Source organism: Ranitomeya variabilis, chromosome 7, assembly GCF_051348905.1.
Source record: "Ranitomeya variabilis isolate aRanVar5 chromosome 7, aRanVar5.hap1, whole genome shotgun sequence".
Classification (NCBI taxonomy): domain Eukaryota; kingdom Metazoa; phylum Chordata; class Amphibia; order Anura; family Dendrobatidae; genus Ranitomeya; species Ranitomeya variabilis.
In genome coordinates, this window is record NC_135238.1 from 46,138,668 (window position 1) to 46,427,025 (window position 288,358).

Below are 288,358 nucleotides of genomic sequence, written 5' to 3' on the forward strand. Positions count from 1 at the left end.
CAGAAGCGCCTGACCTGGGCTACAGAGAAGCAGCACTGGACTGTTGCTAAGTGGTCCCAAGTACTTTTTTCTGATGAAAGCAAATTTTGCATGTCATTCGGAAATCAAGGTGCCAGAGTCTGGAGGAAGACTGGGGAGAAGGAAATGCCAAAATGCCTGAAGTCCAGTGTCAAGTACCCACAGTCAGTGATGGTGTGGGGTGCCATGTCAGCTGCTGGTGTTGGTCCACTGTGTTTCATCAAGGGCAGGGTCAATGCAGCTAGCTATCAGGAGATTTTGGAGCACTTCATGCTTCCATCGGCTGAAATGCTTTATGGAGATGAAGATTTCATTTTTCAGCACGACCTGGCACCTGCTCACAGTGCCAAAACCACTGGTAAATGGTTTACTGACCATGGTATTACTGTGCTCAATTGGCCTGCCAACTCTCCTGACCTGAACCCCATAGAGAATCTGTGGGATATTGTGAAGAGAAAGTTGAGAGACGCAAGACCCAACACTCTGGATGAGCTTAAGGCCGCTATTGAAGCATCCTGGGCCTCCATAACATCTCAGCAGTGTCACAGGCTGATTGCCTCCATGCCACGCCGCATTGAAGCAGTCATTTCTGCCAAAGGATTCCCGACCAAGTATTGAGTGCATAACTGAACATTATTATTTGATGGTTTTTTTGTTTGTTATTAAAAAACACTTTTATTTGATTGGACGGGTGAAATATGCTAATTTATTGAGACAGGTTTTTTGAGTTATCAGGAGTTGTAGGCCAAAATCATCAGTATTAAAACAATAAAAGACCTGACAAATTTCAGTTGGTGGATAATGAATCTATAATATATGAAAGTTTAATTGTAATCATTACATTATGGTAAATAATGAAATTTTACACTATATGCTAATTTTTTGAGAAGGACCTGTAGCTGTGCCATATAGAATGCTCTGCACTGTTCATTATGGCCCCATAGATGCTCCATATAAAGCTGTGCCATATGCAATGCTCTGCACTGTTCATTATGGCCCCATAGATGCTCCTTATAAAGCTGTGCCTTATATGCTCTGCACTGTTCATTATTGCCCCATAGATGCTCCTTATTAGGCTGTGCCTTATATGCTCTGCACTGTTCATTATTGCCCCATAGATGCTCCATATAAAGCTGTGCCATATATAATGCTCTGCACTGTTCATTATTGCCCCATAGATGCTCCTTATTGGGCTGTGCCTTATATGCTCTGCACTGTTCATTATTGCCCCATAGATGCTCCTTATAAAGCTGTGCCATATATGCTCTGCACTGTTCATTATTGCCCCATAGATGCTCCTTATTAGGCTGTGCCTTATATGCTCTGCACTGTTCATTATTGCCCCATAGATGCTCCATATAAAGCTGTGCCATATATAATGCTCTGCACTGTTCATTATTGCCCCATAGATGCTCCTTATTAGGCTGTGCCTTATATGCTCTGCACTGTTCATTATTGCCCCATAGATGCTCCATATAAAGCTGTGCCATATATAATGCTCTGCACTGTTCATTATTGCCCCATAGATGCTCCTTATTAGGCTGTGCCTTATATGCTCTGCACTGTTCATTATTGCCCCATAGATGCTCCATATAAAGCTGTGCCATATATAATGCTCTGCACTGTTCATTATTGCCCCATAGATGCTCCTTATTAGGCTGTGCCTTATATGCTCTGCACTGTTCATTATTGCCCCATAGATGCTCCTTATAAAGCTGTGCCTTATATGCTCTGCACTGTTCATTGTTGCCCCATAGATGCTCCTTATAAAGCTGTGCCTTATATGCTCTGCACCGTTCATTATTGCCCCATAGATGCTCCATATAAAGCTGTGCCATATATAATGCTCTGCACTGTTCATTATTGCCCCATAGATGCTCCTTATTAGGCTGTGCCTTATATGCTCTGCACTGTTCATTATTGCCCCATAGATGCTCCTTATAAAGCTGTGCCTTATATGCTCTGCACTGTTCATTGTTGCCCCATAGATGCTCCTTATAAAGCTGTGCCTTATATGCTCTGCACTGTTCATTATGGCCCCACAGATGCACCTTATAAAGCTGTGCCTTATATGCTCTGCACTGTTCATTATTGCCCCATAGATGCTCCTTATAAAGCAGTGCCATATATGCTCTGCACTGTTCATTGTTGCCCCATAGATGTGCCATATAAATCTGTACCATATATAACGCTGCTGCAATAAAAAAAAAAAAAACACATACTCACCTCTCTTGCTTGCAGCTCCTCAGCGTCCCGTCCCGGCGTCTCTCTGCACTGACTGTTCAGGCAGAGGGCGGCGCGCACACTATATGCGTCATCGCGCCCTCTGACCTGAACAGTCAGAGCCAGAGGACGGGAAGACAGAGCGGCGCCCGGCGGTTGGAACGTGGACAGGTGAATATAAAATACTCACCTAGTCCCGGCGCTCCTGACGCTGTCCCTGCCTGTCACACTGTCTTCGGGTGCCGCAGCCTCTTCCTCTGTCAGCGGTCACTGGCACCGCTGATTAGAGAAATGAATATGCGGCTCCAACCCTATGGGAGTGGAGTCCATATTCATAACTTTAATGAGCGGTCCCACGTGACTGCTGAACAGGGGAAGAGCTGCGGCACCCGACGACAGTGTGACAGGCAGGGACAGCGTCAGGAGCGCCGGGACTAGGTGAGTATGCGACAATCCTCTCTCCCCCTCACCCGCTGACCGTGACTCGAGTATAAGCCGAGAGGGGCACTTTCAGCCCAAAAATTTGGGCTGAAAATCTTGGCTTATACTCGAGTATATACGGTAGTTGTCCCAAGAAAGGACGGAAAAGTGAGACCCATACTAGACCTCAAACTTCTAAACAAGTTTGTCAAGGTCCATCATTTCCACATGGAGTCTCTTCGTTCGGTCATAACCTCAAGTGAAAAAGGGGAGTTTCTAGCATCCATCAATTATTCGATATGCTTACCTGTGTCAAGGTGAAAATATATTTTCTTATACACTTTTGTACTTTTATATATCTTATACTGTGAAACAATAAGTTTTCCCTTGCTAATGCAAATGTAACTGTATTAAAGATGGCTGCCAGTGTTCATTCTTCACTTTAGTTTAGAGTCTGAAAGGTTAAGTTTCATTTCTTCTGAAATCGAAACTTGGAAATGTAAAGAAGAGGAGGAATCCACCAGAAGACGTCCGACGAATCAGAAAGAGATTGAACACTAGACGTATACTGTTTAAACCCCGCCTATTGCATTCCTTTTTAGTGTTGTGTATTCTGTTGTGGCCTATTTAAAAATAGAAAAAAAACAAAACACATAATCAGGTTCCTTGCATCGTGTTCTCATACACTTTATGCAGTTAATAGCACTCTGTGTCTGTACTGCTACATACTTAGGCAGTTAACTGATTCATGCAGCTTTACATGAACACCCGAGCCTTACACTATGGCTGGTCCAAATAACTAAAGCAATTGTTACCATCCACCTCTCGTGTCTCCCCTTTTCCTCATAGTTTGTAAGCTTGCGAGCAGGGCCCTCATTCCTCCTGGTATCTATTTTGAACTGTGATTTCTGTTATGCTGTAATGTCTATTGTCTGTACAAGTCCCCTCTATAAGTTGTAAAGCGCTGCGGAATATGCTGGCGCTATATAAATAAAAATAATTATTATTATTATTATTCTAGAATAAAGTTAGTTGCTGTACTGCTTCTGACAGATGTGGATGCGGGACATCAGCTAAAATTGAATCAGCTGCGTGTTTGAGTCATTTTAATTGGTACCAGATGTTCTGCGCTCACACTATAATTTGGAATGACTGGTGAATGAGGATTTATTTTCGTTACGACCCCGACACCTGGACATCCCGATTCCCCCACCCCCAAAAGTTCCTGCGTTTCACCATTCCCGAACTGCATTTTCAATTCACAGCCTTGCCCTTCGGCCTCGCTACTACTCCCAGGGTTTTCACAGGGCGGCTGTCATGTCCATTCTGCACTCTCGGGGCCTGGTCGTCCTGCCCTGTCTGGACGAACTCTTGGTCAAGGGTCCGTCTTTCCACAACTGCACGGAGTCCGTCCGTATCACTTGAGATACTCTTTCTCGTCTAGGTTGGCTGATAAACTTAGCCAAGTCTTCCCCCGTTCCAGCTCAGCAGATATCCCCTTTTTAGGCATGATCCTGGACACCTCGCGAGGGTTGGTGATTCTCCCTCAAGACAAGGTCCTAGCCCTTCAGCAAGGAGTCCCCACACTTTTTCAGTTATCCCCTCATTCCATCCCCTTTGCGATGAGGGTACTCTAGAAAATGGTGGCAGCATTGGAAGCGGTTCCTTTCGCACAGATGCACCTCCGGCCCCTACAGCATGCTCTTCTAGCCGCTTGGGACAGGAACCCTTTCTTCCTCGACTTCCGGTGCCGCCTATCCCCGCGGGTCAGGCAAACTCTCAGATGGTGGACATTGAGTTCTTCCCTCAACCAGGGAAAGTCCTTTTTGCCGGTCCAATGGCTAGTGGTGACTACTGATGCCAGTCTTCTGGGCTGGGGAGCAGTTTTTTTGTCACCACACCGCTAAGGGCCGCTGGTCATCTCAGTAATCGAAACTGCCAATCAATGTCTTGGAAATCCGAGCGATATGGCTAGCGCTACTGCAGTTTCATTATCTCCTAGCTGGTCACCCAATCCGAATTCGATCGGACAACACCACGGCTGTGGCATACATCAAGCATCAAGGGGATACCCGCAGCAGGGAGGCCATGTGCGTAGTAACTCGCATTCTCAGCAGTGCACATACCAGGCTTGGAAAACTGGGCGGCAGACTTCCTCAGCCGCCAGGGTCTCGCCTCGGGGGAGTGGGAACTTCCAACATATCTGTCTTTTTTGGGGGACCCCGGATGTGGATCTGATGGCGTCCAGACTGAACGTCAAAGTCTCCAGGTTTTTAGCTCTGTCTTGAGTTCCAAGAGCCATAGGAGCGGGTGCTCTGGTTCTTTTGTGGTGCCAGTTCCGTTTTCTGTACGTTTTTCCCCCGCTGCCGCTTCTTCCGAGAGTCATCTGGAAGTTCAAGGCGGAAGGGGTTCCAGTGATCCTGGTCGCTTCGGATTGGCCATGCCGGTTGTGTTTCGCAGATTTTTTTGTGCCTCGTCACCGATGTACCTTGGCAACTGCTGGTTCGTTCAGATCTGCTCTCCCAGGGACTGATTTACCACCAGAACACGGCGGCCCTGTGTTTAACGACTTGGCCGATGAATCCTGGATTCTAGCCCAGGCTGGTTTTTCACAACGGGTCACGTCCACAATGATCAGTGCTTGTAAGCCTGCGTCGGTACACATTTATCACCGTACCTGGAAGACATGTTTTGCTTGGTTCAAGGCTCGTGGAAGTCTTCCCCCTCCTCTTCTCTAATCCCACCATTTTGGAGCTCCTACAGAACGGCCTGGTCTCAGGCCTGGCGCTCGGCTCGCTCAAGGGCCAGATATCCGCCTTATCGGTCTTATTCCAACGAAGGATTGCAACAATACCTCAGGTGAAGACGTTCATTTAGGGGGTTACACATGTGCTTCCCCCCCCTATCGCATGCCTTTAGACCTTTGGGACCTTAACTTTGTCCTTTTAGTCTTACAGGGAGCTCCTTTTGAACCGCTTCAGGACATTTTGCTCACCTTGCTATCCTGGAAGTTGTTTTTCTTGTTTCAATCACATCAGTAAGGCGGGTTTCGGAGCTAGCTGCTCTGTCCTGTCGGGTGCCTTTCCTTATTTTTTATCTGGACAAGGTTGTCCTCAGGCCGTCCCCATCCTTTTTGCCCAAGGTTGTCTCATCCTTTCAACTTAATGAGGACGCTGTTCTTCTTTCATTTTGTCCGACTCCAGTCCACATGGTGGAAAAGGCTTTCCATACTCTGGATGTAGTCAGAGCTCTGAGAAGGTATATCTCGAGGATGGTGTCCTTCCAAAGGTCGGATTTCTTGTTCGTGTTCCTGAGGGTCACAGGAAGGGTCTAGCCGTTTCGAAGGCCATGATGGCTACATGGATTCGTTCCACCATTCAGGAGTCCTACAGCATCAGAGGTAAGCCTATTTCAACGGGCATCAGAGCACACTCCACTCGGTCAGTGGGTGCTTCTTGGGCCATTCGGCATTGGTGGAGCAGGTCTGTAAAGCCGCAACTTGATCCAGCTTACATACTTTCTCGAAGCACTATAATGGTCATACTCAAACTTTGGCTGATTTGCTTTAATTATTGTATTGTTAATGTTGTTACTTATGACTGTTGTGTTTGAAACTGTTAAGCTGTAAAGCGCTGCAGAATATGTTGGCGCTATATAAAGATTATTACTAGTATGCGGGGAAAAATTCTGCAGGCTGTGGTGGCACACATCTAGACAGTTGTTACGTGAAGCCTGATGTTTTCGGTTGTTGTTTCCCACCCAGTGACTGCTTTGGGACGTTCCATGGTCCTGTATCCCCCAACTAGGCTAAGGAGAAAGAGATTTTTGTGTACTCACCATAAAATCCTTTTCCCCGAGCCACTCATTGGGGGACACAGCACCCAACCTGTTAGCCTAATGGCTTGTGCTTGTTCCTTTTTTTGACATGTTGTTGTACTCTTATGTATTATTAATGTTCTCCTACTGCTTTTGCACTGAACTGGTTCTCTGGGAGCCAGCACGAGGGTGTATACTGCAGGGGAGAAGCTAACTTTCTTTGTATTAACTTGGTGTCAGCCTCCTAGTGGCAGAAGCATACACCCATGGTCTGTGTCCCCCAATGATTGGCTCGGAGAAAAGGATTTTACAGTGAGTACACAAAAATACCCAGTTTTTAACCACTAAAGTATACATAAAAAAACTTACAAGTTTGCTATCACCATAATTATACTGACCTGAAGAATCATGTTGAACAGCAACAAAACAAAATCCAATGATGGAATTCCTCTTTAAGAAGCCGGTTTGTAGTTGCCATCGTTCCCATTAGATCAGTTTTAGGAGGACGTCCATTATCACATTGGCAAGTTAATGGGAGCCGCTCTGCTCACTTCTGCTGTGTTTTTGGTTTTTGTAGATGCTTCTCATCAATCAAAGAAATTTTTTTTTGTTTTGTTTTTTTGTTTTGTTTTTTTAGCCCAAGACTAACCGTGGTGGTGGTGAAGAAAAGAATAAATGCCAGATTCTTTGCCAATATGGGCGGCCGGCTCCAGAATCCACCACCGGGAACAATCGTTGATAGTGAAGTCACCAGACCTGAATGGTTAGTACATATGTGCCCAGAATAAGTATGGAGGGAGGACTAGTAATGTCTGAAGTGTGACTCCTGGGAGACCCCCACCTTACTTCAGACCCCACACTGGGAGATGTCTGGCAGTCAAGTAAATGAGGATGAGCTGCAATACCAGACACTGCCACATAAAGAGTAGTGCTGGTTAGGGTTGAGCGAAACGGGTCGATCATTTTCAAAAGTCGCCGACTTTTGGCTAAGTCGGCGTCTCATGAAACCCGATCCGACCCCTGTGCTTGTCGGCCATGCGGTACGCGACTTTCGCGCCAAAGTCGCGTTTCAATGACGCGAAAAGCGCCATTTCTCAGCCAATGAAGGTGAACGCAGAGTGTGGGCAGCGTGATGACATAGATCCTGGTCCCCACCATCTTAGAGAAGGGCATTGCAGTGATTGGCTTGCTGTCTGCGGCGTCACAGGGGCTATAAAGGGGCGTTCCCGCCGACCGCCATCTTACTGCTGCTGATCTGAGCTTAGGGACAGGTTGCTGCCGCTTCATCAGAAGCAGGGAGAGCGTTAGGCAGGGTCCACTAACCACCAAACCGCTTGTGCTGCAGCGATTTCCACTGTCCAACACCACCTTCGGTGTGCAGGAACAGTGGAAGCTATTTTTTTTTTTTTTTCCCCTCAGCGCTGTAGCTCATTGGGCTGCCCTAGAAGGCTCCGTGATAGCTGTATTGCTGTGTGTACGCCACTGTGGAAACCAACTGCTTTTTTCAAAGCACATATCCTCTTGTTCCTTCCTTTCTGCACAGCTATCTTTTTTGTTTGTCCACACTTTTTATTTAATTTGTGCATCAGTCCACTCCTATTGCTGCCTGCCATACCTGGCTTACATTACTGCAGGGAGATAGTAATTGTAGGACAGTTTTTTTTTTTTTTTTGTTTTTTTTTTGTGGGAGATTAAGATTGGCATTTCTGCTACAGTGCCATCCCTGTGTGTGCCATCTCTCACTGAGTGGGCCATAGAAAGCCTATTTATTTTTTCCGTGATTTGTGTTCTAAAATCTACCTCAACACAGAAACACTACATCAATCAGTGGGAGAAAAATATTGGCCTCAGTCAGGGCTTGTGTGCCACTGCTGTGTGTGCGCTATCTCTCATTCAGTGGGCTATAGCAAGCCTATATTTTTTTTTTTTTTTTTTTTTTAATATTATTTGGTTTCAAAAGTCTCCCTGAAAAAAAAAAAAAACCTAAAAAAACAGTGGGAGAGTAATATTGCCCTTTCAGCTTGTGTGCCAGTCTTGACTCCTGGGTGTGCCACCTCTCTCCCTCTCATTCAGTGGGCCATAGAAAGCCTATTTATTTTTTTTTTTAAATATTATTGGGTTTCTAAAGTCTCCCTGAAAAAAACAAAAAATACATAAAAAAACAGTGGGAGAGTAATATTGCCCTTTCAGCTTGTGTGCCAGTCTTGACTCCTGGGTGTGCCACCTCTCTCCCTTTCATTCAGTGGGCCATAGAAAGCCTATTTTTTTTTTTTTAATATTATTTGGTTTCTAATTCTCCCTGAAAAAAAAAAAAAAACCTAAAAAAACAGTGGGAGAGTAATATTGCCCTTTCAGCTTGTGTGCCAGTCTTGACTCCTGGGTGTGCCACCTCTCTCCCTCTCATTCAGTGGGCCATAGAAAGCCTATTTATTTTTTTTTTTAAATATTATTGGGTTTCTAAAGTCTCCCTGAAAAAACAAAAAATACATAAAAAAACAGTGGGAGAGTAATATTGCCCTTTCAGCTTGTGTGCCAGTCTTGACTCCTGGGTGTGCCACCTCTCTCCCTTTCATTCAGTGGGCCATAGAAAGCCTATTTATTTTTTCCGTGATTTGTGTTCTAAATTCTACCTCAACACAAAAACACTACATCAATCAGTGGGAGAAAAATATTGGCCTCAGTAAGGGCTTGTGTGCCACTGCTGTGTGTGCTATCTCTCATTCAGTGGGCTATAGCAAGCCTATTTTTTTTTTTTTTTTTTTTTTTTTAATATTATTTGGTTTCTAAAGTCTCCCTGAAAAAAAAAAAAAACCTAAAAAAACAGTGGGAGAGTAATATTGCCCTTTCAGCTTGTGTGCCAGTCTTGACTCCTGGGTGTGCCACCTCTCTCCCTCTCATTCAGTGGGCCATAGAAAGCCTATTTATTTTTTTTTTTAAATATTATTGGGTTTCTAAAGTCTCCCTGAAAAAACAAAAAATACATAAAAAAACAGTGGGAGAGTAATATTGCCCTTTCAGCTTGTGTGCCAGTCTTGACTCCTGGGTGTGCCACCTCTCTCCCTTTCATTCAGTGGGCCATAGAAAGCCTATTTTTTTTTTTTTTAATATTATTTGGTTTCTAATTCTCCCTGAAAAAAAAAAAAAAACCTAAAAAAACAGTGGGAGAGTAATATTGCCCTTTCAGCTTGTGTGCCAGTCTTGACTCCTGGGTGTGCCACCTCTCTCCCTCTCATTCAGTGGGCCATAGAAAGCCTATTTATTTTTTTTTTTAAATATTATTGGGTTTCTAAAGTCTCCCTGAAAAAACAAAAAATACATAAAAAAACAGTGGGAGAGTAATATTGCCCTTTCAGCTTGTGTGCCAGTCTTGACTCCTGGGTGTGCCACCTCTCTCCCTTTCATTCAGTGGGCCATAGAAAGCCTATTTTTTTTTTTTTTAATATTATTTGGTTTCTAATTCTCCCTGAAAAAAAAAAAAAAACCTAAAAAAACAGTGGGAGAGTAATATTGCCCTTTCAGCTTGTGTGCCAGTCTTGACTCCTGGGTGTGCCACCTCTCTCCCTCTCATTCAGTGGGCCATAGAAAGCCTTTTTTTTTTTTGGTTTTTTTAATATTATTTGGTTTCTAAAGTCTCCCTGAAAAAAACAAAAAAAACATAAAAAACAGTGGGAGAGTAATATTGCCCTTTCAGCTTGTGCGCCAGTCTTGACTCCTGGTTGTGCCACCTCTCTCTCTCTAATTGTGGGCCATAGAAAGCCTTTTTTTTTTTTTTTTTTAATATTATTTGGTTTCTAAAGTCTCCCTGAGAAAAAAAAATAAATAAATTAGGTGGGAGATTAATATTGACATTAGTGCTTGAGTGACAGTCCTGCGTGTGTGTCATCTCTGTGATTTTGTGCCACAGAAAACAGAGTGTGTAACATTGTGCCTGATTTTCCTTGTGGTCTCACCAACCTGTTAAGGGATATTGAAATCATACTGAAGTTATAGCTCACCGTGTAAGTTGTTTGATAGCAACAAATAAAGTTACTTTGGTTAAGATTTTAAAACAATGAGGAAGTCTGGTGCAAGAGGTCGTCGTGGGCGTTCATTGTCAGCTGGTAATGATGGTAGTGGTAGTGGAGCATCAGGTGGTCGTGGGGATAAAAATATTCCACCTAAGTCTGGAGCTGTGGAGCCAGTTTCGTCGTCAGGCTACACAAGGCCTCGAACGCTCTCTTTTCTGGGAGTAGGAAAACCGCTTTTAAAGGCGGAGCAGCAACAGCAAGTTTTGGCTTACATTGCAGACTCAGCCTCTAGCTCTTTTGCCTCCTCTTCCGAAACTGGTAAATGTAAAAGCAGCGCGTCGCTTGTGGATGTTCACGGTCAGGGACAAGTCGCTTCCTTGTCCTCCTCAGCAAAAACTACAACAAGAGAGAAGGATGCAGCAGGCGACACAACGGGTCACTCCATGGAGCTCTTTACACATACCGTCCCTGGCTTAGAAAGTGAAACATTTAACAGGCCATGCCCATTACAAGTATATTCTGACATGGAGTGCACTGATGCACAGCCACAGCCAGAGTACTATGCTGCTCCTTTGACTCAGACCACCACATTGCCCTCTCAGGGTACAGATCCACAATCAGACCCTGATGAGACTATGTTGCCCCGCCACGAACGCTATACCACCGACCGACACAGTGACACAGACGAAGTTGCACACGAGCTCGAAGAGGAGGTAATAGATGACCCAGTTATTGACCCCGATTGGCAGCCATTGGGGGAACAGGGTGCAGGCGGCAGTAGTTCAGAAGCGGAGGTGGAGGAGGGGCCGCAGCAGGCATCAACATCGCAACAGGTTCCATCTGCCGGGCCCGTATCTGGACCAAAACGCGTGTCAAAGCCAAAACCTGTTGGAGCACAGCGTTGCCATCCGGTTAAAGCTCAGTCTGCAATCCCTGAAAAGGGATCAGAGTCTAGGAAGAGTGCAGTCTGGCATTTTTTTAAACAACATCCAACTGATCAGCGCAAAGTCATCTGTCAAAAATGTTCAACTAGCTTAAGCAGAGGTCAGAATCTGAAAAGTCTAAATACTAGTTGCATGCATAGACACTTAACCACCATGCATTCTCAAGCCTGGACTAACTACCAAACGTCCCTCAAGGTTGTAGCACCCTCGGCCAATGAAGCTAGTCAGCAACGCAACATCCCTTCCGTCACTGTAAGGCCACCATTTTCCGCACCACCGGCAGTATCTGTGCAGGTTTCTTTGCCAGCCAAAAGCAGTCAGGGTCAGGGAATCACCAGTTTTGTAGGAGGAAATATTGCATGTAGGGCACCGGCGGAAACAATACCGTCTCCAACCGTCTCTCAGTCTGCCATGTCCACCGGCACACCCGAAAGTTCCACGATCTACAGCTCTCCAGTCCAGCTCACCCTACATGAGACTCTGGTTAGAAAAAGGAAGTACTTATCCTCGCATCCGCGTACACAGGGTTTTAACGCCCACATAGCTAGACTAATCTCGTTAGAGATGATGCCCTACCGGTTAGTTGAAAGCGAAGCTTTCAAAGCCCTGATGGAGTACGCTGAACCACGATACGAGCTACCCAGTCGACACTTTTTTTCCAGAAAAGCCATCCCAGCCCTGCACCAGCATGTTAAACAGCGCATCGTCCATGCACTCAGGCAATCTGTGAGTACAAAGGTGCACCTGACTACAGATGCATGGACCAGTAGGCATGGCCAGGGACGTTATGTGTCCATCACGGCACACTGGGTGAATGTGGTGGATGCAGGGTCCACAGGCGACATCAATTTAGGGACAGTTGTGCCTAGCCCACGGTCTAGGAAACAGTTGGCTGTAGGCGTTCGCACCCCCTCCTCCTCCTCCTCGTCCTCCTGCAGAAGCTACAGCTCTTCCACAGAACGCAGTCGGCCAACCACTCCATCGGCAGATGACACTGTTGCACACCAGTTGTCCCATTATGGGCCAGCTACTGCCAAGCGTCAGCAGGCTGTATTGGCTATGAAGTGTTTGGGCGACAACAGACACACCGCGGAAGTTCTGTCCGAGTTCTTGCAACAAGAAACGCAGTCGTGGCTGGGCACAGTAGATCTTGAGGCAGGCAAGGTAGTGAGTGATAACGGAAGGAATTTCATGGCTGCCATCTCCCTTTCCCAACTGAAACACATTCCTTGCCTGGCTCACACCTTAAACCTGGTGGTGCAGTGCTTATTGAAAACTTATCCTGGGTTCTCCGACCTGCTCCTCAAAGTGCGTGCACTTTGCTCACATATCCGACGTTCGCCTGTACACGCCAGCCGTATGCAGACCTATCAGCGGTCTTTGAACCTTCCCCAGCATCGCCTAATCATAGACGTTGCAACAAGGTGGAACTCAACACTGCACATGCTTCAGAGACTGTGCGAACAGAGGCGTGCTGTTATTTATTTGTGGGAGGATACACGGGCAGGCAGTAGGATGGCAGACATGGAGTTGTCAGGTGTGCAGTGGTCGAAGATACAAGACATGTGTCAAGTCCTTCAGTGTTTTGAGGAATGCACACGGCTGGTTAGTGCAGACAACGCCGTAATAAGCATGAGCATCCCCCTAATGCGTCTGCTGATGCAAAGTTTGACGCACATAAAGGAGCAGGCGTCTGCACCAGAGGAAGAGGGAAGCCTTGATGACAGTCAGCCATTGTCTGGTCAGGGCAGTGTACAGGACGAGGTAGCGGGCGAAGAGGAGGTGGAGGACGAGGAGGATGATGGGGATGAGTATATTTTTAATGCGGAAACTTTCACGGGGGCACAGGAAATTGGTTGCGTGTCACGGCCGGGTTCTGGTTTTTTGAGGGACACAAGTGACGTAGATTTGCCTGCAACTGCCCCTCAACCAATCACAACCGGAGATTTGACAAGTGGAACTTTGGCCCACATGGCGGATTATGCCTTACGTATCCTACAAAGGGACACACGCATTACGAAAATGATGAACGATGACGATTACTGGTTGGCCTGCCTCCTTGATCCACGCTATAAAGGCAAATTGCAAAATATTATGCCACATGAGAACTTGGAACTAATATTAGCAACCAAACAATCAACTCTTGTTGACCGTTTGCTTCAGGCATTCCCAGCACACAGCGCACGTGATCGTTCTCACACGAGCTCCAGGGGGCAGCAGACTAGGAGTGTTAGGGGTGCACACATCAGAAGTGGCGTTGGACAGAGGGGTTTTCTGACCAGGTTGTGGAGTGATTTTGCTATGACCGCAGACAGGACAGGTACTGCTGCATCAATTGAAAGTGACAGGAGACAACATTTGTCCAGTATGGTTACTAACTATTTTTCATCCCTTATCGATGTTCTCCCTCAACCGTCATTCCCATTTGATTACTGGGCCTCCAAATTAGACACCTGGCCAGAATTGGCAGAATATGCATTGCAGGAGCTTGCTTGCCCGGCAGCAAGTGTCCTATCAGAAAGAGTATTCAGTGCTGCAGGGTCAATATTAACCGAAAAAAGGACTCGTCTGGCTACCCAAAATGTTGACGATCTAACATTCATTAAAATGAACCACAACTGGATTTCAAAATCTTTTGCCCCACCTTGCCCGGCCGACACCTAGCTTTCCTATGAAAAGCTCTTGCCTGTGAATTACTTTTCTAATGTCTAATTTGCTGCTGCAGATTGTACAGCATACGACATGTTTACACCTCCCTAAATGGCCAAACTCCCCACACGGGGCCGTGGTATCGCGACTTGGCGCAAGCACCCGTGAGACTGCTGTTTGTCTGAAGAGGTGGGTGTGCTCGCTTTTGGTTGACGGCATTGCTACTGGGTCCCTCATAGTACAATGTAGTGTCTCTGGCGGTGGTGGTGCGCACCCAACGTCAGACACACCGTTGTAACATGAGTGGCCCTGGGGCGGTCCCGCCGGCCTCAAGAGAGTTCCCCCCTACCCCAGCTCAAACTGGGCTCTACTACGTGCAAAATTATGTCGCACAGCTCCACCAATCTTTAGTCTATTCGCTGACATCATTCAATGTCTGGCACTGACAATACAAATTTGTAGACATCTATGATGCAACTTAAAGTAGTCTGTGTCTGTGTCCTATATTGGCACCATTAAATAGTTACTGCCAAATTACTATGTCAGAAACACAGCAGATGAGCCCACCCCTGTACCTAAGTATGCCATCTTTTTTTTTGTTTTGGTTGTTTTGCGAGACATTAACATCTATTTATATTTTGGGAGTACTGGGACAGACACTCCTTGCACTACTCCTCCACTCAGCACCAAGCTGCCTGCCCGTGTATCCATGTAACCGCTGTAAAACTGCCATGAGCCTATTGTTTGTTATTTTAGGCCTTTGATAGCCTGTCTGCGGTCCCTACTCCTCCACTGACCACCAAGCTGCCTGCCCGTGTATCCATGTAACCGCTGTAAAACTGCCATGAGCCTATTGTTTGTTATTTTAGGCCTTTGAAGCCTTTCTGCGCTCCCTCCTTCCACTAGTCCTCCACTGACCAGACCACTGCTGCCCGTGTACCCCTGGAACCAATTTTAAAGTGCCTACAGCCAGCCCATTTTATTGTGTTAGGCCTTCGAAGCCTGTCTGCGGTCCCTCCTTCCACTAGGCCTCCACTGACCAGACCACTGCTGCCCGTGTACCCCTGGAACCAATTTTAAAGTGCCTACAGCCAGCCCATTTTATTGTGTTAGGCCTTCGAAGCCTGTCTGCGGTCCATACTTCCACTAGGCCTCCACTGACCAGACCACTGCTGCCCGTGTACCCCTGGAACCAATTTTAAAGTGCCTACAGCCAGCCCATTTTATTGTGTTAGGCCTTCGAAGCCTGTCTGCGGTCCCTCCTTCCACTAGGCCTCCACTGACCAGACCACTGCTGCCCGTGTACCCCTGGAACCAATTTTAAAGTGCCTACAGCCAGCCCATTTTATTGTGTTAGGCCTTCGAAGCCTGTCTGCGGTCCATACTTCCACTAGGCCTCCACTGACCAGACCACTGCTGCCCGTGTACCCCTGGAACCAATTTTAAAGTGCCTACAGCCAGCCCATTTTATTGTGTTAGGCCTTCGAAGCCTGTCTGCGGTCCATACTTCCACTAGTCCTCCACTGACCAGACCACTGCTGCCCGTGTACCCCTGGAACCAATTTTAAAGTGCCTACAGCCAGCCCATTTTATTGTGTTAGGCCTTCGAAGCCTGTCTGCGGTCCATACTTCCACTAGTCCTCCACTGACCAGACCACTGCTGCCCGTGTACCCCTGGAACCAATTTTAAAGTGCCTACAGCCAGCCCATTTTATTGTGTTAGGCCTTCGAAGCCTGTCTGCGGTCCCTCCTTCCACTAGGCCTCCACTGACCAGACCACTGCTGCCCGTGTACCCCTGGAACCAATTTTAAAGTGCCTACAGCCAGCCCATTTTATTGTGTTAGGCCTTCGAAGCCTGTCTGCGGTCCATACTTCCACTAGGCCTCCACTGACCAGACCACTGCTGCCCGTGTACCCCTGGAACCAATTTTAAAGTGCCTACAGCCAGCCCATTTTATTGTGTTAGGCCTTCGAAGCCTGTCTGCGGTCCATACTTTAAATACTCCTCCACTCACCACCAAGCTGCCTGCCCGTGTATCCATGTAACCGCTGTAAAACTGCCATGAGCCTATTGTTTGTTATTTTAGGCCTTTGATAGCCTGTCTGCGGTCCCTACTCCTCCACTGACCACCAAGCTGCCTGCCCGTGTATCCATGTAACCGCTGTAAAACTGCCATGAGCCTATTGTTTGTTATTTTAGGCCTTTGAAGCCTTTCTGCGCTCCCTCCTTCCACTAGGCCTCCACTGACCAGACCACTGCTGCCCGTGTACCCCTGGAACCAATTTTAAAGTGCCTACAGCCAGCCCATTTTATTGTGTTAGGCCTTCGAAGCCTGTCTGCGGTCCATACTTCCACTAGGCCTCCACTGACCAGACCACTGCTGCCCGTGTACCCCTGGAACCAATTTTAAAGTGCCTACAGCCAGCCCATTTTATTGTGTTAGGCCTTCGAAGCCTGTCTGCGGTCCATACTTCCACTAGTCCTCCACTGACCAGACCACTGCTGCCCGTGTACCCCTGGAACCAATTTTAAAGTGCCTACAGCCAGCCCATTTTATTGTGTTAGGCCTTCGAAGCCTGTCTGCGGTCCATACTTCCACTAGTCCTCCACTGACCAGACCACTGCTGCCCGTGTACCCCTGGAACCAATTTTAAAGTGCCTACAGCCAGCCCATTTTATTGTGTTAGGCCTTCGAAGCCTGTCTGCGGTCCCTCCTTCCACTAGGCCTCCACTGACCAGACCACTGCTGCCCGTGTACCCCTGGAACCAATTTTAAAGTGCCTACAGCCAGCCCATTTTATTGTGTTAGGCCTTCGAAGCCTGTCTGCGGTCCCTCCTTCCACTAGGCCTCCACTGACCAGACCACTGCTGCCCGTGTACCCCTGGAACCAATTTTAAAGTGCCTACAGCCAGCCCATTTTATTGTGTTAGGCCTTCGAAGCCTGTCTGCGGTCCATACTTTAAATACTCCTCCACTCACCACCAAGCTGCCTGCCCGTGTATCCATGTAACCGCTGTAAAACTGCCATGAGCCTATTGTTTGTTATGTTAGGCCTTTGATAGCCTGTCTGCGGTCCTTACTTTAAATACTCCTCCACTCACCACCTAGCTGCCTGTGTATCCATGTAACCGATGTAAAACTGCCATGACTGCCTACTGTTTGTTATTTTAGGCCTTTGATAGCCTGTCTGCGGCCCCTACTTGCAATACTCCTCCACTGACCACAATGCTGCCTGGAGTGCCTGCCTGTGTATCCATGTAACCGATGTAAAACTGCCATGACTGCCTACTGTTTGTTATTTTAGGCCTTTGATAGCCTGTCTGCGGCCCCTACTTGCAATACTCCTCCACTGAGCACAATGCTGCCTGGAGTGCCTGCCTGTGTATCCATGTAACCGATGTAAAACTGCCATGACTGCCTACTGTTTGTTATTTTAGGCCTTTGATAGCCTGTCTGCAGCCCCTACTTGCAATACTCCTCCACTGACCACACCAATGCTGCCCGTGTACCCCTGGAACCTATTTAAAAGTTCATAGAGCCTAGTTATATATTTTATTTACTATTAATAAGGCCATGATGGACTACGCTGTACCACGCTACAAGCTAACCAGTCGACACTTCTTTTGCGAGAAAAGCCATCCCAACCCTCCACCAGCATGTAGAAGACCGCATTGTCCATGCACTCTGGCAATCTGTGAGTACAAAGGTGCACCTGACAACAGACGCATGGACCTGTAGGCATGGCCACGGAAGATTACGTGTCCATTACGGCGCAATGGGTTAATGTGGTGGATGCATGGTCCACAGGGGACAGCCTACTAAGTCTGTCTGCAGTCCCTAATTCAAATTGTCCTCCACTGTCTAAATCGGAACTTCCACCTTCTGGCTTTCGGCCTATAGTATCAGAAATTAAACTGCATTTGGCCTTCAACTTTGGTTAGGGCCTACTAACGGCTTCTGCCCCTCCCTGGTGTTGCCCTCAACTAAATAAAGCTGAGCTTCAACCTTCCGGCTCTCATTATGTGGTTTTAAAAAAAAAAATGGTGGTTAGGGCCTACTAACGGCTTCTGCCCCTCCCTGGTGTTGTCCTCAACTAAATAAAGCTGAGCTTCAACCTTCCGGCTCTCATTATGTGGTTTAAAAAAAAAAAATGGTGGTTAGGGCCTACTAACGGCTTCTGCCCCTCCCTGGTGTTGTCCTCAACTAAATAAAGCTGAGCTTCAACCTTCCGGCTCTCATTAAGTGGTTTTTAAAAAAAAATGGTGGTTAGGGCCTACTAACGGCTTCTGCCCCTCCCTGGTGTTGTCCTCAACTAAATAAAGCTGAGCTTCAACCTTCCGGCTCTCATTAAGTGGTTTTAAAAAAAAAAAAATTGGTGGTTAGGGCCTACTAACGGCTTCTGCCCCTCCCTGGTGTTGTCCTCAACTAAATAAAGCTGAGCTTCAACCTTCCGGCTCTCATTATGTGGTTTAAAAAAAAAAAATGGTGGTTAGGGCCTACTAACGGCTTCTGCCCCTCCCTGGTGTTGTCCTCAACTAAATAAAGCTGAGCTTCAACCTTCCGGCTCTCATTAAGTGGTTTTAAAAAAAAAATGGTGGTTAGGGCCTACTAACGGCTTCTGCCCCTCCCTGGTGTTGTCCTCAACTAAATAAAGCTGAGCTTCAACCTTCCGGCTCTCATTAAGTGGTTTTAAAAAAAAAATGGTGGTTAGGGCCTACTAACGGCTTCTGCCCCTCCCTGGTGTTGTCCTCAACTAAATAAAGCTGAGCTTCAACCTTCCGGCTCTCATTATGTGGTTTTAAAAAAAAAAAAAATGGTGGTTAGGGCCTACTAACGGCTTCTGCCCCTCCCTGGTGTTGTCCTCAACTAAATAAAGCTGAGCTTCAACCTTCCGGCTCTCATTAAGTGGTTTTAAAAAAAAAATGGTGGTTAGGGCCTACTAACGGCTTCTGCCCCTCCCTGGTGTTGTCCTCAACTAAATAAAGCTGAGCTTCAACCTTCCGGCTCTCATTATGTGGTTTAAAAAAAAAAAATGGTGGTTAGGGCCTACTAACGGCTTCTGCCCCTCCCTGGTGTTGTCCTCAACTAAATAAAGCTGAGCTTCAACCTTCCGGCTCTCATTAAGTGGTTTTAAAAAAAAAATGGTGGTTAGGGCCTACTAACGGCTTCTGCCCCTCCCTGGTGTTGTCCTCAACTAAATAAAGCTGAGCTTCAACCTTCCGGCTCTCATTAAGTGGTTTTAAAAAAAAAATGGTGGTTAGGGCCTACTAACGGCTTCTGCCCCTCCCTGGTGTTGTCCTCAACTAAATAAAGCTGAGCTTCAACCTTCCGGCTCTCATTATGTGGTTTTAAAAAAAAAAAAAATGGTGGTTAGGGCCTACTAACGGCTTCTGCCCCTCCCTGGTGTTGTCCTCAACTAAATAAAGCTGAGCTTCAACCTTCCGGCTCTCATTAAGTGGTTTTAAAAAAAAAATGGTGGTTAGGGCCTACTAACGGCTTCTGCCCCTCCCTGGTGTTGTCCTCAACTAAATAAAGCTGAGCTTCAACCTTCCGGCTCTCATTATGTGGTTTTAAAAAAAAAATGGTGGTTAGGGCCTACTAACGGCTTCTGCCCCTCCCTGGTGTTGTCCTCAACTAAATAAAGCTGAGCTTCAACCTTCCGGCTCTCATTAAGTGGTTTTAAAAAAAAAAAAAATGGTGGTTAGGGCCTACTAACGGCTTCTGCCCCTCCCTGGTGTTGCCCTCAACTAAATAAAGCTGAGCTTCAACCTTCTGCTCCAAATTACCATTTTAAAAAATGCAATAGGCTTTTCCGGCCTACTAAAGGTGTCTGCCCCTCCCTGGTGTTGTCCTCAACTGAACAAAGCTGAGCTTCCACATTCTGGCTTTCGCCCTATACTATCAGATATTAAACTGCATTTGGCCTACTAGTGTGGTTAGGCCCTTGAAACAGTGTCTGCTGCTCTTGGGTTTGCTACTCCACTGAACAAAGCAATGCCGCCTGTTTAGTCCTGTTACCAATTTTGAACTGCATGTAGCCTACTTTATTCTTTGGCCCTATATCTGTTTCCTCCTCATCCTGCCCATTGCCCAGCCACTGCTAAATGAGTCTGCTGGTACATTGACCTAGACCACTACATTCCCCTTGTACTCTACACAGCCAGAATCTGTCCCTGCTGAAAGTAAGGTTCCCCTTCCCGCATGTTATACCACCTTACACAGGGACAAAGAGGAAGGTGCAGATGAAAGTGCAGGTTCCTTCATCAGGTGGGGGGGCATACTCGTTGGCGACGTCACTGGCACAGGGCCCCTCAGAGTACGCAAAAGTGTCGCTGCTGGTGGGAGGCGCCCCCGCCATGCAAACACACCGCCGTACTTTGAGGGGCCCTGTGCCAGTGGCAATGCGAACGAGTGGGCCCCCCCTGCTTGCTCAGGATCACAGCACTTGCAACTTTTAAATACTTACCTTTCCCTGCAACACCGCCGTGACGTAGTCCGCATTTCCTGGGCCCACGAAAAACTTGAGCCAGCCCTACTCCCCCCACAACTTTCCCCCAATTCCCTATGCCCAACTATTATTATACAGTTAATTAAGATTGGCAAGCTTCAGAAACAAGAATGGATGTTTTTGGCATTAAAATGGGCACTGTAGGTGTTTTCCTGGCCTCCACTCACTGCCGACTATGCTTCCCCATTGACTTGCATTGGGTTTCGTGTTTCGGTCGATCCCCGACTTTTAGCGATAATCGGCCGACTGCACTCGACTCGACTCTGGACAAAATCGGGTTTCCCAAAACCCTACTCGATCTTAAAAAAATGAAAGTCGCTCAACCCTAGTGCTGGTTTCTGATTTCAGACACCCCCTTTAATCCAGATCAAGGGAAAGTGGACACTAGGAGGTATTTTACTGTAAACCCCCCGACGTTTTAAATATTTCCATAGATCTCTGTTCCTATGGACTCCTTGGTCGGGAGGCTCAAACATAGTGTGCTCAGTATCTTAAAGGGGTTGTCTATTACATGTAAAAAACAAAAAATTAGCCAATGGGGGGGTCTTAAATGAAAAAAAGCCCCCTACCGGACCCCTGACATTCCTCTGTGATACAGATCAATTCTCTTCCTGCTGAGACAGAATGTGATCGCTGAAGGTCATCAGTCATCACTAACTGGCTGCAGCGGTCACTTTGTGTTCCCTGCTGGAAGAAGTGTGGAGACTCTCAGGGATGGGAGGACACAGGCAGCGTTACAAAGAAGTGGTGAGGCTCTTGTATCTTTTTGACCTTTAAGACACCTTTGGGCCCAATCTTAATATAACATGTACTGAACATCCCCTTTAATAAAGTGGCCAGCAGCGATCTGACCGATGCTCTCAGCAATTAATCCATACTTCTTCTGTAAAGTCTCCGGAACAGAACTTGCTCAGAGGAGGCATGGACTTTAGGGCAACCACAAAAAGCTTAGCCAAATCCATTGTTCACGGACTTTCCTGAGTTTCCATAGTTGTCAGGTTAAACTGAAAGAAATGGAGTACAAGTCAGTATGTATGGAAACTAGGAGCATGTTCACACGGGCCATCAATACAGAACAAAGACAATATGGGGGAAAAAATAATAAATTACTGATAGGGATTTGTTATAAATCTCCAAAAATAATGGAAGCAATGGAGAATATCCTCGTAAAGCAAATAGATGAAGCTGTGACTCAAGGAGAAGTCATTATTATGGGGGGACTTCAACTACCCTGAAATAGATTGGGGAACAGAAACCTGCAGCTCCAGTAAAGGTAATCGGTTTTTGACAACTATGAGAGACAATTACCTTTCACAACTGGTTCAGGACCCAACAAGGAGGGGGGCACTGCTAGACCTAATATTAACCAACAGGCCAGACCGCATATCAAATATAAGGGTTGGGGGTCACTTGGGGAATAGTGATCACAAAATAATAAGTTTTCATGTAACCTTTAATAAGATGGGTAGTAGGGGGGTGACAAGGACACTAAACTTCAGGAGGGCAAATTTCCAACGGATGAGAGAGGATCTTGGTGCAATTAACTGGGACGATATCCTGAGACACAAAAATACACAAAGAAAATGGTTTAGCATCCTGGATAGGACCTGTGCACAGTATATACCGTATGGGAATAAACATACTAGAAATAGGAGGAAACCAATATGGCTAAATAGAGCTGTAAGGGGCGCAATAAGGGACAAAAAGAAAGCATTTAGAGAATTAAAGGAAGTAGGTAGTGAGGAGGCATTAAATAAATACAGAAAATTAAATAAATTCTGTAAAAAGCAAATCAAGGCAGCAAAGATTGAGACAGAGAGACTCATTGCCAGAGAGAGTAAAAATAATCCCAAAATATTCTTTAACTATATAAATAGTAAGAAACTAAAAAATGACAGTGTTGGCCCCCTGTCATGATTCTCAATGGCGAGAGAACATAGCCCAGCATATATAAGAACTAGCTCTTGGAAGATGGAAACTGAACTGACCATGAACTAAACCTGCCGCACAACTAAAAGTGGCCGGGTAGCATGCCTACGTTTTTTATCCCTAGATGCCCAGCGCCAGCCGGAGGACTAACTAATCCTAGCAGAGGAAAATACAGTCCTGGCTCACCTCTAGAGAAATTTTCCCCAAAGGCAGACAGAGGCCCCCACATATATTGGCGGTGATTTTAGATGAAATGACAAACGTAGTATGAAAATAGGTTTAGCAAAATCGAGGTCCGCTTACTAGATAGCAGGAAGACAGAAAGGGCACTTTCATGGTCAGCTGAAAACCCTATCAAAACACCATCCAGAAATTACTTTAAGACTCTAGCATTAACTCATAACACCAGAGTGGCAATTTCCGATCACAAGAGCTTTCCAGACACAGTAACGAAACAGCAGCTGTGAACTGGAACAAAAATGCAAAAACAAACAAGGACGAAAGTCCAACTTAGCTGGGAGTTGTCTAGTAGCAGGAACATGCACAGAAAGGCTTCTGATAACATTGTTGACCGGCATGAAACTAACAGAGGAGCAAGGTTATATAGCGACTCCCACATCCTGATGAGAACAGGTGCACAGAGGGGAAGATGACACAAGTTGAATTCCACCAGTGGCCACCGGGGGAGCCCAGAATCCAACTTCACAACAGTACCCCCCCCTCAAGGAGGGGGCACCGAACCCTCAACAGAACCACCAGGGCGATCAGGATGAGCCCTATGAAAGGCACGGACAAGATCAGAGGCATGAACATCAGAGGCAGTCACCCAAGAATTATCCTCCTGACCGTATCCCTTCCATTTGACCAGATACTGGAGTTTCCGTCTGGAAACACGAGAGTCTAAGATCTTTTCCACAACGTACTCCAACTCGCCCTCAACCAACACCGGAGCAGGAGGCTCAACGGAAGGCACAACCGGTACCTCATGCCTGCGCAATAATGACCGATGAAAAACATTATGAATAGAAAAGGATGCAGGGAGGTCCAAACGGAAGGACACAGGGTTAAGAATCTCCAATATCTTGTACGGGCCGATGAACCGAGGCTTAAACTTAGGAGAAGAAACCCTCATAGGGACAAAACGAGAAGACAACCACACCAAGTCCCCAACACAAAGCCGAGGACCAACACGACGACGGCGGTTGGCAAAAAGCTGAGTCTTCTCCTGGGACAACTTCAAATTGTCCACCACCTGCCCCCAAATCTGATGCAACCTCTCCACCACAGCATCCACTCCAGGACAATCCGAAGATTCCACTTGACCGGAGGAAAATCGAGGATGAAACCCCGAATTACAGAAAAACGGGGACACCAAGGTGGCAGAGCTGGCCCGATTATTGAGGGCGAACTCCGCCAAAGGCAAAAAAGCAACCCAATCATCCTGATCCGCAGACACAAAACACCTCAAATATGTCTCCAAGGTCTGATTAGTCCGCTCGGTCTGGCCATTAGTCTGAGGATGGAAAGCAGACGAAAAAGACAAATCTATGCCCATCCTAGCACAGAATGCCCGCCAAAATCTAGACACGAATTGGGTCCCTCTGTCAGAAACGATATTCTCCGGAATACCATGCAAACGAACAACATTTTGAAAAAACAGAGGAACCAACTCGGAAGAAGAAGGCAACTTAGGCAAGGGAACCAGATGGACCATCTTAGAGAAACGGTCACACACCACCCAGATGACAGACATCTTCTGAGAAACAGGCAGATCCGAAATAAAATCCATCGAGATGTGCGTCCAAGGCCTCTTCGGGATAGGCAAGGGTAACAACAATCCACTAGCCTGAGAACAACAAGGCTTGGCCCGAGCACAAACGTCACAAGACTGCACAAAGCCTCGCACATCTCGTGACAGGGAAGGCCACCAGAAGGACCTTGCCACCAAATCCCTGGTACCAAAGATTCCAGGATGACCTGCCAACGCAGAAGAATGAACCTCAGAGATGACTCTACTGGTCCAATCATCCGGAACAAACAGTCTACCAGGTGGGCAACGATCAGGTCTATCCGCCTGAAACTCCTGCAAGGCCCGCCGCAGGTCTGGAGAAACGGCAGACAATATCACTCCATCCTTAAGGATACCTGTGGGCTCAGAATTACCAGGGGAGTCAGACTCAAAACTTCTAGAAAGGGCATCCGCCTTAACATTCTTAGAACCCGGTAGGTACGACACCACAAAATTAAACCGAGAGAAAAACAACGACCAGCGCGCCTGTCTAGGATTCAGGCGCCTGGCAGACTCAAGGTAAATTAAATTTTTGTGGTCAGTCAATACCACCACCTGATGTCTGGCCCCCTCAAGCCAGTGACGCCACTCCTCAAAAGCCCACTTCATGGCCAAAAGCTCCCGATTCCCAATATCATAATTCCGCTCGGCGGGCGAAAATTTACGGGAAAAAAAAGCACAAGGTCTCATCACGGAGCAGTCGGAACTTCTCTGCGACAACACCGCCCCAGCTCCGATTTCAGAAGCGTCAACCTCAACCTGAAAAGGAAGAGCAACATCAGGCTGACGCAACACTGGGGCGGAAGAAAAGCGGCGCTTAAGCTCCCGAAAGGCCTCCACAGCATCAGGGGACCAATCAGCAACATCAGCACCCTTCTTAGTCAAATCAGTCAATGGTTTAACAACATCAGAAAAACCAGCAATAAATCGACGATAAAAGTTAGCAAAGCCCAAAAATTTCTGAAGACTCTTAAGAGAAGAGGGTTGCGTCCAATCACAAATAGCCTGAACCTTGACAGGATCCATCTCGATGGAAGAGGGGGAAAAAATGTATCCCAAGAAGGAAATCTTTTGAACCCCAAAAACGCACTTAGAACCCTTCACACACAAGGAATTAGACCGCAAAACCTGAAAAACCCTCCTGACCTGCTGGACATGAGAGTCCCAGTCATCCGAAAAAATCAGAATATCATCTAGATACACAATCATAAATTTATCCAAATAATCGCGGAAAATGTCATGCATAAAGGACTGGAAGACTGAAGGGGCATTTGAAAGACCAAAAGGCATCACCAAATACTCAAAATGGCCCTCGGGCGTATTAAATGCGGTTTTCCACTCATCCCCCTGCTTGATTCGCACCAAATTATACGCCCCACGGAGATCAATCTTAGAGAACCACTTGGCCCCCTTTATACGAGCAAACAAATCAGTAAGCAGTGGTAACGGATATTGATATTTAACCATGATTTTATTCAAAAGTCGATAATCAATACACGGCCTCAAAGAGCCATCTTTCTTAGACACAAAGAAAAAACCGGCTCCTAAGGGAGATGACGAAGGACGAATATGTCCCTTTTCCAAGGACTCCTTTATATATTCTCGCATAGCAGCGTGTTCAGGCACAGACAGATTAAATAAACGACCCTTAGGGTATTTACTACCCGGGATCAAGTCTATGGCACAATCGCACTCCCGGTGCGGAGGTAGTGAACCAAGCTTGGGTTCTTCAAAAACGTCACGAAAGTCAGACAAGAATTCAGGAATCTCAGAGGGAATAGATGATGAAATGGAAACCAAAGGTACGTCCCCATGAGACCCTTTACACCCCCAGCTTAACACAGACATAGCTTTCCAGTCGAGGACTGGGTTATGAGATTGCAGCCATGGCAATCCTAGCACCAAAACATCATGTAGATTATACAGCACCAGAAAGCGAATAATCTCCTGGTGATCCGGATTAACACGCATAGTCACTTGTGTCCAGTATTGTGGTTTATTACTAGCCAATGGGGTGGAGTCAATCCCTTTCAGAGGTATCGGAGCCTCCAATGGCTCCAAATCATACCCACAGCGTTTGGCAAAGGACCAATCCATAAGACTCAAAGCGGCGCCAGAGTCGACATAGGCGTCCGCGGTAATAGATGACAAAGAACAAATCAGGGTCACAGATAGAATAAACTTAGACTGTAAAGTGCTAATTGAAACAGACTTGTCAGGCTTCTTAGTACGCTTAGAGCATGCTGATATAACATGAGTTGAATCACCACAATAGAAGCACAACCCATTTTTTCGTCTAAAATTCTGCCGCTCGCTTCTGGACAGAATTCTATCACATTGCATATTTTCTGGCGTTTTCTCAGTAGACACCGCCAAATGGTGCACAGGTTTGCACTCCCGCAGACGCCTATCGATCTGAATAGCCATCGTCATGGACTCATTCAGACCCGCAGGCACAGGGAACCCCACCATAACATCCTTAATGGCATCAGAGAGACCTTCTCTGAAAATCGCCGCCAGGGCGCACTCATTCCACTGAGTAAGCACAGACCATTTGCGGAATTTTTGGCAGTATATTTCAGCTTCATCTTGCCCCTGAGATAGGGACATCAAGGCCTTTTCCGCCTGAAGCTCTAAATGAGGTTCCTCATAAAGCAACCCCAAGGCCAGAAAAAACGCATCCACATTGAGCAACGCAGGATCCCCTGGTGCCAATGCAAAAGCCCAGTCTTGAGGGTCGCCCCGGAGCAAGGAAATTACAATCCTGACCTGCTGTGCAGGGTCTCCGGCAGAGCGAGACTTCAGGGACAAAAACAATTTGCAATTATTTTTAAAATTTTGAAAGTGAGATCTATTCCCCGAGAAGAATTCAGGCAAAGGAATTCTAGGCTCAGACATAGGTGCATGAACAACAAAATCTTGCAAATTTTGTACCTTTGTGGCGAGATTATTCAAACCTGCAGCCACACTCTGAAGATCCATTTCAAACAGGTGAACACAGAGCCATTCAAGGATTAGAAGGAGAGAAAGAGAGGAAGGCTGCAGTATAGGCAGACTAGCAAGTGATTCAATTATGAGCACACTCAGAACTAGAGGAAAAAAAAAAAAATTGTAGCAGACTTCTTTTTTCTCTCCTTTCTCAGCCAGTAATTTAACCCTTTTTTGGCCGGTCAAACTGTTATGGTTCTCAATGGCAAGAGAACATAGCCCAGCAAACATAAGAACTAGCTCTTGGAATGATGGAAACTAAACTGACCATGAACTAAACCTGCCGCACAACTAACAGTGGCCGGGTAGCGTTGCCTACGTTTTATCCCTAGACGCCCAGCGCCAGCCGGAGGACTAACTAATCCTGGCAGAGGAAAATATAGTCCTGGCTCACCTCTAGAGAAATTTCCCCGAAAGGCAGACAGAGGCCCCCCACATATATTGGCGGTGATTTAAGATGAAAATGACAAACGTAGTATGAAAATAGGTTTTAGCAAAATTGAGGTCCGCTTACTAGATAGCAGGAAGACAGAAAGGACACTTTCATGGTCAGCTGAAAACCCTATCAAAACACCATCCTGAAATTACTTTAAGACTCTAATATTAACTCATAACATCAGAGTGGCAATTTCAGATCACAAGAGCTTTCCAGACACAGAAACGAAGCTACAGCTGTGAACTGGAACAAAATACAAAAACAAACAAGGACTAAAGTCCAACTTAGCTGGAAGTTGTCTGGTAGCAGGAACATGCACAGAAAGGCTTCTGATTACAATGTTGACCGGCATGAAACTGACAGAGGAGCAAGGTTATATAGCGACTCCCACATCCTGATGGGAGCAGGTGAACAGAGGGGATGATGCACACAAGTTCAATTCCACCAGTAGCCACCGGGGGAGCCCAGAATCCAATTTCACAACACTGACCCTTGTGGTACCCCACTACTAACCGTGACCCAGTCGGAGTGTGCTCCATTAATAACCACCCTTTGTTTCCTATCCCTGAGCCAGCTCTCAATCCACTTACACATATTTTCCCCTATCCCCATTATTCTCATTTTATGCATCAACCTTTTGTGTGGCACCGTATCAAAAGCTTTGGAAAAGTCCATATACACTACATCCACTGGGTTCCCTTGGTCCAGACCGGAACTTACCTCTTCATAGAAGCTGATCAGATTAGTCTGACATGAACGGTCCCTAGTAAACCCGTGCTGATACTGGGTCATGAGGTTATTCCTCCTCAGATACTCCAGTATAGTATCCCTTAGAATGCCCTCCAGGATTTTACCCACAGTAGAAGTTAAGCTTACTGGCCTCTAATTTCCGAGTTCAGTTTTTGTCCCCTTTTTGAATATTGGCACCACATTTGCTATACGCCAGTCCTGTGGTACAGACCCTGTTATTATGGAGTCTTTAAAGATTAATAATAATGGTCTATCAATGACTGTTGTTGTGAATTTGGATTCTGGGCTCCCCCGGTGGCTACTGGTGGAATTGAACTTGTGTCATCATCTTCCCTGTTCACCTGTTCTCATCAGATCTGGGTGTCGCTATATAACCTGGCTTCTCTGTTAGTTGCTTGCCGGTCAACAATGTTATCAGAAGCCTCTCTGTGCTTGTTCCTGCTCCCAGACATCTACTAGATAAGTTGGACTTTCGTCCATGTTTGTTTTTGTTTTTTGGTTCCAGTTCACAGCTGCAGTTTCGTTACTGTGTCTGGAAAGCTCTTGTTGATCAGGAATTGCCACTCTGGTATTATGAGTTAATGCCAGAGTCCTAAAGTAATTTCTGGATGGTGTTTTGTTAGGGTTTTCTACTGACCATGAAAGTGTGCTTTCTGTCTTCTGCTATCTAGAAAGCGGACCTCAAATTTGCTAAAACTATTTTCCTGCTGCGTTTGTTATTTCATCTAAAATCACCGCCAATATATGTGGGGGGCCTCTGTCTCCTTTTTGGGCATTTCTCTAGAGGTGAGTCAGGTCTTATATTTCCCTCTGCTAGCATTATTTAGTTCTCCGGCCGGCGCTGGGCATATAGGGATAAAAAGTAGGACATGCTACCTGGCTACTTCTAGTTGTGCGGTAGGTTTAGTTCATGGTCAGTACAGTTCCCATCTTCCAAGAGCTTGTTCCTATATAGGCTTATGCTATGTTCTCTGGCCATGGAGATCATGACAGTTTGACCGGCCCACTAAAGGGTTAAAATCCTTGGCTGAGAAAGGAGAGAAATAAGAAGTCTGCTGAGAGTTTTTTTTTTTTTTTTGTGCTCTTAATTGGATCACTTGCCAGTCTGTCTATGCTGCAGTCTTTCTTTTTTTTTCTCTCTCCTTCTAATCTTTGAATGGCTCTGTGTTCACCTGTTTATAATGGATCTTCAGAGGGTAACTGCAGGTTTGAATAATCTCGCCACGAAAGTACAAAGTTTGCAAGATTTTGTTGTTCATGCTCCGGTATCTGAGCCGAGAATTCCTTTGCCGGAATTTTTCTCGGGAAATAGATCTGGCTTTCAGAATTTTAGAAATAATTGCAAGTTATTTTTGTCCCTGAAATCTCGTTCTGCCGGAGACCCTGCACAGCAGGTTGGGATTGTGATTTCCTTGCTCCGTGGCGACCCTCAAGACTGGGCTTTTTCATTGGCACCAGGGGATCCTGCGTTGCGCAATGTGGATGCGTTTTTTCTGGCCTTGGGGTTGCTTTATGAGGAACCTCATTTGGAACTTCAGGCAGAAAAAACTTTGATGTCCCTATCGCAGGGGCAAGATGAAGCTGAAATTTACTGCCAAAGATTCCGTAAATGGTCTGTGCTTACTCAGTGGAATGAGTGTGTCTTGGCGGCTACTTTCAGAGAGGGTCTCTCTGATGCCATTAAGGATGTTATGGTGGGGTTCCCTGTGCCTGCGGGTCTGAATGAGTCCATGACAATGGCCATTCAGATCGATAGGCGTCTGCGGGAGCGCAAACCAGTGCACCATCTGGCGGTGTCCACTGAGAAGACGCCAGAAAGCATGCAGTGTGATAGAATTCTGTCCAGAAGCGAGCGGCAGAATTTTAGACGGAAAAATGGGTTGTGTTTCTATTGTGGGGATTCTACTCATGTTATATCAGCATGCTCTAAGCGTACTAAAAAGCTTGATAAATCTGTTTCCATTGGCACTTTACAGTCTAAATTTATTTTGTCTGTGACCCTGATTTGCTCTTTGTCATCTATTACCACGGACGCCTATATCGACTCTGGCGCCGCTTTGAGTCTTATGGATTGGTCCTTTGCCAATCGTTGTGGGTATGATTTAGAGCCTTTGGAGACTCTTATTCCTCTGAAGGGGATTGACTCCACCCCATTGGCTAATAATAAACCACAATACTGGACACAAGTAACTATGCGTATTAATCCGGATCACCAGGAGATTATTCGTTTTCTGGTGCTGTATAATCTACATGATGATTTGGTGCTAGGATTGCCATGGCTGCAGTCTCACAACCCAGTCCTTGACTGGAGAGCTATGTCTGTGTTGAGCTGGGGATGTAGGGGGACTCATGGGGACGTACCTTTGGTTTCCATTTCATCATCTATTCCCTCTGAAATCCCTGAGTTCCTGTCTGATTATCGTGACGTCTTTGAAGAACCCAAGCTGGGTTCACTACCTCCGCACCGTGAGTGCGATTGTGCTATAGATTTAATTCCGGGTAGTAAATACCCAAAGGGTCGTTTATTTAATCTGTCTGTGCCTGAACATGCTGCTATGCGAGAATATATAAAGGAGTCCTTGGAAAAGGGACATATTCGTCCATCGTCATCTCCCTTAGGAGCCGGTTTTTTCTTTGTGTCAAAAAAAGACGGCTCTTTGAGACCATGTGTTGATTGTCGGCTTTTGAATGGAATCACGGTTAAATGTCAATACCCATTGCCGTTGCTGACTGATTTGTTTGCTCGCATAAAGGGGGCCAAGTGGTTCTCTAAGATTGATCTCCGTGGGGCGTATAATTTGGTGCGGATCAGGCAGGGGGATGAGTGGAAAACCGCATTTAATACGCCCGAGGGCCACTTTGAGTATTTGGTGATGCCTTTTGGTCTTTCTAATGCCCCTTCAGTCTTCCAGTCCTTTATGCATGATATTTTCCGCGAGTTTTTGGATAAATTTATGATAGTGTATCTGGATGATATTCTGATTTTTTCGGATGACTGGGACTCTCATGTCCAGCAAGTCAAGAGGGTTTTTCAGGTTTTGCGGTCTAATTCTCTGTGTGTCAAGGGTTCTAAGTGCGTTTTTGGGGTTCAGAGAATTTCCTTTTTGGGATATATTTTTTCTCCCTCTTCCATTGAGATGGATCCTGTCAAGGTTCAAGCTATTTGTGATTGGACGCAGCCCTCTTCTCTTAAAAGTCTTCAGAAATTTTTGGGCTTTGCCAACTTTTATCGTCGATTTATTTCTGGTTTTTCGGATGTCGTTAAGCCATTGACCGATTTGACTAGACAGGGTGCTGATGTTGCTAATTGGTCCCCTGATGCTGTGGAGGCCTTTCAGGAGCTTAAGCGCCGTTTTTCTTCTGCCCCTGTGTTGCGTCAGCCTGATGTGGCTCTTCCTTTTCAGGTTGAGGTCGACGCTTCTGAGATCGGAGCTGGGGCAGTGTTGTCGCAGAAAAGTTCTGACTGCTCCGTGATGAGGCCTTGTGCCTTCTTTTCCCGTAAATTTTCGCCCGCTGAGCGGAATTATGATGTTGGGAATCGGGAGCTTTTGGCCATGAAGTGGGCGTTTGAGGAGTGGCGCCATTGGCTTGAGGGGGCCAGACATCAGGTGGTGGTATTGACTGACCACAAAAATTTGATTTATCTTGAGACCGCCAGGCGCCTGAATCCTAGACAGGCGCGCTGGTCATTATTTTTTTCTCGGTTTAATTTTGTGGTGTCATACCTACCGGGTTCTAAGAATGTTAAGGCGGATGCCCTTTCTAGGAGTTTTGAGCCTGATTCACCCGGCAACTCTGAGCCCACAGGTATCCTTAAGGATGGAGTTATTTTGTCAGCCGTTTCTCCAGACCTGCGGCGGGCCTTGCAGGAGTTTCAGGCGGATAGACCGGATCGTTGTCCGCCTGATAGGCTGTTTGTTCCTGATGATTGGACCAGTAGAGTCATCTCTGAGGTGCATTCTTCTGCATTGGCAGGTCATCCTGGAATTTTTGGTACCAGGGATTTGGTGGCAAGATCCTTCTGGTGGCCTTCCCTGTCACGAGATGTGCGAGGCTTTGTGCAGTCTTGTGATGTTTGTGCTCGGGCCAAGCCTTGTTGTTCTCGGGCTAGTGGATTATTGTTGCCCTTGCCTATTCCTAAGAGGCCTTGGACGCACATCTCGATGGATTTTATTTCAGATCTGCCTGTTTCCCAGAAGATGTCTGTCATCTGGGTGGTGTGTGACCGTTTTTCTAAGATGGTCCATTTGGTTCCCCTACCCAAATTGCCTTCTTCTTCCGAGTTGGTTCCCCTGTTTTTTCAAAATGTTGTTCGTTTGCATGGTATTCCTGAGAGTATCGTTTCTGACAGAGGAACCCAGTTTGTGTCTAGATTTTGGCGGGCATTCTGTGCTAGGATGGGCATAGATTTGTCTTTTTCGTCTGCTTTTCACCCTCAGACTAATGGCCAGACCGAGCGGACTAATCAGACCCTGGAGACATATCTGAGGTGTTTTGTGTCTGCTGACCAGGATGATTGGGTTGCTTTTTTGCCATTGGCGGAGTTCGCCCTCAATAATCGGGCCAGCTCTGCCACCTTGGTGTCCCCGTTTTTCTGTAATTCGGGGTTCCATCCTCGATTTTCCTCCGGTCAGGTGGAATCCTCGGATTGTCCTGGAGTGGATGCGGTGGTGGAGAGATTGCATCATATCTGGGGGCAGGTGATGGACAATTTGAAGTTGTCCCAGGAGAAGACTCAGCTTTTTGCCAACCGTCACCGTCGTGTTGGTCCTCGGCTTTGTGTTGGAGATTTGGTGTGGTTGTCTTCTCGTTTTGTCCCTATGAGGGTCTCTTCTCCTAAGTTTAAGCCTCGGTTCATCGGTCCGTATAAAATATTGGAGATTCTTAACCCTGTTTCCTTCCGTTTAGACCTCCCTGCATCCTTTTCTATTCATAACGTTTTTCATCGGTCGTTATTGCGCAGGTATGAGGCACCGGTTGTGCCTTCCGTTGAGCCTCCTGCTCCGGTGTTGGTTGATGGTGAGTTGGAGTACGTTGTGGAGAAAATCCTGGACTCCCGTGTTTCCAGACGGAGACTCCAGTATCTGGTCAAGTGGAAGGGATACGGCCAGGAGGATAATTCTTGGGTCACTGCATCTGATGTTCATGCCTCCGATCTGGTTCGTGCCTTTCATAGGGCCCATCCTGATCGCCCTGGTGGTTCTGGTGAGGGTTCAGTGCCCCCTCCTTGAGGGGGGGGTACTGTTGTGAATTTGGATTCTGGGCTCCCCCGGTGGCTACTGGTGGAATTGAACTTGTGTCATCATCTTCCCTGTTCACCTGTTCTCATCAGATCTGGGTGTCGCTATATAACCTGGCTTCTCTGTTAGTTGCTTGCCGGTCAACAATGTTATCAGAAGCCTCTCTGTGCTTGTTCCTGCTCCCAGACATCTACTAGATAAGTTGGACTTTCGTCCATGTTTGTTTTTGTTTTTTGGTTCCAGTTCACAGCTGCAGTTTCGTTACTGTGTCTGGAAAGCTCTTGTTGATCAGGAATTGCCACTCTGGTATTATGAGTTAATGCCAGAGTCCTAAAGTAATTTCTGGATGGTGTTTTGTTAGGGTTTTCTACTGACCATGAAAGTGTGCTTTCTGTCTTCTGCTATCTAGAAAGCGGACCTCAAATTTGCTAAAACTATTTTCCTGCTGCGTTTGTTATTTCATCTAAAATCACCGCCAATATATGTGGGGGGCCTCTGTCTCCTTTTTGGGCATTTCTCTAGAGGTGAGTCAGGTCTTATATTTCCCTCTGCTAGCATTATTTAGTTCTCCGGCCGGCGCTGGGCATATAGGGATAAAAAGTAGGACATGCTACCTGGCTACTTCTAGTTGTGCGGTAGGTTTAGTTCATGGTCAGTACAGTTCCCATCTTCCAAGAGCTTGTTCCTATATAGGCTTATGCTATGTTCTCTGGCCATGGAGATCATGACAGACTGTACTTAGTTCCTGCAGTACTCGGGGGTGGATCCCATCCGGGCCCGGAGATTTGTCAATTTTTGTGATTTTTAGACGCCGCTGTACTTCCTGCTGGGTTAAGCAGGTAACATTAAATTGGGAATTATTATCACTAGTCATATTGGCTGCCATGGGATTTTCTTTTGTAAATACTGATGAAAAAAAGTCATTTAGCATATTGGCTTTTTCCTCATCCTCATCCACCATTTCACCCAGACTATTTTTAAGGGGGCCAACACTGTCATTTTTTAGTTTCTTACTATTTATGTAGTTATAGAATATTTTGGGATTATTTTTACTCTCTCTGGCAATGAGTCTCTCTGTCTCAATCTTTGCTGCCTTGATTTGCTTTTTACAGAATTTATTTAATTTTCTGTATTTATTTAATGCCTCCTCACTACCTACTTCCTTTAATTCTCTAAATGCTTTCTTTTTGTCACTTATTGCGCCCCTTACAGCTCTATTTAGCCATATTGGTTTCCTCCTATTTCTAGTATGTTTATTCCCATACGGTATATACTGTGCACAGGTCCTATCCAGGATGCTAATAAACGTCTCCCATTTTCTTTGTGTATTTTTATGTCTCAGGATATCGTCCCAGTTAATTGCACCAAGATCCTCTCTCATCCGTTGGAAATGTGCCCTCCTGAAGTTTAGTGTCCTTGTCACCCCCCTACTACCCATCTTATTAAAGGTTACATGAAAACTTATTATTTTGTGATAATTATTCCCCAAGTGACCCCCAACCCTTATATTTGATATGCGGTCTGGCCTGTTGGTTAATATTAGGTCTAGCAGTGCCCCCCTCCTTGTTGGGTCCTGAACCAGTTGTGAAAGGTAATTGTCTCTCATAGTTGTCAGACACCGATTACCTTTGCTGGAACTGCAGGTTTCTGTTCCCCAATCTATTTCAGGGTAGTTGAAGTCCCCCATAATAATGACTTCTCCTTGAGTCGCAGCTTCATCTATTTGCTTTACGAGGATATTCTCCATTGCTTCCATTATTTTTGGAGATTTATAACAAACCCCTATCAGTAATTTATTATTTTTTCCCCCTCCCCTTATCTCTACCCACAGGGACTCTACATTTTCATTAGATTCACCTATATTATCACGCAGGATGGGTTTTAAGGTCGATTTTACATACAGACACACCCCACCCCCTCGCTTATCTGTACGGTCATTTCTGAACAGGCTATAGCCCTGCAAGTTAACAGCCCAGTCATGGCTCTCATCCAGCCACGTCTCAGATATCCCCACCATGTCATAATTATGCTCCAACAACATTAGTTCTAATTCGTCCATTTTGTTGGCGAGGCTTCTGGCATTAGTATACATGCACTTGATGTTCCTCTCTGTACCTCTATTCTTTCTTAAATTATTAACTGTTCTAACCCCACCCCCCATGCCACCGCCACCCCCAACTTCCTTATTTGTGCCCAGGTCTCTATCTGCACTATCTTCCCCTCCTATAAAATGAATACCCTCCCCCCCATTCCCTAGTTTAAACACTCCTCCAACCTTCTAGCCATTTTCTCCCCCAGCACAGCTGCACCTTCCCCAGTGAGGTGCAGCCCGTCCCTAGCGTAGAGCCTGTAGCCCACTGAGAAGTTGGCCCAGTTCTGCAGGAACCCAATCCCCTCCTTCCTACACCAATTCTTGAGCCACTTATTAACCTCCCTAATCTCCCGTTGCCTCTCTGGCGTGGCATGTGGTACAGGCAGTATTTCGGAAAATACCACGTTGGAGGTCCTTGCTTTCAGCTTGCAGCCTAATTCCCTGAAATCATCTTTAAGGACCTTCCACCTACCTCTAACTTTGTCATTTGTGCCAATGTGCACCATGACCGCTGGGTCCTCACCAGCCCCTCCCAGTAATCTGTCCACCCGATCAGCGATGTGTCGGACTCGAGCGCCAGGTAGGCAGCACACCGTTCGACGATCCCTGTCTTTGTGACAGATTGCCCTATCTGTCCCCCTAATAATTGAGTCCCCCACTACCAGCACCTGTCTGGCCTGCCCTGCTCTCCTATTTCCCTCCTTACTGGAGCAGTCACTCCTCCGGCTTTCAGATGACATGCCTGGCTGCAGCAGTGCTACCCCTGTACTGGCACCCCCCTCATCTGCCAACTTAGCAAACTTATTGGGGTGTGAAAGATCAGGACTAGCCTCCCTGGCACTCTTCCCTCTACCCCGCTTCCTAACCAGTGTTAGTCCTGGACCAGTGTTCATTATACTGATTATTTTCTAGCTGAAATTTATGTTATGTTTCTGTTATTATTATTGTTATGTTTTTCATTTTTATAATAAAAGATCTACAGGATGTAACTCAGGATCAGTAATGTAATGTATGTACACAGTGACTGCACCAGCAGAATAGTGAGTGCAGCTCTGGGACATAATACAGGATGTAAATAACGCGGCTTCTTCTCGCTGACAGGAAGTAGAGATCCTATATGTGGTGATAGAAAGGTTGGAACGTTTCCTGATACAGTGATCACTGCCATTGCCTCCATCACAGCGCTGTCCCTTTACTGTGGGTGGCGGCTGCACTCGGCGGTTCCGTTATTAGGGCTGGGCGTCTCGTACCTTCTTCGTAGGACATGTCTCAGGCTGTAGACGGGATGTTGGGAGAATCCTCCATATTGCACCTTCAGATCCCTCTCTGGACAGAGGCCCTGGCGGGAGGGAGACGAAAGTGCAGGTGAATTCCCAAGGTGGAAGACAGCAGAGAACAATAGTGGAGGGGACGGTCAGAGTCATGAGCTCTGTGTGTGACTCAAAATGGCATCATTTATTTTGAAAATCAGATGTGGCAGAGATGGATTACAGCATTGGACAGTATGGATTATCTTCACGTCGGCCAAATGAGGGATATGGTTGTTTATTATTTAATTTTTTTACAGGGGACAAGGGCTTCACTGGATTAGGTGTAAAGGAGAGTATAACTTTTTATTTTTAGATAAACGTGTAATATATTTATGTTTTGTTTTATTTCAAGTAAAGGATGTTCTTGCTGTGTTTGTTTCAATACTTACTATGGGGATAGTAATGGGGGAGTATAATCGAGCTGATATCAACCCCACAAATATTACCTCACTTGCCACCGCCACAGGGCAAGTGGGAAGTGCTCGGCTATGTGCCAGTTTATGGATGCGCCATTTCAAGGGTGGCTGAGTGCTGATGTTGGTAGCCTGGGAGGGGGCCAATATTCATAGCCCCTTCCCAGGCTATTAACCCCTTCCCGACCTGTGACACAGCGTATGCGTCATGAAAGTCGGTGCCAATCCGACCTGTGACGCATATGCTGTGTCACAGAATGATCGCGTCCCTGCAGGCCGGGTGAAAGGGTTAACTCCAGTTTCACCTGACCTACAGGGACAGGGGGAGTGGTACTTCAGCCCAGGGGGGGGAGGCTTCGCCCCCCCCCCCATGGCTACGATCGCTCTGATTGGCTGTTTCACTTTCAACAGCCAATCAGAGCAATCTGTAATATTTCACCTATGAAAATTGGTGAAATATTACAATCCAGCCATGGCTGATGCTGCAATAGCATCTGCCATGGCTGGAGACCCCGATCTGCCCCCCCACACCGCCACCGATCTCCTGATGCAATCCTGAACGTGGACACATACCCTAAGGGGTGTAGTTTTTAGAATGGTGTCACTTTTGGGTATTTTCAGCCATATAGAACCCTCAAACTGACTTCAAATGTGAGGTGGTCCCTAAAAAAATGGTTTTGTAAATTTTGTTGTAAAAATGAGAAATCACTGGTCAAATTTTAACCCTTATAACCACCTAGCAAAAAAAAATGTTGTTTCCAAAATTGTGCTGATGTAAAGTAGACATGTGGGTAATGTTATTTATTAACTATTTGGTGTCACATAACTCTCTGATTTAACAGAATAAAAATTCAAAATGTGAAAATTGCGAAATTTTCTAAATTTTCACCAAATTTCTGTTTTTTTCACAAATAAACGCAGGAATTATCGACCTAAATTTACCACTATCATGAAGCCCAATATGTCACGAAAAAACAATCTCAGAATCGCTAGGATCCGTTGAAGCGTTCCTGAGTTATTACCTCATAAAGGGACAGTGGTCAGAATTGCAAAAAACGGCAAGGTCATTAAGGTCAAAATAGGCTGGGTCATGAAGGGGTTAATTTCAGCCCACAGCTGTCTGTTTAGCCTTTGCTGGTTTGAATTTATAGGGGGATCCTACATCTTTTTTTTCTGGGTTCCCTGTAAATTCACCAGTAAAGGCTAAGCAGTCAGCTGTGAGTTGTTATTAATAGTCTGGGAACCTTTTGGGATATTGTCCCTTTTCCCACATTAGTAACATCAGCCCCGAGCTGTGGGCTTTCCCTCTGCTGGTTATGAAAATTACACGGGACCCCACGCCATTTTTGTATTTAATTCTTAATTTTACGCAAGATGTACACAGCAGGTCTCCTGGTTGCGCTGATCTCAGAGAGACCAGGCAACAATGATGAGAGCTGCCGTCAGCAGCCGGCGCCTGGGATAAGCAAGAACTGTACTGCATTTCCCATGTGACGACACACGGATGTGAAACACGGACAAACGGATGATCCACGTACATGGACCACAGATCTCACAGTACTGGTTTTTCCTATACAGTAATCACCAGGATGTGAGGAGCCCATGCAGGATACTGGGAGAGCTGGGTACGACACTATCTACTGCTGTAACTTGGGCTGGTCAGTGCTAGTAGTATTAAAATGAATGAAAACACGTAAGAGAGTAACACCGCCACCTGGTGGTGATAATTGAGAATGCAGACTCAGTCTTAGGAACAGATGGAACCCATTTTCTGTCACAGCCAATTTTTAGTTTTTCTTCACCTTTTTTCCCACGAGCCCTGACACTTCTATTGTTCTGTCCCCATCGCTGTATAGCAGTTTATTTTTGGGGAGGAGCGGTACTTTTGTGACTGCTCCCATTCACGTTACAGTAGAATATCCTGAAAAACGAAAAAAAAAAATGTCACGTTTGGGCAAATAACAATGTGATTCCGCCATTGACGTTTGCGTTCTGTTTTTACAGCCATCAATGTGCGGAGAAATGACCGGATTGTCCAGCTCAGTGCAGATACCATCATCTACAGTCAGGAAAAAGAAACGATTTTTAGTTATTTATTTATTTTTTCACTTTTTCTTTTCCGGGACCGAAAAACGACAATTTTTATGACGGTCACCTCGAGATTAGATCATTACACACGGATGGATCCAGATTTTGATACCGTTTTTTTATTTCTTTATTTTTGCTTTAGGATCTTCGGTTTTGTTTTTTGGTTAATATTTTTCCAATCTTTTTCTCTATAACTTTTTCCTGTGTTTTCGTCCCCTCTGATCACTTCTATAGGGGGGATCACTAGTATGGCGGCATTTATTCGGCTCCGTCCATGATGGCAAACCATCGGACCCCGCGATCACGTGGTGGGTGGGCAGGTGGTGTCCTAACAGGCGCCGCTCCAGGGTCCTGCTAGTAACACAGCGCAGGCGTCACTGATCGGACCCCCACCTATTGTTCCCTGGCCCAAAATCGGGGTCCGGAGGAGCAGCTGAAGTCAAAGTCTACTGCGCTCACTTGTGGTCTCAGCTGCGTCCTTGGCGCCAAAATAAAAAACTGGGGTCACCGATTCCGGCATGGACCAACCAGTGATCGGGGGTCCGGAAGACCCCAGTAAGTTTCCTTTTATAAAGAGTAGAAAGATAAAAAAGAAGGAGCCAAGACCGAAACCCCTGAAGCCCCCGGAGCCGCTGCAGCCGCCGCCCGTTACCTGGTTCTGCTGCTCCAGGAGCTTCTGCGGGAAGAGCAGCTGCAGGATCTCGTGTCTCCGGCCCCCCGAGGACCCCGCGATACAGAGACCTGCAGGACAGAGCATCAGTAAGGCAGAGACCGACGGACCCCCGCACTGTGCGGCATAAAGGGGGCTCTGAACTGCAACCAAGCCGGCCGGAAATCTACAGAACAGGACGGTGCTACTGACTGCGGCAGACAAGACACTACAAGTCTCAGCAGGCCCAGGGGCAGTGTTGTGCTAGCAGGATGGGAGTTGTGGTTTACCAGTCATGTATACACAGCTCTGGAAAAATTAAGAGACCACTGCAAAATGTTCAGTTTGTCTGATTGTTCTCTTTATATTTTTCAGTAAAATGTAAATTGTTCTTTTATTCTATAAACTTCTGACAACATGTCCCCGAAATTCCCAGCAATAAATTTTGTATTTTCTTCCTGAAAAGGAGAAATGGTCAAAATGTAAAACCCCAGTGATTTCAGACCTCAAATAATGCAAAGAAAACAAGTTCCTAATCATTTAGAAACAACAATACTAATGTTTTACCTCCGGAAGAGATCAGAAATCAATATTTGGTGGAATAACCATGATTGTTAATCCCAGCTTTCCTGCGTCTCGGCAGCTTTCCTCCAGTCTATCACTCTGCTCCTGGTAGAGTAATGTCAGCCGTTCTTCTGTGTTTGATGGCTGTGACGATCCGTCATCCTCCTGATTACATTCCAGAGGTTTTCAGTGGGGTTCAGGTCTGGAGATTGGGCGGCCATGACAGGGATGTGATGTGGTGGTCTCTTAATTTTTTCCAGAGCTGTACACAGCCCACCGGTAACAGGCGAGACCCCCGGTACAGGAGGTGACAGGATGTACCCACCGGTGTCACCCGACCAATCCACGACTCTCGTCACCTCCTACAGCTCAAAGGCGTGAAGATCCCGATATCTGAGGACAACAGAGAACGATCACTGCGGCCTGATAATGTACGGACCCCCATAATAGCTTCACCCACAAACCCCCCCATAACAGTGCGTCCTCCGCAGACCCTCATAACAGTGCATCACCCACAGACCCCCCATAACAGTGCATCCTCCACAGATCCCCGTAACAGTGCATCCTCCACAGACCCCCATAACAGTGTCCTCCGCAGACCCCCCATAACAGTGTCCTCCACAGACCCCCCATAACAGTGTCCTCCACAGATCCCCCATAACAGTGCGTCCTCCGCAGACCCCCATAACAGTGTCCTCCACAGACCCCCCATAAGTGTCCTCCGCAGACCCCCATAACAGTGTCCTCCAGTGACCCCCCATGACAGTGTGTCCTCCACAGACCCCCATAACAGTGTCCTCCGCAGACCCCCATAACAGTGTCCTCCACAGACCCCCATAACAGTGTCCTCTGCAGACCCCCATAACAGTGTCCTCCACAGACCCCCCATAACAGTGCGTCCTCCACAGACCCCCATAACAGTGTCCTCCACAAATCCCCCATAACAGTGCGTCCTCCGCAGACCCCCCATAACAGTGTCCTCCACAGACCCCCATAAGTGTCCTCCGCAGACCCCCATAACAGTGTCCTTTACAGACCCCCCATGCAAGTGCGTCCTCCACAGACCCCATAACAGTGTCCTCCGCAGACCCCCATAACAGTGCGTCCTCTGCAGACCCCCATAACAGTGCGTCATCCACAGACCCGCATAACAGTGTCGTCCGCAGACCCCCATAACAGTGCGTCCTCCGCAGACCCCCATAACAGTGTCCTCCGCAGACCCCCATAACAGTGAGTCCTCTGCAGACCCCCATAACAGTGCGTCCTCCACAGACCCCCATAACAGCGTCCTCCACAGACCCCCATAACAGTGTCCTCCACAGACCCCTCATAACAGTGCGTCCTCCGCAGACCCCCATAACAGTGTCCTCCACAGACCCCCCATAAGTGTCCTCCGCAGACCCCCATAACAGTGTCCTCCAGTGACCCCCCATGACAGTGTGTCCTCCACAGACCCCCATAACAGTGTCCTCCGCAGACCCCCATAACAGTGTCCTCCACAGACCCCCATAACAGTGTCCTCCGCAGACCCCCATAACAGTGTCCTCCACAGACCCCCCATAACAGTGCGTCCTCCACAGACCCCCATAACAGTGTCCTCCACAAATCCCCCATAACAGTGCGTCCTCCGCAGACCCCCCATAACAGTGTCCTCCACAGACCCCCATAAGTGTCCTCCGCAGACCCCCATAACAGTGTCCTTTACAGACCCCCCATGCAAGTGCGTCCTCCACAGACCCCATAACAGTGTCCTCCGCAGACCCCCATAACAGTGCATCCTCTGCAGACCCCCATAACAGTGCGTCATCCACAGACCCGCATAACAGTGTCGTCCGCAGACCCCCATAACAGTGCGTCCTCCGCAGACCCCCATAACAGTGTCCTCCGCAGACCCCCATAACAGTGAGTCCTCTGCAGACCCCCATAACAGTGCGTCCTCCACAGACCCCCATAACAGCGTCCTCCACAGACCCCCATAACAGTGTCCTCCACAGACCCCTCATAACAGTGCGTCCTCCGCAGACCCCCCATAACAGTGTCCTCCACAGACCCCCCATAAGTGTCCTCCGCAGACCCCCATAACAGTGTCCTCCAGTGACCCCCCATGACAGTGTGTCCTCCACAGACCCCCATAACAGTGTCCTCCGCAGACCCCCATAACAGTGTCCTCCACAGACCCCCATAACAGTGTCCTCTGCAGACCCCCATAACAGTGTCCTCCACAGACCCCCCATAACAGTGCGTCCTCCACAGACCCCCATAACAGTGTCCTCCACAAATCCCCCATAACAGTGCGTCCTCCGCAGACCCCCCATAACAGTGTCCTCCACAGACCCCCATAAGTGTCCTCCGCAGACCCCCATAACAGTGTCCTTTACAGACCCCCCATGCAAGTGCGTCCTCCACAGACCCCATAACAGTGTCCTCCGCAGACCCCCATAACAGTGCGTCCTCTGCAGACCCCCATAACAGTGCGTCATCCACAGACCCGCATAACAGTGTCGTCCGCAGACCCCCATAACAGTGCGTCCTCCGCAGACCCCCATAACAGTGTCCTCCGCAGACCCCCATAACAGTGAGTCCTCTGCAGACCCCCATAACAGTGCGTCCTCCACAGACCCCCATAACAGCGTCCTCCACAGACCCCCATAACAGTGTCCTCCACAGATCCCCCCATAACAATGTGTCCTCTGCAGACCCCATAACAGTGCATACTCCGCAGACCCCCATAACACTGTCCTCCATAGATCCCCATACCAGTGCGTCCTCCGCAGACCCCCCATAACAGCGTCCTCCGCAGATCCCCCATAACAGTGCGTCCTCCGCAGACCCCCATAACACTGTCCTCCATAGATCCCCATAACAGTGCGTCCTCCGCAGATCCCCCATAACAGTGCATACTCCGCAGACCCCATAAGTGTCCTCCACAGATCCCCCATAACAGTGTCCTCCGCAGACCCCCATAACAGTGTCCTCCGCAGACCCCATAACAGTGTCCTCCGCAGACTAGAATCTGCCAGCGCCTCACTGCTCACTGTCCATGTTGTTTATGGGCAGATAACCTGTAAAAGTAACAAATGAACGTTCTTTCCCTTCTGTGAATCGGTGCCATGATTAGATATTTGGAGAGAAGATCGATATATTTTATTGCGATGACATTTTCAGTCCCAACTCAAACATGGCCGCTCTGCAGCCTCCGTCACGTTCAGCGCATGTGCGTTAAGCGAAAAGCCAATTTAGTGTTGTGTCACGGCGGTTCGGTGCGGACTCTGCGGAGCGGTTGGCGCATGCGCACACAGTAGTTTGTGCGGTTTGTGGACGCTGAGGAGCTCATGGTGGCGCCTGTGGTTATCCCTCGTGGTCTATGTCAGCAGCGCTGTAGAACTACAAGTCTCAGGATCTCATAGTACTACTGTTTAGTATTTACAGTCATGGCCAAAAGTATTCACACCCCTGCAATTCTGTCAGATAATACTCAGTTTCTTCCTGAAAATGATTGCAAACACAAATTCTTTGGTATTATCTTCATTTAATTTGTCTTAAATTAAACAACAAAAAAGAGAATGAAGCAAAAAGCAAAACATTGATCATTTCACACAAAACTCCACAAATGGGCCGGACAAAAGTATTGGCACCCTCAGCCTAAGGGCTCATTTCCACTGGCGAGAGACAAATCGGTCCGTAATCTGGACCGAAAAAACGGATGTAACGTATGCGATTGTCATGCGAGTGCAATGAGATTTTTAATCGCACCATCCGTTTTACATCCGTATTACTGTCCGATTTGTACGCACCGGTGTCCTTTGAAAAGCCGGCAAATCAGTGCTGTGTACAGTAAAATCACACTGACAGGTTAGAATAGAGTAGATATATACACATAGTATAGGTATATATACATATATATATGTCAGTGAGACACCTATATATGTATATTTATATTTAATTCAGCGCTAGATAGCATTAAAGCCGCTAATTCAATTGCCGGCTTTTCATTTCTCCTTCCCAAACCCGACAGGATATGAGACATGATTACATACAGTAAACCATCTCATATCCCCTTTTTTTGCATATTCCTCACTACTAATGTTAGTAGTGTGTATGTGCAAAATTTCGGCGCTGTAGCTATTAAATTTAAGGGTTAAATCGCGGAAAAAATTGGCGTGGGCTCCCGCGCAATTTTCTCCGCCAGAGTAGTAAAGCCAGTGACTGAGACACTTGGCACGTGGCAGATATTAATAGCCAGGAGAGGGTCCATGGTTATTGGCCCCCCCCCCCGGCTAAAAACATGTGCCCCCAGCCACCCCAGAAAAGGCACATCTGGAAGATGCGCCTATTCTGGCACTTGGCCACTCTCTTCCCACTCCCGTGTAGCTGTGGGATATGGGGTAATGAAGGGTTAATGCCACCTTGCTATTGGAAGGTGACATTAAGCCAAATTAATAATGGAGAGGCGTCAATTATGTCACCTATCCATTATTAATCCAATTGTTTGAAAGGGTTAAAAAACACACACACATGATTAAAAAGTATTTTAATGAAAGAAACACACAGGTTGTTTTAATATTTTATTGCTCTCTCAATCCATGTGATGACCCTCGCTTGGAAAAATAATAAACCAACAATATACATACCCTCTCTGATGAACTGTCACACGTCCCACGAGGTAATCCATCTGAAGGGGTTAAAATATTTTACAAGCAGGAGCCCTGCTATAATGCAGCTGTGCTCGTGCCTGTAAGCCCCGGCGAATGAAGGAAATGTGGGTCAATGACCTATAGTTACCTTCAGTCGCGGTGATGCGCCCCCTGCTGGATGTCCTCATGAACTGCAGCCTGGGAACTTTTTCCCACGCTCGAGGTCATATGAGCACATCCACCAGGGGGTGCATCACCGCGACTGAAGGTAACTATAGGTCATTGACCCACATTTCCTTCATTCGCCGGGGCTTACAGGCACGAGCACAGCTGCATTATAGCAGGGCTCCTGCTTGTAAAATATTTTAACCCCTTCAGATGGATTACCTCGTGGGACGTGTGACAGTTCATCAGAGAGGGTATGTATATTGTTGGTTTATTATTTTTCCAAGCGAGGGTCATCACATGGATTGAGAGAGCAATAAAATATTAAAACAACCTGTGTGTTTCTTTCATTAAAATACTTTTTAATCATGTGTGTGTGTTTTTTAACCCTTTCAAACAATTGGATTAATAATGGATAGGTGACATAATTGACGCCTCTCCATTATTAATTTGGCTTAATGTCACCTTCCAATAGCAAGGTGGCATTAACCCTTCATTACCCCATATCCCACAGCTACACGGGAGTGGGAAGAGAGTGGCCAAGTGCCAGAATAGGCGCATCTTCCAGATGTGCCTTTTCTGGGGTGGCTGGGGGCACATGTTTTTAGCCGGGGGGGGGGGCCAATAACCATGGACCCTCTCCTGGCTATTAATATCTGCCCTCAGTCACTGGCTTTACTACTCTGGCGGAGAAAATTGCGCGGGAGCCCACTCCAATTTTTTCCGCGATTTAACCCTTAAATTTAATAGCTACAGCGCCGAAATTTTGCACATACACACTACTAACATTAGTAGTGAGGAATATGCAAAAAAAAGGGGGATATGAGATGGTTTACTGTATGTAATCATGTCTCATATCCTGTCGGGTTTGGGAAGGAGAAATGAAAAGCCGGCAATTGAATTAGCGGCTTTAATGCTATCTAGCGCTGCATTAAATATAAATATACATATATAGGTGTCTCACTGACATATATATATGTATATATACCTATTCTATGTGTATATATCTACTCTATTCTAACCTGTCAGTGTGATTTTACTGTACACAGCACTGATTTGCCGGCTTTTCAAAGGACACCGGTGCGTACAAATCGGACAGTAATACGGATGTCATACGGATGATGCGATTAAAAATCACATTGCACTCGCATGACAATCGCATACGTTACATCCGTTTTTTCGGTCCAGATTACGGACCGATTTGTCTCTCGCCAGTGGAAATGAGCCCTAATACTTGGTTGCACAACCTTTAGCCAAAATAACTGCGACCAACCGCTTCCGGTAACCATCAATGAGTTTCTCACAATGCTCTGCTGGAATTTTAGACCATTCTTCTTTGGCAAACTGCTCCAGGTCCCTGATATTTGAAGGGTGCCTTCTCCAAACTGCCATTTTTAGATCTCTCCACAGGTGTTCTATGGGATTCAGGTCTGTATTCATTGCTGGCCACCTTAGAAGTCTCCAGTGCTTTCTCTCAAACCATTTTCTAGTGCTTTTTGAAGTGTGTTTTGGGTCATTGTCCTGCTGGAAGACCCATGACCTCTGAGGGAGACCCAGCTTTCTCACACTGGGCCCTACATTATGCTGCAAAATTTGTTGGTAGTCTTCAGACTTCATAATGCCATGCACACGGTCAAGCAGTCCAGTGCCAGAGGCAGCAAAGCAACCCCAAAACATCAGGGAACCTCCGCCATGTTTGACTGTAGGGACCATGTTCTTTTCTTTGAATGCCTCTTTTTTTCTCCTGTAAACTCTATGTTGATGCCTTTGCCCAAAAAGCTCTACTTTTGTCTCATCTGACCAGAGAACATTCTTCCAAAACGTTTTAGGCTTTTTCAGGTAAGTTTTGGCAAACTCCAGCCTGGCTTTTTTATGTCTCGGGGTAAGAAGTGGGGTCTTTCTGGGTCTCCTACCATACAGTCCCTTTTCACTCAGACGCCGACGGATAGTACGGGTTGACACTGTTGTACCCTCGGACTGCAGGGAAGCTTGAACTTGTTTGGATGTTAGTCGAGGTTCTTTATCCAACATCCGCACAATCTTGCGTTGAAATCTCTTGTCAATTTTTCTTTTCCGTCCACATCTAGGGAGGTTAGCCACAGTGCCATGGGCTTTAAACTTCTTGATGACACTGCGCACGGTAGACACAGGAACATTCAGGTCTTTGGAGATGGACTTGTAGCCTTGAGATTGCTCATGCTTCCTCACAATTTGGTTTCTCAAGTCCTCAGACAGCTCTTTGGTCTTCTTTCTTTTCTCCATGCTCAATGTGGTGCACACAAGGACACGGGACAGAGGTTGAGACAACTTTAATCCATGTCAACTGGCTGCAAGTGTGATGTAGTTATTGCCAACACCTGTTAGGTGCCACAGGTAAGTTACAGGTGCTGTTAATTACACTAATTACAGAAGCATCACATGATTGTTCTAACAGTGCCAATACTTTTGTCCACCCCCTTTTTTATGTTTGGTGTTGAATTATATCCAATTTGGCTTTAGGACAATTCTTTTTGTGTTTTTTCATTTAAGACAAATTAAATGAAGATAATAATACCAAAGAATTTGTGTTTGCAATCATTTTCAGGAAGAAACTGAGCATTATCGGACAGAATTGCAGGGGTGTGAATACTTTTGGCCATGACTGTAGTGCCTGTAAAGTGTTTATGTCAGGCTGAGCTCCGTTTTGTGTCACGTGGTGCTGGCGGCTGCCTGTGCTTGGTAACCGTCTAGACCGGACTCTTCCTCCGCACTGTTAACCGTTTAGTGACCCAGGCGTTGTTGTTTCATCTGTTTTTTCCTGTGTTTCTTCTTTGCGCCGTGTTTCGTCTCTGTGGCGCCGTGTTTCGTCTCTGTGGCGCCGTGTTTCGTCTCTGTGGCGCCGTGTTTCGTCTCTGTGGCGCCGTGTTTCGTCTCTGTGGCGCCGTGTTTCGTCCCTGTAATAATGTAAAGAGATAAAAGGTAGGCCTCATAACCGGGAGTCACCACATAAATAAGAATAGCATGATAGAACACAGCTTTATTTCACAAAAAATACACAGAAGGCAAAGCACACACATTAAAACCATTTAAAAAAAGGGGAGATAGAAAGAAACCCCGTATACACAACGGCCCCTAATAAGGCAGAAAAGCCCGCACATAACTGAGGGGTACAAAGTGAACATGCCCACCGATGACAATAGCCTATATAGACAGCATGACCATCAAGTCTGTAACATGAGTGCGGCTCGCCCGAGTGCCTGCGCAAATGACAAACCAATAAGCAGATGCCAAGTGACATAATAGCACACGTCAGCTAAGACGAAGCCAGGAGGAAATAACGGAGGGTTAAATGACGAAAAATACACTATAAAAGGAACATCCAGATGTAACTCCTAAGCAGACAGGGCCAGTACTGCCACCAATAAGGACATGTAATACTGTCCACTACACACCCAACAGTGAACCTGGCGACTGGAGAGAATAAGGGCAAACCTGCCTTAAATAATAACCCTCCCATGGCCAGCCATGGGCAGAATCATGTGAGCATGAGGACCCTAATAAGTTAAAGTGCCGGCTGCGGAGACGCAACGCGTGTCGCCACAGACTTGTGGCTTCGTCAGGGGTAGTAACCGCATTGCCAGCCTAATGTTTAAATAGGAAATAATCAGTTTACATTACCATGAACAGCTGTGCCTGAGCCAGATTCGCCACATGGAGTATGTGCAATTCTCATTGTACACGCCGAGCCCGGCGTGTGTCCTACTGCGCATGCGCCGGCGTCCCAGAGCGGACATACGTCATCCGCTCAGGGCTGCCTTGACAGCGTGCACGCTGTGCATAGTGCGCACGCGCTGGAGTACAATGAAATGGTCACAGGAGTAAGTAAATAAGTGCCGGCTTATACCGCTCTGTGCTACTGACTATGGCCGGCGTCACACTAGCGAGTTTTATGGACGTATGAGCATAAACTACGTCCGTAAAATACGCATTGCACACGGCCCAATGAATCTCTATGGCCCAGCTCCTATCTGCCGTATATTACGCATCCGTAATATACGGTATGTTACGGGCGTAGAAAATCACAGCATGCTGCGTTTGTCACCGTACTGCGCAAAAAAAATCGCCAATGAAAGTCTATGGGGGGTGGAGCCGCATATTCATGACTGTAATCGGCGGCCCCACGTGACCGCATACAGTAGAAGGTGCGGCCAGGACAGGAAGCAACGACAGCCAACGAGGGAAGCGGGTGAGTATTTTCAGAACAGCGGTGGGAGGGCGGCGGACAGATAGATCTTTCTTTTAAACACTATTATTCATATCTTCTATGTAGCAAACGCTGCTGCACAGAAGATATGAATCGCGGCTTCAGCACCATGTGGGGGGGACAGCGCTTACTGTAGCGCTGTCTCCTGCACGCCACACGGAGAACGTCCGTGTGAGGTACGTGTTTTACACGGACCCATTGACTTTAATGGGTCCGTGTAATACGTGCACTCCCACGAACACTGACATGTCTCCGTGTTTGGCACACGGAGACACGGTCCGCAAAAAATCAATGACATCTGCACAGATGCATTGATTTTAATGTGTCTACGTGTGTCAGTGGCTCCGGTACGTGAGGAAACTGTCACCTCACGTACCGGAGCCACTAACGTGTGAAACCGGCCTTTGGGCGCACGGCAGGGCTCGGAAGGGAAGGAGCACCATTTGACTTTTTGAATGGAAAATTAGCTCCAATCGTTAGCGGATGCATAGTGAGCACTTAAACCCCCAGGTGCTTCACAAATTGATCTGTAAAAATGAAAAAGTACTTTTTTTTAACAAAACATTTCTTTTAGCCTCAATTTTTTTCATTTTCACATGGGCAACAGGATAAAATGGATCCTAAAATTTGTTGAGCAATTTCTCCTGAGTACGCCGATACCTCACATGTGGGGGTAAACCACTGTTTGGGCGCACGGCAAGGCTCGGAAGGGAAGGCGCGCCATTTGACTTTTTGAATGGAAAATTAGCTCCAATCATTAGCGGACACCATGTCACGTTTGGAGAGCCCCTGTGTGCCTAAACATTGGAGCTCCCCCACAACTGACCCCATTTTGGAAACTAGACCCCCCAAGGAACTTATCTAGATGCATAGTGAGCACTTTAAACCCCCAGGTGCTTCACAGAAGTTTATAACGCAGAGCCGTGAAAATAAAAAAATATTTTTCTTTCCTCAAAAATACTTTTTTAGCCCGGAATTTTTTATTTTCCCAAGGGTAACAGGAGAAATTGGACCCCAAATGTTGTTGTCCAGTTTGTACTGAGTACGCTGATACCCCATATGTGGGGGGTAAACCACTGTTTGGGTGCACGGCAGGGCTCGGAAGGGAAGGCACGCCATTTGGGTTTTTGAATGGAAAATTAGCTTCAATCATTAGCGGACACCATGTAGCATTTGGAGAGCCCCTGTGTGCCTAAACATTGCAGCTCCCCCACAAGTGACCCCATTTTGGAAACTAGACCTCCCAAGGAACTAATCTAGATGTGTGGTGAGCACTTTGAACCCCCAAGTGCTTCAGAGAAGTTTATAACGCAGAGCCATGAAAATAAAAAATAATTTTTATTTTCTCAAAAATGATTATTTAGCCAGCATTTTTTTTATTTTCCCAAGGGTAACAGGAGAAATTTGACCCCAAGAGTTGTTGTCCAGTTTCTCCTGAGTACGCAGATACCCCATATGTGGGGGGTGAACCACTGTTTGGGCACATGCCGGGTGTTATGATTCTCAATGGCGAGAGAACATAGCCCAGCAAACATAAGAACTAGCTCTTGGAATGATGGAAACTAAACTGACCATGAACTAAACCTGCCGCACAACTAACAGTGGCCGGGTAGCGTTGCCTACGTTTTATCCCTAGACGCCCAGCGCCAGCCGGAGGACTAACTAATCCTGGCAGAGGAAAATATAGTCCTGGCTCACCTCTAGAGAAATTTCCCCGAAAGGCAGACAGAGGCCCCCCACATATATTGGCGGTGATTAAAGATGAAAATGACAAACGTAGTATGAAAATAGGTTTAGCAAAATTGAGGTCCGCTTACTAGATAGCAGGAAGACAGAAAGGACACTTTCATGGTCAGCTGAAAACCCTATCAAAACACCATCCTGAAATTACTTTAAGACTCTAATATTAACTCATAACATCAGAGTGGCAATTTCAGATCACAAGAGCTTTCCAGACACAGAAACGAAGCTACAGCTGTGAACTGGAACAAAATACAAAAACACACAAGGACAAAAGTCCAACTTAGCTGGGAGTTGTCTGGTAGCAGGAACATGCACAGAAAGGCTTCTGATTACATTGTTGACCAGCATGAAACTGACAGAGGAGCAAGGTTATATAGCGACTCCCACATCCTGATGGGAGCAGGTGAACAGAGGGGATGATGCACACAAGTTCAATTCCACCAGTGGCCACCGGGGGAGTCCAGAATCCAATTTCACAACAGCCGGGGCTCGGAAGGGAAGTAGTGACGTTTTGAAATGCAGACTTTGATGGAATGCTCTGCAGGTGTCATGTTACGTTTGCAGAGCCCCTGATGTACCTAAACAGTAGAAACCCCCCACAAGTGACACCATTTTGGAAACTAGACCCCCAAGGAACTAATCTAGATGTGTGGTGAGAACTTTGAACCCCCAAGTGCTTCACAGAAGTTTATAACGCAGAGCCGTGAAAATAATAAATAAGTTTTCTTTCCTCAAGAATAATTTTTTAGCCCGCACTTTTTTATTTTCTCAAGGGTAACAGGAGAAATTGGACGCCAAAAGTTGTTGTCCAGTTTCCCCTGAGTACGCTGGTACCCCATATGTGGGGGTAAACCACTGTTTGGGCACACGTCGGGGCTTGGAAGGGAGAGAGCGCCATTTGACTTTTTCAACGCAAGATTGGCTGGAATTAATGGTGGCGCCATGTCGCATTTGGAGACCCCCTGATGTGCCTAAACAGTGGAAACCCCTCAATTCTAACTTCAACACTAACCCGAACACACCCCTAACCCTAATTCCAACCCTAACCACAACCCTAACCCCAACACACCCCTAACCCTAGTCTTTACCCTAATTCCAACCCTAAGGCTATGTGCCCACGATGCGGATTTGTGTGCGGATTTTTCGCACCGTTTTTGAAAAATCTGCAGGTAAAACGCACTGCGCTTTACCCGCAGATTTACCGCAGATTTCCAGTGTTTTTTGTGCGGATTTCACCTGCGGATTCCTATTATGGAGCAGGTGTAAAACGCTGCGGAATCCGAACAAAGAATTGACATGCTGCGGAAAATACAACGCAGCGTTTCCGCGCTGTATTTTCCGCACCATGGGCACAGCGGATTTGGTTTTCCATAGGTTTACGTGGTACTGTAAACGTGATGGAAAACTGATACGAATCCGCAGCGACCAATCCGCTGCGGATCCGCAGCCAAATCTGCACCGTGTGCACATAGCCTAATTCTAACCCTAGCCCTAATTCTAACCCTAACTGTAACCCTAGCCCTAATTCTAACCCTAACCCTAAGTGCAACCCTAACCCTAAGTGCAACCCTAAGTGCTTAGGACAGGACGGAGGGGTAGGGAACACTGACGGCGGCTGCAGATCGCCGCCGTCAGTCGGTGGGGGTGCAGATCGGGGTCTCCAGCTATTGCAGTATCGGCCATGGCTGGATTGTAATATTTCACCAATTTTCATGGGTGAAATATTACAGATTGCTCTGATTGGCTATTTCACTTTCAACAGCCAATCAGAGCTATCGTAGCCACGGGGGGGGGGGGGGGGGGGGGGGCGAAGCACCCCTCCCCCTCCAGTTAACCCTTTCCCCCGGCCTGCAGGGACGCGATCATTCTGTGACACAGCACAGGCGTCACAGGGCGGATTGACTTTCATGACGCCTACGCTGTGTCACAGGTCGGGAAGGGGTTAAAGGGGTGGTGGACCGAGGCTGATCCCTTTATCCCTGCACGTCCAAGAGCAGCAGCGGCAGCAGGAGGACACGTCCCCGCCGCATATCGCTGGCTTACCTGCCCCCCGGCAGCTTCTCCGGGTAAGTGCGGGGGCAGGCGGTCTGGGGCGGCGCTGGATAGAGGGGGCTTTTCCTGATGGTGGTGGCGCTGCCTGGCCCTTCTGGTACCGGCGCCGATAAATTTAGTCCCCAGCTTCGGTTCTCTGCTAGGCCGCATTCTGTAACTCCGCCCCCGCTGTGACGTGTCCCAGCGGCTCCGCCCACCGAAGCGCCTCTTGTAATCTCGGCGGCCATCTTCCCTTCTCCCGCGGCCCCTCTGGGCACACACTGGCATTTGGTCTCTGAGGTAATTTGTCGGGAGCAGCTCCCCGCAGGCGTCGGCACTCTCTGGGGAGACTCTACACAGCTACAGTGGGGACACAGGGTCTGGGTGAGGGGGCTTCTCTGGACCACCCTCCTCCTCCTGCTGTAACCCTCTCACTGCAGAAGTGTCCTACAGGGGACATATAGAAGGGTACAATGTCCCGACCTAAAACATCTATACAGGCTCACTAGGTCACCTCATGTACCTCCTGCCAGTCTGTTTCCTTAGGCTCAGACTTCTGCAAGGCCTGTGACCCCCAAATGCCCTCAGGAGCCTCCGCCACCACCGAGCCCAGTGTACCGGGCCCCCCTGAGTGGGCTACGACACTGTCACAATCCATGGCTTCTCTGGCCACAGTGATTGAGTCCCTCCACGATCCCTCCAGGGGTCGGAGTATGCGCAGGTCTGACATAAATGGATCCTCTCCCTATGGGAGCCGTCGATCAGTAGGTGTCAGCCCTCTAGAAACCTACCGGCGTCTAGGAAAAGGATCAGCAGCACGTCCCCAGAGCGTTCACGTGCATTCTTGTTGGCGAGTTACGCTTCTCGCTCCCCAGGGGTCAGTAACTACCGCGATTCTGAGTACGAATCGGGCGGCCCCTTGGACTTGGATTCACAAGACTTCCAGGTGCTCGCATAGGCAGCACACATACTAAAATTGGAACGATACAGAGAAGATTATCATGGCCCCTGCGCAAGGTTGACGCGCAAATTCGTGAAGCGTTCCATAAAAATGGTGGATTCGCTGATGGAGGAGGTCAATCTGACACATTGAAGAGAAAATCTGATTCCGTTCCGGGTCAAGCTGCATCCTTTAAGAGGACTAAACACCCCCATAAGACTTTTGCAGTCCACCCTGAGTTTACGGCCATACGCAATCGTTACAGGGAGCGACCGGACAAACGCTTCACAGGACAAAAGTCTCTCGAAGCGAAATATCCTTTTTCGGCTGTGCCGGGGAAGGATTGAGCTGAATCCCCTGTTGTAGACCCTCCAGTTTCTCGCCTGGCATCCAAGACCCTTTTATCCGTAACGGATGGGTCATCCTTTAAAAATCCCACAGACCATCAGATGGAACACCAGGCTCGCTCTGTTTTTTGAGGCCTCAGGCTCGGCCCTCTGCCCTTCAGTCGCTGCAGAATGGGTTTCTAAGGCGATAGTCTTCTGGGCAGATACCCTGGCCAAATCCATTCAGAGCGGTAATTATCTCCTCTGAAGCAGTCAAATTTTGTGGCCTGGACATTACCTGGTACACGCATTTTGGTTGCAGCTGGCTGTTCTGCTCTATTGGCAGCGAACGCAGTCACGATCAGCAGAGCATTATGCTCAGAGAGTGGAAAGTGGACTCTGCGTAAAAAAAAAAAGTCCTTGATATCTCTGCCTTTCCAGAGTGGTCGCCTATTTGGTAAGAACATGGATCAGCTTATTTCTGATGCCACGGGAGGAAAGAGTAAATTTCTTCCCCAGCAGAGGCTTAGGTGTCTTTTTCGGAGACATCAACAATTTCGTTTCCGATCCCTTTGCTCCAACCCGGGCTGGTCCACCGTCGCTACCTTCCCCGGGTCAGGGCACTCCCCCACACAGGGACATAGGTTCTCAAGTCTCCTACAGACCTAGTCGACACTGGTAATCTTGCCCTAAACAGTTGAGATCTAAGGGATCTAGGTCTCAGAGATTTTCCGCCGCTGACTCCTGGCATCGTCTGGTCGACACCGGCAGGGTGGGCGGCCGCCTACTTCTATTCAGTCAGGCCTGGCTGTCCGTATTTTACAAGACCTCAAACTTCTAAACAAGTTTGTCAAGGTTTGTCATTTTCGCATGGAATCTCTGCATTCAGTCTTCGCTTCTATGGAAGAGGGAATGTTTTTTTGGCATCCATCGACATCCAAGATGCTTACCTACATATCCCGATCTTTCATCCGCCACTAGAGATTCCTGCGCTTCGCCATTCACGACCAGCATTTCCCATTTTGAGTCACTCCGCAAGACTGGGTCATTACCCCGGTTCCGGGAAATGAGAAGTTCAAGGGTTTCTAGTCGAATCTATTTGTGGTCCCAAAAGAGGATGGTACAGCCAGGGCCATCCTGGACCTAAAGCTTCTGAACAATTCTGTCAGAGTACGGCATTTGAGGATGGAGTCTCCCCCTCTCCAAGGGTTCCTGCACTTCGCCATCCGCGAAGAACATTTTCAGTTTAGCCTTGCCCTTCGGCCTTGCTACCGCCCCCAGGGTATGCTCAAAGGTCATGGCGGCAGTCATGTCCAGTCTACATTCTCAGGGCCTGGTCGTCTTGCTAGCCCTTCAGCAAGTGGCCTGAGCACTTTGTCAACCATCTGTTCGTTCCATCCGCCTTGGCATGAGGGACAACATGCGCTTTGGACGCATGTGACAGGAGCCTCTTCTCCCTCGTCAACATACTGCCCAGGGTAAATGGTCTCCTCAGAGGAGTGTTCTCTTCCCATCTACTGTATGTGCTGGAGATCTGAGCGATCTGGCTGTTCCTGCGGCGGTTCCATCGTCTCCTGACAGGCTGTCCCATCCGAATTCAATCAGACAATGCCATGGCCATGGCTTACAGAGGGGTCATCTGCAGCAAAGCGCGAGGTGGAACACATCCTTCACTAGGCCAATAGAAACCACTCCGTTATCTCGGCTGTTAACTCCCGAGCATGGAAAACTGGGCTGCGGACTTCCTCAGCTGTCAAGGCCTGCCCTCGGGAGAGTGGTCTCTTAATCCGGAAATTTTCCAGCGGACCTATCTTCACTAGAGGACACCAGACGTGGATCTGAATGCCAAGATGCTTGAGTTTGTAGCTCGATTACGGGACCTGAGAGCCATCGGGTGGACGCGCTCGTCCTTCCGTGGAGTCAGTTTAGTCTTCCCTACATGTTTTCCCCCATTGCTTTTGATTCCGAAGGCCTTCAGGAAGATCAAAGCAGAGGGAGTACCGGTGATCCCAGTTGCTCCTGACTGGCCACGCCGAGCGTGGTACGCAGAATTAGTGCAGCTTGTCAGACATCCCTTTGCAATCACCAGATCGACCAGACCTGCCTTTCCAGGGCCCGTTTGACACCAGAACTCAGGGCCCTGAGTTTGAGGGCTTGGCCGTTGACTCCTGGGTCCTAACCGTAGCTGGTTTCTCCCATGAGGTAGTTTCCACCATGATTAATGCTCTGAAGCCGGTGTCAGTACGCATCAGAAGCTGGTGTTAGTACGCATCTATCATCGGACCTGGGAAGCCTTTTTTGAATTCCTTCAGTCCGGTCTGTACTCGGGCCTAGCGCCGAGCTCCCTCAAAGGGTGGGTCTGCCTTGTCCTTATTGTTTCAGAATAAAGTCTCTTCCAAACCGCAGGTGAGAACTTTCTTTCTGGGAGTCTCTTGTGTGGTACCTCTACATAGCGCCCTTAGACGCCTGGGACCTTAACTTGGTCCTAGGTGTCCTATAGGAATCTCCCTTCGAACCGTTACAGGTTGTCTCTCCTACCTCTCATGGAAGGTCGCCTTCCTAGTCACGGTAACATCAATCAGAAGGATCTCGGAGCTAGTTGCTCTCTCCTGCCAAGCGCCTTTTCTGACTTCAGACACAAGGTAGTCCTCAGGTTGTCCCTGCCCTTCCTTCCAAAAGTGGTGTAGCTGTTTCACCTTATCAAGGATATTGTCCTACCCTCGTTTTGCCCAGCACCGGTGCATCGTGTGGAGAAAGCTTTCCACTCTTCGGATCTTGTGAGGGCTCTCAGAAGGTACGTGTCTAAGACGGTGCCTTTTTGCCAGACGGACGCCCTGTTCGTGCTCCCGAAGGGGCACCGGAAGGGATCGACCGCTTCTAAGTCAGGAATAGCCACATGGATTCGGTCGGCTATTCGAGAAGCTTAATGCGGGGATCAAGGCACACTCCACTCGGTCGGTAGGTGCTTCATGGGCCATTCGGCATCAAGAGTCTGCGGAGCAGGTTTGTAAAGTGGCGAGCTGGTCTAGCCTGCACACTTTCTCAAAGCATTATGATGTCCATAGATGCTGGGAGTTTACTCTGTTATTTCCCACCCAGGGACTGCTTTGGAACTTCCGACGGCCCTGTGTCCTCCAATGTGGCGAAGGAGAAACGGGGATTTTTATGTACTCCTCGTAAAAAACCTTTTCTCCGAGCCACTCATTGGGGGACACAGCACCCACGGTGTTGGACTGAAGGCTGCTATTGTTTTTCTGATTTACCATGATGTACCTATTCTTGATGATAATAATCCTACTGCTTGGTCACTAAACTGGTTTGGGCTGGAGCCAGTGGGTGGTGTATACTGTAGAGGAGGAGCTAGCTTTTTTTGTATTCACTTAGTGTCAGCCTCCTAGTGGTAGCAGCATAACACCCACGGTCCTGTGTCGCCCAATGAGTGGCTCGGAAAAAAGGATTTTACGGTGAGTACACAAAAATCCCTGTTTTGATCATGTGATGGGGTCTATCACAGTGATCAAAATGAAACAATAGGAGAAATCTTTTTTCCTGGAAGAAGATGATGAGGGGCGGGTGCCGGAGCCCGAGGTACCAGGGGCGGATCCCATTTCTCTCTCCTCTGATGTGTTAGATCATAGAGGAGAGAGAAATAAATGGAAAATCTGCCTTTTTTTTTTTGCCATTAATCGGAGAATAAACCGACCCTAATCATGTTCTCCGGAGTATCAGCTACCCCCGGTAGCAGAGACCCTAGAGATTTTCCAAAACTGGGAAGCGCTATAACCTTATTTCTCAGCGCTGTTCAAAAGGCGTATAGACGGTCGTTAAGGGGTTAAGCAACTGTGCACACCTCGCTTGTAAAAGTCAACAGGTTGCTCCAAAAGACACGTTGTGACTTCGGAAATCAGAGTCTCATTATCTGGATAACTTAATTGTTGGAAAGAGGTGGAAGTCTGGTGAATAAAGGGATGTCGTAGAATTTTAGGCCACAGGATCGCGTGTTGTGAACTGGTGCATTGTCTTGCAAAAAGCTGACATCTTCGGTGAGCATGCCACGGCTCTTGGTTTTGATGGCCTCCTGCAATTTCCGCAGCAGTGAAGCACAGTATTCCCCAGTGATCATGGTACCCTTTGCTAGAGAATCCATCAATACTACTCTGTGCTGGTCCCAAATACTGTGAGCATGACCTTGCCTGCCAAGGGTTGGGCACGTGCCTTCTTTGGAGGTGAGTCATGATGCTTCCATTACATCTACTGGACTTTAGTCTCAGGATCCTAGTGATGGATCCAGCTTTCATCCTGTGTAATCAATCTGTTGATAAAATCCTCCTGGCCTCCACGGCACATTGTCAATAAAGCCTGAGAGCGTTAGACTCGTTCCTGCTTCTGGAAAGGTGTGAACAGCCGGGGAACCCAGCGAGCAGATACCTTATGTATGTGAAGATGGTCTTGGATGATTTTTTCCATGGACACCACACTAATCTTGACATTTTGGGCTAGGTGGCGAATGGTTATGCGGCGATTTTCCAAAAGGGCGCCCTCCACTTGCTGGATGATGTGTTCATCAATAGCAAAGTGGGGTCGCCCTGGAATTGGAGCTGTTTGCACCGAAGCCCGACCACATCTGAATTGACGATGCCAGTTCTTGACTACATAATATGATGGGAATCATCACCTTTCATCTCATCGAACGTCTCTTTGGTGTGCGGCCTTTCAATAAAGGAACTTGATGACGGCTCGGAATCCACTGGGTCCATTATCAAACTTCACACCACTCCAGCACCTGTAACATCAACACCGTTATCAGGTCTGAGTGGCAAATTGGCACAAAATCTACAGAGACTTGTATCATTACACATGTGCAGTGTCATCGTCCTGTGATAAATAGAAGTGGGTCAGGGAAAATCTTTAATGAACGCCCCTCGTATCTGTGAATCCAGATTTGGGGTAAGATTAAACAATTACAAGACAGGATCTTCAGCCTAAAAGATGTAATAGAGCTGTGTAGCTGGAAATCCAGCTCTGTGGTGAGTTGAAGCAGTTACTAGACAGCAAGATGGAGGTCATTGTACAGAGCCATATACCTGGAAATCCAGCTATTAGGTGAGATTAAACACTAGAAAGCAGCAGCATGGAGTAAATTATAGAGCAATACTGAGCAATATAGCTGTGAGTCCAACTAGGGTGAGACTAAACACTTACTAGAAGACGGGCCTCTCGCTGATCTCCGCATAGCCTTCAATAGGCAGCTATCCTGTAATCCCTCAGTGAGCCGGCACTCAGTCTTGTAATGAGTAGGATGATGCACCTTTTTTTCACAGTCACAGATGCACAGTTTTTCAGGGTGAAAAATATGTGTGTGTGTGTATGTATATGTGTATGTATATATAGATATATAGATAGATAGATTTTTTTTTTTTTTTCCATTTATATATTGAAATCTGTTTCCTTTGCAGAAGTAAAAGATGAGCGGACGAGCCAGATCCCGGGCCCGCGGCCGAGCTCGTGGGCAGGAGCAGGCCCCACAAAGACCACCTGGACAGGTTTTGTACCCCACTCATTAACCCTTTTAGTAATTCCTGCTGCTTTTTCATAATGGAGGCGCTTCAAGCGGTTTCTTTTTTTCCCACAATGCATTGCATTGTTCTCTAATCCTGCAGAGGCAGCAGAATTATGGCAATCTGGGTCCAATTTTTTTTTTCCTTACTATATTATTGAATAACTCTCGAATTTACAGGTACAGCAGACCCAAGGACCCCAGCCAACAGTCAGACCACCGCAGCCCCAAGGACCCCAGCCAGCAGTCAGACCACCGCAGCCCCAAGGACCCCAGCCAGCAGTCAGACCACCGCAGCCCCAAGGCGCCTGGGCAGCAGTCAGACCACCGCAGCCCCAAGGCGCCTGGGCAGCAGTCAGACCACCGCAGCCCCAAGGCCCCCGGCCAGCAGTGAGAGCACAGCAGCCTCAATCCTGGCCGGCACTCGGACCACAGCAGCCCCAAGACCCCCGGCCAGCAGCAGTCAGACCTCAGCAGCCAGCACCTGAGCCTTTGCTGGTCGGAAGAGGGCGCCAGAGAGGCCCGCCGGCAGCGGCAGCAGAGAGACCAGCGCCTGAGGGTAAGTGTCCTTAATGTTCCAGGGTTAAGTGCGAAATCTGACTGAGAGGCTTGTCCGTGTGTCATGAATCGGAGGTGTTTGGTTGCCCCCAGTTCTTCATCAGGGATTTATTTATATCCCAGTTCCGGTTTGGAACTTGCAGCTCTTTGCCCCCCCCTTACCCTCAGGTTAGTCAGGGAACTACACCTAGGATAATTAGTCACCAGAAAGGCTGCCTGCTCGTGTACTGACTATCGGGCACGCTGCAGTGAGGGCGTTATACCTATTCCCAGTCACAGGCAGGAAATCAACTTATAAGACCCTTTCCGTCACTGCCCGCTTTGCTCAACAAGCCCAAAACGCTTCGCTGCCACCAGCTCCTATTACTATGATTAATAGTGGGTTGGCTCCTGACCTGATCAGTAGCAATGGCTTAGGTTGGAGGACTAGGGGTACGTTTAGAGCAAGGAGAACAACACAAGTAAATATTATATCTTTTACTCCAAGAAAGATTAGGCAGTGTTTACAAAGAGTATAAAAACGATATTACAAGATGAGGCAATTATAGTATGTACAGAACGATTACAAAATAAAAAGGATTAAGGATGAAAAGCACTTACAGTTCACGCATATCATGGCTGCCATGGGGCGAAGGAAGTGACATCCCAATGCATCAGGCTGGTTGCTGAGCCTCCTGTAGCAGGCTTCCTAGGCAAAAGACCACCTCTCAACTCAGCTGGTCAATGTTATGCCCTGTGCTTCATGACCACACTGATTGGGCGAAGCTATGACATGCACTCCCTTCTGGAAGTTATGAAAAACGTTACATCGGCCATAACTCAGGGTGGGAACCTCGTAGAAGGGCGCCAAAACAGTCATTCTCCCAAGCATGAGATTGCCGTTCATTTAAGTCCAAACATGACTTGGCTATGTGACTTGAGTAAGCAGTAATGCATTTCTCAGGTTCTGCTAGGCACTGAGCTTTGAAAACTCATGGGAGGGTAGCTCTACTGATGCACATTCCAAAAATGTAAGATTCCCCCTACCCCACTTAATCGATGCCATTATATTTGGTCTTAAAATGAACACTGTACTAGATAAAGAGATGGCCATGAGGCTGTAGGCTGCTTTCAACCAGTTCAGCGCCATAAAAGTAACCAGCGAGACTGCTAGCACACTGGTTTCACACATTACAGCTGAACAGCAGGGGAGAGGGAGAAGTGGACTTACATACGCAGCTGTGAAGGGGGGATCAGGGCTGGAGCCTGCTAGTACAAAGCCAAAGAGATGTAGCAGAGCTGTGTAGGCGTGCATATTCATGACACCGTGATTTTAGGAATGTGCAAGGGCAAAATATTACAAAACCTCAAAATCCCGCAAAACATAAGTGGAATAGATGATGTGCATCATTTACGGGACCGATGCAGCCAATCACTGGCCACAGCAGTTACGTGGTGTACATGTAAGCTTCACTACTGAGGCCAGTGATTGTCTGCAGTCATCACATGGATGGTGGCTGAGATTTAGCTGCAGGATGACGGGGAATATCACCACTGAGTTGTGCGGGCTTTTCTTTGTTTATTTTTATATCTTTTTTTTTTTCCTGTCACGATTCACACCGTGACTGTCAAGATCCCTTAGCCGCTGCCTACAATATGTCACGGATTGGGGTGACTTTAGACCAGCAGACGGCTATCACATGTGCAGGGGGGCTTATCCTAGTTATCCCTCCACTGCCACAATGTGATGAAAAAAAAACACACACGAGGCTATTGACCTCTTGTTTACAGCAGGGGCTTATTTTAGGTATCCCACTGCTCTTCAATATACCATGAACTGCAGGGATTTGTGTATCCCGCTTACAGTTCCACTTAAACCTTGCAGCTCTCTGGCGCCCCCCTTTTGTCAGGTCAGATTAGGTACTGCACCTAGGGTGATTATTCGCCAGAAAGGCTGCCTGCTATGTACTGGCTATTGGGCGCACTGCAGCAACGCGATAACTACTCCCACTCAGGCAGGAACAATAATTATCAAGCCGCAGTCGCTACAGTGACCCCCAAAAGCCTGCACACGGTCGCTGCCACCAGCTCCAATTGAACGGGTCTGGAGCTAACCCAAACAGTAGCGTAATTCCCTTCAGAGACAGGGTACGGTTTAGAGCATGGAGAAATAACTGGCATGAAATAATATACCCATAAAGTTTATGCAGTGTTTATCAAAATATTTTACAAAGATGTTACAAATGAGACAATTGCAAATATGTACAAGGTAATTATAAAAATAAAAGGATTAAATGAAGAAAAGGTAACACTCACATATTCTCAGATCATTGCATTTGCAGGCAACAGGCTAGGAGAGCTTTCCATCTATCCCAGTGCATTGGCACTCGCAGTCTGGTCGCTTCAGGTAAAAACTCACAACTCCCCCCCTGGAAGCCTGCCATCAACTTTATAACCTACAGCCTGTGACCTCACAGAAAGGGCTGTGTTGAGATCGCCCGCCTCTTTCTTCAGTGTAACTAAATGTCCCCTAAAGATATCTAATGCTGGTATCTTCGCTACAGGACATGTCAGAATCATATCATACCCAGCATTCATCTCAGATTACCGTGGGCTTTCTAATGAGATCAAATATGTCCTGTTATGTACAGAGCAATCACTACTTCTTCCCCCGATGGAGTTAGACGACTGTGTTTAGAGTGATGGGTAGATGCTTCGATGGAGATCAAGAATATGTATTTATCATTCTACTATCCCAAATAGTTTGTCTAATATCTCACAATAACAGAACAAAGGACCGCATGGTTCTAGAAGTTTCTCTAACAGTTCCTGCTAGTACCAATTTCCCTTGCAGCTATGCCAGTCGTAAATACCTTTCTTCAATAAAACTCCCCTCTCACATACATTGGCAAGGCAGCTCTTGGCTGAATGAAAGGGAAGGGGGTTTTTTAACCCACAGCATGCTAGCAACAGAACTAAACTTATATGATATTTCATACCATATCGTGACACCTCCCCCTTTTTGCGTGCGCTACGGCGGCAGAACCTCTCGGTATACCTCCATGCGCACCTCCGTGGGTTCACCCTGGCGGGACAGTCCATCTGCATTCCCATGCTCCCTGCCCGCTTTGTGTTCAATGGTGAAGTCAAATTGCTGAAGGGCAAGGCTCCAGCGTAGCAACCTGCCGTTGGTTCCACACATGGTGCTTAGCCAGCGCAGAGGGTTGTGGTCGGTCACCACCGTGAAGGTGCGACCGTACAAGTAGGGCTGCAAGCGCTGCAGGGCCCAGACTATGGCCAGGCACTCCTTCTCGATGGTGGAGTAGGCCACTTCCCTCGGCAAAAGTTTCCGGCTCAGGTACAACACGGGGTGCTCTTGGTCCTCCGAGTCAACCTGGCTGAGCACAGCACCAAGGCCAAACTCGCTGGCGTCGGTCTGTACCAAGAACGGTCGACTGCTGTCGACTGCTTTCAACACAGGGGCGTTGCACAGTGCTGTTTTCAACGCCTGGAAGGCCCCCTCACAGCCATCTGTCCAGTTGACGATGTGGGGTAGCTTCTTCCTGGTGAGGTCCGTCAAAGGTTTTGCCAGGCTACTATAGTGCTGCACGAAGCGCCTATAGTACCCTGCAGTGCCCAGGAAGGACATCACATGTTTCTTGGTCCTGGGAGTGGGCCAGTTCACGATCACGCCCACTTTGTCAGGCTCTGGTTTTAGGGTGTTTCCGCCTACCCGGTGCCCCAGGTAGTAAACCTCCCTCATGCCCATCTGGCACTTTCCCGGCTTGATAGTCAGTCCTGCTCGGTGAATTCGCCCGAGCACCTCCTCGAGATGCTGCAGGTGTTCATCCCAGGAGGGACTGAAGATGGCAATGTCATCTAAGTACGCCACAGCATACTTCTCCAGTCCCTGAAGCAGGAGATTGACCATCCGCTGGAAAGTGGCAGGGGCATTCTTCATGCCGAAGGGCATGACCGTGGACTCGTACAGTCCAAAGGGTGTGATAAAGGCGGACTTCTCCTGCGCCTCGGGGCTCAGGGGAATCTGCCAGTATCCGCGACTCAGATCCATTATTGTCAGGTATTTTGCGCCAGCTAACTTCTCAAGCAGCTCCTCGATGCGCGGCATTGGGTGCGCGTCAGAGGCTGTAATGGCGTTGAGCCCCCTGTAGTCCACGCAGAACCGGGTGGTCCGGTCCTTCTTTGGCACGAGAACTACCGGTGAGGCCCACGCGCTCTTTGACCGTCGAATCACCCCCAGCTGTAACATCTCATCGATCTCCTGGCGCATAATCTGCTGCACCTGGTCAGAGATTCGATAGGGTGTTCGCCGTAGTGGGGCGTGATTCCCGGTGTCCACCTCGTGGACCGCTAACTCAGTCCTTCCAGGCCGGTTGGAGAACACGACCCGGAAGGGTTCCAGTGTGGTTTGCAACTGCAACCGCTGTGGTTCATCTAGCGAGGCGCTTACCTCCACGTCCTCAATGGACCCACGGGCCTTGGCTTGGGCCAGCATGTCCAGGAGGGTGTCTTCCTCCCCGTCTTCGGGTGCGCTGCAGACCGGTAGGACGAAAGGTTCACGTTCGTGATGAGCCTTCATCATGTTGACGTGAAAGGCCTTTCGCCTACCCCGAGTGTGGTCAAGCGTGACCACGTAGGTGACCGGGTTGAGCTGTTGGTGGACGACGTACGGGCCCTCCCAGGCTGCCTGAAGCTTATCCGTTGGTACAGGAACCAGCACCCACACCTTTTGACCCACGTGGTAGGTCCGCTCCCGGGCGTTCTAGTCGTACCAGTGCTTCTGATCAGCCTGAGCCTGCGTCATGTTGTCATGCACCAACTGCGTCAAGGTCTGCATCTTGTCACGGAAGCGCATGACATACTCCACTATGGACACTTCAGAAGGGTTCGGCTCCTCTTCCCAGGATTCTCTTACCAACCCAAGGGGTCCCCGGACTCGCCTGCCGTACAGGAGCTCGAAGGGGGAGAACCCCGTCGAGGCCTGCGGAACCTCTCGGTAAGCGAATAGCAGGTGTGGGAGGTACCGCTCCAGGCGCGCCCTTGTGTCTCAACCAGCATGCGTAGCATCTATTTGAGGGTACTATTGAAGCGTTCACACAAGCCATTGGTCTGTGGGTGATACGCACTCGATACCAGGTGCTTCACCTGCATTTTCTTACAGAGAGCCTCCATTAGGTGAGACATAAATTGGGTCCCTCGATCAGTAAGCATTTCCCTGGGAAATCCTACACGTGAAAAGATGGCCAACAGGGCATCCGCCACCTTATCTGCCCTAGTTGACGACAGAGCTACTGCCTCTGGGTACCGGGTAGCGTAGTCTACCACAGTAAGAATAAATCGCTTTCCAGAGCTGCTGGAGACGGCCAGCGGGCCCACAATGTCCACCGCAATCCTCTGGAAAGGCTCCTCTATCACTGGCAAAGGGATCAGGGGAGCCTTAAGAGCAGGCCCCGCCTTCCCCACTCTTTGACAGGTGACACAGGAGCGGCAGTAGTTTGACACATCTGTCCCCATCTTAGGCCAATAGAAGTGTTGAGACAGCCGGGCCTTAGTTTTGCTGATCCCCAAGTGTCCAGCTAGCGGGATCTCATGGGCAATCCGCAACAACTCACCCCGGAATTGCTGTGGGACGACCAGCTGTCTTTCCCTCAACCACTCCTTTTGTGATTCTCCGGGTACTGTCTCCCGGTACAACCTTCCTCCTTCCCAGAACACCTTCTCCTTATCAGTTTCGGAGAATGACGTCCCGGCGAGTTGTCTCAAACTCTCTAGGCTCGCATCTGCGTGCAGAGCGGCCTGAAACTCCTGGCTAGGGGAAGCCAGAAGTGACGTCAGGGTCCTGTCATGATTACAATGGCCAGAGAACATAGCAAGCCTATATAGGAACAAGCTCTTGGAAGATGGGAACTGAGCTGACCATGAACTAAACCTACCGCACAACTAGAAGTAGCCAGGTAGCATGTCCTACTTTTTATCCCTAGATGCCCAGCGCCAGCCGGAGAACTAAATAATGCTAGCAGAGGGAAATATTAGACCTAGCTCACCTCTAGAGAAATACCCCGAAAGGAGACAGAGGCCCCCCACATATATTGGCGGTGATTTAAGATGAAATAACAAACGCAGCAGGAAAATAGGTTTAGCAAATTTGAGGTCCACTTACTAGATAGCAGAAGACAGAAAGAACACTTTCATGGTCAGCTGAAAACCCTAACAAAACACCATCCAGAAATTACTTTAAGACTCTGGCATTAACTCATAATACCAGAGTGGCAATTCCTGATCACAAGAGCTTTCCAGACACAGTAACGAAACAGCAGCTGTGAACTGGAACCAAAATGCAAAAAACAAACATGGACAAAAGTCCAACTTATCTAGTTGTTGTCTAGGAGCAGGAACAAGCACAGAGAGGCTTCTGATAACATTGTTGACCGGCAAGCAACTAACAGAGAAGCCAGGTTATATAGCGACTCCCACATCTTGATGGAAACAGGTGAACAGGGAAGATGATGACACAAGTTCAATTCCACCAGTAGCCACCGGGGGAGCCCAGAATCCAAATTCACAACAGTACCCCCCCCTCAAGGAGGGGGCACCGAACCCTCACCAGAACCACCAGGGCGATCAGGATGGGCCCTATGAAAGGCACGAACCAGATCGGAGGCATGAACATCAGATGCAGTCACCCAAGAATTATCCTCCTGGCCGTATCCCTTCCACTTGACCAGATACTGGAGTCTCCGTCTGGAAACACGGGAGTCTAGGATTTTCTCCACAACGTACTCCAACTCACCCTCAACCAACACCGGAGCAGGAGGCTCAACGGAGGGCACAACTGGTACCTCATACCTGCGCAATAACGACCGATGAAAAACGTTATGAATAGAAAAGGATGCAGGGAGGTCCAAACGGAAGGAAACAGGGTTAAGAATCTCCAATATCTTATACGGGCCGATGAACCGAGGCTTAAACTTAGGAGAAGAGACCCTCATAGGGACAAAACGAGAAGACAACCACACCAAATCCCCAACACAAAGCCGAGGACCAACACGACGGTGACGGTTGGCAAAAAGCTGAGTCTTCTCCTGGGACAACTTCAAATTGTCCACCACCTGCCCCCAGATCTGATGCAATCTCTCCACCACCGCATCCACTCCAGGACAATCCGAAGATTCCACCTGACCGGAGGAAAATCGAGGATGGAACCCCGAATTACAGAAAAACGGGGACACCAAGGTGGCAGAGCTGGCCCGATTATTGAGGGCGAACTCCGCCAATGGCAAAAAAGCAACCCAATCATCCTGGTCGGCAGACACAAAACACCTCAGATATGTCTCCAGGGTCTGATTAGTCCGCTCGGTCTGGCCATTAGTCTGAGGATGAAAAGCCGACGAAAAAGATAAATCTATGCCCATCCTAGCACAGAATGCTCGCCAAAATCTAGACACAAATTGGGTTCCTCTGTCAGAAATGATATTCTCAGGAATACCATGCAAACGAACAACATTTTGAAAAAACAGAGGAACCAACTCGGAAGAAGAAGGCAACTTGGGCAGGGGAACCAAATGGACCATCTTAGAGAAACGGTCACACACCACCCAGATGACAGACATCTTCTGGGAAACAGGCAGATCTGAAATAAAATCCATCGAGATGTGCGTCCAAGGCCTCTTAGGAATAGGCAAGGGCAACAATAATCCACTAGCCCGAGAACAACAAGGCTTGGCCCGAGCACAAACGTCACAAGACTGCACAAAGCCTCGCACATCTCGTGACAGGGAAGGCCACCAGAAGGACCTTGCCACCAAATCCCTGGTACCAAAAATTCCAGGATGGCCTGCCAACGCAGAAGAATGAACCTCAGAGATGACTCTACTGGTCCAATCATCAGGAACAAACAATTTATCAGGTGGACAACGATCCGGTCTATCCGCCTGAAACTCCTGCAAGGCCCGCCGCAGGTCTGGAGAAACGGCTGACAATATCACTCCATCCTTAAGGATACCTGTGGGCTCAGAGTTACCAGGCGAGTCAGGCTCAAAACTCCTAGAAAGGGCATCCGCCTTAACATTCTTAGAACCCGGTAGGTATGACACCACAAAATTAAACCGAGAGAAAAATAATGACCAGCGCGCCTGTCTAGGATTCAGGCGCCTGGCGGTCTCAAGATAAATCAAATTTTTGTGGTCAGTCAATACCACCACCTGATGTCTGGCCCCCTCAAGCCAATGGCGCCACTCTTCAAAAGCCCACTTCATGGCCAAAAGCTCCCGATTCCCAACATCATAATTCCGCTCAGCGGGCGAAAATTTACGGGAGAAGAAGGCACAAGGCCTCATCACGGAGCAGTCAGGACTTTTCTGCGACAACACTGCCCCAGCTCCGATCTCAGAAGCGTCGACCTCAACCTGAAAAGGAAGAGCAACATCAGGCTGACGCAACACAGGGGCAGAAGAAAAACGGCGCTTAAGCTCCCGAAAGGCCTCCACAGCATCAGGAGACCAATCAGCAACATCAGCACCCTGCTTAGTCAAATCGGTCAATGGCTTAACGACCTCCGAAAAACCAGCAATAAATCGACGATAAAAGTTAGCAAAGCCCAAAAATTTCTGAAGACTCTTGAGAGAAGAGGGCTGCGTCCAATCACAAATAGCTTGAACCTTGACAGGATCCATCTCAATGGAAGAGGGAGAAAAAATATATCCCAAAAAGGAAATCCTCTGAACCCCAAAGACGCACTTAGAACCCTTCACACACAAAGAATTAGAGCGCAGAACCTGAAAAACCCTCCTGACTTGCTGGACATGAGAGTCCCAGTCATCCGAAAAAATCAGAATATCATCCAGATACACAATCATAAATTTATCCAAATAATCGCGGAAAATATCATGCATAAAGGACTGGAAGACTGAAGGGGCATTTGAAAGACCAAAAGGCATCACCAAATACTCAAAGTGACCCTCGGGCGTATTAAATGCGGTTTTCCACTCATCCCCCTGCCTGATTCGCACCAAATTATACGCCCCACGGAGATCAATCTTAGAGAACCACTTGGCCCCCTTTATGCGAGCAAACAAATCAGTCAGCAACGGCAATGGGTATTGATACTTAACCGTGATTTTATTCAAAAGCCGATAATCAATACATGGTCTCAAAGAGCCGTCTTTTTTTGACACAAAGAAAAAACCGGCTCCTAAGGGAGATGACGATGGACGAATATGTCCCTTTTCCAAGGACTCCTTTATATATTCTCGCATAGCAGCATGTTCAGGCACAGACAGATTAAACAAACGACCCTTTGGGTATTTACTACCCGGGATTAAATCTATGGCACAATCGCACTCTCGGTGCGGAGGTAGCGAACCAAGCTTAGGTTCTTCAAAGACGTCACGATAGTCAGACAGGAACTCAGGAATTTCAGAGGGAATAGATGAAGAAATGGAAACCAAAGGTACATCCCCATGAGTCCCCTTACATCCCCAGCTTATCACAGACATAGCTTTCCAGTCGAGGACTGGGTTGTGAGACTGCAGCCATGGCAATCCTAGCACCAAATTATCATGTAGATTATACAGCACCAGAAAGCGAATTATCTCCTGGTGATCCGGATTAATACGCATAGTTACTTGTGTCCAGTATTGTGGTTTATTATTAGCCAATGGGGTGGAGTCAATCCCCTTCAGAGGAATAGGAGTCTCCAAAGGCTCTAAATCATACCCACAGCGATTGGCAAAGGACCAATCCATAAGACTCAAGGCGGCGCCAGAGTCGATATAGGCGTCCGTGGTAATGGATGACAAAGAGCAAATCAGGGTCACAGATAGAATAAATTTAGACTGTAACTTGCCAATGGAAACAGATTTATCAAGTTTTTTAGTGCGCTTAGAGCATGCTGATATAACATGAGAAGAATCACCACAATAGAAACACAACCCATTTTTCCGTCTAAAATTCTGCCGCTCGCTTCTGGACAGAATTCTATCACACTGCATACTTTCTGGCGTCTTCTCAGTGAATACCGCCAGATGGTGCACTGGTTTGCGCTCCCGCAGACGCCTATCGATCTGAATAGCCATAGTCATGGACTCATTCAGACCCGCAGGCACAGGGAACCCAACCATGACATCCTTAATGGCATCAGAGAGGCCCTCTCTGAAAGTCGCCGCCAGGGCGCACTCATTCCACTGAGTAAGCACAGACCATTTACGGAATCTTTGGCAGTAAATTTCAGCTTCATCTTGCCCCTGAGATAGGGACATCAAAGTTTTTTCTGCCTGAAGCTCCAAATGAGGTTCCTCATAAAGCAACCCCAAGGCCAGAAAAAACGCATCCACATTGAGCAACGCAGGATCCCCTGGTGTCAATGAAAAAGCCCAGTCTTGAGGGTCGCCCCGGAGCAAGGAAATCACAATCCTGACCTGCTGAGCAGGGTCTCCGGCAGAGCGAGATTTCAGGGACAAAAATAACTTGCAATTATTTCTAAAATTCTGAAAACCAGATCTATTCCCCGAGAAAAATTCCGGCATAGGAATTCTCGGCTCAGATACTGGAGCATGAACAACAAAATCTTGCAAATTTTGTACCTTCGTGGCGAGATCATTCAAACCTGCAGTCACACTCTGAAGATCCATTTCAAACAGGTGAACACAGAGCCATTCAAAGATTAGAAGGCGAGAAAGAAAAAAGAAAGACTGCAGCATAGACAGACTGGCAAGGGGTCCAATTAAGAGCACACTCCAAACTAGAGGAAAAAAAAAAAAAAAAAAAACTTCTCAGCAGACTTCTTAATTCTCTCCTTTCTCAGCCAAGGATTTTAACCCTTTAGTGGGCCGGTCAAATTGTCATGATTACAATGGCCAGAGAACATAGCAAGCCTATATAGGAACAAGCTCTTGGAAGATGGGAACTGAGCTGACCATGAACTAAACCTACCGCACAACTAGAAGTAGCCAGGTAGCATGTCCTACTTTTTATCCCTAGATGCCCAGCGCCAGCCGGAGAACTAAATAATGCTAGCAGAGGGAAATATTAGACCTAGCTCACCTCTAGAGAAATACCCCGAAAGGAGACAGAGGCCCCCCACATATATTGGCGGTGATTTAAGATGAAATAACAAACGCAGCAGGAAAATAGGTTTAGCAAATTTGAGGTCCACTTACTAGATAGCAGAAGACAGAAAGAACACTTTCATGGTCAGCTGAAAACCCTAACAAAACACCATCCAGAAATTACTTTAAGACTCTGGCATTAACTCATAATACCAGAGTGGCAATTCCTGATCACAAGAGCTTTCCAGACACAGTAACGAAACAGCAGCTGTGAACTGGAACCAAAATGCAAAAAACAAACATGGACAAAAGTCCAACTTATCTAGTTGTTGTCTAGGAGCAGGAACAAGCACAGAGAGGCTTCTGATAACATTGTTGACCGGCAAGCAACTAACAGAGAAGCCAGGTTATATAGCGACTCCCACATCTTGATGGAAACAGGTGAACAGGGAAGATGATGACACAAGTTCAATTCCACCAGTAGCCACCGGGGGAGCCCAGAATCCAAATTCACAACAGGGTCCCTTCCCCACGGGAGCCCTCTGGGACCTGCTCTGGGTCCACCTCTGGTTCAGTCACACTGATGACTGAGGAGGGTCCGGAAGGCAGACAGTTATCTGCGTTTCGGGCACTCTGACTGCGGGTGACAGCAGCTACGTAGGCTGTCTCCCCGGGGGTTTCTACAGACCCATCAGCCGACGCTGCTACGGGTTCTACCTCCCCGTCCACCCCCATTACCTCAGGAGCATTGCTACTTATGGGCCAGTTACCTTCCTCGGTGGCACTGGTCAATTGCATGGCATCACCTTCCTCACGGTTCCCATGTATCTCCGCATTTCTCGTAGCACCGACACTTGCCCCTGCTAGGGGTTCCTCAGCCGTCTCACTCCGCAGAGCGACGGGGCTGAGCACTCCTGTACCTATGGACACATCAACTTTCATAGAAACATCATTATCAGATACAGTTGGCACAGGTACAACATTTCCACTATCAATCCTAGGGAAAAAATGGTTATCAGATGCAATATTACAAGATAAAGCATGGTCAGGTAACACATGCGATTTCCCATCATCATCATCACCAGGGTTAACTTTACCCTCATTAGTAGATTGGGGAGGAGGGTCATCCACGAAGTATGCAACCAACCTCCCCAAATCAGTCCCCAACAAAACATCAGTGGGCAAATTATCAGACAGCCCCACTTCCTTCACCCCGCTCCCAGCACCCCAATCAATAAAAACCCGGGCCATCCGTAAGGGACAGCTGATGCCCCCAATCCCAGTGACAGTTAGGGTTTTCCCCGGAATGATTTCTTCGGGGGCCGCCAGTTCGGGTCGGATGAGGGTTCGTTCAGCCCCGGTGTCCTTGAGGCCTGTAGCAACACGACCTCCCACAGTGACGGGCTGTACGTTGTCACACACCCTCCCAGCCACACCACCCACCAAAAGAACTGCTGCATTAGGCCTTGGGGCCTGGGATGAGGGGTTCTTCTGCTTGGCTGGACATCGGTGACTGAGGTGTCCAGTCTACCGGCAGTGGTAACACTGGCGAAGTTCGGTGGTAGGTCTGGTGCTGTTGGCCACGGGGACAGGACCTCTGGTATGTTGGCTGGCAGGGGTACTGGCGTTGGATGCAGGCTTACCCCCTCTCCAGCTGGAGGTGACTGGCTTCCGCACTTCCGATCTACGGTTGGCCTCATAGGCATCGGCAATCTGCGCTGCTTTCGTCACGTCTTTGGGTTCTTGGTCCATCACGAACTGTCGCACCTCAGTTGGGCAAAGATGGAAGAACTGGTCTTTGATCATCAGGTCTCGCAGCTGGGCAAAAGTGGTTACTGCCAGTCCTTGGGTCCACTGGTCAAAGTGGGTCCCCAGTCCATGCACCACATCACTGTAACTGTCGTGTGGGCCACGTTGGAGGGTCCGAAACTTTTTACGGTACACCTCGGGTGTAAGCTGGTACTTGGCTATCAGAGCCTGCTTGATGGCCTCATAGTCACCATCTTGTTCTTGAGGGAGGGCAGCAAACGCCTCCAGAGCTTTTCCTCTCAGCCCTGGTGTAAGGTACCGTGCCCATTCTTGTGTAGGCAGCTGGTACTGTCTGCAGGCTTTCTCAAAGGCCCGCAGAAACGTGTCCAAGTCCCCATCCTTTTCCATAACAGGAAAGTGGTCAGGCCGGGGCTTCGGTATCTGAGCGCTGCTGGGCTCACGACTGGACTGGGACGACCCCTGCATTTGTAGTTGGGCCATCTGCAGCTGGTACTCCCTCTCCGCTTGGGCCTCTCGCTCGGCTCGCTGGGCCTCTCGCTCGGCTCGCTGGGCCTGGGCCTCTCGCTCAGCTCTCTTGGTATTGCTGGATCAGCTGCAGACGTCGGTCCAGGTCATCTGCGGAGCATTGTTGCAGAGCCAGCTGCAGGAGGAGGTCTGCGCCCCCTTGGTTTCCAGTAGGGCCCGTATTCAGTGGTTGGACCTCTGCTGCAGCACCATGTTCGCTTGTGCTGGCATCTGCGGCTTCTGGGCTCTGTTAGTGGTCTAGAGCGGCTTCCCATTGCATCAGGGCTGCGACCAGTTCGCTTTTGTTTTTGCTTGCATAGTCAATGTGCTGTGACCTGCATAAGGCAACAAGGGTGTCTCTGGTCTGCTGCTCATAAAAGGCTTCTCCCAGCCCAACCATGGTTGCCAAATAAAAGATAGGATAGAAAAACGTAGAAAAAGGGAGGGGATAATTACCAGTACACACAATTGTCTCAAGACTAATAAACACTGAGTTCTTTCTCCAAACTTATTTGCGCAGAGTTCTCGCAAGAACTTTCTGCAAGTTTTTAGTGAGAGGAATGATTGCTCAAACCAAATCACTAATGCTCTAATATCCCACCGCCTTGCCACCAATATGTCACGATTCACACCGTGACTGTCAAGATCCCTTAGCCGCTGCCTACAATATGTCACGGATTGGGGTGACTTTAGACCAGCAGACGGCTATCACATGTGCAGGGGGGCTTATCCTAGTTATCCCTCCACTGCCACAATGTGATGAAAAAAAAACACACACGAGGCTATTGACCTCTTGTTTACAGCAGGGGCTTATTTTAGGTATCCCACTGCTCTTCAATATACCATGAACTGCAGGGATTTGTGTATCCCGCTTACAGTTCCACTTAAACCTTGCAGCTCTCTGGCGCCCCCCTTTTGTCAGGTCAGATTAGGTACTGCACCTAGGGTGATTATTCGCCAGAAAGGCTGCCTGCTATGTACTGGCTATTGGGCGCACTGCAGCAACGCGATAACTACTCCCACTCAGGCAGGAACAATAATTATCAAGCCGCAGTCGCTACAGTGACCCCCAAAAGCCTGCACACGGTCGCTGCCACCAGCTCCAATTGAACGGGTCTGGAGCTAACCCAAACAGTAGCGTAATTCCCTTCAGAGACAGGGTACGGTTTAGAGCATGGAGAAATAACTGGCATGAAATAATATACCCATAAAGTTTATGCAGTGTTTATCAAAATATTTTACAAAGATGTTACAAATGAGACAATTGCAAATATGTACAAGGTAATTATAAAAATAAAAGGATTAAATGAAGAAAAGGTAACACTCACATATTCTCAGATCATTGCATTTGCAGGCAACAGGCTAGGAGAGCTTTCCATCTATCCCAGTGCATTGGCACTCGCAGTCTGGTCGCTTCAGGTAAAAACTCACAACTCCCCCCCTGGAAGCCTGCCATCAACTTTATAACCTACAGCCTGTGACCTCACAGAAAGGGCTGTGTTGAGATCGCCCGCCTCTTTCTTCAGTGTAACTAAATGTCCCCTAAAGATATCTAATGCTGGTATCTTCGCTACAGGACATGTCAGAATCATATCATACCCAGCATTCATCTCAGATTACCGTGGGCTTTCTAATGAGATCAAATATGTCCTGTTATGTACAGAGCAATCACTACTTCTTCCCCCGATGGAGTTAGACGACTGTGTTTAGAGTGATGGGTAGATGCTTCGATGGAGATCAAGAATATGTATTTATCATTCTACTATCCCAAATAGTTTGTCTAATATCTCACAATAACAGAACAAAGGACCGCATGGTTCTAGAAGTTTCTCTAACAGTTCCTGCTAGTACCAATTTCCCTTGCAGCTATGCCAGTCGTAAATACCTTTCTTCAATAAAACTCCCCTCTCACATACATTGGCAAGGCAGCTCTTGGCTGAATGAAAGGGAAGGGGGTTTTTTAACCCACAGCATGCTAGCAACAGAACTAAACTTATATGATATTTCATACCATATCGTGACATTTCCCGTTCCCCCTTTAACACTATCCTGACCTAGGAAGTGCTGGTAGTCCTCATATGGGATGCAGGTGTGCGGACCGGTGTTGCATAGCTGGCACCAGCCTCTAACAGCCGAGATCGGAGACAGCTCTGATCACTGCTGTGTGAACAGTTTTTAGATGCTGCTGTAATTCATTGCTGCATTTATACAGGTGCAATCCCTGTGGTGCTGGGAGCAGATTGTCCTCATCCCAAAAATATAGATATACATATGTATATGTGTAAGCTTTTCTGGTGTCTCTGCAATATATCAGCGTCTTTTGGTCATCTCCCACTTGGGGAAGAAAAAAAACGAATCCGGATGTTGTACGTACCCCTAAATGGTACCAATAAAAACAGAAGTTCGCCCCACAATAAGGAAGACCTCGCACAGCTCCAGCTACAGATCTCAGGAATAGGGCAATACCATTATTTTATTTATCGTATTATAAAAATGAAGTTTTTTAGAAATATTTGTGGTTTGAACATTTTCGGAAAAAAAATCTTTTTTTTATTGAAAATTTCCCAAACCACAAATATGATACAATATATTTATAATTATGTGTATAGTATGTGCATATATATATTATTTTTGTGGCTTTAAATAATTTGTAAAAAGATATATGGTATGTACAATGCTCAAAAAAAATAAGGGGACACTAAAGCAACATATCCCAGATATCACTGAATGAAATATTCCAGTTACAAATCTTTTTCATTACATGGTGAAATGCATTGAAAACAATAAAACCTAAAAATTACCATCGTAAATCACAACTAATATCCCATGGAGGTCTGGATTTAGAATGAAGCTCAAAATCAAAGTGGAAAATCAAATTACAGGTTGATCCAACTTCAGTGGAAATGCCTCATGACAATGAAGTGATGCTCAGTAGTGTGTGTGACCTCCACGTGCCTGTATGACCTTCTTATAATGCCTGGGCATGCTGCTGATGATGTGGCAGATGTTCTCCTGAGGGATCTCCTCCCAGACCTGGATTAAATCATCTGTCAACTCCTGGACAGTCTGTGATGTAACATGGTGTTGGTGGACTGAACAAGACATGATGTCCCAGATGTGCTCGATTCGATTCTGGTCAGGGGAATGGGCAGGCCAGTCCATAGCTTCAATGCCTTCATCTTGCAGGAACTGCTGACACACTCCAGCCACATGAGGTCTGGCATTGTTCTGCATCTGAAGGAACCCAGGGCCCAGCACACCTCCACATGGTCTCACAATGGGTCTGAGGATCTCCTCCCGGTACCTAATAGCAGTCAGGGTATCTCTGGCGAGCACATGGAGGGCTGTGCGGCCCTCCAAAGAAATGCCTTCTTACACCGTTACAGTCATCCTGGAGGATGTTGCAGGCAGCAGAACGTTCTCCACGGTGCCTCTTGACTCTGTCACGTGCTCAATGTGAACCTGCTCTCGTCCGTGAAGAGCACAGGGCACCAATGTCTCATCTGCTAATCTTGGTGTTCTCTGGCAAATGTCAATAGCCCTGCATGGTGTTGGGCTGTAAGCACAACACCCACTTCTGGATTCACCGGGCCCCTATACCACCACTCTCATGGAGTCTGTATATGACAGTTTGAGCAGACAAATGGATGTTAGTGGCCTGCTGGAGGTCATTTTGCAGGGCTCTAGCACTGTTCCCCTTGCTCCTCGTTGCCCAAAGGAGGAGGTAGCGGTCCTGCTGGTGGGTTGATGCCCTCCACATCTCCTGGTGTACTGGCCTGTCTCCTGGTATCTGCTCCATGCTCTGGACACTGCTCAGACCCAGCTACCCTTCTTGCTACAGCTCTCATTGCTGTGCCATCCTGGATGAGTTTCGCTACCTGAGACACTTCTGTGGGTTGTTGACACCGCCTCATGCTACTGTACAGTACCTCAAAGGGTGAGAGCAATGACAAAATGCAAAAGTGTCCAAAGCTGCCAAAAAGGATGAGAACAGAGAAATGGTCTGTGGTCAGCCCTGCAGAACCACACCTTTATAGGGGCTGTCTTGCTAATTGCCTATTTGCCTGTTGCTCCATTTGCACATCAGCAGGAGACATTGATTCACAGTCGGTGCTGCTTCATAACTGGACAGGCTGAATATTTCAACCACAAATAATAATTGTATGGTTATAATCCCAGACAATCCTATAAAAGGTTATTCCAAATATGGGAAGTGATCACCTATTCACAGGATAAGTAAGAACTTGCTGGATGCTGGGGTCCGGCTGTGGGGCCCCTACTGATTGCTAGGATGAGAGGCCTCCTGGTGTAGTCTCACAGGATGCTTCCTGCCGCCACTGTGCAGTATTGGGGGCCCCTTTTCTGTCCTGTGACCCCCTGTATGTGTAAGGGAGACCTGTGTAGCTAATAGTTTAACAAACCTTTTTCTTTCGCTTAGTTCTGCAGGTGTCAGCCGGACTTGCAGAAGTGTCTATCGGGGAACGGGGCGGCCGTAGGCGCGACTTCCATGACGTCGGGGTGAACACCCGGCAGACTATCGAGCACGTCCAAAAATCGAAAGCAGGTAATCGCGTCCTCGAATCTTTTTCCACTTATCTTGTTGTTTCTTGCTGTTCTGTGGAAAGCTGGATGACAAACATGTTTCCACCTCTACAACTCCTGGGTTTGTCATCTAGTTATCACCAAGTCAAAAAGCTGCACATGAAGGGTTAAAACATGCATGTCTCTGGTCCCCAAATCTCGCTGGGCGATTGGAGTCTTTTTATGCCAAATAATTGGAAATGAGAAATCAATAGAGGTGACGGGGGTTTTTACACTACTGGAAAAGGGGCCCCAAAAGATAGAAAGGAAAAGGCAAGCAGTACTCATCTTACCCCGGTCCTCCGCCTGTTCTCTGCCGCTGCTCCTATTTGCTTTTCTGCTGTAGCAGTGACACCACATCAAAAGCGCACATCACTGCTGCAGCCAATCACTGGGCACGGCAGCTCCTGCCATCTACATGATTGACTGCAGCGGTGATGTGCGCTATTGAAGTGGTGTCGCCACTGCAATCAGATTAGAGCAGCGGTGAGGAACAGGCTTCACATGATGACATTTGTGGGAACAGCCAGATTAGGTGTCTTAAGAAAGCAACTGAATGGACTGAGAAATGCAAAAATATTTTCTTTCTATAGCCCCAACATATTCCACAGCACTTTACATTTTACAGGGGAAATTGTACAGATAATAAACATTACAACCTAACAGTCACATAAACAACAGACACCAAGAGGAGTGAGGGTCCTGCTGCTCGCAAGCTACAGTCTGAGGAAATAGGGGAGACACAAGAGGTGGATGGTGACAATTGCTTTCATTGTTCGGAGCTGCCATAGTGTAAGAAATCGGGTGTTCTTGTTAAGCTGCATGAACCGGTTATCAGCCAGAATATGTAACCGTACAGACACAGAGGCTATTAAATGCATAAAGCATGTGAGGAACCTGGTTATGAAGAAAATGTTGAATGGGCAACACAGTGATAGTTAAAAAAATGAGTTGAGGCGGTAGGCCAGTCTGAAGAAATGCACTTTTAGGGCACGCTTAAAACTGTGGGTATTGGGGATTAATCGTATTATCCTGGGTAGTGAGAAGACTTGGAGACGGGAGTGGGAGGTTCTGATTATTGAGGATGCTAACCTCAGGTCATTAGCAGAACGGAGAGCACGGGTAGGGTGGTAGACTGAGACCAGGGAGGAGATGTAGGGTGGTGCTGAGCCATGGAGCGCTTTGTGGGTGAGAGTGATAAGTTATATTGAGCTCTGTAGCGGATGGGTAACCAGTGCAACGACTGGCACAGGGTAGAGGCATCGGTGTAACGGCTGGTGAGGAATATGATCCTGGCTGCTACATTCAAGACAGATTGGAGAGGGGAGAGTTTAGTAAGAAGGAGGCCGATTAGTAGAGCGTTACAATACTCCAGACGAGAATGAATAAGAGTTGAAAGTAAAAGGTCGAATTTTAAAAATGTTTTTGTGTAGATGACAAGAGCGAGCCAGTGATGTGGGGGGTGAATGAAAGATGTAAATCAATTATGACCCCAAGACAGCGGGCATGTTGCTGGGGAGTGTAATGGTGGAACCACACACGGAAATGGCAATGTCGGGAATAGGTAGGTTCGCAGATGGAGGAAACGCAAGGGGTTCTGTTTTTGACAGGTTTAGTTTCAGATAGAGGGAGGGCATGATGTTGGAGATGGTGAAAGACAATCACTGGTGTTATGTAATAATGCAGGCGTGATTGTCCAATAGGGGTGGTGTACAAGAAGGAGCCTAGGACTGATCCTTGAGGAACCCCAACAGTAAGGGGAAGATGATAGGAGGAGGAGAAGGAGCCGGCAAAAGATACAGTGACGGAGCGGTCAGAGATGGGAGGAGAACCAGGAGAGAACGGTGTCATTGATCCCGATAGAGCGGAGCATAGTGCGGAGGAGCTGGTGATCCACAGTGTCACATGCTGCAGAGACATCCAGGAGATCGGCAGGGAGCAGAGACCATTAGATTTAGCTTCTAGTAGATCATTAGAGACTTTAGTGAGGGAAGTTTCAGTAGAGTGTAAAGAGAGGAAGCCGCATTGTAGAGGGTCCAGAAGAGTGATCTGAGAGATAGCGGATTGCACGGGAGTGGACCAAGCGTTCCAGGAGTTTAGAGATGAAGGGAGATTAGGGACAGGTCTATAGTTGGTAGCACAGTTTGTCGATGGATGGTTTTTTAGGTAATGGAAGTATACTGGCGTGTGTAAATGAGGAGGGAAAGATACCGGGAGAGAGGGAGGGTTGAATATTTTTGTAAGGTCAGTGGTGACAGCCAGGGAAAAGGACTAGAGGAGATGTGAGGGAATAGGGTCACTGGTGCAAGTAGTAGGGCGAGAAGATGCAAGGAGCCTGATCACGTCGTCTTCCGTGACTGGTTCAAATTGGTAAAATATAACCATCTCCCCTAATATCGGCAGGCTCCTCTGGAACCCTGATTTCTCTTGTGACCAACCACATCAAGCTGGTGTCCCGACCACAGTGGGCCCTGTACCAGTATCACGTTGACTTCAACCCCGCCATGGAGTCCAAGCGTTTGCGGTATGCCCTCCTGTACCAGCACGAAGAAACCATCGGGAAGGCGCGGGCGTTTGATGGAACCGTGTTGTTTTTACCAAAAAGACTGAATAAGGTAAAGTTGTTCCAAGGACAGCGGGTCATCGATGGAGAGCAGTGATGGAAGTGCCGCGTGTAACCAGACAAGGCCTCGTGGGTCACTTGGGACCATGTTTGATCTGACATTGATGACCTTTCTGATCACCAATATCTGTCCTTTCACTCCTCTCTGGTAGTTGACGTAACGGTGATTGCATTTGATGGTTTTGGATTTTTTTTCTTGTTTTTGAAGGTCACCGAGGTGTTCAGCCAAACTCGAAATGGAGAGAATGTGCGGATAACAATCACCCTGACCAACGAGCTTCCACCGACCTCGCCCACCTGCTTCCATTTCTACAACATCATTTTCCGAAGGTCAGAGTGATGTAGGACTGTAAAATTATCGGCTTTAAAGGGTTAATCCCAAAATTTTAGGTTACTCCCCCTTTCCCCGACCATTGGGACCCCACACCATCCCAAAATTGGACTCTGCAGAACCCGTTTTGAATGGAGCCGAGGTGTTCATGCTGGACCTCCTCTCCAGCAGTCAGACGAGGGGGTATCATGATAATTTGGGAGTGTTCCTTTTACAATAATGGTGTGAACCGATCAGTGAACTGTCCTGTATCTGGAGGCTCTCCTGCAAGACTGAAACTTTAGGCTCCTTGGCCCCAATGAAAAATCTTAAACCAGGCCCCCACCTTTCACGCTCCATTTATAATACTGTTAAAGGGTTGTCCAGGGTTAGAAAAACATGTCTGCTTTCTTTCAGAAACAGCGCCACTCCTGACCATGGGTCGTATTGCACGCCAACTCCATTGAAGTGACTGGAGCTGCGTTACCACGCACACTCCATGGTCAGGGGTGAAAGAAAGCAGCCATGTTCTTCTAATCCTCGACAACCCCTTTTAAAGGGGTCTTCCCATCTCCCAAGATTCTATCCCAATATGTAGTAGGTGTAATAATAAAATTAGCAAATATCTCCAATTACAAATGTAGTATAGTTCTTCTAATTTGCTGTGTTGCTTACCCCATGTGCAGTGCTTAGCAGTAAGCTTAGGTTTCCATGGTTATGACCACTCATATAGTGACAGTTGTTAGTGGTTGTAACCATGGATACCTAAGCTTACTGCAATGCCCTGCACATGAGCGACATAGTAAATCAGAAGAACTACACTACATATCTAATTGGAGATATTCGCTGTTAACCCCTTCATGACCTTGGGGTTTTCCGATTTTCCGTGCTAGTTTTTCGCTCCCCTCCTTCCCAGAGCCATAACTTTTTATTTTTTTTTATTTTTCCATCAATATGGCCAGGTGAGGGCTTATTTTTTGCGGGATAAGTGGTATTTTTGAACGATACCATTGGTTTTACCATGACGTGTACTAGAATATGGGAAAAGAAATTCCAATTGCGGTGAAATTGCAAATAAAGTGCAATCCCATGCGCATTTTTTGTTTGGCTTTTTTGCTAGCTTCACTAAATGCTAAAACTGACCTGCCATTATGATTCTCCAGGTCATTATGAGTTCATAGATACCGAACATGTCTGGGTGAAAAAAAAATTCCAAACTTTGCTAAGAAAAAAAAAAATTGCACCATTTTCCGATACTCGTAGCGTCTCCATTTTTCATGATCTGGGGTCGGGTGAGGGCTTATTTTTTGCGCACCGAGCTGACGTTTTTAGTGATGCCACTTTTGTGCAAGATACGTTCTTTTGATCGCCCGTTATTGCATTTTAATGCAATGTTGCAGCGACCAAAAGAAAGTAATTTTGGCGTTTCAAATTTTTTTCTTGCTACGCCGTTTAGCGATCAGGTTAATGCTTTGTTTATTATTGATCGGGCGATTCTAAACGCGGCGATACCAAATATGTGTAGGTTTGATTTTTATTGTTTTATTTTGAATGGGGCGAAAGGGGGTGATTTAAACTTTTATATTTTTTTTAAAACTTTTTTTTTTTTTTTTTACTTTTTGCCATGCTTCAATAGCCTCCATGCTAGAAGCTGGCATATCCTGATCGGCAGCTACATATCAGCGATCATCAGATCGCTCCTATGTAGCTGAATTCCAGGCGTGCTATGAGCGCCGACCACAGGGTGGCGCTCACAGCAAGCCGGCATCAGTAACCATAGAGGTCTCAAGGAGACCTCTGGTTGCTATGCAGACGCACATCGCTGACCCCCGATCATGTGACGGGGTCGGCGATGCGCGCATTTCTGGCCGCGCAGCTGGAAGCGGTAGTTAAATGCCGCTGTCAGCGTTTGACAGCGGCATTTAACTAGTTAATAGTGGCGGGTGGATCGTGATTCCACTCGCCGCTATTGCGCGCCCATGTCACCTGTACAAAACAGCTGACATGTCCCGGCTTTGAAAAAAAATTCCAAGTGCGGTGAAATTGCAAAAAAAAGTGCAGTCCCACACTTGTTTTTTGTTTGGCTTTTTTGCTAGGTTCACTAAATGCTAATACTGACCTGCCATCATGTTTCTCCAGGTCAGTACGAGTTCATAGACACCTAACATGACTAGGTTATTTTTTATCTTAAGTGGTGAAAAAAAATTCCAAACTTTGCTAAAAAAAAAAAAAAAAAAAAAAATGCGCCATTTTCCGATACTCGTAGCGTCTCCATTTTTCATGATCTGGGGTCGGTTGAGGGCTTATTTTTTTGCGTGCTGATCTGGCGTTTTTAATGATTCCAATTCAGTGCAGATACGTTCTTTTGATCGCCCGTTATTGCATTTTTTTTCTCGCTACGCCGTTTAGCGATCAGGTTAATGATATTTTTTCTCCTTCACCACATTGGGGGACACAGGACCATGGTGTTATGCTGCTGTCACTAGGAGGCTGTCACTAAGTTGAGACAAAAAAGGTTAGCTCCTCCCCTGCAGTATACACCCCCGTGCTGGCTTCCAGAGACCCAATTCAAGCTTAGTGGCCGTAGGAGGCACACTGGATTTAAACCTTGTTATTCCGGACGAAGGGGGCGACGGATTCTTTCATGTTCCGATCTTCTCCGAACCAACAACAGGCGATCACGGGAGTTTCACCTCTCCGTATCCTCTCCTGCAACGTGGGAAGCCACTGCCTGAGCTGACCTTTTTGGGCGACGGGCTCCTTTCACTGGCACCGATCTCCCCCCGAGTAACAGACGAGCACTGGTGTGTTGCCTCCAGTATCCTCTTCTGCAGCCAGGCCTTTATTGCCGGACATCTGCCCTGCCCATCAGGTTTCACCCTCGGCTGTACAGAGGCACTATTCCACTGTGGCGTCCGTGCAGCCCCCATTGCATCACCACTGAAAAAGAGCGGATGATGGAAGGAGGCGGACGGTTCCTCTCCACCCCCCTTTCATGGGGATGGTGGATGGAGGCTCCCCCAACCCTGCACCGTCCCATGTAGCCTGGGCACCTTTATGGGGTAAGTGCAGATGGCGCGCCCCTGCCTTTGGGTATGGCCTAGGGGTCGGTTTTTTCTATGGTGGTCACCTTTTCTGGGGGGCTCCTTAGCGGCAGGATCCTTTACAGAGCGCCGCGAGTCTTTTCCCCGCGGTCCGCGCCAGCCGAGGCCAGAAATTTAGTCCCCGGCTTCGGCCCTTTCTAGGCCGCACTCCGGTAGGCTCCGCCCACTCCACACATCACTCCTACGGCCCCGCCCACGCTTCTGGCGCTTCTCGCTCCCTGCGAGACTACACTTCGGGGTCTCAGCAGACATCTTCCCCCTGCAGCACGCAGCGCCGGGCGGTGTTTTCTCTCACCCCCACAGAGGATCTTCCTTCTCCACTTAATTGCGGGGCACAGGACCGGGTAAGGAGACGGCACTATCTGCTTCCCTGCAGCGCTACCCCTCAGCTTCCTCATAGCAGCTGTGCATTACATTGGGGTACAACATGTCCCAGTCAAGGGGTAAAAAGGTCACTAAGGTTCATACCACCTTTTTCTCTGCTTGTACCACCTGCCAGGCTCCTCTTTCCAGGCCTCGGAGCTCCCCGTTCTGCCCAACCTGTGATGCCCAATGTGCCCAGGAGCCCTCCGCCGCTACCAACCCCAGTGCTCCTAGCCCCCCTGAGTGGGCCACGTCCCTGTCCCAATCCGTGGCTTCGCTAGCTAAGGCGATTGAATCCCTTCATGACCCCTCTGGGGAGCGGGGCGTTCGTTTTCCTGGGTTAAGAGACCCCTCTATTACAGGGGAATCGTCGGCCAGCAGGGGCCGCTCTCACCCACACGAGGTTCGGACATCCACAAAACGGATCCGCACCACCTCTCCCGATCATTCACCACGCCATTCAGCCTCCAATAGCTCCACTTCTCGCTCACCCTCCCCAGGGGCTAGAAGCGATCACGACTCTTTGAGTATGAGTCTGAGGCGTCCATGGACCCGGATTCCCCGGAGTTCCGTTCAACTGTTGATTCCTTCATTGAGGCTGTCAATCATGCGCTAAAGGTTAATGATGACCCTAATTCAGCTCCGGATCACGCAGTTTCCTTCACTAGAAACAAGCTATTCCATAAAGTGTTCGCCTCCCATCCGGATTTTCTAGAGATAGTTAAGAGGCACAGGGAGCGACCGGATAAACGCTTTATGGGCAAAAAGGCTCTGGAATCTAAATATCCTTTTTCCTCAGAGCTGGTTAAGGATTGGACAGAACCACCGCTGGTGGATCCTCCGGTGTCGCGTTTGGCTACCAAAACGCTGTTATCAGTACCTGACGGGGCATCAATTAAAAGTCCCACAGAGCGCCAGTTGGATTCCCTGGCGCGATCAGTGTATGAAGCCTCAGGTTCCTCACTATCCCCTTCCTTCGCTGCGGCATGGGTCGCCAAAGCTATGGTTTCCTGGGCAGATACTCTGGCACATTCCTTTCAGGACCACGCTCTTCCGACTGAAGCGGCGGACCTCGCCAAACAAATTGCTATGGCAGCAGATTATGTGATGTACGCATCTTTAGACGCAGCAGACTGTGCGGCAACAGCGGCTTCAAACGCCGTCACCATCAGGAGAGCTATCTGGCTTAGAGAGTGGCGGGCAGATTCCTCCTCAAAAAAGTCTCTGATTTCTCTCCCCTTTCAGGGCAGACGCCTATTTGGAGAAAAATTGGACCAACTTATTTCCGATGCTACAGGGGGGAAAAAGCAAGTTCCTCCCTCAACACAGACCAAAAGCTGCTTTTCAGCGCCAACAGTACTTTCGTTTTCGCCCCTTTCGAGGTGGCCCTTTCTGGTCCAACTCCACTGCATCGTCTAGATCAGAACGATCTACACGCACCGACAGAGACTCTCGGCCTTCTTACAAACCGAATCAGTCCTGGAGAGGAAGACCTAGACAACCCAGAACCAGAGGTTCTAGACCTGCCAGATTTCCTTCACAATGACTTGGGGAGTATTCCAGTCGACACCACCAAGGTAGGCGGACGCCTGCTTCTTTTTCGTCATGTCTGGCTTTCCGTCATCCCCAACGAATGGGTCAGAGACCTGGTGTCGTCTGGTTACAAAATAGAATTTTCCGTCTCCCCTCCAGCTCGGTTTTTTCCCTCTCGTCTCCCAAGTTCAAGAGCTCAGTCACGCGCTCTCCATTGCGCCATCGATTCCCTCCGCCAAAACGGGGTCATCGTTCCGGTTCCGGAACACGAGAGATTCAGAGGTTTCTACTCAAACCTCTTCGTCGTACCAAAGAAGGACGGGTCCGTGCTCCCCATCTTGGACTTGAAACTCCTAAACAAGCAAGTAAAAGTACGACACTTCCGGATGGAGTCCCTTCGGTCGGTCATTTCCTCATTGGAGCGAGACGAGTTCCTAGCATCAATAGACATCAGAGATGCTTATCTTTACATTCCAATCTTTCCGCCACACCAAAGGTTCCTCCGTTTCGCCATCCAAGAGGACCATTTTCAATTCACGGCCTTGCCCTTCGGTCTTGCCACAGCACCCAAGGTATTCACGAAGGTCATGGCGGCTGTCATGGCCATCCTGCACTCCCCCCGAGGAGTGGTCGTGTTGCCATACCTAGACGACCTTCTGGTCAAAGGTCTATCTTTTCATGCCTGCGAAGCAAGTGTCCGCATTACGTTGGATTCCCTTTCGCACCTAGGCTGGTTAATCAACCTGGACAAATCCTCCCCTGTTCCAGCTCGAAGGATCTTTCCTAGGCATGATGCTAGACACGTCCAAGGGGCTGATCTTTCTTCCTAGGTCCAAGGCCCAAGCGCTTCAACAGGGGGCCCGGACGCTTTCTCGCCCTTGCCCGCAGTCCATTCGGTTTGCCATGAAGATCCTGGGGAAGATGGTGGCCTCAATGGAAGCGATTCCCTTACAACAAGCTCTACTGGACAACTGGGACAGGAGTCCCTTTACCCTCGACCGACCACGCCCTCTGTCCCCGCGGACCAGGCAGGCGCTCACGTGGTGGACTTTGGAGTCAACTCTCCATCAGGGGAGGTCTTTTCTTCCGATCCATTGGCTGGTGGTGACCACCGACGCCAGTCTCCTCGGTTGGGGAGCGGTGTTTCTCCACCACACTGCCCAGGGGCGTTGGTCGATGCAGGAGTCGAAACTTCCCATAAACATTCTGGAGATCCGTGCTATCAGGTTTGCCCTGAGACGTTTTCACCCTCTGCTTGCGGGTCACCCAGTCCGAATACAGTCGGACAACGTCACAGCTGTGGCGTACATAAACCATCAAGGGGGCACTCGCAGCAGGGCAGCGATGCAGGAGGTCACACACATCCTCCGTTGGGCCGAGGACAACGACCACCATTTCCGCAGTACACATTCCGGGTGTCGAGAACTGGGCGGCGGACTTTCTCAGCAGTCAGGGTCTCGCATCGGGAGAGTGGGAGCTACATCCAGAGGCTTGTCATCAAATCTGCCTTCGCTGGGGGACTCCGGACGTGGATCTGATGGCATCCAGGCTCAACGCCAAAGTCCCCACCTTCATAGCGCGTTCTCTGGATCCCCGGGCCGTTGGGGTGGATGCTCTGATATTCCCATGGCACCGGTTCCGATTCCCGTACGTGTTCCCTCCACTTCCTCTGTTGCCGAAGGTGATCCGAAAAATCAAGATAGAAGGGATTCCGGTGATCCTTATCGCCCCGGATTGGCCGCGTCGCGCATGGTATGCGGAACTAGTGCATCTCGTATCCGACGTTCCCTGTCGGTTGCCAGACCGCCCAGATCTACTGCGCCAAGGACCGATCTACCATCAGAGCTCAGGGGCCCTACGTTTAACAGCGTGGTTGTTGAAACCTGGATCCCAACTCAAGCAGGTTTCTCCCAGCAGGTCATTTCCACCATGATCAGTGCTCGCAAGATGTCTTCCGCTCGCATCTACCACTGCACCTGGAAAGCCTTCTTCTCTTGGTGCAGACTCCGCGGTCGTTCCCCTCTCGTTTTCTCCATTCCCTTCATTCTGGAATTTCTCCAGTCCGGCTTTGATTCCGACCTGGCCCTCAGTTCCCTCAAGGGCCAGATTTCAGCGCTGTCGGTGTTGTTCCAGCGTAAGATTGCTACTAACTCGCAAGTCAGGACCTTCATTCAAGGGGTCTCCCACGTGGTTCCCCCCTACAGAATGCCACTAGAGACCTGCGATCTCAACTTGGTCCTAAGCGTCCTTCAGGAACCTCCGTTTGAACCTCTGCAAGACGTCCAACTATCGATTCTCTCTTGGAAGGTGGCCTTCCTTGTGGCGATAACGTCTTATCAGGTGCATCTCGGAGTTGGCCGCACTTTCCTGCCGGGTGCCCTTCCTTTCCTTCCACCAGGACAAAGTAGTCTTACGCCCATCTCCCGCTTTTCTCCCTAAAGTGGTGTCATCTTTTCACCTCAATGAAGATATTATTCTTCCCTCCTTTTGCCCACAGCCAAAACATGGGGTCGAAAAGGCCCTTCACACTTTGGACGTGGTACAGGCTCTCAGGAGGTACGTCTCTACGACTGCCTCTTTCCGTAAATCGGATTCCCTCTTTATCCTCCATGAGGGTCACAGGAAGGGTTCAGCCGCGTCTAAGGCTACGATAGCCAGATGGATCCGATCGGCTATCCAAGAAGCTTATCGGGTCAGGGGCAGGCCCATCCCGGCGGGGGTTAGAGCTCACTCTACTCAGTCAGTTGGTGCTTCCTGGGCCATTCGGCACCAGGCGTCGGCGGAGCAGGTTTGCAAGGCCGCAACATGGTCTAGCCTGCATACTTTCACAAAGCACTACAACGTCCACACTCATTCTTCCGCGGATGCGGCCCTTGGCAGACGTATTCTGCAGGCGGCCGTTGTGCATTTATAGGTCAGATGGTACACAGTTATTTGGTTGTATTGTTACCCACCCAGGGACTGCTTTAGGACGTCCCATAGTCCTGTGTCCCCCAATGTGTGGAAGGAGAAGTAGGGATTTTTGTGTACGCGCCGTAAAATCCTTTTCTCCGAGCCACTCATTGGGGGACACAGCACCCACCCCGTTAGCCTTATGGCTCGGTACCTTTTTGGTTCTTGACTTTTTCTCACATGTTATAGTCTAATGTTGTGTTATATTGATATTAATCTCCTACTGCTTTTGCACTGAACTGGGTCTGTGGAAGCCAGCATGAGGGTGTATATTGCAGGGGAGGAGCTAACCTTTTTTGTCTCAACTTAGTGTCAGCCTCCTAGTGACAGCAGCATAACACCCATGGTCCTGTGTCCCCCAATGAGTGGCTCGGAGAAAAGGATTTTACGGTGAGTACACAAAAATCCCTGTTTTTTATTGATAGATCGGGCGATTCTTAATGCGGCGACACCAAATATGTGTAGATTTGATTTTTTTTTCTTTTTTAATTGATTTATTTTGAATGGGGTGAAAGGGGGGTGATTTAAACATATATATATATATATTTTTTTCATATATTCTTTTAACTTTCTTTTGCCATGCTTCAATAGCCTAGAAGCAGGCACAGCGCAATAGCCTCTGCTACATAGCAGCGATCTGCTGTTCGCTGCTATGTAGCAGAAAATCAGGTATGCTGTGAGCGCCGACCACAGGGTGGTGCTCACAGCTGCCGGGGATCAGTAACCATAGAGGTCTCAAGGACCTCTGGTTACTATTCTGCAGCATTCCCGACCTCCGATCATGTGACGGGGGTCGGCGATGCCATCATTTCCGGCCGCCCGGCCGGATGCGGTAGTTAAATGCCGCTGTCTGCGTTTGACAGCGGCATTTAACTAGTTAATAGGTGCAGGCAGATCGCAATTCTGCCCGCGCCTATTACGGGCACATGTCAGCTGTTCAAAACAGCTGACATGTCCCGGCTTTGATGCGGGCTCACCGCTGGTGCCCGCATCAAAGCGGGGCTTCTGACCTCGGACGTACTATCCCGCCGAGGTCAGAAAGGGGTTAAAAACGTCAGCTCGGCACACAAAAAATAAGCCTTCAGCCAACCTGAGATGACGAAAAATGGAGACGCTACGGGTATCGGAAAATGGCGCAATTTTTTTTTTAATTAAAGTTTTGAATTTTTTTTTACACCACTTAGATAAAAAAATAACCTAGACATGTTAGGTGTCTATGAACTCGTAATGACCTGGAGAATCATAATAGCAGGTCAGTTTTAGCATTTAGGCTAGTTTCACACTAGCGTTAACTGCAATACGTCGCAAATGCGTTGTTTTGCCGAAAATACGCATCCAGCAAAAGTTCTTGCTGGATACGTTTTTTCGTCATAGACTAACATTAGCGACGCATTTGCGACGCATTGCCAAACGTCGCGTCCGTTTTGCGACGCTTGGGCGTGTGGTAGCGGATCGTCGGGAGAAAAAAACGTTTTTTGCTCCCGACGGTCCACTTTTTCCTCCGCCCCCACCTCCCCTCACTTCCCCGCACCTCACAATGGGGCAGCGGATGCGTGGGAAAAATGCATCCGCTGCCCCCGTTGTGCGGCGGAGACCACCCTAGCGTCGGGAACGTCGGCCCGACGCACAGCGACGGGTTGTTCCCGACGCTAGTGTGAAACTAGCCTTAGTGAACCTAGCAAAAAAGCCAATCAAAAAACCAAGTGTAAGATTGCACTTTTTTTTGCAATTTCACCGCACTTGGAATTTTTTTTCCCGTTTTCTAGTACAGGACATGGTAAAACCAATAGTGTCGTTCAAAAGTACAACTCGTCCCGCAAAAAATAAGCCCTCACATGACCATATTGATGGAAAAATAAAAGTTGGCTCTGGGAAGGAGGGGAGCGAAAAACGAAAACACAAAAACGAAAAAGGGCCGCGGCGGGAAGGGGTTAATCTTCGGGTCGGTCCTGGCCTTTTAATGCCATCCCAATGTTGTCAGATGTGGGTGTACGGAGCGGCCTCAGTAGCTGCGCCTGCTCCATACCCTGCAGATGCTGGTTATACAGCGGGGACTGGAGTCGGATCTGATCGCTGTTTAACACCGTACATGCTGCAGACAATCGCTGACCAGCATTTGAGCTGCACGTTCCTGACTGGGGGGCGTCCAGGTGCAGAGCGGCCCCTCCGTGACACGGCTGCAGGGAGGCACTAGACGCCGTGTCCGCACCTCTGGGCTTTATAGGGGGCCGTGACGTTTGCTCTATACGGCAATACTGACAAGTTCTGGTCTCCGATGAAGAATATTAAGCAAAAAGCCACAATAGAAATCTACATTAAAAAAAACATAAAATCTCTAATCTTCTGATCTGACCGCCTTTCCCGTCATTAAAGATGAACACTAAAAAAAATCCTATTTGTTATCGCCACATCCAGGAAAGTCCGATCTGTGAAAATCTAAAGTGATTCATTTCCTGCGTTAAAGTCTGTAAAGCAAAAAGAAGAAAAATCCAGAATTAATTGTCGTCTGTTCCCCAAAATGATAAACCCTCAGTCACATCTTCCAGTGGTTCCCACATCCCCTCGCCCACTGCTGGGATCACACACGTCCTCCACCTGTAGAGCTGACAGCGCCTGTTCTCTCCCCCCAGACTCCTGAAGATCATGGACATGAAGCAGATAGGACGCAACTACTACAACCCGAGCGACGCCACCGAAGTCCGAGCCCACCGGTAACCAGCAGAGCGGGGTTTACATGGGACTGACCATGCTGTACCCATGGGAGCATGTAATGTATGTACACAGGGACTGCACCAGCAGAATAGTGAGTGCAGCTCTTGGATATAATACAGGATGTAACTCAGGATCAGTAATGTACTAATGTATGTACACAGTGACTGCACCAGCAGAATAGTGAGTGCAGCTCTGGGATATAATACAGGATGTAACTCAGGATCAGTAATGTAATGTATGCACACAGTGACTGCACCAGCAGAATAGTGAGTGCAGCTCTGGGGTATAATACAGGAGGTAACTCAGGATCAGTAATGTAATGTATGCACACAGTGACTACAGCAGAATAGTGAGGGCAGCTCTGGAGTATAATACAGGATGTAACTCAGGATCAGTAATGTAATGTATGTACACAGGGACTGCACCAGCAGAATAGAGAGTGCAGCTCTGGAGGATAAGTAATGTATGTAGGCACAGAATCCTTCTGCTGTTTGCTGGCTCCCTGCTGTTGCCTGTAGGTGTCTGTACACACTGATGCTGTTACTTTTCTCCTCCATCTTCACCCTCCGTCCTGTCTCCTCTCCCATCAGACTCTCCATCTGGCCGGGGTTTTCCACCTCCATCCTCCAGTATGAGTCCAGCATCATGTTGAGCATTGATGTCAGCCATAAAGTCCTCAGGAACGAGACTGTGCACGACATCATGAGCAGCCTGTACTCCTCCTGTGGCCCTCAGAGGTTCCAGGACGCCTGCTGTAAGGAGCTGATTGGACAGATCGTCCTCACCAAGTAAGGCCTCTTTCACACTTCCGTCTTTTCTCTCCCGTCGAAATCCGTTGATTTTTGAAAAAATACAGGATCCAGCAAATTTTTCTACTGGATCCTGGTTTTTTTCCCATAGATTCGTATTAGCGACGAATTGTGATGGATGGCCATCCGTTTCATCCGTCGTGCACTGGATCCGTCGGTAAATCGCTGTCCGTTGAGGGGAGAAAACATTCAGAGGAACGTTTTTTTCTGCACGTCGGAATATCGCTCAGTGACAGGTCCTGCACTGTCCGGCGTTGGCTATAATGAAAGCCTATGGGTGCAGGATCCGTCACTGACTGTGAAAAGCAGGAATCCAGCGACGGTGCCGTCTTTTGAAAGTGAGCATGTGCGGAAGAATTTCCAGTCAGGGAAATTCTCTCTCTCTCTCTCTCTCTCGCTCTCGCTCTCGCTCTCGCTCTCGCTCTCTCGCTCTCGCTCTCTCGCTCTCTCTCTCTCTCGCTCTCTCTCTCTCTCGCTCTCTCTCGCTCTCTCTCTCGCTCTCTCTCGCTCTCTCTCTCGCTCTCTCTCGCTCTCTCTCTCGCTCTCTCTCTCGCTCTCTCTCTCGCTCTCTCTCTCTCTCGCTCTCTCTCGCTCTCTCTCTCTCTCTCTCTCTCTCTCTCTCTCGCTCTCTTTCTTTTTATTATTGATGCTGCCTATGCAGAGGTCATTGCACGCAAGGCATTATTGGGAAGCTGCCGGGAGCATCACGAGCATCCGTAACGCTGCGCGGGATGCCGGAAGGTGAGAATATTACGATTTTTTTTTTTCCCCCAATTTATTTATTTTCATTTATTTTTAACCTAGGTTTTGTTTATGCGTTTTTTGCAGAGGAAAACCGCTGCGAAGACTCATACACAACAAGTGCGCATAGCCTCGACGGGTCCGTCAGGAAAAACGGGCACAGTGCACCCGTTATATACAATCTGCACAGGATCCGTCATTTCAACATATTGACGGATCCTGTGCAGATTGCAAAAACGAAAGCGTGAAAGAAGCCTAAGAGCCGCCATGTGCCTTGTACTCGGCCGCTCTGTGGGCACCGGCGCCTCTAGAAGGAAACGGATCACCTGGGTACATTCTATTCCTTCACTTTTGGAACCAAATTTATGTTATTGACTCTTAATGATCAGCAGTTTTCATTTGTGTTTAATTTTTCTTCTCCTCAAAGATCCATAACTTTTTTTTTTTTTATTTATTTTTTTTTACTTTCACTATCGCCATATTACATCTTGTTGTTTTGCGGGACGAGTTGTAGTTTTTAATTACACCATTAATTTTACACTATAATGTGCTGAAAAACGAAGTGTCATGACTTTTTTAAAAAAAAAATAAAAAATTCTGCGTGTTTTTTTATTTTTGTGTTCTTCTTGATGGTGTTCGTCGTATTAAAAAAATGACCCAATAACATTCTCCTTATTTGTACAGCTACAGCAATGCTAAACTTGTCTTTTTTAAGTAGGTAAAAAAAATATTTGAACTTTGTTTAAAAAAATAAAATAAATTAGTTTGACCATTTTCTGAGTCCTTTAATTTTTTTTTTCTTCTATCCATGGAGCGGTGTGAGGCTTTGATTTTTGTGTGGCGAGCTGTAGTTTTTGTCGATACCACTTTGAGGTACATACAATGGTTTCTTCACATATTGTATTTTTAGGAAACTTGGATCTACTAAAAATCAGCAGTTCTGCCATTATTTTCTTTTACTTTACAGCGTTAAATCATTTTATTTTTTTTTATTCCTTCTTTTGTTACTGGTGATGATACTAAATATGATCTTATTTTATTTTTTAAAATTCTGTATTTCTCCTACGCCTCATTGGGGGACACAGGACCATGGGTGTTATGCTGCTGCCACTAGGAGGACACTAAGTAAACAGAAAGATTAACTCCTCCTCTGCAGTATACACCCCTTCACTGGATACAATTTCAACCAGTTCTTGCTTAGTGTCTGTAGGAGGCACTTGGGTCTGTTTTCAGGCCCCAACTTTCTTATTTTAATTTTTATTTTAAAGTTTTTAGTTTTCTGTAAATTTTTAATTTTTTACTTAACGGAGTGAAGGGGGCGACGGGTTCCTTTTTTATAGGGTCCGCTCTCCCCCGAACCATCAACAGGCGAGCACGGCGAGTATACCTCCCCGTCCCTCTCCTGCGACGTATGGGGCACGCCTAATCTACGCTAGGGCGACGGTTCCTATACGGTCCCGATCTCCCCCCTGTAAGATGGCGAGCACATGGAGTTTACCTCTTATGTGCATCTCCCGGGCTCCACCGCACTCAAGCCCTCATCTTGGCGTCTCGTAGTCCCCACAGTAGCCGTAAGCCCCCTGTGGCAGGCGCAGAAGAACCCTGCAAAAATCTCCATGCGGCAGGCACACCTGTAAGTCCCCTGAGAAGGCAAGCATGCTTCAGGAGGCTCTCCGTCCCCCGACACAGGGAGGATCGATTGAGCTGGAGGTGGTCCCTCCTTTGGTGAGTACTATCTTCCTCACGCTACCGGCGTGGGAAGAAGCGGTCCGGGTCCCTGGGGAGAGGTACCGCTGGCTAGATGCCAGCGACGATCGTTAGGCGCGGCGTCGCGGCCGCCTGAGCGCTTCGTCGGCCGGTTCCACTAATTTAGTCCCCGGCTTCTCCAGCCGGACTAGGCCGCAGTTCAAAAAACCTGCCCACGCCGGAGCCCCGCCCACTGTTCAGGCGCTTCTCGTTTTGAATGAGAAGAGCCCTGCAAATCTCGGGCGCCATCTTGGGACTCCACTGCTACAGGGAAATACAGCCGAAAACGCTACCTCCCTCTCTTCCTCCCTGGGGACACCAGTTCAGGACCGTGGGTAAGCTGCTTCGCTGCATAGGGAAAAGCTTAACCCCTTCCCTGCTCACATAACTGCTACTGCGGTTTATCGGAGATAGACATTCACTATGTCTCAATCTATGGAAAAAAAAAAAAAAAAGGGGGACGAAAAAGCACACTGTATTTTTTACCATTTGTGCCACTTGCAAGTCTGCCTTGCCAAGTACCCACAGTCCCCCCTTGTGCCAGAACTGTGACCTGGCCAGTGCGCAGCCGCCTTCTGCCGCCACTTCCTATGTCGTCTCCTGAGTGGGCCGCGCACGTTCAGTGAAATCCTGGGTCCTCCTTAAACCAGAATTCACCTCCGTCGGCTGCGACGGAATTTGATAACGGCGCGGGGCTGTCCGAACACAGGGGGTGCACCGTTGTACGGGACTCCCGGGGTTCCAGGAAAAGGACCTTTTCCCCATCTCCCGTACACGCGCGAGCTTCAGCTTCTGCAAGCTCATTTTCTCGCTCCCCCTCCCCTGAGGGTCGCAGCGTACAGGGCTCAGTATATGAGTCGGAGGAATCTTTAACCCAGACTCCTCTATTGGTCAGGCATTAATGGTGGACGATGAATCTGCTTCCTCTCAGGAACACGTTGTATCTTTTAAGAAGTCTCCATAATCACCCTGAGTTTCAGGATATTATCCAAGACACAGGGAGCAGAAAAGCGCTTTACGGCTCAAAAAGCCACGGAAGCTAAATATCCTTTCTCAAGGGATCTGGAGAAGGGCTTACTTCTTTCTCCTTCTGGATCCTGCCGTGTCGCGGCTTGCATCCAAAACAATCTTCTCTCTGTCAGACGATTCATCAGTCAAAAACCCTTCTGACCGCCAGATTGATTATTTGGCTCGCTCAGTCTTTGAAGTCTCAGGAGCAGCCCTCCTTCCATCCTTTGCTGCTACCTGGGTAGCTAAGGCAATGGTGACCTGGGCTGAGGTGTTGACCTTTACCGTCCACGGCAGTAATCTTCCCCCAGGGACGGCCAGACTAGTTAACCAGTTAGCTCAGGCCGGAGATTTTGTCGTTAGCGCCTCCATAGATGCGGCTAATTGCGCAGCGCAAGCGGCTGCTAACGCAATTTCCATCGGGGGGGCCCTATGGCTCCGCGATTGGCGAGCAGACTCTCCTTCCAAAAAGTCGCTGACCTCTCTTCCTTACCAAGCGGGTTGTTTAATTTGGGGGAAAACCTAGACCAAATCATTTCTGACGCTACCGGATTATTTAAAAAAAAAAAAAAAAAAAGAAAGAAAAAAAGTGAATTTCTTCCCCAGCATGGAATCAGCAGCAGTTTCGATTCCGGTCATTTCGTAACAACTCCAGTTTGTCGTCCTCTTCCCCCGGTTCGGGACGTCGGGACAACAGAACTTCCCAGGTCTCATACAGACCAAACCGTTCCTGGAAACCCGGACCCAGGCCGTCTGCCCCTGAGCCGTCCGCATCCCTTAAACCTTCACAATGACTCGTTGGCTTGTCCGGCTGACACTGACAACGTAGGCTGACGCCTTCTTTCGTTCCGTCAACAGTGGCTCTTGGTCGTTCACGACGAGTGGGTCAGAGAGCTCGTGTCTTCCGGATACAAAATCGAGTTTTTTTCTCTTCGCGCCATACAGGCGCTTCAAAAGGATGGTGTCATCACTCCAGTCCCTCGTGACCAAAGGTTCACGTGGTTTTACTCCAACCTTTTCGTGGTCCCAAAGAAGGACGGGACTCTACGGCCCATACTGGATCTCAAACTGCTAAAACAAATTCGTACGGGTCCGACACTTCAGGATGGACCGCCTCCGTTCCGTTGTCGCGTCCCTGGAAAAAGGAGAGTGCCTTGCATTCATAGACATCAAAAGATGCCTATCTACACATCCCAATTTTTCCCTCTCATCAGCAGTTCCTGCTCTTTGCAGCCCAAGAAGTACACTTCCAGTCTGTGGCCTTGCCCTTCGGACTTGCCACCGCCCCCAGAGTCTTCACAAAGGTCATGGCGGCTGTCATGGCCATTCTTCACGCTCGGGGAGTGGTAGTCCTGCCATATCTGGACGACCTATTAATCAAAGGTCCGTCCCAGTCTACCTGCGAGGAGTCGGTGAGCATCACCGTGGATTCTCCTTCTCGCCTGGGTTGTAAGATCAACTTCGAGAAATCATCTCCAGTGCCGGCCCAGCAAATCTCCTTCCTGGGCATGATTTTGAACTCTTCCCGCGGGCTGGTCATTCTCCCTCCAGAGAAGGTTCTATCCTTACAACAGGGAGCGCGCAGGCTCTTCCGCCCAGTCCCTCACTCCATTCGCTTTGCGATGCGCATCCTCGGAAAAATGGTTGCGGCGATGGAAGCCTTTCTGTTTGCGCAGTGCCATCCCCGTCCCTTGCAACAGGCGCTCCTTTTAAATAACAACTTATATGACTAAACACCATGGTAACTCATAATATGACAAAAATCTGTACCATAGGTGAAAAAGGACCAACAAGACCTATCATCAGGATAAGCACATGACACAAGAGGAAAACGATGAAAAATGGTCACACACAATAAATAGAAATGCTATAAACTTTATTAATACCAAACCACAATATTAAAACCAGGTGAGCGGAGGGAAGGTAGTAAAGCACAGAAAACACTGTTATGAAGTTAACAGGAAGGGCGCCACCAGAAATAACAGTCCTACAGGCTTATACATTATCAGAGTAGAAAAAATAAGCAAAAGTAGGAAACAAATAGTAAAAAACTAAATAAACCAAAATAATAACTTGATCCTACTGCAGTCAGGGATACCAAGCCAAATACCAACAGTTCACATATAAGATAGGTGAGTACAAGAACCGCTATAATGCTATCCTAATTGAAATCCCATACCTATCAAACAAACATAGTAGATATTAGTAAAGCAAGGTACCCACCGCACAGAGGACTGTAGTACTGGAGGCGCGCTTCCACCCCAACGCGCGTTTCGGCGATCACACCTTCATCAGGGGGCCCCTGATGAAGGTGTGATCGCCGAAACGCGCGTTGGGGTGGAAGCGCGCCTCCAGTACTACAGTCCTCTGTGCGGTGGGTACCTTGCTTTACTAATATCTACTATGTTTGTTTGATAGGTATGGGATTTCAATTAGGATAGCATTATAGCGGTTCTTGTACTCACCTATCTTATATGTGAACTGTTGGTATTTGGCTTGGTATCCCTGACTGCAGTAGGATCAAGTTATTATTTTGGTTTATTTAGTTTTTTACTATTTGTTTCCTACTTTTGCTTATTTTCTCTACTCTGATAATGTATAAGCCTGTAGGACTGTTATTTCTGGTGGCGCCCTTCCTGTTAACTTCATAACAGTGTTTTCTGTGCTTTACTACCTTCCCTCCGCTCACCTGGTTTTAATATTGTGGTTTGGTATTAATAAAGTTTATAGCATTTCTATTTATTGTGTGTGACCATTTTTCATCGTTTTCCTCTTGTGTCAGGCGCTCCTTTTAGCCTGAGACAGAAGCCCGGTTCCTCTCGACCGTCGCTTTCATCTACCCCCACAGGTCAGGCAGACCCTCAGGTGGTGGACACTACAGTCTTCCTTGAACCAAGGGAAATCCTTTCTTCCTGTGCGCTGGTTAGTGGTGACTACCGATGCCAGCCTTTTTGGCTGGGGTGCAATTTTTATTCTCCACACGGCACAGGGTCGTTGGTCCACGACATAGTCACGTCTCCCAATCAATATCCTGGAAATTTGAGCGCTCATTCTCGCTTTACACAACTTTCACCAACCTTCTCGCAGGTCATCCCATCAGAATTCAATCCCACAATGCCACAGCCGTGGCGTACATCAACCACAAGGGGGAACCCGCAGCAGAGCAGCCATGCGCGAAGTCTCCCACATCCTGCGATTGGCAGAGACCAATCACTCGCTCATATCGGCGATCCACATACCGGGCGTGGAGAATTGGGAAGCGGACTTCCTCAGTCGCCAAAGTCTTGCTTCGGGCGAGTGGTCCCTCCATCCGGAAGTTTTCCAGCAGATTTGCCTTCGCTGGCTGACGCCGGATGTGGATCTCATGACCTTGAGGTTCAACAACCAGGTTCCCCAGTTCATTGCCCGTTCCCACGATCCTCGCGCCATCGGGGTAGATGCCCTGGTTCTGTCGTGGCATCCGTTCCAGCTGCCATACATTTTTCCGCCCCTTTCTCTGCTTCCGAGAGTCATCAAAAAGATCAGAGCAGAGGGGAGACCGGTGATTCTCGTCGCGCCCGACTGGCCGCGCCGAGCATGGTACGCGGAACTCGTCCAAATGGTCGCCGACACCCCCTGGCGCCTTCCAGATCGCACGGACCTTCTCTTCTAGGGCCCAATTTGCCATCAGAACTCTGGGACCCTGTCTTTGATGGCGTGGCCGTTGAATCCTGGATTTTAGCCCAAGCCGGATTCTCTCCGGGGGTCCTTCTACCATGATTCGCGCTAGGAAACCCGTATCCATGCGCATTTATCATCGCACCTGGCGTATCTTCTTTTCATAGTGCAATACCCATGGACGTTTGCCCTTAGTCTTTTCCATTCCGTCCATTCTGGAGTTTCTCCAATCAAGTTTAGAGTCAGGCCTTGCCCTAAGCTCGCTCAAGGGACAAGTGTCCACCTTGTCTGTTCTATTCCAACGAAGGATCGCTTCCAGGCTGCCGGTTAAGACGTTCATCCAAGGAGTCTCCCGGGTGGTCCCTCCCTATAGAATGCCTTTGGCGTCATGGGATCTTCACTTGGTTCTCGGAGTTCTTCAGGAGGCCTCTTTCGAACCATTGCAGGACATCTCTCACCCTCCTCTCATCGAAGGTGGTCTTTCTAGTGGCAATTACGTCAATTAGGAGAGTTTCTGAGTTGGCGGCTCTCTCTTGCCGACCCCCCCCCCCCCCTTTTCTGAATTTTTTAACCAGATAAGGTGGTTTTGAGAACCTCTCCCGAGGACATTGTCTTCCCGTCTTTCTGTCCTGCACCTACTCATTGTATCGAGAAAGCTCTCCATACTCTGGATCTGGTTTGAGCTCTTCGGAGGTACATATCTCGCACGGCTCCCTTCCGTAAGTCGGATGTCCTCTTCGTGCTTCCGGAGGGACATTGGAAGGGTCTACCTGCCTCAAAGGCCACTCTAGCCAAGTAGATTTGTTCCGCTATTCAGGAATCCTATCGTGTCAAGAACACTCCTGTCCCACCTGGGATTCAGGCGCATACCACCCGGTTGGTTGGTGCTTCTTGGGCCATTCGGCACCAGGCGTCCGCACATCAGCTTGTAAAGCTACGACTTTCACGAAGCACTACCTCATCCATACTCAGGCTTCGGCAGACGCTGCCCTCGGCAGGCGCATTCTGCACACATCGGTACCTCAGTAAGCTGGTGGTACATGGGGTATTAGCATATTGCTCCCCACCCAGGGACTGCTTTTGTACGTCCCATGGTCCTGTGTCCCCCAATGAGGCGTAGGAGAAAAGGAGATTTTTGTGTACTCACCGTAAAATCTTTTTCTCCAAGCTACTCATTGGGGGACACAGCACCCACCCTGTTAGCCTGTTTTGGCTTGTTGTTACTTCTTTGGTTTTGACATAGTTTGTCTTTGTTCATGCTCCTACTGCTTTACTACCGAACTGGTTGAAATTGTATCCAGTGAAGGGGTGTATACTGCAGAGGAGGAGTTAATCTTTCTGTTTACTTAGTGTCCTCCTAGTGGCAGCAGCATAACACCCATGGTCCTGTGTCCCCCAATGAGTAGCTTGGAGAAAAAGATTTTACGGTGAGTACACAAAAATCTCCTTTTTTGACCTAGGAAAACGTGATCATATTAGATTTTTTTTTTTTTTTAGAATATTTTTAATATTATATATATATTTTAATTTCTGCTAAAGAGCGTGAAATTTCGATTTGTTTGATCACTTATTCTCTACTGAATTCTTAATTTCACTGATCAACGCTGCTTTTTGTGCAGGTACAACAATAAAACCTACCGTATAGACGAGATCGCCTGGAACATGACTCCAGCGTCCACCTTCAAGAAGGCAGACGGAAGCGAGATCAGCTTTGTGGACTACTATAAGAACGTAAGACCTGCTGGGAATAATGAGAACTGGGAGCCTTGAGTGCGAAACCTCAGGAAACCTGTTTTTTTTTTTTTTTCTTTTTTAATTTCGTTGTTAAATATAATTGAGAAAAAAATTCTTTAAAAAAACCCTTGGATTGTCCACAACTCGTATTGCTGATTTATCCTTGGAGTTGGACACCTGACACCAACAAATATTTGCTGTTTTCAGCTCCCGTTGCGACTGTGTACAAAGAAAGATTTTGGATACTTGTCGTAAAATCTGTTTCTTGGAACCTTCTTTTGGGGACACAGGAAACCATAAGTGTAAGCTGCTGACACTGTGCAGAATAAAGCTTACTCCTCCCCAGCAGTATATACCCACCATCTGGGAGAGAACCAACCAGTTTGGGAGAAAACTGGGGGAAAGGGGTTAAAGTAGATTATCCTAAATGTAACCCACAATGGCTCAAACAGGGAGCGGGTGTCGTGTCCCCTAATGAAGGCTCAGAGAAAAAGATTTTACGGAAAGTACCCAAAATCTTCTTTTCTCTATTGCTTCATTGGGGGACACCGTAAACCATAGGATATCATAAAGCAGTCCTTCGTGTGGGAAGAGACAGGTACTCAAAAATGTAAGGTTGGTCCACTGCTGCAGGAGGGACGTCCCTAATCCAGATTTGTGATCGCTAAAGAATAGACGAGAACCGTGTAGCACTAGGAGAAGGTGTGGACTGAAGACGAGGAAGCGATCTAACAGCCCGTGAAACTCCCACTGTTGTGATCCTAAGTGGAATAGGTCTTTACCTCACTCTGTTCCTGGCAAGATCCTGATTGAAAATAGACGATGGGAGGAAAAAAGTATGAAATGCCTAGAGAAGGAAGGGAGGTAACGGCTTTACAAGGAAGGAGTGCAACCAGGCTCAGGACCCTTTGCAACCAGACATATAATAATAATAATAATAATAATAATCTTTATTTTAATATAGCGCTAACATATTCCGCAGCACTTTACAGTTTACACACAGTTTCATCGCTGTCCCCGATGGGGCTCACAATCTAAATTCCCTATCAGTATGTCTTTGGAATGTGGGAGGAAACCAGAGAACCCGGAGGAAACCCACGCAAACAGGGAGAGAACATACAAACTCCTTGCAGATGTTGTCCTTGGTGGGATTGAATCCAGAACCCCAGTGCTGCAAGGCTGCAGTGCTAACCACTGACCCACCGTGCTGCTCTGGCGGGAAAACGGTGGACGCCTTGCTATGATTTAGTTAAACACCCTGGTTGGAGAGACCCAGCGGCCTTATAGTCTGCTGCCTCTGTGTCCTGATGCAAACTAAGGGGCTGAGAAATCTGGAGGATGAAGAAGGGCCCATGAGATGAGCAGGACTGAGAAAAGGAACATTGAGTTCAGTTCAAAGAACACCAGATTGTCTTGTTTAGTGTTCCGCTCTGGATGTAAGTCACGGCTCATGCGGATAAGGTGGACCCTGAACTTCGAAGGGTTGGTCAAAGGGAAGATTCTTGGTCTTTAAAAGTGTCCCTGGGCTGTAAGCTCCTCGTATACAGCTCTGCAAGCTGAGTAAAAGTATCCATGGACACAGCCTACCACCAATAGGCAAAGGTATTGGCATTTGCTTCACCCAAGGGGGGAGAAACTAGGGTACGATCTGGGGACGGACCATCGTGTTCCTTGCAATGAAAGGCAAGAGTTGTTTCAATGTCAACTGAATTTGGTGAACACGCTGAAGAAGAGAGGGGAAGAGGCAGGGAGATGGACACCGAAGAGACAATATCACTAGAAGGACCGAAGACTCTTCTCCATGGGCGCCAAGGTCTTTCCATGGTAAAATTCCACACACAGGTTAAATAGGCGTGATAACGTCTACAAGGGAGTAGTAACAACCGCTCGTCTGAAGGGAAGGCTCTGAAGAGAAGATCCTTCCCTGTCTCTGGAGATGGAAACTACTGGTCACGTTGTAAGCAGAAAAGAACCAGCTTAGGCTACGTTCACATTAGCGTTAAGCTAATTTGCGTCGGGTTTGCGTCGGCGACGCAGCGGCGACGCATGCGTCATGCGCCCCTATACTTAACATGGGGGACGCATGCGTTTTTTTGTGTTGCGTTGTGCGACACATGCGTCTTTTTTGACGCAAGCGTCGGACCAAGAAAACGCAACAAGTTGCATTTTTCTTGCGTCCGATTTTCGGCAAAAACCGACGCATGCGTCGCAAAACGCAGCGTTTTTGCGTGCGTTTTGACGCGTTTTTGCGTGCGTTGTGCGTTGCGTCGCCGACGCAGCGGCGCACAACGCTAGTGTGAACGTAGCCTTAAGGACGAGCTCTCACGTCCTGATAGGCAAAGTTCTCTCGGCGAATGAGATTCATCAAGAGACACAGCCTTAATGTGGTCCTTGCCTTGTATGGTGGTCCCAGGCTGCGGCATCAGATGCTTCATCTTGAAGCATATGGAAACAGTCGGTCCGTCACAGTACGAGATAGGTGACGGCCCTGGAAGGATGGAAAAAGGCTAATACCTGAATGCAGGAATGTGAAACCAGAGATACAGTTGTGCTCAGAAGTTTACACACCCAGCAGAATTTTTGATTTATTGGCCTTTTTACAGAGAATATGAATGATAACACCAAAACATTTCCTCCACTCATGGTCAGTGGTTGGGTGAAGCCATTTACTGTGAGACTGTGTTTTCTCTTTTTAAATCATAATGACAACACAAAACATCCACATGACCCTGATCAAAAGTTCACATACCCCATTTCTTATTACGGTGTGTTGCCCCCTCTAACATCAATAACAGCTTGAAGTCTTTTGTGGTAGTTGTGGATGAGGTTCTTTATGTTCTCAAATGGTAAAGCTGCCTACTCTTCTTGGCAAAAAGCCTCCAGTTCCTGTAAATGGATGATGATGGAGCAGAGGGGATCCAGACGTGGAGCTGGATTGTGCCTGCTTCCTGGACCTATGTGAGGTCTGTCATGACTGCTTGCTTCTGAAACTTGTAGGGAAATGATCAGAGCTGCAGGGACGGAGGATTAATCAGTCAGATGTGTGGAGACCTCTGCCAACGACTAAGATGCCTTGGTCAGGTCTCTACTACGAGAGATCGGGAGGCAACCTACTTGGAGGAGGGGGTACGCTCTTATTCCTGGCGGTGGGGGGTTCCTGAGAGACTTTCATGTTTGGGTTGCTGCAGTCAATGCAAGGACCAATTCCATGAAGACACTAATAGGCCGGTGTCACACTAGCGAGTTTTACAGACGTATGAGAGGTGCAGAAAATACGGATTGCATACGGTACAATGATTCCCTATGTCCCAGCTCCTATCTGCCGTATTTTACTGATCTGTATTATACGGTCTTGTACGGCCGTAGAAAATCGCAGCATGCTGCGTTTGTCACCGTATTGCGCAAAAAAATCGCCAATGAAAATCTATGGGGGCGAGAAAATTACTGATTACACACGGACCATGCATGTGACTTGCGAGAAATACGCAGCGATGTTCTATAGAAAAGCCGGTAATTCAGTGCAGTGTACAGTACAATCACACTGACAGAATAGAATAGGTAGAATAAATGTGTACACATAGAATAGGTGTGTGTGTATATGTATGTGTGTGTGTGTGTGTGTGTGTATATATATATATATATATATATATATACACTCACCGGCCACTTTATTAGGTACACCATGCTAGTAACGGGTTGGACCCCCTTTTGCCTTCAGAACTGCCTCAATTCTTCGTGGCATAGATTCAACAAGGTGCTGGAAGCATTCCTCAGAGATTTTGGTCCATATTGACATGATGGCATCACACAGTTGCCGCAGATTTGTCGGCTGCACATCCCAAAGATGCTCCATACAAGGCAGGATGGATCCATGCTTTCATGTTGTTTACGCCAAATTCTGACCCTACCATCCGAATGTCGCAGCAGAAATCGAGACTCATCAGACCAAGCAACGTTTTTCCAATCTTCTACTGTCCAATTTCGATGAGCTTGTACAAATTGTAGCCTCAGTTTCCTGTTCTTAGCTGAAAGGAGTGGTACCCGGTGTGGTCTTCTGCTGCTGTAGCCCATCTGCCTCAAAGTTCGACGCACTGTGCGTTCAGAGATGCTCTTAGGCCTACCTTGGTTGTAACGGGTGGCGATTTGAGTCACTGTTGCCTTTCTATCAGCTTGAACCAGTCTGCCCATTCTCCTCTGACCTCTGGCATCAACAAGGCATTTCCGCCCACAGAACTGCCGCTCACTGGATTTTTTTTCTTTTTCGGACCATTCTCTGTAAACCCTAGAGATGGTTGTGCGTGAAAATCCCAGTAGATCAGCAGTTTCTGAAATACTCAGACCAGCCCTTCTGGCACCAACAACCATGCCACGTTCAAAGGCACTCAAATCACCTTTCTTCCCCATACTGATGCTCGGTTTGAACTGCAGGAGATTGTCTTGACCATGTCTACATGCCTAAATGCTCTGAGTTGCCGCCATGTGATTGGCTGATTAGAAATTAAGTGTTAACAAGAAGTTGGACAGGTGTACCTAATAAAGTGGCCGGTGAGTGTATATATTCACAATGTATGAGAAAAGTTGATCAAGCGGCACTGTCTCTGTGATAAATAGCTGTCTCCAGACGGCGCAACCTGGGTCAGGTGCTTTATCAATGGTTATATCAGCCCGATACTCTTACAACTTCGGGTGCTCCTCCGCAGAAAATTAGATATATATACAATCCAGAAGTGAAGGATGCGAGGGCACTCACCAGTCTTCAAATTCCAAGCTTTATTCACAAAATATTTCCATTAAAATTCATGGCTGGGGTTGCCACGACCAAAACCGGAGCTCGTGTGAGCAGGGGAGTGCAGGGACGACGGCCGTTTCGCGCTGTGCTTTGCGCTTCTACGGGTCACTCAGACAACCTCTTTAAGCTCATCAAGAGAATGCCAAGAGTGTGCAAAGCAGTCATCAAAGCAAAAGGTGGCTACTTTGAAGAACCTAGAATTTAAGACATATTTTCAGTTGTTTCACACTTTTTTGTTAAGTATATAATTCCACATGTGTTAATTCATAGTTTTGATGCCTTCAATGTGAATTTACAATTTTCATAGTCATGAAAATGTTGAGGGAGGATTTAAAGTGATCCTTCACGGTTAACCCAGTGATTTCCAAATTAATATATAAGGTGTTGCCGGCAACTGAAAATGACCAGACGGAGACGTGTGTCTCTGTATGGGGGATCGAGCTGATCTCTGGCCCCCGTTTATTCTGCATGACTATATCACAGTCATAGAAATTACACTTCAACCAATCAGCATAAGAACACGCTCACGGTTCTTAGCCTATAAGAATACAGGAACAATCTGTGCGTCAAAGTTTTGTAGAACAATACACCCTCAGTCTCATGTTCTACCGAGGTTGCAACAATCAAGGTCTCATCAAAATCTCATAACAGCTGTAACCTTCAGCCTACTAACAAAATTTATATCAAAACAACAAAATGGAGTCGAAAAGCACAAAATGGAGATTCTTTCTTATTTTCTTCCTTCACATTCCCCCCTAGATAAATTTTGTTAATTAATGTCCAGCATCAGAGATACTATCCCAAGCTCTAAGCTCGAGGGGTACTGGTCTTCACATGGCAGGTGCCATGTTACCAGCCATGGCTGTTGCGGCGTACCCGTCCCCCCTGTATACTAGAATTTACGAATAACAATTATTGATAACAGTAGTGGGGATCCTTTGAAGATAGCCATGCGCTTGGCTTCAACATCTTCATCAGGTAACTTTGTAAAATCGGTGTAGAGAAGAGCAGGGGTGGCAACGCTTTTGGTTTCATCATTAGTTATCCTAGTGCAGAATTTCCTAATACACACAGAAATACAACAAAAAAAACAAGTTTTAGTATTACATACATAACAAGGATAAAGGTGAATACTGGCAGCCATTTTAAATACAGTTATATCTGCAAGCATAGGAAAAAGTTATTGTTTCACAGTATAAGAGTATAGCAGTACAAAAAGGTATAAGAAAATATATTTTCACCTTGACAATCCCCCCTAAATACTAAGTTTTTTTCCCTAAAGAAAGATCCTTCGAGACTGTCCATGTGATGGGAAAAGGGGAGGTGGATTTCTTCATCCAGACACCTCAGAAACTCTCCCCTAGCGAGAGGCCTCCAGGCAGCTGAACCCTTCACTAACCTCACATGGAGTTCTCCCACTGTCCCTAAACAAAATCTCTTAGCATCATCTGAGAATGAGGGGTTCTGTCTACTCTTTTGAGGGGGACATACTTAGGGATCTCCCCTGGATCAGTACCATTGTACTCTGGTGGGTCTACTTCTTGATTGAGATGTTGAGGGAGGATTTAAAGTGATCCTTCACGGTTAACCCAGTGATTTCCAAATTAATATATAAAGTGTTGCCGGCAACTGAAAATGACCAGACGGAGACGTGTGTCTCTGTATGGGGGATCGAGCTGATCTCTGGCCCCCGTTTATTCTGCATATCATTTTTATAATCATAAAAAATTATACTTCAACCAATCAGCATAAAAACACGTTCACGGTTTTTAGCCTATAAGAATGCAGAACTTCAACCAATCAGCATAAGAACATGCTCACAGTTCTTAGCCTATAAGAATGCAGGAACAATCTGTGCGTCAAAGTTTTGTAGAACAATACACCCTCAGTCTCATGTTCTGTCCAAGTTGCAACAATCAAGGTCTCATCAAGGTTTCATACCCTCAGTCTCATGTTCTGTCCAAGTTGCAACAATCAAGGTCTCATAACAGCGGTAAAGTTTAGCCTACTAACAAAATTTATATCAAAACAACAAAATGGAGTCGAAAAGCACAAAATGGAGATTCTTTCTTAATTTCTTCCTTCACATTCCCCCCTAGATAAATTTTGTTAATTAATGTCCAGCATCAGAGATACTATCCCAAGCTCTAAGCTCGAGGGGTACTGGTCTTCACATGACTGGTGCCATGTTACCAGCCATGTCTGCTGCGGCGTACCCGTCCCCCCTGTATACTAGAATTTACGAATAACAATTATTGATAACAGTAGTGGGGATCCTTTGAAGATAGCCATGCGCTTGGCTTCAACATCTTCATCAGATAACTTTGTGAAATCGGTGTAGGGAAGAGCAGGGGTGGCAACGCTTTTGGTTTCATCACTAGTTATCCTAGTGCAGAATTTCCTAATACACACAGAAATACACCAAAAAAACAAGTTTTAGTATTACATACATAACAAGGATAAAGGTGAATACTGGCAGGCCATTTTAAATAGTTATATCTGCAAGCATAGGAAAAAAAGTTATTGTTTCACAGTATGAGTATAGCAGTACAAAAAGGTATAAGAAAATATATTTTCACCTTGACAATCCCCCCTTAATACTAAGTTGTTTTTTTTTTCCCTAAAGAAAGATCCTTCGAGACTGTCCATGTGATGGGAAAAGGGGAGGTGGATTTCTTCATCCAGACACCTCAGAAACTCTCCCCTAGCGAGAGGCCTCCAGGCAGCTGAACCCTTCACTAACTTCACATGGAGTTCTCCCACTGTCCCTAAACAAAATCTCTTAGCATCATCTGAGAATGAGGGGTTCTGTCTACTCTTTTGAGGGGGACATACTTAGGGATCTCCCCTGGATCAGTACCATCGTACTCTGGTGGGTCTACTTCTTGATTGAGAAAGGTGCCAGTCGGAGTTGCTTTCACTAACTACCTAGGCCTGCCCAGGTGTACTTATACGTCCATCATATTATCATTATTTGTTTGTAAAATGAGAAAGGTTGGTTCTCAGGGTCAGCCAATTGTTTTTGCATAGCTAGTCAGAGGGCCTCCAGGGATAATACTCCTGTATCTGTCTTACCCTACCTGATGTGGTTGGTTCTCTGGTGGTGGGGGCGACATGACATGCTGGTCTACAGCTCCTTCCCAAAAGGATTACTGTCAGCCTACTCCCAAAAGTTAGTGTCTCCAGTATCCACCAACCACAATCCTGTGTCAGCTTTTGTCACTGCATGTGATCTTGTCTGGACAGGATTCAGTGTAATTCTCTTAGGTCGGGTTGCAGCACGAGTCATACGAGTGTTAGGGCCCAAGTCCTCAACTATACCCTGGAAGGCATCACAGCTATAATTGACAAATCTTTGTTCACTGTAATATATATATATTTGATCCATTCAACATTTTTATTAATCTGCACCTGTGGGATTATAGAAGCAAAGCCGGCATAAATCTGGTTCTGGGCTTTAAACTGGTCAGACACCCCCCTTGGCACTCCAATGGTATCAATATATACTAGTGGATCTTCTTCACAACTCATGTGGAGCTGATCGAGATTTCTCCTCTTTCTGGTAAGTTCATCAGGTATCTTTGGATCCCAAAAATAAAATCTTGAACTGCATAACTAGTTTAACAAGGGTGCATTGGCCTATCCAGGCATTAGGCAACCTAGGACGGAGCTTACCGTCTCCACATAACCAATAAATATCATACATATATTCTGTATGTTTGATTAGCAAATCAGTATCTAGAGAACTGCTCCCCTTGCAGAAACCTGTCTCGAAGATCCCTACTAGTGTACCTGTGGTGTCGTGGGAATTATAGCAGGTGTAATTGTCAGCTAATACGGTTACTTCTCCTGGGACCTTTAGTTTAGGTTCTTCATGAATTAGTGGGACATAATCTGGACAATCAGTGGACTTCAAACCTTTCAACAGATTCATAACACAGGCAGTGGTGTTGTCATCAGGGAAAAGCAATGCATGTGTGTATAGGTGTGTATTCGCAGCAGCACAAGCAATACATCCTACAGAGATATTCTGGACTCTTACATTGTATCTCACCCATTCTAACCATAGGTTTTTCCTTGGGGCTGTTTGTGTTTCTATGGAGAAAACCTCTTGCCAACTGAGACCTGGAATGGGGATCACTTCATTAACTACATTTTGCAAAAGCTCACCTGGGCCTAAATTCCCATGGTATCCACTACTAAATACATAATTATAATGCCTTCCCAGTACAAATGTCTGCAGGTCAGCAGATTGGGGGCTTTCGAGATTTAGGAGGAGGGGGTGACAACTTTTACCCCATCTACAGCCCCTAAGTGGTTGCAGAAAGGCTGTTAGATGCATTCTCTCACGAAAACTCCTACCCGTCCCATCCTTGGGAACATGGCTTCACTAGATTTATATCCCCAATCATCTCCCGTATTCCAGGCAGCATCTGACCAATAATAACAGTTATTGTTGTCATTTCTGGTAACACACATATAAAACTGGATGGTCCCCTCTACCACCCGTTCAGTCTCGGGGCACTTGACTACATCACAGAAATCAAATCGCCAGATATTCGCCGGGGCTGTCAGGTTTACCCAGAGAATAGTAGGACCAGAATTCTTATTTTTACAATAGGGACCAAAGAGGTAGGGGCGAGGATAGCCCTCAGTTCCAGGATCAAAAACAACAGTCTCTTTTACAGTGTGAGGCATGGATCCAGGTGCTCTTTCTTTCGAGTTTTACTGCAGGGGGGGTAACCAGGATCACCGTGTGAGGTCCTTCAAATCTCGGCTGGAGACAATCTCTGCGCACAAACTTTTTCACATACACCAGGTCTCCTGGCACAAAGGGATGGTGTCCAGGAACCTTGTCTGAGTCTGGAAGAGAACTGAAGACAGTTAAATGCACTTTGGCAAGGTGTCCATGTAAGGCCTGCACATAGCTAGTCAAGTCCTGGTACTTGAGCTGCAACTGTTGTGGAAAGAAACCTTCAATATAGGGGCTCCTGCCAAACAGAATCTCATACGGTGACAGTCCTGTCTTCCTGTTTGGGGTATGTCTTACTGAAAACAAAGCTAGAGGAAGGCATACTGTCCATGGTTTACCAGTCTCTGCCATTGCCTTCTGGATTTTAAGCTTAAGAGTTCCATTTAGTCTCTCCACTTTTCCACTACTCTGCGGATGGTATGGAGTATGCAATGCTTGACTTACCCCCAGTGCTGCCATTACCTCTGACATGATCTCTCCAGTAAAATGGGAGCCCCGATCGCTTTCAGTGACTTCAGGAACTCCATACCTGCATATGATCTCAGCCATCAGTTTCTTCACCGTTGTCTTAGCCGTAGCATTGGCAACTGGGTAGGCTTCTGGCCAACCTGAAAATAAATCAATGCAGACCAACACATACTCATACGTCCCTACCCTGGGTAACTGAATATAATCATTCTGCAGTCTCTGGAATTGGTTAAAGGGCCGGGGAGTGTGTTTGGATGGGGTTTTCATTGTCCTACTCTGATTATGTGTGGCACATATCATGCAGCTCTGTACCTGGCTTTCTGCACAGGTGGAAAACCCGGGGGCAATCCATTGTTTCTGTAGGGTGTCACACATGGCCGTCTTCGAGTGGTGCACATTCCCGTGCAGAACCTGTGCCATCATTGGGTATAGTACCTGTGGTAGGCAGACCTTTTCACCCCTCCCCCATAGTCCAGTGACGGTATCAGAGCAAGCCCCTATCTTTTGCCACCTATTTTTCTCCTCCTTACTTGCCTGTTCTTGTAACCGGGCTAAGATGTCTTTCAACACAAATGGAGATGGTGGGGTGTCTAGGTGATGTACTTGAGAGGCTACAGGAGTGCTTGCTGCTTTCTTGGCAGCCTGGTCTGCCAGTGCGTTACCCTTAGTCCGTCCATCAGTGCCTTTAGTATGTGCCTTTACCTTTATGATGCCTGTTTGGGTGGGAAGCTGTAGTGCATTCATAAGTTGCTGGACTGCCTCAGCACGTTTAAAGGGGTGGCCATTTGCTGTCAGGAAAGCCCTGGCTCTCCAGATAGGCCCATAACCGTGTGCAATGCCAAAAGCATACCTGGAATCAGTGTAGATATTTACAGTCTTACCTTCTGCTAGTTTGCACGCTTCTGTAAGCGCCTTGAGCTTCTGCTTCTTGTGCAGACATATGAGCTGGCATTGACTCTGCCTTGATTACCTCATGTTCTGAGACCACAGCATATCCGGTACAGAAGCGTCCTTGGTCATCTTGGTGACGGGATCCATCTACAAAAAGCTCAAAATCAGCATTAGAATAGGCACACTAGAGACCAGCCGTTTCCTGAGACATCAATTCTAGACAATCATGTGGTTTGGAAACCTGATCTTGTTCCTCTGGATCCATTCTAGAAAGAAAAAGAGTGTCCTTTTTCATGTCACCTACTCCTCCCCCCTTTGGATCCAGGGGAACTAGGGGAAGAGTAGCGGGGTTTAGGACAGTGCACCTTTTTTTTTTAAATCACATTAGTAGGCATGAGAATAGCACACTGAAATCGCAGCTGTCTAGCCATGGACATGTGGCCAGGTTGTACTTGGTTAAGGATACTATATACATCGTGTGGGGTGGCCATAGCCTCTCCTGGTTGCAAGGGGCCATAAGTGGCAAGGTAGGCCTGACACTCTTGGGCTATGACTGGCCCCCCTTTGGCATAACTGTCCACGTCAATTGTCATCCCTGATAAATGAATGCAAACAGAACTGGCAATCTGGGTGTAATGGAATGCTGAAGAAGACATTGGCAAGATCGATAACCATGAACCAAGCAGCATCCTGAGATATCTGGGACAAAAGAGTATGTGGCTTAGGCACCACCGGAGTTTCTGGAACAGTAACTGCATTAAATGCCTGTAGATCTTGTACCAGCCGGTACACAGGAGGTTGGCCGGGTGGGGTCTTTTTCTTAACGGGAAACAAGGGTGTGTTACATGGGGAAACACAGGGTATCAGGGCACCATTATCGAATAACATTTGTATTTGCCCCTTGAGACACTGCTCCTGATCATATTTCAAAGGGTATTGATGGACTTTAGAAAAAGGGGCACCAGGTTTGAGAAACACTTTTACTGGTTCTACAGGCATTATTGGGGGAGAATCTGGGTCTATCAGGACCATCATAACCGTGGGAAGGGCATGTAGAATACAGATCTCATTGTGTTCATCTGCATAGGGGTTATATAACGTAAGGACCATCTGACCATCATCTTGGAATTGTATTCTGGAGCGGAACTGTGATAATAAATCTGCCCCCAGTAAATTTACCGGACATGAGGGAGAGATTACGAACTGAGCAGTAACTTCAGGGAAAGGTCCCACAGGGATAGGTTTTATAAGAGTATATTTATTGGGTCTGTTATCTACTCTAATTAAAACAAGCTCTTGATCTGAGAATTGACATGGGGCTGGGGAGGGAGATTCCCAGACAGGGTTAAAAGGGATATTTTAGTATGAGACTGGACTTGTGTAAGGTGGGGAGGGCAGCCTGTTACACGAACCGCTGATAATGAGCGTCCTTGCAGCTGTGAAAGGGGGGCTGTATTTGGGGCGGGGGAATTGCTGTCAGCGTTTAGCAAGGGAAAGGTGGGGGCTACAACTCCGGGTCTTCTTGAACAGACCTCTCTACACTGAGAATTAGTAACTCCGCATACATCACAGATCCACGATCACCATATATTGGTGCTTTGGGATTGAGGGGCACAGAGCTTACGGTCGGGAGAAGAGGCTTGATTTCCTGGGGAGGGACCTTATCATCAAGCAGGGAGACCCCCTGTTCCAGATCATCATTTTTAATTGTTTGTCTTTCTGACACATTATTCTCAAACGCTTTCTCAATACCTTCCTGCACCACAAAACATCCAGACTTTATCATAGGAGTAGACAACTTTCCTTTTTCAACGTAACGGTAACAAAAACAACTAGAATTCACTTTCTCTGTTGATCCTCAATTTGCTATATATCAACCACTCAACTTGCTTTTAATCTTTCAATCACTTACAAATTTCCTTCTAAAACTAAACACTAGATTTCACTTTCAATTTACAATATTTCACAGATCTACCAGCGCGTACAACACTAAAAAAAAACACAAAGAGACTCAAGAGCGCAGCGACGTGCATGACCCCTCCCTACTAGAAACAGGGAGATAAGGAAACATTCCTCAGCGCAAAAGGGAAAAAAACCAACAGCGAAGCTGCTCAACCCCTCCCATCGGATATTCCAAAGACAAACACAAAATACAACAGTTCTTAGACTTAATTAATTTCTACAAAATCTTCATCGCACAATTCACATACCAGATTGAGAATATTTTCCCTGCATTCCTGACAGATTTCTTTTCCCTTCTTTGGGCTAACAATATCTAATTTTTATCACACAATTCAAAGTCTTCTTCTTCCACGGACTGATTCTCCTTTAAAGCGAAATACCCCTACTTAGTCGTGTATAGATACCAGAGCAGCTGTGTAGCCTATTCCACTGGGGTTTTTACCTGTCCCCCGCTGGGACAACCCAAAATCGCGGTACTCCGTGAAAGGAGGAGGGCGTCTTAGACTTAACCCTCCGGACATCCCTGGAAATATTTAAATCAATATATTCCTGAGTTATGCATCCTACCCAATCTTCGATCACCTCACCGCTCCTGATTCTAACAGTGATCAGGAATTCAGGGTATTTTGACTGTAAAGAGAATTACATCACTGGTTAATCCGGGGTGTCCGTCCCTTATGAGGTACGGTTCGAGCACTGGGCTTCCAACGGAACTACACCTCTATATGATTCCACCCAAGAATCATCCCACTCCGGGGACAAACCTCAGATCCTCTTTGCAGCAACAAACACAGGAAAACCACACCAAACGGTCAGTCTGGACAGTATAACTGCCAACTTACCGTGGTTGTGGGGGATGATCAGTCCCAATTTTCCAGTGCCTGCGTCCGGTCCGAGGGTCCTTTGTCTTGTTGTCCTCCGGGGGGGGGGGCAGAGGCGTTCCTGCTTAGGTCCCGGGTTTCGGCACCAACTGTTGAGGGAGGATTTAAAGTGATCCTTCACGGTTAACCCAGTGATTTCCAAATTAATATATAAAGTGTTGCCGGCAACTGAAAATGACCAGACGGAGACGTGTGTCTCTGTATGGGGGATCGAGCTGATCTCTGGCCCCCGTTTATTCTGCATATCATTTTTATAATCATAAAAAATTATACTTCAACCAATCAGCATAAAAACACGTTCACGGTTTTTAGCCTATAAGAATGCAGAACTTCAACCAATCAGCATAAGAACATGCTCACAGTTCTTAGCCTATAAGAATGCAGGAACAATCTGTGCGTCAAAAGTTTTGTAGAACAATACACCCTCAGTCTCATCTGTCCAAGTTGCAACAATCAAGGTCTCATCAAGGTTTCATACCCTCAGTCTCATGTTCTGTCCAAGTTGCAACAATCAAGGTCTCATAACAGCGGTAAAGTTTAGCCTACTAACAAAATTTATATCAAAACAACAAAATGGAGTCGAAAAGCACAAAATGGAGATTCTTTCTTAATTTCTTCCTTCACAGAGAAAGGTGCCAGTCGGAGTTGCTTTCACTAACTACCTAGGCCTGCCCAGGTGTACTTATACGTCCATCATATTATCATTATTTGTTTGTAAAATGAGAAAGGTTGGTTCTCAGGGTCAGCCAATTGTTTTTGCATAGCTAGTCAGAGGGCCTCCAGGGATAATACTCCTGTATCTGTCTTACCCTACCTGATGTGGTTGGTTCTCTGGTGGTGGGGGCGACATGACATGCTGGTCTACAGCTCCTTCCCAAAAGGATTACTGTCAGCCTACTCCCAAAAGTTAGTGTCTCCAGTATCCACCAACCACAATCCTGTATCAGCTTCTTATGTCACTGCATGTGATCTTGTCTGGACAGGATTCAGTGTAATTCTCTTAGGTCGGGTTGCAGCACGGTTATACAAGTATTAGGGCCCAAATCCTCAACTATACCCTAAAAGGCATCACAGCTATAATTGACAAATCTTTGTTCACTGTAATATATATATATTTGATCCATTCAACATTTTTATTAATCTGCACCTGTGGGATTATAGAAGCAAAGCCGGCATAAATCTGGTTCTGGGCTTTAAACTGGTCAGACACCCCCCTTGGCACTCCAATGGCATCAATATATACTAATAGATCTTCTTAATAACTCATGTGGAGCTGATCAAAACTTCTCCTCTTTCTGGTAGGTTCATCAGGTATCTTTGGATCCCAAAAGTAAAATCTTGAACTGCATAGCTAGTTTAACAGGGGTGCATTGGCCTATCCAGGCATTAGGCAACCTAGGACGGAGCTTACCATCTCCACATAACCAATAAATGTCGTACATATATTCTGTATGTTTGATTAGCAAATCAGTATCTAGAGAACTGCTCCCCTTGCAGAAACCTGTCTCGAAGATCCCTACTAGTGTACCTGTGGTGTCGTGGGAATTATAGCAGGTGTAATTGTCAGCTAATACGGTTACTTCTCCTGGGACCTTTAGTTTAGGTTCTTCATGAATTAGTGGGACATAATCTGGACAATCAGTGGACTTCAAACCTTTCAACAGATTCATAACACAGGCAGTGGTGTTGTCATCAGGGAAAAGCAATGCATGTGTGTATAGGTGTGTATTCGCAGCAGCACAAGCAATACATCCTACAGAGATATTCTGGACTCTTACATTGTATCTCACCCATTCTAACCATAGGTTTTTCCTTGGGGCTGTTTGTGTTTCTATGGAGAAAACCTCTTGCCAACTGAGACCTGGAATGGGGATCACTTCATTAACTACATTTTGCAAACGCTCACCTGGGCCTAAATTCCCATGGTATCCACTACTAAATACATAATTATAATTCCTTCCCAGTACAAATGTCTGCAGGTCAGCAGATTGGGGGCTTTCGAGATTTAGGAGGAGGGGGTGACAACTTTTACCCCATTTACAGCCCCTAAGTGGTTACAGAAGGGCTGTTAGATGCATTCTCTCACGGAGACTCCTACCCGTCCCATCCTTGGGAACATGGCTTCACTAGGTTTATATCCCCAATCATCTCCCGTATTCCAGGCAGCATCTGACCAATAATAACGGTTATTGTTGTCATTTCTAGTAACACACATATAAAACTGGATGGTCTCCTCTACCACCCGTTCAGTCTCGGGGCACTTGACTACATCACAGAAATCAAATCGCCAGATATTCGCCGGGGCTGTCAGGTTTACCCAGAGAATAGTAGGACCAGAATTCTTATTTTTACAATAGGGACCAAAGAGGTAGGGGCGAGGATAGCCCTCAGTTCCAGGATCAAAAACAACAGTCTCTTTTACAGTGTGAGGCGTGGATCCAGGTGCTCTTTTCCTTCGAGTTTTACTGCAGTGGGGGGTGACCAGGATCACCGTGTGAGGTCCTTCAAATCTTGTCTGGAGACAATCTCTGCACACAAACTTTTTCACATACACCAGGTCTCCTGGCACAAAGGGATGGTGTCCAGGAACCTTGTCTGGGTCTGAAAGAGAACTGAAAACGGTTAAATGCACTCTGGCAAGGTGCCCATGTAAGGCCTGCACATAGCTAGTCAAGTCCTGGTACTTGAGCTGCAACTGTTGTGGAAAGAAACATTCAAGATTGGGGCCCCTGCCAAACAGAATCTCATACGGTGACAGTCCTGTCTTCCTGTTTGGGGTATGTCTTATTAAAAACAAAGCTAGAGGGAGGCATTCTGTCCATGGTTTACCAGTCTCTGCCATTGCCTTCTGGATTTTAAGCTTAAGAGTTCCATTTAGTCTTTCCACTTTTCCACTACTCTGTGGATGGAGTATGCAATGCTTGACTTACCCCCAGTGCTGCCATTACCTCTGACATGATCTCTCCAGTAAAATGGGAGCCCCGATCGCTTTCAATGACTTCAGGAACTCCATACCTGCATATGATCTCAGCCATCAGTTTCTTCACCGTTGTCTTAGCCGTAGCATTGGCAACTGGGTAGGCTTCTGGCCAACCTGAAAATAAATCAATGCAGACCAACACATACTCATACGTCCCTACTCTGGGTAACTGAATATAATCATTCTGCAGTCTCTGGAATTGGTTAAAGGGCCGGGGAGTGTGTTTGGATGGGGTTTTCACTGTCCTACTCTGATTATGTGTGGCACATATCATGCAGCTCTGTACCTGGTTTTCTGCACAGGTGGAAAACCCGGGGGCAATCCATTGTTTCTGTAGGGTGTCACACATGGCCGTCTTCGAGTGGTGCACATTCCCGTGCAGAACCTGTGCCATCATTGGGTACAGTACCTGTGGTAGGCAGACCTTTTCACCCCTCCCCCATAGTCCAGTGACGGTATCAGAGCAAGCCCCTATCTTTTGCCACCTATTTTTCTCCTCCTTACTTGCCTTTTCTTGTAAACGGGCTAAGATGTCTTTCAACACAAATGGAGATGGTGGGGTGTCTAGGTGATGTACTTGAGAGGCTACAGGAGTGCTTACTGCTTTCTTGGCAGCCTGGTCTGCCAGTGCGTTACCCTTAGTCCGTCCATCAGTGCCTTTAGTATGTGCCTTTACCTTTATGATGCCTGTTTGGGTGGGAAGCTGTAGTGCATTCATAAGTTGCTGGACTGCCTCAGCACGTTTAATGGGGTGGCCATTTGCTGTCAGGAAAGCCCTGGCTCTCCAGATAGGCCCATAACCGTGTGCAATGCCAAAAGCATACCTGGAATCAGTGTAGATATTTACAGTCTTACCTTCTGCTAGTTTGCACGCTTCTGTAAGCGCCTTGAGCTTCTGCTTCTTGTGCAGACATATGAGCTGGCATTGACTCTGCCTTGATTACCTCATGTTCTGAGACCACAGCATATCCGGTACAGAAGCGTCCTTGGTCATCTTGGTGACGGGATCCATCTACAAAAAGCTCAAAATCAGCATTAGAATAGGCACACTAGAGACCAGCCGTTTCCTGAGACATCAATTCTAGACAATCATGTGGTTTGGAAACCTAATCTTGTTCCTCTGGATCCATTCTAGAAAGAAAGAGTGTCCTTGCTCATGTCACCTACTCCTCCCCCCTTTGGATCCAGGGGAACTAGGAGAAGAGTAGCGGGGTTCAGGACAGTGCACCTTTTTTTTAAATCACATTAGTAGGCATGAGAATAGCACACTGAAGTCGCAGCTGTCTAGCCATGGACATGTGGCCAGGTTGTACTTGGTTAAGGATACTATATACATCGTGTGGGGTGGCCATAGCCTCTCCTGGTTGCAAGGGGCCATAAGTGGCAAGGTAGGCCTGACACTCTTGGGCTATGACTGGCCCCCCTTTGGCATAACTGTCCACGTCAATTGTCATCCCTGATAAATGAATGCAAACAGAACTGGCAATCTGGGTGTAATGGAATGCTGAAGAAGACATTGGCAAGATCGATAACCATGAACCAAGCAGCATCCTGAGATATCTGGGACAAAAGAGTATGTGGCTTAGGCACCACCGGAGTTTCTGGAACAGTAACTGCATTAAATGCCTGTAGATCTTGTACCAGCCGGTACACAGGGGGTTGGCCGGGTGGGGTCTTTTTCTTAACGGGAAACAAGGGTGTGTTACATGGGGAAACACAGGGTATCAGGGCACCATTATCGAATAACATTTGTATTTGCCCCTTGAGACACTGCTCCTGATCATATTTCAAAGGGTATTGATGGACTTTAGAAAAAGGGGGCACCAGGTTTGAGAAACACTTTTACTGGTTCTACAGGCATTATTGGGGGAGAATCTGGGTCTATCAGGACCATCATAACTGTGGGAAGGGCATGTAGGATACACATCTCTTTATATTCATTTGCATAGGAGTTATATAACGTAAGGACCATCTGACCATCATCTTGGAATTGTATTCTGGAGCAGAACTGTAAGAATAAATCTGCCCCCAGTAAATTTACCGAACATATAGAAGAGATTACGAACTGAGCAGTAACTTCAGGGAAAGGTCCCACAGGGATAGGTTTTATAAGAGTATATTTATTGGGTCTGTTATCTACTCTAATTAAAACAAGCTCTTGATCTGAGAATTTGCATGGTGGGGCTGGGGAGGAAGATTCCCAGACAGGGTTAAAAGGGATATTTTAGTATGAGACTGGATTTGTGTAGAGTGGGAGGGCTGGAGCTGATAAGGAGCTCTGCTGTCCATACAGCTGTGAAAGGGGGGCTGTATTTGGAGCGGGGGAATTGCTGTCAGCGTTTAGCAAGGGAAAGGTGGGGGCTACAACTCCGGGTCTTCTTGAACAGACCTCTCTACACTGAGAATTAGTAACTCCGCATACATCACAGATCCACGCAGCCGGATCACAGAATGGAGGCGCACTAAGTTCTGACAACCCAACATATATATTGGTGCCTTAGGACTGAGGGGCACAACCAGATTTCACTTTCAATTTACAATATTTCACAGATCTACCAGCGCGTACAACACTAAAAAAAAAAACACAGAGAGACTCAAGAGCGCAGCGACCTGCTGCTGCCCCTCCCTACCAGAAACACGGAGATAGGAGGAATCACAACATTCCTCAGCACAGAAAAAAACCATAACGCAGCTGTATAACTCCCCCCCGCCCATCGGATATTTCAAAGACAAACACAAAATACAACAGTTCTTAGACTTAATTAATTTCTACAAAATCTTCATCGCACAATTCACATACCAGAACACCTTAGAAAAACCAATGATTGAGAATATTTTCCCTGCATTCCTGACAGATTTCTTTTCCCTTCTTTGGGTTAACAATATCTAATTTTTATCACACAATTCAAAGTCTTCTTCCACGGACTGATTCTCCTTTAAAGCGAAATACCCCTACTTAGTCGTGTATAGATACCAGAGCAGCTGTGTAGCCTATTCCACTGGGGTTTTTACCTGTCCCCCTCTGGGACAACCCAAAATCGCGGTACTCAGTGAAAGGAGGAGGGCGTCTTAGACTTAACCCTCCGGACACCCCTGGAAATATTTAAATCAATATATTCCTGAGTTACGCATCCTACCCAATCTTCGATCACCTCACCGCGCCTGATTCTAACAGTGATCAGGAATTCAGGGTATTTTGACTGTAAAGAGAATTACATCACTGGTTAATCCGGGGTGTCCGTCCCTTATGAGGTACGGTTCGAGCACTGGGCTTCCAACGGAACTACACCTCTATATGATTCCACCCAAGAATCATCCCACCATCGGGGACAAACCTCAGATCCTCTTTGCAGCAACAAACACAGGAAAACCACACCAAACGGTCAGTCTGGACAGTATAACTGCCAACTTACCGTGGTTGTGGGGGATGATCAGTCCCAATTTTCCAGTGCCTGCGTCCGGTCCGAGGGTCCTTTGTCTTGTTGTCCTCCGGGGGGCAGAAGCGTTCCTGCTTGAATCCCGGGTTTCGGCACCAACTGTTGAGGGAGGATTTAAAGTGATCCTTCACGGTTAACCCAGTGATTTCCAAATTAATATATAAGGTGTTGCCGGCAACTGAAAATGACCAGACGGAGACGTGTGTCTCTGTATGGGGGATCGAGCTGATCTCTGGCCCCCGTTTATTCTGCATGACTATATCACAGTCATAGAAATTATATCACAGTCATAGAAATTACACTTCAACCAATCAGCATAAGAACACGCTCACGGTTCTTAGCCTATAAGAATACAGGAACAATCTGTGCGTCAAAGTTTTGTAGAACAATACACCCTCAGTCTCATGTTCTACCGAGGTTGCAACAATCAAGGTCTCATCAAAATCTCATAACAGCTGTAACCTTCAGCCTACTAACAAAATTTATATCAAAACAACAAAATGGAGTCGAAAAGCACAAAATGGAGATTCTTTCTTATTTTCTTCCTTCACAAAAATACAGAAAAATCTTTAAGTGAGAAGATGTGTCCAAACTTTTGGTCTGTACTGTATATGTGTGTGTGTGTATATATATATATATATATATATATATATATATATATATATATATATGTTTTCATGAACATTTGAGCCCATAAATCCATTAGATGTCGGTTTTGCAAGCCTGCGAGAAAATATCGCAGTACGGATGCCATACGGATTACATACGGAGGATGCCATGCGCAAAATACACTGCCACACCCTGCCTACGGATGACATACGGATCACTATTTTTGGAACATTTCTGCGTATTACGGCCTTAAAAAACGGACCGTATCTTCATACGCTGAGTGTGACGCTGGCCATAGTCTTAGTGTGAGGGGAGACATAAACTTAACCCATAAACTCTGTGGTTTTGGAGTGGGATGTCCCTGGGGAGACATGTCCTGTAGTCTCTATGGTATGGGAATGATATGTCCATTAACTCTATGGTGTTGGAAAGAGATGTTTTGTGGCCATTGTCGTGAGTCCGCGCTGGAGAGACAGTGAAAACTTCCGTGATTAGCTGAAAAAAAAAAGAGGAAGTTTCCGCCACTCTGGCTATCGTGTGTGCCCTAATCGTAGAATGGAACTAGGCTGAAGCTGGGGCCTAAATGTGGAAATTGCTTTGTCGGACAAAAATAAACGGGGCACTATCTTGAAGGGAAAAAAAAAAGGCCGAGAAGGGACGGTGTTGTGAATTTGGATTCTGGGCTCCCCCGGTGGCTACTGGTGGAATTGAACTTGTGTCATCATCTTCTCTGTTCACCTGTTCCCATCAAGATGTGGGAGTCGCTATATAACCTTGCTTCTCTGTTAGTTGCTTGCCGGTCAACAATGTTATCAGAAGCCTCTCTGTGCTTGTTCCTGCTCCTAGACAACAACTAGATTAGTTGGACTTTTGTCCATGTTTGTTTTTGCATTTTTGTTCCAGTTCACAGCTGTTGTTTCGTTACTGTGTCTGGAAAGCTCTTGTGATCAGGAATTGCCACTCTGGTATTATGAGTTAATGCCAGAGTTTTAAAGTAATTTCTGGATGGTGTTTTGATAGGGTTTTCAGCTGACCATGAAAGTGTCCTTTCTGTCTTCTGCTATCTAGTAAGTGGACCTCAAATTTGCTAAACCTATTTTCATGCTGCGTTTGTTATTTCATCTTTAATCACCGCCAATACATGTGGGGGGCCTCTGTCTCCTTTCGGGGTATTTCTCTAGAGGTGAGCTAGGACTAATATTTTCCTCTGCTAGCATTATTTAGTCCTCCGGCTGGCGCTGGGCATCTAGGGATAAAAAGTAGGAATGCTACCCGGCCACTGCTAGTTGTGCGGTAGGTTTAGTTCATGGTCAGTTCAGTTTCCATCTTCCAAGAGCTAGTTCCTATATATGCTGATGCTATGTTCTCTTGCCATTGAGAACATGACAGTTTGACCGGCCCACTAAAGGGTTAAAATCCTTGGCTGAGAAAGGAGAGAAATAAGAAGTCTGCTGAGAGTTTTTTTTTTTTTTTTTTTTCTTCTCTAGTTTTGAGTGTGCTCTTAATTGGACCACTTGCCAGCCTGTCTATGCTGCAGCCTTTTTTTTTTTTTTTCTCTCCTTCTAATCTTTGAATGGCTCTGTGTGCATCTGTTTGTAATGGATCTTCAGAGTGTAACTGCAGGTTTGAATAATCTCGCCACGAAGGTACAAAATTTGCAAGATTTTGTTGTTCATGCACCTATGTCTGAACCGAGAGTTCCTTTGCCGGAATTTTTCTCGGGGAATAGATCTGGTTTTCAGAATTTTAAAAATAATTGCAAATTATTTTTGTCCCTGAAGTCTCGCTCTGCCGGAGACCCTGCACAGCAGGTCAGGATTGTGATTTCCTTGCTCCGGGGCGACCCTCAAGACTGGGCTTTTTCATTGACACCAGGGGATCCTGCGTTGCTCAATGTGGATGCGTTTTTTCTGGCCTTGGGGTTGCTTTATGAGGAACCTCATTTGGAGCTTCAGGCAGAAAAAACCTTGATGTCCCTATCTCAGGGGCAAGATGAAGCTGAAATTTACTGCCAAAGATTCCGTAAATGGTCTGTGCTTACTCAGTGGAATGAGTGCGCCCTGGCGGCGACTTTCAGAGAGGGTCTCTCTGATGCCATTAAGGATGTTATGGTGGGGTTCCCTGTGCCTGCGGGTCTGAATGAGTCCATGATAATGGCTATTCAGATCGATAGACGTCTGCGGGAGCGCAAACCAGTGCACCATCTGGCGGTGTCCACTGAGAAGACGCCAGAAAGTATGCAGTGTGATAGAATTCTGTCCAGAAGCGAGCGGCAGAATTTTAGACGGAAAAATGGGTTGTGTTTCTATTGTGGTGATTCTACTCATGTTATATCAGCATGCTCTAAGCGCACTAAAAAGCTTGACAAATCTGTTTCCATTGGCACTTTACAGTCTAAGTTCATTCTATCTGTGACCCTGATTTGCTCTTTGTCTTCCATTACCACGGACGCCTATATCGACTCTGGCGCCGCTTTGAGTCTTATGGATTGGTCCTTTGCCAAACGCTGTGGGTATGATTTAGAGCCTTTGGAGACTCCTATTCCTCTGAAGGGGATTGACTCCACCCCATTGGCTAGTAATAAACCACAATACTGGACACAAGTAACTATGCGTGTTAATCCGGATCACCAGGAGATTATTCGCTTTCTGGTGCTGTATAATCTACATGATGTTTTGGTGCTAGGATTGCCATGGCTGCAATCTCACAACCCAGTCCTCGACTGGAGAGCTATGTCTGTGTTGAGCTGGGGATGTAAGGGGACTCATGGGGACGTACCTTTGGTTTCCATTTCATCATCTATTCCCTCTGAGATTCCTGAGTTCTTGTCTGACTATCGTGACGTCTTTGAAGAACCCAAGCTTGGTTCGCTACCTCCGCACCGAGAGTGCGATTGTGCCATAGATTTAATTCCGGGTAGTAAATACCCAAAGGGTCGTTTATTTAATCTGTCTGTGCCTGAACATGCTGCTATGCGAGAATATATAAAGGAGTCCTTGGAAAAGGGACATATTCGTCCATCGTCATCTCCCTTAGGAGCCGGTTTTTTCTTTGTGTCAAAAAAAGACGGCTCTTTGAGACCATGTATTGATTATCGGCTTTTGAATAAAATCACGGTTAAATATCAATACCCATTGCCGTTGCTGACTGATTTGTTTGCTCGCATAAAGGGGGCCAAGTGGTTCTCTAAGATTGATCTCCGTGGGGCGTATAATTTGGTGCGAATCAGGCAGGGGGATGAGTGGAAAACCGCATTTAATACGCCCGAGGGCCACTTTGAGTATTTGGTGATGCCTTTTGGTCTTTCAAATGCCCCTTCAGTCTTCCAGTCCTTTATGCATGACATTTTCCGCGATTATTTGGATAAATTTATGATTGTGTATCTGGATGATATTCTGATTTTTTCGGATGACTGGGACTCTCATGTCCAGCAAGTCAGGAGGGTTTTTCAGGTTTTGCGGTCTAATTCTTTGTGTGTGAAGGGTTCTAAGTGCGTTTTTGGGGTTCAGAGGATTTCCTTTTTGGGATATATTTTTTCTCCCTCTTCCATTGAGATGGATCCTGTCAAGGTTCAAGCTATTTGTGATTGGACGCAGCCCTCTTCTCTTAAGAGTCTTCAGAAATTTTTGGGCTTTGCTAACTTTTATCGTCGATTTATTGCTGGTTTTTCGGATGTTGTTAAGCCATTGACCGATTTGACTAAGAAGGGTGCTGATGTTGCTGATTGGTCCCCTGATGCTGTGGAGGCCTTTCGGGAGCTTAAGCGCCGTTTTTCTTCTGCCCCTGTGTTGCGTCAGCCTGATGTTGCTCTTCCTTTTCAGGTTGAGGTCGACGCTTCTGAGATCGGAGCTGGGGCAGTGTTGTCGCAGAAAAGTTCCGACTGCTCTGTGATGAGGCCTTGTGCCTTCTTTTCCCGTAAATTTTCGCCCGCTGAGCGGAATGATGTTGGGAATCGGGAGCTTTTGGCCATGAAGTGGGCTTTTGAGGAGTGGCGCCACTGGCTTGAGGGGGCCAGACATCAGGTGGTGGTATTGACTGACCACAAAAATTTGATTTATCTTGAGACCGCCAGGCGCCTGAATCCTAGACAGGCGCGCTGGTCATTGTTTTTCTCTCGGTTTAATTTTGTGGTGTCATACCTACCGGGTTCTAAGAATATTAAGGCGGATGCCCTTTCTAGGAGTTTTGAGCCTGACTCGCCTGGTAACTCTGAGCCCACAGGTATCCTTAAGGATGGAGTGATATTGTCAGCCGTTTCTCCAGACCTGCGGCGGGCCTTGCAGGAGTTTCAGGCGGATAGACCGGATCGTTGCCCACCTGATAGACTGTTTGTTCCTGATGATTGGACCAGTAGAGTCATCTCTGAGGTTCATTCTTCTGCGTTGGCAGGTCATCCTGGAATTTTTGGTACCAGGGATTTGGTGGCAAGGTCCTTCTGGTGGCCTTCCCTGTCACGAGATGTGCGAGGCTTTGTGCAGTCTTGTGACGTTTGTGCTCGGGCCAAGCCTTGTTGTTCTCGGGCTAGTGGATTATTGTTGCCCTTGCCTATTCCTAAGAGGCCTTGGACGCACATCTCGATGGATTTTATTTCGGATCTGCCTGTTTCTCAGAAGATGTCTGTCATCTGGGTGGTGTGTGACCGTTTCTCTAAGATGGTCCATTTGGTTCCCCTGCCCAAGTTGCCTTCTTCTTCCGAGTTGGTTCCTCTGTTTTTTCAAAATGTTGTTCGTTTGCATGGTATTCCTGAGAATATCGTTTCTGACAGAGGAACCCAATTTGTGTCTAGATTTTGGCGGGCATTCTGTGCTAGGATGGGCATAGATTTATCTTTTTCGTCTGCTTTCCATCCTCAGACTAATGGCCAGACCGAGCGGACTAATCAGACCCTGGAGACATATCTGAGGTGTTTTGTGTCTGCTGACCAGGATGATTGGGTTGCTTTTTTGCCATTGGCGGAGTTCGCCCTCAATAATCGGGCCAGCTCTGCCACCTTGGTGTCCCCGTTTTTCTGTAATTCGCGGTTTCATCCTCGATTTTCCTCCGGTCAGGTGGAATCTTCGGATTGTCCTGGAGTAGATGCTGTGGTGGAGAGATTGCATCAGATTTGGGGGCAGGTGGTGGACAATTTGAAGTTGTCCCAGGAGAAGACTCAGCTTTTTGCCAACCACCGCCGTCGTGTTGGTCCTCGGCTTTGTGTTGGGGATTTGGTGTGGTTGTCTTCTCGTTTTGTCCCTATGAGGGTCTCTTCTCCTAAGTTTAAGCCTCGGTTCATCGGCCCGTACAAGATATTGGAGATTCTTAACCCTGTTTCCTTCCGTTTGGACCTCTCTGCATCCTTTTCTATTCATAACGTTTTTCATCGGTCATTATTGCGCAGGTATGAGGTACCGGTTGTGCCTTCCGTTGAGCCTCCTGCTCCGGTGTTGGTTGAGGGTGAGTTGGAGTACGTTGTGGAGAAAATCTTAGACTCCCTTGTTTCCAGACGGAGACTCCAGTATCTGGTCAAGTGGAAGGGATACGGCCAGGAGGATAATTCTTGGGTGACTGCCTCTGATGTTCATGCCTCCGATCTGGTTCGTGCCTTTCATAGGGCCCATCCTGATCGCCCTGGTGGTTCTGGTGAGGGTTCAGTGCCCCCTCCTTGAGGGGGGGGGGTACTGTTGTGAATTTGGATTCTGGGCTCCCCCGGTGGCTACTGGTGGAATTGAACTTGTGTCATCATCTTCTCTGTTCACCTGTTCCCATCAAGATGTGGGAGTCGCTATATAACCTTGCTTCTCTGTTAGTTGCTTGCCGGTCAACAATGTTATCAGAAGCCTCTCTGTGCTTGTTCCTGCTCCTAGACAACAACTAGATTAGTTGGACTTTTGTCCATGTTTGTTTTTGCATTTTTGTTCCAGTTCACAGCTGTTGTTTCGTTACTGTGTCTGGAAAGCTCTTGTGATCAGGAATTGCCACTCTGGTATTATGAGTTAATGCCAGAGTTTTAAAGTAATTTCTGGATGGTGTTTTGATAGGGTTTTCAGCTGACCATGAAAGTGTCCTTTCTGTCTTCTGCTATCTAGTAAGTGGACCTCAAATTTGCTAAACCTATTTTCATGCTGCGTTTGTTATTTCATCTTTAATCACCGCCAATACATGTGGGGGGCCTCTGTCTCCTTTCGGGGTATTTCTCTAGAGGTGAGCTAGGACTAATATTTTCCTCTGCTAGCATTATTTAGTCCTCCGGCTGGCGCTGGGCATCTAGGGATAAAAAGTAGGAATGCTACCCGGCCACTGCTAGTTGTGCGGTAGGTTTAGTTCATGGTCAGTTCAGTTTCCATCTTCCAAGAGCTAGTTCCTATATATGCTGATGCTATGTTCTCTTGCCATTGAGAACATGACAGGACGGTAATAAACTGGGGTGCTATCCAGCAGTAGGGCGCCTGTGCCACATCTTTTATCAACATTTTCCTTTGATCCTGTGGAGCCCTCGCCGCCATGAAGTGACTGGAAGGGAGGGAGAGGTAACTGGTTCCAGATGTGGTCCCGACTCCTACTTCATAGTTTTGAAGACTGCATCAGGAATTCCTGGGTGAGGGGGTCGCTGGAATGGGTACGTCTTCCCTCCCACACAGTCATGGTCCCAGAAGGTGCCAACCATGGATGATGGGAGGGAGGCTAGGGGGGGACACTGGGGCCGAAAGGCAGGACACTCCACCACGAGCCGCCCTGAGACACTTGTGAAGTGTTACGGGGAATAGGGTCTCGCCTCTCAGACTAGAGCGGGGACGATGTGGATGCCGCCACACTGTTCTATCTGTCCCCTAGTTGGGAAAATGGCAAGAATTTACACACTGTTACAAGGTGTATCTGAAAGAAAAAGGGAAACTGTTAGTAAAACAAAAGATGGTAGAGACTGGTCTGAACATGGACCCGTGTCTGACTTCCTTGGACACTAACCAAAACTGGTTAGTTCTCTGGTTGGGTGTAGCCTGATGGGGAGGAGTTGGCCTTTTTTCTGCCTAGTGTCAGCCACCCAGTGGCAGCAGCATACACCCATGCTTTCCTGTGTCTCCCAATAAAGGAGTCACGACCCAACATTTTATCTTAATTAACCAGACCTTTATTTCTCCTTCACCTCATTGGGGGACACAGACCGTGGGTGTTATGCTGCTGCCACTAGGAGGACACTAAGTTGAAACAAAAAGAGTTCTCTCCTCCCCTGCAGTATACACCCTCCTGCTGGCTCCCAGAGAACCAGTTCTTGCTTATTGTCTGTAGGAGGCACTTGGGTCTGGTTCAGACCCCAACGTTCTTATTTAATTTTTACTTTTCTGTAACCTTTTATTTTTGAATTAACGGAGTGAAGGTGGTAACGGTTCCTTTCAAGGCTCCGATCTCCCCCGAATCAACAGGCGAGAACGCGGAGAGTTCCTCCCCGTACCCTCTCCTGCGACGTGGGGTGCCTGAGCTCACTTCAGGGGCGACGGTTCCTTCACGGTCCCGATCTCCCCACACCAGCAAAAGGCTAGCACATGGTGTCGCCTCTATCTATCCTCTCCTGGAGCCAGGCCTAATGCCGGACATTCTGCCCTGTTCCATGGACAACAGAGGGCCCACTATGGCATCCGTGCAGCCCCCACTGCATCACCACTGATTGAAAGCGAATGATGCAAGGAGGCAGAAAGTCCCTCTCCACCCCCCTGACTATGGGGGGGGGATCCAAAGACCAGCCACAACGCAACAGGTCTGCACCAGCTCTGCTACATCACCTCAAAATGTGAGAATGACTGCGGCTGGCACCATCTGGTCGCAGAGACGGGGTCCTGGTCCCTGGGGGAGCGGTGTCACGGCGTCCAGCGGCGTTTTACACCACTTTATTCATCTGTTTGCGCCGTGGGCAGCGTTCATTTCTGGCAGGCTTCACAAATTTAGTCCCCGGCTTCTAGCTGGCCTAGGCCGTGTTTTTCATGGCTCCGCCCACCGCAGCCGGCGCTACCCACACTTCTGACGCTTCTCGTCCTAAACGTGAGGCGCCCCTCCTGCTCTCGGCGGCCATCTTTCTACACCTCAGGAACGGAGCCGGCCTCCTGACAGCGGTGACAGTAACAGCAGAGCTGACAGAAGCGCTGCGAGCCGTGAGGACACCGACACCTTCCCTGGGGACACAAGAGCAGGTCCTGGGTAAGCTGAATCCTCCGGAACTGACAGCTTAACACCTGAGGTAACGCGCCGTCGCAAAAATTTAGTCCCCGGCTTCGTCCGAGGTGTAAGTCCCTCTCTACCTCCCTATTAAAAGGATGGTGGATTGAGGGTGACCCCTTTCTCCCTGTACCATGGTCCTAGACCAGCAGCGGCACTGGACAGGCGGTCTGCGGCGACGCTGGCAGGGGGGGGCTTACTCTGGCAGCGAGGACGCATTTCTGGGGCCGACTGACAGGGGCGACAGTTTGGCATTTACAACGACTGCATGCAGTTTCCTTAAAGGCGCCATGACAACGTCACGGTCCAAGCTCCCAAAGGGTCCAGTAAGACTTAGTTTTATCCAACTTGCAAAACCTCAAATGCGTTCAGGAGCCCTCTATCGCCCCTATCCCAGTGTACCTAGTTCCCCTGAGGGGCTTCGTCAATGAAGCAATCCGTGGCTTGTCTGGCCAAAAGAGATTTAATTCCTCTGTGGATCGGAGCGTTTAGCAGGTCTGACATAACTGGATCCTCTCCTACACTGGAATCATAGGCTAGCAGGGGCCGCAAGCATTCTAGAACCGTACAAGCGTCTAGAAATCGGATCCGTGGTACAATTACCCGAGCAATCTCGGGCCTTGGCATCCGTGAGGTCTGTTTCTCGCTCTCCCTCACTAGTGATTTGCAGAACAAGACTCTGAGTTTGAGTTGGATGTTTTCCCGGATCTGCACTCATCAGAGTTCCAGAAAATGAGGGACTCTCTTATTGAGCCCGTCAATCAGACTCTAAAGGTTGACGAGGATTGCGGTTCTGTCCCAGAACACACAGTGCCCTTCAAGAGGACTAATCGCTCTCATAACAGCGTTTACCATTCACCCGGAGGTCTGGGTTATACTTAACCAGCGCTGAGAGCAACCTGTTAAACGTCTGAAGGGTCAGCACCCTCTTGAGGCGTGGTACCCCCTGTTTTGATCTGTGGAAAGATTGAGCTGAATCTCCTGCGGTGAACCCACCAGTATTCGTTTCGGTATTCAGAATCCTATCCTGGCCGGATGGATCATCACCCACAAACTGTCAGAGACTGACTCGCTCCGTCTTTAAGACCTCTGGTTCAGCACTATCCATCGTATGCCGCGGCAGGGGTAGCTAAAGCCATGGTATCCTGGTCGCCTTTTTGGAGGCAGTGCAGCGCAGCTAGCCATCAGCGGCGGATGCCATCACGTTCAGAAGGTGTTTCTTTTTTTATGGCTCATTGAATAGAAAACGGACTCTGTGTGCAAAAAAAAAATCCTTTTTCGGACACCATAGATTTACGAGGGGCTCAAGGTGTTCTACTCTAATCTGTTTGACGTTCACTCAGTACTTTGGCTGCATGGGGTCCTGGGATCAAAATCCCACTTTAGTTTATCGGACCTGCAGCACCATTGGGCAACAGCCCTGGGTAAGTGCTCTAACCCTGAGGCACGGTTGTTTTTTCCTGCAAAGGATTCATGAGATTAACAGGTCATGAGGTATTCTGTCTTACAGCCTCATTTTACTGAGGCTGGGATCTAGACTACACTATACCTCCCCCTCCCCCGGTGTGGTCTTTGTCGCTGACGCAGCCCATGGCATCACTGACCAGCGATACAGTCCCTTCATTATCCTTCCTCTATCAGTCAGGGTCTTCACCAGCCTGACTGGGATAATTTATCCATCTCTAATGCAGCACGTTGTTTCAGTGGTTAGTACTACAGCCTTGCAATCTGGAGTCTTGGCATCAGATCCTACCAAAGGATCATGGTCACTCGTCGATAAGAGGGACGCTTCTAACATCCATCGACAACGGGATGTTTTTTTCTACATATTCGAATTTCCCCTCTCTAAACAATCCTGTGCTTTGCCATCCCCTAACAGCATTTTCAGTTCACATCGTGCTCTCGAAGGTCATGACGGCTGTCATGTCCATCTTGCACTCTCGAGGCGTGATCTTTCTGCCCTACTCAGACGACCTTCTCATCAGGGGTCTTTGCATCTCTGGCGATACTCTTCCTCCCCTGAGCTCGTGGATAAATGTATACAGGCTCCCCTCGTTCCAGCCCAATGGATATCCTTTTAAGGAATGACCCTGGATGCCTCCGAGGGTTAGTGATTCCCCCTCAACACAAGGTCCCGAGTCTTTTCTAACACGGAGCCCACGCACTTAACCACTCACTCGATCATTCTATCTGGTTTGCTGTGACGGCACTGGGGCAAAATGGTGACAGCAATCGAAATGATCGTTCTTTTTCGCTCAGCTGACTCTCTGTCCCCTGCAGCATGAACCCGTTTTCTTCCTTGATCGCCGATGCTGCATGCTCCGGCGGATCAGGCAGCCTCTCAGGTGATGGACATTGAGGCCTTCTCTCTTCCAGTGGAAATATTTTCTCCCCGTTTAATGGCTAGTGGTGTCTACCGATGTCAGTCTCCTTGACTGGGGAGTAGTCTTGGGCACCTCATGGCTCAGGGGCGCTGATCAACTCGGGAGTCGAGCCTTCCGATTAATGTCTGGGAAATCTGAGCAATCAGGATAGCCCTGCAACAGTTCCATTATCTCCTGCCGAGTCACCCCATCCGAATTCTATCGGATAAAGCCACAGCTGTTGCATGTATCAATCATTAAAGGGGGTACCCACAGCAGGGTGGCCATGCATGAGGTAGCCCATATTGCCCAATGGGCAGATAGGAACCACTCAGTATTTTCAGCAGTCCATATCCCAGGCGGCAGTTTTTTTGTAGCCGTCAAGGTCTCGCCTTGGGACAATGGAAGGCCTTTCGACAGAAATGTATTCATTTAAGGACTCCGGGCGTGGATCGGATGGCTTCAAGATTGAGCGCCAAGGTATTCCACTTCAGAGCTCGGTCTTGGGATCTATAGACCATCAAGGAGCATACACGAGTCTCTCCGCAGCTTCATCTTCAGCACGTGCTTTTTTTCCCCGCTTAATTTACTTCCGAGAGTCTTCAGATAGACCTGAGCAGAGGGAATTCCAGTAATCCTTATCGCCCAGGTTAGGACACACTTGGTGTGATATGCAGATTGAGTGCAGATAGTCGTCGATGTCCTATGGCGACTGCCGGATCATCCAAATCTGCTCTGCCAGCGTCCGTATTTTTGTCAGGACGTCCTCATGTCTTCTCTGTTCCCTCCAATTTGGGAAATTCTCCAAACTGGTCTGGAATCAGATTTGGTGCTCAGCTTTTCTTTTTTTTTTTTTTTTTTTTTTCTCTCTCCCTCTCTCAAATTCCAGATCTTGGCCTTATCTGTTTTATTCCAGCTCAGAAGTACTTCAATTCCTTAAGTGAGCATTTTCTTTCAGGGGGTCTCCCATGTGGTATCCTCCTATATCTTGCATTCAGAGCCCTGCAACCTTTATATGGTCCCGGGTGCGCTTTAAAGGGAACCTGTCACCCCCCCCAGGCGTTATAAACTAAAAGAGCCACCTTGTGCAGCATTACTGCTGCACTCTGACAAGGTGGCTCTTTTAGTTCACTACCGAATAATCAGTTTTATTGTCCGAAATACCTGCTCCTCAGTCAAGTGGGTCGGTGTTTCCCCCCTGCTTCAGACAGCACACAGCTGTCACTCACATCTTCTTGGCGCCGGGCGCTGCCTACTCCTCACCGCTGTTTTCAAAAGTACCCGGCGCCTGCGCTCTTATCCCCTGCCTGGTGCAGGCGCAGTGAGTGCTGGCCGTCTTTCCTCATATGCAGCCCAGCTGACTGCGCATGCGCCGCCTCCCTGCTTGTGAATCCCAGCCCCGCAATGTGAATAAATCATAAGTCACTGCGGAGCTGGGATTCACAAGCAGGGCGGCGGCGCATGCGCAGTCAGCTGGGCTGCATATGAGGAAAGACAGCTAGCACTCACTGCGCCTGCACCAGGCAGGGGATAAAAGCGCAGGCGCCGGGTACTTTTGAAAACCGCGGTGAGGGGGAGGCGGCGCCCGGCGCCAAGAAGATGTGAGTGACAGCTGTGTGCTGTCTGAAGCAGGGGGGAAACGCCGGCCCACTTGACTGAGGAGCAGGTATTTCGGACAAATAATAAAACTGATTATTTCGGAAGTTACAGCACCCAGAACTAAAAGAGCCACCTTGTCAGAATGCAGCATTACTGCTGCACAAGGTGGCTCTTTTAGTTTATAATGCCTGGGGGGGTGACAGGTTCCCTTTAACAGACGCCTTTCGAACCGTTGTAGGATGTCTCTGAAGTCGTCTGTTTCTTCTCGCTGCGCTATCAACCAAGTTTCAGAGCTACCACTCTTTTTGGTCGAGTTCCGTTCCTTTCCTGATTTTCCCCCAGGACAAGGCTGTCATCGAATCATCTATGGTCTCCGTTTTTTCCCAAGGTGGTTTTTCTCTTTCCACCTTAACAAGGACTTTGTCCTTCTCTCTTTTCTTGTCCAGCTCCAGTACATCCGGTGGAATGAGCCTTTCACACCTGGACATAATAAAGGCTTTCCGAAGGTGCATCTAGAAGACGGCGCCCTTCAGTAGGTCGGACGACCTATCTGTGCTTCCTGAGGGTCTCGGGCACCGTTTAGCCATTTCAGGGCTACGATACCAAATGGTCTCACTTGTCTTTTCAGATGTCTTACTGTGTCAGGAAACAAGCCTATCCCAATGGGGATTACGGCACACTCGGTCGGTAGACATTCTTTTTTGTGCCTTTTGGCATCAGGTGTCGGCACAAGAGGTCTGCAAGGCTGTAACTTGATACAGCTTACGCTCTCAGACTTCTGCACAAACGGTCCCTCGCAGATGTATTTTGCAAGCGGCGGTAGCGCAACTGTAGTCAGTTGGTACATGGGGTTAGATCTGTGATGTGACTCCCCACCCAAGGACTGCTTTGGGACGTCCCATGGTCTGTGTTCCCCAATGAGGCGTAGGGGAAATAGGGATTTTTGTGTACTAACTATAAAATCCTTTTCTCTAAGCCAATCATTGGGGGACACAGCACCCACCCTGTTAATTTTTTGGCTTGCGCTTGGTTTATGTTTATGGTTTATGATCTCCTACTGCTTTTGCACCAAACTGGTTCTCTGGGAGCCAGCAGGAGGGTGTATACTGCAGAGGAGGAGCTAACTTTTTGTTTCAACTTAGTGTCCTCCTAGTGGCAGCAGCATAACACCCATGGTCTGTGTCCCCCAATGATTGGCTCGGAGAAAAGGATTTTACGGTGAGTACACAAAAATCCCTATTTTCAGTTAGCCAGGAGTCACTAACTGTTATCTACATGTTGACTTTTGAATTTTTCTTTTTGGTTCGTCAAGAAAACAGACTTTTGGTAACATTATCCTGTAATACTGACTTGTAAGTTGAAATTTGATGTAACGTATTGTGCTGTTATCCTGGGCAACTAGAGGCGCATAATTGAACAATGTTTGCTGAAATGTTGATTACACATTGTCCAGGCCAGCTGGCTTGTTGACTTGCAAAACAGGAGGAAAAACTATGCAAATAAATACAATAATTAAACAATGTGAGTTGACCTTGTCACCATTCTTCCGCTTTACCTCTGGATGTTTGAAGGACAGTTGTTAACTATAAAAAGAGGACATAAGCGCCTCTATAAGCTATACCTTCGTAAACCGATATACATCCAGACAGCCAAGAGATCCGAAGAACCAGAAACTCTCTACAGGACAGCAGCCAGGACATCATGGCTCCATCACGAGGGACACAGATTTGACATTCTTCAGGATGTCAGCTTAGAGGACCACAGCCCCGGCTTAAAGAATGCAGATCTGCTCCATTCACTATCGCTGAACCATGGATACGTTTGGGATAGTCAGGATTTGGACCCACCGGTCACCTGAGCTCCATGGATACGTTTATGAAAGCAAGTAATGGGACCCACCAGTCACCTGGCTCCATGGTGTTTTTCGGAGAAGCCAGGTTGTGACCCTCTGGTCAACTGGCCTTCTGCCTCAATGGACTGACATCTTCCTAAGCTTGTCAGTACCTCCTTTCTGTGCGTGCCACAGGTGGGGGTAGTCTGTCCTGGAAGCAGGAAGTCCCAGCTGCTTTAATCTTAATCCCGGTGAATCGGCAGAAAGGTGAGACTGTCATTTGCACCATCTTGGGTATTCATGTGTTTTGGTTAGCGGATCAGGGCACCTGCTGACCTCCCATTCCCACCCCTCCTCCCCCTGTCTCCACAGAAGGCTCAGAGAAATATTTTACGGTAAACGCCCAAAATCATCTTCTCTTTGATTCGGCTCAAATATCCCCACTACATCTTGCATGGAGCTGTGCTGTCCTGGCTGGGTGCACAGTTGCAACAGGAGCTGAAAATGAAGCGATAGAGCGAGTTTTTTAATTTATTTTTTTTTTAAAGAATTTTGCATATGGGTGATCTCCTTTTATTATTTGCTGGTGACTTGGACAAAGCTCTGATAACTGAGACGTTCATCATCCTGCTGTTTATTTTGCATCGCCCTCAGCAATACAATGAACAAGTGGAGGACATGAGCCAGCCGCTAATCGTGAACATCCCCCGGAGGCCCAAGCCGGGAGCCGAAGGCGGAGCCATCGTACTGGTGCCAGAGTTATGTAACCTAACAGGTGAGCGCAGTCCCCGGCGGGTTACTAGCGGAGCTCGCTGACCACGCCACTATTACCTCTGTGATTGTAAATGGTGGCTAAATAGCTATAGGGCTGGATTTGTGTCCAACATTCTTGGTCCAAGTGCTGACTGTTCTGTCTGCACTGGCCGTGGGCTTCCGGTCTTGGCCTCAGCTGAACGTAGACACATATAAGGTCTGGACATCGCAGGGTGTGCACCGACCAATAGTGTCATAGGTGTGAGAACAGCCTAAAGTAAAGCTCAAAAAGGTGATGGGAACGGTCGCAAATGCAATATTAATGCCTTCCCACAAATAGACGTCCTGGGAAGGGTCTTCACATGAGGAGGCAATGAGGAGCTGTGCTAGATTATATAGCCAGCATCTGTCTCTGACAGTCGTGGCCGTCCTGTTTGAGTTCCTGTTGTTGCTGTTAACCATTTAAATGCTGCTGTCAATCTCCGATAGCAGCATTAAACGGTGCGCATGCTCGTCCTCGATCCCTTTAGCTTCCTGCCATGGAATTTTCACAATATGCTGCAGTACTGTGGTGTAGCACAAATGATTGGATGTTGAAGTCCCCGAATAAACTTCAAAATAATGTAGAAAATTAAAGGAAATAATAGAAATATATAAAGAATAAAAAATATTTTACCGTTTAAAAAAAAAAAAAAATTGATCTGCCCTGTCTGCTGTATGGCTGGTGTCTTGCAGATCGCTAGGGATCCCCTTCTGAAATGCGCCGGTCCCAGTAATGCCCCCCATGGCTCCTCACCAGGAGGCAGCTGCTCGTATTCTCATCTCTTACCGTTTCATCTTTATAACACAGGTCTGACCGACAGAATGAGAAACGACTTCAACGTCATGAAAGACCTGGCCGTTCACACTCGCTTACCACCAGACCAGAGGGAGCGACAAGTTGGGAAGTTCCTGAATTACATACACAAGTAAGTAGCCACGGTGGCTGGTAAGGGCCGTCTGCCTCTGACATGGGCCTTCTTTTGGGCAAGGTGAGTTTGGTTAGAAGCCATGTCTTGAGTTTGCTGTGATTTCAAAACTGGTTCCCCATCGAGGCTGTGAGTGCCTCAGTCATACCGAACAGTACGGAGGCTCCTGATAGCGGCCTCAGCTGTCAGTATGATTGGCGCATGACCGAACAGCTCACATAAGCTGGAATTTCTGAGATGTTGACCCTTCAGCCTGATTACAGCAGTAGATCGGAGACATTCCTCTATTGCTTTGCTCGCTACTTGACTACAAACACGAGGGATACCTTGCGTGATGAGATAAAAATAAGACCGCATAACAAGAGATGTCTGACCTCAGTTTGATGCTTACGTAACCCAATACACGTTTCGCCGTTGCTTCTTCCGGGGAACCACACCTCCAGAAGAAGCAGCGGCGAAACACATTCTGAGATGGTAAAGCCGTATACTGGGGTAAGGCAGCTCTTGTGGTCCCTATAGCTGCTGGATAGTCTCATCTGGATCCAATAGACGTAATGGCCACTTCTCCATTCCTGACAGTGGGGTCCTGTTCTAAAGATAGATACAGTGCCAATAGAGCACCAGCAAGACATTTATTGGGCTCCTTCCTTTCACCACCCAGTAGTGATGAATCCGGGGATTGTATATTTTTCTCCTGTCTTTAGGGACGAGAGCGTTCAGAAAGAGCTACGTGACTGGGGGCTGAATTTCGATACCGAACTCCTACAGTTCGAAGGGAGAATCGCACCTCCGGAAAAAATCCTGCAAAAAGACAGATCTGTGAGTATTTAGGTTGAGAGTGAACGCACCACAACACCTTCACATTCCCCCTAAACTATTTATTTATTTACCATATATTTTTTTATTTTATTTTCATTTTCATAGGAGGGCTTGTATTTTGCAGGATGAGATGTAGTTTTGAAGGATAAAAATTAAATTGCACTGAACGTGAATACAAGGAAAAAGGGTATAATTTCTACATTGTCCGCAGTGTTATACAAATGGCCTGGAAACAATTCTGCAGGTCCGTTCTTGTAAGGAAAATATAACACTAAGTGGTTTGGGGTTTTTGTTTTTTTTTTAGACTTTTTCACCTTTTCTATTTTGTCTTTTACATTGATCCGAGTGATGACTTGATTATTTTTTTTTGCCCAATTAGCTGTGATATAAAATGCACGTTACATTTCAGGAGGCCTTTGTTTGAAATATTCAGTAGTTTTTTTTTGGGGTTTGGATAATATTCCAGGGCCCAATAGTGCTTTGTGGGGTCTTCTTGAGCTGCAGCCTGGATTCTTTCCTTCTTTTGACTCATTTTGCTCCTTTTTCAGAGGCTGTTTGGGAGTCCGACACAGACTGCCCCTGGCCAAGCCTTCCCCACCAGCTTTCTTGTCTCAAAGCCAGGTTGACTCTTGGTTGCCCACTACTTTGCACAGACCTGGCATGTAACTCAGGCTGCTGAGAATCCGGGTGACAACCTCCCGGAGATCCTGCACTGAGATGTAATTTGTGATTTCGGATTATTTGCAGGCAGAATATAATCCACAGTTTGCTGACTGGTCGCGAGAGTTGAGGGGTGCCGTCCTGATCAGCCCCCGAGATCTGAATAATTGGCTGCTCTTTTACACCCGGAGAAATTACGATGCGGCGAACGCTCTTCTGCAGAACTTGTTCAAGATCACACAGCAAATGCGCATCAAGATGAACCGGGCGGTTCTGTGAGGCTCGGGGGGGCTCTGCCGGGGGGGCTCAGCCGAGGGGCTCGCACAGTGCGGGTCTTACACCATACGTTTTGTTTGTCTTTTCTAAAGGGTTGAAGTCGAGGACACGGTGGGAGGATATTTACAGGCCTTCCAGCAGAACATTACAGACCACACCGAGATGGTGGGTAGCTATTGGACTGGGTGGAAACGTGACCAGCAAGAATGTCTGAAATGTCGCCATGATCTGTCTCTGCTCTCCAGGTGGTCTGTATCCTGTCCAGCATTAATAAGATGAAGTACGACGCCATCAAGAAGCACCTGTGCGTGGACTTCCCCATCCCCAGCCAGTGCGTTGTCGCCAGGACCTTGAGCAAACCTCAGACTGTCCTCTCCGTCTGCACCAAAATCGCCTTACAGATGAACTGCAAGTTAGGAGGAGAGCTGTGGACAGTGGAGATGCCGGTACGTGTGTCCTTACACCTATACATGGCGAGAGGCTCGTCTCTCCCCCATGTGGCGAGGAGCAGTGAAACTTGACCCCTCCATGTGGCAATACCCATTATCCATGCACAGTAAAATCCAATTGTCACGGATCCCTTCTCCGTGGTGTTGTTGAGGAAGGATCTGGAGTGACCCTTCATGGTTGACTCAGTTATTTTAAAATTGATCCACAGGGCGTTGCCGGCAACTGAGAATGACCAGATGGAGACATGTCTCTGTTTGGGGGGATCAATGTCAAATCCCAAGTTATACTTCAACCAATCAACATAAGAACACGCTCACAGTTTTCTTAACCTATAATGCTTCTTTCACACTAGCGTCGGTACTGGTCTGTCGCTAAGCGTCGGCGCGACGTACCGACGCACATTGTGAAAATTTGTCACGACGTGGGCAGCGGATGCAGTTTTTCAACGCATCCGCTGCCTATTCTAAAGTCTGGGGAGGAGGGGGCGGAGTTCCAGCTGCGCATGCGCGGTAGGAAATGGCGGATCCGACGTACGAAAAAATGTTACATTGAACATTTTTTTTGTGCCGACGATCCGCCAAAACACGACGCATCCAGTGCGCGACGGATGGCCAGCCGTCGGCAATACAAGTCTATGGGCAAAAAATGCATCCTGCGGGCACATTTGCAGGATCCGTTTTTTCCCCAAAACGACGCATTGCGACGGACGTCACACAACGCAAGTGTGAAAGTAGCCTAAGAATGCAGGAACAGCCTGTACGTCAAGGTCTCGTAGAACAATACACCTTCACTCTCGTGCTCTTGTTCAAACTAGAACAATCAAGGTCTCATAACAACTATGAACTTTAGCCTAGTAACAGAATTTATCTCAAAACAGCAAAATGGAGTCGAAAAGCACAAAATGAAGCCTGCTTTAATTTTGATCTTGGTTTAACCCTTCACATTCCCCCCCCCCCCCCTAGATAAATTTTGTTAACTAATATGCAGCATCAGAGGTACTATCCCAACCTATAAGCTTGAGGGGTACGGTCTTCACATGACCGGTGCCATGTTACCAGCCATGGCTGTTGCGGCGCACCCATCCCCCCTGTATGCTACAATTTACGGATAACAATTTTTGATGACGGTGGAGGAGGTCTTTTGAAGATAGCCATACGCTTGGCTTCAGCATCTTCATCAGGTAACTTTGTGAAATTGGTGTAGAGAAGAGCAGGGGTGGCAACGCTTTTGGTATCATCATTAGTTGTCTTAGTGCAGAATTTCCTAATACATACAGAAATACACCAAAGAACAAAGCTTAGTATTACATACATAACAAGGATAAAGGCAGCGATGTGTAACAAACTTTGCAAGATTCCAGCTATCCAGCCCCTAAGTCCCTTAAACCAATTGGCTGGATTAAGAAAGGAGAAGGTGTCTGCCCACCAACTGTCCTTATTACGGCCATTGTCTTTATCATATTGACCTCTGAGTCTTTGAATGTCTTCTAACTTTAACTTCATAGTGCTATTGGGATCTATATAATGACAGCATGCGGGTCCAATAACCAGACACATACCACCCTGTGCTGCTGTTAAGTAATCCAGTACTACAGTATGTTGATTAGTGACTATGATGAGTTGGTTTTGGACAGCAACAGTAGTATTAAGTATTATGCCCTTTATCTGCCACTAGTCTGTTTGACCAGCTTGCAGTGCGATGCGTGGATCCACGTCGGCCTACCTTCCAGCTTTACTGACATGGGAGTAATGAGGAGAACTTGATAAGGACCGTCATACAAGGGTTCCAGTCCGTGTTTTCTGACATGCCTTTTCACGACCACAAAATCACCAGGCTTCAAGTTATAACAAATATCGTTTTCTGCTGAATCTGGAAGGGAAGAAGAAACTAGAGCATCGGTGTTAGCTAGGGTTTTACTAAGCTGAATAACATATTGAACAGCACAGTCAGTTTCTTCTGATATCAAACAATACCAAACAATATCTCATATGGGGACAGGCCAAGTTTTGCAATAGGGGTAGTACGAATGTGGTACAGTACAATGGGTAGGAGCTCTGGCCATGGAGCCGTAGTCTCCTGCATCATTTTGGTCAATTGTCCCCTCAGTGTGCCGTTCAGCCTCTCAACTTTCCCACTGGATTGTGGATGGTGCGGAGTATGGAGGGCTTCAGTGGATCCAAGCATTATCAAAACCTCCTGATACACATGAGAAGAAAAGGCCGGGCCTTGGTCACTTTCAACGACTTCTGGAACACTATATCTGTATATAACTTCCATCACCAGTTTCTCTGCTGTAGTTTTTGCAGTCATGTTGGTAACGGAATGCTTCCGGCCAACTGGAGAACATGTAGACAACCACCAGACAATATTCATACCTTCCAGACTTAGGCAACGTGATGTGGTCCACCTGGAGCCTTTGGAAAGGATAGTCGGGCTTAGCAAGATGCTTCGGGGGTACACGTTGAAGTTGACCAGGATTGCAGGTCTCACAGATATTACATACACGGTTGAGTGCTGTCATGACTGTAGAAATACAGTTGTGGCCAAAAGTATTGACACCCCTGCAATTCTGTCAGATAATACTCAATTTCTTCCTGAAAATGATTGCAATCACAAATTCTTTGGTATTATTATCTTCCTCTAATTTGTCTTAAATGAAAAAACACAAAAGAGAATGAAGCAAAAAGCAAAACATTGATCATTTCACACAAAACTCCAAAAATGGGCCAGACAAAAGTATTGGCACCCTCAGCCTAATACTTGGTTGCACAACCTTTAGCCAAAATAACTGCAACCAACCGCTACCGGTAACCATCAATGAGTTTCTTACAATGCTCTGCTGGAATTTTAGACCATTCTTCTTTGGCAAACTGCTCAGGTCCCTGATATTTGAAGGGTGCCTTCTCCAAACTGGCATTTTTAGATCTCTCCACAGGTGTTCTATGGGATTCAGGTCTGGACTCATTGCTGGCCACCTTAGAAGTCTCCAGTGCTTTCTCTCAAACCATTTTCTAGTGCTTTTTGAAGTGTGTTTTGGGTCATTGTCCTGCTGGAAGACCCATGACCTCTGAGGATACCCAGCTTTCTCACACTGGGCCCCTCATTATGCTGCAAAATTTGTTGGTAGTCTTCAGACTTCATAATGCCATGCACACAGTCAAGCAGTCCAGTGCCAGAGGCAGCAAAGCCACCCCAAAACATCAGGGAACCTCTGCCATGTTTGACTGTAGGGACCGTGTTCTTTTCTTTGAATGACTTTTTCTCCTGTAAACTCTCCTGTAAAAAGCTCTACTTTTGTCTCATCTGACCAGAGAACAATCTTCCAAAATGTTTTAGGCTTTTCCAGGTAAGTTTTGGCCAACTCCAGCCTGGCTTTTTTATGTCTCGGGGTAAGAAGTGGGGTCTTCCTGGGTCTCCTACCATACAGTCCTTTTCATTCAGACGCCGACGGATAGTACGGGTTGACACTGTTGCACCCTCAGACTGCAGGGCAGCTTGTACTTGTTTGGATGTTAGTCGAGGTTCTTTATCCAACATCCGCACAATCTTGCGTTGAAATCTTGTCAATTTTTCTTTTCTGTCCACATCTAGGGAGGTTAGCCACAGTGCCATGGGCTTTAAACTTCTTGATGACACTGCGCACGGTAGACACAGGAACATTCAGGTCTTTGGAGATGGACTTGTAGCCTTGAGATTGCTCATGCTTCCTCACAATTTGGTTTCTCAAGTCCTCAGACAGTTCTTTGGTCTTCTTTCTTTTTTCCATGCTCAATGTGGTGCACACAAGGACACAGGACAGAGGTTGAGTCAACTTTAATCCATGTCAGCTGGCTGCAAGTGTGATTTAGTTATTGCCAACACCTGTTAGGTGCCACAGGTAAGTTACAGGTGCTGTTAATTACACTAATTACAGAAGCATCACATGATTTTTCGAACAGTGCTAATACTTTTGTCCACCCCCTTTTTTATTTTTGGTGTGGAATTATATCCAATTTGGCTTTAGGACAATTCTTGGTGTTTTTTCATTTAAGACAAATTAAATGAAGATAATAACAAAGAATTTGTGTTTGCAATCATTTTCAGGAAGAAACTCAGTATTATCTGACAGAACTGCAGGGGTGTCAATACTTTTGGCCACAACTGTACCAGGGCTAGGGCCTGGTTTTTCCTCAATGTGTGGGCCCATGTGCCCACGTGGCAATAACAGGATACATCCGCTTAGTGGGACACACAAGTTGGTCCTTTTTCCAGAGACCATGTCCATACATGCTCCATCAGCCTTCCACTGCTTCACTTCTTCCTATGGGGACATTCTCTGCATCATCATTAAGCGGTCTTGTGGGGTCCGACAGAAAACCTCCATCTGTCATGGATCAACAGGTTCCTGTAGTCAGTGTTTCTTGTAACTGTTTACGCTGAGAGCATGTGGTCACCATAGTTGGTATGGTCGGTTCAACGGGTAGGAGAGCAGCAGCTTTTGCTTGCATATCCGCAAAGGCGTTGCCAACAGTCTGTGGACTGTTCCTAGGACAGTGCGCCTTAACTTTGATAATGGCCACCTGGGTAGGTAATTTGATTGAGTCCATGAGGGTTTTAACAGCTTCAGCATTCTTCACTGGAGTCACGGCGGTGGTAATAAACCCACGATTGGCCCATAGAGCTCCAAAATCATGAGCAATACCAAATGCATACTGTGAGTCCGTGTATATATTAGCCCGCCTGTCTTTGGCCAGAACACATGCAGTAGACAGAGCCTGAAGTTCTGCTGACAGTGAGGGAGGGAGTGCAGCTCCGTGTGCTACAGTATCTTCCGTAGTAACAGCGTGTCCGTTGTGGAATCTGCCAAACTCATCAGCATATCTTGAACCATCCGTGTATAACACCAGATCAGGATTTGGAAGTGGATGTTGGAAGCTATCTCTTCAGTCAGGAGTTGGGAACAGTCATGTTGGAGGTAATCCTCATCACTGCCATCCTTCTTGGGGACCGGCAGTAAAGTAGCGGGGTTGAATTTAGTCAGGCAAAAGGAGTGAACACTGCAGCCGCAAGTGTCGTCGTACAGTCAAATGTTTTGGCTGTTGGAGTGTCAGTATTGCCGCAATATCATGTGGGGCAAAAATGTGCGTCTCATGTCCAAGAATTATGTCTGCAGTCTTGTCAAGCAACGAGTGAGTGGCGTGAACTGCCCTCATGCAACTTGGTGATGCCCGGGCCACGGGGTCGAGGCGGGCTGAATAATAGCCCACAGGCCGTTGTCTATTGCCATGCGACTGTGTGAGTACCCCTGCTGCGTGTCCTTCATTCTCAGGCACATACAAATGGAACGGTCGAGTATAGTCCGGGATGCCCAAGGCAGGGGCGGAAGCAATAAGCCGCTTTAATTCAGAGAAGGCACGATAAAGGCTTTCCATACAAACCGTTGATCTTTCCTTATAGTTCATATACCATCTTTCAGGGCATTGTAGAGGGGTTGCATTATGCGGGATGCGTCCGGTATCCACTGACGACAATAAGTACATAGTCCAAGAAAATGCTGGAGTTCAGTCTCATCTTTAGGAAAAAGGAAGGGAGCTGACGGCTATTTTTCTTTCTTTTGTGAGGTGTCTGACACCCTGAAGGAGACAGTTACCCAAAAATATCACATGACCAAGGCAGAACTGAAGTTTCGAGGCCGAAACCCGACAGTTCAGATCTGCCAGATACTTGAGGAGGGGAACAGTGGCAGCAATGGCTTCCTGCTCTGTTCGTGCACACAACAAAACCTCATCCACATACTGGAGCAGCGTGACATAGCGATGATCTAACTGCCAGGGTAAAAGACACTCGCCCATATTTTTTGCAAACTGATTGGGACTATTTTGGGCCCCTTGTGGCATAACTGTCCACGTCAATTGTCGTCCCTGATAAGTGAATGCAAACAGAAACTGGCAATCTGGGTGTAATGGAATGCTGAAGAAGGCATTGGCAAGGTCGATGACTGAACCAAGCAGCATCCTGAGGTATCTGGGACACAAGAGTATGTGGATTAGGCACCACCGGTGTTTCCAGAACAGTAGCTGCATTAACTGCCCGTAGATCTTGTACCAGCCGGTACACATGGGGTTGGCCGGGTGGGGTCTTTTTCTTAACGGGAAACAAGGGAGTGTAACATGGGGAAACACAAGGTACCAGGGCACCATTATCGAGTAATGTTTGTATTTGGCCCTTGAGGCCCCGCTCCTGATCATGTTTCAAAGGGTATTGATGGACTTTCGGAAAAGGGGCACCAGGTTTGAGAAACCCTTTTACTGGTTCTACAGACATTATTGGGGGTGATCTGGGCCTATCGGGGCCATCATTACCATGGGAAGGGCGTGTAGGATACAGATCTCCGCATTGTGTTCATCTGCATAAGGGTTATGTAACGTAAGAACCATCTGACCATCATCTTGGAATTGTATTCTGGAGCGGAACTGTGATAATAAATCTGCCCCCAGTAAATTTACCAGACATGTGGGAGAGATTATGAACTGGGCCGTGACCTCAGGGAAAGGTCCCACAGGGATGGGTGTTGTGAATTTGGATTCTGGGCTCCCCCGGTGGCTACTGGTGGAATTGAACTTGTGTCATCATCTTCCCTGCTCACCTGTTCCCATCTAGTTGTGGGAGTCGCTATATAACCTTGCTTCTCTGTCAGTTGGATGCCGGTCAACAATATTATCAGAAGCCTTCTGTGCATGTTCCTGCTCCTAGACAACTCCTAGATAAGTTGGACTTTCGTCCATGTTTGTTTTTGTATTTTTGGTTCCAGTTCACAGCTGTAGTTTCGTTACTGTGTCTGGAAAGCTCTTGTGAAACAGAAATTGCCACTCTGGTGTTATGAGTTAATGCTAGAGTCCTAAAGGAATTTCTGGATGGTATTTTGATAGGGTTTTTCAGCTGACCATGAAAGTGTCCCTTCTGTCTTTCATCTATCTAGTAAGCGGACCTCAAATTTGCTAAAACCTATTTTCATGCTACGTTTGTTATTTCATCTTAATTCACCGCCAATATATGTGGGGGTCTTCTGTCTGCCTGTCGGGGAATTTCTCTAGAGGTGAGCAAGGACTATATTTTCCTCTGCTTAGACTATTTAGTTCTCCGGCTGGCGCTGGGCATCTAGCGATCAACGTAGGCATGCTACCCGGCCACTTCTAGTTGTGTGGTAGGTTTAGTTCATGGTCAGTTTAGTTCCCATCATCCAAGAGCTAGTTCTGATATATGCTGGGCTATGTCTCTTGCCATTGAGACCATGACAGTTTGACCGGCCCACTAAAGGGTTAAATCCTTGGCTGAGAAAGGAGAGAAAAGTGAAGCTGCTGAAATTTTTTTTTTTTTTTTTTTCTTTTCTCTCTCCCTCTAGCTCTGAGTGTGCTTATAATTGTACCACCTGCCAGTCTGTCTATGCTGCAGCCTTCATTTCTTTTTCTCCTTATAATCCTTGAATGGCTCTGTGTTCATCTGTGTAAAATGGATCTACAGGGTGTAGCTGCAGGTTTGAATAATCTCGCCACGAAAGTACAAAATTTGCAAGATTTCGTGATTCATGCACCTATGTCTGAGCCGAGAGTTCCTTTGCCGGAATTTTTCTCGGGGAATAGATCTGGTTTTCAGAATTTTAGAAATAATTGCAAATTGTTTTTGTCCCTGAAGTCTCGCTCTGCCGGAGACCCTGCACAGCAGGTCAGGATTGTGATTTCCTTGCTCCGGGGCGACCCTCAAGATTGGGCTTTTTCATTGAAGCCAGAGGATCCTGCATTGCTTAATGTGGATGCGTTTTTTCTGGCCTTGGGGTTGCTTTATGAGGAACCTCATTTGGAGCTCCAGGCGGAAAAAACTTTGATGTCCCTGTCTCAGGGGCAAGATGAAGCAGAAATATACTGCCAAAGATTCCGTAAATGGTCTGTGCTTACTCAGTGGAATGAGTGCGCCCTGGCGGCGACTTTCAGAGAGGGCCTCTCTGATGCTATTAAGGATGTTATGGTGGGGTTCTCTGTGCCTGCGGGTCTGAATGAGTCCATGACAATGGCTATTCAGATCGATAGGCGTCTACGGGAGCGCAAACCGGTGCACCATTTGGCGGTGTCCACTGAGAAGACGTCAGAAAGTATGCAGTGTGATAGAATTCTGTCCAGAAGCGAGCGGCAGAATTTTAGACGGAAAAATGGGCTGTGTTTCTACTGTGGTGATTCTACTCATGTTATATCAGCATGCTCTAAGCGCACTAAGAAGCTTGATAAGTCTGTTTCTATTGGCACTTTACAGTCTAAGTTCATTCTATCTGTGACCCTGATTTGCTCTTTGTCATCCGTTACTGCGGACGCCTATATCGACTCTGGTGCCGCTTTGAGTCTTATGGATTGGTCCTTTGCCAAACGCTGTGGGTATGATTTAGAGCCTTTGGAAACTCCTATTCCTCTGAAGGGGATTGACTCCACCCCATTGGCTAGTAATAAACCACAATACTGGACACAAGTAACTATGCGTATTAATCCGGATCACCAGGAGATTATTCGCTTTCTGGTGCTGTATAATCTACATGATGTTTTGGTGCTGGGATTGCCATGGCTGCAATCTCATAACCCAGTCCTCGACTGGAGAGCCATGTCTGTGATAAGCTGGGGATGTAAGGGGACTCATGGGGACGTACCTGTGGTGCCCATTTCATCATCTATTCCCTCTGAAATTCCTGAGTTCTTGTCTGACTTTCGTGATGTCTTTGAAGAACCCAAGCTGGGTTCACTACCTCCGCACCGCGAGTGCGATTGTGCTATAGATTTAATCCCGGGTAGTAAATACCCCAAGGGTCGTTTATTTAATCTGTCTGTGCCTGAACATGCTGCTATGCGAGAATATATAAAGGAGTCCTTGGAAAAGGGACATATTCGTCCGTCGTCATCTCCCTTAGGAGCCGGGTTTTTCTTTGTGTCTAAAAAAGATGGCTCGTTGAGACCATGTATTGATTATCGGCTTTTGAATAAAATCACGGTCAAATATCAATACCCGTTGCTGCTGCTGACTGATTTGTTTGCTCGCATAAAGGGGGCCAAGTGGTTCTCTAAGATTGATCTCCGTGGGGCGTATAATTTGGTGCGAATTAAGCAGGGGGATGAGTGGAAAACCGCATTTAATACGCCCGAGGGCCACTTTGAGTATTTGGTGATGCCTTTTGGTCTTTCTAATGCCCCTTCAGTCTTCCAGTCCTTTATGCATGACATTTTCCGCGATTATTTGGATAAATTTATGATTGTGTATCTGGATGATATTCTGATTTTTTCGGATGACTGGGACTCTCATGTCCAGCAGGTCAGGAGGGTTTTTCAGGTTTTGCGGTCTAATTCTTTGTGTGTGAAGGGTTCTAAGTGCCTTTTTGGGGTTCAAAAGATTTCCTTCTTGGGATATATTTTTTCCCCCTCTTCCATTGAGATGGATCCTGTTAAGGTTCAGGCTATTTGTGATTGGACGCAGCCCTCTTCTCTTAAGAGTCTTCAGAAATTTTTGGGCTTTGCTAACTTTTATCGCCGATTTATTGCTGGTTTTTCGGATGTAGTTAAGCCATTGACCGATTTGACTAAGAAGGGTGCTGATGTTGCTGATTGGTCTCCTGATGCTGTGGAGGCCTTTCGGGAGCTTAAGCGCCGTTTTTCTTCTGCCCCTGTGTTGCGTCAGCCTGATGTTGATCTTCCTTTTCAGGTTGAGGTTGACGCTTCTGAGATCGGAGCTGGGGCAGTGTTGTCGCAGAAAAGTTCCGACTGCTCCATGATGAGGCCTTGTGCTTTTTTTTCCCGTAAATTTTCGCCCGCCGAGCGGAATTATGATGTTGGGAATCGGGAGCTTTTGGCCATGAAGTGGGCTTTTGAGGAGTGGCGCCACTGGCTTGAGGGGGCTAGACATCAGGTGGTGGTATTGACTGACCACAAAAACCTAATCTATCTTGAATCCGCCAGGCGCCTGAATCCTAGACAGGCGCGCTGGTCGTTGTTTTTCTCTCGGTTTGATTTTGTGGTGTCATACCTACCGGGTTCTAAGAATATTAAAGCAGATGCCCTTTCTAGGAGTTTTGAGCCTGACTCGCCTGGTAACTCTGAGCCCACAGGTATCCTTAAGGATGGAGTGATTTTGTCAGCCGTTTCTCCAGACCTGCGGCGGGCCTTGCAGGAGTTTCAGGCGGATAGACCGGATCGTTGCCCACCTGGTAGACTGTTCGTTCCTGATGATTGGACCAGTAGAGTCATCTCTGAGGTTCATTCTTCTGCGTTGGCAGGTCATCCTGGAATCTTTGGGACCAGGGATTTGGTGGCAAGGTCCTTCTGGTGGCCTTCCCTGTCACGAGATGTGCGAGGCTTTGTGCAGTCTTGTGACGTTTGTGCTCGGGCCAAGCCTTGTTGTTCTCGGGCTAGTGGATTGTTATTGCCCTTGCCCATTCCTAAGAGGCCTTGGACGCACATCTCGATGGATTTTATCTCGGATCTGCCCGTTTCTCAGAAGATGTCTGTCATCTGGGTGGTGTGTGACCGTTTCTCTAAGATGGTCCATTTGGTTCCCTTGCCCAAGTTGCCTTCTTCTTCCGAGTTGGTTCCTCTGTTTTTTCAGAATGTTGTTCGTTTACATGGTATTCCTGAGAATATCGTTTCTGACAGAGGAACCCAATTTGTGTCTAGATTTTGGCGGGCGTTCTGTGCTAGGATAGGCATAGATTTGTCTTTTTCGTCTGCTTTCCATCCTCAGACTAATGGCCAGACCGAGCGGACTAATCAGACCCTGGAGACATATCTGAGATGTTTTGTGTCTGCGGACCAGGATGATTGGGTTGCTTTTTTGCCATTGGCGGAGTTCGCCCTCAATAATCGGGCCAGCTCTGCCACTTTGGTGTCCCCGTTTTTCTGTAATTCGGGGTTTCATCCTCGATTTTCCTCCGGTCAGGTGGAATCTTCGGATTGTCCTGGTGTAGATGCTGTGGTGGAGAGATTGCATCGGATTTGGGGGCAGGTGATGGACAATTTGAAGTTGTCCCAGGAGAAGACTCAGCTTTTTGCCAACCGCCGTCGTCGTGTTGGTCCTCGGCTTTGTGTTGGGGATTTGGTGTGGTTGTCTTCTCGTTTTGTCCCTATGAGGGTCTCTTCTCCTAAGTTTAAGCCTCGGTTTATCGGCCCGTACAAGATATTGGAGATTCTTAACCCTGTGTCCTTCCGTTTGGACCTCCCTGCATCTTTTTCCATTCATAATGTTTTTCATCGGTCATTATTGCGCAGGTATGAGGTACCTATTGTGCCTTCCGTTGAGCCTCCTGCTCCGGTGTTGGTTGAGGGTGAGTTGGAGTACGTTGTGGAAAAAATCTTGGACTCCCGTGTTTCCAGACGGAGACTCCAGTATCTGGTCAAGTGGAAGGGATACGGCCAGGAGGATAATTCTTGGGTGACTGCCTCTGATGTTCATGCCTCCGATCTTGTTCGTGCCTTTCATAGGGCTCATCCTGATCGCCCTGGTGGGTCTGGTGAGGGTTCGGTGCCCCCTCCTTGAGGGGGGGGTACTGTTGTGAATTTGGATTCTGGGCTCCCCCGGTGGCTACTGGTGGAATTGAACTTGTGTCATCATCTTCCCTGCTCACCTGTTCCCATCTAGTTGTGGGAGTCGCTATATAACCTTGCTTCTCTGTCAGTTGGATGCCGGTCAACAATGTTATCAGAAGCCTTCTGTGCATGTTCCTGCTCCTAGACAACTCCTAGATAAGTTGGACTTTCGTCCATGTTTGTTTTTGTATTTTTGGTTCCAGTTCACAGCTGTAGTTTCGTTACTGTGTCTGGAAAGCTCTTGTGAAACAGAAATTGCCACTCTGGTGTTATGAGTTAATGCTAGAGTCCTAAAGGAATTTCTGGATGGTATTTTGATAGGGTTTTTCAGCTGACCATGAAAGTGTCCCTTCTGTCTTTCATCTATCTAGTAAGCGGACCTCAAATTTGCTAAAACCTATTTTCATGCTACGTTTGTTATTTCATCTTAATTCACCGCCAATATATGTGGGGGTCTTCTGTCTGCCTGTCGGGGAATTTCTCTAGAGGTGAGCAAGGACTATATTTTCCTCTGCTTAGACTATTTAGTTCTCCGGCTGGCGCTGGGCATCTAGCGATCAACGTAGGCATGCTACCCGGCCACTTCTAGTTGTGTGGTAGGTTTAGTTCATGGTCAGTTTAGTTCCCATCATCCAAGAGCTAGTTCTGATATATGCTGGGCTATGTCTCTTGCCATTGAGACCATGACAGATGGGTTTTGTAATAGTATGTTTATTGGGTCTGCCATCTCTTCAGTATGGGCGATTATCAGGATTTTGAGGCTATCTGATTCTGAGTATCCCCCAGAGTTCCCAGTATTCAGGTTACGGGTGGAAGGGGGAACCTGAAGGTAGCAACTGTCAGCATGGGTATGACAATCTCTCTGAAAGTGACCGGGCCGGCCTCAGCGCCAGCACTTCAAGCGAGAATTGGCACGGCAGGGCGGGGCTGGGGAGTGAGATTCCCAGACATAGGGTTAAAAGGGATATTGGAGTAGGGAACTGAATTTGTGTAGGGGAGGAGGGCAGGAGCTGGAGTCTGTTGTGTGGGCCACTGATAAGGAACAGCTGCGTCCTTGTAGCTGGGGTAGGGGCCGAGGTTGGAGCAGGAATCGCTGTGGCTACTGGTTTAACCTTTGATTTCCCTGCTGATGCAGAGCGGGCTAAATTCTTCTGAAAACTTTTTACTATTTTCAATGCATCATCCGGAGTGGAAGTCTCGATATCAGGTTTGACTGACATTATTGCCTCTTTCAATTCAGATTTGAGGCCGGACATTAAAGCTGCCACAAAAAGGTGTGAATGGGCTTTATTATACAGTGAGAATCCCAAATCTTTAAACACTACCATAAGACGCCCATAAAACTTCTCGGCAGTCTGCTCCTTGTCCTGTGTGACATCTGTGAGGGAGGTAGCTTGGTCCGCTAATCTATCTTGTGCCCAAACTTTTAAAGCATTGCAGATATCAACACCACTCATATGTTCCCCGTCCAAATTCACATTATAGGTTATGCCACCCTCAATAATTGGAAGATACCCCTCCTCAGTCTTCACTTGGAGCAAGTGTAACAGATCTCTTCGGGAAGTGGAATAAATCTCTCGATTCGCTGCCATTTGCCTATAAAAGGCCATGGGGAGGTTTCTGGATTGGGTAACTGGATGCAAAGGGTGTTTATTTGGGATGGGGAAAAGCGAGTTTACTTTGGCCTGTCAGGAGTAGCTTTCACATCATCTTCTTCAAAGATATTACTGACTCGAGTGCAGGAGGAGGTGGCGGTAGTACGGGCACAAGAGGCATCTGCTGCAGAAGCGGGGCAGGAGGCTCTGTTACAATTACAGATTGTATTGCCTGATGGGCCGTTATGCATTATGCTCTAATGGGAGCATAAATCACACACAGACCCAGGCCACACACCCGCTCATACACGCTGCCACCACTCATCGAACACACGGGCGATGAGTCTCTGAAATATTAATACTACCACTCATAAGGCTCACACACCTTAGGCTATGGATTCTTTTAGAACATTCAAGGTTCAACTTGTTAAAGTTTTATACTTTAATACAAAAAAGGTTCAGTGCTTACAGTAAGAAAAAGTATAAAAATATGATAATAAAGACACACAACTTATGCAAAACAGTATAAAAATAAACAGGAGAAAACTTACAGAAATCATCTAACTGGTAGTTTGCTTTGTGCTCCCTGAGGAAGGGGGGGGGGGTGAATGGAGTTGGTGGAACACATGAGCGTCTCAGGCTGCCCTCACATGTGAACACGTTTTTTAGGTATACAGGTCTAATTTATAGCTTTGGTCTGGAGGTCCGGTTTCTAGACTAGCCCCTCAGGGTAATATCATAATGGCTTGTATTTTTATTGGTCCACGGCCGCGCCCCCCCAATCAATATATTCTTTTCTCTTGAGATCCTTTGTGTAACAGCTGTCACAGAGATACTATCAGGCCGTAATTAACATCTCTCTTTCAAGAGCTAAGAGATGTCAAATGTTACCTTTCTTCTTGGCTTCCAGCAGGACACCCTGGTGAGGTTAGAGACTGAAGTCTACTTGTCTCAGGAAAATACACATTAACACCTGGGTGCGACCTGCAACTTTTCAAGACAGTTACATTAAATAATGTTACATTATTGCCATTATATAATGTATCTAGATGTGTGTGTGTGTGTGTGTGTATATGTATATATATATATATATATATATTTATTTATTTATATATATATATATATATATATATATATATATATATATATATATATACACATACACAGCAGCACATGTACATGAATCATGTACATGTGCTGCTGTGATTTTTTTTATCTATATGATGCAGTTTGCAGCTTTGCTCTCTCTCGAGAGAGAGAGAGAGAGAGATACACACACTAGATGGTGGCCCGATTCTAACACATCGGGTATTCTAGAATATGTATGTAGTTTATTTATGAAGTTTTCAGAATAATGCAATTTATACACCGGATTCGGCCGGGCGCGACCAATTAGCGAAGCGTGGTACAAATTCCGCCCCAATTCGCGGGCGGCCGGGCGTGACCAATCAGTGAAGCCAGGGCCGGCTCCAGGTTTTTGAGAGCCCCGGGCGAAAGAGTCTCAGTGGGCCCTCCTCTTTAACACATACCACGATTCATGATGCAAAATTACAGCAGAGAAATACACCACAGCCAAGTAGCATATAGCAATGTGGGCACCATATCCCTGTTTAAAAAAAAAAAAAAAGAATTAAAATAAAAAATAGTTATATACTCACCTTCCGGCGGCCCCCGGATCCAGGCCAGGCATTTAGCGATGCTCCTCGCGACCCTCCGGTCCCAAGAATGCATTGTGGTCTCGCGAGATGATGACGTAGCGGTCTCACGAGACCACTACGTCATCATCTCGCGAGAGCGCAGTGCATGGCCCGGAGCGTCGTGAGGAGCGGCAAAGGCGCCAGAAGGTGAGTATATAATTTTTTTTATTATTTTCAAGATTAGATCTTTTTACTATTGAAGCTGCATAGGCACACAGGGTTAATAGCAGTGTTAATGGACTGCGTTACACAGCGGCATAACACGGTGTAATGCAGCCATTAACCCTGTGTGAGCGCTGACTGGAGGGGAGTATGGAGGGGCGAATTCTCGGCCGGACTGCCCGTCGCTGACCAATCAGCTGGTCGCTGACCAATATATTTTCAAAATAAAAGTTCAATTTCTTCAATGTAAATGTGGAAGGTTTAATCAACCCACTGTTCTGGGCGACGTTTCGGCTCCATCTGAGCCTTTCTCAAGAATATATATATATATATATCTCACATATTTCACCACACCAGTGAATGTGGCTTTTTTTTTTTTTTTTTTTTCTCAGCTGGATAAAGCAATAATTATTGGGATTGATTGCTACCACGACACCCTGCAGGGGAGGAGATCTATTGCTGGCTTTGTCGCGAACACGAACAAGCAAATGACTCGGTAATGTATCTGCCACGTCTGGGTTCCTCATACATTGCTGGCTCCTCACTCCGGCTAATGCAGAGAACTGGAGCAAGGACCCTGAGCGCCCCCTCCAGATACAGCCCCCATTGTACCGCAGCCCCCAGAATAACCTGATTGCCCCCACGGTCTACAGCCTCCGCGCCCCTCAGCCCCGCACCCCAGAGTGGGCCGGCACTGATGCCATTGTGCCCCTGATGTCTTGTAGGCCCATAGCAGCCTATGAGATGGCGGCCTTATTCTGAATGAGCCCTAAGTAACCTCTGACCTTTCTATTTTACCTGGTTTTCCCGATGCGTCGTCCAGGATCAGAGACAAGAGATTGTCGATGGCCTAAAAGTTTGTATGCAAGGTAAAAAATATAATAAAAAGTTCCAAATGTGCAGAACAAACATCTGGATGGATTTTCACTGTACAGAAGGGGAGTCTGGTATAGGAGACCTCGGCGTAGGTTTGTGCTATAATTTCTGCCATGTTTTAGTAAATGTGCCCCCAGCTTCTCCGAGAAGTGCCATGGCTGATAAAATAGTGGGGGACAAATCTCCCCTTTGTTTATAGCCGACACCAGGTAACTGTGCTGAGATTTGTGTGTCATAGACTGGTGCAGGTTCTGTTCGCAGCTGTATCCGTACACCATGTAGTGGCCATTCTTGGTACTGCAGCTGTATGAAATGTGATCGGAGCTGCAGTACTGAGAGCGGCCACTACACGGTGTACGGCGCTGCACACATCTGATGCAGGGGTGTCTGATCCCCACCGATCCGATGTCTGTGGCCTATAGCAGAATTTCAGTGCGCCTGTGGGCGGCCTTATTTACTGGTATCACGATGTCATGATGACTTTTTTCTGTCTTTTCTTTATGTCCTTTCTCTTTCTCTAGCGGCGCTGCACGCATGGACCAAGACTAACGAAGGAAACCTGCCGCAGCGCATCATCATCTACAGAGACGGAGTAGGCGACGGGCAGCTCAAGACCTTAGTGAACTACGAGATCCCACAGTTCATTGATTGCATCAAGTCTGCTAAACAGAATTACAGGTGCGGCAGAGGTGGCCCCAAACCCTTATGGTTCCTGACACAATTTTAATTTTTGTACTTTTAGTATTAAAAAAAAAACCAAAACCCTTTTTTTAATTTCTCCATCAATATATGCGTACGAGGACTTGTTCATTGCGGGATGAGTTGTAGTGTTGAATGACGCCATTCATTTTACCATAAAATGTACTGATAAATCGGAAAATAATTCCTAGTGGGGGGGGAAATGGTGGGAAAAAAAAAATTCTGCCATAGTTTTGTAGTTTTCTTTTTTTTTGTTTGTTTGTTTTACAACGTACCGTGTGCAGTGAAATGACCTGACAATAAGATTCTCCGGACGATTACAGCGGCACCAAACTTCTCTACTGTTTTTTTTTTAAAAAAGGAAGGAAAGCGTTCTTCCATCATCCTTCTATAGTCTAAATAATCAGAAGGAAGAGAAACTTCAAACTCCAGATGTTAAAAGATGTGTAGTTAGAAGATATCTAAAGAAAAAACAGAGGAAAAAAAACCCAATCAAAAAGTCCACAGTAGTTAATATAAAATCATGAAAATGTTATTAAGTAATAATACATCAGATTTATAACCTGAATAGAGCAAATGCAATAGAAAATATTTAAAATGTATAAAGGGCGCACCTAACCATTAGAAATTCTATATTTAGTAGTTGCCACATATAACGTGCAAAAGACGTGGTGGTAAATAGTAAAAAAATATAAATGCATAAAAAGTGTGATAACCACTAATGGGCACCGCTGACACAGTGATCTCATGCGGAAAATGCTAGTGTGCAAACAGTGTGCAAGCCAAAGTACATATGCAAGAGAGTTGAAATAGTAATTAGGCTGAACTGTACAAAAATACCACTAGGTGTCGCTGTTGATAACAGCAACTGTTGGCACACGGGAAAAGAGATTGATAGTAATAAGAAAACATAATGCGGTCATGATAGACATGTACTTACTATGCTCTTAAGATCCCGGTTTCCTGGATGGCGCCTGACGAAGGCAGCGTGCCGAAACGCGCGTTGGGGAGGGCGCCATCCAGGAAACCGGGCTCTTAAGAGCATAGTAAGTACTAGGGTTGAGCGAAACGGGTCGGCCATTTTCAGAAGTCGCCGACTTTTGGCAAAGTCGGGTTTCATGAAACCCGACCCGACCCCTGTGTGGGGTCGGCCATGAGGTCGGCGATCTTCTGAATCTGGTATCAGAATTCCGATACCGAGTTCCGATATGTTTGCGATATCGGAAATCAGTATCGGAATCCACATTTACGTGTAAAATAAAGAATTAAAATAAAAAATATTGATATACTCACCTCTCCGACGCAGCCTGGACCTTACCGCTGGTAACCGGCAGCCTTCTTTGCTTAAAATGAGCGCGTGAATGGCCTTAGATGACGTCACGGCTTCTGATTGGTCGCGGCCGCCCATGTGACCGCCACGCGACCAATCACAAGCCGTGACGTAATTCTCAGGTCCTAAATTCCTACCAATCACAAGCCGTGACGTAATTCTCAGGTCCTAAATTCCTAGAATTAGGAATTTAGGACCTGAGAATTACGTCACGGCTTGTGATTGGTCGCGTGGCGGTCACATGGGCGGCCGTGACCAATCAGAAGCCGTGACGTCATCTAAGGCCATTCACGCGCGCATTTTAAGCAAAGAAGGCTGCTGGTTCCCTCGGTAAGGTGCAGGCTGCGTCGGAGAGGTGAGTATATCAATATTTTTTATTTTAATTCTTTATTTTACACATTAATATGGATCCCAGGGCCTGAAGGAGAGTTTCCTCTCCTTCAGACCCTGGGAACCATAGTATCCCATTGCACTGCATTGGGTTTCGTGTTTCGGGCCGACCCCGACTTTTTTATATGATCGGCTGATTTCACTCGTCGGGTTTCGTGAAACCCGACCCGATCCTATAAAAATAAAAGTCGCTCAACCCTAGTAAGTACATGTCTATCATAACCGCATTATGTTTTCTTATCGATCTCTTTTCCCGTGTGCCAACACTTTCTGTTATCAACAGCGACACCTAGTGGTATTTTTGTACAGTTCAGCCTAATTACTATTTCAACTCTCTTGCATATGCACTTTGGCTTGCACACTGTTTGCACACTGGGGTCTAAGGGGTAACGTTTCTCCTTATGGAGAGTGACATACCAGCTGGCTTGTCAAGGTAAGGAGGCTTATTCGCCGTGCAATGCTCCTCTGGGAATTTATATATGCAAATTGCCTCTGCTGAAAAAAAGAGGACGAGGGCCAACAGCCCGAAACACCGTGTCTGCGAATTGAGATACTGATTTGGCTTTTATCCTAAGTCATATTGCACGACTCGTTAAAGGGTTGATTGTGACTTGTAGGATCGCTACGTCCAATAGGTGGCGCTATAGAGTTAAGTCGTGTTTTTTTCAGCAGAGGCAATTTGCATGTTTGCACACTAGCATTTTCTGCATGAGATCACTGTCAGCGGTGCCCATTAGTGGTTATTAAATTATTTTTTATGCATTTATATTTTTTTTACTATTTTTTACCACGTCTTTTGCACTTTATATGTGGCAACTACTAAATATAGAATTTCTAATGGTTAGGTGCGCCCTTTATACATTTTAAATATTATTTTCTATTGCATTTGCTCTATTCATGTTATAAATGTGATGTATTATTACTTAATAAAATTTTCATGATTTTATATTAACTACTCTGGTTTTTTTCTTTGTTTTTTTCTTTGGCTAATTTTCCCAATTAATAGTGAAGGGCAGTCTTGCTCCCTTAACAGATACTATCACACTACATAGCGGTACTACTAGTATTATTATTATTATCATCACCACTATTACTATCATATTCCATGCTATGTAGCCGTATTTGTTAGTTCTATATGAAAAATTATTTTCTCGATCTAGGGTGGCACCCTCGTTCTGGTATTTTTTAGAAGATAACTGTCTGTTACAGAGGCCTGGAGGAAAGACCGTTCCTTGTGTCCTTACAGGGACCCAGGAAGGGGCTTAAAGTGCCGCTGGTGATGGAATCCGTCTTGTGGTTGTTGTGGAATCTTCATTTTCAGTTTTGAGTGAATGATCTGCTCGTGCCCAGGGGTGGTCTGTGGGGGCTTCATGTGGTGCTCTGATTAGGTATTCATAATGCAGACTGCTGACAGATCACTGATCCCTCAAAAAAAAATCCATTTTGAAATGGCACCTGCGCAGTAGCATCTATTTGTGTCTGTAGAGGAGATCCGATAGCTGCCACTGCACATGCACAGATGGCGCCATCTTGGAGGAGGATTTTTTTTTTTTCTCGGGCTAGCAGGGGCAGCACACAATCTAGAAATGTACAAGCGTCTAGGAAATTGATCCGCAGTACGTCTCGCGTACACTCACGTGCCATGGCGTCTCTGAGCTCCATTTCTCGTTCTCCCTCAACAGATGTTGGTAGTGAACTCTATTCTGAGTATGAATTGGACGTCTCCTTAGATCCCGTTTCGCCAGACTTTCAGAGGACTGTTGATTCTCTGAGGCCGTCAACCAAAATCTGGAGGTTGATGAAGACTCCAGCTCTGTGCCGGATCACGCTGTGTGCTTCAAATAAGCTAAGCGTCCTCATAGACCATTAACCATTCACCCGGAGTTTCGGGATATAGTTAATCTACACAGGGAGGGACCGGATAAGTGCTTTACAAGACAAAAACCGCTTGAGGCGAAGTACCCTTTCTCAGCAGATCTCAGAAAGGATTGGGCCGAGTCCCCTGCAGTAGACCTGCCAGTCTCTCACCTGGCATCCAAAACCCTTCTATCCCTGCCGGACGGATCATCTATTAAAAATCCCACAGACTACCAGGTAGAAAATTTGGCTCGATCTGTCTTCGATGTCTCAGGTGCGGCTCTATATCCTTCCTTCGCTGCCGTGTGGGTAGGTAAAGCAATGGTTTCTTTGTCGGAGACCTTGGCTAATTCTATTCAGAGCAGTAATCTTCCTCCAGGAGCAGCGCAGCTGGCTAGCCATATTTCTCAGGCAGGAGATTACCTGGTACACGCTTCTTTGGATGTGGCCAACTGTGCGACTCTATCGGCGGCAAATGCCATCATGATCAGAATATCTTTATGGCTCAGAGAATGGAAGGCAGATTCTGCATCAAAAAAGTCTGACATCTCTTCCTTACTAGTGTGGGTGTTTGTTTGGAAAGAAACTGGATCAGCTTATCTCGGATGGTACCGGAGGAAAGAGCAAATTTCTTCCCCAGCAGAGGCTTAGGCGTCCTTTTCGGCGTCAACAACAAATCCTTTTCCGATCCTTTCTTGCCAATCCAGATTGGTCCAATCCCACTACCTCTTCAGGATCAGGACGCTCTCCTCACACAGAGGACCCCAGGCATCCAATCAGCAATGGAAGGGCCAGACCAAACAGTCTGGATTTAAGGGAACTAGGTCCCACAGATTTTCCTCCCAATGACTCATGGGTTTATCCAGTCGACACCAGCAAGGTAAGCGGTCACCTACTTCTGTTTCACCAGGTTTGGCTCTGTCGTTCACGACGAATGGGTCACAGACCTGGTGTGTTCCGGATACAAAATAGATTTTTCTTCGAATCCCCCGACTCGTTTCTTTCCTTCCCAACTTCCAGCAACAAGGGCAAAGACTCTTTCCCGAGCCATAGACTCTTTGCGCCGCAATGGCGTCATTGTTCCGGTGCCGGAAAACAAAAGGTTTGAGGGATTCTACTCCAACCTATTACCGTATATACTCAAGTATAAGCCGACCCGAGTATGAGCCGACCCCCCTAATTTTGCCACAAAAAAATGGGAAAACTTATTGACTCGAGTATAAGCCTAGGGTGGAAAATACAGCAGCTACCGGTGAATTTCAAAAATAAAAATAGATGCTCCATACCGTTCATTATTGCCCCAAAGGAGGTTCCATATAAAGCTGTGCCATATATAATGCTCCATACCGTTGATTATTGCCCCATAGATGCTCCATATATAGCTGTGCCATATAGAATGCTCTGCACTGTTCATTATGGCCCCATAGATGCTCCATATAAAGCTGTGCCATATGCAATGCTCTGCACCATTCATTATGGCCCCATAGATGCTCCATATAAAGCTGTGCCATATACAATGCTCTGCACTGTTCATTATGGCCCCATAGATGTTCCTTATAAAGCTGTGCCATATATGCTCTATAGCGTTCATTATGGCCCCATAGATGCTCCTTATAAAGCTGTGCCTTATATGCTCTGCACTGTTCATTATTGCCCCATAGATGCTCCTTATAAAGCTGTGCCTTATATGCTCTGCACTGTTCATTATTGCCCCATAGATGCTCCTTATAAAGCTGTGCCATATATGCTCTGCACTGTTCATTATTGCCCCATAGATGCTCCTTATTAGGCTGTGCCCTATATGCTCTGCACTGTTCATTATTGCCCCATAGATGCTCCTTATAAAGCTGTGCCATATATAATGCTCTGCACTGTTCATTATGGCCCCACAGATGCACCTAATAAAGCTGTGCCTTATATGCTCTGCACTGTTCATTATTGCCCCATAGATGCTCATTATAAAGCTGTGCCATATATGCTCTGCACTGTTCATTGTTGCCCCATAGATGTGCCATATAAATCTGTGCCATATATAACGCTGCTGCTGCAATAAAAAAAAAAAAAAACACATACTCACCTCTCTTGCTTGCAGCTCCTCAGCGTCCCGTCCCGGCGTCTCTCTGCACTGACTGTTCAGGCAGAGGGCGGCGCACACACTATATGCGTCATCGCGCCCTCTGACCTGAACAGTCAGAGCCAGAGGACGGGAAGACAGAGCGGCGCCCGGCGGTTGGAACGTGGACAGGTGAATATAAAATACTCACCTAGTCCCGGCGCTCCTGACGCTGTCCCTGCCTGTCACACTGTCTTCGGGTGCCGCAGCCTCTTCCTCTGTCAGCGGTCACTGGCACCGCTGATTAGAGAAATGAATATGCGGCTCCAACCCTATGGGAGTGGAGTCCATATTCATAACTTTAATGAGCGGTCCCACGTGACTGCTGAACAGGGGAAGAGCTGCGGCACCCGACGACAGTGTGACACGCAGGGACAGCGTCAGGAGCACCGGGACTAGGTGAGTATGCGACAATCCTCTCTCCCCCTCACCCGCTGACCGTGACTCGAGTATAAGCCGAGAGGGGCACTTTCAGCCCAAAAATTTGGGCTGAAAATCTCGGCTTATACTCGAGTATATACGGTAGTTGTCCCAAGAAAGGACGGAAAAGTGAGACCCATAGTAGACCTCAAACTTCTAAACAAGTTTGTCAAGGTCCATCATTTCCACATGGAGTCTCTTCGTTCGGTCATAACCTCAAGTGAAAAAGGGGAGTTTCTAGCATCCATCAATTATTCGATATGCTTATCTGGACATCTTGATTCCCCCACCCCCAAAAGTTCCTGCGTTTCACCATTCGCGAACTGCATTTTCAATTCACAGCCTTGCCCTTCGGCCTCGCTACTACTCCCAGGGTTTTCACAGGGCGGCTGTCATGTCCATTCTGCACTCTCGGGGCCTGGTCGTCCTGCCCTGTCTGGACGAACTCTTGGTCAAGGGTCCGTCTTTCCACGACTGCACGGAGTCCGTTCGTATCACTTGAGATACTCTTTCTCGTCTAGGTTGGCTGATAAACTTAGCCAAGTCTTCCCCCGTTCCAGCTCAGCAGATATCCCCTTTTTAGGCATGATCCTGGACACCTCGCGAGGGTTGGTGATTCTCCCTCAAGACAAGGTCCTAGCCCTTCAGCAAGGAGCCCCCACACTTTTTCAGTTATCCCCTCATTCCATCCCCTTTGCGATGAGGGTACTCTAGAAAATGGTGGCAGCATTGGAAGCGGTTCCTTTCGCACAGATGCACCTCCGGCCCCTACAGCATGCTCTTCTAGCCGCTTGGGACAGGAACCCTTTCTTCCTCGACTTCCGGTGCCGCCTATCCCCGCGGGTCAGGCAAACTCTCAGATGGTGGACATTGAGTTCTTCCCTCAACCAGGGAAAGTCCTTTTTGCCGCTCCAATGGCTAGTGGTGACTACTGATGCCAGTCTTCTGGGCTGGGGAGCAGTTTTTTTGTCACCACATCGCTCAGGTCCGCTGGTCATCTCAGTAATCGAAACTGCCAATCAATGTCTTGGAAATCCGAGCGATATGGCTAGCGCTACTGCAGTTTCATTATCTCCTAGCTGGTCACCCAATCCGAATTCGATCGGACAACACCACGGCTGTGGCATACATCAAGCATCAAGGGGATACCCGCAGCAGGGAGGCCATGTGTGTAGTAACTTGCATTCTCAGCAGTGCACACACCAGGCTTGGAAAACTGGGCGGCAGACTTCCTCAGCCGCCAGGGTCTCGCCTCGGGGGAGTGGGAACTTCCAACATATCTGTCTTTTTTGGGGGACCCCGGATGTGGATCTGATGGCGTCCAGACTGAACGTCAAAGTCTCCAGGTTTTTAGCTCTGTCTTGAGTTCCAAGAGCCATAGGAGCGGGTGCTCTGGTTCTTTTGTGGTGCCAGTTCCGTTTTCTGTACGTTTTTCCCCCGCTGCCGCTTCTTCCGAGAGTCATCTGGAAGTTCAAGGCGGAAGGGGTTCCAGTGATCCTGGTCGCTTCGGATTGGCCATGCCGGTTGTGTTTCGCAGATTTGGTGTGCCTAGTCGCCGATGTACCCTGGCAACTGCTGGTTCGTTCAGATCTGCTCTCCCAGGGACTGATTTACCACCAGAACATGGCGGCCCTGTGTTTAACGACTTGGCCGATGAATCCTGGATTCTAGCCCAGGCTGGTTTTTCACAACGGGTCACGTCCACAATGATCAGTGCTTGTAAGCCTGCGTCGGTACACATTTATCACCGTACCTGGAAGACATGTTTTGCTTGGTGCAAGGCTCATGGACGTCTTCCCCCTCATCTTCTCTATTCCCACCATTTTGGAGCTCCTACAGACCAGCCTGGACTCAGGCCTGGCGCTCGGCTCGCTCAAGGGCAAGATATCCGCCTTATCGGTCTTATTCCAACGAAGGATTGCAACAATACCTCAGGTGAAGACGTTCATTTAGGGGGTTACACATGTGCTTCCCCCCCCCTATCGCATGCCTTTAGACCTTTGGGACCTTAACTTTGTCCTTTTAGTCTTACAGGAAGCTCCTTTTGAACCGCTTCAGGACATTTTGCTCACCTTGCTATCCTGGAAGTTGTTTTTCTTGTTTCAATCACATCAGTAAGGCGGGTTTCGGAGCTGGCTGCTCTGTCCTGTCGGGCGCCTTTCCTTATTTTCCATCTGGACAAGGTTGTCCTCAGGCCGTCCCCATCCTTTTTGCCCAAGGTTGTCTCATCCTTTCAACTTAATGAGGACGCTGTTCTTCTTTCATTTTGTCCGACTCCAGTCCACATGGTGGAAAAGGCTTTCCATACTCTGGATGTAGTCAGAGCTCTGAGAAGGTATATCTCGAGGATGGTGTCCTTCCAAAGGTCGGATTTCTTGTTCGTGTTCCTGAGGGTCACAGGAAGGGTCTAGCCGTTTCGAAGGCCATGATGGCTACATGGATACGTTCCACCATTCAGGAGTCCTACAGCATCAGAGATAAGCCTATCCCAACGGGCATCAGAGCACACTCCGCTCGGTCAGTGGGTGCTTCTTGGGCCATTCGGCATTGGTGGAGCAGGTCTGTAAAGCCGCAACTTGATCCAGCTTACATACTTTCTCGAAGCACTATAATGGTCATACTCAAACTTTGGCTGATTTGCTTAATTATTGTATTGTTAATGTTGTTACTTATGACTGTTGTGTTTGAAACTGTTAAGCTGTAAAGCGCTGCAGAATATGTTGGCGCTATATAAAGATTATTACTAGTATGCGGGGAAAAATTCTGCAGGCTGTGGTGGCACACATCTAGACAGTTGTTACGTGAAGCCTGATGTTTTCGGTTGTTGTTTCCCACCCAGTGACTGCTTTGGGACGTTCCATGGTCCTGTATCCCCCAACTAGGCTAAGGAGAAACAGAGGTTTTTGTGTACTCACCATAAAATCCTTTTCCCCGAGCCACTCATTGGGGGACACAGCACCCAACCTGTTAGCCTAATGGCTTGTGCTTGTTCCTTTTTTTGACATGTTGTTGTACTCTTATGTATTATTAATGTTCTCCTACTGCTTTTGCACTGAACTGGTTCTCTGGGAGCCAGCACGAGGGTGTATACTGCAGGGGAGAAGCTAACTTTCTTTGTATTAACTTGGTGTCGGCCTCCTAGTGGCAGAAGCATACACCCATGGTCTGTGTCCCCCAATGATTGGCTCGGAGAAAAGGATTTTACGGTGAGTACACAAAAATACCCAGTTTTTAACCACTAAAGTATACATAAAAAACCTTACAAGTTTGCTATCACCATAATTGTACTGACCTGAAGAATCATGTTGAACAGCAACAAAACAAAATCCAATGATGGAATTCCTCTTTAAGAAGCCGGTTTGTAGTTGCCATCGTTCCCATTAGATCAGTTTTAGGAGGACGTCCATTATCACATTGGCAAGTTAATGGGAGCCGCTCTGCTCACTTCTGCTGTGTTTTTGGTTTTTGTAGATGCTTCTCATCAATCAAAGAAATTTTTTTTTGTTTTGTTTTTTTAGCCTAAGACTAACCGTGGTGGTGGTGAAGAAAAGAATAAATGCCAGATTCTTTGCCAATATGGGCGGCCGGCTCCAGAATCCACCACCGGGAACAATCGTTGATAGTGAAGTCACCAGACCTGAATGGTTAGTACATATGTGCCCAGAATAAGTATGGAGGGAGGACTAGTAATGTCTGAAGTGTGACTCCTGGGAGACCCCCACCTTACTTCAGACCCCACACTGGGAGATGTCTGGCAGTCAAGTAAATGAGGATGAGCTGCAATACCAGACACTGCCACATAAAAAGAGTAGCGCTGGTTTCTGATTTCAGACACCCCCTTTAATCCAGATCAAGGGAAAGTGGACACTAGGAGGTATTTTACTGTAAACCCCCCGACGTTTTAAATATTTCCATAGATCTCTGTTCCTATGGGCTCCTTGGTCGGGAGGCTCAAACATAGTGTGCTCAGTATCTTAAAGGGGTTGTCTATTACATGTAAAAAAAAAATTAGCCAATGGGGGGGTCTTAAATGAAAAAAAGCCCCCTACCGGACCCCTGACATTCCTCTGTGATACAGATCAATCCTCTTCCTGCTGAGACAGAATGTGATCGCTGAAGGGCATCAGTCATCACTAACTGGCTGCAGCGGTCACTTTGTGTTCCTTGCTGGAAGAAGTGCGGAGACTCTCAGGGATGGGAGGACACAGGCAGCGTTACAAAGAAGTGGTGGGGCTCTTGTATCTTTTTGAACTTTAAGACACCTTTGGGCCCAATCTTAATATAACATATACTGGACATCCCCTTTAATAAAGTGACCAGCAGCGATCTGACCGATGCTCTCAGCAATTAATCCATACTTCTTCTGTAAAGTCTCCGGAACAGAACTTGCTCAGAGGAGGCATGGACTTTAGGGCAACCACAAAAAGCTTAGCCAAATCCATTGTTCACGGACTTTCCTGAGTTTCCATAGTTGTCAGGTTAAACTGAAAGAAATGGAGTACAAGTCAGTATGTATGGAAGCTAGGAGCATGTTCACACGGGCCATCAATACAGAACAAAGACAGAAAATATCCTGCTGTAAGTAGAAGCAATCGTGCATATGGATAACACTGGGTATTTAATAAACACTGATTTTATAAAAGAAAAGTGAAAGCCATCCCAGCAACGTCAGTGTGCCCGAGTTCGGGATGGTGTTGACGAAGCACCCGATGTTCTCTATATCCACTACGCCTTTTACTTACAGAAGGTATTTATTGTGTTTGTTTTGGGACTTAGAGTTGCCAGGTTGCTCTCGATAGATTAGTGATGGCTGACACCATCGTCTATAAACCATTAACGCCCGTGTTGTCTGCTTCCGCCAAGGTATGACTTCTTCATCATCAGCCAGTCTGTGAGACAAGGGACCGTCTCCCCCACACATTACAACGTGGTGTACGACACCGGAGGCCTGAAGCCCGACCACATGCAGCGCCTGACCTACAAGCTCTGCCACCAGTACTATAACTGGCCTGTACGTAGTTACTGGGAGATTACTGGAGAAGGGACTTCAGGAGTCCTGCCTGTTCACTGTTTTTTTTTTTCCTCTTAGGGTGTCATCAGAGTTCCAGCACCGTGTCAGTACGCCCACAAGCTGGCCTTCCTGGTCGGGCAAAGCATCCACAGAGAGCCCCACAATTCTCTGTCCAGTCTCCTGTACTACCTGTAGAAATTGTGCAGGGCTGGGGATTGTTCAAGTGTCTGGTTTGAATTTAAGTTTTTACTACCTGTAGAAATTGTGCAGGGCTGAGGATTGTTCAAGTGTCTGGTTTGAATTGAAGTTTTTGAAAAAATTGGCAGAGTTGGAAAAGCCAAAAGTAGCAGCAACCAAATTGTAGCTGTCATATATATTTATTTTCTTTACTTTTATTTTATTAATTGGAAATTATATTGGTTAATGTTGACAAAAGGTTTAATAAAATAGTTATGTTCTGGCTTCTCAATCATCCGATGTTTATTAGACTTGAGATTTTTCTGCTAATTTTGCAGAGGAGCTAGGTTGTTCCAATAAAATCTTCCATCTTTCAGCCAAAGAGAAATCATCCATCCTTCGGTATCGGAAGAGCCAGGGTGCACAATACTTGCCTTTTTGTAAGAGCAAAGTGGCTTCTTTAGAGCTGAACCAACATTTCTAGGCATCCATTCAAAATCAGACTTTCTCCTTCGCCTCATTGGGGGACACAGCCCGTGGGTGTATGCTGCTGCCAGTAGGAGGCTGACACTAAGTGATACACAGAAAGTTCGCTCCTCCCCTGCAGTATACACCCTCCTGCTGGCTCTCAGCTCCTCCCCTGCAGTATACACCCTCCTGCTGGCTCTCAGCTCCTCCCCTGCAGTATACACCCTCCTGCTGGCTCTCCGCTCCTCCCCTGCAGTATACACCCTCCTGCTGGCTCTCAGCTCCTCCCCTGCAGTATACACCCTCCTGCTGGCTCTCGGCTCCTCCCCTGCAGTATACACCCTCCTGCTGGCTCTCAGCTCCTCCCCTGCAGTATACACCCTCCTGCTGGCTCTCAGCTCCTCCCCTGCAGTATACACCCTCCTGCTGGCTCTCAGCTCCTCCCCTGCAGTATACACCCTCCTGCTGGCTCTCAGCTCCTCCCCTGCAGTATACACCCTCCTGCTGGCTCCCAGCTAACCAGTTCTTGCTTAGTGTCCGTAGGAGGCACATGGGTCTGGTTCAGACCCTAACGTTTTTATTTTATTTTTTACTTTTCTGTACATTTTTATTTTTTAAAGGGCCACTGTCGCCCCCCTCCAGCCGTTATAAACTAAAAGAGCCACCTTGTGCAGCAGTAATGCTGCAGTCTAACAAGGTGGCTCTTTTAGTTTATGATTCAGTTATTCCCTCAATAAAGCGTTTTAACCCCTTCACCCCCAAGGGTGGTTTGCACGTTAATGACCGGGCCAATTTTTACAATTCTGACCACTGTCCCTTTATAAGGTTATAACTCTGGAACGCTTCAACAGATCTTGGCGATTCTGACATTGTTTTCTCGTGACATATTGTACTTCATGTTAGTGGTAAAATTTCTTCGATATAACTTGCGTTTATTTGTGAAAAAAACGAATATTTGGCGAAAATTTTGAAAATTTCGCAATTTTCCAACTTTGAATTTTTATGCCCTTAAATCACAGACATATGTCACGAAAAATACTTAATAAATAACATTTCCCACATGTCTACTTTACATCAGCACAATTTTGGAACCAAAATTTTTTTTTGTGACGGAGTTATAAGGGTTAAAAGTTGACCAGCAATTTCTCATTTTTACAACACCATTTTTTTTTAGGGACCACATCTCATTTGAAGTCATTTTGAGGGGTCTATATGATAGAAAATACCCAAGTGTGACACCATTCTAAAAACTGCACCCCTCAAGGTACTCAAAACCACTTTAAAGAAAATTATTAACCCTTCAGGTGTTTCACAGGAATTTTTGGAATGTTTAAATAAAAATGAACATTTAACTTTTTTTCACACAAAATTTATTTCAGCTCCAATTTGTTTTATTTTACCAAGGGTAAGAGGAGAAAATAGACCCCAAAAGTTGTTGTACAATTTGTCCTAAGTACGCTGATACCCCATATGTTGGCGTAAACCATTGTTTGGGCGCATGGCAGAGCTTGGAAGCAAAGGAGCGCCATTTGACTTTTCAATGCAAAATTGACTGAAATTGAGATGGGACGCCATGTTGCGTTTGGAGAGCCCCTGATGTGCCTAAACATTGAAACCCCTAACAAGTGACACGATTTTGGAAAGTAGACCCCCTAAGGAACTTATCTAGATGTGGGGTGAGCACTTTGACCCAACAAGTGCTTTACAGAAGTTTATAATGCAGAGCCGTAAAAATAAAAAATCATATTTTTTCACAAAAATGATCTTTTCACCCCCAATTTTTTATTTTTCCAAGGGTGAGAGAAGAAATTGGACCCCAAAAATTGTTGTGTAATTTGTCCTGAGTATGCTGATACCCCATATGTGGGTGTAAACCATTGTTTGGGCGCAGGGCAGAGCTCGGAAGGAAAGGAGCGCCATTTGACTTTTCAATGCAAAATTGACTGGAATTGAGATGGGACGCCATGTTGCATTTAGAGAGCCCTTGATGTGCCTAAACATTGAAACCCCCCACAAGTGACACCATTTTGGAAAGTAGACCCCCTAAGGAACTTATCTAGATGTGTGGTGAGCACTTTGACCCAACAAGTGCTTTACAGAAGTTTATAATGCAGAGCCGTAAAAATAAAAAATCATATTTTTTCACAAAAATGATCTTTTCACCCCCAATTTTTTATTTTCCCAAGGGTAAGAGAAGAAATTGGACCCCAAAAATTGTTGTGCAATTTGTCCTGAGTACACTGATACCCCATATGTGGGTGTAAACCATTGTTTGGGCGCAGGGCAGAGCTCGGAAGGGAAGGAGCGCCATTTGACTTTTCAATGCAAAATTGACTGGAATTGAGATGGGACGCCATGTTGCATTTAGAGAGCCCTTGATGTGCCTAAACATTGAAACCCCCCACAATTGACACCATTTTGGAAAGTAGACCCCCTAAGGAACTTATCTAGATGTGTGGTGAGCACTTTGACCCAACAAGTGCTTTACAGAAGTTTATAATGCAGAGCCGTAAAAATAAAAAATCATATTTTTTCACAAAAATGATCTTTTCACCCCCAATTTTTTATTTTCCCAAGGGTAAGAGAAGAAATTGGACCCCAAAAATTGTTGTGCAATTTGTCCTGAGTACACTGATACCCCATATGTGGGTGTAAACCATTGTTTGGGCGCAGGGCAGAGCTCGGAAGGGAAGGAGCGCTATTTTACTTTTCAATGCAAAATTGACTGGAATTAAGATGGGATGCCATGTTGCGTTTGGAGAGCCCCTGATGTGCCTAAACATTAAACCCCCCCACAAGTGACACCATTTTGGAAAGTAGACCCCCCAAGGAACTTATCTAGATGTGTTGTGAGAACTTTGAACCCCCAAGTGTTTCACTACAGTTTATAACGCAGAGCCGTGAAAATAAAATTTATTTTTTTTTTTCACAAAAATGAAATTTAGCCCCCAGTTTTGTATTTTCACAAGGGTATCAGGATAAATTGGACCCTAAAAGTTGTTGTCCAATTTGTCCTGAGTACGCTGATACCCCATATGTGGGGGGGAACCACTGTTTGGGCGCATGACAGAGCTCGGAAGGGAAGGAGCGCCATTTGGAATGCAGACTTAAATGGATTGGTCTGCAGGCGTCACGTTGCATTTGCAGAGCCCCTGATGTACCCAAACAGTACAAACCCCCCACAAGTGACCCCATATTGGAAACTAGACCTCCCAAGGAACTTATCTAGATGTGTTGTGAGAACTTTGAACCCCCAAGTGTTTCACTACAGTTTATAACGCAGAGCCGTGAAAATAAAATTTATTTATTTTTTTCACAAAAATGAAATTTAGCCCCTAGTTTTGTATTTTCACAAGGGTATCAGGATAAATTGGACCCTAAAAGTTGTTGTCCAATTTGTCCTGAGTACGCTGATACCCCATATGTGGGGGGGAACCACTGTTTGGGCGCATGACAGAGCTCGGAAGGGAAGGAGCGCCATTTGGAATGCAGACTTAAATGGATTGGTCTGCAGGCGTCACGTTGCATTTGCAGAGCCCCTGATGTACCCAAACAGTACAAACCCCCCACAAGTGACCCCATATTGGAAACTAGACCTCCCAAGGAACTTATCTAGATGTGTTGTGAGAACTTTGAACCCCCAAGTGTTTCACTACAGTTTGTAACGCAAAGCCGTGAAAATAAAAATTCTTTTTTTTTTTCACAAAAATTATTTTTTAGCCCCCAGCTTTGTATTTTTACAAGGGTAACAGAATAAATTGGACCCTAAAAGTTGTTGTCCAATTTGTCCTGAGTACGCTGATACCCCCTATGTGGGGGGAACCACTATTTGGGCGCATGACAGAGCTCGGAAGGGAAGGAGTGCCATTTGGAATGCAGACTTAAATGGATTGGTCTGCAGGCGTCACGTTGCATTTGCAGAGCCCCTGATGTACCCAAACAGTACAAACCCCCCACAAGTGACCCCATATTGGAAACTAGACCTCCCAAGGAACTTATCTAGATGTGTTGTGAGAACTTTGAACCCCCAAGTGTTTCACTACAGTTTACAACGCAGAGCCGTGAAAATAAAACATTTTTTTTTCCCCACAAAAATGATTTTTAGCCCCCCAAATTTTTATTTTCCCAAGGATAACAAGAGAACTTGGACCCCAGAATTTGTTGTTCAATTTGTCCCGAGTACGCTGATAACCCATATGTTGGGGTAAACCCCTTTTTGGACGCACGGGAGAGCTCGGAAGGGAAGGAGCACTGTTTTACTTTTTCAACGCAGAATTGGCTGGAATTGAGATTGGACGCCATGTCGCGTTTGGAGAGCCCCTGATGTGCCAAAACAGTGGAAACCCCCCAATTCTACCTGAAACCCTAACCCAAACACACCCCTAACCCTAATCCCAACGGTAACCCTAACCCTACCCCTAACCTGACCCCTAACCGTTTACTGAACATTTTCTGACAGTCATAAGTGCCACGTATATAAGTGCCACGTATATAAGTGCCATGTATTTAAGTGCCATGTATTTAAGTGCCACGTATTTAAGTGCCACGTATTTAAGTGCCACGTATTTAAGTGCCACGTATTTAAGTGCCACGTATTTAAGTGCCACGTATTTCAGTGCCACGTATTTCAGTGCCACGTATTTCAGGCACTGAAAAATACGTGGCACGTAAATACTTCAGTGCCACGATATTTCAGTGCCACGATATTTCAGTGCCACGATATTTCAGTGCCACGATATTTCAGTGCCACGTATTTCAGGCACTGAAAAATACGTGGCACGTATATACGTGGCACGTATATACGTGGCACTGAAATACGTGGCACTGAAATACGTGGCACTGAAATACGTGGCACTGAAATACGTGGCACTTAAATACGTGGCACTTAAATACGTGGCACTTAAATACGTGGCACTTATATACGTGGCACTTATATACGTGGCACTTATATACGTGGCCACTGAAATATCGTGGCACTTATATACGTATATAAGTATATAAACGTATATTTCAGTGCCACGTATTTCAGATCAGGGTTAGGGGTAGGGTTAGGGGTAGGGTTAGGGTTTTTTGTTTTTTTCTTGTTTTCTTGTGTTTTTCTATAAAAACGCATGCGTTTTACCGCGTTTACATGCATTTTTTCACACATGCGGTTTTTTTAAAAAACGCATGCAGATAAAAACGCAAGTGTGAAACCAGACTAAAAGACGCTTTTTATAGCAAAAAAGTTTTTGCGTCTCCACATTTTGAGACCTATAATTTTTCCACATTTTGGTCCACAGAGTCATGTGAGGTCTTGTTTTTTGCGGGACGAGTTTACGTTTTTATTGGTAACATTTTCGGACACGTGACCATTTTTTATCACTTTTTATTCCGATTTTTGTGAGGTAGAATAACCAAAAACCAGCTATTCATGAATTTCTTTTGGGGGAGGCGTTTATACCGTTCCGCGTTTGGTAAAATTGATAAAGCAGTTTTATTCGTCGGGTCAGTACGATTACAGCGATACCTCATTTATATCATTTTTTTATGTTTTGACGCTTTTATACGATAAAAACTATTTTATAGAAAAAATAATTATTTTGGCATCGCTTTATTCTGAGGACTATAACTTTTTTATTTTTTTTCTGATGATGCTGTATGGCTGCTCGTTTTTTGCGGGACAAGATGACGTTTTCAGCGGTACCATGGTTATTTATATCCGTCTTTTTGATCGCGTGTTATTCCACTTTTTGTTCAGCGGTATGGTAATAAAGCGTTGTTTTTTGCCTCGTTTTTTTTTTTTTTTTCTTACGGTGTTTACTGAAGGGGTTAACTAGTGGGGCAGTTTTATAGGTTGGGTCGTTACGGACGCGGCGATACTAAATATGTGTACTTTTATTGTTTTGTTTTTTTAATTTAGATAAAGAAATGTATTTATGGGAATAATATTTTTTTTTATTATTATTATTTATTTAGGAATTTTTTTTTTTTTTTTTTACACATGTGGAAAATTTTTTTTTTACTTTTTTACTTTGTCCCAGGGGGGGACAATACAGATCGCAGATCTGATAGTGTGCACAGCACTCTGCCAGATCTGCGATCATACTTTCATCGGAGCAGGCTGCAGCTTTCATCTGCTGCCTGCTCCGACCCGGAAGTGCTCCCTGCAGGACCCGGATGCAGCCCCCCGGCCATTTTGGATCCGGGGCCTGCAGGGAGAAGACGTTCGGTACGAGGTGAGTACATCACCTTGCACCGATCGTCTCAGGGAAGCCCGCAGGGAGCCCCCTCCCTGCGCGATGCTTCCCTGTACCGCCGGTACACCGCGATCATGTTTGATCGCGGTGTGCCGGGGGTTAATGTGCCGGGGGCGGTCCGTGACCGCTCCTGGCACATAGTGCCGGATGTCAGCTGCGATATGCAGCCGACACCCGGCCGCGATCGGCCGCGCTCCCCCCGTGAGCGCGGCCGATCGGCTATGACGTACTATCCCGTCGGCGGTCATGGGGGCCCACCCCACCTCGACGGGATAGTACGTCGGATGTCAGGAAGGGGTTAAAGTTTGTACAAAATAACCTGTCCTCAGACCTGGAGGCGGTCCGAAGCTTCCTCGGTGAATCTCCCAACGGCCGTCACTCATCTCTTCTGGGGATGTGGTCGCCGCCCCCTGCGCGCTGTTTCTTCTTAAATCCGGCGCCTGCGCTGTGCGTGCCTGCCTGGGGCAGGCGCAGTCTTCATTGTCCGTCATAGGTCAGATGCAGGGTGCCTGACTGCGCCTGTGCGGGCAGTGCGGCCACCCTGTTGCTGAATCCCTGCCCCGCACAGTGTTATTCATAATGCACAGTGCGGGGCTGGGGATCCTGGGCATGCGCACTGCGCTGTTCAGACGCTCCCCCAGCTCAGACGCTCCCCCAGCTCCCCCGCCTTCCAGCGTTATTTGCGGCTGCTTCATTCCAAACGCTGGCAAGGAAACCTGTATATTACGGCACCGCTGGAAGGCGGGGGAGCGTCTGAACAGCGCAGTGCGCATGCCCAGGAACCCCAGCCCCGCACTGTGCATAATGAATAACACAGTGCGGGGCGGGGATTCAGCAACAGGGTGGCCGCACTGCCCGCACAGGCGCAGTCAGGCACCCTGCATCTGAGCGATGAAGGACAATGAAGACTGCGCCTGCCCCAGGCACGCACAGCACAGGCGCCGGATTTAAGAAGAAACAGCGCTCGGGGCGGCGACCACATCCCCAGAAGAGATGAGTGACGGCCGTTGGGAGATTCACCGAGGAAGCTTCGGACCGCCTCCAGGTCTGAGGACAGGTTATTTTGTACAAACTTTAAAACGCTTTATTGAGGGAATAACTGAATCATAAACTAAAAGAGCCACCTTGTTAGACTGCAGCATTACTGCTGCACAAGGTGGCTCTTTTAGTTTATAACGGCTGGAGGGGGGCGACAGTGGCCCTTTAAGTAACAGAGTGAAGGGGGCGACGGATCCTTTCAAGGTTCCGATCTCCCCCAAATCATCAGGTGAGCACGGCGAGTATACCTACCCGTACCCTCTCCTGTGACGTGGAGAGCCATGCCTGAGCTCACTTCAGGGGCGACGGTTCCTTCACAGTCCCGATCTTCCGACACCAGCAGCAGTCGACCACATGGAGTGTCGCCTCCATGTATCCTCTCCTGGAGCCAGGCCTAATGCCAGACAACTGGCGCTGTCCACCCGGGGACTGAACTCTGTGGATGTACAGAGGCCCCCCTCTATGGCGTCCAAGCAGCCACCACTGTTAAAGCGGATGGTACAAGGAGGCGGACGGTTCCTCTCCACCTCCCTAACAAAGGGATGATGGATTAAAGTTTACCCCTCTATCCCTGCACCGTCCACGCTGCAATACCCGACCTGCAGTCATCTGCGGCGGCTCCATGCCGGGATCCTGTGGATCCTGTCAGCGGTGGGCCTCTGCAGCGGGATATTCACATGCTCACAGGCAGTCTCAGGTTTCCCTGTGGCCCACCTCCCTGAGGCAACGTTCCAGCCGGCTGCAAAAATTTAACCCCCCGGCTTCGGCCGTTGTGTAGGCCGCACCCCGGAAGCGCACTATGGTGCCCTAAGGTGGCTCTGCCCGCTTTTCTGGCATTTCTCGCCTGACACGGAAGCGCTCAGTTTTCTCGGCCACTACAACGTCCGTCACTTCAACCGCTGGTTTCGCTCCCGCCGGCTGCAGAAATTTAGGCCTCGGCTTGGGCCCTATTCATGAAAGTCTCGAGGCTCCGCCCTCGTGCCTGTGGCTCTGCCCCCGAATCGGTGCTTCTCGCTCTCTGCGAGATTTTATCACCTCTGCAACTCCCGGTGGCCATCTTGGTCCACCCGGCCGGCTCACACAGGGGCGACGACTTTGCATTAAAGGGGCACAATGACTCTGCAACATGGTATGACCAGTGTTCCCTGGTCTTAGAGGCACACGACCAGTATTCCCTGGTCTTAAAGGCGCATGACCAATCCGAAGCTGGTCACCCTAAATGAGCTCAGGAGCCCTCCGTAGCTGATCCCATTTTATCCCAGAGTACCTAGTTCCCTCAGTGGACTTTGTCACTGCCGCAACCCATTGCTTCTCTGACCAACAGATTGAATCCCTCCTTGATCCCTCTGTGGCTCGGAGTGATCGCAGGACTGATATACATGGTCCCTCCTACATGGGAGCCGTCGGCTAGCAGGGGCCGCAAGTATTCTGGGAAACGGAAGTTTTCATTTCATGATCTCCCCAAGGATTTGCTCAAAACAAGACTCTGAATATGGATCGGATATTGCCTTGGACCTGGACTTGCCAGAGCTTCAGTAAAGGATGAACTCGCCTGTTACGTGTTACGGAACCTGTTGTGAATTCCGCTCTTGGGCTCCCTCCGGTGGTTATAAGTAGCATTTTTGTGAGTTCTGCTCTTGGGCTCCCTCCTGTGGTTTTGAGTGGTATGGCTGCTTCTTGGATTTAGCATCAGCAGCTGTTCTCACTGATCGTCTTTCTGGCTCGGCTATATTAGTCTGGCCTTTTCCCTAATTCAATGCCAGTTGTCAATTGTTGAGCTTGGAGTCATGGCTCTCTGAGGATTCCCCTGTCACTCTGACCATTTCAGCAAAGCTAAGTCCTTGCTTGTCTTTTTGCAGTTCACTTGTTGTGGACTTTGTTGTTTAGCACTTTCTATGTTTTGCTCATTTGTCCAGCTTATCAGTATGTATCTAGTCAGCTAAGCTGGAAGCTCTGGGCGGCAGAGTTTGCCCTCCACACCTTTATTCAGGTGTGGAGATTTTTGCATTTCTCTGCGGTGGACTTTTTCTAGTTTTTATTACTGACCGCACAGTGTTCTGTCCTGTACTAATTCTTTCTAGCTAGTAGTGGCCTCCATTGCTAAATCTTGTTTCATACTACGTATGTCATTTCCTTCTCCTCTCACAGTCATTATTTGTGGGGGGCTGTCCTATCCTTTGGGGATTTTCTCTGAGGCAAAATAGCTTTCCTGCTTCTACCTTTAGGGGTAGCTAGATCTCCGGCTGTGACGAGGTGTCCAGGGAGTGACAGGAACATCCCACGGCTACTGCTAGTGTCTGTTAAGATCAGGAACTGCGGTCAGTATAGTTACCACCTGCTCAGAGCTAGTCGCATGTCGCTCCTTAATCACCAGACTATAACAGTACAACTGGCCAAAAATGAGCTGAATGCATCTCAAAAGAAGGAAAAGAAAAAGAGTTCTGAGACATTTTTTTTTCTTTAGTCTGTTTTGTCTTTTTCCTTCATCTTAATCTCTGGGTGATTCAGGATTTGGATGCGGGCATGGATGTTCAGGGGTTGTTTTCTCGTGTGGATCAGCTTGCTGCAAGAGTACAGAGTATTCAAGATTATGTTGTTCAGACTCCGGCCTTAGAGCCTAGAATTCCTACTCCAGATTTGTTTTACGGGGATAGATCTAAGTTTTTGAACTTTAAAAATAACCGCAAATTGTTTTTTGCTCTGAAACCCCGTTCCTCTGGTGACCCCACTCAGCAAGTTAAAATAGTTATTTCTCTGCTGTGTGGTGACCCTCAGGACTGGGCATTCTCCCTTGAGTCAGGGGATCCGGCATTGCTTAATGTAGATGCATTTTTTCAATCGCTTGGATTATTGTATGACGAACCTAACTCTGTAGAGCATGCTGAGAAAACACTGTTGGCCCTGTGTCAGGGTCAGGAAGCGGCAGAATTATACTGCCAGAAATTTAGAAAATGGTCTGTGCTCACTAAATGGAATGAGGACGCTCTGGCAGCAATTTTCAGAAAGGGTCTTTCTGAAGCCCTTAAAGATGTTATGGTGGGGTTCCCCACGCCTGTTGGTCTGAGCGAATCTATCTCTCTAGCCATTCAGATCGATCGGTGCCTGCGTGAGCGCAAAGTGGTGCACCATATGGCAGCATCCTCTGAACAGAGTCCTGAGCCTATGCAATAGGATTCTGACTAGAGCGGAACAGAGGGGATACAGACGTCAGAATGGGCTGTGTTTTTACTGTGGGGATTCTGCTCATGCTATCTCTGATTGCACTAAGCGTATTAAGAGGGTCGCTAGATCTGTTACCATTAGTACTGTACAGCCTAAGTTTCTCCTGTCTGTGACCCTGATTTGCTCATTGTCATCTTTCTCTGTCATGGCATTTGTGGATTCAGGCGCTGCCCTGAACTTAATGGACTTACCGTATTTTCCGGCGTATAAGACGACTGGGCGTATAAGACGACCCCCCAACTTTTCCAGTTAAAATGTAAAATCTTCTTAAAAGTCGGGGGTCTTCTTATAAACCGTGTCGTCTTATAGGGCCGGTGACTTTTGTGCCTTTTGGGGGGGGGGGGGGAGTGGGCCTGATGACGACGAGGGGGCGTCTCACAGGAAAGTGAGTATCCCCCATTACCTCATTGTATCGCTGCAGCGTGGGGTCTCTGCTGGGAGCGGCGACTGCTGCTCCTCATTGTGGCGCGTGGGTGCTGTGGGGCGGCGGCTCCTCTTCTTCAGTGCGGGGCCTCTGTGCTGTTGTGGGCCGGCGGCTCCTCTTCTTCAGTGTGGGGCCTCTGTGCTGCTGGGCGGCGGCTTATCTTCAGGCAGTCGGCGCTCCTCCGGTATCTCCTTAAAGCCCGGAGGCCCTGCCGGCAACTCCATCGGTGCAATGCAGTGGCCTCCGGGAACATGGCCGCTGCTCAGATTCAGATCTCGTCCCGAGATCTCGGGAGACGAGATCTGAATCTGAGCAGCGGCCATTTTCCCGGAGACAGCTCCATTGCTGCTATGCAGTGGCCTCCGGGAAAATGGCCGCTGGGGGCGGCGCATGCTCAGATTCAGATCTCTGAATCTAAGCAGCGGCCATGTTCCCGGAGGCCACTGCATTGCACCGATGGAGTTGCCGGCAGGGCCTCCGGGCTTTAAGGAGATACCGGAGGAGCCCCGACTGCCTGAAGATAAGCCGCCGCCGCTGCCCAGCAGCACAGAGGCCCCACACTGAAGAAGAGGAGCCGCCGGCCCACAGCACAGCCACCGCCGCTCCCAGCAGAGACCCCACGCTGCAGTGATACATGTCATGATCTCCATGGCCAGAGAACATAGCATAAGCCTATATAGGAACAAGCTCTTGGAAGATGGGAACTGTACTGACCATGAACTAAACCTACCGCACAACTAGAAGTAGCCAGGTAGCATGTCCTACTTTTTATCCCTATATGCCCAGCGCCGGCCGGAGAACTAAATAATGCTAGCAGAGGGAAATATAAGACCTGGCTCACCTCTAGAGAAATGCCCGGAAAGGAGACAGAGGCCCCCCACATATATTGGCGGTGATTTTAGATGAAATAACAAACGCAGCAGGAAAATAGTTTTAGCAAATTTGAGGTCCGCTTTCTAGATAGCAGAAGACAGAAAGAACACTTTCATGGTCAGCAGAAAACCCTAACAAAACACCATCCAGAAATTACTTTAGGACTCTGGCATTAACTCATAATACCAGAGTGGCAATTCCTGATCACAAGAGCTTTCCAGACACAGTAACGAAACTGCAGCTGTGAACTGGAACCAAAAAGCAAAAACAAACATGGACGAAAGTCCAACTTATCTAGTTGATGTCTGGGAGCAGGAACAAGCACAGAGAGGCTTCTGATAACATTGATGACCGGCAAGCAACTAACAGAGAAGCCAGGTTATATAGCGACACCCAGATCTGATGAGAACAGGTGAACAGGGAAGATGATGACACAAGTTCAATTCCACCAGTAGCCACCGGGGGAGCCCAGAATCCAAATTCACAACAGTACCCCCCCCTCAAGGAGGGGGCACCGAACCCTCACCAGAACCACCAGGGCGATCAGGATGGGCCCTATGAAAGGCACGAACCAGATCGGAGGCATGAACATCAGATGCAGTGACCCAAGAATTATCCTCCTGGCCGTATCCCTTCCACTTGACCAGATACTGGAGTCTCCGTCTGGAAACACGGGAGTCTAGGATTTTCTCCACAACGTACTCCAACTCACCCTCAACCAACACCGGAGCAGGAGGCTCAACGGAAGGCACAACCGGTACCTCATACCTGCGCAATAACGACCGATGAAAAACGTTATGAATAGAAAAGGATGCAGGGAGGTCTAAACGGAAGGAAACAGGGTTAAGAATCTCCAATATTTTATACGGACCGATGAACCGAGGCTTAAACTTAGGAGAAGAGACCCTCATAGGGACAAAACGAGAAGACAACCACACCAAATCTCCAACACAAAGCCGAGGACCAACACGACGGTGACGGTTGGCAAAAAGCTGAGTCTTCTCCTGGGACAACTTCAAATTGTCCATCACCTGCCCCCAGATATGATGCAATCTCTCCACCACCGCATCCACTCCAGGACAATCCGAGGATTCCACCTGACCGGAGGAAAATCGAGGATGGAACCCCGAATTACAGAAAAACGGGGACACCAAGGTGGCAGAGCTGGCCCGATTATTGAGGGCGAACTCCGCCAATGGCAAAAAAGCAACCCAATCATCCTGGTCAGCAGACACAAAACACCTCAGATATGTCTCCAGGGTCTGATTAGTCCGCTCGGTCTGGCCATTAGTCTGAGGGTGAAAAGCAGACGAAAAAGATAAATCTATGCCCATCTTAGCACAGAATGCCCGCCAAAATCTAGACACAAATTGGGTTCCTCTGTCAGAAACGATATTCTCAGGAATACCATGCAAACGAACAACATTTTGAAAAAACAGGGGAACCAACTCGGAAGAAGAAGGCAACTTGGGCAGGGGAACCAAATGGACCATCTTAGAAAAACGGTCACACACCACCCAGATGACAGACATCTTCTGAGAAACAGGCAGATCTGAAATAAAATCCATCGAGATGTGCGTCCAAGGCCTCTTAGGAATAGGCAAGGGCAACAATAATCCACTAGCCCGAGAACAACAAGGCTTGGCCCGAGCACAAACGTCACAAGACTGCACAAAGCCTCGCACATCTCGTGACAGGGAAGGCCACCAGAAGGATCTTGCCACCAAATCCCTGGTACCAAAAATTCCAGGATGACCTGCCAATGCAGAAGAATGCACCTCAGAGATGACTCTACTGGTCCAATCATCAGGAACAAACAGTCTATCAGGCGGACAACGATCCGGTCTATCCGCCTGAAACTCCTGCAAGGCCCGCCGCAGGTCTGGAGAAACGGCTGACAATATAACTCCATCCCTAAGGATACCTGTGGGCTCAGAGTTGCCAGGTGAGTCAGGCTCAAAACTCCTAGAAAGGGCATCCGCCTTAACATTCTTAGAACCCGGTAGGTATGACACCACAAAATTAAACCGAGAAAAAAATAATGACCAGCGCGCCTGTCTAGGATTCAGGCGCCTGGCGGTCTCAAGATAAATCAAATTTTTGTGGTCAGTCAATACCACCACCTGATGTCTGGCCCCCTCAAGCCAATGGCGCCACTCCTCAAACGCCCACTTCATGGCCAAAAGCTCTCGATTCCCAACATCATAATTCCGCTCAGCGGGCGAAAATTTACGGGAAAAGAAGGCACAAGGCCTCATCACGGAGCAGTCAGAACTTTTCTGCGACAACACTGCCCCAGCTCCGATCTCAGAAGCGTCGACCTCAACCTGAAAAGGAAGAGCCACATCAGGCTGACGCAACACAGGGGCAGAAGAAAAACGGCGCTTAAGCTCCCGAAAGGCCTCCACAGCATCAGGGGACCAATTAGCAACATCAGCACCCTGTCTAGTCAAATCGGTCAATGGCTTAACGACATCCGAAAAACCAGCAATAAATCGACGATAAAAGTTGGCAAAGCCCAAAAATTTCTGAAGACTTTTAAGAGAAGAGGGCTGCGTCCAATCACAAATAGCTTGAACCTTGACAGGATCCATCTCAATGGAAGAGGGAGAAAAAATATATCCCAAAAAGGAAATTCTCTGAACCCCAAAAACGCACTTAGAACCCTTCACACACAAAGAATTAGACCGCAAAACCTGAAAAACCCTCCTGACTTGCTGGACATGAGAGTCCCAGTCATCCGAAAAAATCAGAATATCATCCAGATACACTATCATAAATTTATCCAAAAAATCGCGGAAAATATCATGCATAAAGGACTGGAAGACTGAAGGGGCATTAGAAAGACCAAAAGGCATCACCAAATACTCAAAGTGGCCCTCGGGCGTATTAAATGCGGTTTTCCACTCATCCCCCTGCCTGATCCGCACCAAATTATACGCCCCACGGAGATCAATCTTAGAGAACCACTTGGCCCCCTTTATGCGAGCAAACAAATCAGTCAGCAACGGCAATGGGTATTGATATTTAACCGTGATTTTATTCAAAAGCCGATAATCAATACATGGTCTCAAAGAGCCGTCTTTTTTTGACACAAAGAAAAAACCGGCTCCTAAGGGAGATGACGATGGACGAATATGTCCCTTTTCCAAGGACTCCTTTATATATTCTCGCATAGCAGCATGTTCAGGCACAGACAGATTAAATAAACGACCCTTTGGGTATTTACTACCTGGGATTAAATCTATAGCACAATCGCACTCGCGGTGAGGAGGTAGTGAACCCAGCTTGGGTTCTTCAAAGACGTCACGATAATCAGACAGGAACTCAGGGATTTCAGAGGGAATAGATGATGAAATGGAAACCAAAGGTACGTCCCCATGAGTCCCCTTACATCCCCAGCTCAACACAGACATAGCTCTCCAGTCAAGGACTGGGTTGTGAGACTGCAGCCATGGCAATCCTAGCACCAAATCATCATGTAGATTATACAGCACCAGAAAACGAATAATCTCCTGGTGATCCGGATTAATACGCATAGTTACTTGTGTCCAGTATTGTGGTTTATTATTAGCCAATGGGGTGGAGTCAATCCCCTTCAGAGGAATAAGAGTCTCCAAAGGCTCTAAATCATACCCACAACGATTGGCAAAGGACCAATCCATAAGACTCAAAGCGGCGCCAGAGTCGATATAGGCGTCCGTGGTAATAGATGACAAAGAGCAAATCAGGGTCACAGACAAAATAAATTTAGACTGTAAAGTGCCAATGGAAACAGATTTATCAAGCTTTTTAGTACGCTTAGAGCATGCTGATATAACATGAGTAGAATCCCCACAATAGAAACACAACCCATTTTTCCGTCTAAAATTCTGCCGCTCGCTTCTGGACAGAATTCTATCACACTGCATACTTTCTGGCGTCTTCTCAGTGGACACCGCCAGATGGTGCACTGGTTTGCGCTCCCGCAGACGCCTATCGATCTGAATAGCCATTGTCATGGACTCATTCATGGACATCCTTAATGGCATCAGAGAGACCCTCTCTGAAAGTAGCCGCCAGGGCACACTCATTCCACTGAGTAAGCACAGACCATTTACGGAATCTTTGGCAGTAAATTTCAGCTTCATCTTGCCCCTGAGATAGGGACATCAAAGTTTTTTCTGCCTGAAGTTCCAAATGAGGTTCCTCATAAAGCAACCCCAAGGCCAGAAAAAACGCATCCACATTGCGCAACGCAGGATCCCCTGGTGCCAATGAAAAAGCCCAGTCTTGAGGGTCGCCCCGGAGCAAGGAAATCACAATCCCAACCTGCTGTGCAGGGTCTCCGGCAGAACGAGATTTCAGGGACAAAAATAACTTGCAATTATTTCTAAAATTCTGAAAACCAGATCTATTCCCCGAGAAAAATTCCGGCAAAGGAATTCTCGGCTCAGATACCGGAGCATGAACAATAAAATCTTGCAAATTTTGTACTTTCGTGGTGAGATTATTCAAACCTGCAGTTACACTCTGAAGATCCATTATAAACAGGTGAACACAGAGCCATTCAAAGATTAGAAGGAGAGAGAAAAAAAAAGAAAGACTGCAGCATAGACAGACTGGCAAGTGATCCAATTAAGAGCACACTCAAACTAGAGGAAAAAAAAAAAAAAAAAATCTCAGCAGACTTCTTATTTCTCTCCTTTCTCAGCCAAGGATTTTAACCCTTTAGTGGGCCGGTCAAACTGTCATGATCTCCATGGCCAGAGAACATAGCATAAGCCTATATAGGAACAAGCTCTTGGAAGATGGGAACTGTACTGACCATGAACTAAACCTACCGCACAACTAGAAGTAGCCAGGTAGCATGTCCTACTTTTTATCCCTATATGCCCAGCGCCGGCCGGAGAACTAAATAATGCTAGCAGAGGGAAATATAAGACCTGGCTCACCTCTAGAGAAATGCCCGGAAAGGAGACAGAGGCCCCCCACATATATTGGCGGTGATTTTAGATGAAATAACAAACGCAGCAGGAAAATAGTTTTAGCAAATTTGAGGTCCGCTTTCTAGATAGCAGAAGACAGAAAGAACACTTTCATGGTCAGCAGAAAACCCTAACAAAACACCATCCAGAAATTACTTTAGGACTCTGGCATTAACTCATAATACCAGAGTGGCAATTCCTGATCACAAGAGCTTTCCAGACACAGTAACGAAACTGCAGCTGTGAACTGGAACCAAAAAGCAAAAACAAACATGGACGAAAGTCCAACTTATCTAGTTGATGTCTGGGAGCAGGAACAAGCACAGAGAGGCTTCTGATAACATTGATGACCGGCAAGCAACTAACAGAGAAGCCAGGTTTTATAGCGACACCCAGATCTGATGAGAACAGGTGAACAGGGAAGATGATGACACAAGTTCAATTCCACCAGTAGCCACCGGGGGAGCCCAGAATCCAAATTCACAACAGATACAATGAGGTAATGGGGGATACTCACTTTCCTGTGAGACGCCCCCTCGTCGTCATCAGGCCCACTCCCCCCCCACCCACCATATACACCCGGCAAGGCGATACCCGGCGTATAAGACGACCCCCGACTTTTAAGAAGATTTTCAGGGGTTAAAAAGTCGTCTTATACGCCGGAAAATACGGTAGAATTCGCTAGGCGCTGTGGTTTTTCTTTGCAGCCTTTGCAGAGTCCCATACCCTTAAGGGGGATTGATGCTACACCGTTGGCCAAGAATAAACCTCAGTATTGGACTCAGCTGACTATGTGCATGGCTCCAGCACATCAGGAAGATTGCCGTTTTCTGGTGTTGCATAATTTACATGATGTTGTTGTACTGGGTTTTCCATGGTTACAAGTACACAATCCAGTGCTGGATTGGAAATCGATGTCTGACTAGTTGGGGTTGTCAAGGGGTACATAGTGACGTTCCTTTAATGTCAATTTCCTCTTCCCCCTCTTCTGATGTTCCTGAATTTTTGTCAGATTTCCAGGATGTATTTGATGAACCCAAGTCCAGGTCCCTTCCTCCACATAGGGACTGTGATTGTGCTATTGACTTGATTCCTGGCTGTAAGTTCCCTAAGGGCCGACTTTTCAACCTGTCTGTGCCTGAACATACCGCCATGCGGAGCTATGTAAAGGAGTCTTTAGAGAAGGGGCATATTCGGCCGTCTTCGTCACCATTGGGAGCGGGATTCTTTTTTGTTGCCAAGAAGGATGGCTCCTTGAGACCCTGTATTGATTATCGCCTTCTTAATAAGATCACGGTCAAATTCCAATACCCTTTACCTTTGCTCTCTGATTTGTTTGCTCGGATTAAGGGGGCTAGTTGGTTTACCAAGATTGACCTAAGAGGGGCATATAATCTTGTTCGTATTAAACAGGGTGACGAATGGAAAACGGCATTTAATACGCCCGAAGGCCATTTTGAATACCTGGTGATGCCTTTCGGGCTTTCTAATGCTCCTTCTGTATTTCAGTCCTTTATGCATGATATTTTCCGCAATTATCTTATCTTGACAAATTCTTGATTGTGTATTTGGATGATATTTTGATTTTTTCCAATGATTGGGAGTCTCATGTGAAGCAGGTCAGGATGGTATTCCAGATCCTTAGAGCATTATCACGATTTGTGAAGGGGTCTAAGTGCCTATTTGGAGTTCAGAAGGTCTCTTTTTTGGGGTTTATTTTTTCTCCTTCGTCTATAGAAATGGATCCTGTTAAGGTCCAAGTCATTCATGACTGGATTCAACCCACATCTGTGAAGAGCCTTCAGAAATTTTTGGGCTTTGCTAATTTTTATCGCCGTTTCATTGCCAACTTCTCTAGTGTGGTTAAACCCCTGACCGATTTGACGAAGAAAGGCGCTGATGTGACTAATTGGTCCTCTGAGGCTGTTGAGGCCTTTCAGGAGCTTAAACGCCGATTTACTTCTGCCCCTGTCTTGCGTCAGCCGGATGTTTCTCTTCCTTTTCAGGTTGAGGTTGACGCTTCTGAGATTGGGGCAGGGGCCGTTTTGTCACAGAGGAATTCTGATGGTTCCTTGATGAAGCCATGTGCCTTCTTTTCCCGAAAGTTTTCGCCTGCGGAACGCAATCATGATGTCGGCAATCGGGAGTTGTTGGCTATGAAGTGGTCATTTGAGGAGTGGCGACATTGGCTTGAGGGAGCCAAGCACCGCATTGTGGTCTTGACCGATCATAATAATCTGATTTACCTCGAGTCGGCCAAGCGGCTGAACCCTAGACAGGCTCGGTGGTCCCTGTTTTTCTCCCGTTTTGATTTTGTAGTCTCATATCTTCCAGGATCTAAGAATGTTAAAGCGGATGCCCTCTCTAGGAGTTTTTTGCCTGATTCTCCTGGAGTCCTTGAGCCGGTTGGCATTCTTAGGGAAGGGGTGATTCTGTCTGCCATCTCCCCTGATTTGCGGCAGGCGCTTCAGGAATTTCAGGTTGATAAACCTGACCGCTGTCCTGTGGGGAAGCTGTTTGTTCCTGATAGATGGACAAGTAAGGTAATTTCTGAGGTCCATTGTTCTGTGTTGGCCGGTCATCCTGGGATTTTTGGTACCAGAGATTTGGTTGCTAGGTCCTTTTGGTGGCCTTCCTTGTCGCGGGATGTGCGTTCTTTTGTGCAGTCCTGTGGGAATTGTGCCCGGGCTAAGCCTTGCTGTTCCCGCGCTAGTGGGTTGCTTTTGCCTTTGCCTGTCCCGGAGAGGCCTTGGACGCATATTTCCATGGATTTTATTTCGGATCTACCTGTGTCCCAGAGGATGTCTGTTATCTGGGTGGTTTGTGACCGGTTTTCTAAAATGGTCCATTTGGTACCTTTGCCTAAATTGCCTTCCTCCTCTGATTTGGTTCCATTATTTTTTCAGCATGTGGTTCGTTTGCATGGCATTCCAGAGAATATTGTGTCTGACAGAGGTTCCCAGTTTGTTTCCAGGTTTTGGCGGGCCTTTTGTGCTAAGATGGGCATTAATTTGTCTTTTTCTTCGGCGTTCCATCCTCAGACAAATGGCCAAACTAAGCGAACTAACCAAACCTTGGAAACCTATTTGAGATGCTTTGTGTCTGCTGATCAGGATGATTGGGTGGCTTTCTTGCCGTTGGCCGAGTTTGCCCTCAATAATCGGGCCAGTTCGGCTACTTTGGTTTCGCCTTTCTTTTGTAATTTTGGTTTCCATCCTCGTTTTTCTTCAGGGCAGGTTGAGCCTTCTGATTGTCCTGTTGTGGATTCTGTGATGGACAGGTTGCAGCAGATTTGGACTCATGTGGTAGACAATTTGACGTTGTCTCAGGAAAAGGCTCAGCGTTTTGCTAACCGCCGTCGCTGTGTTGGTCCCCGGCTTCGGGTGGGGGATTTAGTCTGGTTATCTTCTCGTCATGTTCCTATGAAGGTTTCCTCCCCTAAGTTCAAGCCTCGGTTTATTGGTCCTTATAAGATTTCTGAGATTATCAATCCGGTGTCTTTTCGTTTAGCCCTTCCAGCCTCTTTTGCCATCCACAATGTTTTCCATAGATCTTTGGTGCGGAGATATGTGGTACCCGTTGATCCTCCTGCCCCGGTGTTGGTTGAGGGGGAGTTGGAATATGTGGTTGAGAAAATTTTGGATTCTCGTTTTTCGAGGCGGAGGCTTCAGTATCTTGTCAAGTGGAAGGGTTATGGCCAGGAGGATAATTCTTGGGTTGTTGCCTCCGATGTCCATGCCGCCGATTTGGTTCGTGCTTTTCACTTGGCTCGTCCTGATCGACCCGGGGGCTCTGGTGTGGGTTCGGTGTTCCCTCCTTAAGGGGGTGGTACTGCTGTGAATTCCGCTCTTGGGCTCCCTCCGGTGGTTGTAAGTAGCACTTTTGTGAATTCTGCTCTTGGGCTCCCTCCGGTGGTTTTAAGTGGTACTGCTGCTCCTTGGATTTAGCAGTCAGCAGCTGCTTCCACTGATTGTTTTTCTGGCTCGGCTATTTAACCTGGTTCTATCCTTCAGCCTGTGCCACTTGTCAATGGTTCCTGCTTGGATTCACATCTCTGCTTGGATTTCCCTGATATTCTGACCTGTTCAGCAAAGATAAGTTCTTGCTTTGTTCTTTTGCAGTTCACTTGTTGTGGACTTAATCGTTCTGCACTTTCTATGTTTTTTCTTGTCCAGCTTGTCAGTATGGATTTATTCAAGTAAGCTGGAAGCTCTGGGAAGCAGATTTACCCTCCACACCTTTAGTCAGGTGTGGAGATTTTTGTAAACTCTGTTATGGATTTTTCTAGTTTTTAATACTGACCGCACAGTATTCCGTCCTGTTCTATCTAGCTAGACTGGCCTCCTTTGCTACATCCTGGTTTCATTCTGCGTATGTCATTTCCCTTTCCACTCACAGTCAATATTTGTGGGGGGCTGCTTATCCTTTGGGAATTTTCTCTGAGGCAAGATAGCTTTCCTGTTTCTGTCTCTAGGGGTAGTTAGTCCTCCGGCTGTGACGAGGTGTCTAGGGAGTGACAGGAACATCCCACGGCTACTTCTAGTGTTGTGTTAAGCTCAGGAACTGCGGTCAGTACAGGTACCACCTCCTCCAGAGCACGTCCCATGTTGCTCCTAAACCACCAGTTCATAACAGGCTTCTAATACTGGACCACGCTGGTATCTGAGCTCTGCACTACCGGACGCTCTGTCACATGGTAGCAAGAGCATCTGAACCTGAGGTACTGAACTGCTGTGAATCAGACATGAAGAGATTTTTTCTTTGCAATTCAGGTCCTTCCACAACATCTGTAAAGGAACAAGTTTTTGTTCTCATTTTTTCCCGTATAGACGTGTTCTTCAGATTATTGTCTTGCTCCTCAATAACACTTCATGTTCACTTATGGCCAGAAGACTAGATGTTTTCCCGAACACTGTTCATGGTTCCTCCGATACCAGCTATCCATCCACGTGGTGAGACAGCAGAGCCCCCTTTCATGTCTGACTGTTGTATGAGGGTCTCACAGGACGCCGTGCATCATCATCATTGCCTGATGATAATTGGCTTATCCTAGGGCAGCACGATCTGTAAAAACTGCCCTGCCACCATTGCCATAAACTTCAGAAATGACATTCTGTACCGAAGCTAAATACCAATACCATAAAACATACTGTCCTACGCTTAATACTACCATAGTGTAAGGTGCCTGGGGCGAGCTGCTGCTTCTTCACACCTTGGCACCTCACAAATAAACAGTGTCCCAGTCCATCGATGTTGTGCAGTGCACTCACTTTCCAGCTGGAGGCCTCCACTGCATCCATGTCCTTAGGTCCAGGATCACCTGCACACATCAGAGGACACCTGGGTCATTATAAATTCAACTTTATTGGACAGGTCAGATACAAAGTCTTTATCATGCAGTATCGGGCACAGCAACCTCAGATTACCAATCCGGCCCCACAGCCATCAAGAGATCCACTACGCTTCCCTCATGTGGTTCTCCGACTGGCTCCCTCCTTATGGAAGGGATGAAGGCACACTCCTCAGTGCCTAGGTCAGGCTGTAAATAAGAATATAGCTGTCTAGATGGAGCGCTGATGACAGAGGCCACCGGAGCACAGATTTATGGGTTTAAAATCTTTAATCACTGATAAAAGATTTTAAACCGCTAAATCTGTGCTCCGGTGGCCTCTGTCATCAGCGCTCCATCTAGACCGCTATATTCTTTTTATTTGTATTGCTGCTTCCTCCTTGAGGGACCGCGGTGGGAGCTGCAGTTGACAAGCCAAATCACCCTTCACTGCTCCAGGACCTTCCACCACGTGACCGGAAGGTCATTGATCATGTGGGACGCAGTACTCGGAGTCTCCTGCACACCGGCACATCTCCGGACTTCAGTCGTCCATCATTGCCCTGCGTCTTCCGTGTTGAGGTCTGGGAGCTGTCGTTCATCTGTCGTACAGGACTAGGAATCCTTCTGAGCCATTCCACATTGTTATGCTTGTCCAGCATAACTGTCTTCGGTGAGTAGGTCTATGACCTTTCTGCATTCTTTTCCCGGCTGATACCATTCATGTGCGCTCCCCTCTCTCTTTGTTTCTAGGTCAGGCTGTAAACCCAGGACGTTACAGGAAGATCCATAGGAAAATAGGAAATTTCGTGCGACCTCATGCTGCTAGAATGACATGTACTTCACGTGGCTCCAGCCCACTGCAGCTTGAACCTGGACTTCACACAAACCTCTCACTTAGGTCACATTCACACATTCAGTATTTGGTCAGTATTTTATATCAGCTTTTGTAAGCCAAAATCAGGAGTGGAATAATCAGAGAAAAAGTATAATAGAAACATGTCACAACTGTGCCATACACAATGACTGTGAAAGTGTTTATATACATAGAGACGGGGATGAGTACCTCATACTCAGTGATGGGAAGAGTGTTCCCATATGCAGTAATTATAATAGAGTAACCCTTTAAACCAGTGTTCCCCAACTCCGGTCCTCAAAAGCCACCAACAGGTCATGTTTTCAGGATTTTCTTTATTTTACACAGGTGATACTTGCATCAGCTGAACGACCAAGAATCACATCACCTGTGTAATATAAAGAAAATCCTGAAAACATGACCTGTTGGTGGCTCTCGAGAGCCGGAGTTGGGGAACACTGCTTTGAACAGTGCCTACGAAAGAGCACACCTAATCAAATTATGTCCCCATACACACAGTGCCTGAGAGAGTGCATATAATCAAAGACTATCCTCATTCGCAGCAGCATGCCCGCTGTCTTGGGGTCATATTCGACACTGAACTTTCCTTTACTCCCTATATCCGATCACTCACTCGCTCTTGTCACCTGCATCTTAAAAACATCTCCAGAATCCGACCTTTTCTCACCTTGGAAACTGCTAAGACTCTTACTGTCGCTCTTATTCATTCTCGTCTGGACTACTGCAACTCTCTTCTGATCGGTCTCCCTCTTACCAAACTTTCTCCTCTCCAATCCATCTTGAATGCTGCAGCCAGAGTCATATTTCTGTCCAGCCGCTTCACCGATGCCTCCATCTTGTGCCAGTCATTACACTGGCTACCAATTCGCTACAGGGTCCAGTGCAAACTCATCTCTCTCACCCACAAAGCTCTCCACAGTTCTGCACCGCCTTATATCTCCTCTCTCATCTCTGTCTATCACCCTACACGTGCCCTCCGTTCTACAAATGACCTAAGATTAACATCCCCTGTAATCCGAACCTCGCACCTCCGTCTCCAAGACTTCTCTCGTGCTGCGCCAGCTCTCTGGAATGCACTTCCCCAGAGGATCAGACTGATGCCTAGCCCTGACCTATTCAAGCACGCTCTAAAAACCCATCTCTTCAAACAAGCCTACCACATCAACTACTCAGTAAACTAACTTTGTTCCCTCCTTCCAAATATTCTGAATCCGCACCCTACTATTCATCTGTCTCCACACCCTCCATGCACACGATAACTGCACTTGATACTTGACTATTGCACTTAAACACACGGGCTGATGACCGGATCATGCAGCTTTATATGAAAATCCCTATTTATTATAATTGCCAGAAATAACAAGCACTTTTCACCTATTGTGTCCCCCCATTTCCTTGTAGATTGTAAGCTTGCGAGCAGGGACCTCACTCCTAATGTCACTGTTTAAATTATCTTAACTTGTACCGAATTTATTGTTTGTACATGTCTCTGCTTAATTGTAAAGTGCTGCGGAATATGTTGGTGCTATATAAATAAAAAGTATTATTATTATTATTCGCAGTGCCTGAGAGAGAGCATATCCAAACAGAGGCTATCCTCATACACAGTGCCTGAGAGAGAGCATATCCAAGCAGAGACTAGCCTCATACACAGTGCCTGAGAGAGAGTGCATCCAATCAGAGGCTATCCTCATACACAGTGCCTGAGAGTGAGTGCACCCAATCAGAGGCTATCCTCACAACAGTGCCTGAGAGAGAGCACATCCAATCAGAGGCTATCCTAATACACAGTGCAGGATTGAGCGCATCTAATCAGAGGCTATCCTCATTCACAGTGCCTGAGAGCGTATCAAATCAGAGGCTATCCTTATTCACAGTGCCTGAGAAAGCACACCCAATCAGAGGCTATCCTCATACACAGTGCCTGAGAGTGAGCGCACCCAATCAGAGGCTATCCTCATCATAATCTATGAGAGTGAGTGCATCTAATCAGTAGCTATCCTCATTCACAGTGCCTGAGAGAGTGAGTGACCACATCCAATCAGAGGGTACCCCTATACACAGTGCCTGAGAGTGAACGTATCTAATCAGAAGCTATCCTCATACACAGTGCCTGAGAGAGAGAGCGCACCCAATCAGAGGATATCATCATACACAGTGCCTGAGAGCAAGCGCACCCAATCAGGGGCTATCCTCATACACAATGCCTGAAGAGAGTGCATCCAATCAGAGGCTATCCTCATACACAGTGCCTGAGAGTTAGCGTATCCAATCAGAGGCTATCCTCATACACACTGCCTGAGAGTTAGCGTATCCAATCAGAGGCTACCCTCATAGACAGTGATGAGAGAGAGCGCATCCAATCAGAGGCTATCCTCATACACAGTGCCTGAGAGAGAGCGCACTCAATCAGAGGCTATCCTCATACACGGTTCCTGTAAAATAGTGCCTGACACACAAAACCCACATACACAATGCTATAGTCAAAAAAAAAAAAAACCCACACAGATATGTTAGTGCACATCAAGTTTTTGCTCACAGTTACCTCAATTTCCGGTGTTAAATATTATCGATAAAGATCAGGGCTGGGAAGATGTTATGTTTGGCAGAAATTACACTGATGTAGTCATGTACGTGCCATTCTAAGGGTATGTTTCCACGGTCAGGAAACGCTGCTTTTTTGACGCTGCGCAGAGCTGCAGCGTCAAAAAAGCCGCGTCCAGATGTTCCAGCATAGTGGAGGGGATTTTATGAAATCCCGTCTCCACTATGCGTGGAAACCCGCACGCGGCGGCCCTGCGACTCCGGACATGCTGCGCGTCTTTTCAGATCGCAGCATGTCCGTACACCTTGCGGGGACGCAGCGTCCCCGCAAGGCATATCACAGGGCCCTATGGGAGCGAGCGATCATCCCGGATGTGAAGAGTTAACACATCCGGCATGATCGCGTCCCAGAAAGGGGGCGGGGCTTAGCGCCGAGCGGCTTCGCCGCTGCGGCGATCCCGCCGGCCATCCTGAAAGTGGAGACATAGCCTAAGGTTCTTAAAAATCCCCCTCATTTCCTCACCATCATGAAAGGAAAAAATGGGTACGGCAAGAATTAAGAAATTACAACTGGTGGTCCATGACTCCACTGTCCTCCATTCAGTAGAGTCTCAACTTTCATAAGTGTTTGGAAGAATAGGACAGAAGATTTGGGAACTGTGTTTCCTCTTCCTTCTTACCTAACGTCTAAATCCCATAGCTTGAAAGAAAAATGATCAACTTGAGCCCAACATTAGCAGTAGAGTCTTCTTCTATAGCAGGGTAGGACTTGCCTAGAACCTGACTTTCAAGATCATTTTTATATTTTTAGGTCATGATAGAAAGGACTTTTCTCCGATTTTCCTCTAGACTTCAGGTTTCACAGTGATGCTGAATTGAACATATTATGATGTGATGCCTGAGACGCTCAGCTCGGACGTTGTGTACTTGACTTGACTTGACCTTAGTAATTCTGCTTCTAGTCTCGTTTATAATTTTTTTTCTGCTTCATGGTCATCATGTTGAGCGTGTATTTCACCACCTCCCAAAGTCACCAGGAGCCCCGTTATATCCTTTTTGACCACATGCTGATCAGTGACACCATTCACATCGTCATGGGACTCTTTGTCTTTGTCACCACAACATATCTAGTCGTCTTCTTCTTTCGTCCTTGAAACATTACACTGGTCAACGCAATTTTTCTGGCAAAATGTTTTAAAACATATTTTAAGTCAATTTTGGCTGCTGATTACAAATATGAACTCCGTTCTTGGCTGTCACATCAGGATTTCGAGATTTTAAATTTTTGATGAAAATTACTCCCATCTAATGTTTTATGATAAAAACACATGATTTTCGATACTACATTGTATATTTTTAATCAAGGAATAACAAAGATTACAAAGTCTATGTACAGCAAGTCAAATATACTTACAAAATTAAACTGCAAAATATAAAAACACATATATATGGCACACAGATGAATGACAAATGGCAGTTATTTGAACTTTCTTTTCTTGGCTGATCTGCGATGTACAGCTTCTGGGTTGTCTCTCATCAAGCTCCAGCTATAGTCAGCCATCATATGTGAGTCCCACCGGCCTTGATACCGTTCTTCCATTGTTTTAATGTCCTGATGAAAATGCTCCCCTTGTTCCTCGCTCACATCCCCAAGGTTTTCTGGAAAAAAGTCCAATTGGCTGTGTAAATAGTGAATCTTGATACTCATTCTACATCCAAGATTTCGCAGACTCATTAGTAGCTCTTCCACAATCTCTTCATAGTTGTCGGCTTTCTTATTCCCTAGAAAATTCTGCACCACATTACAAAATGCATTCCAAGCTCTTTCTTCTGTCTCATTCATTGATGTGATAACATTTCGGTCTCTCATAAGTAGGGTTGAGCGAAACGGATCGGTCAATTTCATAAATCGCCGACTTTCGGTAAAGTCGGGTTTCGTGAAACCCGAGCCAATCCCAGTGTGGGATCGGCCATGCGGTCGGCGATCTTTGCGCCAAAGTCGCGTTTCATATGACGCATTCAGTGCCATTTCTCAGCCAATGAAGGTGGACGCAGAGTGTGGGCAGCGTGATGACATAGGTCTCGGTCCCCACCATCTTAGAGAAGGGCATGGCAGTGATTGGCTTGCTTTCTGCGGCGTCACAGGGTCTATAAAGGGGCATGCACGCCGACCGCCATCTTACTGCTGCCGATCTGAGCATAGGGAGAGGTTGCTGTAGCTTCGTCTGAAGCAGGGATATTGTTAGGGAGGAAAGATTAACCCCCAAACCGCTTGTGCTGTAGCGATTTCCACTGTCCAACACCACCTTTTCTTTGCAGGGACATTTTTTTTTTGGTGCATTCTAAGGCTCCCTGATAGCTGCATTGCTGTTTGTACGCCGCTGTGCAAACCAACTGCTTTTTTCAAAGCAAAAATCCTGTTGCTTCTTTCTGCACAGTTCTCTTGTTTCTTTGTCCACACTCTTGTGTGCAGCAGTCCTTTTTATTGCTGCCATACTTGTCCTTTGATCATTGTAGGGAGATTGAAATTCTACTACAGCCCTTGTATTTTTTTATATATCTGCCAGCCACTTTCTGCCAATCAAACTGTGTAGTGTAATACAGTGGGCCTGATTTTTTCCTGCATTCTCTCACACATAAAAAGGGAGTTTTATATTGCCACTGAGTGCATCTGCATCAGTCCTGTTTGTGGCGTATATCTGCCAGCCACTTTCTGACACTGAAACTGTGTAGTGTAATACAGTGGGCCTGATTTTTCTGCTGTCTCCCACACATAAAAAAGGGAGTTTTATATTGCCACTGAGTACATCTGTGTCAGTCCTGTTTGTGGCATATCTGCCAGCCACTTTCTGCCAATCAAACTGTGTAGTGTAATACAGTGGGCCTGATTTTTTCCTGCATTCTCCCACACATAAAAAAGGGAGTTTTATATTGCCACTGAGTGCATCTGTGTCAGTCCTGTTTGTGGCATATCTGTCAGCCACTTTCTGCCACTGAAACTGTGTAGTGTAATACAGTGGGCCTGATTTTTTCCTGCATTCTCCCACACATAAAAAAGGGAGTTTTATATTGCCACTGAGTGCATCTGTGTCAGTCCTGTTTGTGGCATATCTGTCAGCCACTTTCTGCCACTGAAACTGTGTAGTGTAATACAGTGGGCCTGATTTTTCTGCTGTCTCCCACACATAAAAAAGGGAGTTTTATATTGCCACTGAGTGCATCTGCATCAGTCCTGTTTGTGGCATATCTGCCAGCCACTTTCTGACACTGAAACAGGACACTGAAACAGTGTAGTGTAATACAGTGGGCCTGATTTTTCTGCATTCTCCCACACATAAAAAAGGGAGATTTATATTGCCACTGAGTGCATCTTTGTCAGTCCTGTTTGTGGCATATCTGTCAGCCACTTTCTGCCACTGAAACTGTGTAGTGTAATACAGTGGGCCTGATTTTTCTGCTGTCTCCCACACATAAAAAAGGGAGTTTTATATTGCCACTGAGTGCATCTGCGTCAGTCCTGTTTGTGGCCTATCTGCCAGCCACTTTCTGACACTGAAACTGTGTAGTCTAATACAGTGGGCCTGATTTTCCTGCATTCTCCAACACATAAAAAAGGGAGTTTTATATTGCCACTGAGTACATATGCGTCAGTCCTGTTTGTGGCATATCTGTCAGCCACTTTCTGCCACTCAAACTGTGTAGTGTAATACAGTGGGCCTGATTTTTTCCTGCATTCTCCAACACATAAAAAAGGGAGATTTATATTGCCACTGAGTGCATCTGCGTCAGTCCTGTTAGTGGCATATCTGTCAGCTACTTTCTGACACTGAAACTGTGTAGTCTAATACAGTGGGCCTGATTTTTCTGCTGTCTCCCACACATAAAAAAGGGAGTTTTATATTGCCACTGAGTGCATCTGCGTCAGTCCTGTTTGTGGCATATCTGTCAGCCACTTTCTGCCACTCAAACTGTGTAGTGTAATACAGTGGGCCTGATTTTTTCCGGCATTTTCCCACACATAAAAAAGGAGATTTATATTGCCACTGAGTGCATCTGTGTCAGTCCTGTTAGTGGCATATCTGTCAGCCACTTTCTGACACTGAAACTGTGTAGTGTAATACAGTGGGCCTGATTTTCCCAGCAGTCTCCCACACCTATAAAGGGAAATTTAAATTCACAACAAGTTTACGTACACCTTCTACCTGGTTTTACAGTACCATATAACGGTTGTTAGTTTGGTTACATTTTTCCAAGAATGAGGAAGTCTGGTGGAAGAGGTCGTGGCCGTGGGCGGTCATTGCCAGCTGGTAATGATGGTAGTGGTGGTGGTCGTGGAGCATCAGGTGGTCGTGGGAAAAGCAATATAGCACCTAAGTCTCAAGTTGTTGAGCCAGCATCTTCGTCTGGCTACACAAGGCCTCGAAGACTCCCTTTTCTGGGAGTAGGAAAACCACTTTTAAAGCCGGAGCAGCAGGAAAAAGTTTCGGCTTTCCTTGCTGACTCTGCCTCTAGCTATTTCGACTCCTCTTCGGAAAGTGCAAAATTTAAAAGCAGCGCGTCGTCAGTGGATGCTCCCGGTCAGGAACAAGTCGCTTCCTTGTGTCCTTCACCCAGAACAACAGTGAAGGATGCGTCAGGCGACACAACAGGTTACTCCATGGAGCTCTTTACACATACCATGCCTGGGTTAGAAAGGGAAATTGTTAACAGGCCATGCCCATTACAGGATGAATCGGACATGGAGTGCACAGATGCACAGCCACAGCCAGATTATTATGCAGTTCCATTGACTCAGATCACAACATTGCCCTTGCAGTGTACTGAGCCAGAATCTGACCCTGATGAGACTATGGTGCCCCATCCCGAACGCTATAGCACCGGCTTACACGGTGACCGAGAGGAAGGTGCACAGGACATAGAAGAGGATGTGATAGATGACCCAGGTGTTGACCCCGATTGGCAGCCATTGGGGGAACAGGGTGCCGCTGGCAGTAGCTCTGAAGCGGAGGAGGAGGAGCCGCAGCAGGTATCAACATCGCAACAGCTTTCATCTGGCAGGCCCGTATCTGGCCAAAAACGTGTGTCAAAACCAAAAACAGTTGTAGGACAGCGTGGCCATCCGGTTAAAGTAGTACAGTGTGCAATGCCTGGAAAGGTATTCGATAGTAGGAAGAGTGCAATCTGGCAATTTTTTAACCAAGATCCGAATGATCAGTGCAAAGTGATCTGTAAGAAATGCTCAAGTACCTTTAGCAGAGGTCAGAATGTCAAAAATTTAAATACAACTTGCATGTGTAGACATTTAACCACCATGCACTTGCAAGCCTGGACTAACTAACAAACGTCCCGTAACGTTTTTGCACCCGCTCACAATGAAGCTAGTCAGCAATGCTACATTCCTTCCCTCACTGTAAGCCCACCATTTATGACACCACCTGCAGCAAATGTGGAGGTATCGTTGCAAGGCCAAAGCAGTCAGGGAATCACCAGGTTCTTGGTAGGAAACACTGTATGTAGGTCAACAGCAAGAATACCATCACCAACCCTCTCTCAGTCTGCATGTCCACCACCACCATTCCCGCTAGTTCCACCAAATGCAGCTCTCCAGTCAACTCACCCTACAAGAGACTCTCGTTAGGAAAAGAAAGTACTCATCCTCTCATCTGTGTACACAGGGTTTGAATGCCCACATTGCTAGACTAATCTCGTTAGAGATGATGCCCTACCGGTTGGTTGAAAGCGAAGCTTTCAAAACCCTGATGGCCTACGCAGTGCCACGCTATGACCTACTCAGTCTACACTTCTTTGCGAGAAAAGCCATCCCAGCTCTCCACCAGCATGTCAAAGACCGTATTGTCCATGCACTCAGGCAATCTGTCAGTAGAAAGGTGCACCTCACAACAGATGCATGGACCAGTAGGCATGGCCAGGGACGTTACGTGTCCATCACGGCACACTGGGTTAATGTGGTGGATGCAGGGTCCACAGGGGACAGTAATATTGGGACAGTTCTGCCTAGCCCACGGTCTAGGAAACAGTTGGCTGTAGGCGTTCGCCACCCCTCCTCCTCCTCATCCTCCAGCAGAAGCGAGAGCTCGTCCACAGACCGCAGTCGCACGACCACTCCATCCGCAGCTGCCAGTGTTGCACACGAGGTGTCCCATTATGGAACAGCTAGTGCTAAGCGTCAGCAGGCTGTGTTGGAAATGAAGTGTTTGGGCAACAACAGACACACCGCGGAAGTTCTGTCCGAGTTCTTGCAGCAAGAAACTCAGTCATGGCTGGGCAGTGTACATCTTGAGGCAGGCAAGGTAGTCAGTGATAACGGAAGGAATTTTATGGCTGCCATAGCCCTTTCACAACTGAAACACATTCCTTGCCTGGCTCACAGCTTGAACCTGGTGGTGCAGTGCTTCCTGAAAAGTTATCCAGGGTTACTCGCCCTGCTCCTGAAGGTGCGAAGACTTTGCTCGCACATCCGCCGTTCGCCCGTACACTCCAGCCGTATGCAGAACGATCAGCGATCTTTGAAGCTTCCCCAGCACCGCCTAATAATCGATGTTGCAACAAGGTGGAACTCCACACTGCACATGCTTCATAGACTGTGTGAACAGAGGCGTGCTGTTATGTATTTGTGGGAGGATACACATACACGGGCAGGCAGTTGGATGGCAGACATGGAGTTGTCAGGTGTGCAGTGGTCGAAGCTACAAGACCTGTGTCAAGTCCTTCAGTGTTTTGAGGAATGCACACGCCTGGTTAGTGCAGACGATGCCATCATAAGCATGAGCATCCCCCTAATGCGTCTGCTGATGCAAAGTTTGATGCACATAAAGGAGCAGGCGTCTGCAGCCGAGGAAGAGGGAAGCCTTGATGACAGTCAGCCATTGTCTACTCAGGGAAGTCTCCTGGACGAGGTGGCGGACGAAGAGGAGGAGGACGAGGAGGATGATGGGGATGAATATTTATGGGAAGAGGAAGCTTCTCAGGGGGCAATAGAAAATGATGGCATTGCAAGGTCAGGTACAGGGTTTTTGAGGGAGATAAGTGATGTTGATTTGCCAGAAAGTGCTCCTCAACCCAGCACAAGCAGTGAATTGACACCTGGAACATTGGGCCACATGGCGGATTGTGCCTTGCGTATCCTAAAAAGGGACCCCCGCATTATCAAAATGATGACCGGTGACGATTACTGGTTGGCCTGCCTCCTGGATCCATGCTATAAAGGGAAATTGCAAAATATCATGCCACATGAGAACCTTGAGCAAATATTGGCTACCAAACAAGCAACTCTTGTAGACTGCTTGTTTCAGGCATTCCCAGCACACAGCGGAAGTGATGGTTCTCACATGAGCTGCAGGGGGCAACATGGCAGAGGTGTTAGAGGTGCACAAATCAGAAGTGGCGTTGGACAGAGGGGTTTTATGACCAGGTTGTGGAGTGATTTCGCAATGACCGCAGACACGACAGGTACTGCAGTATCAATTCAAAGTGACAGGAGACAACATTTGTCCAGTATGGTTACTAACTATTTTTCCTCCCTTATCGATGTTCTCCCTCTCACGTCATTCCCATTTGAATACTGGGCAACCAAAATAGACACCTGGCCTGAATTGGCAGAATATGCATTACAGGAGCTTGCTTGCCCAGCTGCTAGTGTGCTATCAGAAAGAGTATTCAGTGCTGCTGGTTCAATACTGACCGAAAAAAGGACTCGTCTGGCTACCCAAAATGTTGATGATCTAACCTTCATTAAAATGAACCAATCATGGATTTCTAATTATTTCGCCCCACCATTCCCTGCTGATACCTAGCTTTCCTGTAAAAAGGTCTTGCTTTTGGACTCGTCTTACTGACTGCTCCAATTTCTCCATTTGCAGCTGCTGTATGTCCACCATAGGCCATTTTTACACCTCCCTAAATGGGCTGACTCCCCCCACGGGGCCGTGGTCACCACTTGGCGCAAGCACCCATGCGAGTGCCGTTTGGCTGAACAGGTGGGTGTGCCCACTTTTGGGCGACGGCACTGGCACAGGGTCCCTCATAGTACAATGAAGTGTCTCTGGCGGTGGTGGTGCACACCCAACGTCAGACACACCGTCGTAACATGAGGGGCCATGGGCCAGTACCGCCGCCCACGAGAGAGTGTTCCCCCCCAGCACAAACAGTGCTCTACCACTTGCAAAATTACCTCTCACTACTCCACCACTGTTTAGTCTGTGCTGTTAAATCCTTCAATGGCACTGCCAATACCAATTTGTTGACATGATTGATGCTAGTAAAAATATTCTGGGGCCCTGTCCTCCATTTACACCAGTTAATACTTTGCGCCAACTACCACTGTCTGCAAGTCAGCAGAGGAGCCCACCCCTGTACCTAGGTATGCCACCTGTTTATTTGTGAAATTTTTTTTTGGCCAGACATTAACCTCACTTTATTATTTTGGCCTACTAACAGTGTCAGACACTCCTTGCAGTTGTCCTCCACTGAACAAAGCTAGGCCGCCTGCGTACTCCTGTAACCTATTTTTAACTGCATTTTGCCTATTACTTTTTTGGCCCTACTAACTGTGTCACTGTCTGCCCCTCGGTGCAATCGTCCTCCGCTGACCACACCAATGCTGCCTGTGTACCCCTGTAACCTATGTAAAACTGCATAGAGCCTACTTTTTTATTTTAGGCCTAGTAAGTCTGTCTGTGGTCCCTCCTTGCAATTGTCCTCTGCTGACCACACCAATGCTGCCTGTGTACCCCTGTAACCTATGTAAACCTGCATAGAGCCTACTTTTTTATTTTAGGCCTAGTAAGTCTGTCTGCGGTCCCTCCTTGCAATCGTACTCTGCTGACCACACCAATGCTGCCTGTGTACCCCTGTAACCTATGTAAACCTGCATAGAGCCTACTTTTTATTTTAGGCCTAGTAAGTCTGTCTGCGGTCCCTCCTTGCAATCCTCCTCTGCTGACCACACCAATGCTGCCTGTGTACCCCTGTAACCTATTTAAACCTGCATAGAGCCTACTTTTTTATTTTAGGCCTAGTAAGTCTGTCTGCGGTTCCTCCTTGCAATCGTCCTCCGCTGACCACACCAATGCTGCCTGTGTACCCCTGTAACCTATTTAAACCTGCATAGAGCCTACTTTTTTTTATTTTAGGCCTAGTAAGTCTGTCTTCGGTCCCTCCTTGCAATCGTCCTCTGCTGACCACACCAATGCTGCCTGTGTACCCCTGTAACCTATTTAAACCTGCATAGAGCCTACTTTTTTATTTTAGGCCTATTTTAGGCCTAGTAAGTCTGTCTGGTTACCCCTGTAACCTATTTAAACCAGCATAGAGCCTACTTTTTTCATTTTAGGCCTAGTAAGTCTGTCTGCGGTCCCTCCTTGCAATCGTCCTCTGCTGACCACACCAATGCTGCCTGTGTACCCCTGTAACCTATTTAAACCTGCATAGAGCCTACTTTTTTTTATTTTAGGCCTAGTAAGTCTGTCTGCGGTCCCTCCTTGCAATCGTCCTCCGCTGACCACACCAATGCTGTCTGTGTACCCCTGTAACCTATTTAAACCTGCATAGAGCCTACTTTTTTATTTTAGGCCTAGTAAGTCTGCTCCACTCCTTCCAATTGTCCTCCGCTGACCAAACCAATGCTGCCTGTGTACCCCTGCCACATAATGGAAGCTGCATAGAGCCTATTTTATTATTTTGGGCCTAGGAAGTCTGTCTGCGGTCCCTCCTTGCAATCGTCCTCCGCTGACCACACCAATGCTGACTGTGTACCCCTGTAACCTATTTAAACCTGCATAGAGCCTATTTTTTTTAACTTTAGGCCTAGTAAGTCTGCGCCACTCCTTCCAATTGTCCTCCGCTGACCACACCAATGCTGCCTGTGTACCCCTGTAACCTTTTTTAAACTGCGGAGAGCCAACATTTTTGTTTAAGGCCTACTACCTGTGTCTGTCTGCGCCACTCAATACAGCTGTCCTCCTCTGAAAAAAGCTGAGCTTCAATTGTCAGGTTTTCAGCCTATAGGAATTTGAAAACTGCATTGGGGCTACTAGTTTGGTTGGGCCTACTAACGGTGTCTGCCGCTCCTTGGTGTTCTCCAGGTTTTTTTTCCTGAGCTTCAATCTTCAGGCTTTCGGCCTATATTTTAAATATGAAACTGCATTTGGGATACTAGTTTGGTTGGGCCTACTAACGGTGTCTGCCGCTCCTTGGTGTTCTCCTCCACTGTACAAAGCTGAGCTTCAATCTTCAGGCTTTTGGCCTATATCAGAAATTAAACTGCATTTGGCCTAATAGTTTGGTTGGGCCCTACTAACGGTGTCTGCCGCTCCTTGGTGTTCTCCTGTTTTTTTTTCCTGAGCTTCAATCTTCAAGCTTTCGACCTACATTTTTAATATGAAACTGCATTTGGGATACTAGTTTGGTTGGGCCTACTAACAGTGTCTGCCGCTCCTTGGTGTTCTCCAGGTTTTTTTTCCTGAGCTTCAATCTTCAGGCTTTCGACCTACATTTTTAATATGAAACTGCATTTGGGATACTAGTTTGGTTGGGCCTACTAACGGTGTCTGCCGATCCTTGGTGTTCTCCTGGATTTTTTTTCCTGAGCTTCAATCTTCAGGCTTTCGGCCTATATTTTTAATATGAAACTGCATTTGAGATACTAGTTTGGATGGGCCTACTAACAGTGTCTGCCGCTCCTTGGTGTTCTCCTCCACTGTACAAAGCTGAGCTTCAATCTTCAGGCTTTCGGCCTATATCAGAAATTAAACTGCATTTTGCCTAATAGTTTGGTTGGGCCCTACTAACGGTGTCTGCCGCTCCTTGGTGTTCTCCTGGTTTTTTTTCCTGAGCTTCAATCTTCAGGCTTTCGACCTACATTTTTGTATAAATCAGGTTTATTGAAGCAAATAAACAATACAAACAATGGTACAGTGCTGAAACAATTGTTAAACTCAACAGGGTACAACCCGTAGATCGCACCAAAGAAGAAAGTCTCAGCAAATATTAAATGAAGTTGGCCACAGCCAACGATAAAACTTTCAAGTTAGCAGTGATACTTTTCATAGTTGAAACATATAAACAGCATCAAAGGTAATCAAACATTACTAGCTATAATAAGTATAACAGTAATATTAGTATAAAATGTCACTAAAAATAAGAAGTAAGCAGAGGTAGAAAGAAGTAAAGAAACAGAACGAGGAGGAAAGAAAGAAGAGAAAGAGAGAAAGAAAGAAGAAAAAAAAAAAAAGAGGGGGGGGGAAAGGAAAGCGGGTGAAGGTAAGAGCGTACGCTAGGTATGAGGAATGCGGTATCCCTCCCGGGCCGACCCCAGGCCCCATGTAGTGGAGAGAAGAACATTAAGTCACCAACATTGGCTTTAGGCCACGACAGCAGGCCAGAGGATAGGGGCAACAGCCATTACGCGAGCGCTCCCAAATCGGCTCCAGATATGGATTAGGACCTGGACAACCAAATGTCCAACTCCGGGGTCTCCCTGAATACAATCCATGAAGCCCAAGTGTTAAAAAATTTCGCCGAATCCCCTATAGATTCACTTATCAATTGTTCCATTCTGTAAATGTTGTTAAGCTCCGCAACAAAATCGGAGCCTGAGGGGTAACGATCCTGCTTCCAGTATCTAGGAATCAAATTCCTGGCAGCCGTAAGAAAATGTCTGAGAAGACTCCTCTTAAAACCAGATATCGACATGTCACACAGAGACAAGAGGGCTAGTTCCACTGTGGGTTGTATTTTGCGAAAGGATAATTTGTTATGGAGATCGAAAACTAGCATCCAGAATTTCTTTATGGGTGGACATTCCCACCAGATATGGACATAAGTCCCTTTTTCTGATGTGCATCTCCAACAAATATCCGGTATCACCGGGAACATAGTGTGTACCCGGCAGGGGCATCTATACCACCTCGACAGAACCTTATAACTCCTCTCCTGTGACACAGCCGACAGCGAAGTCCTAAAGGTGAACAGCAATATCTTGTCCCTTTCCTCTTGGGTCAAAGAAATCCCCAAGTCACTCTCCCATCTTGAGAAAAACATTGGGAAGTCATGTGTTGGAGTCTGACTCTCCTGGAAAATATTATATAAGAGGGACACCTTATGAGACGGGGGCTCCTCAGCGAGACAAATTTTCTCGAAAGGGGTTAACACCCCCATGGACTTATTAAGTTTAAATGATGTGCCTATGAAGCTCTTTAGCTGTTCGTAAAAGAACCAAGAGCCCTCAGGAGGTTCCCTCCCCTGGTAAATTTCGTGTAGGGACTTAATACCTGTCTGATTTATGAAGTCAAATATAATGGGTCTTGAAGCTCTATTTTTACTCAGGAAATTTTCCCTACGGAGACCTGCGGGGAAGTGAGGATTGTCGTAAATTGGGGTTAGTGGACCCGGGGCTGTAGAGGTTATAGTATTTCTGCCACTCTGTCGTACAAGTAGAAGCATGTTCCTAGTCATGAATGGAAGGTTCGACCTCCCCCCTCCCGTGTTCCATAGTATCGTCTGAGGATCCCCGCCAACGAGATCACCCTCCAGGCCCACCCATTTCTTGTTGTTACTGCTGTGGTATAAGTCTAAAATGCAAGAACCTAATGAGGCACGACTATATACTAGGAAGTCTGGTAGGCCAATTCCCCCCCTCCTCTTGGACCTGCTTAATACAAAATGTGATATTCTTGATCTAGCATGAGACCAGACCAATCGGATGACCGCTTTCTTGAGTCGCGAGAAGAAGGACGCGGGAAGATATAACGGGATTGTCTGGAAATAATATAAAAGGCGAGGCAATAAGTCCATTTTAATTACATTAACTCTACCAAACCAAGACAGTTGAAGTTTATGCCATTTCTCTAAGTCCAGCTCCGCTTTTTGCAACGCCTTTTTAAAGTTTGCATCGTACAAACCAGTTGTTTTGGCTGTTATTCTGATCCCCAGATATGGAAGTTCGACCTACATTTTTAATATGAAACTGCATTTGGGATACTAGTTTGGTTGGGCCTACTAACGGTGTCTGCCGCTCCTTGGTGTTCTCCTGTTTTTTTTTCCTGAGCTTCAATCTTCAGGCTTTCGGCCTAGATTTTAAATATGAAACTGCATTTGGGATACTAGTTTGGTTGGGCCTACTAACGGTGTCTGCCGCTCCTTGGTGTTCTCCTGTTTTTTTTTCTGAGCTTCAATCTTCAGGCTTTCGGCCTATATTTTAAACATGAAACTGCATTTGGGATACTAGTTTGGTTGGGCCTACTAACGATGTCTGCCGCTCCTTGGTGTTCTCCAGGTTTTTTTTCCTGAGCTTCAATCTTCAGGCTTTCGACCTACATTTTTAATATGAAACTGCATTTGGCCTACTAGTTTGGTTGGGGCCTACTAACAGTGTCTGCCGCTCCTTGGTGTTCTCCTCCACTGTACAAAGCTGAGCTTCAATCTTCAGGCTTTCGGCCTATATCAGATATTAAACTGCATTTGGCCTACTAGTTTGGTTGGGCCCTACTAATGGTGTCTGCCACTCCTTGGTGTTCTCCTCGACTGTACAAAGCTGAGCTTCCATCTTCAGGCTTTCGGCTTATATGAGATATTAAACTGCATTTGGCCTACTAGTTTGGTTGGGCCCTACTAACGGTGTCTGCCACTCCTTGGTGTTCTCCTCCACTGTACAAAGCTGAGCTTCAATCTTCAGGCTTTTGGCCTATATTTACAAATTTTAAACTGCATTTGGCCTACTAGTTTGGTTGGGCCCTACTAACGGTGTCTGCCACTCCTTGGTGTTCTCCTCCACTGTACAAAACTGAGCTTCAATCTTCAGGCTTTCGGCCTATATCGGATATTAAACTGCATTTGGCCTACTAGTTTGGTTGGGCCCTACTAACGGTGTCTGACACTCCTTGGTGTTCTCCTCCACTGTACAAAGCTGAGCTTCAATCTTCAGGCTTTCGGCCTATATCTGATATTAAACTGCATTTGCCCTACTAGTTTGGTTGGGCCCTACTAACGGTGTCTGCCACTCCTTGGTGTTCTCCTCCACTGTACAAAGCTGAGCTTCAATCTTCAGGCTTTCGGCCTATATCAGATATTAAACTGCATTTGGCCTACTAGTTTGGTTGGGCCCTACTAACGGTGTCTGCCACTCCTTGGTGTTCTCCTCCACTGTACAAAGCTGAGCTTCAATCTTCAGGCTTTTGGCCTATATTTACAAATTTTAAACTGCATTTGGCCTACTAGTTTGGTTGGGCCCTACTAACAGTGTCTGCCACTCCTTGGTGTTCTCCTCCACTGTACAAAACTGAGCTTCAATCTTCAGGCTTTCGGCCTATATCGGATATTAAACTGCATTTGGCCTACTAGTTTGGTTGGGCCCTACTAACGGTGTCTGACACTACTTGGTGTTCTCCTCCACTGTACAAAGCTGAGCTTCAATCTTCAGGCTTTCGGCCTATATCTGATATTAAACTGCATTTGCCCTACTAGTTTGGTTGGGCCCTACTAACGGTGTCTGCCACTCCTTGGTGTTCTCCTCCACTGTACAAAGCTGAGCTTCAATCTTCAGGCTTTCGGCTTATATCAGATATTAAACTGCATTTGGCCTACTATTTTGGTTGGGCCCTACTAACGGTGTCTGCCACTCCTTGGTGTTCTCCTCCACTGTACAAAGCTGAGCTTCAATCTTCAGGCTTTCAGCCTATATTTACAAATTTTAAACTGCATTTGGCCTACTAGTTTGGTTGGGGCCTACTAACGGTGTCTGCCGCTCCTTGGTGTTCTCCACTGAACAAAGCAGTGCCGCCTGTTTACTCCTGTTACCAATTTTGAACTTTATTTGGCCAACTTTATTATTTGGGCCTACTGTGTCTGCCTCTCATTACAGTTGTCCTCCACTGAACAAAGCAATACCGCCTGGTTAGTCCTGTTACCAATTTTGAACTGCATTTAGCCCACTTTATTATTTGGGCCTATATCTGTGTTTCCTCCTCATCCTGCCCATTGCCCAGCCAGTGCTACATGAGTCTGCTGGTACATTGACCCAGACCACTACATTCCCCTTGCACTCTACACAGCCAGAATCTGACCCTGCTGAAAGTCAGGTTCCTCTTCCCGCATACTATACCACCTTACACGGGGACAAAGAGGAAGGCGCAGATGAAAGTGCAGGTTCCTTCATCAGGTGGGGAGGGCATACTCGTTGGTGACGTCACTGTCACAGGGCCCCTCATAGTACGCAAAAGTGTCTCTGCCGGTGGGAGGCGCCCCCGCCGTCAAACACAACGCCGTACTTTGAGGGGCCCTGTGCCAGTGCCAATGCGAACGAGTGGGCCCCCCCCTGCTTGCTCAGGATCACAGCACTTGCAAAGTTGAAATACTGACCTCTCCCTGCTCCACCGCCGTGACGTAGTCCGCGTTTCCTGGGCCCACGAAAAACTTGAGCCAGCCCTACCCCCCCACAACTTTAGCCAAATGACCCCCAATTTTCAATGCCTAACTATTATTATAAGGTCAATTAAGATTCACAAGCTTAAGTGACACGAATTGATGTTTTTGACATTAAAATGGGCACTATAGGTGTTTTCCTGTCCTCCACTCACTGCCGACTTTGCTCCCCCATTGACTTACATTGGGTTTTGTGTTTCGGTCGATCCCCTACTTTGCGCGATAATGAACCGATTTCACTCGACTCGACTTTTGACAAAGTCGGGTTTCACGAAACCCAACTCGATCCTAAAAAAGTAAAAGTCGCTCAACCCTACTCATAAGTGTTCTTATTTGAGGTCCATCAAATATTCTAGCCCCTTTCTTCTCTTCACTAAAACCAGGAAAAGTTGAACATATATAGTTAAAGCATTCTCCACTGTTATTGAGAGCTTTGATGAGCTGCTTCATCAATCCAAGTTTTATGTGTATGGGAGGAAAGACAATGTCCTTCCTATCCACTAGAGCAGAGGTCCCCAACCTTTTTTGCACCAGGGACCGGCTTTAAGCAAGACCAGTTTTCCATGGCCCGGTGGGGGTGGGGCAGGGGCGGGGCTTTGGTCATATGGGGGTGGGGTTATGGAGGGATGGAGCTTAGTGCATACTTATCATATAATTATGACATTTATAATGAGAATGTGATTCAACTTACCATAGGTTCAGAATGAGTGGGAGCACCATGCTTGTTTCCCTGGTGCTCTGCACCATTATTGCCCCATAGCTGTGCCAGATAGTGCTCTGCACCGTTTATTATTGCCCCATAGCTGTGCCATACAGTGCTCTGCACCGTTTATTATTGCCCCATAGCTGTGCCATACAGTGCTCTGCACCGTTCATAATTGCCCCATAGCTGTGCCATATAGTGCTCTGCACCGTTCATAATTGCCCCATAGCTGTGCCATATAGTGCTCTGCACCATTATTGCCCCATAGCTGTGCCATATAGTGCTCTGCACCGTTCATTATTGCCCCATAGCTGTGCTGCTGCTGCAATAAAAATAATAAATGACATACTCACCTCTCTTGCTTGCAGCTCCTCAGCGTCCCGTCCCGGCGTCTCTGCACTGACTGATCAGGCAGAGGGCGGCGCACACTATATGCGTCATCGCGCCCTCTGACCTGCACAGTCAGTGAGGAGAGACGCCGGGAAGATGGAGACAGCGCCCGGCGTGTGGAACGAGGACAGGTGACTATGTAATACTTACCTGCTCCCGGCGTCCCGCTCCTTCCCCCGGACAGCTGGTCTCCGGTGCCGCAGCCTCTTCCTCTGTCAGCGGTCACCGTTACCCCTGATTAGAGAAATGAATTATGCGGCTCCGCCCCTATGGGAGGTGGAGCAGCCTATTCATTTCTCTAATGAGCGGTCCCACGTGACCGCTGTACAGGGGAAGAGCTGCTGCACCCGGAGACCGTGGGACGGGCAGGGGGAGCGTCAGGATCGCCGGGCATAGGTGAGTATGCCTCAGCGCCCTCTCCCCCTCACCCGCCGACCGTGACTCGAGTATAAGCCGAGGGGGCACTTTCAGCCCAAAAATTTGGGCTGAAAATCTCGGCTTATACTCGAGTATATACGGTAGCTGTCAGCGGCGCCGCGGACCGGCTGAAAAACCCCAACGGCCCGGTCCTGGTCCGCGGACCGGCGGTTGGGGACCTCTGCACTAGAGGATCATGGATGACATTCTTATCGCCAGATGCCAAACTCTGTCGCTGAGGCCATTCAGTTTTCATCCAATGCTCTGCTGTAGCTCTACTGTCCCAGTAGCACAGAAAACAAGGGTGTTATCATAACAAATGGGAATTATGCATGTTCAAAGAAAACAAAGATATTCTCACATTTTTTGGGAGACTAAATGAAAACTAAATTTACCTTAGTGAACCGTAAAAACCGGCACTTTTCATACACTACTTATATTTATCATGGAATTCTTGAAAATGGGCTATATACCTGTAGCACAAAAACGTGATGTGATAGAGAAATTATAAGATCAGATTTGAATTCAGCTCCCGCAAATTAGTCTAAAACTGTTCTTAAAGTCCATGCCAGAAATTTTTTTATTTTTTTTGTAGACCAGTGTTATGTGTCCATCTGTTTCCCGCTATGACACACAGAATGGTGCACCTGACAGAAGACAATTCTCACCATTGTGGCCATTTGGATAATTGGGATAATACCCAACGTGGCAGATTTCATGATTTTGTGCGTCTCTGTCCAGAATGACTACTACTTCTCTCTTTACTGTCTCTGCACAAGATTGGCCTTTCTAAAGAACACATCTCAAAATACCTTGAGAATATTGACTGATATCGTGAGTTTTTCATTTGTGGGGTTGATCATCATCTTGACTTACGTCAAGATAATGTTCATCGCTCTTAAGAGTTGACTTGGGAAAACCGATGGCCTCTAAGGCTGGTAAAACGGTCATGCTCCATGCCTTCCAGCTTCTCCTTTGTTTAGCGGCGTTCTCCTACAATCTGATGGAAACATACCTGAGAAAATACTTTCTTACTTTACCATTCATCAATTTTTTCTTCGTCATGTGTCTTCCAAGTATCATCAGCCCCTTAATCTATGGCTTCTGGGATGAAACCTTCCTCAAATACGTCAAGAGAATTGTGCGTTGTAAACATCTAAGAACAAAATTATGGACAACATAAATTCTCTTCTTTCTTCTTTCTGGTCCAGAAGATTTCAAAATCTAAGAACCGGTAGGAAAGATTCAAGAACTTTGATTTTAACTTCCTTTTTTTAAACTTGTATTATAAATATCTTACACCTTATTATATGACAAAAAAAGAGAAAGTTTGGCATTAACAGAACACCCGCAGTGCTACACATCGGACACACCGAATGCCTGAAGTGGATACCGAGGTGCTCAACTTAATTGTAGATGATTATAATAAATGCTTTAAACAATGGAAAATGTGGCACTCACCATCCATAAAAAAATTACTTTATTGTGACATCAATAAACCATGCCAGTGGAGAAATCAGGATACTTTGTGGATGACTGTAGATTTGCGTGTGATAACGCTTCTACAGGGCCCAATCAATTTTATGATTTCACAAAATAGTAATTTTTTATGGATGGTGAGTGCCACTTTTTAATTTTTTAAACCATTTGTTGTACCCTAGCATATTTCAGTAACATCCAGAGCTACAATCATAATACTGCTGACTGGCGCTTATGACTCCCCAGCCAACAACGTTGTTGCCTTCACTGGAACAAGCTGGGATCGTAGAGGCTGAATTTTGAAAGCAGCTTTGGATGTGAATGGAGTATAAGGCGAGACGTCATTAAAGAACAGCACCAGTATATTCAGATGCCTCTCAAGCAGGGATGGACATATCATTAGTGCAACTTGTTCAGCCGTACAATGGCCCATTTCTACCTCCAAAGAAGGTGGAATTGTACATTATGATGAACTATTGGGCTGGAAAGGGGCCATAGACTGTTCTTTCACAGGGGCCCTTTTCTGCCTGTATCTGCCCCCATTCTTAACATCACCTGGTTGTACATACCAATACGTGATACCCAAATAAAGAGACATGGAAAATGACAACCCTTATTCCACCAAAAAGTGTCTTCCTAGCAAAGCATTCACCTCCCTAACAGATCTCCGTCTTCTTGCTGATTTTTTTCTGCATCCTAAAATCCATGTGTCTCCCAGATGCAAATTGTTGAGATAAATAGTCTTTTATAGTGCCCAGATAAATCCACAAAGAGGAGCAAATGGTCTAAACTACTTACTATGGTCTGGCAGACCTTCATACCTTGGCAGTGGTCAATGCTGAAAGAATAACTCCATAGTAAGCCACGTGTGGAGATCAAGCCACGGCACTCACCTTATATTAAAATCCATTTTCATTATTGCATAGACAGTGTGATACAGGCATAAAATGGAGAGGACAAGTAGCACCTTCCTCTGACGCTTTCCCAAGGCTCAAGACGAAATGGCCATAGTCGGGGTGCTGCTATTTTCCTTCTGTCCTTCCAATAGAGAAAAATGATTGCAATCGATGGTGAGTGCCGTGGCTTGATCTCTACACTCAGCATCCAGAAATTAATCATGTCTGGGTCCCCCAACAAAACAAGCAATTGTGCTACTTATTGGCCTCTTATTTAGTTTCTATTACCCTTTTTTCTCGCATTTGGTTATTTTCATTATTGCCAGTGCTCTCAGTGTTGGTAGTTTTCTTTTTGACTGCAGGTTTGTGCCTGGTTTTTAATTTCTTGATATTAAAAAAAATACGGATGTGATAATTATGTTTTGCCCTTTGGCCCTGTGTCTTTTTGCTGAGATACGCTATAAAATGTTAAAAATTATAAGTTACACATTGTTATAATATGTGTTTCCTTTTTCATTTCCATTATATTTTTGTGTGCTTTTATGTAACTTTTTATTTCCCTAATTGTAAACCTGTTGTCTAATTAAACCTGTTCATAGACCTTTCCTTAGCTCTTACTGTAAAATTTAGCCCCGAGCCTAGCCCTAAAACTACTCCTAACCCTAGCAATTATCCTAATCCTAGCTATGACTAACCATCTAGCCCTAACACTAGTCGTAGTACTAACACTAGATTTATCCTTAGTCCTATTCCAAACCCTAGCTCTAACCGTGACCCTACAAAAAGTCTTAACCCTAGCTCTAGCCCTAGCGCTAACACTAGTCCTAAACCTAGCCATAGTCTTACCTGTAGCCCTAGCCCTTGAACTGGTACTTACCATTGCTTTTACCCTAGCCCTAACACTAGCCCTAGTCCTAACCCTAGCTATAATCCTAATTTTAATCCTTGCCTTAACACTGATCCTTAGCATAGTTCTAACCCTAGCACTAACAATAGCTCTAGTCCTAACCCTAGCTCTAACCCAAGCCCTAACAATAGCTCTAGTCCTAACCCTAGCTCTTACCCAAGCCCTAACAATAGCTCTAGTCCTAACCCCAGCTCTAACCCAAGCCCTAACAATAACTCTAGTCCTAACCCTAGCTCTAACCCAAGCCCTAACAATAGCTCTAGTCCTAACCCTAGCTCTAACCCTAGCGCTAATAATTGCTCTAGTCCTAACCCTAGCTCTAACCTAGCCATAGCAATAGCTCTAGTCCTAACCCTAGCTCTAACCCTAGCCCTATCAATAGCTCTAGTCCTAACCCTAGCTCTAACCCAAGCCCTAACAATAACTCTAGTCCTAACCCTAGCTCTAACCCAAGCCCTAACAATAGCTCTAGTCCTAACCCTAGCTCTAACCCAAGCCCTAACAATAGCTCTAGTCCTAATCCTAGCTCTAACCCTATCCCTAAGATTGGTCTTAATTCTAGCTCTAACCGTCATTCTAACCATAGAAAGGGTTGAAAAAAAATATGATAAAATGAAAAATGTGTCATTGGGGGACACCATTTTAAATTTGGGGGTCTCACTCAACAGACTTCCGTCTATCCTTTCTCAAAATTAGAAGTGAGAGAAGAAACAGAAAATTGGAAGAGCTCAATGCAGCACAGCAGAGCACACGATTCAATACTGACTTGCCCAGCCTCTGCCATTTAGATTTTTGTCTATGCAGAGCGCAGCAGCAGACGACAGTCTCTTCTTAAAAGCTGCGCTCTGCATAAGAACTGGTGGCCGCGAACGAGATGACAAAGCAGCTACTAGCTGCATTACTCAATTAGCGCATTGGCCACCCGTTGGCCATACAATGTGCCCATGTGCTGCTCTAAGAGGAGGTAGTGCTGCTTGCTGCTGGTTCATTTGATTTTAACTTTTTGAGTGGCATAGTCACAGATTTGTGGATTCATACTGTAAGGAGATGGACATACTGCCATGTTCCCCCTTGAGTAACAAGTGTGATGTTACAGGAAAGAAATATATCTTGGTACCGTGTTAGCCAGTAGATAGAAAAATATTTAGAATTGAGAGTCCTCAGTGGTTGAGTTGTGCTGTATAAGGTGATGTAATACATTATGATGTTTGTAGGTTTAATGATCTGCATCCTTAGTAATAGAATCGTGCTCTGCCCAGCAAAAGGTAGATAGCAGGGAGAGACAGAGTTAATGGTTGTGACTAGCCCAGGATGGAGGGGTTATGTAGGAAGGCAGTGGGGAATTTCCTGATAGAATGTCAGACAGGGCCCAGCTTGGAGATGTAGCAGACCTCAGGCCTGATGGTAGGCAGATCCGCATGTAATGGGTGTTCGTGTGGCAAGAGGGAGACCTGAGTGACAGTAAGATTCCAAGGAGAATAAATACACAGTGAGAAGCCCGATTACAGGCAGGAGATTCAATAACAATGGAAAGAAAGGACATGGACTAAAGCTTAGAGCGGGACAGTGTGGAGTCTTAGAGCAGAGAGGTAACGAGAGACCAGTGAAGGAGACCAAATGGAAGAGAATTTACATGGCATTGAAGTAATAAAGTGTCTATACCAAGTGGCCGCCATGTTGGGACACAAACACTCCTACGGAGAACAGAGACGCATTGTAATGGGATGGCTCTTGCTGACTGGACTGAGGAGTTGACTGGCTGACTGGACTGAGGGAGCGTACCGTCGCATCCCACCCTGCGGGGTCCCCATTAGTCAGCCGAGTACTGAGAGCAGCTGTGTGGGGGCCGCAGGGTTATAGAGGAAGATGGAAGCTCCTGAGATTGTTTGTAGGGCAATAGTGAGAACTAGAAGAATGCTGGAGAGAGGCAGCGTAACATCATATGTGAAGTAAAAGTGTTCACTTCTGCATAATGCTAAAGAAACAACCATGAAGCTTATTACCTACTATTTGTTGTACATAAAACGCACTAAGTAATTGTTCAGTAAAAGACTGTTTGTGTAAAGTGGTTATCTCCATCACTGAACCTTACAAGACCTGGTCCTGGCCAGCTGTAGTCACCGGCATAATGCGACCTGCAGAGGGATAATGGCTTCACAGCACAAGTTGACACACCCAGCCAGGACCCTCATCTTCATGTAAAGGTCTGAAAGATGAGTACCTCACTCATGGCTATATCACAGCGCCATATTACAATGCCTTCTGAGAAAGTGCCACATATGAAGCCCCTTGGTTCAGTATCGGGACTAAGACTCATCTACTGTATGAAAGATGTGGACACCGACTCACCAGTAGGCACAAACGATAATTAATCCCACAGTTTGTGACTCTTCCTTGTCCATTTTTTTCATCTTTGCCCCATTTATCAAGTATTTTTCCATTTACCATTTGGATATTAGGACATTCATTTCCGAACTGGTCGCAAAGGAACGCTGCAATGGGGACATTGGTGCTGGGTGTGCGCTGATGCGGCTATCATGGTGTGAAATGAAATGGCGTAGTGTCCAAAGTGATGAGATTGGCTTGTAAATTGGGCACTCCAAAAATTCTTGATCTTCACTTGGGCAAGTTTCTCAGAAGGAAGAAGTGAAATAGCTATGAGGTGAGATTTGGCAGATCATGTAGGACTTGCCCAGGTTTTATCTGACAGTCCACCAGAAATGGTGGCAGGCAAGGACCCTATGGCAGAGACCGATTCCTTGGCTTTGGCCTCTTGGGGATGTAGCAGTTTTGCACTGGACAATAGTGGGTCATGCCTTTGGATTATTTTGGGAACATTTGATGGAGCTGACCAAAATAGGTTTGGACATTTTCATTGTTGACTTACAGGAGAACCTGGAGATAAAAGTATTCATAATGTGGGGGGAAAGACACCTGGTGAGATGTGTTATTATGGCTGGGGAAACCTGTTTGTGATCTTTAAAGTGGGCAAAGTCGGGGATTATTTAAGTAAAGTTACTAATGTTGAAAAGTTGTTGAGTCCTGATGTATTTAGCCACTTTTTTTTTCAAAGCTCAATTTCAGGAAAATCTCTGTGCTCCAAGAAATGAAGACTAGTGTTGAGCGATACCTTCCGATACTTGAAAGTATCGGTATCGGATTGTATCGGCCGATATCTGAAAAATATCGGATATCGCCGATACCGATACCCGATACCAATGCAAGTCAATGGGACACAAGTATCGGAAGGTATCCTTTATGGTTCCCAGGGTCTGAAGGAGAGGAAACTCTCCTTCAGGCCCTGGGATCCATATTCATGTGTAAAATAAAGAATAAAAATAAAAAATATGGATATACTCACCCGTCCGGCGGCCCCTGGACCTTAGCGGTGTTAACCGGCAGCCTCCGTTCCTAAGAATGAGCAGGTGAAGGACCTTCGATGACGTTGCGGCTTGTGATTGGTCGCGTGACCGCTCATGTGACCGCTCACGCGACCAATCACAAGCCGCGACGTCATCCCAGGCCCTACACACTGCATTCTTAGGAACGAGAGTCTCCTCTCCTCCAGACCCTGGGAACCACACACTTGGAACTTCCGATTCCGATTTCCGATATCACAAAAATATCGGAACTCGGTATCGGAATTCCAATACCGCAAATATCGGCCGATACCCGATACTTGCGGTATCGGAATGCTCAACACTAATGAAGACCAGATACTTAATTTCACATAAGAACAGATCTGTAATGTTAGGAAAAAAGGGTGTTATTTTTTCTATTTGGGGGTTCCCACCATTATGAAATGGCATAAGTTATTGAATAGTTATTGAATAGGGGCCATCGCCTGATCAATTCAGTCTCCTGCCTACTCTCACGAGAAACCAGTGTTGTACCGCCAATGGGGGCAGACCGTGAAAATGATATGGGGCCCGTCAGCTGGGGAGTCACTGTTTACTTTCACTTTTGCTGATATCTGCCATATATGTCCTGCAGAAGGTGGGAGGATCTGTATGGAGAAGCCTGAGCTCAGCCTGGTAAATACAGTGGTTGGAGCAGGTTTTAATCCCTTAGATGTGGAGGCACTTGAGTGGTTAGATTGGGTGAGAGACCTCGGACAACACATTGAGCCCCTGCAATGTGATCCTGGAAATCCAACGAGTTAAAGGCAGCCAAGAGCCCATAGCATGGTTCCCATTTCAGGCCTATCTTTTGGGACCCTTGGATTTCATTCTAAATTCCTTGGTTGGGGGTAATTGGGCGATGGAGACTGCCAAATTCCAAAGCCCATGTGATGGGCATTCATTATTCTATTGGCAACATGACATTGTGACACAAAGTATAATGTGCCAGCATAAAAAAGTATAATAACACTACTAATGGTAGAAATAATAATAATAAAACAATAATAAACGTATTAAGAATAAAAATGACTTAATCACTTAAAGGGGATATGGGAAAAGAATTATAAAAAAAAACCTCAAAAACTAAAATAAATGAATGAAAAACAATAAACAAAATCCTTAAAAAAGAATACTATAAATGTGAGTATAAAAAGTTTGCTATGCTTAGATTTTGTAAAAACAAAAATAGTGACACATATAAGATATTCCTTCAGTTGCAAAAGCGCAAACAATAAAATTATTGGACTGCCTGGCATGAAATGCAAAAACTATATAAAAAAATAGAAACTAAACATTATTGTATTTGTCATCCAGAAATGGTGATTATAAAACAATTCTTCTTACATTAAACAAAACTTCATAGAGATATGATGGAAAAGGAGCCCGAATATGAAAAGGAAACAACGTCCCTGTTTCTAAATGTACTTGGAGCGTCACTCATTTCATTGTCATTTATTTTATTATTTTTTTTATTACTTTTTGTTGATTTCGATCTTTCATCTTCTACTAATCACCATCATTACTTGGCTCCAGTAATTGTGCGTTTCTTGTAGAAGCCTTTGTGCTAATTAATAGGATCTCTCCGGGGTCAGGAGACGTCACCATAAGCAGATGAGCTTCTTTCCTGAGGCCGTTGTTTTCCCTCTTGGCCCCGGGCCGCTCGCACCTCTTACATCTTGATGAAACGTGTTGTTTACTGCTTAGCGACCGGAGATAATTCGCGGCTCATCAGTGCGAGAATAATGGAGAAAATATTGTCATTAGCGGCAGTTATCCTAATGAATACCAGAGGGGAGACGTGGAGCGTGCGTCCCTCGAGGTAGCAGCTCACTTAGAGTTTCCTTCCCTCGTGTTCCTGATCATAGATTTGTAAAGTACGATGTGAAATGTTAGATGAGACCCTTCTACTGGACTGGACCATAACTTCCAATGAGCTTGGGGCCAAGACTAGGGTTAGGACTAGGGTTGGGGAAAGGGCTAGGGTTAGACTTGGTGCTAGCATTAGTTATTGTCCTGTACCCAGAGTCGTAAGTAGGGATTCTCATACAGGGTGAAACACTTATAATGATGAAGATAGAGCCTAGTTCTAATGGAGGACAATGCTGTTACTGTATAACAATCACTAAGACCGATATTACCGCCATACAGTGACCATAGGAAGGTACCAGCTCTGCAGACGGTATAAGATATTACCGCACAGTTATAGATAATGACAGGTGACTTTCCTTCTTTCACTTTTCACTTATTTTCCATCTGCCCAGACCACCACGAAGACTTCTTCTTCCAGCCATGATTGGTATCCACAGAGATTGCAACACAGACACATTTGACTTCACATTTCCAGCACCGTCATCATCTATTTCTACACAAACTCCCCATCCTGCCGATACTTCCGATTCCGATATCTTCACATATATATATACCACCAAGAGTCCATACATTCTAGGTTAAACCACACACACAGACACACACACATCAATTCACGTCACTGGGCTGTCTGTCTCATAGAAGACGGCTCCTCCAGATAGAGACGCTCTTTCTAACCACTTATACTCTGACCAGGAGATGAGGATTCTGACGCAGTGACAGGACTCCTATATTAATTAAAAATCACCTAAAAATGTTTAATACAATATGTTTTATAAACTGGAGAGTTAGAAAAAAGAATGTTTTCATAGGTTTTTTGTTACTGAAATTTACAAATCTGAAATTTGTAAAAGAAAAACAATGTGCTTTTCTCGCTATTTTCTGAGACTCGTAATCCATTCTTCACAATCTGGACCTATGTGAGGACTTATTTTTTTTCTCCCTGAGCTGACGTTTTTACCGATATAATTTTGGGGCAGATATGATGTTTTAATCGCCTCTTATCGCAATTTATTGCAATGTTGCGGCTGCCAAAAAATGTAATTCTGGCGTTTTTTTCCTTGTTATACCATTTACAGATCAGATTCATTTGCCCATATTTTGGAAGAACTGACTTTTACGAATGCAGCGATACCAAATATGTGTAGTTTTTTATTTTTTTTAATTGTTCTAATGCTATTATCAGTGTGGCTCCTGCTGAGGGCCCAAGGCAATTGTCCAGTGTCCGTCCCCCTAAGGCCGGCCCTGTCCCTCAGTACCACCCAAACTGTAATACTGCCCTCTAAAATGTGATAATGTCCCCCTGGATGGCCCCAAAATGTAACACTGCCCTCTGAGTGTCCCTTTAAATGTAATACTGCCCTCTGAGTGCCTCCTAAAATGTAATACTGCCACTTCAGTGCCTAATCTAAAATGTGGTAATGCTGCCTTAGTGCCTCCCAAAATGTTATAATTTCCCTTGAGTATCCTCTAAAATGTAATAATACCCCCCAAAATGTAATAATGACCACTGAGTGCCCCCAAAATGAAATAATGCCCCTAAAGTACCCACCCTAAAATGTGGCAATTCTCCCTTGGTGCCCCAAAAAAGTAATATGAGTGCTCCACAAAATGTAATAATACCCTCTAAGTGCCCATCCTAAACTGTGGTACTTCTCCATTCTCCATTAGTGCCTTTTTTTAAAAGAAATAATGTCAGAGAAAAAAAAATATTCACCTGAAATGATGACATCATCTCGCTGCCTGCGCTGGGACGCTAAGGTCCTGTGTGTGCCCCTGCTGTCCTGTAAAAGCCATATTACTTACATAGGTATAAGTCCCGGTCCTGGATACCCCTCAGCCACCCCGACAGCGCCGTGTCGCCATATTGGCTTCCTCCATAGGGGCCCCTATTATGATAGTGATTTATAGGATTAGCACTGGGCACATTTACTGACCATTATCGGGCAAACAATATATGGTATTGATATGTATTATTATTTTTATAAGAACAGTGTTTGTGGGTTACACCGCTGCCTTGCTTCTATGGGCTCTGGCCCTTGTTTTACCCCAGCCTTATGCATTTTGTGAAATTCCTTTGCTTAATTTTATTTCCTATTTATGTTTAATAAATTAATTATTTTAACATTATATAATTTTACCTTTGCCTGTTTTTCCTCTGTTATATTTACAGAGGATATGGTAAATTATGATTATTTTGAGGTGGTGATTGGACGTTTGATATATATAGATGTTTGGAAGGGGTCAATTAAATTTTTCGGAGATTTCCATGGTTGCTCAATCCTGATGATCATATCACTAACAACCAAACCTACTGGTTCAGTTCCTACTGGGCAGTGACAGAGGGAGCAGTGGACATGAGCTGGCAGAGGAGGGTGAGAATTGGGGTGACACAATGTGGACGTGGGAGGTGCAAGCATGGAGACATTATTACTTTACACACCCAATAACCTTTTGGTGAGTCACAAGTCACAGGAGGCACAGCTGGAGGGAAGTGCTCGGGGACCTCTGGAGAGCACTGGAGCTAGGAAACAAGGGGAGGCACAGACAACTGCTCTACAGTGTTAAATCACATGATCGATGATAAGTCTGATCGTCATTGTTGGGCACCAATGGGCACAGAAGAAAGGGATGTCACTTTCTGACAACAACACCACAATCCCCTGGAGTCTTTTATGGATCTGACCAGTCTCACAAAGCCCTCACAGATTGATAGGTCCATAACAGTTGGGGCACAAGCAGAAGCTACCAGCTGGGCAGAGTGGGCAACTGCTCTGTCTACTCCCAGAGTTAGGCCTACGGGAATCCCTGGGCGAGGGCCACTGTCAGCTGTACCAGCGTTCTCTGAACAAATAAAGCCTGTAGCAGAGCAGTATTAGAGTAGAGCTCTACTGTGCTCCGTCTTGTAGGCCGAAGCCTGCATGACGCTCTCGGCCTACAGGACAGCAGGGGTACACACAGGACCAGGCAGCAAGATGATGTCATGATTTGAGGTGAATATTTTTTTTCTCTGGCATTATTTCTTTTAAAAAAGGCACTAAGGGAGAAGTACCACAGTTTAGGTAAGGCACTGAGTGCATTATTAAATTTTGTGGAGTGCTCAAGTGTCATTATTACTTTTGTGGTGCACCAAGTGAGCAGTCACATTTTAAGGTGGGTACTTATGGGAGATTATTACATTTTGGGGGCACTCAGTGGCCATTATTACATTTTGGGGGGCATTATTACATTTTAGAGGATACTTAAGGGAAATTATTACATTTTAGAGGCGTTTTGTGAAATTAATTTGCTTAATTTTATTTCTCTGATCGCCCATGACGGCACCACGGAGAGAGGGGATCCGCCCACCAAGGACAGGAAACCTACGGATAAAAAGGCGGTACCACTCTCCTGCATCAGTTGGTTTCCTGTCCTTGATGGGAGACCTACGGACTTACCAGGATCGACGTGGGAATTCCGGGGCCATCCAGTCCGGTTCAGGCAGCTGGGGTCCCTCTGCCTCGGCTGAGGTGGTGACCCGAAGCGCCACCGCGGGGGGCTAGTGGGCCTCTAGGGTGTGCGGGGGAGGTGACAAGGAGTTTGCGGTCACCTCCCCAGGTAAGATGCAGCAGGCAACATCCAGGGGGGTCCCTCTGTGGTTGCGGGAGGTGCGGCGCGGCCCTCCCCAAAAACATGCGTCAGTCTGCACACTGCACCGCCATCGGGTGTGCAGAGCCGCGCGGTAGGGACTGCATAGGACCGGGGGCGCCGGTCAGCAGCGCCATTTCTGCACTCCCGGCGCCATCTTGCAAGTTCTGCGCATGCCCGGGATTAAGCTGGTCTCGCGAGGCGCCGGCGGGGTGTCGCTCGTGCGTATACACGCTTCTGCGCAGGCGCCGCTGAAGCCCGACTGCGCAGGCGCCGGCGTTCGGCGCTCCTCGCCATCAGCTGGGCGCTACTGGGCAGGCGCGGATATAAAAAAAAAAAAAAAAAAAAGCGGCGTGAAGGCTTTAAATGAGGAAAGTTACTTCCTCCTAGCGGCTCTGCAATATATCAGCAGGAGCCTCAAAAAAAAAAAAAAAAAAGCTACTTGCGACTACACCAGAGTGCTGTCAAAGCAGTGACCGCAGACCAGCAGCAATATGAGCGACCCGGCATCTCCCTTGCCAGAATCACCTCCACCTGTAGCATCGCCACAGCAGCAGCAGCAGCAAAAAAGGCGACAGCAGTGCCAGGACACCAGCAAAGAACGCCAGAGGTCCCAACACAGTAAGGGGTCCAGTACGGCGTCGGGGAAAAAGCCAGAGGCGGAGAATCCCCAACCGGTATTTATGGGTCCTGGAGGTGGTAAGTGGATCTTCGTGAAAGTCAGAGACAGTAAGGTTATTATTTGTCTCTTTTAGGGGAGGAAGAGCGTAGGCAAAACAAAGCATAAAATTTGTGCCATCTGTAGAGAAGATCTTCCACCTGCCTGGGAGAAGACGCTGTGTAACGCTTGCATACAGCAGACAGTATCTGAAAGTCTGCCAGGGTTTGCAACCGACTTAAAAAACCTGATTAAGGAGCAAGTGGAAGACACCCTTAGATCCCTAAAGAAGGGGAAAAAACGGAGAAAGACCAGGGATAGGTCTCCGTCTCCGGTCTCAAAATCTGACAGCGACAGTGCGAGTTCAGTATCCTCCGACTCCTCCTCCTCCTCATCTGCATCATCCACTTCTTCCTCGGGGGGGCACAACTGTTTCCCACTAGAGGACACCGATGGCCTCATAAAGGCGGTGAGAAGTACTATGGGGTTAGTAGACTCCCACCCCAAAAAATCGGTACAAGACATCATGTTCGGGGGCCTAGAACAAAAAAAGAGGAGAGCTTTTACACATAATGATGCAATTGCAGCTTTAATTAAAAAAGAATGGAAAAAGCCCATGAAAAAGTCTCTCTTAACTCCAAAAAGGAAATACCCTTTTGAGGATGAATCCTGCTCCCTTTGGGAAAAAGCCCCCAAATTAGATGTAGCAATAGCTAAAGCATCAAAAAAATTTGCACTCCCGTTTGAAGACATGGGGGTACTAAAAGACCCTATGGACAAGAAGGCGGACGCCTTCCTCAAAGGCTCTTGGGAGGCAGCAGGGGGGGGCATAAAACCTGCAGTAGCAGCGGCGTGTACATCTCGCTCCCTAATGATTTGGCTAAATCAACTAGAGGGTCAATTAAAAGGGAAGACTTCCCGAGACTCGATACTGAATACTTTACCAGTAATGAGGGGAGCTGCGGCTTTCCTGGCTGACGCCTCGGCCGACTCAATCAGATTAGCCGCTAGGTCAGCAGCACTGGCTAATGCGGCCAGGCGCGCCCTCTGGCTTAAGAACTGGCCAGGCGACCTCCAAACGAAAACAAGACTGTGTACCATCCCCTGTGAAGGAGAATTCTTGTTTGGTTCCACTTTAGACGACATTTTAGAAAAAGCTGGGGACAAGAAAAAGTCCTTTCCTCCTCTGGGCCTCCCCTCTTACCGGAAGCCCTTTCGGAACAAGAGGTTTTTCCGCAAAAACCCGGGGAGAAGCCAAGGGAAATGGGAGGATAAGAGGAACAAAAACAAGGGGTTTATCTTTAATAAAAACCCCAATGATAACAAGAAACCTCCACAATGAAGGTTCGCCCCAGGTGGGAGGGAGGCTGTCTCTCTTTCTCCCAGCCTGGGAAAAGATTACCTCCAGTCAATGGATACTGAACATCATAGAATCAGGACTGAGGTTAACATTCAAAAGATATCCTCGTCCCTCTTTTACGATGACATCCACAAGGTCTTCGGCAGAAGAGCAGCTGGCACTAGAAAAAGAAGTCATCGGGTTAGTAGAAAAGAGAGTACTCCTGGAGGTTCCCCCTCAAGAAAGAGGACAAGGACACTATTCCCCTCTATTTCTGAGAAGAAAACCAGATGGGTCTTTCAGAACCATCATAAATCTGAAAAGTCTAAACAACTACTTAGAGGTTCAGGCATTCAAAATGGAAACGATAAAGTCGTCTATCAAAATGCTGTTTCCTCAATGCTTCATGGTGGTCCTAGACCTAAAGGACGCATATTATCACGTCCCAATACACAAAGATCACCAAAGATTCCTCAGGATGGCGGTTCACATCAGAGGAGTCCTAAGTCACTTCCAGTTCTCAGCTCTGCCTTTTGGTCTAGCCATAGCCCCGAGGATTTTCACAAAACTGATTGCGGAGGTAATGGCTCACCTCAGGGAAGAAAATACCTTGATCGTACCATATCTGGACGATTTCTTGGTAATAGGCTCCTCCCCGCAGCATTGCGAGAATCAACTGGCAAATGTGATTCATACCCTAAAAGAACTGGGCTGGCTAATAAACATAGAAAAATCCAGACTAATACCTTCTCAAGTTCAGGAGTACCTAGGTCTCACCCTAGACTCCATAAAAATGGAATGTCGGCTCCCGGAGAGCAAAATACAGAAACTAAAAAGTTTGGTATCAAGGGTTCAATCTCTCCCCTCCATAACACTCCGTCAGGGTATGTCCCTCCTAGGCTCCATGACCTCTTGCATCCCTGCAGTCCAGTGGGCCCAATTACATTCGAGAGACCTACAATGGCAGATATTGTCAGAACAAACCCATCTAGGAGGGCATTTAGACGGGCGGTTAATTCTATCTCCTCGTACCAGCCACTCTCTGACATGGTGGAAGTCGCAGGAAAATCTTTCCCAGGGGGTCCCGTGGGTAATTCAGATCTCAAAAGTCCTAACTACGGACGCAAGCCCCTCAGGGTGGGGAGCTCATCTGGGCGATCTGGTAGCCCAGGGCACCTGGTCTCCGTCCCTAGCAGACAAATCCTCCAATATGAAGGAACTTCTTGCGGTCAAATTTGCCCTTCAGGAATTCTTGGAAGTCCTTCACTCTCATCACGTAAGAGTGATGTCGGACAACCGGGTGGTAGTATCTTACCTAAATCACCAGGGGGGCACCCGTTCCAAAAATCTAATGGAAGTGACCAACTCAATCCTGCAAATAGCCGAGAGCAACCTCCTATCCCTAACAAGCCTACACATAAAAGGGGTAGACAACTACAAAGCGGACTTCCTCAGTCGGTCCAGCCTAAAACAGGGAGAATGGGAACTGAATCAGGCAATATTTACCCAGATCACAGAGAAATGGGGGGTTCCCAAAATAGATCTCTTTGCGAGCCATCTAAACAAAAAAGTAGCCTCCTTTTGCTCCCTATCGTCTCTGGGGAACCCAGTAGTTGTGGACGCTTTCCTGATGTCTTGGGGTCATCATCTGCTCTATGCCTTTCCTCCTCTCATTCTGATTCCAGCAGTGCTGAGGAAGATTCGGGAGGACGGGGCGCTGGTTATCTTAATTGCCCCGTTCTGGCCGAAGAGACCTTGGTTCTCATGGAAGAGGAAGATGTCAATATCCGACCCCTGGGTATTACCAGACCTTCAGGATCTATTGTCGCAGGGCCCAGTTTGTCATCCACGGGTCAAGAACTTGCACTTGACAGCTTGGCTCTTGAATGGAAGCTGCTAGAAGACAGGGGGTTCTCTGTTGTGAATTCGCTTTTTGCTCCCTCTAGTGGTTACTAGTTTTTTGGACTCTGGTTTTTCTGTCATCCCTTTTATCCGCACCTGGGTCGTTAGTTAGGGGTGTTGCTATATAAGCTCCTTGGACCTTCAGTTCAATGCCTGGCAACGTAGTTATCAGAGCTAGTCTGCTGTGCTCTTGTCTACTGATCCTGGTTCCAGTTATATCAGCTAAGTCTGCCTTTTGCTTTTGCTATTTGTTTTGGTTTTTGTATTTTTGTCCAGCTTGTTCCAAATCTATATCCTGACCTTTGCTGGAAGCTCTAGGGGGCTGGTGTTCTCCCCCCGGACCGTTAGACGGTTCGGGGGTTCTTGAATTTCCAGTGTGGATTTTGATAGGGTTTTTGTTGACCATATAAGTTACCTTTCTTTATTCTGCTATCAGTAAGCGGGCCTCTCTGTGCTATACCTGGTTCATTTCTGTGTTTGTCATTTCCTCTTACCTCACCGTTATTATTTGTGGGGGGCTTCTATCCAGCTTTGGGGTCCCCTTCTCTGGAGGCAAGAAAGGTCTTTTTATTTTCCTCTACTAGGGGTAGCTAGATTCTCCGGCTGGAGCGTGTCATCTAGAACCAACGTAGGAATGATCCCCGGCTACTTCTAGTGTTGGCGTTAGGAGTAGATATATGGTCAACCCAGTTACCACTGCCCTATGAGCTGCCTTCCTCTTCCGATCTGGTTCCTGTGTTTTTCCAGAATGTGGTTCGTTTGCACGGCATCCCTGAGAATATTGTGTCAGACAGAGGATCCCAGTTCGTTTCCAGGTTCTGGCGATCCTTTTGTAGTAGGATGGGCATTGATTTGTCGTTTTCGTCTGCTTTCCATCCTCAGACTAATGGACAGACGGAGCGAACCAATCAGACTTTGGAGGCTTATTTGAGGTGTTTTGTCTCTGCTGATCAGGACGATTGGGTGACATTCTTGCCGTTGGCTGAGTTTGCCCTTAATAATCGGGCTAGTTCCGCCACCTTGGTTTCGCCTTTTTTCTGCAACTCTGGTTTCCATCCTCGCTTTTCTTCGGGTCATGTGGAGCCTTCTGACTGTCCTGGGGTGGATTCTGTGGTGGATAGGTTGCAGCGGATCTGGAATCATGTGGTGGACAACTTGAAGTTGTCACAGGAGAGGGCTCAGCGCTTTGCCAACCGCCGCCGCGGTGTGGGTCCCCGACTACGCGTTGGGGATTTGGTATGGCTTTCTTCCCGCTTTGTTCCTATGAAGGTCTCCTCTCCCAAATTTAAACCTCGTTTTATTGGGCCTTACAAGATATTGGAAATCCTTAATCCTGTGTCTTTTCGTCTGGATCTTCCTGTGTCGTTTGCTATTCACAATGTATTTCATAGGTCCTTGTTGCGGCGGTACATTGTGCCTGTAGTTCCTTCTGCTGAGCCTCCTGCTCCGGTGTTGGTTGAGGGCGAGTTGGAGTACGTGGTGGAGAAGATCTTGGATTCTCGCCTCTCCAGGCGGAGGCTTCAGTACCTGGTCAAGTGGAAGGGCTATGGTCAGGAGGATAATTCCTGGTTGGTCGCCTCTGATGTTCATGCGGCCGATTTAGTTCGTGCCTTTCATGCCGCTCATCCTGGTCGCCCTGGTGGTCGTGGTGAGGGTTCGGTGACCCCTCACTAAGGGGGGGGTACTGTTGTGAATTCGCTTTTTTCTCCCTCTAGTGGTTACTAGCTTTTTGGACTCTGGTTTTTCTGTCATCCCTTTTATCCGCACCTGGGTCGTTAGTTAGGGGTGTTGCTATATAAGCTCCTTGGACCTTCAGTTCAATGCCTGGCAACGTAGTTATCAGAGCTAGTCTGCTGTGCTCTTGTCTACTGATCCTGGTTCCAGTTATATCAGCTAAGTCTGCCTTTTGCTTTTGCTATTTGTTTTGGTTTTTGTATTTTTGTCCAGCTTGTTCCAAATCTATATCCTGACCTTTGCTGGAAGCTCTAGGGGGCTGGTGTTCTCCCCCCGGACCGTTAGACGGTTCGGGGGTTCTTGAATTTCCAGTGTGGATTTTGATAGGGTTTTTGTTGACCATATAAGTTACCTTTCTTTATTCTGCTATCAGTAAGCGGGCCTCTCTGTGCTATACCTGGTTCATTTCTGTGTTTGTCATTTCCTCTTACCTCACCGTTATTATTTGTGGGGGGCTTCTATCCAGCTTTGGGGTCCCCTTCTCTGGAGGCAAGAAAGGTCTTTTTATTTTCCTCTACTAGGGGTAGCTAGATTCTCCGGCTGGAGCGTGTCATCTAGAACCAACGTAGGAATGATCCCCGGCTACTTCTAGTGTTGGCGTTAGGAGTAGATATATGGTCAACCCAGTTACCACTGCCCTATGAGCTGGATTTTTGTATTCTGCAGACTTCCACGTTCCTCTGAGACCCTCGCCATTGGGGTCATAACAGTTCTCCCCAGGGTTAATCTCAACCTTGTTACAAAGTAGGAAGCCAGTTACAGCGAAACAATATGGCAAGATATGGAAAAAGTTTCTGTCTTCATCAGGTGCAAAAATAGGGAAAGAAATTCCCCTTAATTCCATATTAGAGTTCCTACAAAAGGGGTTAGAGATGGGGCTGGCCACTAGTACCCTGAAAGTTCACGTGGCAGCATTGGGAGCCCTATTCAATTTTGATTTAGCTTCAAATAGGTGGGTCGCTAGATTCATAAGAGCAGCAGGAAGATCAAGGCCTCTTCCGGTAAAAATCATTCCTCAATGGGACTTAAACTTAGTCCTTAAAGCCCTGACCAGTCCACCATTCGAACCATTACACGAAGCTTCAATAAAAAACCTATCTCTCAAAACCGCTCTGTTAGTCGCCCTCACTTCTGCACGTAGGGTCAGCGACTTACAGGCTCTTTCGGCTAACCCTCCTTACACACAATTTCTAGAGGATAGGGTCATTTTAAAAACAGACCCAGCATATCTCCCGAAAGTGGCTTCAAAGTTTCACAGGTCTCAAGAGATTTCTCTCCCCTCCTTCTGTCCCAACCCTGTAAATAAGAAGGAACAAACATTACATACACTAGATGTAAGACGATGTCTCTTACGTTACCTAGAAGTCACGAAAGAGAGTAGGGAGGATGCCTCTCTGTTTGTGTGTTTCCAGGGTCCCCGGAAGGGGAAAAAAGCATCGAAAGCCACCATAGCAAGATGGATTACGGATGCCATCAGTCTTTCATACTCGGCAAGTGGGATGTCCGTTCCCGGGGAGGTTAAGGCTCACTCGACAAGGGCAGTGGCATCTTCCTGGGCGGAGAAGGCCGGAGTTCCCATAGACCAGATATGTAGAGCTGCTACCTGGTCCTCACCATCTACATTCTATAGGCACTATAGATTGGACCTAATCTCCTCTTCGGACCTTACCTTCGGTAAAAGGGTTCTGGAAGCGGTGGTCCCTCCCTGAATGTACTATCTATGCAATTCTCTCCGTGGTGCCGTCATGGGCGATCAGAGAAAAATATAGTTCTTACCGATAACGGTATTTCTCTGAGCCCATGACGGCACCCGTACATTCCCTCCCTTCACTTATGGGTGCTCACATTAAATAGTGCCATAGTTTATTCATAGTTTTAAAATCACGCGGTATCTCGTTATGCTAAACAGTTAAAACTAACAAATGTTTTAGTAGTCTCCCATCATTCTCTATGTAAAACAACTGATGCAGGAGAGGTACCGCCTTTTTATCCGTAGGTTTCCTGTCCTTGGTGGGCGGATCCCCTCTCTCCGTGGTGCCGTCATGGGCTCAGAGAAATACCTTTATTGGTAAGAACTATATTTTTCTTATTTATGTTTAATAAATTATTTTAACATTATATAATTTTGCCTTTGCCTCTTTTTCCTTTGTTATATTTACAGAGGATATGGTAAATTATACCTTCCAAACATCTGTTCCATATATAAAGCCCATTAAGTCCTCCCCCTCCCCCATAGTATGATGTGTCCATCACAGCCCCCCGCACAGTATGATTTCCATCACAGTACCCATACAGTATGATGTCCTCCATTGCCCACTCTACAGTATGATGTCCATCATAGCCCCCCATACATATAAGATTTCTATCACAGTCCCCATACAGTATAATGTGCTCTATAACCCCATACAGTATAATATTCCCCACAGTCCCCATACAGTATGTTCTCCCTAACCCCCATACAGTATAATGTCCAGCACAGCCTCCTGTACAATATAATATCCATCACAGTCCCCATACAGTATGATGTCCTCCATAGCCCCACACAGTATGAGGCAGTCCACAGCCCCCATATAGTATTATGCCCTCCATAGTCCCACACAGAATGATGTTCTCCACAGTCTTCATACTGGATGATGTCCAGTGCAGTCCCCCATACAGTATAATGTCCTGCACAGTCTCCATACAGTACAATGTCCACTATGGTCTCTCATACACTATAATGTCCACCATAGACCCTCATTTAGTATGTTTTCCTCTATAGCCCCCCATACGGTATGATGTCTTTCATAGTCCCCATACAGTATGATATCCTCCAGAGCCCCATATACAGTATGAAGTCCTCTATATCCTCCATACAGAATGATGTCGTCCACAGCCCCCCATGCACTATGATGTCCTCCATAGCTCCCATACAGTATAGGGTCCTCCATAGGCCCCCATACAATACGATCACCTCCTTAACCCCCCCCCCCATACATTGATATACCCCACCATCCAACTCCCAGGCCCAGTAATATAAGAAAGATAAAGAAAACTTATACTCCCTTAATTCTTGTGGCCCAACCACCGCAGCCTCTGTCATCATCTCTGTCTTGTCTCGCAGTGAGATGGCTCAGGTGACATGATGCAGTGACGTCATTCCCTGTACAGAGCTAGCATCCAGCAGGCCATAGGCCGGAAGAAGCAAACGAAGGAGCAGAGAGTGGGTGTCTCTGTGCTCCGCCACAGCTATTAACAGAATAAAGACTGGAGCAAAACCCTGAGCCTTGGCAACTACTGGTTAAGGAAATTGGAATGAAGTGAAAAGTAGATCCAAAAGGATGTAGAAGTAGTTCATTGTGAAAAAGTTACTGAAAGGCACGAAAAGGGTAATGGCTGGACCGGCATCTCCATCAGGTCTGGCCCTGACTGTATATTAACAGCTGTCATGCAGATACCGTGGGTTGTAAAAAATATTGTTATTGTGGGAATAACATATATTATATTTTATTATTTTTAATTAATTTTCCCTAATATACTGTATATTTCTTCAATTTAAGATACAATAAAGCAGAAAGTGAACCTTGAATTGTCCTTATTCTTTATTTCTTCTTATTCATTATGCTTCGCGACCCCTGGGGAAATAAATGCTAAATGCAAAGTTAATGTCATTTGTGGCCATTTGTAAATCCTACAGCAGAATGTCATCATCTCCTGATTGCCTTGTGGCCGTTCCTACAGGGAGCAGACAGGTATAAATAGTGGTATGTGTGACACACAGGAGAGAATCCGGGGTACACAGAGCTGTTACCTGCACAGGTGAGACCTCAGGACCAGGGGGTGACAGACAGAGATACACACTGACTATACAGTGATTATGAATGACTGACGTGATACAATGTACTTGGGGTACAATCATCCACACACATGGCTTCAGGATCTATTTAGAATGTAGCTTCCATCTCCTCCCTTCTGGTTTATGCAAAAAAAAACCCTAAAAATTATAGCAAACTTACAAGTAAAAATTCCTCAAGATTCCTCCAAAGGGAAAATGAAGTGATAGTATCCACCCTCGATTGCTGCTCGATTGAAATGATGGAATTGGTGGACCTTCCGTTAGAACCTGCACTTTATTATTGAAAGGGAATCTGTCGTGTTATTTCAAGCATCTAAACTGTACCCAGTACGTTGTTAGTGATGCAATTTTTTTAATTAAAAACGGTGCTGCAGTGTTGTCCAAAAAGCACTTTATATAGTTGTATGCTTGTTTAATTACAGGGGAGTACTTCATTTTTTGTTCAATTACGGGTGTCGCCGTCCACTCAATTTGATTGATTTCCCTGGTTGTGCCAACGTCATTGGAATCCTGCACTTGCGTAACGTGGCACTTGGAGTCGCACTTGCGCTGTGTTGAGTGGGCAGCCACACTTGCACAGTGTGTAGCGTGGAGCTAGTCATGTTTGCGCAGTGTGTAGCGGGGACCTTCGCATCACGGCACATTTACGGCTCCCTAATTGCCACGGCGCACACACGGCTCCCTGCTCGACACTGCGCAAGCATGGCCAGCTCCACACTACACACTGCACAAGCATGGCTGTCCACTCAACACTGCACAAGAATGGCTCCAAGCACACCACACAAGCGCGGGATTCCAGTGACAGCAGCACAACCAGGGAAATCAATCAAGTTGAGTGGACGACGCCTCCCGTGACTGAATAGGAAATGAAGCACACCCCTATGACTAAATGAGCAGGTACCATATAACTATACAAAGTGCTTTTTGGACATCATGACAGCACTGCTTTAAATTAAACAAGCGTTAGTGATGCGCATTACATCACTAACAACTATCAGGGGACAGTTTAGATGCTTGAAGTGACTTGACAGGTTCCCTTTAACAGAATCAGCTCAATCTCAAGCAATGGCTACTTGATGGATAAACAATCTGTTGGAAGATCGATATTATCCAAGCCTAGATAGGTCCACCAGGGTCCTGTCCACCATTATCTTGATAGTAAAAAGCCATGGGTTTGCTGTTTTTTCTCTTTGCCTTGTTCCTTCTATTCTTCCGACCATGATGTCCTTCACTCGTGATTGCTCTCTTTGTATGATGTGTCCAGGTAAGTCATAACTTGGTGATCCTTGCTTAGAGTAACATGTCTGCCTTGATTTGTTCCAAAATTGTTTAGTTTGTTTTCCATGCCTTCCATGGTACTGATAACATCCTTCTCCAGTACCACATTTCAGAGGTATCGATTCTTCTTCTGTCTTGTTTCTTTATCGTCCAGGTTTCACATCCATATGTTACTAAAGAAAGTATCAGACTATGTATGAGCCGTGTCTTCATCATCAGTGAAATATTCCTTGATTTGAAGACCTTGTCTAGTGACTTCTTTGCTGACTTGTCCACAGCAATTCTCCTATTGACTCCTATTCCGATGTTGACGCTGCACTATAGGGTCTAAAATAAAGGGCATTTGAGAGATTGCGCCCATAAATAGAGCAAGTCCCAAACAACGGTGCACATGAGACCATACTCCTCTCTGCAGGAAGAGATAAATGACTATCTACTTGTGTTTGCTTACAGGTCAGGCCACCTCCTGGTGCTGACCTTTTTCTGCAGAGACCAGGGCAATTAAAATGTTTAGTTGGGCAGAAGTTGGTGATCACTGATTATATCAGCCATTTCTATGAATTTGTCTTTCCAGGCTTCTGGAGAAATCCATATTCTAAAAGTCTTTTAGATCTTCTGGAAAGGTAGACAATTATGATCAAAATCAATGTAGTCCTCACCACTGGTCCATGATGCCAGACACCACAATAGAACTTGGAACTTTCACAACTTTCACAAGGTTGGCATCACCAGTCCCCATCAGCCTAGTTCTGTATTTTCATAACTTTCATAACCATTACAGGAGAGAAGGTTGGCTTCAACATCAGGACAGGTTTCCTTCCTCCATTTTCCTTAATGATTAATAAATATTTAAACCATCTAAGTTGTATGAGGATGTGTCTCACCAACATTCAGTGTAGACATGTTTACTTTAATTCCCTGATAACTGTTTTTTTCTCTTTTAGCCTACATTCGGGGCTGCTCCGTGATGGTAAATTCTAGTATTTCTGCCCTGGCATTGAAAATTGCGTTGTTTAACTCTAACATCCTCTACTTGTCATTACTAACATTGTTGCTGGTCTCCTTCATCCTGTTCCTCTGCTGTATGGTCATTATGCTGAGCGTGTATTTCACCACCTCCCACATGCACGAGGAGCCCCGCTACATCCTTTTTGCCCACATGTTGATCAGTGACACCATTTACACAAGCACAGGACTCCTTCTCTTCTTCAGTGTGATATATCTAGTTTACTTCCCTGTGCCCATTTGCTATATAGCAGTGACCATAACTTCTTTGGCCTTTAAGATTGCACCATACAACCTGGCAGTGATGTCCTTGGAACGTTATGTGGCCATCTGTTTCCCGTTACGACACACAGAATGGTGCACCCGCCAGAAGACAATTGTGACCATTGTGGCCATTTGGGTAATTGGGATAATGCCTAACTTGGCTGATTTTATGATTTTGTGCCTCTACGTAAAGAATGACTACTTCTCTCTTTACTGTCTCTGCACAAAATCTGAATTTATGAAGATTGAAGCTCAGAGTACCTTGAGGTCTGTTATCCAAGGCTTGAGTTTTTCTTTGGTGGGGTTGGTCATCATCTTCACCTACATCAAGATCATGTTGGTCGCTAAGAAAATAAACTCTGGAAATTCCGTGGCTTCCAAGGCTGGTAAAACGGTCATGCTCCACGCAGTTCAGCTCTTGCTTTCTTTAACATCCTTCTCCTATAACCTGACCGAAACATACCTGAGACAATTCTTCTTTATGTTACCATTGATCAATTTTTTCTTCTTCATGTGTCTTCCAAGGTTCATCAGCCCCTTAATCTACGGCTTCCGGGATGAAACCTTCCTCAAATACATCAAGCGAATTGTGCTTTGTAAACATCTAAGAACTTTTATAAATTTACGGACATCATAAATTCTCTTGTAGCTTCCTTTCTCTCAATAAAAAGATTAATTTGGTTTTCAAAAATTACTGATTAAAATGTTTGAATAATTAACTTGTATTTAAATGTAATGATAAGGATATTTACAAAGGTTTTGGCAAGATCTGTGGGGAAAGGTTGGTTGATTATTCAGCCAAGGCGACTGTAGTGGAGAAGTTTCTACAAGAAATACAACATTTTAAAAAAAATGTAATACTATTATCATTATTATTTATTGTTATAGCGCCTTTTATTCCATGGTGCTTTACATGTGAGGAGGGGTATACATAATAAAAACAAGTACAATATTCTTAAACAATACAAGTCATAACTGGTACAGGAGGAGTGAGGACCCTGCCCGCGAAGGCTCACAATCTACAAGGGATGGGTGAGAATACAGTAGGTGAGGGTAGAGCTGGTCATGCAGCGGTTTGGTCGATCGGTGGTTACTGCAGGTTGTAGGCTTGTCGGAAGAGGTGGGTCTTCAGGCTCTTTTTGAAGATTTCGATGGTAGGCGAGAGTCTGATGTGTTGTGGTAGAGGGTTTCAGAGTAGGGGTGATACGCGAGAGAAATCTTGTATACGATTGTGGGAAGAGGAGATAAGAAGGGAGTAGAGAAGGAGATCTTGTGAGGATCGGAGGTTGCGTGTAGGTAAGTACCGGGAGACGAGGTCACAGATGTAAGGAGGAGACAGGTTGTGGATGGCTTTGTATGTCATGGTTAGGATTTTGTACTGGAGTCTCTGGGCAATGGGGAGCCAGTGAAGGAATTGACAGAGAGGAGAGGCCGGGGAATAGCGGGGAAGGGGGGGGATAGGTGGATTAGTCGGGCAGCAGAGTTTGGGATAGATTGGAGGGGTGCGAGAGTAATACGTCACCATTTCCATAGATTTAATGACCAATCTGGTCCATTGCAGGAGATGTAGAATTTTTTTACATCAGATTAATGAAGAGTCTCCCATAAATCACAACAGTAGAGATTACTATGTGCAGACACTGAACAGGCAAAGATCAATCAAAGGAATCAAAGATTGAAACGAGTAAAATAAATATTATTATTATACTGTATTTTATTATAGTTATGTTATTTTGTTAACATATCATCAATCTCAAATCAAGGGACAATTGTACGTCCCACCTTATGTCTCCAACATAAACACAACCGGTTAAGGGGGCAAGCAATTAAAATTTGGATAATTAGATAGTATTGTTGTATCCTACTGGGCCATTTACTAAAGTGACAAGTACTAGATATCTGTCCATAAATTAGACTGGAATTGAATTCTACTAGAATTTTACAAAATTTGTGGAATTTATTTTGTAATTTGCTTCCATGTGGATTCAACAAAGTGGCAGCTGCTGGTTGCCATTTTTCTAAATTGTACAGGGCCATCAAAAGTAAAAAAAAATCCTTAAACTCACTTAATCACTCACTTGTCCGGGCCTTCCGCTCCTTACCATCACCTGTCCGGTCAAAGTTGCATATTCTAATCCCTGCCGCTCACAGGATTTACATATGATGGTGGGAAATCAGAAGATATGACGATGACCGGAAGAGTGGCGGTAACAAGCAGAGGGACAGGAGAGATGAGCAGCGAGGTGAGCATAAGGACTTTTCTTTTTACATATTTCAGACCCCAGAGCATAATAACGGACACTAACCCTTCACCCCAAAACCTGTCTTCACCTTCTTGACCAGGCAAAATTGTACAATTCTGACCACTGTCACTTTATCAGGTAATATCTCTGGAATGCTGCAACGAATCAATGATTCTGAGAATGCTTTTTCATGACACATTGTAATTTATGTTAGTAGTAAATTTAGGTAAAAATTTTTAGCGTTTATTTCTGGATACATCAGAATTTTGGTGAAAATTAAATTTTGCAATTTACATTTTTATATCCTTAAACTAGTTAGTCATGCTGTACAAAATAATTTATAAATAACATTTTCCATATGTCTACTTTACATCAGCACAATTTTTTAAACATAATTTTTGCTGTTAGGAAGTTAGAAGGGTTAAAAGTTAATCAACAATTTCATACTTTTCCAACAAAATTTACAAAACTATTTTTTATACAGACCACATCACATTTGAAGTGACTTTGAGGGGCCTATCAGCCATAAAAAAAAATAAAAGTGACACCATTCTAAAAACTGAAGCCATCAAGTGCTTCACAGGAATTAATGCAATATGGAAGGAAAAAATAAAGTTTTCCCACAGAAATGTACATTTGTCCTCAATTTTACATTTTTTTACAAGGATAACAGAAGAAAATCAACCAGAAAATTTGTTGTAAAATTTCTCCTGATAATGTTGATACCCCATATGTGGTGGACAACTACTGCGCGGCAGGACTCGTAAGGGAGGAAGCGCTATATGACTTTTAGAGGGAAACATTTTCTGGAATAGATAGTGCCATGTCAAGTATTCAGAGCCCCTGATGGGCCTAAGCAGTGGAAACTCCCCACACGTGACCCCATTTTGGAACTACACCCCTCAAGGAATTTATCTAGCGGTGTGGTGACCACCTTGATCTCACAGATGCTACAGAATTTTATAATGTTGAGCTTCGAAAATGAAAAAATACATTTTTGCCACAAAAATGTTTTTTAGCCCCTTATTTTTTCTTTTTCACAAGGGTAACAGGAGAAAATGGACAATAGAATTTATTGTGAAATTTCTCCTGAGTACGCCAATACCCCATATGTGGTTGAAAATGACTTTTGAGGCAGAATACAAAGCTCAGAAGTGAAATAACGCCATATTGTAGTGCAGATTTTGCTGCACTGGTTTGAGGGTGCCATGTCACGTTGTCAGAGCCCCTGAGGTGCCAGAACAGCAGAACCTCATTTTGCAAACTACACCTCTTAATTAATTCATCTAGGGCTTCAGTGATCATATTGACACAACAGGCAGGGCAGGGACGAGGGGTCGGCATCTGCCCAGGGCGCTACCTCCAGCTTACATGAGGGGGCTCATTTTGAAAAAAAAAACAACTGAAATTGCTGAATCCCTGCCTCTGCCCATCACATTCTTCCAGCCGCAGGCATTCAGCAGAGCTATGGATAGGGTGCGGTCACACCGGGTAGCAATGTCAGTCACTGACAGCGCTCACCCCTCTCTCTGCTTGTACCCCGGCCACTGTTCAATCCCCACACTCAATTGTAGTTACATCTGGAGACAGAGCTGCGCTGGACAGTGAGCCTGGATTAGGTGAGTATAAGCTTTTTCTTATATTTTTTCATTATTTTCATAAAGAATGGAGGTTATTATACCTAGGGCCGGTGAGGACATTCCAAGAGGAGCTGGGTATGGAGAGACAAGAGGGGCTGTGGAGGCATCACACGAGGGGCTGGATAAGAGGACATAAGGAGATTGCTATAGGGACATTATAAGAGGGGCTGTCTATGGGGACATTATAAGAGGGGCTGTCTATGGGGACATAAGGAGCTGGCTAAGGGGACATTTCCAGTTGGGGCTGCCTATGGGGATATAAGGGGCTGTCTATTGGGACATTACAAGAGGGGCTAGCTATGGGGACAAAAGGAGCTGGCTATGGGGACATTTTAAGTGGGACTGGCTATGGAGACATAAAGGGCTGTCTATGGGGACATTATAAGAGGGGCTAGCTATGGGGACATTAGAAGGGGGCTTTCGGGGCATAATGAGAGGCTGACCATACTGTATTGGATGCTGTTGGGGACCTTATATTGGGGGTTGTGTTACCATACTGTATAGGGGGCTGTGATGGATATACAGTGTGGGGTGCTGTTGGGGACATTATACTGTATATAAGGGTCTGTGAGGCCATTTTACTGTATGGGGTGCTGTGAGGATCATAATACTATATAATGGAAAACTATGATGGGCATCATAGTGTATATTGGGGCTGTAGGGATGAGGACTGCCTTACCCTGTTCTTACCCTTGAAGACAACAGACGTGCTATGTGAATATCGTTGTGAGGTTTTATTTGTAACAGTAATGTGTGCATCATGGTGATGTACAGTACATATGGTATAAGCTAACGATAGGACAGCATAGGGTATAGAATAAGGATAATGGTTTAGCATAGAAAATAAGAAATGGTTAAGGATAGCATTAGACCAGTGGGTGGGCACTAGTGCTGATAAAAGGGGGGTACTTCCTGGTTAGAGGAAGTTCTGTGTCAGCTAGAGAAGTGTATAGTGGAGTTCAAGATCAGATGGAAGGGCAGCATGGCTGCTGGGGGTAGCATGGGCCAAACGTTCAAGGCAGTGGGAGGCTAAATGGAGATCCCAGATGGACATTCCAACAGCGTCTGGTGGAGCCCAGGGCTTGGGCCAGTAGCATGGAGCGGGCCTGGTCTTCCGACGTCACAAAGTCAGTGGACATGGAGATACATGGGGTACAGGTGGCTGGTCCCAGGTTCACTGACGGAGTGGACAACAAATCTCTGAGGCTGATGGAGTCAGTGGGCTTCGGGGTATCCCATAATGAACAAGTGGCAGAACAGAAGAGGAGCTGTACTAAGGAGAAAGGAAGTCTATCCCACCTGTATCCACCTGTTGAACTTGGACTGTTTAGTAAAAGTTTGACAGTTGCAGAACCAGGTGGCCCTTGCATTGTGTGTGGCGGCTCCTAAGGACGGAAGCCTGGAAGCAGTGTAGACCTGCGGCCTACAAGTGAGTTTGAGGTACCCCACACCCTACAGCACAATGGAGCTGCTACACCACTTTTCTGTAAAGTGCCAGAGCATAATCGGACAGCAGTTCAGTCGCGACAACCGCTCTTGGGCACATTACATATGGGTGGCTTTGGTGACTGACACACTGTGTAGGAGGACAGTGTGAGAAGGGGGCACAGTTTGGAGAGAACAACATAGTTGGCTGGCTGAGGATATAGTGTGAAATGGGCACAGTATGAATATGGAGATGGGGCAGAGTGCAATGGGGCACAGAATGGAGAGTGGTTAGCATGGTGGGGGGACAGTATGGAGTTATAGAGTGTAAGAGAAAACTGTGTAGAGGGGACCCCCATGGTGTAGGCCATGGTTTATAGGGGCCAAAGGTGTGGTGGTTATAATTTAAAATGGCAGACACTGGGGATGTTATAGCTGATAATGTCAGACAGAAGGGTGGTTATACTGTAAAACCACAGGGTCCTGGTTCTTACCGCGGCTTTGCTTTCCTCACAGGGAGAGTGATGTCACTCTTGGAAGCAAGGGAAGATCTTCTTTATCAGGTAAACACAAGCATACAACATGTTCACACTCCAGGCCAGAAGGGGGAGCTCTGATCCAGCTTGTGGGTGGCTCCCCTATATATATATATTCTGGTCTGGAGTGAAAGTGAGTTAGTTCCTGTCAGAGAGACAGAGGAGAAGGAAGCAAAGGGGCCGTGCAGCCACGAGAAAGTGCTGCAGCTCCTGGACAGAGATAACACAGAATGAAGAACAGCTTGTAGTGAGTGTGCAGGAGAGCGGAACACAGGAGAGTAAAGAGCTGGGGAGAATAGCTGCGACTCAGCTACCTCCTTGCAGAGTGCAGATACCGGTAGCCAGAAGACCAAGGTTGTTTCCAACTCTAAGAGGCACAGCAGAAACAGGCTACACGTCACCTGTCCGCCATAATACCCAGGAGACACAGTAGCGCATAGAGCCCGGGTCGTGATAGAGTCCCTGTAAAAAGGCTTGAGCCACATGCCATACGGGTTAGTGTCCCACCTTTAAGAAGGACAGAGAAAACAGTGAGGACCTTGACAGAAGCCACAGGCAGCAAGGGACTACACCACAGCGCTAGTAGGAAGGCTTTCAACTCCACCTGGTAAAGGGGACTCTGACCTCGCTTCCAAGCTAGCCGGACCCTGCCTGTACCTGTAATCAGGGACCCTGTACTGTGACAGCCTGTACCTGTAATCCGGGATCCTGGACTGTGGCAGCCTGAAGTCTTCAGTAAAACAGGTAAAGAGACAGCAAACCTGTGTCCTTCGTTTCTTTATACACTACCCACCATCTCCAGCTACACACTGGGAACCACGGGGACCCAACTTCACCTGTGGGAAGTTATACCATCTTAGCTGCCATAACATCACCCCAGAGGACCCCTTTTGAGCAGCGTCGGTCCCCACTGACTGAATACCACAGGTGACATCACGAACACAAACTTTATTCAAATGCCTTTTACATGGGCGCCCAGGGCCATGGACCGGGTCACCGCAGCCGTGACACTTCCCCTTAAGTATTGGACCCGATACCGAGTACCCCTAGGCCCTGGTGGGCATTCCAATACCTCATTAAGGCGGACAGTGTGAAGGTCATATACTACAGGAAGCTTATTTAGGTCATTATATGTATAGATATTTTTATGCAAAGGGAATTTTAATAATACTGCATGTCAGAATGTGCTGCAGAAAATTGGAGAACTGGAAAGTCAGCAGAGAAGAGCTGTTGATATGAAAAGTCACTATGAACGAGATGGAGATGAAAATAAAGAAATTACTAAATCAGGGAGGATGTCACCTATAAGGTACCTGGTGTAAGTGTTTACTTATTTATACTGACTATGTCTCATCAGAATGGAGGTTCCTGTATGGTCCACAGTCTGATAATGACTGATAACAACAACTCCCAGCATCTACTTACTGTTGTTAAGGACATACTTGGAGTTGTAGATTCATGAGATACAAATGTATATGGGCCTGACTTCCGACATTACAACTGATTGCTGTACGAAGCTTGGTGATGTATACATGTACTGATGGTGGTCTGATTTTGTATTTATTTACTGTCAGTGGTTTTGTCATGTATTCATGTAATGATGGTGATTTTAGTGACCTATTAATTACTGATGATGGTTCTTGTGCCATTTTTACGTGCTGTTGATGGTTCTGGTGATGTTTACTTGTACTGATGTATTCATGTAGTGATGATGGTTCAGGTGTGAATACAGCATCAGAACTATCATCACAAGGTGAATACATCACTAGAACCAGGCAAAATTGTACAATTCTGACCACTGTCACTTTATCAGGTAATAACTCTGGAATGCTGCAAGGAATCAGTGATTCTGAGAATGCTTTTTCATGACACATTGTAATTTATGTTAGTAGTAAATTTAGGTAAAAAGTTTTAGTGTTTATTTCTGGATACATCAGAATTTTGGCGAAAATTTAAATTTTGCAATTTAAATTTTTATATCCTTAAACTAGTTACTCATGCTGTACAAAATAACTTATAAATAACATTTCCCATATGTCTACTTTACATCAGCACAATTTTTGAACCATAATTTTTGCTGTTAGGAAGTTAGAAGGGTTAAAAGTTAATCAACAATTTCATACTTTTCCAACTAAATTTACAAAACTATTTTTTATACAGACCACATCACATTTGAAGTGACTTTGAGGGGCCTATCAGCCAGAAAAAAATAAGAGTGACACCATTCTAAAAACTGAACCCATCAAGTGCTTCACAGGAATTAATGCAACTTGGAAGGAAAAATTAACATTTTATTTTTTTCCTACAGAAATGTTAATTTGTCCTCAATTTTTCATTTTTACATGGATGACAGAAGAAAATGAACCATACAATTTGCTGTAAAATTTCTCCTGATAATGTTGATACCCCATACGTGGTGGACAACTACTGCGCGGCAGGACTCGTAAGGGAGGAAGCGCTATTTGACTTTTGGAGGGAAACATTTTCTGGAATAGATAGTGCCATGTCAAGTATTCAGAGCCCCTGATGGGCCTAAGCAGTGGAAACCCCCCACACATGACCCCATTTTGGAAACTACACCCCTCAAGGAACTTATCTAGCGGTGTGGTGACCACCTTGATCCCACATATGCTACACAGAATTTTATAATGCTATACCGGAGATACAAGAGTCAAAAACTGGCCAAAATTGAAACAATCGCCACACATCCAAAGTAACAAGACCGCAACATGTGAAAAAATTTAGTATGTAGAAAGAAACGGTGTGGATCCAGCTCCGGGATAAAAATGCAAAACTTACTGAGGACTAAGGGCATCTTTGTTGCCCGAAACGCGTCCAGGTGCTGGTTGCTCTCCGTCACCTTCATGCTGGTCATGTTCTAGCAGCGTTTTAAATGTTTAAATAAAATTTTGCATTTTTATCCCGGAGCTGGATCCACACCGTTTCTTTCTACATACCAATCAGTGTTGTGGCAGCAACACTCTGTATCCGTGCTCGGACTGACTTCTACCATCTCGTCTGAACTAGGGGTGAGCTGAAATACCGTTCTTTTTTCATGTGCAAAAAATGTAGTAGACAAGTAAAAGGGCTAATTACCCATAAGTTACAAGGTGTCCCGTCCGGCTCCTGGTCACAGACCCCAACGCGCGTTTCGCGTTTGTGTATTGCCGCTTCCTCAGGATGTGTGGCGATTGTTTGAGTATGGTTAGTGCCACTCTGTAAATACAACATCTGGTTTAATCGCTATGCATCAGGCTTATAAGCATTCATGTGAGGGTAATAATTACTTTTTTTTGTTATAATAGCTGATTCAATTTTTGTCCCTGTCTGCTGCACCTGGGTCATTGGTTGTATCCACAGATGTAGTCACATTTGAAAATTTTTGTTTCTTATTATATATGTATGTTTTTAGGTGGAAATTGATTTTTCAATAAATGTGTTTTGTTATTATTACTATTTTGGCCAGTTTTTGACTCTTGTATCTCCGGTATAGCACAATTGTTATTGAGTCGCCTAATGTATGCTATTTACTGACGTTCATTTTTATACAGAATTTTATAATGTTGAGCTTCGAAAATGAAAAAATACATTTTTCCCACAAAAATGTTTTTTAGCCCCTTATTTTTTCATTTTCACAAGGGTAACAGGAGACAATGGACAATAGAATTTATTGTGCAATTTCTCCTGAGTACGCCAATACCCCATATGTGGTTGAAAATGACTTTTGAGGCAGAATACAAAGCTCAGAAGTGAAACAGCGCCATATTGTAGTGCAGATTTTGCTGCACTGGTTTGAGGGTGCCATGTCACGTTGTCAGAGCCCCTGAGGTGCCAGAACAGCAGAACCTCATTTTGCAAACTACACCTCTTAATTAATTAATCTAGGGCTTCAGTGATCATATTGACGCCACAGGCAGGGTAGGGACAAGGTGTCGGCATCTGCCCAGGGCGCTACCTCCAGCTTACATGAGGGGGCTCATTTTGGAAAAAAAAACCTGAAATTGCTGAATCCCTGCCTCTGCCCATCACCTTCTTCCAGCCGCAGGCATTCAGCAGAGCTATGGCTAGGGTGCGGTCACACAGGGTAGCAGTGTCGGTCACTGACACCGCTCACCCCTCTGTCTGCTTGTGCCCCGGCCATTGTTCAGTCCCCACACTCAATTGTAGTTACATCTGGAGACAGAGCTGCGCTGGACACTGAGCCGGGATTAGGTGACTATAAGCTTTTTCTTATATTTTTTCATTATTTTCCTAAAGAATGGAGGTTATTATACCTAGGGCCGGTGAGGACATTCCAAGAGGAGCCGGGTATGGAGAGACAAGAGGGGCTGCGGAGACATCACACGAGGGGCTGGATAAGAGGACATAAGGAGATGGCTATAGGGACATTATAAGAGGGGCTGTCTATGGGGACATTATAAGAGGGGCTGTCTATGGGGACTTTATAAGAGGGGCTGCCTATGGGGACATTATAAGAGGGGCTGTCTATGGGGACATTATAAGAGGGGCTGCCTATGGGGACATAAGGAGCTGGCTATGGGGACATTATAAGAGGGGCTGTCTATGGGGACATTATAAGAGGGGCTGTCTATGGGGACATTATAAGAGGGGCTGTCTATGGGGACATTATAAGAGGGGCTGTCTATGGGGAAATTATAAGAGGGGCTGTCTATGGGGAAATTATAAGAGGGGCTGTCTATGGGGAAATTATAAGAGGGGCTGTCTATGGGGACATTATAAGAGGGGCTGTCTATGGGGAAATTATAAGAGGGGCTGCCCATGGGGACATTATAAGAGGGGCTGCCTATGGGGACATAAGGAGCTGGCTATGGGGACATTATAGGAGGGGCTGTCTAAGGGGACATTATAAGAGGGGCTGTCTATGGGGACATTATAAGAGGGGCTGTCTATGGGGACATTATAAGAGGGGCTGCCTATGGGGACATTATAAGAGGGGCTGTCTATGGGGACATTATAAGAGGGGCTGTCTATGGGGACATTATAAGAGGGGCTGTCTATGGGGACATTATAAGAGGGGCTGCCTATGGGGACATAAGGAGCTGGCTAAGGGGACATTTCCAGTTGGGGCTAGCTATGGGGATATAAGGGGCTGTCTATGGGGACATTATAAGAGGGGCTAGCTATGGGGACATTATAAGAGGGGCTGTCTATGGGGACATTATAAGAGGGGCTGTCTATGGGGACATTATAAGAGGGGCTGTCTATGGGGACATAAGGAGCTGGCTAAGGGGACATTTCCAGTTGGGGCTGGCTACGGGGATATAAGGGGCTGTCTATGGGGACATTATAAGAGGGGCTAGCTATGGGGACAAAAGGAGCTGTCTATGATGATACTATAAGATGGGCTGCCTATGGGAAGTTCACCTTCCAACAAGACAATGACCCTAAGCACACAGCAAAAATAACAAAGGAGTGGCTTCAGAACAACTCTGTGACCATTCCTGATCGGCCCAGCCAGAGCCCTGACCTAAACCCAATGGAGAATCTCTGGAGAGACCTGAAAATGGCGTCTACCAACGTTCACCATCCAACCTGACAGAACTGGAGAGGATCTGCAAGGAAGAATGGCTGAGGATCCCCAAATCCAGGGGGGAAAAACTTGTTGCATCATTCCCAAGAAGACTCCTGGCTGTACTGGTGCAAAATGAGCTTCTACTCAATACTGAGCAAAGGGGCTGAAGACTTATGGCCATGGGAGATTTCAGTTTTTTCTTTTTCAATAAATTTGCTAAAATTTCTACATTACTGTTATCTTTTCAGTCAAGATGGGGTGCAGAGTGATCATTAATGAGAAAAAAAATAACTTTTTTGAATTGACCAAATGGCTACAATTAGGGTTGAGCGAAACGGGTCGAGCATTTTCAAAAGTCGCCGACTTTTGGCTAAGTCGGCGTCTCATGAAACCCGATCCGACCCCTGTGCTTGTCGGCCATGCGGTACGCGACTTTCGCGCCAAAGTCGCGTTTCAATGACGCGAAAAGCGCCATTTCTCAGCCAATGAAGGTGAACGCAGAGTGTGGGCAGCGTGATGACATAGGTCCTGGTCCCCACCATGTTAGAGAAGGGCATTGCAGTGATTGGCTTGCTGTCTGCGGCGTCACAGGGGCTATAAAGGGGCGTTCCCGCCGACCGCCATCTTACTGCTGCTGATCTGAGCTTAGGGAGAGGTTGCTGCCGCTTCGTCAGAAGCAGGGATAGCGTTAGGCAGGGTCCACTAACCACCAAACCGCTTGTGCTGCAGCGATTTGCACTGTCCAACACCACCTTCGGTGTGCAGGGACAGTGGAAGCTATTTTTTTTTTTTTTCCCCTCAGCGCTGTAGCTCATTGGGCTGCCCTAAAAGGCTCCCTGATAGCTGTATTGCTGTGTGTACGCCACTGTGGAAACCAACTGCTTTTTTCAAAGCACATATCCTCTTGTTCCTTCCTTTCTGCACAGCTATCTTTTTTGTTTGTCCACACTTTTTATTTAATTTGTGCATCAGTCCACTCCTATTGCTGCCTGCCATACCTGGCTGAGATTACTGCAGGGAGATAGTAATTGTAGGACAGTCCCTGTTTTTTTTTTTTTTTTTTTTTTTGTGGGAGATTAAGATTGGCATTTCTGCTAGAGTGCCATCCCTGTGTGTGCCATCTCTCACTGAGTGGGCCATAGAAAGCCTTTTTATTTTTTTCCGTGATTTGTGTTCTAAATTCTACCTCAACACAAAAACACTACATCAATCAGTGGGAGAAAAATATTGGCCTCAGTCAGGGCTTGTGTGCCACAGCTGTGTGTGCTATCTCTCATTCAGTGGGCTATAGAAAGCCTATTTTTTTTTTTTTTTTTTTTTTTTTTAATATTATTTGGTTTCTAAAGTCTCCCTGAAAAAAAAAAAAAAACAGTGGGAGAGTAATATTGCCCTTTCAGCTTGTGTGCCAGTCTTGACTCCTGGGTGTGCCACCTCTCTCTCTCTAATTGTGGGCCATAGAAAGCCTTTTAATTTTTTTCCTTCATTTGTGTTTTAAAATCTACCTCAACACAAAAACACTACATCAATCAGTGGGAGAAAAAGATTGGCCTCAGTCAGGGCTTGTGTGCCACTCCTGTGCGTGCCATCTCTCATTCAGTGGGCCATAGAAAGCCTTGTTTTTTTGTTTTTTTTTTTTTAATATTATTTGGTTTCTAAAGTCTCCCTGAAAATAAAAAAAAACAAAAACATAAAAAAACAGTGGGAGAGTAATATTGCCCTTTCAGCTTGTGTGCCAGTCTTGACTCCTGGGTGTGCCACCTCTCTATCTCATTCAGTGGGCCATAGAAAGGTTTTTTTTTTATTTTTATTTTTTTTAATATTATTTGGTTTCCAAAGTCTCCCTGAAAAAAAAAAAAAAACATAAAAAAACAGTGGGAGAGTAATATTGCCCTTTCAGCTTGTGTGCCAGTCTTGACTCCTGGGTGTGCCACCTCTCTATCTCATTCAGTGGGCCATAGAAAGGTTTTTTTTTTATTTTTATTTTTTTTAATATTATTTGGTTTCCAAAGTCTCCCTGAAAAAAAAAAAAAAACATAAAAAAACAGTGGGAGAGTAATATTGCCCTTTCAGCTTGTGTGCCAGTCTTGACTCCTGGGTGTGCCACCTCTCTCTCTCTCTAATTGTGGGCCATAGAAAGCCTTTTAATTTTTTTCCTTCATTTGTGTTTTAAAATCTACCTCAACACAAAAGCACTACATCAATCAGTGGGAGAAAAAGATTGGCCTCAGTCAGGGCTTGTGTGCCACTCCTGTGCGTGCCATCTCTCATTCAGTGGGCCATAGAAAGCCTTGTTTTTTTGTTTTTTTTTTAATATTATTTGGTTTCTAAAGTCTCCCTGAAAATAAAAAAAAAAAAAATACATAAAAAAACAGTGGGAGAGTAATATTGCCCTTTCAGCTTGTGTGCCAGTCTTGACTCCTGGGTGTGCCACCTCTCTATCTCATTCAGTGGGCCATAGAAAGGTTTTTTTTTTATTTTTATTTTTTTTAATATTATTTGGTTTCCAAAGTCTCCCTGAAAAAAAAAAAAAACATAAAAAAACAGTGGGAGAGTAATATTGCCCTTTCAGCTTGTGTGCCAGTCTTGACTCCTGGGTGTGCCACCTCTCTATCTCATTCAGTGGGCCATAGAAAGGTTTTTTTTTTATTTTTATTTTTTTTAATATTATTTGGTTTCCAAAGTCTCCCTGAAAAAAAAAAAAAAAAATACATAAAAAAACAGTGGGAGAGTAATATTGCCCTTTCAGCTTGTGTGCCAGTCTTGACTCCTGGGTGTGCCACCTCTCTATCTCATTCAGTGGGCCATAGAAAGGTTTTTTTTTTATTTTTATTTTTTTTAATATTATTTGGTTTCCAAAGTCTCCCTGAAAAAAAAAAAAAAAACATAAAAAAACGTGGGAGAGTAATATTGCCCTTTCAGCTTGTGTGCCAGTCTTGACTCCTGGGTGTGCCACCTCTCTCTCTCTCTAATTGTGGGCCATAGAAAGCCTTTTAATTTTTTTCCTTCATTTGTGTTTTAAAATCTACCTCAACACAAAAACACTACATCAATCAGTGGGAGAAAAAGATTGGCCTCAGTCAGGGCTTGTGTGCCACTCCTGTGCGTGCCATCTCTCATTCAGTGGGCCATAGAAAGCCTTGTTTTTTTGTTTTTTTTTTAAATATTATTTGGTTTCTAAAGTCTCCCTGAAAATAAAAAAAAAAAAATACATAAAAAAACAGTGGGAGAGTAATATTGCCCTTTCAGCTTGTGTGCCAGTCTTGACTCCTGGGTGTGCCACCTCTCTATCTCATTCAGTGGGCCATAGAAAGCCTTGTTTGTTTTTTTTTTTTTAATATTATTTGGTTTCTAAAGTCTCCCTGAAAATAAATAAAAAAAAATAAATAAAAAAACAGTGGGAGAGTAATATTGCCCTTTCAGCTTGTGTGCCAGTCTTGACTCCTGGGTGTGCCACCTCTCTATCTCATTCAGTGGGCCATAGAAAGCCTTGTTTTTTTTTTTTTTTTTTAATATTATTTGGTTTCTAAAGTCTCCCAGAAAATAAAAAAAAAAAATACATAAAAAAACAGTGGGAGAGTAATATTGCCCTTTCAGCTTGTGTGCCAGTCTTGACTCCTGGGTGTGCCACCTCTCTCTCTCTAATTGTGGGCCATAGAAAGCCTTTTAATTTTTTTCCTTCATTTGTGTTTTAAAATCTACCTCAACACAAAAACACTACATCAATCAGTCGGAGAAAAATATTGGCCTCAGTCAGGGCTTGTGTGCCACTCCTGTGCGTGCCATCTCTCATTCAGTGGGCCATAGAAAGCCTTGTTTTTGTTTTTTTTTTTAATATTATTTGGTTTCTTTAGTCTTCCTTTAAAATAAAAAAAAAAAAATACATAAAAAAACAGTGGGAGAGTAATATTGCCCTTTCAGCTTGTGTGCCAGTCTTCGACTCCTGGGTGTGCCACCTCTCTCTCTCATTCAGTGGGCCATAGAAAGGCTATTTATTTTTTTTTTTTTTTTAATATTATTTGGTTTCTAAAGTCTCCCTGAAAAAAAAAAAAAAAAAAAACTTAAAAAAACAGTGGGAGAGTAATATTGCCCTTTCAGCTTGTGTGCCAGTCTTGACTCCTGGGTGTGCCACCTCTCTATCTCATTCAGTGGGCCATAGAAAGGTTTTTTTTTTATTTTTATTTTTTTTTAATATTATTTGGTTTCCAAAGTCTCCCTGAAAAAAAAAAAAAAACATAAAAAAACAGTGGGAGAGTAATATTGCCCTTTCAGCTTGTGTGCCAGTCTTGACTCCTGGGTGTGCCACCTCTCTCTCTCTCTAATTGTGGGCCATAGAAAGCCTTTTAATTTTTTTCCTTCATTTGTGTTTTAAAATCTACATCAACACAAAAGCACTACATCAATCAGTGGGAGAAAAAGATTGGCCTCAGTCAGGGCTTGTGTGCCACTCCTGTGCGTGCCATCTCTCATTCAGTGGGCCATAGAAAGCCTTGTTTTTTTTTTTTTTTTTTTAATATTATTTGGTTTCTAAAGTCTCCCTGAAAATAAAAAAAAAAAAATACATAAAAAAACAGTGGGAGAGTAATATTGCCCTTTCAGCTTGTGTGCCAGTCTTGACTCCTGGGTGTGCCACCTCTCTATCTCATTCAGTGGGCCATAGAAAGCCTTGTTTTTTTGTTTTTTTTTTAATATTATTTGGTTTCTAAAGTCTCCCTGAAAATAAAAAAAAAAAAATACATAAAAAAACAGTGGGAGAGTAATATTGCCCTTTCAGCTTGTGTGCCAGTCTTGACTCCTGGGTGTGCCACCTCTCTATCTCATTCAGTGGGCCATAGAAAGCCTTGTTTTTTTGTTTTTTTTTTAATATTATTTGGTTTCTAAAGTCTCCCAGAAAATAAAAAAAAAAAAATACATAAAAAAACAGTGGGAGAGTAATATTGCCCTTTCAGCTTGTGTGCCAGTCTTGACTCCTGGGTGTGCCACCTCTCTCTCTCTAATTGTGGGCCATAGAAAGCCTTTTAATTTTTTTCCTTCATTTGTGTTTTAAAATCTACCTCAACACAAAAACACTACATCAATCAGTCGGAGAAAAATATTGGCCTCAGTCAGGGCTTGTGTGCCACTCCTGTGCGTGCCATCTCTCATTCAGTGGGCCATAGAAAGCCTTGTTTTTTTTTTTTTTTTTTAATATTATTTGGTTTCTTTAGTCTTCCTTTAAAATAAAAAAAAAAAAAAAAATAAAAAAATAAAAAAAAACAGTGGGAGAGTAATATTGCCCTTTCAGCTTGTGTGCCAGTCTTGACTCCTGGGTGTGCCACCTCTCTATCTCATTCAGTGGGCCATAGAAAGCCTTGTTTTTTTGTTTTTTTTTTAATATTATTTGGTTTCTAAAGTCTCCCTGAAAATAAAAAAATAAAAAAACAGTGGGAGAGTAATATTGCCCTTTCAGCTTGTGTGCCAGTCTTGACTCCTGGGTGTGCCACCTCTCTATCTCATTCAGTGGGCCATAGAAAGCCTTGTTTTTTTGTTTTTTTTTAAATATTATTTGGTTTCTAAAGTCTCCCAGAAAATAAAAAAAAAAAAATACATAAAAAAACAGTGGGAGAGTAATATTGCCCTTTCAGCTTGTGTGCCAGTCTTGACTCCTGGGTGTGCCACCTCTCTCTCTCTAATTGCGGGCCATAGAAAGGCTATTTATTTTTTTATTTTTTTTAATATTATTTGGTTTCCAAAGTCTCCCTGAAAAAAAAAAAAAAAACTGTGGGAGAGTAATATTGCCCTTTCAGCTTGTGTGCCAGTCTTGACTCCTGGGTGTGCCACCTCTGTCCCTCTCATTCAGTGGGCCATAGAAAGCCTTGTTTTTTTGTTTTGTTTTTAATATTATTTGGTTTCTAAAGTCTCCCAGAGAAAAAAAAAAAAAAAAATTAGGTGGGAGATTAATATTGACATTAGTGCTTGAGTGACAGTCGTGCGTGTGTGTCATCTCTGTGATTTGGTGCCACAGAAAACAGAGTGTGTAACATTGTGCCTGATTTTCCTTGTGGTCTCACCAACCTGTTAAGTAATATTGAAATCATACTGAAGTTATAGCTCACCGTGTAAGTTGTTTGACAGCAACAAATAAAGTTACTTTGGTTAAGATTTTAAAACAATGAGGAAGTCTGGTGCAAGAGGTCGTCGTGGGCGTTCATTGTCAGCTGGTAATGATGGTAGTGGTAGTGGAGCATCAGGTGGTCGTGGGGATAAAAATATTCCACCTAAGTCTGGAGCTGTGGAGCCAGTTTCGTCGTCAGGCTACACAAGGCCTAGAACGCTCGCTTTTCTGGGAGTAGGAAAACCGCTTTTAAAGGCGGAGCAGCAACAGCAAGTTTTGGCTTACATTGCAGACTCAGCCTCTAGCTCTTTTGCCTCCTCTTCAGAAACTGGTAAATGTACAAGCAGCGCGTCGCTTGTGGATGTTCACGGTCAGGGACAAGTCGCTTCCTTGTCCTCCTCAGCAAAAACTACAACAAGAGAGCAGGATGCAGCAGGCGACACAACGGGTCACTCCATGGAGCTGTTTACACATACCGTCCCTGGCTTAGAAAGTCAAACATTTAACAGGCCATGCCCATTACAAGTAGATTCTGACATGGAGTGCACTGATGCACAGCCACAGCCAGAGTACTATGCTGCTCCTTTGACTCAGACCACCACATTGCCCTCTCAGGGTACAGATCCACAATCAGACCCTGATGAGACTATGTTGCCCCGCCACGAACGCTATACCACCGACCGACACAGTGACACAGACGAAGGTGCACACGAGCTTGAAGAGGAGGTAATAGATGACCCAGTTATTGACCCCGATTGGCAGCCATTGGGGGAACAGGGTGCAGGCGGCAGTAGTTCAGAAGCGGAGGTGGAGGAGGGGCCGCAGCAGGCATCAACATCGCAACAGGTTCCATCTGCCGGGCCCGTATCTGGCCCAAAACGCGTGTCAAAGCCAAAACCTGTTGGAGGACAGCGTGGCCATCCGGTTAAAGCTCAGTCTGCAATCCCTGAAAAGGGATCCGAGTCTAGGAAGAGTGCAGTCTGGCATTTTTTTAAACAACATCCAACTGATCAGCGCAAAGTCATTTGTCAAAAATGTTCAACTAGCTTAAGCAGAGGTCAGAATCTGAAAAGTCTAAATACTAGTTGCATGCATAGACACCTAACCACCATGCATTTTCAAGCCTGGACTAACTACCAAACGTCCCTTAAGGTTGTAGCACCCTCGGCCAATGAAGCTAGTCAGCAACGCAACATCCCTTCCGTCACTGTAAGGCCACCATTTTCCGCACCACCGGCAGTATCTGTGCAGGTTTCTTTGCCAGCCAAAAGCAGTCAGGGTCAGGGAATCACCAGTTTTGTAGGAGGAAATATTGCATCTAGGGCACCGGCGGAAACAATACCGTCTCCAACCGTCTCTCAGTCTGCCATGTACACCGGCACACCCGAAAGTTCCACGATCTCCAGCTCTCCAGTCCAGCTCACCCTACATGAGACTCTGGTTAGAAAAAGGAAGTACTTATCCTCGCATCCGCGTACACAGGGTTTTAACGCCCACATAGCTAGACTAATCTCGTTAGAGATGATGCCCTACCGGTTAGTTGAAAGCGAAGCTTTTAAAGCCCTGATGGAGTACGCTGAACCACGATACGAGCTACCTAGTCGACACTTTTTTTCCAGAAAAGCCATCCCAGCCCTGCACCAGCATGTTAAACAGCGCATCGTCCATGCACTTAGGCAATCTGTGAGTACAAAGGTGCACCTGACTACAGATGCATGGACCAGTAGGCATGGCCAGGGACGTTATGTGTCCATCACGGCACACTGGGTGAATGTGGTGGATGCAGGGTCCACAGGCGACATCAATTTAGGGACAGTTGTGCCTAGCCCACGGTCTAGGAAACAGTTGGCTGTAGGCGTTCGCACCCCCTCCTCCTCCTCCTCGTCCTCCTGCAGAAGCTACAGCTCTTCCACAGAAAGCAGTCGGCCAACCACTCCATCGGCAGATGACACTGTTGCACACCAGTTGTCCCATTATGGGCCAGCTACTGCCAAGCGTCAGCAGGCTGTATTGGCTATGAAGTGTTTGGGCGACAACAGACACACCGCAGAAGTTCTGTCCGAGTTCTTGCAACAAGAAACGCAGTCGTGGCTGGGCACAGTAGATCTTGATGCAGGCAAGGTAGTGAGTGATAACGGAAGGAATTTCATGGCTGCCATCTCCCTTTCCCAACTGAAACACATTCCTTGCCTGGCTCACACCTTAAACCTGGTGGTGCAGTGCTTATTGAAAACTTATCCTGGGTTCTCCGACCTGCTCCTCAAAGTGCGTGCACTTTGCTCACATATCCGACGTTCGCCTGTACACGCCAGCCGTATGCAGACCTATCAGCGGTCTTTGAACCTTCCCCAGCATCGCCTAATCATAGACGTTGCAACAAGGTGGAACTCAACACTGCACATGCTTCAGAGACTGTGCGAACAGAGGCGTGCTGTTATTTATTTGTGGGAGGATACACGGGCAGGCAGTAGGATGGCAGACATGGAGTTGTCAGGTGTGCAGTGGTCGAAGATACAAGACATGTGTCAAGTCCTTCAGTGTTTTGAGGAATGCACACGGCTGGTTAGTGCAGACAACGCCGTAATAAGCATGAGCATCCCCCTAATGCGTCTGCTGATGCAAAGTTTGACGCACATAAAGGAGCAGGCGTCTGCACCAGAGGAAGAGGGAAGCCTTGATGACAGTCAGCCATTGTCTGGTCAGGGCAGTGTACAGGACGAGGTAGTGGGCGAAGAGGAGGTGGAGGACGAGGAGGATGATGGGGATGAGTTTATTTTTAATGCGGAAACTTTCTCGGGGGCACAGGAAATTGGTTGCGTGTCACGGCCGGGTTCTGGTTTTTTGAGGGACACAAGTGACGTAGATTTGCCTGCAACTGCCCCTCAACCAATCACAACCGGAGATTTGACAACTGGAACTTTGGCCCACATGGCGGATTATGCCTTACGTATCCTACAAAGGGACACACGCATTACGAAAATGATGAACGATGACGATTACTGGTTGGCCTGCCTCCTTGATCCACGCTATAAAGGCAAATTGCAAAATATTATGCCACATGAGAACTTGGAACTAATATTAGCAACCAAACAATCAACTCTTGTTGACCGTTTGCTTCAGGCATTCCCAGCACACAGCGCACGTGATCGTTCTCACACGAGCTCCAGGGGGCAGCAGACTAGGAGTGTTAGGGGTGCACACATCAGAAGTGGCGTTGGACAGAGGGGTTTTCTGACCAGGTTGTGGAGTGATTTTGCTATGACCGCAGACAGGACAGGTACTGCTGCATCAATTGAAAGTGACAGGAGACAACATTTGTCCAGTATGGTTACTAACTATTTTTCCTCCCTTATCGATGTTCTCCCTCAACCGTCATTCCCATTTGATTACTGGGCCTCCAAATTAGACACCTGGCCAGAATTGGCAGAATATGCATTGCAGGAGCTTGCTTGCCCGGCAGCAAGTGTCCTATCAGAAAGAGTATTCAGTGCTGCAGGTTCAATATTAACCGAAAAAAGGACTCGTCTGGCTACCCAAAATGTTGACGATCTAACATTCATTAAAATGAACCACAACTGGATTTCAAAATCTTTTGCCCCACCTTGCCCGGCCGACACCTAGCTTTCCTATGAAAAGCTCTTGCCTGTGAATTACTTTTCTAATGTCTAATTTGCTGCAGCAGATTGTACAGCATACGACATGTTTACACCTCCCTAAATGGCCAAACTCCCCACACGGGGCCGTGGTATCGCGACTTGGCGCAAGCACCCGTGAGACTGCTGTTTGTCTGAAGAGGTGGGTGTGCTCGCTTTTGGTTGACGGCATTGCTACTGGGTCCCTCATAGTACAATGTAGTGTCTCTGGCGGTGGTGGTGCGCACCCAACGTCAGACACACCGTTGTAACATGAGTGGCCCTGGGGCGGTCCCGCCGGCCTCAAGAGAGTTCCCCCCTACCCCAGCTCAAAATGGGCTCTACCACGTGCAAAATTATGTCGCACAGCTCCACCAATCTTTAGTCTATTCGCTGACATCATTCAATGTCTGGCACTGACAATACAAATTTGTAGACATCTATGATGCAACTTAAAGTAGTCTGTGTCTGTGTCCTATATTGGCACCATTAAATAGTTACTGCCAAATTACAATGTCAGAAACTCAGTAGATGAGCCCACCCCTGTACCTAAGTATGCCACCTTTTTTTTTGTTTTGGTTGTTTTGCGAGACATTAACATCTATTTATATTTTGGGAGTACTGGGACAGACACTCCTTGCACTACTCCTCCACTCACCACCAAGCTGCCCGTGTATCCATGTAACCGCTGTAAAACTGCCATGAGCCTATTGTTTGTAATTTTAGGCCTTTGAAGCCTGTCTGCGGTCCCTCCTTCCACTAGTCCTCCACTGACCAGACCACTGCTGCCCGTGTACCCCTGGAACCAATTAGAAAGTGCCTACAGCCAGCCCATTTTATTATGTTAGGCCTTCGAAGCCTTTCTGCGCTCCCTCCTTCCACTAGGCCTCCACTGACCACAATGCTGCCTGCCTGTGTATCCATGTAACCAATTTAAAACTGCCATGCCTGCCTATTGTTTGTTATTTTAGGCCTTTGATAGCCTGTCTGCGGCCCCTACTTGCAATACTCCTCCTCTGACCACAATGCTGCCTGCCTGTGTATCCATGTAACCAATTTAAAACTGCCATGACTGCCTAATGTTTGTTATTTTAGGCCTTTGTGAGCCTGTCTGCGGCCCCTACTCCTCCACTGACCACCAAGCTGCCTGCCCGTGTATCCATGTAACCGCTGTAAAACTGCCATGACTGCCTACTGTTTGTTATTTTAGGCCTTTGTGAGCCTGTCTGCGGCCCCTACTCCTCCACTGACCACCAAGCTGTCTGCCCGTGTATCCATGTAACCGCTGTAAAACTGCCATGACTGCCTACTGTTTGTTATTTTAGGCCTTTGAAGCCTGTCTGCGGTCCCTCCTTCCACTAGGCCTCCACTGACCAGACCACTGCTGCCCGTGTACCCCTGGAACCAATTATAAAGTGCCTACAGCCAGCCCATTTTATTATGTTAGGCCTTCGAAGCCTTTCTGCGCTCCCTCCTTCCACTAGGCCTCCACTGACCACAATGCTGCCTGCCTGTGTATCCATGTAACCAATTTAAAACTGCCATGCCTGCCTATTGTTTGTTATTTTAGGCCTTTGATAGCCTGTCTGCGGCCCCTACTTGCAATACTCCTCCTCTGACCACAATGCTGCCTGCCTGTGTATCCATGTAACCAATTTAAAACTGCCATGACTGCCTAATGTTTGTTATTTTAGGCCTTTGTGAGCCTGTCTGCGGCCCCTACTCCTCCACTGACCACCAAGCTGCCTGCCCGTGTATCCATGTAACCGCTGTAAAACTGCCATGACTGCCTACTGTTTGTTATTTTAGGCCTTTGTGAGCCTGTCTGCGGCCCCTACTCCTCCACTGACCACCAAGCTGCCTGCCCGTGTATCCATGTAACCGCTGTAAAACTGCCATGACTGCCTACTGTTTGTTATTTTAGGCCTTTGTGAGCCTGTCTGCGGCCCCTACTCCTCCACTGACCACCAAGCTGCCTGCCCGTGTATCCATGTAACCGCTGTAAAACTGCCATGACTGCCTACTGTTTGTTATTTTAGGCCTTTGAAGCCTGTCTGCGGTCCCTCCTTCCACTAGTCCTCCACTGACCAGACCACTGCTGCCCGTGTACCCCTGGAACCAATTATAAAGTGCCTACAGCCAGCCCATTTTATTATGTTAGGCCTTCGAAGCCTTTCTGCGCTCCCTCCTTCCACTAGGCCTCCACTGACCACAATGCTGCCTGCCTGTGTATCCATGTAACCAATTTAAAACTGCCATGCCTGCCTATTGTTTGTTATTTTAGGCCTTTGATAGCCTGTCTGCGGCCCCTACTTGCAATACTCCTCCTCTGACCACAATGCTGCCTGCCTGTGTATCCATGTAACCAATTTAAAACTGCCATGACTGCCTAATGTTTGTTATTTTAGGCCTTTGTGAGCCTGTCTGCGGCCCCTACTCCTCCACTGACCACCAAGCTGCCTGCCCGTGTATCCATGTAACCGCTGTAAAACTGCCATGACTGCCTACTGTTTGTTATTTTAGGCCTTTGTGAGCCTGTCTGCGGCCCCTACTCCTCCACTGACCACCAAGCTGCCTGCCCGTGTATCCATGTAACCGCTGTAAAACTGCCATGACTGCCTACTGTTTGTTATTTTAGGCCTTTGAAGCCTGTCTGTGGTCCCTCCTTCCACTAGGCCTCCACTGACCAGACCACTGCTGCCCGTGTACCCCTGGAACCAATTATAAAGTGCCTACAGCCAGCCCATTTTATTATGTTAGGCCTTCGAAGCCTTTCTGCGCTCCCTCCTTCCACTAGGCCTCCACTGACCACAATGCTGCCTGCCTGTGTATCCATGTAACCAATTTAAAACTGCCATGCCTGCCTATTGTTTGTTATTTTAGGCCTTTGATAGCCTGTCTGCGGCCCCTACTTGCAATACTCCTCCTCTGACCACAATGCTGCCTGCCTGTGTATCCATGTAACCAATTTAAAACTGCCATGACTGCCTAATGTTTGTTATTTTAGGCCTTTGTGAGCCTGTCTGCGGCCCCTACTCCTCCACTGACCACCAAGCTGCCTGCCCGTGTATCCATGTAACCGCTGTAAAACTGCCATGACTGCCTACTGTTTGTTATTTTAGGCCTTTGTGAGCCTGTCTGCGGCCCCTACTCCTCCACTGACCACCAAGCTGCCTGCCCGTGTATCCATGTAACCGCTGTAAAACTGCCATGACTGCCTACTGTTTGTTATTTTAGGCCTTTGAAGCCTGTCTGCGGTCCCTCCTTCCACTAGGCCTCCACTGACCAGACCACTGCTGCCCGTGTACCCCTGGAACCAATTATAAAGTGCCTACAGCCAGCCCATTTTATTATGTTAGGCCTTCGAAGCCTTTCTGCGCTCCCTCCTTCCACTAGGCCTCCACTGACCACAATGCTGCCTGCCTGTGTATCCATGTAACCAATTTAAAACTGCCATGCCTGCCTATTGTTTGTTATTTTAGGCCTTTGATAGCCTGTCTGCGGCCCCTACTTGCAATACTCCTCCTCTGACCACAATGCTGCCTGCCTGTGTATCCATGTAACCAATTTAAAACTGCCATGACTGCCTATTGTTTGTTATTTTAGGCCTTTGATAGCCTGTCTGCGGCCCCTACTTGCAATACTCCTCCTCTGACCACAATGCTGCCTGCCTGTGTATCCATGTAACCAATTTAAAACTGCCATGACTGCCTACTGTTTGTTATTTTAGGCCTTTGTGAGCCTGTCTGCGGCCCCTACTCCTCCACTGACCACCAAGCTGCCTGCCCGTGTATCCATGTAACCGCTGTAAAACTGCCATGAGCCTATTGTTTGTAATTTTAGGCCTTTGAAGCCTGTCTGCGGTCCCTCCTTCCACTAGTCCTCCACTGACCAGACCACTGCTGCCCGTGTACCCCTGGAACCAATTAGAAAGTGCCTACAGCCAGCCCATTTTATTATGTTAGGCCTTCGAAGCCTTTCTGCGCTCCCTCCTTCCACTAGGCCTCCACTGACCACAATGCTGCCTGCCTGTGTATCCATGTAACCAATTTAAAACTGCCATGCCTGCCTATTGTTTGTTATTTTAGGCCTTTGATAGCCTGTCTGCGGCCCCTACTTGCAATACTCCTCCTCTGACCACAATGCTGCCTGCCTGTGTATCCATGTAACCAATTTAAAACTGCCATGACTGCCTATTGTTTGTTATTTTAGGCCTTTGATAGCCTGTCTGCGGCCCCTACTTGCAATACTCCTCCTCTGACCACAATGCTGCCTGCCTGTGTATCCATGTAACCAATTTAAAACTGCCATGACTGCCTACTGTTTGTTATTTTAGGCCTTTGTGAGCCTGTCTGCGGCCCCTACTCCTCCACTGACCACCAAGCTGCCTGCCCGTGTATCCATGTAACCGCTGTAAAACTGCCATGACTGCCTACTGTTTGTTATTTTAGGCCTTTGTGAGCCTGTATGCGGCCCCTACTCCTCCACTGACCACCAAGCTGCCTGCCCGTGTATCCATGTAACCGCTGTAAAACTGCCATGAGCCTATTGTTTGTTATTTTAGGCCTTTGAAGCCTGTCTGCGGTCCCTCCTTCCACTAGTCCTCCACTGACCAGACCACTGCTGCCCGTGTACCCCTGGAACCAATTATAAAGTGCCTACAGCCAGCCCATTTTATTATGTTAGGCCTTCGAAGCCTTTCTGCGCTCCCTCCTTCCACTAGGCCTCCACTGACCACAATGCTGCCTGCCTGTGTATCCATGTAACCAATTTAAAACTGCCATGCCTGCCTATTGTTTGTTATTTTAGGCCTTTGATAGCCTGTCTGCGGCCCCTACTTGCAATACTCCTCCTCTGACCACAATGCTGCCTGCCTGTGTATCCATGTAACCAATTTAAAACTGCCATGACTGCCTACTGTTTGTTATTTTAGGCCTTTGTGAGCCTGTCTGCGGCCCCTACTCCTCCACTGACCACCAAGCTGCCTGCCCGTGTATCCATGTAACCGCTGTAAAACTGCCATGACTGCCTACTGTTTGTTATTTTAGGCCTTTGTGAGCCTGTCTGCGGCCCCTACTCCTCCACTGACCACCAAGCTGCCTGCCCGTGTATCCATGTAACCGCTGTAAAACTGCCATGACTGCCTACTGTTTGTTATTTTAGGCCTTTGAAGCCTGTCTGCGGTCCCTCCTTCCACTAGGCCTCCACTGACCAGACCACTGCTGCCCGTGTACCCCTGGAACCAATTATAAAGTGCCTACAGCCAGCCCATTTTATTATGTTAGGCCTTCGAAGCCTTTCTGCGCTCCCTCCTTCCACTAGGCCTCCACTGACCACAATGCTGCCTGCCTGTGTATCCATGTAACCAATTTAAAACTGCCATGCCTGCCTATTGTTTGTTATTTTAGGCCTTTGATAGCCTGTCTGCGGCCCCTACTTGCAATACTCCTCCTCTGACCACAATGCTGCCTGCCTGTGTATCCATGTAACCAATTTAAAACTGCCATGACTGCCTACTGTTTGTTATTTTAGGCCTTTGTGAGCCTGTCTGCGGCCCCTACTCCTCCACTGACCACCAAGCTGCCTGCCCGTGTATCCATGTAACCGCTGTAAAACTGCCATGAGCCTATTGTTTGTAATTTTAGGCCTTTGAAGCCTGTCTGCGGTCCCTCCTTCCACTAGTCCTCCACTGACCAGACCACTGCTGCCCGTGTACCCCTGGAACCAATTATAAAGTGCCTACAGCCAGCCCATTTTATTATGTTAGGCCTTCGAAGCCTTTCTGCGCTCCCTCCTTCCACTAGGCCTCCACTGACCACAATGCTGCCTGCCTGTGTATCCATGTAACCAATTTAAAACTGCCATGCCTGCCTATTGTTTGTTATTTTAGGCCTTTGATAGCCTGTCTGCGGCCCCTACTTGCAATACTCCTCCTCTGACCACAATGCTGCCTGCCTGTGTATCCATGTAACCAATTTAAAACTGCCATGACTGCCTACTGTTTGTTATTTTAGGCCTTTGTGAGCCTGTCTGCGGCCCCTACTCCTCCACTGACCACCAAGCTGCCTGCCCGTGTATCCATGTAACCGCTGTAAAACTGCCATGACTGCCTACTGTTTGTTATTTTAGGCCTTTGTGAGCCTGTCTGCGGCCCCTACTCCTCCACTGACCACCAAGCTGCCTGCCCGTGTATCCATGTAACCGCTGTAAAACTGCCATGACTGCCTACTGTTTGTTATTTTAGGCCTTTGAAGCCTGTCTGCGGTCCCTCCTTCCACTAGGCCTCCACTGACCAGACCACTGCTGCCCGTGTACCCCTGGAACCAATTATAAAGTGCCTACAGCCAGCCCATTTTATTATGTTAGGCCTTCGAAGCCTTTCTGCGCTCCCTCCTTCCACTAGGCCTCCACTGACCACAATGCTGCCTGCCTGTGTATCCATGTAACCAATTTAAAACTGCCATGCCTGCCTATTGTTTGTTATTTTAGGCCTTTGATAGCCTGTCTGCGGCCCCTACTTGCAATACTCCTCCTCTGACCACAATGCTGCCTGCCTGTGTATCCATGTAACCAATTTAAAACTGCCATGACTGCCTATTGTTTGTTATTTTAGGCCTTTGATAGCCTGTCTGCGGCCCCTACTTGCAATACTCCTCCTCTGACCACAATGCTGCCTGCCTGTGTATCCATGTAACCAATTTAAAACTGCCATGACTGCCTACTGTTTGTTATTTTAGGCCTTTGTGAGCCTGTCTGCGGCCCCTACTCCTCCACTGACCACCAAGCTGCCTGCCCGTGTATCCATGTAACCGCTGTAAAACTGCCATGAGCCTATTGTTTGTAATTTTAGGCCTTTGAAGCCTGTCTGCGGTCCCTCCTTCCACTAGTCCTCCACTGACCAGACCACTGCTGCCCGTGTACCCCTGGAACCAATTAGAAAGTGCCTACAGCCAGCCCATTTTATTATGTTAGGCCTTCGAAGCCTTTCTGCGCTCCCTCCTTCCACTAGGCCTCCACTGACCACAATGCTGCCTGCCTGTGTATCCATGTAACCAATTTAAAACTGCCATGCCTGCCTATTGTTTGTTATTTTAGGCCTTTGATAGCCTGTCTGCGGCCCCTACTTGCAATACTCCTCCTCTGACCACAATGCTGCCTGCCTGTGTATCCATGTAACCAATTTAAAACTGCCATGACTGCCTAATGTTTGTTATTTTAGGCCTTTGTGAGCCTGTCTGCGGCCCCTACTCCTCCACTGACCACCAAGCTGCCTGCCCGTGTATCCATGTAACCGCTGTAAAACTGCCATGACTGCCTACTGTTTGTTATTTTAGGCCTTTGTGAGCCTGTCTGCGGCCCCTACTCCTCCACTGACCACCAAGCTGCCTGCCCGTGTATCCATGTAACCGCTGTAAAACTGCCATGACTGCCTACTGTTTGTTATTTTAGGCCTTTGAAGCCTGTCTGCGGTCCCTCCTTCCACTAGTCCTCCACTGACCAGACCACTGCTGCCCGTGTACCCCTGGAACCAATTATAAAGTGCCTACAGCCAGCCCATTTTATTATGTTAGGCCTTCGAAGCCTTTCTGCGCTCCCTCCTTCCACTAGGCCTCCACTGACCACAATGCTGCCTGCCTGTGTATCCATGTAACCAATTTAAAACTGCCATGCCTGCCTATTGTTTGTTATTTTAGGCCTTTGATAGCCTGTCTGCGGCCCCTACTTGCAATACTCCTCCTCTGACCACAATGCTGCCTGCCTGTGTATCCATGTAACCAATTTAAAACTGCCATGACTGCCTATTGTTTGTTATTTTAGGCCTTTGATAGCCTGTCTGCGGCCCCTACTTGCAATACTCCTCCTCTGACCACAATGCTGCCTGCCTGTGTATCCATGTAACCAATTTAAAACTGCCATGACTGCCTACTGTTTGTTATTTTAGGCCTTTGTGAGCCTGTCTGCGGCCCCTACTCCTCCACTGACCACCAAGCTGCCTGCCCGTGTATCCATGTAACCGCTGTAAAACTGCCATGACTGCCTACTGTTTGTTATTTTAGGCCTTTGTGAGCCTGTCTGCGGCCCCTACTCCTCCACTGACCACCAAGCTGCCTGCCCGTGTATCCATGTAACCGCTGTAAAACTGCCATGAGCCTATTGTTTGTTATTTTAGGCCTTTGAAGCCTGTCTGCGGTCCCTCCTTCCACTAGTCCTCCACTGACCAGACCACTGCTGCCCGTGTACCCCTGGAACCAATTATAAAGTGCCTACAGCCAGCCCATTTTATTATGTTAGGCCTTCGAAGCCTTTCTGCGCTCCCTCCTTCCACTAGGCCTCCACTGACCACAATGCTGCCTGCCTGTGTATCCATGTAACCAATTTAAAACTGCCATGCCTGCCTATTGTTTGTTATTTTAGGCCTTTGATAGCCTGTCTGCGGCCCCTACTTGCAATACTCCTCCTCTGACCACAATGCTGCCTGCCTGTGTATCCATGTAACCAATTTAAAACTGCCATGACTGCCTACTGTTTGTTATTTTAGGCCTTTGTGAGCCTGTCTGCGGCCCCTACTCCTCCACTGACCACCAAGCTGCCTGCCCGTGTATCCATGTAACCGCTGTAAAACTGCCATGACTGCCTACTGTTTGTTATTTTAGGCCTTTGTGAGCCTGTCTGCGGCCCCTACTCCTCCACTGACCACCAAGCTGCCTGCCCGTGTATCCATGTAACCGCTGTAAAACTGCCATGACTGCCTACTGTTTGTTATTTTAGGCCTTTGTGAGCCTGTCTGCGGCCCCTACTCCTCCACTGACCACCAAGCTGCCTGCCCGTGTATCCATGTAACCGCTGTAAAACTGCCATGACTGCCTACTGTTTGTTATTTTAGGCCTTTGAAGCCTGTCTGCGGTCCCTCCTTCCACTAGTCCTCCACTGACCAGACCACTGCTGCCCGTGTACCCCTGGAACCAATTATAAAGTGCCTACAGCCAGCCCATTTTATTATGTTAGGCCTTCGAAGCCTTTCTGCGCTCCCTCCTTCCACTAGGCCTCCACTGACCACAATGCTGCCTGCCTGTGTATCCATGTAACCAATTTAAAACTGCCATGCCTGCCTATTGTTTGTTATTTTAGGCCTTTGATAGCCTGTCTGCGGCCCCTACTTGCAATACTCCTCCTCTGACCACAATGCTGCCTGCCTGTGTATCCATGTAACCAATTTAAAACTGCCATGACTGCCTAATGTTTGTTATTTTAGGCCTTTGTGAGCCTGTCTGCGGCCCCTACTCCTCCACTGACCACCAAGCTGCCTGCCCGTGTATCCATGTAACCGCTGTAAAACTGCCATGACTGCCTACTGTTTGTTATTTTAGGCCTTTGTGAGCCTGTCTGCGGCCCCTACTCCTCCACTGACCACCAAGCTGCCTGCCCGTGTATCCATGTAACCGCTGTAAAACTGCCATGACTGCCTACTGTTTGTTATTTTAGGCCTTTGAAGCCTGTCTGCGGTCCCTCCTTCCACTAGGCCTCCACTGACCAGACCACTGCTGCCCGTGTACCCCTGGAACCAATTATAAAGTGCCTACAGCCAGCCCATTTTATTATGTTAGGCCTTTGAAGCCTGTCTGCGGTCCCTACTTTAAATACTCCTCCACTCACCACCAAGCTGCCTGCCCGTGTATCCATGTAACCGATTTCAAACTGCCATGACTGCCTACTGTTTGTTATTTTAGGCCTTTGATAGCCTGTCTGCGGCCCCTACTTGCAATACTCCTCCACTGACCACAATGCTGCCTGGAGTGCCTGCCTGTGTATCCATGTAACCGATTTCAAACTGCCATGACTGCCTACTGTTTGTTATTTTAGGCCTTTGTGAGCCTGTCTGCGGCCCCTACTTGCAATAATCCTCCACTGACCACACCAATGCTGCCCGTGTACCCCTGGAACCTATTTAAAAGTTCACAGAGCCTAGTTATATATTTTATTTACTATTAATAAGGCCATGATGGACTACGCTGTACCACGCTACAAGCTAACCAGTCGACACTTCTTTTGCGAGAAAAGCCATCCCAACCCTCCACCAGCTTGTAGAAGACCGCATTGTCCATGCACTCTGGCAATCTGTGAGTACAAAGGTGCACCTGACAACAGACGCATGGACCTGTAGGCATGGCCACGGAAGATTACGTGTCCATTACGGCGCAATGGGTTAATGTGTTGGATGCATGGTCCACAGGGGACAGCCTACTAAGTATGTCTGCAGTCCCTAATTCAAATTGTCCTCCACTGTCTAAATCGGAGCTTCCACCTTCTGGCTTTCGGCCTATAGTATCAGAAATTAAACTGCATTTGGCCTTCAACTTTGGTTACGGCCTACTAACGGCTTCTGCCCCTCCCTGGTGTTGCCCTCAACTAAATAAAGCTGAGCTTCAACCTTCCGGCTCCCATTAAGTGGTTTTGAAAAAACAAAACTTTGGTTACGGCCTACTAACGGCTTCTGCCCCTCCCTGGTGTTGCCCTCAACTAAATAAAGCTGAGCTTCAACCTTCCGGCTCCCATTAAGTGGTTTTGAAAAAACAAAATGGTGGATAGGGCCTACTAACGGCTTCTGCCCCTCCCTGGTGTTGCCCTCAACTAAATAAAGCTGAGCTTCAACCTTCCGGCTCCCATTAAGTGGTTTTGAAAAAACAAAACTTTGGTTACGGCCTACTAACGGCTTCTGCCCCTCCCTGGTGTTGCCCTCAACTAAATAAAGCTGAGCTTCAACCTTCCGGCTCCCATTAAGTGGTTTTGAAAAAACAAAATGGTGGATAGGGCCTACTAACGGCTTCTGCCCCTCCCTGGTGTTGCCCTCAACTAAATAAAGCTGAGCTTCAACCTTCCGGCTCCCATTAAGTGGTTTTGAAAAAACAAAATGGTGGATAGGGCCTACTAACGGCTTCTGCCCCTCCCTGGTGTTGCCCTCAACTAAATAAAGCTGAGCTTCAACCTTCCGGCTCCCATTAAGTGGTTTTGAAAAAACAAAACTTTGGTTACGGCCTACTAACGGCTTCTGCCCCTCCCTGGTGTTGCCCTCAACTAAATAAAGCTGAGCTTCAACCTTCCGGCTCCCATTAAGTGGTTTTGAAAAAACAAAATGGTGGATAGGGCCTACTAACGGCTTCTGCCCCTCCCTGGTGTTGCCCTCAACTAAATAAAGCTGAGCTTCAACCTTCCGGCTCCCATTAAGTGGTTTTGAAAAAACAAAATGGTGGATAGGGCCTACTAACGGCTTCTGCCCCTCCCTGGTGTTGCCCTCAACTAAATAAAGCTGAGCTTCAACCTTCCGGCTCCCATTAAGTGGTTTTGAAAAAACAAAATGGTGGATAGGGCCTACTAACGGCTTCTGCCCCTCCCTGGTGTTGCCCTCAACTAAATAAAGCTGAGCTTCAACCTTCCGGCTCCCATTAAGTGGTTTTGAAAAAACAAAACTTTGGTTACGGCCTACTAACGGCTTCTGCCCCTCCCTGGTGTTGCCCTCAACTAAATAAAGCTGAGCTTCAACCTTCCGGCTCCCATTAAGTGGTTTTGAAAAAACAAAATGGTGGATAGGGCCTACTAACGGCTTCTGCCCCTCCCTGGTGTTGCCCTCAACTAAATAAAGCTGAGCTTCAACCTTCCGGCTCCCATTAAGTGGTTTTGAAAAAACAAAATGGTGGATAGGGCCTACTAACGGCTTCTGCCCCTCCCTGGTGTTGCCCTCAACTAAATAAAGCTGAGCTTCAACCTTCCGGCTCCCATTAAGTGGTTTTGAAAAAACAAAATGGTGGATAGGGCCTACTAACGGCTTCTGCCCCTCCCTGGTGTTGCCCTCAACTAAATAAAGCTGAGCTTCAACCTTCCGGCTCCCATTAAGTGGTTTTGAAAAAACAAAATGGTGGATAGGGCCTACTAACGGCTTCTGCCCCTCCCTGGTGTTGCCCTCAACTAAATAAAGCTGAGCTTCAACCTTCCGGCTCCCATTAAGTGGTTTTGAAAAAACAAAACTTTGGTTACGGCCTACTAACGGCTTCTGCCCCTCCCTGGTGTTGCCCTCAACTAAATAAAGCTGAGCTTCAACCTTCCGGCTCCCATTAAGTGGTTTTGAAAAAACAAAATGGTGGATAGGGCCTACTAACGGCTTCTGCCCCTCCCTGGTGTTGCCCTCAACTAAATAAAGCTGAGCTTCAACCTTCCGGCTCCCATTAAGTGGTTTTGAAAAAACAAAATGGTGGATAGGGCCTACTAACGGCTTCTGCCCCTCCCTGGTGTTGCCCTCAACTAAATAAAGCTGAGCTTCAACCTTCCGGCTCCCATTAAGTGGTTTTGAAAAAACAAAACTTTGGTTACGGCCTACTAACGGCTTCTGCCCCTCCCTGGTGTTGCCCTCAACTAAATAAAGCTGAGCTTCAACCTTCCGGCTCCCATTAAGTGGTTTTGAAAAAACAAAATGGTGGATAGGGCCTACTAACGGCTTCTGCCCCTCCCTGGTGTTGCCCTCAACTAAATAAAGCTGAGCTTCAACCTTCCGGCTCCCATTAAGTGGTTTTGAAAAAACAAAATGGTGGATAGGGCCTACTAACGGCTTCTGCCCCTCCCTGGTGTTGCCCTCAACTAAATAAAGCTGAGCTTCAACCTTCCGGCTCCCATTAAGTGGTTTTGAAAAAACAAAATGGTGGATAGGGCCTACTAACGGCTTCTGCCCCTCCCTGGTGTTGCCCTCAACTAAATAAAGCTGAGCTTCAACCTTCCGGCTCCCATTAAGTGGTTTTGAAAAAACAAAACTTTGGTTACGGCCTACTAACGGCTTCTGCCCCTCCCTGGTGTTGCCCTCAACTAAATAAAGCTGAGCTTCAACCTTCCGGCTCCCATTAAGTGGTTTTGAAAAAACAAAATGGTGGATAGGGCCTACTAACGGCTTCTGCCCCTCCCTGGTGTTGCCCTCAACTAAATAAAGCTGAGCTTCAACCTTCCGGCTCCCATTAAGTGGTTTTGAAAAAACAAAATGGTGGATAGGGCCTACTAACGGCTTCTGCCCCTCCCTGGTGTTGCCCTCAACTAAATAAAGCTGAGCTTCAACCTTCCGGCTCCCATTAAGTGGTTTTGAAAAAACAAAACTTTGGTTACGGCCTACTAACGGCTTCTGCCCCTCCCTGGTGTTGCCCTCAACTAAATAAAGCTGAGCTTCAACCTTCCGGCTCCCATTAAGTGGTTTTGAAAAAACAAAATGGTGGATAGGGCCTACTAACGGCTTCTGCCCCTCCCTGGTGTTGCCCTCAACTAAATAAAGCTGAGCTTCAACCTTCCGGCTCCCATTAAGTGGTTTTGAAAAAACAAAATGGTGGATAGGGCCTACTAACGGCTTCTGCCCCTCCCTGGTGTTGCCCTCAACTAAATAAAGCTGAGCTTCAACCTTCCGGCTCCCATTAAGTGGTTTTGAAAAAACAAAATGGTGGATAGGGCCTACTAACGGCTTCTGCCCCTCCCTGGTGTTGCCCTCAACTAAATAAAGCTGAGCTTCAACCTTCCGGCTCCCATTAAGTGGTTTTGAAAAAACAAAACTTTGGTTACGGCCTACTAACGGCTTCTGCCCCTCCCTGGTGTTGCCCTCAACTAAATAAAGCTGAGCTTCAACCTTCCGGCTCCCATTAAGTGGTTTTGAAAAAACAAAATGGTGGATAGGGCCTACTAACGGCTTCTGCCCCTCCCTGGTGTTGCCCTCAACTAAATAAAGCTGAGCTTCAACCTTCCGGCTCTCATTAAGTGGTTTTGAAAAAACAAAATGGTGGATAGGGCCTACTAACGGCTTCTGCCCCTCCCTGGTGTTGTCCTCAACTGAACAAAGCTGAGCTTCCACATTCTGCCTTTCGCCCTATACTATCAGATATTAAACTGCATTTGGCCTACTAGTGTGGTTAGGCCCTTGAAACAGTGTCTGCTGCTCTTGGGTTTGCTACACCACTGAACAAAGCAATGCCGCCTGTTTAGTCCTGTTACCAATTTTGAACTGCATTTAGCCTATCTTATTCTTTGGCCCTATATCTGTTTCCTCCTCATCCTGCCCATTGCCCAGCCACTGCTAAATGAGTCTGCTGGTACATTGACCTAGACCACTACATTCCCCTTGTACTCTACACAGCCAGAATCTGACCCTGCTGAAAGTAAGGTTCCCCTTCCCGCATGTTATACCACCTTACACAGGGACAAAGAGGAAGGTGCAGATGAAAGTGCAGGTTCCTTCATCAGGTGGGGGGGCATACTCGTTGGCGACGTCACTGGCACAGGGCCCCTCAGAGTACGCAAAAGTGTCGCTGCTGGTGGGAGGCGCCCCCGCCATGCAAACACACCGCCGTACTTTGAGGGGCCCTGTGCCAGTGCCAATGCGAACGAGTGGGCCCCCCCCTGCTTGCTCAGGATCACAGCACTTGCAACGTTGAAATACTTACCTTTCCCTGCAACACCGCCGTGACGTAGTCCGCATTTCCTGGGCCCACGAAAAACTTGAGCCAGCCCTACTCCCCCCACAACTTTTGCCAAATGACCCCCAATTCCCTATGCCCAACTATTATTATAAAGTTAATTACGATTGGCAAGCTTCAGAAACAAGAATGGATGTTTTTGTCATTAAAATGGGCACTGTAGGTGTTTTCCTGGCCTCCACTCACTGCCGACTATGCTTCCCCATTGACTTGCATTGGGTTTCGTGTTTCGGTCGATCCCCGACTTTTAGCGATAATCGGCCGAATGCACTCGACTCGACTCTGGACAAAATCGGGTTTCCCAAAACCCTACTCGATCTTAAAAAAATGAAAGTCGCTCAACCCTAGCTACAATGACACACAGAGGGCATGAATACTTTCCTCACCCACTGATTATACCTATGGCTATACTCCATTTCTGTGTTAGTCTGTGTTGTTGTATACAAGTGACTGGTTCTCACAAACTCTTTTGAAGAAGCAATAAGAAATGGGCAACATTAACGACTGTATACGTAGTGGTCAGCTAATGAAACTTAGTGCAGCAGATGAAGCGCATCATGTTACTTCCCTAATAAATGGGAAGATGCACAGCAGCGCCATCAACTCAGAACCGGCCACAACCAGTGGGAACCAGCTACACTTGTCTACTGTTTGGAGAAGTCTGGCCAGAAGTGGCGTTCATGGAAGAATTGTGGCCAAACGTTAAAAAAAGTGACAAAAAGAAGTGATGGAGGTGATTGCGGTCACCAGATACTGATGATGGAGGGAACGGGCGGTCAGCAAATATTGATTTTATTTAGATTTCTCTTTGCATTTTGTTAATTGATAAACTATTCACACTTCTATTTTTTAAAGAATTCTAATTTTGCAGCATTTTTTTCAAACATGTCTAATAGGTTTGCGCAGTACTGTATATATAGAAGTCACACTTGGCAAACGTTCTAGCTCATAATTATAGGTATCAGGTCAATGACTGAATCACAAGGGTATAATGATTGCAGTTCAGGTCCCACTGGGCTTGATGTTGTGCAGTGTGATTACCCGGGTGGGAAGAGATTTGGAGCGGCCCTCAGAGCAGGGAGGGTATATATATATATGTGTATATGTATATATGTGTATATAGACTTGAGTCATGGGATGTGACTGCTGATCTGAGATGTGGTGAGTGTGAAGAGGCGGCACAGACATTTTGTATCCACTATAACAAGATAAACAAGAATCATTCTACAAAAGAAAAACTTTTATTTTGCCTTTTTGGTTGTGAATTGTTAAATGTATTTACCAAAGCCCCTTATTGGGGAACGTCTGACAACTATTTAAAGTGTATCGCCAGCTTAAAGGGGGTGTTCACCTTTGGGGACATGACTTTTTTTTTAACTTAAATGCATGTAATTAGGGCTAAAAATATATTTTTTTGCAATTGGGCTTCTGTAAACATTTTGCACCTTTTACTTTTTGCAGCCTCTGGTTGCATTGTCTATTGCAATGTGTTAACTGAGAATTCGTCGGTCAGCTCGCTATGACAATCTGATGGAGGACTTTGCATCTTTATTTGATTAGTCTTCTTCTATGGCTCGTTTCATCCGATTTGTAACCGTAAACCACATCAAAGTTAGAAGTGCAGGGACACAAAGAGTCTGTAACAGCCAAAAGGTGCAACGTGTTTATGGAAACCCAATTGCAAAAATGATTGTTATCCGCAAATCCATGCATTTAATAAAAAAAATGTCCCAAAAGGCAGATGACCCTAAACACTGGTGAAGACACAATGTGGACGGAAAGTTTTAGTTTGTATTTTTTCCTTATCAGGGAAACATTGAAAAAGTTTTGATTTTTTTTCAGTTGTGAAACTTTTTTGTTGTTGTTGGAAGCGGATATAAATGTGCGTGAAGGTTTCACAAATGTGATTGTTCATCATATGAAGGTAAGACTGTGTTTTCTTTTTTTTTTTTCAGGAAACCAATTTATATAAAAATATTCAGTTGAAAAAAGAGCAATGCAAAATTCTCCAGCTCTGATACATGAGACAATTATCCGGTGGACAGGTTATTTTTTTTAACTCATCCTGTTGATTAGATGGCTGCCCTAACACCTGTCCTGTCTGCATACTTTATTTTATTCCAGTAGAACATTTCTTAAAGGGATTCTCCATCACTTATCCATTCCACCCAAATGGGTGATGTATGGGACAGTTGCAGGGAGAACCATGCGATGTACAGATACACAGCTCATCTCTTTTAATTCATAGGACATCTCTCTGCATACAGCAAGAAGTCTCCACATTTAGGCAGAAGAGAGAGGAAATCCCTTTAACAAAGCACATAGGTCCTCATCTGTGATACTAGAGACAGCAGAAATACAGGGAACAATGTGAAACTGTGCTCCTGACAAACTGCAAGTCTGACGTTTTTAAATTTTGGAATGGAAAAAGGAAGGAACAAAAATAATAAAACAGAACAGAATGACAATGTTTGGTTTCAGCAGCCTCTATGTATCACTGAAGAATAATAAAGCAGATAGAATAGAATGACAGTGTTTGGTTTCAGCAGCCTCTATGTATCACTACAGAATAATAAAACACATAGAACAGAATGATAATGTTTGGTTTCAGCAGCCTCTATGTATAACTGCAGAATAATAAAACAGAACAGAATAATAATGTTTGCTTTCAGCAGCCTCTATGTATCACTGCAGAATAGTAAAATAGAACAGAATGACAATGTTTGGTTTCAGCAGCCTCTATGTATCACTGAAGAATAATAAAGCAGATAGAATAGATTGACAGTGTTTGGTTTCAGCAGCCTCTATGTATCACTACAGAATAATAAAACACATAGAACAGAATGATAATGTTTGGTTTCAGCAGCCTCTATGTATAACTGCAGAATAATAAAACAGAACAGAATAATAATGTTTGCTTTCAGCTGTCTCTATGTATCACTGCAGAATAGTAAAATAGAACAGAATGACAATGTTTGGTTTCAGCAGCCTCTATGTATCACTGCAGAATAATAAAATAGAACAGAATGGCAATGTTTGTTATTAGCAGCCTTTATGTATCACTGTAGAATTATAAAACAGATATAACAGAATGATAATGTTTGGTTTCAGCAGCCTCTATGTATCACTGCAGAATAATAAAAGTGATAGAAGAGAACGACAATGGTTTCAGCAGCCTCTATGTATCACTGCAGAATGAGTTGCCATTCATATCAGTCTTTGAGCGTGTCCAGCATCGTGCTCAGTACCCTTCATCTTTCTTCTTTGTCTTTGAGATGAGTAGTTTAAATATTATTACTGATCCATTAAAAAATAACTTGTATTAATTTGTTCGTTTCTCATAACTCAATAGTACACATGAAAATAAGTAATTTTGTAATTTATCTTTTCAGAGAAATCTGCTTCTTTCTCCTCCTGAACTGATCTTTCAATCTCAGTACAAGGGTAAAAGCTGTAAAATGTATATTCCGTGAAGACAGATGTGCACAATACTGAGATACTGTAGCTGTTGACAGTTGCTGCCTATAAGATTCTAGAGGAGAGGAGAGAAGGGAAGAGCTGGAGGAGACCCTGACATTCTGCTGCAAGTTCTCCTGAAATGACAGTTACACTTTAAATCTATGTTTTAAAAAAATAAATACAGTTTAAAAAGTAACTGTCATTTCAGGAGAACTTGCGATTGGACAAGAGAGTTGCTGCCTTTAAGATTCTATGGAGCGATAGGGGGAGGAAATGGAGGAGTTAGAGGAGACACTGACATTCTGCTGCAAGTTCTCCTGAAATGACAGTTACACTTTAAATCTACGTTTAAAAAAAAGGAAAAAAAAATTGAAATGTAACTGTTGTTTCAGGAGAGATTGGACATGACATTTGCTGCCTCTAAGATTCTATGGAAGGGAAGGGGATGAGGAGAAGGGAGGAGCTAGAGGAGACACTGACATTCTGCTCCTAGTTCTCCTAAAAGTTGAAATGTAACTTGTTTCAGGAGAACTTGCAGTAAAATGTCAGCGTCTCCTCCCCCTCCCCTCTACGTAGAATCTTTTAAGAACCAATGGTCATCTACTAACACAGTAATGTGAACGTCTGTCTTTCCTAAGTACAGATTTTACCCCTGAATTGTCAGCAAAAGATCAGTCCTGGAGGAGAAAGAAGCAGAGTTCTCTGATAAGATAATTTACAAGGTTGCATATTTGCATGTGTACTATCGATTTATGAAATAAAAGTTAAAGCAATGCTGACTCTTTACATATAATAGTTGCGTTCCTCCACATCAGGTCTCCAAAAGTCTTCTCAACTGGACTCTTCACTTTTTACAGTCTGCTGTGTGCATCCATCAGTAAAGTTAGGAATAATCAGCACAAGTGAAGAAGGCTCCAACCAGGGGAGACAGCAGAACCATATAGGGTGCACGAACACTACAATAACTCATCACTATGCTTTTGAGGTGGTAGTGGCCCTCATACCTTTTGGGCCCCTGTGTGGCTGAACAGGTTGCACCAATGGTATGTCCGTCTTTGTTTCCCTCCATAAACTCTTCTTCATACTTATGCCCAACACAGAACACCTTGTCCTTGAATTATTTATAGAATTGTTTTACACTATGAATGCTTTTGATTTTTCCAAACTTTTTGTATTGTTTTTTTTTTTCATTTTATTTCTTTTTTTCTGAATTTCAGATGAATTTCACAAGTAGTCAAGCAAATTCAACCAAAGTGTCTTCCCAGCTGAGTATGAACCTAGAGGTCCTGAGAACAAGTGGTTTTATCCCGACGTTCCTCTGCTTCTTTTTCTTCTTGTATTTCATAGCTGTGATGTTGAGCATCTTCCTCAAGAGTCCGAGTGCTCGGGAAAGTGCCCGCTATGTCCTGTTTGCCCACATGCTTATTAATGACACTGTGTATCTCGCTCTTGGAATTTTTCTCTTTGCGTTTTACTTTTATCCAATCACTTTTCCCGTCCCCTTCTGTTACATTCTCGTCATCATGTCTTCGACGACTCTGAAGGTCACGCCATTCAACCTGGCAGCCTTGTCCTTGGAGCGCTACATAGCCATATGCTACCCGCTAAGACACGGAGAGTTCTGCACAGTGCACAGGTGCGGTATCGCTATTTTGGTCATGTGGACCATAGTCCTGATTCCCCATATTGTGGACGTCATTATTCTCATCTTTTCAGTTGAGAGAGCCTATTTCCTACTTTATTTAAAATGTGGCCGAATAAATCTCGGATTCACCCCGGCACACGAAATTATTCGAGTTTTTTCAAATGCTTTTACTTTTTCCCTGGCTGGTCTAATCATTATATTCACCTATGCCAAGATCATGATGGTGGCTGTGAAGATGAACTCCGGTAAAGCCTCAGCCTCCAAAGCTGGGAAAACCATCATACTCCACGCGTTTCAGCTCCTGCTGTGCATGACGTCTCTTACCTACAGAATTGTGGAAATGCAGTTCTTAGATAATATAGTACTGCTGGCCGTCATCAATTTTTGCTTTTTCATGTGTCTTCCAAGGCTTATTAGTCCTTTGATATACGGTATAAGGGATGAGCTTTTCTCTAGTAACATGAAAAAATATTTTTTGTGCAACAGGCTGAAGATGTCTTTTAGAAAGTCTTAAAACTAAAAGGCAATATTGATTATAAAGTGGAGATTGTGGTGATTTTTCCATAGTCAAATAAAGGATTTCTACCAAAAACTCCCTTAAATGTGGTTTGCAAGATGTTGATGGCTCCTTGTTGGAGTCTTTCTTCTGATCGAGCACGTTCTGATCTACAGGAAGGCCAAAATCCAGCCAGTACACAGAAGTGGTCCTTTTAATGGATAAATTCAGTACAGACTTTAAGGGGGTGAATAGTTATGCACACTGATGTTTTCAGCTGTTTTGTCCTATTTGTTTGCTTCACAAGAAAAAGAGAACCAAGGTTTACTGCTGTAGGCATGCTTCATAGTTACATAGGTTGAAAAACGACATCGGTCCATCAAGTCCATCAAGTTCTCCCTTTCTCCAGCAATTGTTCATTTTGTCACTAAATTATCTATACCTTGCAATGTTATGTGTATTGAGGATATTGTCCAGCCCTTGCATAAAAGCTGTTATAGTGTCGGCCATTACTACCGCTTGTGGTCGGCATTCCACAGTCTGACTGATCTACAGTAAAGAACCCTTTCCTATTTATCTTCCTTCCACCCGTAATGAGTGCCCCTTGGTCCTTACTGCGGTCCTTGGAAGGAATAAGTCATGCATCGTCCTCTGTACAGACCACACATATATTTATACATGTAAATGTCATCCCCTCTGAGGTGTCTTTTTTACTAAGCTAAACAAGTTCAACTTTTCCAACCTTTCATCCTATGAGCGGCCTCCATCCTTGTAATAATCTAGTTGACACCTTTGAACTGACTCTAACTTCTGAATCTCCTTTTTAAAATGTGGAGCCCAAAACTGGATCCCATATTCTAGATGTGGCCTCACCAGTTATTTGTAAAAGGGTAATAATACATTGGGATTGTGGGATTTTATCTCTCTTTTTATACATATAGTACTAATATCTTGTTTGCTTTTGCGGCTGCTGTCTGTCATTGAGTGCTGCTGCTCAGCTTACTTGTAACCAGAATCCCCCGTCCTTCTCCTGTTCTGTAGTCCGAAATTGTTCGGAAAACGATCACAAAACATAAATTCGGCACGAATATGGCACATTCAGTTTTGTGATTGGAAACACGGTAACATTTGGTAAAAGTACAGGAAAATATTTGCGTTGACACAAAAGTATTTTCACCACTTTTGCACCGATAATGGTGTTGTATCATGAGTGTTTGGCACGTGTTTGATGAGGGAGGGGGGTTGCAGAGCTCAGAGGCGCGGCATTCTTGTAAATAGTTGTTTGTTTTTTCTCCTAACTTTATGTGTGCACTTTGTGGCTAGCCAATCATGGCGCAGGAACATCCACAATGTCCAGACACAACGGCTTGTGTCATAGGCTGCTGAAATCACATGTCCTTCTCCATATAAATAGCGGACATCTTGTTTTAGCGCCATTTTTACACTGTAACAGCGCAGAGAGGCTGCTCCTGACGCTGGCACTATAAGCAGCAAGATTGTAGCTAGTTAGCTAGGCGGTTCTATATCAGTCACATAGTGTAGCTAGATGGTGTCCGGTGTGGCTGTTAAATTTACCTTCCAGCATTTTTATTTTTTATTGTCATTACTGAGGTCCACAGACAAAGCCAGCAGGGAACATGTCCTACAAGTGTGTTGTGCACTGCTTCTAGTGTGCTCCATGCACGAGTATAGCATTCTAATAAATGTTATTTCACTAGCTAAATGTGATACAGCCCGCTGTATCCCACCTTGTCATTTAGTGCTGTGGTGATATGAAACTGTCTGCAGACCTAAGGCACATTAAAAAAAAAATTACAATTTTTCTGTTGCAAAAAGCCCACTGTATCACACTTTGTTGTTGGGTAGTAAATTAAGCTGTCTGCAGATTTCATGCAGATAACCAAAAATGTTTTTCTGTTGCTAAACGTCATACAGTAGGGGACCTGACTTTCAAATAGTTTGTAGCATCTAGTGTGTTATAGATACCTGATCCAGAGACCACCAAAAAATTCTTGTGTTCCTAACGTCATACAGTACAGGACATCTGACTTTCAAATTCTTTGTAGCATATCTTCATTGTCATACAGGCCTCATCCACACTCAAACAATTCTTTCTTCTGTGAGTAACACGATACATCACGCCTTATATCACCTTGTAATTTACTGTCACTGAAATTCAGCTGTTTGCAGAGGTGGTGCAGAGTTTAAAATCTATTTTTCATGACTTGGAAAAAGCGAGGCTGTTGTTGAAGGGGAATTAGGCTTGGTGTTCAAGATGTATGTGGGGTAGATGGTAAGGTTAGTGAAAACACTAGTGAACCAACGTCACGTCCTGTGCAAAGACATCTGACAACTTCTGTTACAGGACGGGCTACTCCACTACCTTTCTTTGGCAGATGCACAGTGGTACGCCTTGTTGATGAGGCCCTGAAAGACCATGTGCTGGAGTAGATAGCAATCGCAGCTTCAAGTGGCCTTTTCTCCTCATCCTCCACCTCAACATCACACCCAGTACAGTCCACAGAGGTGGCACCCAAATTCCCTTGCTCCCCTCTGTGTCCCAGCTCTCCAACTGTACAACTGACTGTACAGAACCACAGACGGTGGTCTGAAGAGCTTTTTCACACATTCTATGCCATGGTCATCAGAAATGTACTCAAAAGCTTCACAGAGTCAAGAGGAGGAAATCTGCACAACTTTTTTTTTTAGCTTGGATCCTGGGCAGGACGAAGTAGGGTCTGAACGCTATCCTGATCCTCATCATCAGATGTTAACCCCTGGGAGGAGATGATCCTGATGAGACTCAGATATCTGAGGCTCCTGAGGACTGTACTTTGCTGTCAGGGTAGGAAGAGTAGGAGGGCAAATCCTAGGGTGAGGAATGTGATAACAGAAAGGATGATGATGATGAGGTGTTAGATCCCGTTGGTGTGAACATAGAGGCACACAGCTGAGTAGGTCATCTGAGGAGGAAGATGAGGAGGTTATGTTGCGCCATATGTCACAGACACGTAGTGATGCAGCCACAACGAGCAATGCATCCTCAGCCACAACTGTTTCTGTGACCAGCAGTGTCCACGGGTCTGCAGCTCACAGGGGTGGCAAAGGTTGTCTAGCCTGGGACTTTTTTGACACTGCAAAGGATGAGCCAACTCACGTAATCTGCCAGCTTTGCAAAAAAAATAACTGAGTAGAGGTAAAAAGTGCAATATAATTTGACTAGTACATGTATGAACTTTCACATGCGCAATCTACATGTGTTACTGTGGGAATCCCACTGCGCAAAAATGCAGATGAGCAGACCTCAACAACCATCAGCCACCCCATCAATCGCATCTGCTGCTTCTTCCTCCTGCTCTGTTACTGTGCCAACTATTGAGATGCAGGTCTTCGACCGCAGAACCTCGGGTTCTTTACCCTCTCCAGTCATGCTGACTGAAAGGCCGCCTTCAGCTGTAACGGAAGCAGACATACCTGCTGTTTTTGACCGATCTCAGAGAATGAGCACACCACTAGTTTCTCAATCCACAGTAACATCTCCTTCTGCACCTCTCTCATAGTCCAGCAGCTTGTCTGGTTCACAATACTCCACCCCGTCTCAGCAGTGCAGCCAGCCCATGGTTCCCAGTTGTGGTCACGTAAAATATTGTTTCCTCCTATACATGACAAAGCTAGGAGGTTGAACTCCACCATCTCCAGTCTGTTGGCCACAGAAATGCTGCCTTTTTTCCTTGCAGATACAGACGGTTTTCGAAAGCTGATGGCCGTCGCAGTCCCCCAGTACCAATTGCCCAGTCGCCATTACTTTTCTAAGAAAGCTGTGTGTGTACTACACCAGCATGTTGCCGACAACGTCACACCTTCCTTGACTAAATCTATGTCTGCCATGGGTGTCCATCTGTTGGATTGGGAGTAGTAGAAGACCTGTCGGTCCCTATTATACTAATTCTACTGTGGTGAAATTGATGCCACTTTTGTGGTGTTTGCCAATAATTTTTGGAAATGTGAACACTCCTGGTTGTGTCTCCTTCATGCGTGTTGCCTGTAGCAGTAGGCCTCCGAGACCGTCAGGCCTCCACTTCCTTGGACTCAACTACCCCTGTTACTGTCCTTAGATTTTTCTGACAATGGCAGTCTACAAAACTGATATTTGTGCCACCTGAGTGTGGCTCAGCATGAAAGCAGGTAGAGGTGTTCCATTTGGTATCAGGCTCCCAGCACAGGAGGTCTACACCGATCCCTCACCCACCTCATCTTACTGTGACGTTCAATTGAAAGCTGTAAATGCTGTCCCAGACCCCAATACCTCATGCCTGGCTGATTGCTGCAGAGCCATCCTACGATCTGTGCTGTGGGTGAATTGAGGCCACTTTCCTGGTGTCTGTCCCTCATGTGATGTGTGTTGGCAGCATTTGGGGCCGTTATGAGGTGTTGTTTTGTTGTGCGTTTGTTCTTTCTTCCCATTGTCATGAATGGCGTTCGGCTATGTTGGGCGAATATTCTACTAATTAATCAGTGAATATTGCAAATTCAGCGATCGTAATCCGAACTAAACACTGAAATATTTGCTCATCTGTAGTCCCGAGTATCCTCCCATCTAATGTAGTTGCAGCCATAGGATTACTCTGTCCTGGGTGCATTACTCTACATTTATCTACATTAAACATTGTTTGCCAATCAGACGTCTTATCCAGATCGTTCTGTAATATTGTAACGTCAAGGTCAGATTTTAGTATCTTACATAGATGGTGTTGTCAGCAAAGAATAGACTGACACTTTACTATCAATCTCATCCACTATTCTTTAGTATCTTTACATGAACTGATGAAATCCCTAAAAAACCAAGTGAAATTCCAGGTTGTAAGATATATAAGACATGCCCAGGTTATACCAGCTGTACATAGAAAATTATGTACAGGAGATACCCAGGTTATACCAGCTGTACAAATATTATTATATACAGGAGATTCCCAGGCTAAACCGGCTGTATATATATAATTATATACAGAAGATGCCCAGGTTATACCAGCTGTGCATATATAATTATATACAGGAGATGCCCAGTGTTACGGAACCACTCAGCACCCAGAATATGTGTGCAGTTATATGTATGTATAATAGGTTCCATGTGAGATGCATCAGCCCACAGGCTGCGCCCCTGGGCAGAGGGGACAAGATATCCCCCTTCTGTCCTCCCCCACCTTTGTAATTCCCACAGTAAATATCGGCAGTCTCCGGCCCCCTGCGGCTATTGTAATGTATGCCTGCCGCTTTTCTATTGGCCTGCCCACTGTATCTGTGTGATATATTCTGTGTCCTGTGAATAAAGTGTTGTCAGACTGGAAATACTTGGAGAAGCAGTGAACTTTTATATGCGCCCATGTAATCAAGGAATTCCAGCCAGCGTCCTTCATTCAGACTCCAGCAAAAGCACAGTGGACCTCCTGAAACACGGGGTGGTACTGAAAGAGGTACCCCAGCTCAGTAGACCCCGTTACACTGGTGGCAGACAGCGGGATATGATACCCCTTCTACAGGAGGAAAGGAATGAATGGAAAACAACTACCAGAAGTTAAAGAGGACTACATTAAAAGATCTGGTGGAAGCCCGAGGGTTAATCACCAGCAACAAGACAAAAGCGGATTTGATAGCAGCCATCATGGAACACGACAGTGCAGCGCCCCCCAATGTGAACGTGGAGGAGACTGAATTCCAGAGGGAGGTAAAGAACAGACTGGCGTTCTATGGCCCAAACTCTGCAGTAGAGATCATACGAGAGGTGATGGCTGATGTGCGTACTGATCTGAAGGAAAAGATGGCCGAGCGGACCAGGATAGAGCTAGCCAAGATGGAGATGGCAGAGCGGACCAAAGTGGAGCTGGCCAAGATGGAGATGGCAGAGCGGAGAGAGGAGAGTCAGGGAGCAGGGGGAGCTCTGGCCTCCGACCAGGTACCTTCAACAGTAAGCCACAAAAAGATCCAGTATAATGCCTTCCGACAGTTGGGGGAGGCAGAGGAAGACATTGATGGCTTTCTGCAGGACTTTGAGCGGCAGGGTGCCCTTCATCAAATGAAGCCGGAGGAATGGGTTCAGATTCTGGCCAGCAAGCTGACAGGCTGGGCAGCGGACACCTATCGCACGGTACCTGATGAGGACTGTATGGACTATGAGCAGATCAAAGAAGTGATCTTGGCCCGGTATGCGCTGACACCAGAGGCATACCGCCAAAAGTTCCGCGGACTTATAAAATGAGTAATCGATACCCACGCTGAATGGGCCTGTAAATTATGGCGGTCACAGCTACAGTGGGTACAAGGGAGCCAAGCAACCACTAAGGAGGATGTCCTCCAGCTCGTCTTGTTAGAACGATTCTTTAATGGACTAACCCCTGAGACACAGGAATGGCTTCGCGACAGGCGGCTAACGACTCTTGAGGAAGCCGCTCGTCTGGCCGATGAACATCATGATGCCAGGAGGCCTCAGTTGTCCGGATCAAAGATGGTCACTAGGGGTCCGCCCACGGACCTGGAGGGCCCCAAACCACCGAAGATTGTAAGGGGACCAGCTAGAAACCCGGCCTACCACAGTTCCCCTGGGGCGTGATGCCACACCTGCCGTCAGCTGGGCCACCTGCAAAGACAATGTCCCAACCGGACTCAGTATACCCAGTGGCCAAAGGTGGGAACAGCTACCTTCAGCCGGGCCGCTGTACACTGCTACCAAGGCGAAGCTGACCCAACATTGGGGGCTACGACTAACCAAGGGGTGGAAGAGATGGAGGAAGTGCTGAGTGAAGTGGACCCCGTGCAGGCAGCCCGGGCAGGTAATCAACAACAGCATCGACAGATCGTGTGGGTTAATGGGAAACGTACGCAGGGACTAAGAGATTCAGGGGCAACTTTGACCCTTGTGAAGCCTCATCTCATTCGGGACCAAGAGAAGATGGACCGGACAGTGGCAGTCTGTGTAGCAGGGGGAGCCATACATCGACTGCCCACTGCTAGGATTCACCTGAACTGGGGAGTCGGGGATGGCCTTGTTGAGGTCGGCTTGATGGAGGATTTTCCTGCAGACGTCTTGCTGGGAAATGACTTGGGGCCCATGTTGTGTGCCTTCTTGGTTGCCCCTCTGGCTGAGACATATCCTGTGACCACCCGGAGACAAGCTCAAGCTGCGGAGGCGGAATCACACTCAGAAGAGGCTCAGGTAAGACATCCCAGCCCTACACGTATTCCCATAGCCAGGCACATTTCTTGGGCCACACCAGATGAATTTAAGAGGGAGTTACTTGAGGATCCTTCATTGGAGGGATATCGTGGGAAGGCACAAGAGGGGAGAGGGGTACTGGAAGGGGAACAGTTTATATGGAAGCAGGGACTCCTCTACCGGATCACAGAGCAGCACCACACAGGGACAAGCCCCACTATAAAACGACAGCTGGTAGTTCCCAAGAAGTATAGGCAGGAGTTACTGCGAATCTCTCATGACATACCCTTGGCCGGGCACTTCGGCGTCAGTCGCACCAGGCATCATCTGACACAAAACTTATTTTGGCCGGGGGTAACCTATGATGTTCGTCACTACTACCAGACCTGTGACAATTGCCAGTGCATTGGCAAGAGGGGAGATCGATGCAAGGCCAAATTACGCCCCCTCCCCATTGTGGAGGAACCATTTAGCCGAGTAGCAGTCGATCTGATAGGGCCATTAGCCAAACCCAGTCCGTCAGAAAAGGTATATATTGACAGTGGTAGATTATGCCACACGGTATCCAGAGGTGGTTGCGTTACCTAACATACTGGCAGAGACGGTGGCGGCTGCCCTGCTCCAGGTTTTCTCACAGGTTGGATTTCCCCGGGAGATTATCTCGGACAAGGGTACCCAGTTTACAGCAGAGGTGACCAACCAACTGTGGAAGCTGTGCGGCGTAAAGTCCATTAGAAGTGCCCCGTACCACCTGCAAACCAATGGGTTGTGTGAACGCTTTAACGGGACGTTAAAACAACTCATTGGGACTTTTACCAGGACCTACAGTGTTGTGAATTTGGATTCTGGGCTCCCCCGGTGGCTACTTGTGGAATTGGACTTGTCATCCTCTTTCCTGTTTCACCTGGTTCCATCAGATGTGGGTGTCGCTATTTAAGCTCATTTCTCTGGTGGTGCCTTGCCGGTCAACAATGTTATCTGATTCCTCTCCTTTCTCAACCTAGGTCTTTAACACTTTACGGGCCGGTCAAACTGTCATGATCTCTGCGGCCAGAGATCATAGCAAGCCTATAAAGGGACAAGCTCTTGGAGATGGACTATACTGACCATGAACTAAACCTACCACGCAACTTGAAATAGCCAGGTAGCATTTCCTATTTATCGCTAGATGCCCAGCTCTGGCCTAAGACCTAAATAGCTAGCAGAGGGAAATATAAGACCTGGCTCACCTCTAGAGGAATATTCAAAAGAAGATAGTAGCCCCCCACATATAATGACGGTGATTTCAGATGAAACAACAAACGTAGCAGGAAAATAGTTTTAGCAAATTTGAGGTCCGCTTACTAGATAGTAGAAGACAGACAGAGTACTTTCATGGTCAGCAGAAAAACCCTAACAAAACACCATCCAGTGATTACCTTAAACTCTGGCATTAACTCATAACGCCAGAGTAGTAATCCCTGATCACAAGAGCTTTCCAGACACAGTAACAAAACTGCAGCTGTGAGCTGGAACAAATAGGCAAAAAAACAAGCATGGACAAAGTCCAACTTATCTAGTAGTTGTCTAGAAGCAGGAACAAGCACTGAGAGGAATCAGATAACATTGTTGACCGGCAAGGCACCACCAGAGAAATGAGCTTAAATAGCGACACCCACATCTGATGGAACCAGGTGAAACAGGAAAGAGGATGACAAGTCCAATTCCACAAGTAGCCACCGGGGGAGCCCAGAATCCAAATTCACAACACTACAGGGACTGGGAGAAATTCTTGCCTCACCTCCTGTTTGCCTATCGGGAGATGCCCCAAGAATCCACGGGGTTCTCCCCGTTCGAACTGGTATATGGGAGACGGGTAAGGGGACCCCTAGACTTAGTGCTAGAACACTGGGAAGGGGAGGGCCTCATAGAAGGGGTACCTATTGTACCCTATGTGCTGGAATTCTGGGACCACCTACAGGAGCTGACCCAGGCTGTACATGGGAACATGCAGGTGGCCCAGTGGCGCCAGCGTGTATGGTACGATCGGAGGGCCAGAGAGCGCACCTTGGAAATAGGACAGAAGGTCCTGGTGTTAGAGCCCACCAGGCAGAACAAGTTCCAAGCTGCATGGCAGGGGCCCTACCAGGTAGTGGGGAAAATAGCCGACACAACCTGTAATGTCACCGATTGTGATGACCCCAGGGTTATCCGCATGTTCCACGTGAATATGCTGAAGCCCTACCGGGAGCGCCCTGAAGAGGTAGTGGCCATCTGTGCACCTGAAGCAGAGGATTTAGCCGGACTTCCATTGCCTGATGTTTTAGAGGAAAGGACTCAGTCTAAAACATGGGACCAGGTACACTTGGGTGAAGACCTAGGCCCCGGGAGAGACAGAAGGTGGAGGAGTTGTTGAGGCAGCGACAGAGGATGTTTTCGGGGAAACCAGGTTACACTCGCCTGGCATAACACAAGGTTGGGACCCGGGATTAGACCCCCCTGCGACAACCCCCCTTCCGCTTCCCTGAGTCTGTACGAGAAGGGATGCGACAAGAGATACAAGAGATGTTGCGTTTAGGGGTCATTGGAAAGTCAGATAGTCCCTGGGCATCCCTCGTAGTGTTAGTGCCCAAGAAGGATGGGACTACACGGTTTTGTGTAGACTATCGTAAGCTCAATGAGAAAACAGTGACGGATGCGTATCCCATGCTGCGTGTGGATGAGTTGTTAGACCGGCTGGTGGGGGCAAAGTATTTGACCACCATCGATCTATGCAAAGGCTACTGGCAGATTCCCCTTAGTCCTGACGCTATTCCCAAGTTGGCATTTGTCACCCCGTTTGGCTTATTCCAGTTTCGAGTTATGCCATTCGGGATGAAGACTGCCCCGGCGACCTTCCAGAGGCTGGCTGACCGGCTTCTGGATGGTCTCCAGGACTGTGCTTGTGCCTATCTGGACGACATCGCCATCTACAGCGCAACATGGGAAGAGCATCTAAATCACCTAGAGACAGTATTGGACAGGATCCACAAGGCCGGAATCACCCTGATCCCAAACAAGTGTCACGTGGGCAAAGCAGAGGTTCAGTATTTAGGGCATTGGGTGGGAAGTGAGAAACAGAGACCAGAACCAGCCAAGATTGAGGCCATAGCCAAATGGCCCACCCCTCACACTAAAACCCAGGTCATGGTGTTTCTAGGGACAGCGGGGTATTACAGGAAATTCGTTCCCAATTACAGCAGCGTAGCAAAGACCCTCACTGATCTGACCCGTAAGAACAAACCCCGCCAGGTAACCTGGACCCCAGAGTGTGAGAAAGCCTTCCGCCAGCTAAAGGACGCCCTGACCAATACCCCTGTATTGGCCGCACCCGATCCAACTAAACGTTTCCTTGTTCACAGAGACGCTTCTATGTTTGGATTGGGGGCAGTACTGAGCCAAGTCGGGCCGGACGGCCAAGAACACCCGGTAGCTTACCTGAGTCGGAAACTACTGCCCCGTGAAGTAAGCTATGCTGCCATCAAGAAGGAGTGCCTGGCGGTAGTATGGGCACTCAAAAAGTTACAACCATATTTGTATGGACGACAGTTTTCCCTCCTAACGGACCATAATCCCCTAGTCTGGCTTAATCGGGTCTCCGGAGACAACGCCAGATTACTGCGGTGGAGTTTAGCCCTACAACCTCTGGACTTCACCATCCACTACAGACCCGGCAAACAAAACGGTAACGCCGATGGACTAAGTCGACAAACGGAACTTGTACCAACCCCATAAACTTCGGTCATCCCCAAACCGATCCGTTAAGGATCAGACTGTGTATGCCGATCGCGTCGCTGAAAAGTGGAGCCATGTTACGTGTTACGGAACCACTCAGCACCCAGAATATGTGTGCAGTTATATGTATGTATAATCGGTTCCATGTGAGATGCATCAGCCCACAGGCTGCGCCCCTGGGCAGAGGGGACAAGATATCCCCCTTCTGTCCTCCCCACCTTTGTAATTCCCACAGTAAATGTCGGCAGTCTCCGGCCCCCTGCGGCTATTGTA

General features: G+C 46.6%; 3 protein-coding genes, 3 long non-coding RNA genes, 1 other non-coding gene and 1 pseudogene across 10 annotated transcripts in view; 6 read left to right on the forward strand and 2 right to left on the reverse strand.

Moving 5' to 3' along the window:
* Positions 1-7,299, forward strand: part of LOC143785862 (piwi-like protein 1) — a 78,452-nt gene extending 71,153 nt beyond the window's left edge. The window contains exon 10 of the mRNA XM_077274998.1: positions 7,115-7,299. Within this exon, the coding sequence (XP_077131113.1) occupies positions 7,115-7,265 (151 nt within the window). The 3' untranslated portion in view covers positions 7,266-7,299. The remainder of the gene's footprint in view (positions 1-7,114) is intronic.
* Positions 7,300-37,062: 29,763 nt separating this feature from the next.
* On the reverse strand, positions 37,063-41,192 carry LOC143785869 (uncharacterized). The gene is made up of 3 exons (XR_013218128.1): positions 41,162-41,192; positions 40,276-40,364; positions 37,063-37,151 (listed from the first exon to the last, which is right to left on the reverse strand). It is a non-coding gene; the product is annotated as an uncharacterized LOC143785869 (long non-coding RNA).
* A 12,349-nt stretch (positions 41,193-53,541) lies between these two features.
* On the forward strand, positions 53,542-60,768 carry LOC143785867 (uncharacterized). 2 transcript variants are annotated; one of them, XR_013218124.1, is made up of 3 exons: positions 53,542-53,687; positions 60,375-60,461; positions 60,656-60,768. It is a non-coding gene; the product is annotated as an uncharacterized LOC143785867 (long non-coding RNA). The 2 variants fall into 2 exon arrangements; XR_013218125.1 differs by lacking the exon at positions 53,542-53,687 and adding an exon at positions 59,570-59,725.
* LOC143786403 (U6 spliceosomal RNA) lies at positions 54,599-54,705 on the forward strand. Its single transcript, XR_013218289.1, has one exon. It is a non-coding gene; the product is annotated as a U6 spliceosomal RNA (small nuclear RNA).
* Positions 60,769-61,805: 1,037 nt separating the features above from the next.
* Positions 61,806-169,105, forward strand: LOC143786223 (piwi-like protein 1; annotated as a pseudogene). The gene is made up of 19 exons (XR_013218247.1): positions 61,806-61,953; positions 78,791-78,916; positions 81,337-81,548; positions 81,765-81,886; positions 92,449-92,529; positions 93,121-93,318; positions 102,111-102,222; positions 137,627-137,747; positions 138,576-138,693; positions 139,398-139,512; positions 140,260-140,447; positions 140,541-140,613; positions 140,694-140,894; positions 156,333-156,436; positions 156,715-156,809; positions 157,338-157,494; positions 167,144-167,269; positions 168,489-168,636; positions 168,715-169,105. The product of XR_013218247.1 is annotated as a piwi-like protein 1 (transcript).
* LOC143785861 (protein NYNRIN-like) lies at positions 116,607-121,153 on the reverse strand. The gene is made up of 2 exons (XM_077274995.1): positions 119,894-121,153; positions 116,607-119,773 (listed from the first exon to the last, which is right to left on the reverse strand). Exons 1-2 carry the CDS (start codon positions 119,959-119,961, stop codon positions 118,864-118,866), a joined length of 978 nt encoding a protein of 325 aa, XP_077131110.1. The 5' UTR covers positions 119,962-121,153; the 3' UTR covers positions 116,607-118,863.
* A 79,541-nt stretch (positions 169,106-248,646) lies between the features above and the next one.
* LOC143785868 (uncharacterized) lies at positions 248,647-252,228 on the forward strand. 2 transcript variants are annotated; one of them, XR_013218127.1, is made up of 3 exons: positions 248,647-249,272; positions 249,597-249,944; positions 251,796-252,228. It is a non-coding gene; the product is annotated as an uncharacterized LOC143785868 (long non-coding RNA). The 2 variants fall into 2 exon arrangements; XR_013218126.1 differs by lacking the exon at positions 251,796-252,228 and adding an exon at positions 250,446-250,878.
* Positions 252,229-276,201: 23,973 nt separating this feature from the next.
* Positions 276,202-277,143, forward strand: LOC143786224 (odorant receptor 131-2-like). The gene has a single exon (XM_077275508.1). The coding sequence runs from the start codon at positions 276,202-276,204 to the stop codon at positions 277,141-277,143; it is 942 nt and encodes a 313-aa protein (XP_077131623.1).
* The last annotated feature ends 11,215 nt before the right edge of the window (positions 277,144-288,358 follow it).

Coding starts and splice junctions, on each gene's coding strand:
- LOC143785861 (XM_077274995.1), bottom strand. CDS start 119,961: ATGGATCCCGTCACCAAGATGACCAAGGACGCTTCTGTACCGGATATG. Junction 119,774..119,893: donor CTGTGGTCTCAGAACATGAG/GTAATCAAGGCA, acceptor CACTGATTCCAG/GTATGCTTTTGGCATTGCAC.
- LOC143786224 (XM_077275508.1), top strand. CDS start 276,202: ATGAATTTCACAAGTAGTCAAGCAAATTCAACCAAAGTGTCTTCCCAG.